Below are 233,881 nucleotides of genomic sequence, written 5' to 3' on the forward strand. Positions count from 1 at the left end.
AATACACAGATTCACCAAGGTGGGAAAAGACCTCTGAGATCATACAGTCCAACCTCAACCATCCACCACCCACCACCCATATTTCCCACTAACCCATGTCCCTCAGTACAACATCTAAATGTTTCTTGAATACCTCTAGGTATGGTGACCCCACCACCTGGGCAGCCCTTCCATTGCAGAGGTAAAAATGCCATTTACATTTGCTGTCAGGTGTTCAGGAAGCTGTACATGGATGCATGTACAGTCAGGAAACTCTCCTGCTTGGCTGTCTACAGGGAGACTCAGAAGAGTGGTGGACAAGGCAGTGAAGTATGTGTAGCAGCCTGCAGTGATCTAGATAGGAGCTAGATGCTGTGTTGTCCTGTCAGACAGGAAAAAGTTCTGCCAAAAATGGAAGTTCGTGCTCCATGCAATCGTTTCTTTCGCTACCTTCTCAAAAAATACAAGCTTTTGTGATAAATGAGGAGAATCCTTGCCTTTACTCCATGATGTGATCGTTTCTTGATGAAAATCATGTAATGCTGCCCTTTTAGCACACTGTGATAAATGTTAACACAGAGTTACCAGAAACTCTGTTTAATACATTGGTCATGAGACAGACACAGATGGCAGAACAGGAGTCTGGGGTGTATGCCTTGCTTTATTAATGTGCTTGGGATGCCACTGACATTCCTCATCTCTGAAACAATCTGAGGATGTGAGAAGTGACACAGAAGCATGAAGAGTGCCCCTAGAAGAGTGTCTACTCAAACAAAGTGACTTCTCTGGTAATATCCAGCTGGAACCAGCTATTAGATAGTCAGTGTCTCATTTAATTCCTTGCTTGTTAGAGCTGTGATAGGTGGTGTGCTAATCTTCTTGAGCACGAGGTGGCAGGATTGAGCTCCACTTTAAAGTCAATAAACATAAATCACTGCTTGAAAAAGATAAGGAGAAATTGCATCCATTATTCAGCATTGCAAAATGAGTGACGATTAAGAAGGTAGATGAAACTTTAAACGGGTGGGACACTGCATATAACGAAGGCTGGGCTGGGACACTTAGAGTGTACCTTGAGTTAGGAGGTAGTACTGAAAAGAGCTCCGTGGAAGCGATTTTCGTTATTGAGGGAAAAGATGTGGGAGATTGGGAAAGAGGGTCAAGTCATCTCAGCATAGTTATCAACATAGCAGACATTTGAGATTTAAGTTTATATGTGTTCTGTGAGTCATATTGCAGCTATGTCCCTCTGATCACAGCTTAGTTTGAATGCAGGAAAATCCTCATGTGGGAAGTTGCACTGAAATCAGCGTATAAGTCTGGTTAGCAAAAAGCTACTGATAAAATCAAGAGATCCTACAAGTGGTCCATGCTTCCTCTCCTCTAACTGCTCAGAATCCCCATGCAGTAAGCAAAATGCAAGCAGGATGCAAAGCCTCTATTGCAGATTTAGTGCTGACATGTAAGGTTGGTCCTCCTGTGTTTGGGTAGGATAGGACACTCTGGCACAAGCATGCATCATGCCCTCACCTTTCCCCAGCCTACATGGCACAGTTCCTTATACTCCCAACTGAATAACAACACTCTTACAGAAATTCTTTGAACTTCCAGATCTTGTCTTTTTTTGTGCTAATACATTATGCTGCATCTTTCCAGATACTTTCTGTAATTTCTATTCTATGATACATGAGGATGTTTTATGTATTGTATATGACTTCAGGTTTCAAGACAGTAATTTCAAGAAAACACTTTGATTATTCAGCATATTCAGAACACGTTCTCATAACTTCCTTTACACCAGTAAAAAATAAAAAAATAAAAAATGGACAAAGAAGTACATACTGCAAGGGAAAAGAACATCTGCAAGGTTGTTAATTTGTTTTTAACTAACAGTGGCAAATTTGACTCTGCCTCACCTGATGTGGGGAGATACTCACCTATCTCTCCTCAACAGGTTCGGTGCTTGAGATTCTGGCATTCTCTGAGGTGACCCCTTTGTAGTACAAGCAATACATCAGTTTTTATAATGTCTGTCATGAATCTTCCTTGCTGTAAATCAAGTCCATAATTTCTTGTCCGATCTAGTAAAGGTAAAAATTTATCACCTACCCCCTACAGAGCACTTTGCAGATTTCAGGAGTAGTACAGCACTTCAACCTCCTGAACACCAAAAAAAACTGCTCTTTCTATCCTAACACAGACTTCATATTTTCTAGGCCTCTGATCACGCTCTGCTGCTGTGTCACATTTTTAGGGCTTTGCTCTATTTTTACCACCTTTGGAATGATGTGTGCTCCCGTAGCACTCCCAGAAAGCTCCTATTCTCTGGTGGTTTGGTTGTGGTTGTCCTTTAGGTAATAACTGTTAGGCAGTAGTTGAGCAAAGCTTTTCTACTCTCCTTACTCTGTGAGAAAAAGCATAGAAGAATGGGGCCGTCTTTATAGATAAATACATTCATGTAGAAACAGATAGAGTTTATCATACTTTCTTTGTGCCACTTGCAACACTAGAACTAAAGGACTCCAGACACACAGCCGTGCCTGTGGAGGAGCTACCCGTTTCCCCAGCTCTGCAGGACAGCTGTGGCGGTTCCAGGTGGAACACCCCCTTCATTTCAGCCATCTTCCCCCAACCCACCAACCTATGTCATTAAGCTCTATATGTAGAGATGATGGTGGTGTGAGCCCCAACCCTTCTAAAAAAGGACTGCCATGTGCCTCAGCAATGCTTTCGTGGAAAATCCAAACCATCATTTACAACAGCTGGTAATGCTGCTTTCAAGTGCATGTTCCAGCATTAATACCCACCCACAGCTCATCAAGTTCCAGATCTTATCTCTAGAGCTTCATTCTTCCACACCATTAATCCACTGGACTACTGGAACCAACTGTGTGGCTCCACCTTAAATTTTGACAGTTCTCAATTTTCAGAAATCCCAGAAAACAGGCACAATACGTCTCTGAGATAGTAAAGTCCAGTATGAACCCATACAAAATCAGAAAAATGGAAGCTTATTGTCACAAAGTCATTAAGATCATTACCATGAGTATTTACTGCCTGTAAGAGCAGATGTTCTTGTGTTCACCAAGATGAAATCAGGCATAGAGCTGGAAGCAGATTTTTCTGCAGAACAGTATTTCAGGTTTGCAGTGCTTTCCAAGGTTTGGAAGCTTAATTGAATTAGAGACCTCTCTCCAGTTTTTTTTCCTCCTCCTCCTCCTCCTCCTCCTCCTCCTCCTCCTCCTCCTCCTCCTTCTTCTTCTTCTTCTTCTTCTTCTTCTTCTTCTTCTTCTTCTTCTTCTTCTTCTTCTTCTTCTTCTTCTTCTTTTTTCTTTCTTTTCTTTTTTTTTTTTCCTTTTTTTTCCCCGTAAATAACATCTTATTGCCATTCGTGCTATTTACCTTCCCCCTCTCTTTTCCTCTTTAAACACTTTTCTCCAAATCCTTTAAAAATCCCAACTAGTACTGCATACAGAACATTGTCCTAGGATTTTTAAAAATCTTACTTGCTATATTTCTGTGAACAATTCCATTTAGAAAAAATATCCTAATTTAAAACAATGAATACCCCCTCCTCCCAGTTTTTTCCAGAGCCGTGTTACCTATGGACAAAATATCTTGTGCTTGAAAAATATTTTCATGATTTTTTCCCATTCTTATGCTGCACTATGTGGGTTTAGGACATTCTTATTGATTGGGACTCCCTGAGCCTTCCCTGTGTATTATATAGAAATGACAGAATGCTGGGCCTGACAGGAAAGATTTGTATTCTGAGCAGAAGACCTGTATGTATACATCCATTTTATTTAGATTTCTAATAAATTTGACGTAAATATGGTAACCTGATTGACACTATTTTAATTTATATATCTTTTTTCCAGTCTTTACTCACTGCCCTATACAGAAGCATGAATCAGAGTTCCGGAGAGGTATGGTTGTGGCTGTGTTAGCAGGATGTTCTTTGTAAGCAGAACAGCCCTGCCGGTGACTGTGTCAGGCCTATGAATGTACCCAGCAAGAACTGTATTTTTCCGTAGCCTGAGAAATGCAAATAGAACGGAGGGTTCATTCAATTAATATGTGACATGTCAAATTGATTCCTGAGCGCTTTCTAAACAGCGCTGTGACAACTTGTTCTGTATCTTTGTAGTGAAAATTCTGTAACCATTCTTTCTTTAACTCAGGTGGAACCCTGAATTACTCATTTCAAAATACCCAGCCCTAGCAATTCAGTAAGAAAGGGCCATCACCATCCTTGAATATAATGGCATGTAGGGAAGCAAGTAATCTGCCAACATGAAGCAGTGACTGCCCGTTATTTATCAGGGCACGAGGAACAGTGACTCAGTAATGGCAGAACACCAACACTGCAATCCCCAGTTTCCCCAGACGATTGCTCATTGAATCTGCAAACACATTATACACGCATGTAGGTTAGACCTACACCAAATGATAACCCCCAGCTCTAGGAGACCCCCATAGCCAGGCACAGCACGGGCCGGCAGGCAGCGTGGGCAAATGACTGTCGGGCGCTAATTGCCGCCGATGCTGCGGAGCTCCGCGGGGCGGCGGCCGCGGGACGCGCGGTGGCGCCTGCGGAGCGCGCAGTGCCGCCCACTGCGGCGGGCTCCGGGCACAGAAATCGCTGCGGAAAACCCGCACCCTGCGATAGTGGCGGGGGGAGAGTGGGGGGACATTTGAGGGGAAGAAGGAGAACCAGACTGCTGAGCTGCCGAGGGATGGACAGGGCGTCCTGGGGAAAGAGAAAGACATTTTAGGGCCGCTCATCTACCGCCTCCCAGGGCTCTTAAGGCATTCTCATTTAGCGCCCCGAGGCTAGGAGTGCCGTCACCCCCGCCCCAGCAGCTGCCCGCTACCTCTCGGCAAGGTGTTTCCACCCGCCGGTCCAGTGGCGCCCAGCGGGACCCACAGTCCGCACCTGCGGCGGGGCAGTTCCCCATCCCCCAGGGGTGTGTGAGTGTGCATGTGAGTATGTGTGTCTGTGAGCGAGAGTGTGCACGCGTGTGAGAGAAGGCTTCGGCGCAGACTGCTTATGGGTATCTCTCTCTCTTCGGCACCTTCCCTTCTTCCTCCTCTCTCCCTAGTTGCTTTTGTTCTTTTTTTTTAATTTTTTTATTTTTTTATTTCAGGCTCATTTTGTGGAGTTTCTGCCCCTCTTTGCGTCAGCTCCACGTCACTTTGCCGGCAGCTCCCCGGCTTGGGCTGGAGCAGGAGCTAGGGCTGCTTTATTATCAGCTGAAGGGAGGAGGAGACGGTGCGTGAAGCGGAGAGCTCGGCACCCCGAGCCTCGCCGCCGCCGCGGGCTGCTCCCTCCCTCCCCGCTCGCATCCCGCCTCTCTCTCTCGCGGGCAGCGGCACCCCAGCCCCCGCAGGTAGGAGCGCAGCCTCCTCCACCTGCCTCCGCCACTCCGCTCGGAGCGTTTTGCAGCATCATCTGGAGGCGCCGCGGGGGCAGGAGGCGCCGCTGCCCGCCCGCGGTGCCGGGGCAGGTGCCACGCCGAGCCCCGCTCTCCCGAGTATCGCCGCTCCGCAGCCCCGGGCGGGCACCGCGGCGGGGCGGCTGCGGCTGCGGCGCGGCGAGCCCATGTGATCCCCGGCCGCGGGGTGCCGGCCCGCGGCGCAGAAGGCTGTGCGCCCGAACAGCGGCAGCGGCAGCAGTAGCGGGAGGAGGCCGTCGGGTAGCGCTGGAGTGAGCGGGCGGCATGGTGTCCTGGCGGCGGAGGCCGGGGCCCGGCCTTGCGCGGCTGTGGGGCTTGTGCTGCCTGGTGCTGGGCTGCTGGCGGGGCGCGCTAGGCTGCCCCGCGTCCTGTCGCTGCAGTTCCTGGCGGATCTCGTGCTCGGAGCCAGTGCCGGGCATCGCCTCCTTCCCCGTGCCTCAGCGGAGCGCCGAGGATGACAATGTCACCGAGATGTGAGTACGGGCCGGCCTCGGCCCCAGTCCGGGCGCGGCGGGTGGAGGGCAACTTCCCCGCGCGGAGATGCACTTGTTCCGCGGGTAGCCGCGGTGGCCGGGAGCCCGAAAGCCCGCTGTGATTTAATTGCTCTCGGCTTCCCAGCGATACTCGTGCGAGCCCAGTAGGATGATAAATCCCCATTGCCGCGGTGCGGTTCCCCGCGAGCGGGGCGGGAGGTGGGTGCGGAGTCGCTGCCGGCCGCGGAGCAGCGCAGAGCGGGGTGGGTGCCCGGTGCTGCCTCCGGCCCTGATTGCCCCCGGGGTGTGCGCAGCCCAAAGCGCACCTCTGCGGCGGACCCGGACGAGGTCTTAAGTTATTGATTTATTTTACTTTCGAGCCTTCAGTTTAATTATGTGAGCTTTAGTGGGATTTCACCCTCTTCAGTGGTCTCTTCACTTTATACCCTTTTTGTGTTGGGGGAAAAAATAAAAAAGAAAGGGAAGGGATGCGGCGTATTCTGAGAAAGCCGCAAACTCTTCCCTCCTATAGCCGTAAGAGTGCGAGCCCGCTTTGCCCTTCTCCGTAAGTTGGTCCTGAGCTTGCAGGGGAGCAAGCCGAGTGTTCTCTTAGCGAGTGATGGAGGAATAGGAAACCCTCATTAATAGGGAAGAAGATGCAAAAAGTTTCTTTCTTCCTTTCTTTCTTCCTTCCTTTCTTCCTTCCTTCCTTCCTTCCTTCCTTCCTTTCTTTCTTTCTTTCTTTCTTTCTTTCTTTCTTTCTTTCTTTCTTTCTTTTTTTCTTTCTTTCTTTCATTCTTTCTTTCTGCATTTCTTTCTTTCTTTCTTTCTTTCTTTCTTTCTTTCTTTCTTTCTTTCTTTCTTTCTTTCTTTCTTTCTTTCTTTCTTTCTTTCTTTCTGTCTCTCTCTCTCTCTCTCTCTCTCTCTCTCTCTCTCTCGCCCGTGTATGCCTTCCATTCCTGCAGGTGATAATTGGTGAGGGGGTTGTATAGCAATTCCTGCTCAGTCCTGCATCCTCTGACATCCCGGCACTCTGGGACATCAGCATGCCTTAGCTGAGAAAAAGCGCAAGGACTGTTGCTGAGCAAAAATGTTGGATACAGAGATGCAGATGAAAGGCCTGGGGTTGAAAAGCCTTCTAAATTTGTTTTTTCCATCTCTTTCTTCCCAGGCCCCTGTTTTCAGATTTTTTTACATAACAATTTTATTGTAAAAGCTTCTGGAATATTTCCCCCCAAATCTGTGCAGATTTCTCGCAGTTTCATTTCTACTTCCTTCTCCTCTTTCTTGGATTTCTTTAGAAACAACATAAAAATTCACTGTTATTAGTGATATTAGATTAATCCTATAGCCTTTGGGCTACCTTTCTGCAGTTTGAGGCAGTCCATTTGCTGCACTTCCCAGTGTGTTTAGGGAAGAAAATGTGGGTTTTCATCCTTGCTGTTCCTCTGTGGCCTACCTTTAGTAGATTTTTAAGACCTATGAGAGTGAAACAGTATTTCCAAGTCCTTACAGCAGTTATTGTTTCAGATATTTGCTTAATGTTCAGTGGATTGCTTCATTAAGAAACATTGCTTCTAGGTAGGCATCTCTGCTCATTTTCATAGGCTTTTCTAGGCTTATTACTTTGTACTCCCAATTTGAAGGTTATGCAGCAATTTCCCCCTAGAATTTAAACTCTGTTTAAAAGGCCATGGCTTCCCATGTGTATAAATGTGTACATTAATATGTACTCTGACCATAACTAGCTTGAAACATGTCTAGTCATGTTGCACTGGCACTTCTTGCTTTTATTCTGTCCTGTGCTTTTTTCATCATTGCTGTCTTTACAGTTCTGCTCAGTTTTTACTGTATCATTCTGTGACATTGCATGTTGTTGTGTTTGGTGATCTAAAAATAATTTTGACTCATGGATTTCTCAGGAGATGCTGTGGCATGTATTTTAAGATGGTCTTTTCTAGAGTACTTTGAACACAGAACATGAAGACCTTTTAATGACTTTGTAGACATAAAAGTTGGTCTGCAATGGCCATCACTTTTTGAGAATTTAGTGAACAATAAATATGTGAGGAAATGGTTCTTATATGGTAGATGCAGGTTATGAAGACATCTTTTTAATACTGTATATCCTGCTTTATTCTAACTAAGAAATGGAAGCATTACATTTTACTTAGGAAGCACAAGGCCTGATTTAATTTTTTTGTGCTCTGTAGATACAAGAGCACAATTCTGTTTATCTCCACTGGAATTACTTTTGTTATGAATAAGAGCAAGAAGAGCATAAGGCACTTAATTTCTAGTAATTTATCCATACGTATTTCCCACATGCCTGCTGAGACCAATCCTCCATTTGTGCCTTATGACTTCCTCTCAGCTGGAGCGGATCTGGCAATCTTAGGCAAGGCATGCACTGACTCAGGGGCTGCCTAAAGTCCCATATCTGGGCTATGTACTCTGGGGTTTGGCAAGAACCATATGGTTCATGTGGACATGTGGCTCTGTGGTGGTGCACAGGGCTGGCTGCTGAGCTGGAAGGATGTGAAGGGCAGCAGGGTGTCCCCTTGGCCCTGACAGCTGGGATGGAAATGGGGTGTTTCTGGTAGGAACAGCAAACCCATGGTCCTGTGTGCCTGTACTGGCCGGTGCATGGAGCTTTGTCTCTATAGTAGTTCATACGCAAATGGCAGGTTAAAGCCCAATGAACCCACTCCTCTCAGTTCAAGTGTCACTATATTTCTGCTTGGATCTGCATCCAAACATACAGAAGTCAGCAAAAAGACCTCTAGAGCACTTCTGCAACAGCCATGTGAAGCCCAACTGCTGCAGCTCAGTGTGGGAGGGCATAGGAGTATTTCTGCCGGGTGCTTTTCTTAGTCATCTTTCTCAGTCTTTCCTTTCCTTGTTATTTTACAAGTTCTCTCATTCTGAGGAATAAGCGTTTGAAAATGCTCTGCCTCTAGCAAAGTTTCGGATCTGTTGGTTAGGATGCTGGTCTTGATCTAGAAAGCATATGCCAGTGCTAAAACTGCTCATCAAAATGAAGCTCAATCATAATAATTGTTTGGTAGTACTGATACTACTGGAGATAAATGGAACTCCAAAGTGAGGCCCTACATTAAAATTGATATCAGTCACTGAGGCTCTTGATAAGAGCTGAGGAACAAGAGTGGTGAGAGCAAAACAAGTGTATGAGCATTGTTAAATCCAGGCACTACAGCAGGTAAGTAGTCCTTACTGAGATCACTTGAGCAAGGATATTAATAGGGTAGTAAATTACTAGCATCAAAAGTGTTCAAGACTTTTTGTGGAAGCACCAGTCTGATACTTTCTCATTAAGAAATGTTCATTGTTAGTATATGTCAGCATGTGTGACAGTCATAGATCTTGATTTCAAAGAGACTTCTAGTGCTGTTAGTGTATTCCTGGCCTAGTTTCTGGTATCAAGTCATTAATATGTTGACTTATGATTATTCAGGTAAATGGAATTTGAAATTAATTGGTGTATGTCACGAAGAACTGCTTGCCAGCAAAATAGTAGGTGACTTCTTAGCGCCTGCCTAGTAAAAGAGAGAGGTGATTGTGTATTGCGTATGTTTCAAAACCACAAAGTAAATTAATGATGCAGTTATATAAAGCACTCTAGAATTGTTAATAAATAAGACAGGATAAGTAATTTATAGAGTAAATTATTTAACAAGTCACGTGAGCTTATGCTAAAAAAAAAAAGGCATATTGAAATTCATCTAAAGCTCACTGATGTTGCTATTTCGGGTCTCTTTCATTTTAGATTTCTAGACTGATGTAGATTAAATATAATATATGGTTATCTACAAGGTTTCTCAGCTCCTAGCCCTTTCTTCCTGAAAAGAGCTGTTGGCTCTGCAGAGTTACGTGGCTTGGCTGGAATGAAAAGGTCTTTCTGGTGGCTCGGAGTTAAATAGTAAAATATAAGGCATTGGGCTACAAATTATTAAAGAGGTTTTGGACAATGGCAATATAATTGCTCTTTTTAGGAATTTGTTGCTTTTTTCCCCATATTTCTTTAAAGGTTTAAGTGATGTAAGTTTAAAGTAAGCATTATGAAAATCAATTTTTTAATTTCCAGACTCTAAAAATATTTGAGATTGCAGATAAAGGGTTTTGTATATGTTGGGTATTTTTGCTTGCAGATCGTCTTCTCTATGACATTTTTATTCCTTGTCCTTCCAGTTGGTAGGGAGCGATGGAGTATCTGGGGGCTGTCAGGGGCTCCCTCCAACAGGCTGAGGCAAGCTGGGTGGGTGCAGCATCCATCAGAAGGTGCTCAGCCTTGTGTAGGAGTGGGCTGGCAAAACACTGCCTCTTGTTCTGTGACTTTGGTCACTTGAGTTTTAAGAGATATTTGACATTTATACATGAAAATGAAGGCTGTTTGTTTGGATTCAAGACTTTACTCTCGAATATGCTATTTTCAGGAAGGTTGCATTTCCTTCCCTACTAACAGGAAAACAGAGGGCTCTGGGCAATCCAGCCTCAGCTAGGTTAGGATGGCTTTTTCTGATTTTTTAACATTTTTTTTTATTTTTATTTTTTAATTCTGAGAGTGAAAGGGGGACAGTGGCGTAGCAATATTCTAGATCTCAAATAATGATAAAATAAAAACTTTAACTAAACAAGAGTCTTATTTCTACATTTTGGATTTTATTGTCAAGTAAGGGGGAAAAAAATCTGCTCTTTCTCGATTGCACTTCTCTCTCTTCCCTGTTTATCATCTCTCACTGCGGCAGTGTCTAACAACATGTTGATGACAGTGGCTAGCAGACTCTCCTTGCCTAAGCTGGATGTTGTGTAGCAGGTAATGAAGAGTTACAAATGATGAAAAATGGAGCAGGGAACTCTAAAAACCCTAGAAACCTCTCAATACTTATTGATGTTAAAAGTATATTTAGCTTGTTACATCTCAAAAGCCTCTCCTTGAAAGCTGTCTTTTAAAAAGGGTAGTACTGATTGTATCAATTCACATTTATGTACATTTCAAATGGAGAAATAAATTTATAGATGTTTGAATACCAAATGCCTGCACTGATCTGCTTTTGCACACTGTGTTTACTAACATTTTTTTATACAAACGTTTGTAGGCACAGAGGTGCTACTGAAATCAAATATAATGGGCATGAACTTTAATTCAACTTTTGATAGTGAGCCTATATTTTCAGAAACCAAATAAAGGAAACCAAGCCTAAACACTGCTGAAATATGTATATGGAGATGTTTCTCACAGAGCTTCTATTAACATTGAAGAACCATAATATGCTTATGGGAAAGAGGCCATGTTGTGGAAATTCTGTTGTGAATATGCAATTTTAAAAAATACTATTGGAAGAACATGACCTGCATTGAATGTTGATTATCAGCAGAAATTACAGCTGGAACTATTAAATGTATTTCATACCAATTTATCTGTTTCTGGCTCAGGCAGTCACTGTTATGATATATTCTTGAGATCAAACTTCAGGTCAGTATTTTTTGGTTCCCAGACAAGGCTTCAAGAAAGCAGAGCTAAGAGAAAGTAAAGCAAGCAAGCCCAAGGCCTGTGGCATTTTGGAGGCATTTTAATCTCTAAGTGATGTGGCCTGAATCAACCTGAACCAATCCTAATCCAGCAAGGTCCTCAAAGGACTTGATGCCTTTTATTTAAGGGAAAGCTGATGCTTGGATGAGGCCTTGTTAGGGTCAATGGCAAAACTTGACAGAGCTGATATTCCACCAAGGCAGAGTAGAGGATATAAGGGAAGGATGGCAGTGACTTTGCTTCAGGTGTTTTCCTGTCCGCTTTATCTTTATGGCAGAGGGGCTTGTTACTGCCTTACTTGATGTATGTTTCTCTGTGGCTTTTCTTGGCTTCCCAGTATTTTCCTACTCTCTGAAGGCTACATATGTTGAAACAATAGGATGTTGGGACTGAATATTTTAGAAGGATACTTTCCAAATTTTCACCGATTCTTTATTGAAATAAACCCACACTGTACTTTCATGTGCAAAATATTGGTACCTACAGTCACTACAGAAGCTTGTGTGGGATCCACAGAGAATACATGGCCCACTATCTATGTCCACCTGATGTTTAAATAAAGGGATAATGCAAATTGAAGTTAGTCCATTGCAGAAAAGGAAAATCACTGAAAGGGCAATATTCCTGGGTTTCTGTGGGAGCAAGTGCCTGGGTGAGTTCACCATTTTTCCTCATGGTTTGACATCTGAGCCAAAAGAATTCTCACAGTTATAGATTCGTTGACTTATTTTTACTTTTTTATTTCTGAACATACATATAAAAATAATTAGGGCCATATTCAGCAGATATCCAGTGCAGTGCGTGTTGCACAATCAGATGCTGTATCCCACATGAAGTGTGTATAGGACGCGACTTTTCCCATTCTTTTGCAACAACTGTCTGATTTTCTAAATGCCAGACAGCACAGCAAGCATATGCAGATAAATCAAGTGCACACACTGGGCATGTCAGACTGACGGGCATGCACTGAGAGACTTCACAGCATGTGCTGTGAGTGTCACGTGCTGGACTTGCTCAGCATGTCTGGGAATGTCCCAGGCCTCAGCATTTAAAATCTGTCGACTCCTTGCAGACTACAGTGAAAGTTCTTAATGCAGCTGGCTGCTCTCCTGCCAGGAGTGGAGAGCTCGCTTCTTCCAGGAAGTGATTCAGGAGGCCAAATTAGATTCCTGCTGCGAATTACCTGATGGAGGCGTCCCCTGCCTCTACTCTCTGTGGAGAACCTGGGGGACTTGGTTCAGAGAGGTGAGTGGAAAAGCACAACTACTCCTTCAGCGAGCAGCATCAAGCTGTGGAGTGAGATGCCTGTGTGGCCCAAGCAAACCTCTTCCATGGAGCATGCTGGGCCTGCACAGCTTGAAGCAGAGTGTGGGTCTGAACCTGGGTCTTGCATGTCAGCATTGTAACTACTGTTCTGTATGGCAAACAGATGTGGATTTGCCTCAGTTCTTTCTGTCTGAGTTGTCTTACTTGATTTGGAGCATTTGAACCAGAGAGAAGGACAGACTGATTAGCCAAATGACCACAGTGCTTGTTTGTGCAATAGAAAGGCTGGGTCCTGTTCCTGCTCCACAGAGCAATAGGTTACGGCTGAAAGGGAAGCAGCTTGAACAGGTAGGGCTGAAGCTGCCTTCTCTCAGGTTGCTTTAGGACACATACGGTGTCCTTTGAGAGACTTCCCTTAGGAGGAGGTAAGAACCGATCCCAATGCTCTGGACCATAGTGGACAGCTATACCCACCACTTCTTCCCAGCCTGCGGCCTTCTACCTCACACAGACAGGCTTTCCATCTTATTATTAAAATCAACAGAACCTATTTGGTGATGATGGTCTAGCTCAGGAGGATAAAATTCAATTTTATTTTGCATAGGCAGGTGAACAGGCTATTGCTTATATATCTCCTGTTTCCTCCTCCAGACTCAGATCTTCCTAATTTTTAAAAAACTGTTTTTTGAACATATTATGTGTACAACAGTCCTCACCTGGTGAACACACTACTCTCCTGCTGGAAACAGTTCTGTTGACTTCAGTGGGACCAGCTAGTAAGCTTAGGCATGCAATGAAGTATTTTACTAATACAATTTAAAGTGGAAGGAATGTAAATAAATATCTTTTGAATACAGTGTATACACACATACTTACACATGTACACAAAACATTTAACTTTTCAAGTTAGATTCAAACATATTTACAAACATTTTGAACTGGCACAAGTTTGCATGTGACTTTGAGGCACCTAATCAGAAGGAAATATTAAAGCTGAATGCTATTTCTGCAGGCTTTTTTCTAGTTTTGTTTGTTTGTTTTTTGTTTTTCCTCCTGTTTTAGAAATCACTGCAGCTACTGCACTGTGTGCGCAGCAGCTGCCTTGTTGCCCAGAGTCTGTGTTGTTTGGTGGCTGTGGACCTAGGTGGCAGAGCTGCAGAAATAGACAATACTTGTCCTGGAAGTGAGAGTAGGTGGAAGAACAATTGCATTGATCTTCCCTGCCTTGAACACTTCTCCCAGCCCTCCATGGCATTCTGTCTTCAAGGAAACAGGATACTCAATCCTTCTGTTGGCTTGGTCTGGTTATATGGACAGAATTAGTCTGCTGTAGAATACTTCTGTCTCTTGTTATGACTTATAATGAACAATTCAGCTTGAAGCAGTTTTTTTCTTCACAGGGGTTGCCTGAAGTGAAAGATTCAGAGTCCTAAGAAGCTGGGGATATAACAAAATATCTGCTTGACACCTGCTTATGTAATTGCAGGTGAACACTTCATCCATCCTGGGAAAGGGATGTGCTGCAAGGGTATGTAGGATGCAAGAGTGCTGAAAGGTGTGTGCAGCAATGTGATGTGGATGCAAGAGCCTTAAGGACAAACTGCTGACAGATGAGAATAATGTTAATCTACTCCTGAGCAGTGGCAGGGACAAAGCTGTGAAGATAAAGGAAGGATGCTATGAAAGTAGCAATGAATAAGAAGAAGCTGAGTTTGCAGAAATATTAAAATAGTTGGAGGAAAACTGTAGACAACCAGTCTTTCAACATTGCCTTGTGAAAGAGGTATATGAAGAGCAAGAGTATAGTTTGAAGGGAAAACAGCAGAGAAGCTGGCCAAAGACTAGAAATAATGTCAAAATGGAAAAGTGACATTTAGAAAAGAGTAGGTTTTGCTAAAGTATAACAATAAAGTGAATGAATGCAGTGTTAAATCAGATTGATCTCACTTTAGAAAAGGCAATATATATAGGTCAAGCAACAGAATGAACATAAATACAAATAGAAACCTGAAGAGAAGGTACAGAACACTGGTTTGCATGGGAGGATTTCCCAAAAGTCAAATTGGACAAGTACAAAAACAGAAAGTTATGGTAAAAGAGGCTGTAACATAGCAGTCAGCATCAGCACAAGTATTAGAAATACTGTGGATCCTGACACATGTTCAGAAATCGTAACAAACATATCATTATGCTAATATAAGCAGTGTGAGTAAGAAACTACTTGCATTAAGTGAAGAACAGTATTCTTCAAGTGAAGAGAAAGTGCTATTTTTAGGAAGAAGTTGTAAACTCAAAATATTGGCCAATTAAAATGAATGAAAATACAGGACAGAGAAAGTAATAGAAATAAGCATGATAAGAGAAAGAGGGGGCCTAGATGGGGAAGAGAAAGAGTCCCCCTGGAAGGCTTTAGCAAAGCATGAATGCTGTTTAAACCTTCTCTGAAAAAATGCTGTGGTTAAATATAAATAATAAGATTGGTACTGACATACATTAGGTGGCAACATGCTCAGGGCCTAGAGGAGCAAACATGAAGTATTCTGCAATATTTTGCTAACATAATATGAAGATGTATTTGTGTATATCTTCCATTAAAAGACAGTGTAAAGCTTGCAGAAGACAGACCTGTATTGAGGGCTGCCCAGGATGTTTCACAGGTCCTGGAAAGGAGGCTAGGAAATGAATTGCGAACCACAGCAGCAGATGGTATCAGTTGAAGACTGGAAAAACGTCTACCAGTTGGGTTCTCTGTTTAGTAATTGCAGAGAAAAATGATAGAGATTATGACCATGTGTAGACTTTCAAGACTTAAGTAAAAACAGAGGAAGGACTACTTTTGATAGCTTATGTAAAAGGGAATATTATCTAAAATGTCAGCAGTCAAATTATGTAGCAAATTTAATGTATTAAGAGGATATACACAAATTTTCTTAATAGGTGCCCTCACATTTTGTAGTTTCACTTCTTCATTTGAAAGTACTACCTTTTGATCTATATTTGGCAGGAAGTTGTATTGCACACAGTGAGTGGTGAAGTGGTAAGTGTAGCAGGTATTCTTGATCAGAATATCATGAACAGAGTATTTGACATTCCAAGAGCTGGTAATTTAAAACCAAATAATGTGAAGTATGGATTTCAGCTAGTGGAAATAAATATAGGAGGCAGACTGACATCAGAGGGAATTTCAGAAGGAATGTTTCATGTTGGATTACAAGGGCTGCTCCAAAAGAAATGCCTCTCATTTTATTATGTTGGCCCACAACATTAGAGGCAGATGTTGGTGGCATGGCAGTAGAGGCTGAACCTTCCCACGAGTATTCCCTTACCTCTTGTTGCCATGTGACAGATGGAAGCAGAGGGGCAGTCTGACAGAATGGCATCTGACGTGGGAGTATGTATGAAGCAAAAGTGTGTCACTGAATTCTCCATGTGGGAAGAATTGCTCCTGTTGACATTCATTGATGCTTGTTGAACACTGATGGTGACCCAACAGGGGGTGTGAACACAGTTAGGCACTAGGTGTTGTTTTAACAGTGGTGGCAGTGACGGTGGGTCATCTCCACTTGAGCAGATATTTATGGGCACAGCATGCAAACCAGTGCATAGCTAATGGTGGTGACTATGTTGAAAAATAGCATTTTGTAGCTGAGAATTTTTTCTATTAAACAGTGTTGTTGTGCTCTTTGTAACTGCTGTAGTTTCTATAAAAATAAGCATGAGGCATCACTTTTGGAGCCTCTGTAAAAAGACTCATGCACTGCTGAACAGCTTAAAACTTGAAAATAGGAAAATCACTTGAACTGTTGTGAAGCAGACTGATTTATGTGAACAAGTGTTAATCTACCTGTGCAACTCTCTTCAGACTTCCGTTCAACAAAGTCACTGCCTGAGCTTCGTGCCTTGGAAGAAAAGAATTCAGAGGTTTTGTCATCAGCTGAGATGCTTTAATGTTTTGATTCACTGAGAGAAATGAAAAGGTACATCTGAAAGATGGTTAGAAGCAATTCTGTTACGGAACTGATATTTTTCCATTCTCATTTGCATCCAGGCCAGTAACAGCTGCAGAGGTAGTGTATACAAGTGCTGAAGAAAAGGGCAATTGTGTTACTGTCCTTTGAAAAGACTGTACAATAGGCAATTTTGTAGGGAAAAAAAAATCACATATTTTTTGTTTGTTTGTATTTGTATATTCATTCAAGATGGTATTTCATACTAGCAAGCCGAATTACAAAAAGATAAAAAAAATATGTTTACTCTTCTGTGTGTTCACTGTGAAGAACTAATAAAGAGCCACATTCACCACACTTTTGTGTTTACGTAATGTGTTATTTTTAGTGTATGTGTTATAAAGAACCTGGTACAGTAGTGCAAGTTTCTTCTTGACAGTCTGCAGAGAGAATTTCATGCACAGTTGGTGGAATATATATTCTAGATAAGTATAAAGTCAGTGATTAAGATATACCTTTTTGATTTAATAGTTTGTTGTCTGTCCAGCTGATACTTCTTTCTGAATATATTAAGGAATATCAGCATTTCCAAAATGTCTTTGATAAAGAAAAGCTAGAGCATAGCTGTCAACTGACCTCTGGAGAAATGTCAAAAATTGATGTCTTGGTGAAATCTCAGCTGTATGAACTTCATGGAGCTCAGCAGGGAGGACAGGTACTCTGAATGGTGATCCTAATGGAGAAAATAGTTAAGTACTCTCTGCATTCATTTTGGAGAGTGCAGTTCTGATATGAAACATATCAAGGGCATGAATCTTAAATATGGGCAGCTGCATGAAGTGTCTTGTGGGTGTGTACTACAGGCCTCCTGATCAGGAGGAGGAGGTTGATGAGGCCTTCCATAAGCAACTGGAAGTAGCGGCATGCTCCCAGGCACTGTTACTTATAGGGGATTTCAATTATCCAGATATTTGCTGGACGACCAACATGGCCAGGCATGCGCAGTCCAGACAATTCTTGCAGTGCATTGAAGATAACTTCCTGATGCAGGTGGTAGAGGAACCGACGCGGGGTGGAGCGTTGCTGGACCTTATTCTCACCAATAAGGAAGGACTTGTTAAGGAAGTAAAAGTTGGGGGCAGCTTGGGATGTAGTGACCATGAGATGGTGGAGTTTGAGATCCTGAGTGGAGGAAGCAAAACAAAAAGTAGGATTGCTACTCTGGACTTTAGGAGAGCCAACTTTGGGACCTCCTTGGGGCTATCCCATGGGCCAGGGTGCTAGAAGGCAAGGGGGCCTGTGAGAGCTGGTTAGCGTTTAAACGGCTCTTCTTCCAAGCTCAGGATCGGTGCGTCCCTGTGACTGAGAAATCGGGTAAAGGTGCAAGGAGACCTGCATGGATGAGTAAGGAGCTCATGTGCCAGCTCCGCGGAAAGAAGAAAGTACATGATATGTGGAAAAAGGGTCTGACCACTTGGGAACAATATAAGAATGTAGTCAGGGACTGCAGAGATGCGACCACAAAGGCCAAAGCCCACCTGGAGTTGAATCTAGCTAAGGAGATAAAGAATAATAAAAAAGGCTTTTTAAAATACATTAACAGCAAAAGGAAGGCTAGGGAGAATGTGGGCCCCATACTAAGTGAGGGGGGCGCTCTGGTAACAGGGGATGCTGAGAAGGTGGAAACGCTGAACACCTTCTTCACTTCTGTCTTTAGTGAAAGGGCTCTCCCTCAGGAATCCCGGACCCTGGAGGTTGATGAGAGAGTCCAGGGAATGGGAGATTTCCCTTTAGTCAGGGAAGAGGTGGTCCGTGAGTGCCTAGGAAACATTAAGGTCCATAAATCCATGGGACCTGATGGGGTGCATCCGCGGCTGCTGAGAGAGCTGGCGGAGGTCGTTGCTGAGCCACTCTCTGTAATCTTTCAGAGGTCTTGGAGAACTGGGGAGGTGCCTGAAGACTGGAGGACGGCCAATGTCACTCCAGTCTTCAAAAAGGGCAAGAATGACCCAGGTAACTATAGGCCATCGTCAGTCATCTGTTCCCAGGGAAGGTTATGGAACAGCTTTGTCTGGATGCCTATCCAGACAACTGGGTGATAAGGAGGTTATCAGGAGTACCCAGCATGGGTTCACCACAGGGAGGTCGTGCTCGACCAACCTGGTGGCCTTTTATGAAGATGTCACTAGCTGGGTGGACAGGGGGAGGGTGTATAGATGAATCTACCTTGATTTTCAGTAAGGCTTTTGATACTGTCCCCCATGACATCCTTATAAAAAGCTGAGGAAAGTATGGATAGATGAGTGGACGGTGAAGTGGGTTGAGAATTGGCTGACTGGCAGAGTGCAGAGGGTTGTCATTGCCGGTGTGGTGTCTGGCTGGAGGCGTGTAACTAGCAGCGTCCCCCTGGGGTCTGTACTGGGTCTGGTCTTGTTAAACATCATCAGCGACCTTGATGAGGGGATAGTGACCACCCTCAGCAAGTTTGCTGATGACACGAAGTTGGGGATTGGCTCAACCATGCCTGAAGGCTGTGCTGCCATTCAGCAAGACCTGGACAGGCTGGAGAGCTGGGCAGTAAGAAACCGGATGAGGTTTAACAAAAGCAAGTGTAGAATCTTGCACCTGAGGTAGAAATAATTGCATGCACCAGTACAGGGGGGGAAGACCTGCTGGAGAGGAGCTCTGCAGAGAGGGGGACCTGGGCGTCCTGGTGGACGACAGATTAATTCATGAGCCGAGCAGTGTGCCCTTGTAGCCAAAAAAGCCAATGGCATACTGGGGGGAATTAAAAGAGCGTGTCCAGCAGGTGAAGGAGGTGATCCTCCCCCTCTACTCTGCATGGTGAGGCCTCATCTGGAATATTGTGTACCAGTTCCTTGTGCTCCCAGTACAAAAAAGACAGGGATCACTTGAAAGAGTCCAGCGAGGCCAACTAAGATGGTGAAGGGCCTGGAGCATCTCTCCTATTAGGAAGACTTAGGGAACTGGGTCTGTTTAGCCTTGAGAAAAGAAGGCTGAGAGGGACTTGATCCAGGTTTAAAATACCTGAGGTGTGGGAGCCATAGTGGTGAGTCTGGTCCTCTTTCAGTAGTGCGTGGGGATAGGACTAGGGGTAATGGGATGAAAGTACAGCATAGGAGTTCCACACGAATTGTGCGAAGAACTTCTTTTACGTGAGGGAAAGAACACTGAAACAGGCTGCCCAGGGAGGTGGTGGAGTCTCCTTCTCTGGAGATATTTAAGACCCACCTGGACGCCTACCTGTGTGACATGGTGTAGGGAGCCTGCTTTGGCAGGAGGGTTGGACTCGATGATCTCTAGAGGTCCCTTCCAACCCCTACAATTCTGTGATTCTGTGACTCTGTCTTGAGAGTTAGCTTCATTTGGTAGTGTGCTATTTGAAGAGAACAGAACAAACACCTTGAAGACAAACCAGAGATATAAGTAAGCCCAAGGGTGCATTATGTTTCATTTTCTTTGCCTCTAAATATAGTATCTGCTTCCTTAAACTCTGCATTGCAGACATACTCATTTATTTTCACTTTTGCCTTCATGTTTGCATTCTGTGAAGAGTGAACTAAGGCTGGCTGGCAAACTGTGGGCTTTCCACTTCTCAGGAAGTTGTTGTCATAAGCAAGACTATGGATCTGCTCCTGCAGTACCAGAACCAAACTGGGATTTCCACTGTATTCCTGCTTTCTCCTGTTTTAAGCTGTTGTGTTGGCACTAAATTTTCAGGATTGTCAGTGTCAGAGGAGAAATTCCCAATGGCAGCTGCATGGTAATAATTGGATTCTACTGACTGGATAACCACAGTAGCTTGGCATGAAGCAGAATATCTAAGTCCTGCTGTCTCTGGTAGTTGGCACAGCTATATGTAAATAACAGGGAATTCTTAAAGCTAACTGTATTCACTGACCTTGAATACAGGGTGCTCCAGATAGTCCTGAACAGCATCTTGTCTAAGTGTGTATTGAAACATTTGCTCAAAAAAAGCATGCGCTCATGGCTGCAAAGACAGATCCTGGAGTTAATTCTGTCTAGTCCTAGTGCTGACATCTGAAGAGCTACCTCCTGTAGTCTTCTGTGACTCACATTTAAATGCTCTAATTGGGAGGAAAAATAACCCTAAAGGATGACTTAAAGAGCCTGTGATAGTTGCAGTTGGTTTTCCACTTTTCATGAAATACAAGGTAGGTGATTCACAGTTAAAAAAAAGAAACAACCAACAGACCACCAGTCTCCACAGCATTTACTCAGAATTTGACAGAAGACACCCAACAGACAAGGAGTCAAGCACTTGTTTGTAAAATTACTGAATTCTTAATAAGTCTGTGGTGGAATAACTGGACACTGCACCTCTTCCCTGAGTTAGGGCATGCTTTTCCAGCCATCAAAGTTGCCTAATGAAATCTGGCACTGATGACAGCAGATGAGGACAGTGAAACTGAATAAAAAAAAATGGTATAAAATTGAGCCTATTTATCTGTAGAGAAGTTTCAGCTCGTGGGTATCTGTACTCATTGTACACTGTCAGAGTTTCTCTCCTAGGGGGAGCTTGGTCCTATATGTAAAAATTTCTTGCTTGAGTAGAGATTATATAATTGGTCCCTACATCTGCCTGAAACCTGGCATTCCTTATAAGCAGCACTGTGTAGCTCTGTGCTTCATTTTCAAACTATGTGAGTTCACACCCCTTGAGCATTATTTTAAGTTTGATTTCAGAGGGGCTACAAATGAAACTTATTTGAATCTGCCAAGTTCCATCAAGTTTTGTGTTAAGCTTACAAACTTTGCATGATTTTGATGCATAACCACAAATCAGCCCAGGTGTGCTGAAAATTTCTGTAAGTTTTACTGTGCCTTTTGATGAACTTGTTTTGACATTTGAGTTTGTAAGAAAATACAACACTAGGAAACTTTGCAGTGTTTAATTGTGGATATTACATACAACTCTCACAGTAGTGTAGATTAGGGACATGCATGACCTGTCATTAAATAGTAATTCATCTACTGGCAGCTCAGTGTCTGGAATGTACTGCCTTTCTCACTAAATACTACATGAAAAAATAACTCAGAGTATGAAGTTTTCTCAAAGTTCAGAAATGTTCCATTTCACTAGAGAATGTTTATTAATTTTTTTTTTTTTTTAAACCATCTATATGAATTAGGACTAAACATATAGTTGATTTATTTTTCAGTGTGATAAGAAAATGTATTTCCCATAAAGGGAGCTTCCTGGCAATAGAAATACTTCTGGAGCCGAATTACAGTGTTACATGCTTACATATCTGTTGTTGAGGCTGGTATGCTGAATTAGTATATTTATTTATTATATTATATTATTTATTTATTTATTTATTTCCAATTTAAAAAAAGAAAGTCTTTGAAAGTCATTTGAAAGTTAAATAGTTTTATGAGCTCTTGAAGCACAAAGGAAGTTGAATTGATTTAAAGTGCAGAATGTGTTTCTCTTCATGCTATCATAGTTCAGTTGTGGCTCTGCTGACTTTGAAGAGATGCAATATGAAGTTTTTCATATATGTAAGAAGCAGAAATGAAAAGCCTGCCCTACTGAAAACAATATGGAAGAGCTAACTCTTTCACAATGGGATTTCAAAATATCCTTTCCTGAATGTTACAGAAAGAGTGAAGTGTGTGGCAGTATTCAATGAACACACTACTGTAGGTTGCAATATACAGTCAGTAGGTTTATAATTCTGAATAACTTTATTATAATTATTCAGTAGTTTACAAAGGGGAGATGAAATTAAAGGTCTAAAACCAAATACTGTTTACTGATGACTCACTGAAGGAGAGACAGAGTGCTATGGTATAATCAAGTGAATAGTATTGCAGACAGCAGAGGGTTTGGCTTAGAGGCAGTAGCTGGTATTTGTGAAATACTCTATGGTATCCAATCGGGTGTTATCCAGCCAGGTTTTGGCGGTGCTGCACTTTGCTGTGGTGTGCAGGAGAAGCTTCCAAGACTCTCGTGTGACTTCAGCCAGCAGTGAGTCAGGATGTTTTTCTTCTCTGCTACACTAAAAACCTTCAGTTTAAGAACAGGGTGGATGTTCTTAAGGGCATGCAGGCAAATTACATTTCTCAGCGCCACCCACTGCAAGACAGAGCTTTTAGAGTATTAATGTTTGATGATAAGTAGCATCAAGGTAGAGTAGTTGTGAAGAAGGTAAAAATAGACTTCAGTAAGAGAAGAGGCTTTATTTCAAACCTCCCTCTAAATAAAACAGAAGAACAACTTCCCCCGAAAGTGGGCAGCTAGTCATTGGACTTTGTTCTTGCTGCTATGAAATAACTGTAAGCTTAACTTACAGCAGTCTTGTTAAACAAGTGAGGAAACTTAGGAGTCCCTACTTACATCTGTCCACTCTTTCTGTAAGGTTTTCTACTAGTGTAAAATGTGTTTTGCTGTCATTTTTGGTACAGAGGCTGTTTTAACACATGTATTGCAAAGCAACTATTTTTCTGAGTTAGAATTTCTTCTCATTCTTCACTTGAAGTGCAGTTATGCAGAGTCAGTGGTTTTGGGTTTTTTGGGATTCTTCAAGTTAGTGAGAAACTGTAATTGTAAGTCATTTGCTACATCCACCATGAAGAGACTAGAATCAGAGTAAAGAATATCCCCCTCTTCACACAGCAAGCAAAAGATAGAAAAGACTGTGAATTTGTATTGCTTCTTCCTCCCAAATGCCATCCCATTGGTTTGTTCCCTAGCAGAGCAACACTGATTTTTTTATTTTTATTTTTAATAGGCCGTGTGTTTGGATCTTTGGTTGATGTAAACTGTGGTGGCTCCTCTGACTTCAGCACAGCTGGGCTGTTTTACATGGGCTGAGGTTTACCGCAAAATGTAATACACTAATATATCTCTATGCAACTCTATAGGTTATATCAGAATTCTGTAGCTTCCCATAGTGGGAAGTTCTTCAGTGCTTTTATGATTAAAACTGCAATGCCAAATGCAGATGTGTGATAAATGAGATGTATGTGTGGTATGACAGTGTTCGATGGAGTTTGTCCGATGGCTTAATCTTCAGTTTGTGCAATTGGTTCATCAGATTATTTTCTTGTATTTCTGTGAGTCCCTTCTCCCCATGCTTCCTGTCTGTCTTCCTTTATTTCATTTACCTTACGTTTTCCCCGTTTCTGCTTGGTCTCATCGGGGTACTCACTGGTCAAACACTGAGGAGAGGATGAGGAAGGTATCTTAGATATCTCTTGCACAACTTCATTTTGACATGATAAGGTCCAAGTGACAGAGATTAAATAATGAGCAAGGGAAGTTCAGATGCTGTAAGATTACCTACTTGCAGGACTCAGATAGATGAACTGGTGGTTTTTAATAAACAGTTCTGTTGTTTTTACGTGGCAAAATATATAAATTTCCCAATCACCACCACTAACAAAATAGATTAACAGATCCTCAGTGACTGGATCAGATGGCCTTTAAAAATCCAAGGAAGAATGCATAAAATGTAAAGTAAGCCACTGTCTTGTTGCAGCTAATTTTAGCCTATGAAGACCTGCAGAGTGGTTATTGTCATACGATGCGGTGATAATGTGTTTTGTCTAGTGTCATTTAACTGCTTTTCTTTTTTTTTCCCAAGAGACTGTGAATGCCATTAGGGGGGAAGCTTTTTTGCTTTCCCTGGCATTTGGCAAGAGTATAGCCCAAGTCAGCTTTGCAGTTTGGAGGAGAGCCCAGCCCAACTCTTGGGATTCTCAGGCTTTGTTGGGATGTGGGCACATAACATATTTCTTTTATGTACCAGCTAAAGTAGATTAGTTGCTTTTGGGAAAGCAACACTCTTGCCTTTCCACTTCATCAGAATTCTCATTAAATAGGAAAAAATTCTTAAAGTGAAAGCAATTTTTATTCTATCAAAGAAATATTTTAACCTTACAAGCAAACCTGTGGCTTTGATTAGTTCTGGATGTCTTTGAAAGTAAAAGTGCATTTCTGGGTTTCTTTATGAATAGTGTTATCTTTTGAAATGCATGGTCTCTTTAGGAGGGTGGTTTTGTCAGACTTATTTTTCAACTCATAAAGGTAGTTGAATTGCAGTGTGTACTTATCCCTTCCTATTAGACAGCCTTATTTGTGCTATGTAACCTCTTTTCTTGCTGAAGAAGAGGTAACATTATATAATTCCATGTACAACATTTTAATTTACAATCTGTGGGATACCACTGGACATTCATAGTTCACACATGATAATAATACAAAGGACTATCCTGCATGCCTGCATGCTTTTGGGGTTCAGGTAGATATTCTTCATATGTGAGTGTACTCTCAGCATTTTGCTCTACTATGACAGTTTCTCTTCTATTAAATTCCTCTTATTTATTTATGTGTGCCCCGGTGGTGCAGGTGGTTGGAATGCTGCATTGCAACACCGGGGCCCAGGTGTTCGAATTTCCCTGTGGCGCAAGTGGTAGAAGTGCCGCTCTGCAGCACAGAGGCTTGAATCCTGGGGGCTGGACTCGATGCAGTCCAGATGAAGGGACTGAGGTCCCTTCCAACCCGCATGAGACTGTTACTATTACTATTATTACCATTACTATTACTATTATTACTATTATTACTATTACTATTATTTATGTAGTATCAGGCAACACATCCTCCCTTTCCCTTATTTTCTTATTGCTACACCTTGTAAATAAAATTGAAACTGCTTTGGGACAAGATGGAAATGAGTTTAACAAGTGATTAGGCTAACTAACACAGCCTACCCCAATTGTAAGTGGCTTAACTCCACTGCCACCATCATGACTGATCCTTTTGCTGCTCTAGAATGCATGATGTAGGGAAGCAGTGTCCTGGAAAAGGGTGATACTGTGATGCAGATTTATTTACTGTCTTCAGTGTGACTTCCTTTCTTGATGAGCACTGCTGCATTTTCCCTTTGTAAAACTCAACTGTTTCTACTCCAGTCCTGTCCCTCAAAATATAGTTTATATGATGGGGAAGATTTTAAAGAGTACTTGTTCACTGCAGAAACTCTAATTGGAGCTTAGTGTTATTTGTAATAGGTCAGCAACTACTGAAGCCTAAGAGGTCCTTGGCCTCTGAACAAAGCCATGGCAGGAGCTGCTTTTATACTCTTTTCTGTCCTGTTTTTTCAACAGTTACATCGCAAATCAGCGAAAATTAGAAAGTATCAATGACAATGAAGTTGGATTTTACGTTGGACTTAAGAATCTGTGAGTACATGAAACGAATATTTTTGAAGTTACTTTTTCTCATTTCTCTCATGGATGTATGTAGTGACCTCATCTGAGTGTAGGTCTGACTTTATATGTTACAGAGGGCAGTGGCAGATCTTGCAGTTCAGTCTTGTATTGATTTCCTCCACACTCTTATTTTATATATTTATTTTATTATTTTTATCATTGTATTGTAAATGGTAGTCCATTCTAACAGTTCTATTTGTTTTCACAGGACCGTGGTGGATTCAGGCTTAAGATTTGTGTCCCGTCAGGCATTTGTGAAAAACGTCAACCTACAGTATATGTGAGTAGGAAGAGTGACTGCTTTTCAAATAAAAAATGCCTAACTCTTGTGAATTTCTATCTCTCTTTTACCATTTCCTTAATATAAAAAGTTTTAACAAGACAGATTTATAATGGCCATTTGTCATTCATTGACCTGAGTACTGTATGTGTTGTAAGGAGCTGGTAGACTGAATGTGTGATAAGGAACTGGCTGATCATAGGAACATAATGTAGGCTGGTGAAAAGACAGTATAGCTTGTTATCCTGTCTCTAGCAATAGTCTCTGTCTGTGTCTTTTTTGGTATGTAGTATAGCACAATGTCTGTCTCAGCTGAAATGAGCTGGTGCTGCAGGCACATTGTCTACCCTGCATGCATTGCACTGTATTCGACTGATTTGATTGCATTTAGTCTGATTCACTGTCCCAACCACAACAGGGACTGCGTTTCATTCTTAGTGCAGTCAAGTGTGTTTTAGCAGCTACTGCACAGTAGGCTGAATGCATGGGGTAGGCATATCTTCAAGTGTATCTTGATCACTTTGCATGCCCAGAGACTGTGCCATGACTGTGAAGCAGAGTCTTATAAGTGAGGATGAGCGGAAGATTCACATCAGAAGCTCACTCACAATCTAAGCAAATGCTGACAAAGCAGAATATAATCATGAGGTTACTTTCATACCCAACTGCAATTGTGGTTTATGAATTTCAGGAAGCAAAGCTGGTGCCTATGAAGCTTTTTGCCTGTGTTTTTCTAGAATATTTACACTTCAGATTTTACAAAACCTGAACTCAGTGATGTTTATTTATGGAAGTACAGAGAAAAATAATCAGCTGGAAAGAATGACTTAGAATTTTTAAGTGTGTTTACAGGCCTATGAAGGACTGTAGTACTTTTTGCTAGGACAAAGAGTAGATCACTTTGCTGCTTATATGAGAAATTGTGGATCCAGTCCTACAAAATGTTGAGATCCTATGTGGGGCTCAGTTCCTCATGGGTACTCTATTTTAATCAAATATTCAAGTGTATATTTTCAGTTCATTCATTTTCTTTAGATATGTTTAGCACTTACTTAACCCTTTGCTTTTGTTAGGTCCTAATGAGATCAAGAAGACATAAGACCAAGCTGCAGGCTTCCCAAGATACTTCCTTGTAATATGTAAGAGCTGTTGATACAAGCCCAAGGCTTTGCTAATAAAATAAAATCACTTTCTACACCTGTGATTTCCAAAGAGTAGCAATCAATTTACATAAGGAAGTGGATGTGAATATCTGTTTCAGCCTAAATATGATAGCTGTCCTTAATGTGCAGCAGTCACTAGAAGACTGTGAACCAGACCTTGCTGTAAGGCCATATTATTTCTCATAGGCATCAATAAATAACTTCTAGTATAACTGTTTGGTGATATAAGGAAGTATCTTCCTGAAGTGAATTTTTTCTTCTGCTTATGTGGCAATTACACAGTGAATTATGATTGCAAAAGATGAAATTATATAAAACTAAATGCATGTGTGCTGTCTCCAGAAATATGCAATGAGAACTTGCTGGCCAAGAAGCACAACTGTGAATGACGACTTAGTTGCTATGCTGGGACGGAATCTCAGCTTAATGCAGCAGAATAGAGAAAATACAGTCTGGGATTAAAATGAATTAATTGTTAGATTTTTCCCATTAGTGTAGCTGCTGGAAAGGCATCTATCAAGATGAGGATACTAAATCTACATGTCTAGCAAGAACTTACATGGAGGATTAGTAGAGTACGTTGTAAAGGAAATCATTCAAGAAACTAAGATTTTAAGTATGTTCAGTCCAATGAAGAGAAGACTGAAAGGGAATATATATATAGTTTTAAAAAGAGAGCAGTTAAGATGAGGAGAGTGATCAGTTGTCTCCATGACCATGAGTATAGGATGATGAACAGTGAGTTTAATTTGTATCTAGGTAGAGGAATGTTTGGAAGTCCTTCCCATCTGTATGGGCAAGTAGACACTGCAAAAATTCACTGAAAGAACATGTGGATAAGATATCTTCAGAATATTTTAGTCACAGGAAGAGCTTCAGCTGGAGCACACAGGCAAACATAGAGTGCATATTGGTTGGTGATCAGGATTTATGAGATCTGTAGTTCATGGAATGTCCTTTTAGAGACAAATTGGGCTTGCTGACATCTGTTAGGTAGATGTACATGGAATCCTGTTTAAAGATAATTATGTTGTGATCCAGGAGCTTATTCGGTATCATACTGTATTTTGTTTTGGTGGGGAACTACTAATGTTAGCAGAAACAGGTTAAGCCCATGTAGGATGGAAATTTTTAAACAGCTCCACATGCTTTATGTACATGTGAAAAAGAAGTAAGCATGATGATAATTTTTGTGGTTGGGACAGTGAAATCTATCAAGAGCTGGAATCATTTCACTTTCCAAGAGTAAAATGCACAGATCTTTGAAAAGTTTTTTACTTTAAAGCAACAGTTTGCTGTTACCCTGGAGAGAAAACAAAAACTGCCAACACTTTACTGCAGTAGCTGTATGAGTTTTCTCTTTCTTACATGAAAAATCTTTTGATATATTTATGGATCTTTATTTTATGAATATAGCATTTGTTTTCCGAGTCATTAAAGAAAATCAGATTATAAGGAACCTGTCTTCCTTAAAACCTTTTTCTCATTATTTTCTTTTCTTGGACAAACATTTTTAGCTCAAATACCTTTCTAGAGGTATGGATAATAAGAAGACTAGAGTAATTATATATGCATATACATCCACAAAAACAACAACAACAAAAAAAAACCAACAGCAACAGCAACAACAAACACTAAAGGAGAACTGCTCAAATAGATGTTATTTAAATGAAGTTAATAATCTAGTTCTGACGTTCTCCTTGTCCTTGTCCTCACATTAGTCAACAGTCACATTTAATAAGCAACAGTGCTAGTTTAGTAGTTCCGTAATTTATAAGTTTGTCCGCTACAAACAGTAATATGTAATACACATACATGGTATTCTGTCAATATCTTTAAACACAAAAGTACATTTTACAGCAAGTGTTTATTTCCTGGAACATTGCAAAATAGCTTTGGTTATGTGCCAGGCTCTGTATAATTGCACTGATGAAGCATATATGCGCATGTATTGTATGCATGTAACTCTAGGTAATAAGATGTGTTTACTTGTCTACCAAGTTTAGGAATAGCAGACAAATTAAAGTGTTTGAGACCTAGTGGCAGTTTTCCCATGCGCACATACAAAGCTGGTTCCAGCTGTAGTCAGATCATGCAGTTGCCTATGGAAGGAGACTGAGCGTAGCAAAATGCCCACTTCTTTACCTTTTCTCCCTAATTCTTCTTTTAGCTGTTCCCCCTATTTCCTCTATCTGTGTGAAGCCCTGAAGGCAGTAGGGTGAGCTGCACAGTGATGTTGCAGTAAAGTGCTGTGCCTGTGTTGCTACCTGAGTGAATATTTACATAGATGCTCAAGCTGCTCTTGCACTCTCTGAATTGCCACAACTTTACATTTATAAGAGCTAGTTAGTTTAAAAATTGATATTTGTGTGTAAAATACAGTCATGTTTTTGAGTAAATTCTGGTCTCGTTCTTAGGTGTAGCTTTAGAACCAAGCTCTGTGCTCCAACTCATGCTTTTTTTAGGCTTTAGAAGCCTAAAATGGATGGATCTTCTTTGGGCTTCTCACCACGATCTTTTTGTGTGTAGTTGAACCAGGGAACTAATTTATATTCTCCTTCTATGGAAGCGGAAGTGCAGGCCTCAACTTCTTCATAATAAGCCTGGTAGTGATTTTTTCACTTAACATGAAATAAAGAAACCACAGCAGGCATCTTCATAATCAATATAAAGTGCTCAGCTTCTGAAAAAAAAATGTATAGCAGTAAATTTACTGTCAAAGTATCTTTTAAAATGGTAATTCTATAACAGTGGCCTGAAAAATTTCTATTGAATTACTTGTCAGCTTGAAAAACCTTAAGGCACTAAACTTCATGGAATAAAGACCTGTGATCTTGGAATTACTAAATGTATCAATACATGACCAACAACAATATAGGCATGGGAATATGTTAGTCTTCGTACTGTTTCTCACTTCCTTTTTCTGGTATGCATCAAGTGCAGTAGATAAAAATCAGAAAAGACAATTACAGCTACTAAGATACTTTTGTTTTCTCTAAGCTGTATTTGTTGAATATTTTGTTCACCACAAAATGGCTTCAACTGGACAGAGGTTTTCCTGAAGTTTGTTTGTTTGAAGTTTCCATTGTCTGATAGTTATGTTCTCCTGGTATGTACATGTAGTCCCATGCCATATGGAAACCAGGAGCCAGAACTGTTCCCCACATGATGTAGAGTACATTGCCTCCCACTAGCAAGTGGACTGGGTGCCTTTCTGCAAGTGAAGGCCTGTGTATGTCTGGTTATCTTTTGGTAAGGATGTGATTCAGTTGCTGTGCAGGTAGGAAAAGCAGGCATTTAACTCATTTAGGAATGCCATGGAGACATCCACATGTACTGCTTAGCAGTGTCAGAACTAGAAGAACTTTCCCAAATGGTGAGTGAAGTGTTGTGCGTGGAATGGTAAAATTTAATGTGACATGTTACCTCGAGAGGTGCTGGAGAGAAAAGCCCAAGTGCATATGAGAATTTGGCTTCTGTCTTCAGCATTTCAACCTACGGCTTCTGCTTACTAGGGAAAAAAAGTAAAAATGGTATTTTTTATTCAAATGTGTCTACTGTCATATGTGCAAAATGTACTTCAATTTTGATATACTTAGTCAGGGTCAATGAGATGCATCCACCTGCATCAGCTGTAGGGCAGACTAGTTCATCTGACAAATGAAATAGTAGCTCATCTATTTTGTGCTCTAACATTAGAACCACGCAATTTGTAAACTTCACATGGTTGCTTGCTGGAAGGAATCAATAAAGAAATAAAATCTTGTAAGTATTCTGATCTGAAACTTTGCAGAGGATCCAAATTGCATTCTTTTAATTTCCCTGAAAATTGAGTTGTACTCAGAAATCAAGGACTGAAAATTTGGGAATTAAACACTATGTTCTTTAGTCAGGGTGAAAAAAAGGTTTAATCTGTAGTTTTAAATGCAATGCAGCTATAGCTATGGAGCCCCTATGGCACCTTTATAATACCACATAAAACTCATGTGGTATTTTGGCTCATAACACTGATTTGCACTGTACTGCTGGCAGTTTTACAGCTTACTGTTCTCACTCTCTTTAATTGGTGGACTGATAAATCAATAGAGGAACAACATTATTTTGGGTTGGGGTGGAGAGAGCAATTTTGTAAGCCTGGGAGGGGGGTTAGTATTTCTGATGAATGTTTCTTTGCATAATGTAAGAGGACCTTTCACTTAATTACCACTGGAAACCGTAAGTGCTTAATTGACATAAAAAAGCCCAATATAGGCATTTTACAGTTTTCCTTTTGATCTTCCATGTGGGTGCATATTGTACATGCAATTTGAAAAGAATAACTAAAAGGCTCTGATGTGGATGTGTGCTAGCATGTAAGGAGGGTTTATGTGAGTACAGAGTATGGTGCAGCATCAAAGGAAGGGATACACCCATTTCACTTATGAATAAATTGAGCATGTAATTAGCACCTGGACTTGACAAAATACTTTTGAAACACAATTAAATCTGCTGCTTTTCTGCAATGAACAGAAGATCTAGAAGTGAAAATATTGTCCCCTGCTGACTTTGATTTTGAATGTACTTGACTTCAGATACAGGTTGGATTCAAATGCTTGAAACCCATCAAGCTGCAAAAACAGCACAATTTCATTCCAACTGAAGTAAAAGGAATAAAGGCTTTTTAGGGCTGGTTTTATTTCTTCATTTCATTAAGAGAGACAAACTCTATCTTCAGTTTGAAGGAACAATCCTAATTAATGCAATCTTTCTCTTTTCCCATAGCAATTTTTCCAGAAACAAGCTCTCAAGTTTGTCCAAGAAGCCTTTTCGCCATCTGGGTTTGTCTGATCTGTAAGTTGACATTTCTTAATATACAGCTTATTTGTGTCTAAAATGGAAGAAACAGACTTTAAAGTTTGCTCTGTTGAAGAAGACAGACAGCCATCAATGATATGGAATGAAGATCAGATCCAAAGAAAGCAGCAATGCCAGTGATTTAAATACAGAAATATTGTCTTTGCAGGACTTGACTGGGATCAACTGTTTGTTTTAAAACAAACACTCAGGTTGAAAAAGTGAATTCAGCTGTGAAATATTTTTATTGTTTTTGAGTTATTTCATAGAAAATGGCATTTGAGTTAGTTTAGCACAGCCACCTACAAACTGTCAAATGATTTCTCTGTCTTGCATTCTTATATACATTGGCCCTACAACTGTTATGGTTGTAGTAGGATATTGAAGGAAGTTTTGACTTTCCCTTTGAGTTGCATTGTGCCTTAAGAAATCGTTAATGAATACTAATGAAGTACTGATGGATGTATACTTGCCAGTCATTTCAGTGTTATATTTTTATTCTCTGCTCTTTCGAGCAGAGATTATGAATTATCACACATTCTAAAATTTTATTCGTAAGGGCTGAAAAATGAGAGGACGTAGCATGCTTCTGAGGCAGACTGTGCTTTCTTGTGTTTGAGGCTTGCACAAAAAGTAAGGTCTGAAAATGACTTTGGGACTGGGAATACTGACACAAATCAGAAGATAGACAGAGGCTATCTTTTGCATAATTTTAAATAATGACTTTCCTCACCGATTTCTCTGAATTTTTAAGGCATGGAATTGTCTTTCTATGTGCAGTCTTTGCTAGTACATAGGACTGTAGAGGGAATTCAGGAGCTTTGGGAAGGCTGGAGCTGCACAACAGAGGGAGGCTGCTCTTGTAGAGCTCAGAGCAGGGTCAGAAATTACCCAAATGCCAATTCAAGAATTGCAATATAAGCTTAGAAATCCTGAACTTCTTTTAGTGAACTTCAGCCTGTGATAAATGAAGTGAGTAAATCACGGTGAGGCAAAAGGAGGTTATGCCCCTCAGGTATGTTTTGTTGATGATTAAGTTGGTATAATCTCTTTCTTTACAGTGCAGGAACATTGCTTGCTGGAATTTTCTTTCGTAATTTGGCAGTTGCTGAGCACAGACAACCACTGATGAAAGACTAGCTAGCTGCAGATTAGTCCCATTGCTGTATGCCCTCCATAGATTTGTTGCTACTGAAGCCTCTGTTGCTTCATACTTCTTATTTAGTATTGCCAAAAAGACACTGTTAGTGTGTACATGTCTGTGGCTTCTGTGTTTTTGTAGACATGGACTTGACTAATAGGATGAAAGACAAGCACAGTGTGCTTTGTTTGGGATCTTCCTAATGTTTCCAAGCAGATAATAGAGGAATGGGGTCACCTTTGTCCCCGTGGGATGCAGAAAAATAAAGGTGGGTATGCTGTAACTTAAAAAGGAAATTACAGCAACTTTGAAGGCATACTGTGCTTCCAGTTCTGTTGGTGTTTCCTTAGAGTTAGTCTGCTGCAATTAACAGATTTATTCCCAAGATCAAGCCACTCTCAGGCTTCTTCATCTCAGGTGAACTGTTTCTTTTGGGTTCTGTGTGGAGTAAGTGCTTGCAAAGGTTCTGAGAGAGAACACAGTCAATGTTGCTTTGTTCATAACTGTTAAGTGAAATGATGTAAGGAATGTAAGGAAAAGAAGGTGGGGATGACAAAATAGAACCTGGAAGATGGAAAAGCAGTGATAAAACCAGCATCAGTTGAGCAGCTCCACTGATAAATAGGTAACATACAGGTAGAAGATTAGAATGGGGAGGATAAGAATGCTGGAAGGGAATTCTGAGAGGAGAATACGCCATAAATTGCCTGTAAGAAGGTTACTCTAGATCTGAAAAAGAAGTGTCTTGTTGTTAGCACACATCTAAATCAAAACATAAATGGATGAAAAGTTCAGGCTAGGGTGAAATAGGAGATATTTGCCAGATACTGTAAAGAAGGAAATGCTGCCTTGAAAGGTTTCTTCTTTTAGAACAAGCTGTAGCTGCAGCTGTAAAATTACAGCAAACAAGATAAGGACATGTAATTTCCCTCTACTAGGTTAGATTCTTTCTTTCACACAAGCATATGTGGAGAGCCATCTTGCTTCTATCCACCATCCTGCCTATTATATGCCTAACTCCTCTAATGGGTTTGACACAAGGTAAAACAGTGGAAGAAAGGACTGCTTAGCCTCTGATCGAGGGAAAATTGTCTCTTAAATGAAAGTTGTATAATGAAACAGAAGACGAAAAATAAATATTATTTCAAAAATGCACATCGTAGGTTTTGACCCATGGGATCCTAGTATTTGTACTTGTCTTGCATAAGTGTTTCTTATTTATGCAGTAGTGCTGTGGAACTCCAGTTGATGACTGCTGTGACTACAGATTGCTCCTTGAGGCTTGCAAGAATGATCCCTGCGGCTTTTTATCCACCAAAATTTCAGATGGTCTTTGAGGGAACAGGTTACAGCTTTGAAAACCTGTCCTTTTCATGATTTGTACATTTTGCATCCTCAGGAGTTAGCCTCCTGCACATACAAGTATAAATACTGTAAGCAACTTGTGTTTAATTTCTGTTCATCAAGAATACTTAGGAAATTTTGTTAGGAACAGTCATTCTATCTGTAATGAAATGCCTCAAACAGTCACTCATACTGACTGTATTGGATCTCATCTCAGATCATCATGGCCATTGTCTTTGATCTACACCTACAGGAGAAAAAACTGTGCTGGGTCACATCTTCTGTAATTATTGGGATGTTTCTGTTTATTTTTCACTTGGGCTGCAGTGCATCACACTGTCACGTAGAATTTGTTAATTTTGTTCATGTGTGATTTAAATTCCATACAGTGTACATTGTAGCTACATTATTCTGAACACTGCTCTTTCAGGGTCACCTTTTCAGTTAGTGTTTCAACATAACACTACATAGTGTTTTTACTTTGAGATTTTCTAGTATTATCGTGAGTGATTCTTTAAGTTTAGGTGAATTTATTTTATTATTATTAGAGTTTTAAGAGTTTACCTATAATGCATAACTCTGAAAGGAATTTGCCACCTAATAGCAATAAGCCCTGGTATGATCTTCCTGGAGTAGTACATAGCATAGAAGAGAGGAGTTCTGGTTTCTGCTTAATTGTTACAAAATAAAATGGAGCATAATGATTTACACCAGTTAACCGGAGGATGTGACTGAGCCTCTGATCTCTCTCTTGTCAGTCTGGATAGCAGTCTGGATTCTTGGTAAGGCTTCATTTTCTGTGAGGAAGCAACTACCTATTTCCAGTTTGCATTGCACTGAGGGTTTTGGCCCTTACCTTTCTACTTTCACCCAGCTGAGTGCTGTGAGTCCCTCTGCCCATCAGCTTTTTCTATACACATGATACGCTCTGCTTTCTAAATGTGTATCTTTTTCTCTTTCCTATAGGATACTGGTGGACAATCCATTCAAATGTTCCTGTGAAATTATGTGGATTAAGAAATTTCAAGAGACCAAGTTTTACACAGAAGCTCAGGATATATATTGCGTAGATGACAATGACAAGCGGACAGCCTTGATGGATATGAAGGTCCCAAACTGCGGTAATACTCTTTTAAACATATGTTTACTGCTAAATTGTTGTAGGATGGGAAAGACAAACATACTTTTTTACAAGACACCTTTCAGAATGACGACTGCTCTACTTAAGGAAAGTGTTTTAGGAGAGAGATTAAGCTGTCTGTGGTCTTTCATCCCACATGGAATAACTCTGGAAGCTTCACTTCAGCCTTCTTTTCCTTGATCCTTTTAAAAATATACCATTATTCAAGTGCAGGAAGACAGAACATGAATTATAGATAACACAGAAGAATTATATAAGAAGCATGTGCCTTTGTCAGACTAAATGGTAGTACTTACAAGTTGAACAGACAGAATTCTTCTGTGATTTTTCAAGCTATTTGAGGTTAATGAAATCTTTACTGTCCTTCAAAACTGCAAGCTCTAGTGCTAGTACCAAAGAAAGAAAATTCAGAAAAAAGGAGAAAAAGTGTCAGCTAACAGCAATGAATTAGAGAATAGCTCAGTACTTCACCCAGACAGAAATCTACAGAGTTTGCTTGTGTAATTTATACAAAGGAGTCACTGGAGGCTTAGGTATGTAACATTTTGCAGTGCACTATTTTGCATTAGTGTATGTGGATTTGAAGATTGTGGAAAAATGTCACAAAAAGACTTTTTTTTCTGTACAGCTTTGCTTCCTGTATACTGGACAGCTGGAGAGTGGTTAAGAGATATCTGTTGTGGATGAGAGGCAGAGTCTGAATGTTCCAGTCACAGCATGAGGGCTGCTAAAGTCTGGGATTTTCTTTGCAGAGCAGGCAGCTGGGTGCTTAGTATCTGGCAGGCAAAATGGAAAGAGATCAGGGTTTCTTTGTGGAGGGCAGGTTTGAATCGAACTAGTAAGTGAAGGTAAATGGTAGGAAGAACACAAAACCTATACTTTCTGTCCTTTCACCATCTACTGAGCATCCTTTTATCCACGGCATTTGAAATATGCAGGACTGTCTGATATCAGTCACCAGCCAGGAGACACCATGGAAGAGACTTGATGCAGACCTAATGTGCTGCTGTCTTTAAAGGCAGAAGTGTGTATCATGGCCATTTTGTTGATATTACTGGTCCTGCATCCCAGTTGGGGTCAGTTGTGGTAGTGTCTGGTGGGATTAAAAAAAACACACAACCTATTCAGTAGGTCTTGTGGTGCATTGCAAGATCTGATTCATGTGAAATGGGAGATGACGCCAAGGTCAGCCACATATACCCAACCCCAAGGCTTAGCTGGATGAAATATAAAGTGGATTAGTCTGGTGAGCATGGAAAGGTGTCCTGGTAGACTGAGGTCTGGTGGTATGAAACAGGAACTCCAGAACAGTCTCTTGCATTGTCTTTAGCTGACACATCTGGAAGCCACTGGGCAGCTAGGATTTTCCTCTGCAAACTTTTGGTGTTAAATATCCAGGATTAAACCTTGAGGCATTACTTATTTCGATCAAGTTTTTCACCATCTGCAGTTGCAGCAGACCTGATGCTGACCTGTTGATACTGTGTAGGTGTGTGTGTGTACACGTGCATTGTGTGGGCACATTGTGACAAACACCTGACATGAGAAGGGTATGTAGTGCTGTTAACTAGAAGAAGAGGAGGAAAGGTGAGGATAGATTGGAGCGGAATTTTCATTTGGCAAGCATGCACTCTGCTGAAGATTTGTATGGAAATCTGCAGAGGCCTGCAAATTATTCTCAGTCTTAGTTTAATGTTGGTTTACATGGTTTGAATATCATTGAACTTTGCACACTTGCTTTGGTTTTTCTTTTTCTTTTTCTTTTCTTTTTTCTTTTTTCTTTTTTTTTTTTTTTTTTTAACTTACTCTACTTTTTTCAGTATGAACAGATGTAGGACATAAGTTTTAGTTGCAGTAACAGCACAGCCATTCCCTAGGCGCAAAAGAGGGATCCTCAGGTGAAAAGAAATGTCATTCTTCATGACTGTGCCCTGAGTTCCAGATGAAGTCTGGAAGATCCACTGCATAAATGTTTTTTCTCAAGAAACCTGCAAATATTTTTCTGTATTTAAAAACACAAGACAATTTCAAAAACAAAGCAACACCGCCACTGTTGCTGTTAGTTTGTTTAATTTCTAGCACTTCCTGAAAGGCTATTAAGTGCATCAGAAACAGAAGAAGAATCCAGCTTTTGATATATGTTGTGTATACTCATTGTCTTTTTGTCTGTGGACTGCGTAGTTCTTTCAACTCCTTTTGATGTCAAGAGAAATTTTTTGGGCATGCAGACTTCAGAATTTTGTTAATAAAACATTTTCTAACATTCTCTGCTAATGAAAGGATTTCATCCCATCTCTCTAGTTAGTTAATTTTTTTTTTGATTTAGGAACTAAGCAAATGTGCTCTTTTGTATGTGTGCAGGTGTTATTAATTACTTCATAATATTATACTAAGTGGCCAGTACAGTATGTGGTGAATGTCTTGGTAATAGGACATCTCGCTACTGTGTGCTGTTAATAAGCCTCTTGCTGGGAAGTTGGAAGAGGCCACTGTGGTTTCTTGATCACAAGGCTCTGGTTTGTAGGTAATTGATGTGAAAATTAGCAAAGTTCTGTGGTACTTTACTTACTGCTTATGTGGTGGAAATGTTCATTAATATGCTGATTAAAGGCTGTTTGCAATTTAGGTGACATCAAATTTGTGATTTCTTTTCCTGAGGTTTAGAATCAGTTATACTGACTTGCTAGAAGATCTTTCCAGCTGCAATATTAAAAGTGTCCTTCAATTGCAGCAATATTTTTTCAACTACATTTGAAATATATTTATACGTGATAAAAATTGCCAGACGCTTTTTGATTTTAAAGTTGTGCTCAATTAAAATTTCAAAGGTTTTTATCTACCACTACCATAATGGTTTTAGTGTTAGAGAAATTGTGGTATTTAGTTCTGCTGTTTTCACAGCATTTCCTGGTTGTTCATGCAGTGGAGATAGTATTGCTGCCTGGACTGTGCTCTTTATTTTCACCTCGTAAACTGTATTAGAAAACCTAGAAAGAGAAGTACATTTTTGGGTACTAGTATCTCTGTAAGCAATGACTGCAATCACCACTGGTGTGTGAGTAAGGTCACTTCTAAGTTCCTCAGTTTTCAGATCACCTGGAGCTCTATGAATACTGCAGAGAGAAAAGCAGGTCCTTTAAAACTACTTATTAAAGTGACACCCTCAGGAAAACATTTAGTCACTCAACTACTGTTGTTGAATGGTACTGAATGATGTCTTTTTTCTTGTGGTGTTTTTGGGAGATATGTGGCTTCTACAACTGTCTTGCAGTCCCATGTGGATTTTTTGTTGCTCTGGATCTCAGTCTGGTAATGCTGTTTTGCCTTGTGCATCTGTCCAGTTTTGTTACACAAATTGTTTTATGTATGCTGGTGTGGTGCTTGATCTGGCTTTCAGTTTTTTGTTTATCCTACCAGCATTCTGTGCTTATTTGTAACATATATCATTGGTCATATATGCCAGTTAATGTGTATTGAATGAAATGGTAAATTCTTCTCATATACTAATTCGTTGAACATATAGTAAACATGTGTGGGCTAGCTATTTGTTTAGATATTCAGAAATTTTGTTCAACCTCAGGCAAGCTTTTATGACTCTTAACATTTTTCTTTCTCTTCACTTGTGCACAAGGAAGTGTAGAGTGTGGGTTTTACTGATGCTTCTTGTTTTAGCAAGCAACACTTTAGAAGTCATTGCTGTAATGTAGAGTTTCAGCCTGAAGAGATGGGTGGCCCATTTCTTGCTTGATTGGGAAAGATATGACATATTTACTTATACAGGATTGGGATGGGTTTGTCTTCATTTTAGCTACATTCTGGTGGTAGACTTTTATCCTAGAGGTAAGCAAGTAAAGGAAATACCAGATTGGAGTCATGCAGTTACAAATTCTACAGACAGAAAAAGGCAAGATGAAGGATTGACAGGTTTATTTCTTTAAATTTACAGAAAAGATTTGTAGTATTAGTGAGTCAATAAAATAAGCATTAGTTCTTAGGCAGACACAGTAGAAAGCAGTCTAAAACCACAAGCAAAGGCATAATCCAGTGAGTGTAGACATCTTTTTTCATTATCAGCCAGACTTCATAGATAAGACTATCAGAAAAAGACTTTTACAGTGATTTCTGAAAAACCCTTTAACATTCTCTGTGTTTACCTTTCGGAGTATTTATGGATTCTGTAGCCTGTGTTGTTTATTTTGGATTTTTCTGCTTCAATTTTTGAGTGAAAATAACCAATAATTTGAAAAGGCAACAGGGATCAGAGGTGTACATAGCTTACTTGTGACTGTGCATTTCATTAAGCATCCATTAACTACCATAGACATATGCTATGTAAAACCAGGCTTGTGAATGATGTTAGCTGAATACTTGCAGTGTAGGCGAACATCTCAGTAATAAATAAATAAGTAAATAGAATTTCATTTTGTAATTCTGACTTGATTTCTGCATGAACTTACATGAAGTAGGTTTCAAATACAAAGCTGAATAAAAATATAAAGTGGAAAGACACTACCTAAGGAAAATAAATGTAACTTGACCACTGAAGTATTGTTCTTGAATTCAGTGTGTTGAACAGTTTTGCCAGGGTGCTCTCTGTGCCTGACTTGATCTGTCATTGTACATGTTGAATACTATTCTAATGAGAGAGAATGGCAATTTGACTGTTGGATATAGGCATTCCTACTTTGCTTTTTAACGTATAGTTTGTGTGATGAAGACTAGCAGCTGGATAACTATGCCCCAAAGTCTTTTTGTTCACTTAAGAATTGGAGACTATTCATGAAGGTGTCCTTTCAGCTGTATACAAACAAGGCAGCAAAGGCAAAACTCATTGTTTTTCTCTTTTATGTGGTTCTCTGAAAATGTTTTTGTTTCAGGGTCATGACAAGTTGGCACTATTTTCATTATTTTCCAGACACACATATAGAATTCTCCAGATAAAGCTGCAGGAATCCTAACCATGTTACATACACTAAATGAGTAAGAAACCATTTGTTAGAGGTTCACATAAGCTAATTCAGGCCTCATTATCTTGCATTACAGTCTGTTTAGCTTAGTTCATCTGTTGAGCTTGTGGCTGCTGTATTCACCCCAGCCACACTGGATGTATTTGGTTTTCTTTTGAAAGTTGATGTGGATAGACTGAAGCTTACATACTAGTTGAGAACAATTTTCCCATCTATAATTTAATTATCTTAACTATTCAGGGAAGTTAAGAGAAAATGTGGCCACCACATACCTTCAGGAGACTGTTACCATGGAAAGGGGGTAGTAAGGTTATCAGCCTCCACAGAAATATATAATCTGAAAATTCTTCTGGGAAAACTGTTGATATTAATACTGAGGATGGGATAAATTAGAGGATTCAAGTTCTGCAAGATCATTTTTGAATGAGTACCTTTCTGTTAGAACCTACGCCAGCTCTAGTGACTTGGAGGGTCTGGGCAGAAGCTCAGGAACTGACTTAACTGGGGAAAGACACCATGGAGTCATGAGCTCTTAACTGGTTTGAAAAGTCAGCAGCAAGTTTCTCAGCAGAAGCCAGGTCTCTCTACAGGTGAATTTGTTATAGTGCACACCAGGTGATGGTTCTTATCTTCCTAGCTTTCACAACGATGCTCAAAGCACTGTCTGGGTTGTACAGATGACACAGCTGTGCACCCTGACTGTTCTGCAGAGGTTGAGTTCATTGCTGTGGTTGTGAAGATGGATTAGAAAGTTTTGTGTTTTTAGTAGCATAGATGAGCTTTACTTGAATAAGTTTGTTTCTGGTGACAATGTCAGTTAAGCAGGGAGTGGTGGATAAGTATGAATGCAAAGAAAGGGTGTGTTGGCTCTTGGAAAGCATACTTTAAAGAATCATCACCTTCCGGTAGAGGCTGTACTTGTTTAATTATTTTCTGTAAAAGTTCCCAGCTGAATGTTACAGTCAGGCATGTAATGATTGGAGGCAGATTTCTTTCAATATTTTAGCATACCTGGGTGGCTCAGTGAGCTGCCACATCACACAGTCTGCTTCCCTGCAGAAAGACGTTCTCCATAAACTGGCAAGGTGAGTGTTGTATCAGATCTAGCATGTACAAAAGCAAAAGCTAGACTTTTAAGAGGGTATGCTGAGGCAGCATGCATATCTGGGTGGTCTGAAGAGGTTATTCTGGAATGAGGTTGTTCAGTGTGTAGACCCCTTCTAGCTGCTCCTTAGGAAATGGTGAGGGTGTGGTCATAAACTCTCCTCGATACTTTGTCAGAGGCTCTATGTTTGGACACAGTCTCTCCTTATGGTAGGAATCTATACTTCTCCTTTGAAAAAGACATAAGGTCTTTATATTTTATTAAAAACAATAAAAATAAAAAAAGGGAGGGTACTGTCAAAGGGAGGAGATATGTCATCCTTCTCTTTGTTCAAAGGAATCTAGCCTCCAGATTCAGGGAAATTGTCCTTGCCACTAACCTATACAGGATTCAAGAATATTCTATCTTAAACCTGTCAGGCCTGTGAAAAATGCCATGATAATTACGGAAAATACCTTCCAAGATTTGCTGTGCCTCATGGAGATTGTACCTCTATTCAGTGGGTATTCAGTGCTTTGTTCAGTTGTTTTATACCCTCCATGAGAGCTGAAGAGATTTTGTTCTGATGCAGTTTTCTAATTTACATTAACATTCAGTTCACAAAGAGTGGAAGTAAAAAGGAAAAAAGGTCATAAGACAGGATTCCTTTTCTTTCTTTCCCCCTACCTTTTAGATTTGTGCTATTACTTGTTATTTTAATCTGATGGGCATTCCAAGTAAGGCTTTGCATGGTAGCAAAGTTACAGTGGACTAGTGCCTAGTGGTTAGAGCAGCCAATGAAGCAAAAGTGGAGTTATGAAAAAATGAAGTATGAAAGGTGGTAATTTTTTGTGTGTATTTCTTACTTCTGCTGATTCAGTATTTTATTTGTCTAGTGTTTTAATTTTCACTGAAGATGCTTGTGGTTGTCACCTTGGAATAACTTTTGAGAGCTTTTTGTCTGCAGGTAGCTGCTAAGTGAAACACAGGGGATGAATCACACATCCAACATCTCCTAGCCTTATAGCTTGAATTACTAGAAAGGTGGTTTTTGTTTTTGTTATTTATTTATTTATTTATTTATTTATTATTTGCTGTTTTAAATCCATGAAAGCCCATAGGAAAATACTTCAGGAATTTGTAAACATTCCTGTATTTTCAAATAAGGCAGAATGTTAATGGAATGATACAAGTAAATTATTTTTCTTACATGTTGCATCGAGAAAAGTGTGGTCAGAGCCAGTAAGGTCTCTGAAACTTGCAGATCCATTTGCACAGTTCTTAAATTAATGGTATTATGAAATATTCTGCTTTCAGGCTCCAGATAATACAAGTAGTGGATGTTTCCAAGCTAGTGCTTTAATTAGTTGAATACTTTTTCCCTAGAGAGAGACCAGAGAAACCAAGAAACTTGGATTGTGTTTAAATCTTATGTGAGGCAAGCTGGCTAGATCTGGGATGCTATATCTTATGAATCATAGAGAATATTTGATAAAATAGTGGGTCTGTCTTCATCTGGTTCAGTTTGATAGGTGGTTGGTGGCCTTAGTATTAATTTAATCATTCTGGGTCTGATATGTTTATTAAAAAGATGATTAAGGATTTCATATAGGGATTAAAATGACTTTATTGAAATTCAGATGTGGTTGACTTGTAATGAGAAAAAATGTCAGTTTTTGTCCTGAAAACTGTTTGTTCTTTCCATGGAACAGGTTGACCTGCAAAAATGTGCCAAACTAAAAAGGGATGTCATGGGCCACATTAAAAACCATTTAGTGACAGTGCATCATGGCTAGACTCATGGGAGTTTGAAGATAGCTGATGAGAATGAGGGGTTTAGCATGCAGTGGAAATCATTAATGAACTCAGCATTGAATTTACAATGTTCTCACAGGTACTCTTTTCTTCATCTTGTCATTCCTGAGGTATTAGTGAGGGTAATTGACACTACTGAGAGAACTTTTTGATGAAGGCTTTCAAGCAGCTGAAAAAAACTCAGAGCTGAATAGATGAAAGATGAAACTGAAAAACTCAGTCTGGAAATAACTTTCTAAAAATTTTGGGAACTCTGAAGATAGTTAACCAATGAAGCAACATCCTGGTTGTAATGGTGAACTCGTTTTTCTCCTTTCTTATGACTCTTCTGGAAGTTGCTGTAATATACTGGCTAGAACCAGGGCTTGGCTCTGAGACTTGGTTGCAGACCACTGAGCTTGTCTTGGTTTTCATCTGTTTCTTAATTAGATTATACACTTTGGTAGATATATCACCCATTTGGCTCTACCAAGGCCAGTGTACACTTTATATAGAAAGTAGTAAGAAGCAGCATGAGGACTGTGAAAGCCTTCTAGGAATTTGGACATATTATTTTTGTTAATTCATTCCCTTTGACAGTTATTTAGCCAAATTCTCTAGTAACCTTTGAAAGTACTTGGTGGAAAGTGATTGTTGAAGTCCCAGCTGTGCACTCTGAAGAAGGATACAAGACATTTGTTAGTGATGCTCCACTGTTCCACTGTAATACAGCCTTCAAGCCACTGACTTGCACTAACAGTGGTCTGTAAAGGTGAACAGGTGCTCTCTTAAGTGAGGATTTGTTCCTTTTGAAGTCTTAACATGCTAAGTAGGGACTCACTGGACAGAAATGAATCCTCCTTGCTTGCTTGTTTTGTGCCTTGTTCTGCTTGAGTGAGTTGTGCTTGTCCTAACCAAGAACTACTTGTTCCGTGGATAATAGTATTACTAACTTGAATATGAAAGCAGATTTTCTCTATGTGGTGAAATAATACAGCCTATAAATATTATAGCCTATTCCTGTATCAAGTCAAAGACATAAATTTTAGTGTATGCTTGCTACCAGCCATTAAACTGAAGGTTACAATTAAGAATATTCAGTAGGAAGTCTCGTGTTCTTTGGGATTGAAAAATGGCTGGGCCGAAGCCAATGGAATGAGGTTCAACAAGACCAAATGCCGGGTCCTGCACTTTGGCCACAACAACCCCAGGCAGTGCTATAGGCTTGGGGTGGAGTGGCTGGAGGAAATGGACCTGGGGGTATTGATTGATGCTCAGCTGAACGTGAACTGACAGTGTGCCTGGGTGGCTAAGAAGGCCAACGGCATCCTGGCTCGCATCAAAAACAGTGTTACTAGCAGGAACAGGAAGGTAATTGTCCCCCTGTACTCAGCACTGGTGAGGCTGCACCTTGAATACTGTGTCCAATTTTGTGTCCCTGTGAAAAAAGACATCGAGGCCCTGGAACATGTTCAGAGGAGGGCTAAGAAGCTGGTGAGGAGTCTGGAGCACAGGCCTTATGAGGAGCAGCTGAGGGAGCTGGGATTGTTCAGCCTGGAGAAGAGGAGACTCAGGGGAGACCTTATTGCTCTCTATATCTTCCTGGAGGGAGGTTGTAGTGAGCTGGGGGTCAGCCTCTTCTCTCATGTAATCAGTGATATAACTAGAGGGAATGGTTTCAAGCTGCGCCAAGGGAGATTCAGGCTGGACATTAGGAAATACTACTTTTTGGAAAAGGTGGTCAGGCACTGGAATGCACTGCCCAGGGAGGTGGTGGAGTTGCTGACCCTGGGGGTGTTCAAGAAACGTTTGGATGTTGTGTTGAGAAATTTATTAAGAAAAGGGACATGAGAATAACAACAACAACAACAAAAGTGGTCTTAAAAAGAAGATTGAGAGACTTCTATTCTCTCACAACTGTGCAGGAGTTCAATAAATCTGAACTTCAGAGACAAATTTTGAAAGTAGTTAAATGGAATGATCTTGCTTACCTCTTGGAAGGTATAGCTCATTGCTGCAGAAAGCTATGAATAGAACAAACTTAGAAAAATAAATTGTATACTAGCAGGATTATTACTGATATCCAGAATTACAATAATTAATGTTATCAAAGTTTGAGAGAGATATTATGTTTCAGGCTTTGGGGCATAGGTTAATCTCTGTCTGACAGATATCAGGATGAGACTTGCGGGAAGATGATGTCATGTCTACCTTGCGTGGGTTCTTCTGGTACTGCCTAAAATCTGTGCTGGCAGTATACAAAACTATCTGAACTTGTTTGACTGCTTGTATTAATTACTATATACAAAGTCCTTTAAAATGTACATCCATATCAACTTAAGTGATAGTTATCTAAAATGCTGTATTTAGTCAAATTAAGTCAAGAAGAACTGCAGCATGGGTGGATATCTTTGTGATTGTGTAGGTGTCAAAATGCTACAGACTCTTATAAATGGTCTCACACTATGCTGAGCACACATACTGAGCATATGTGTCTGTTAGGGTGCAGTGTGTTTTTATATGCATTTCTTTGTTGGTTCAGGTTTTGTGGCTTGGTCCCACAGAGTCAGTACCAGAGGAATTCATTTTCCGTTGTTTGCCTTATAAATAAACATACAGTAGGAAGAGATTGTTTCAGAATTTAACAGCTATTGAAGGAGAGTTTTAAGGGACCAAAGTTTCTTTTTGCTTATATGAGAGGTTTCATGTAAAATCATGTGCTGGTAGTAACCATTAAGGTTTGCACTGTGAAACATCAATTTATTATGTATACTTTGTCCCCGGTAATGGCTGAAGAAGGGAGCCTGACAGGCTTTGTACTTTCAGGTCTGGCAAAAGCGATTGGAATGTTTTTCAAAGTAGTGTGGAAGGATAACATTATGTGGTAGATGATCTCATTACTTCACTCCTTGTTCCTCAACCAGTGTAATTAATATCCAAATGTTCCTTAAGATTAGTTTTATTTCCTGCAGTACTAGTTGACAGACACTGCTGAAATTTGAATTCACAGCAGGCGAGAGCAGATGGCTACCTTCGCTAACAGATCACTGCATCAAAACATACAATTTGTCCAGCTTTGTCTCAGTAAACTTCAACATATGATTTGTAAAGTGATCATAACAGAAGAAATTCATGTTGCATGTAATGAGAATCATATTACTGCTTAAAGAAGTAGAAGTGTCTAAGAAGTTATTGCACACTTGTGCTGATCTTAATAGGCAAGAAAACTGCTTGGAAAACAATTAGTCTTCTCTATGCTATTGGTTCCTCTCATTTCATTTTTAATGAACTAATTAAACCTGAGATTTCCAGTACATGTAAGTTCTATTGAAGTTTAAGTAAACATATTAAAATGTCACACTAATAAGACTGTTAATTTTTTGTTTGGGACTTTTTACATACATAAAGCAGCTCCTCTTTAAACTTTTATACCTGCAAGTCTGTGATAAAAGTACAGTTTTCTAATTTACAAGAGAGGTGAGGAAAATAAAATAAAACAAAGAGGACTGTTGTTTTAGGAATAGTAGTTGCAAGATCATGCATACACACTGAGCATAGAAGACAAGTTAGGTTATTTGAGATCATAAACTCTGGTTAAAACTTGCCTGGAATGGCTGATAGATGATGCCTCATAAATGAGGGCAAGGCTTTGGACAGTGCATAGCTCCATGGAAAGGCATAGAATGAGCTACGGAAGATCTGATGTTTCTAGCATGAGGAATGATTATTTGCCTTGTAAAGAAATATGTGACAATTGAGTTCCTGTGTGCTAGAAGACACTCCTGTGTTCTAGAATGCCAGATACTGCTGGCATTATTTTTGAAGGTGGTTGATCTATTATTCCTTGTGTGTTTCGATATGCTCATCACGTATTACATATATTATTCTTCTGAAAGTTCCCATTGCTTTGGGCGCTAAAGATGGAGGTGTGAAGTGGTCTATAGTTATGAGATGGAGGGGAAGTCCTAGATCTTACAAAGTCTAGGCTGTTTCCCTGGTACCATCATACTGCTTTTTTGCTTTCCTGAGGGCACCAGCTGTCTGCTGGAGTGCCTCATACAGCAGCTCTGTACAATAGCCAACCCACACTTCTGACCTTTCTCTCTAGTTTCATCTGTTCAGTGCTTTGTTTCCCTCACTTCATACTTGGGCTTTGTTGTGCTTTCTGTGAACTTTGCATGAGAGGGAAGGCTGCAATCTCTTGTGTGAAACTTTGGGCTGGTGGGATTTTACTCTTGGTGCTGTGGAGAGTAGTGAGAGCACCACAGTGCCAGTTAGATCCTGGAAAACAAAAACAAAGATTCCTTTGGAACTGTAACAGAGAGTTAGATTAAATTTCTGGTTTTAGCAAATGAGTGGGAGAATGGTTATTTTTAAGTTAAAAACTGAAGGTAAATTCTATTTACCCACCTGAATCATTTTCTCTTAAAATTAGCTGAAAGGTATGTTTCCTTAAAATGCAAAGTGGAGGCAGTGCAGAAAAATGTTATGTAGCAATTTAAAGATTGTTATTTGTTTCCAGAGATGCTATTTGGACTCCCTGACTGAACTGTGGGCAACTAGCCACAGTGAATATCTAGTTTAGTGACGTGTGCACTTGCAGAGTTTTTATAGAAATGAACAGCATCTATTTCTGTCAGACGCAAATGCATGTGTGTATTTTTTTGTTGTTTCTGTCGTAGACTTACCCTCAGCAAACTTAAGCAATTACAACATCACTGTGGTGGAAGGAAAGAGCATCACGCTGTATTGTGATACAACAGGAGGGCCACCCCCTAACGTGTCCTGGGTGCTCACTAATCTTGTTTCAAACCATGAGGTAAGTTTCATATAAAAAGAGGTGACTGTTCAGAGAGAAGAGATATCTGTTTGTAAATGGAATGAAGGTTCATGTCCAGCTTCAATTAATTTCTTATCAAAAAGATGAAGATTAATGTTGGGATAACATTTATTTTCCAGTAACTTTTCACCCAGGCCAACTGCTGCACTGATTCTGGAAAATGTCAAACATTTGCTCCTTGAGATTTGTAAATGAGAGTACTGTGATTTCTTGGAGGTTATACAGTGAATAAGGATACTGAAACAAAAGTGCTTTCTCAGCACCTACACAGAGAAAATAAATCTGACATATCCTAATCATGAAAAAGGCTTTGTCTTGCTAACTGTATTGCATTCTCAAGCCAAAACCCTGGTGACCAGATTACCTGTTGATTTGACAGTTTTGATTGTCAGTATTATTTTGTGTTTTGTTTCATTTTTCTTCAACAAAACAAAACAACAATGATGTCTTGGAAGTCAAGGTGACTAAAAGTTAATTGAAAGGCTACTAACAAAATGGCATTTTCTTATGAAGTGTGAAGACAGTCCCTCAACAAAGTCATTCAGGCAGCGAGAATTTTGTTTTCTATGATCTTTATGTTCTGTGTCCTTGTCTTGGACTGTGTGTGCAGTGGAGACTGACAATTTGTTCTGATGGAGAAACTGATGAGGAGCAGTGTCTTCTACATACAGTTGCTGACCCCTTAAATTGCAATAATTTTCACGGATAAGGCCTTCTGTTATTTACACTTCTCTGCCATTGGTATCCTGGTGTCCACAAGTATGCAGATGGTCTGAATATTTCCAGTATGTGCAAAGTGTGAGGTGTATACTTCTAAAACTGTTTCTGTAGTGTAGAAGTGCCAGAACCTCTAGGAACTTTTAATCTTTGCACTTTCTGCTTTGATATCATTATATTTGGTCTGCATAGGGTTTGACCAGTGTGTCTTTCAGCTTTCATGAGTAAGAATTCTGCAGAGTTCTAGTTTTATTTTTAAATTTTCCTCTAATCTGTTAAACTACCCAAAGGCACCAGTTGTCATAAAGGACAACAAATTAGAACCGTTTGGGGAACCTATGCCAAGCTGTACTTTTTCTTTGTTTTTCTTTGTCTGTTTTTCTTTGTCTGTTTCTCTTTTTCTTTTTCTTTTTCTTTTTCTTTTTCTTTTTCTTTTTCTTTTTCTTTTTCTTTTTCTTTTTCTTTTTCTTTTTCTTTCTCTTTCTCTATTTCTTTTTCTTTTTCTTTCTCTTTCTCTTTCTCTATTTCTTTTTCTTTTTCTTTCTCTTTCTCTCTTTTTTTTTTTTTTTTTTTTTTTTTTTAAAATTATGAGCCAAAACAAATGTGGGATGCTGTTCAAGAAGTGAGATCACTTCATTTTTTATCCTCCTATCTTTGAAATGCCGAGTTCAGTTTGCTTCAAGGTTTCCAGAAATACTCTGTCCTGGCATAACTTTGTGTGTGAGATTTCAGAGGGGCTCATGGCATAGCCTAGCTGCAACTTTAGCTGTGGAGCACAGTAGTCTTTTCAGTAGCGGAAGAATGAGTGCCTTTTAAACCTCATTTCTCATTTGAACCTATCCTTCCCTTTTCTGTGAGTGTTGTTTTTGTTTCATTCCTCTCACTTTTGTATTTGTGTTTCTGCCTCCCTTTTCTTCACCTCCTATGCTGTTTTTGCCTGCTTTTTCTCTCTTTTGTGTCTTACAGAGAGGAATGTTAACAAAAGCTAAAATTGTACCTTATTCTTGCAGAGTTAAACCACATTCTCAGCTTCTATGCTGATTTTTTGCTATAGATTTCAGCCATCAATCTGTGTTTGGAGCCCCTTCTCTGAATCTTCCTTTTAGTGCTGCTCATCTCTGAGAGCTGCATGTGGAGAAATGTACAGTGAGCTGTTGGCTTTTCCACTCTGCCTCCCACACTGTCACACTGATATCAGTGGAGCATTTAACTCATATGGGGTTAAGGTGTCACTTCAGGGTTCAAAGTTCTAGTTCTGTATGCAGAACAATTCATGTGCATCCCCACTGACTGCTGCTGAAAGTCACTGCTTTTACAGGTGCATTATCTGTTTGTGCAGCACTGACGTGTATGTGTACACTGAGAAAAGTACCTCAAAAGGAGTTTTTTTAAAAAAAGAATACAAGTTATTTCTTATTCTCTAAATGTGTTTTGATTCTATTCATTTTTAAGGAAGTAGCTTTGCATTTCATGAAATATTCAAGTGTGGAAATAGTAATTATTTGGAGATCATGTGAATGACCTTTTTTAAGAAAACCTTGTCTTTGACAACTAGTTTTGCTAGCTACTATTTTTTTATAGTGCAGTCCTGTTCACTTTGTGAAATGCAGCATAGCTGCATATTTAATACAGCATTCAGGCTATAAACATGCTGTAAACTTTCTAAGAATCACAATAATCAAGATTTTTAAGAATTATAATTCTTACTTTAATTAGCCTTAGTATGTAAACACATAAAACAGTACTTGGGCAGTAGTTTAAGTGTTAGAAAGTATGTCATTTCTCATGAATTGTTTTATGAGAGGAAGAAGATTTTAAGAGAAGTTTGGCGAGGGAAGGGATGAGGGAAGACACACTGTGGTTTAGCAGAGCTCAGAACACAGCAGTAGAAGAAATGTCACACAAGTGCGAGGAGACCAAAGAAAGAGTAAAGCAAGGATAGAGAAGGAAGGAGGAAGAAAAAGTTCAAGCGAAGGAACATACCATAGATATCAGTCATGAAGTGGAAGAGAGGGATGAACAAGGCTATGAGTGAAGAAGAAAACATTTGTCTAGAGGGGAAGAAGAGTTCAGAAAAGGCAGGAACTGTCAGGGACAGGACAGAGAAGTGGGTGAGTGCAGAGTTTACTGCATGACTGCACTTTTCAAACTTCAGCCCCTGATAGTTTCAATTGGTTCCGTGTTTTATGTTAGCTGGATAGGATGCCAAAGTAGCATTTTACAGATTGATAGAACTAAGGAGAAAAGAAAGCAAAAAATGCTGTTGAGCTGTGGCCAGCGATTCCCTGCCTTTCTCTTGTTTCTTTAGACTGCAGTTGATACATGCATGTTTTTCTGATCATTTGTAGAGTGACACAAGTAAGAATCCTGCCTCGTTAACCATAAAGAATGTTTCATCCATGGACAGCGGACTGTGGATTTCGTGTGTGGCGGAGAACATTGTGGGAGAGGTCCAAACCTCTGCCGAACTGACGGTATTCTGTACGTACCCAGGCCCTCATGCAGCAGGCCAAACCCCATCAGCAACAGCTCTTTTGGGTATAGATGTCTTTGGGGTGCACAGGTTGCTAAAACAGGAGCACCATTTAAGCATGTGAACAACCTACTGCCATTAGTACTGGGAACAGCCCAGCCAGAAGTTGCTGAGTTTGTCTTCTGCAAAAATACATTTCCAAATGCTTTATCTTCAGAGAGGTTAATCTGTAAACAGTGGTTTAAAAACCACTGCCAGTGTGGGAAGTTTTGTAGTGGTGTGCATATACATATACACTATCTTAGGAATTAAGAAGTGTGAATGCATAGAATTAACCATAAGAGACTGCAAATGTTAAAGTTTGTATAATCTAGAGCAACAACTGCTTTGTTCAGAAAATAATGCATTTGAAATGTTTGTACTGCCAGATGTAAATTTATTTGTCATGGCTTGAATAATGTACTTTTTGTCAGGGCCAAAGACGGGGTAAGGAGAATGTGATATGGAGAAACTGGCTGCTTTAATCAAAAATCCCAGCCTGATTTCATTTTGTGCAAACTAGACATCATTTTTTTTTCACAAGTTGCAACCCTCTGTTTAATTGAAGATGGGAACAGAACTCTCTGTAGATGGCAAACATTGCTCAGTATGTGTTCATGACAGAGAAAATTAGAAAAAAAATCACTATAGATGTACTTCAAATGTCTTGTAAGTTGAAATTGGATATGTAATAGCTATGGGAAGAAACATAAACTAGAAATGTTTCAACAGTGTAAATGAGATTCTAAGCTTGGCACTGTTATGAGTGATAAAAAAGAATGTAACCAGATGAAATTGGATGCAGTTAAGAATAAATATCAAGGAAAATTTCCCAATAGTGAAATAAAAAGCAAGGTGCTGTAATAGTCTCCTGAGGGAGACAGAACAAGTTTGTAAAGTTGAGACATTTAGCAGGTTTGAATAAAGAATGAGAAAATGTGTAGTAGAAAATGGTCATTCCCTGACAGAATAATCCAGGGAATGAAGTCATCTGTACTGGCTTTGATTCTGTGAGGGAAATCATCTGAAAGTTTGGATTCCTGGCAGAGGATATTTCCAGTACTGCTTGCTTTGGGCCAACTTTTACATATTTCCAATGCTGTTCTGTTCAGTCAGCCCTGTTCTGTACCATTTTCTTCTGCAGAGTAAAGCTAAAATTGCTCTTTTCTCCTTCTCCATAAACTGAATTTCCCACACCTGGCAGGTATGGGATCTAACTGGTGTTCAGTCTTCAGATAAAATAGTTAGTTTTTCTTTTTTGAAAAATGGCTTTGTTTCAGTTGTAATCATAGTAACCTACACAGAGCTGATGAGTGTCCTGTTTGAATGTGATGTGAATAGGTATCATTCCTGCAAGTTACTTCCTGTGATACTTGTGAATGAAAAATATGACTTAAGGGAATGGGGAAAAGACAAGTTCCAGATATTCTGATGTTGTTGACTCTTTTTTTCCAATATAGTTGCACCAAATATTACATTTATTGAATCTCCAACCCCGGACCACCACTGGTGCATTCCATTCACTGTGAAAGGGAATCCTAAGCCCACATTGCAGTGGTTCTATGAAGGAGCTATATTGAATGAGTCTGAATACATCTGTACTAAAATACATGTTATCAATCAAAGTGAATATCACGGCTGCCTTCAGCTGGACAACCCTACCCACCTGAATAATGGTGCTTATACCTTATTGGCCAAGAATGAATATGGAGAGGATGAAAAACGGGTTGACGCACATTTCATGTCAGTGCCTGGAGATGGTGAGTATGATTCTTTTAATGTTAGCCATTGTAAACTGATAAGAATGTGCTTCTAGCAAGTTTTTGGTGTTTTGTTTTTTTTTTGGTGTTTTGGTTTTTTTTGTTTTGTTTTTTTCCTGTGGATAAATGTCTTCAAAATCCATTGTGAAGTAATGTTTTTCTTTAACTGTGGAGACTGTGGAGACTGCTACTGCTCTCTAAAGTCTTCCTTTGGGTTACCTCTTCATTGCCAGCTGAGGCTTGAGAAACGTGGCTGCTTCTCAAGTGTTTTTTGAAGCCTCTGTTCTGATCCTGGAAAGCATGGAGTGCCAGTTCTGGCACTCCACAAGTGTTTTACACCGTGTTTGAATTCAGCTATGCAGTGTATTAAAGGACACAGGGTGCCCATATAGTGTCTAGTGTAATTACGGCAAAATCACTGTTGCAGTCCTCTGAGTTGATAATAACTGATTATTTAGGACACCAGAGGGAGCTGGAGAGAAAACAATCCTGAGGTGGGATGGTGGAAGTCTCAAGTCGTCACAGGCATTTAGGTGTCAAATTCTCATTCGTTTCAGCCGAGGTTGGAAACCTGTGTGGCTATGAATATCTGTGCTCAAAATGGTTAATGTTAATTATGTGCATCTTCTGCTCCAGAAGCTCTGCCTCAACCCTCCTGAGCTGTATATAATTGGGCTCAAGGTAGACTAACTCAATGAACTGTAGGGACTGCTGGCAGTGATTGGTGTTCTTTGTGGTGTGATATTTCCCCACATCTTCAAAACTGTATGTGAAGTGCCTGTAAGAGAATGAAGACATACGTGCAAATTCATTATTCTATCTATAAGAACCTCTGAGTGGACTATGCACAGCAGGAGTGAAATACAGGCATGTTTTAGTGCAAATAATTGCACAGTCATATATGAAAATATGAGCATATGTGTACCCTTGACTTTTTAATCACAGAATATGAAAAGCCTTCTTTTCTGAAACAGCTATGTGCAGTGCCAGTGTTATCTGACAGAAGAAGATGTGAATTCTCTCTCCAGCAGGGCAGGCAGGCTAGAGACAGTAAAAATATGGTCTGTACTTAGTGTTTGCACCTAACGGCTCAATCTGCTACAGGGCAAAATGTAGCAGGTCCTCTTCTTTTCCCTTTAGAAAGAGAAGGTGAAGAGCAAATATAGCCAGGTCCTCTTTACTCCTTCTGTCTTTAGACCTATCTTTCTTCTCTGCAGATCTTCCTTAAATAGACTAATTACAAGAACATGCCATGATTCCAGCTACTGGCATCCTCTGATACTGTGCTGTAACAGCTCAGTAACTCAGTTCACCTTCTCCATGTTCTCTGTGCAATGGAAGCTCTGTCACGCTCTATTTATTATGAACCTGGCTTCATTTTCTTAACAGAATAACAGTTCCTCTAATACACTTGTAATAATTTATCATTTTTTGACTTTGATCCATATCCCTCTTACTGTTCTGTTTTGCTTTTGTGCTTCTCTCCTTTACAGTGAAGATTTCCCAGCCTTTAAAATCAATAAACAGAGCAGGAGGCATCTTCCCAATTAGAAAGATAGTATTATTGTTTACTCCATTGTTTTTACACTCCTAGGGAATTTAGGTCTCCAAGATAATCTGTGCTGTGGTTTTCAGCATTTCCAAGCTCTGTGATGGATTAAGCTTCACAAAAACAGTATGAGAAGACTAAACTACTTACCGACAGGACATACCTGCATTAGAAATCAGATCATGCATGGTTGATTTCTCCAAACCAGTCTTAAAAATTAACAGCGAAATTGCTTATCTAGTTAGCTTTCTCAATATTGGTCTTGTTAGAGGACATTTTTTCTGTGATAATGACATTGAGCTTTCTAATATTTCACTACATTGTTGTCTCACCTACTGAAGCTGTCATAAAAACAAAGGCTAAAATAAGAAAATCCTCCATGCATAGTATTGTTATTATTATTTACTATTACTATTCAAAGCTCTGTCGGGATTTTTCAAAACCCTTAAAATACTTTTTCAGTGCTGTCGTTACTGTGTAGTTTCTTCTTTTGGCCCACATATTGTACAATGAAGTATGAAAATTAAGGCCCACTCCCTGGTATTATGTTCAATTCCATGCCTTCATGACTGAATTAAATACCAACCCTGATGTTTCATGGGGTGGGGCTCCCTCACTGAGCTTTGAACTGATTCTCTGGTTATTAACATTACTTACAGGCAAATGCACTGTGGTAAAAAAATAAAAATATTTTAAAAAACCCTCACTGATAATCTACCTAAAATAAACCTAACTAAGTCTAAAGCTTATTGCTAGCATCAACAGTGCACATAAAAGAGAGGGGAGGAAATACCACTGTGAAGCTTGATTGTGTTAATGGCATTACAGTTAATGCTGTAAATTAAAATTTTGCTTTAGACACTGAAGTCTGGAAGGAGAAATTTCAAGCTTTGCTTGCTAGATTCTTAACTAATTTTAATCTGCTAAAATTCTTGAACTCCAGAGTAGCTGTTTTTGCTGAGGATAACTTGCTTATTTGAGAACACATTATGGCAAATGGTAGGCAGGAAACACTCATGTTTTATTCTGAGAGCTGTTGCCAAAGTTGATCCAAAACATCTTCTGAGTGCTGGAGAGAATTTTACCAAGAATAATTGTTTTTAAGAAACCTTATTCATCTACCAACCCTATACAGTAAAATTCAGCTAGAGGAATTCAAGTCACGTATTACCTTGTCAAAGTAAAAGAATATGTTAAATATGCCTTAGAAGTAGCATCTTGCTTATGTGGCATAATAACATGGGTCTGTTTTGCAAAAGTATGTTTTTGGATTGAGTCTTTTGCTGCTGCTTTATTTTGAAAATGTCAGTTTCATAAAGAAAGAAACACAAAAGCAAAGTGCAGTTGATGTACTTCATGAATGCAAGTGAATAACATAGATCACTAATAGTTTATTTGCAACAGCCTGTTCTAACAGGGATCAAAACAACTATGTTGTTCTCTGTTTGCCTTAAAAATAATGAATTGCATGTAAATGTGCAAAATTACTGTGGTGAAGTTTAATGTTAAAACCGATGTTCTGATGATTGAGAAGACGTGTTTTTACATAGGAAATACTAAAGAGAAACTTGGGATTGGTCCAGCATCTTGATTTTTGCAACTTTATTTGAAGTATTTAGTTATATAAAAGGTATTGAATGGAGTCAATGACTTCCTAGCTTGAATGTTCCTGGCAGGAATTAAGGGTTAAACTAGTCTGACAGCTTCAGCCCCATTCCTGTAAATAGTAACAAAAATGTTGCTATGTAACTCAGGAAATAAAGGCCTTGGAGTTTTGTCACTGTTGTTATTTTTCCTTCAGATTACCAAAATAAATTAGGAATACCATCTTTTATCAGATGTTTTACAGTGGAAAAATTGAATCCATTAACTATGGAAGGAAAACCTTGGTCAGAAGGTGCTTGAGCACAGACAGGCTGTTTTCACTTGACACTTGTTTCTGCTTATTTTCACAGCAGTTCTTATGGGGTCTATTAGGCTATGTATCTGGAGACTAACAGAGCTGATCTGAAAGTAATGCCTCCTATTTTATTTTGCTGTCCCATGATGTCAGAGGCAGATGTTAGTGGTATGGCAGTAGGGGTTGAACCTTCCTAACAATATTTCCTAACACTTTGTTGCTGTCTGATGGATGGCAGCAGAGGTGCAGTCACATTCACTGGTGCTTGTTGAATGTTTACGGAGAGCAAGTGGATGTGAACACAGTGAGCACAGTGAGGTGATGGGTGTTGTGGTTCAGCAACAGCAACAGTGGATCACCTCCACTGGTGTAGACTTTGATGAGTGTGGCATGCAGACTAATGAATAGCTAATGTTAGTGACTATGTTGAAGGATAATATTTTGTAGCTCTATCAAACAGTGTTACTGTGGTCTTTGTATGTTGTAGTTTCCATGGAAATAAATAGGTGGTATTACTTTCAGAGTGATCAATGTAGAATATTTTCAAATGCATTTAAAGGGAAACCTTATTATCTGCTGCCATTCTACTAATAGTTTGCAACTCTTTGTTTTGTATTTTCAGCACAGATTGTCACGTTGTGCTGACATAAGCATAAGCAACAATGTTCTAGTCATACTTGACAGTGGCTTTATGCCAGTGTAATGCCACTGGTGTGGAATTACTGCACATTATAAGAATTATGCCTTTTGAAGTTTGATTCATCTTTAGGGGTTTTAACCATCTGCTAATTTTATTTCCAAAACAACAAAGAGTGAGTATACAGAAGAGATGATTAGGAGCCTACTACATAATTTTATAGACCAGGATGAGTGGGTACGTTGAGATATAATACAAATATATTTCAAAGTGTGAACCATCTAATGCTATACTAATTTCAGTGGGCATTCTGTGCATTATGCTCACATATGTGCTTAGCCTTACATATGTGTGGCAATTAGAAAAAAACTGAAAACTGAGACTGGTAAAATTTAGAAAAGAGTAGATTAGATGGGTCCATTTACCTCTGTAAAAGCTAGCTTGTGGGAGACCTGACTCTTTTGGTACTGAGTTCTGCCTGCAGTTCAGACTGAATGAGATTGTGATGCTTAGGTCACTGCTAACTAGTTCTTACCTTGACAACTCGGTGCTGCAACTGTAAGGCAATTTGCTCTCAGAGTGCTTATACTGCAAGTTTTTTTGACCAGGCAAGAGCCAGTGATTGTAATTGCCACTGAAATCTGCTTCCACTTAAAGACAGGGAGATTTTTATCACTGATTTCCAACAAGAATAGTTATTGTTTCACTTATTCCAGATATACATTGACAGCATTTTGCTGAGTTGGGAAATATTTCTGCCTTTACCAGAGCCAATACTCCTTGTGTTAGCTGTTTCACATGAAGTTAAGTGTTAACACTGGGGATAGCTATAAAATATTTTAATGTAATCTGATAAGCAGGTAGTGCAATATGTTGATGCTGCTTTGTATTTTTGTAGGTACTGGTAATTGCTATTGCAAATAACTTGTCAACCATGAAAAAAAAAACACTAAAGAAACTCTTGTTATTCCAGAATTTGCAATCTATTTACAAAGGCTTTTTCTTTCTTTTTTTTTTTTTTTTTTTTTTTTCTCCATGTACAGGTAGTGGCCCAATTGTGGATCCAGACGTTTATGGTATATATTTGATTTTCTTTTTCTTTTCTTTTAATGGTAGAAATGAAGAAACTCAAACTACTAAAAGATTGAATGTCAGGCTCAGTTAAACTGAAATGGCACTCATTACAATAGAATTCTAAAAGGTACTTAGTGTTGTTCATTCTTCTCCTGCTTTATATTATTTAAAATGAGTGAGAGAAACATGGAGTTTTACTTGTCCTGCTGCTTTTGATTCACATTAGGAAAAGCATAAATCCACTGTGATGAATGGTTGCACTTGGTCCTGTAGACTGACAGCTGTCTGATGTAGCTCATAGGCATGAGATTTGGAGAGGTATTTTGCAGAGGAAAGGAAGTTCATCATTTCTCGTTATATAACTTAATTTATTTTTCAGGAATGTTTCCATACTTGTTTAGCCTCCAAAAATGTACCCCTAAATCCCACTTAAAAATGAAATTGGCACAAGTAAGTTTTCCTGTAGGCAATTTACTTTTCTCTGCCCTCTCATTTGTACCTTCCTTAATCTCTCTTGCTTAAGCACAGCACCAGCTCAGTGATATCTGAGTGAGTGCCAGAAGATTCGATGACATGGTTGTTCACATTAGTTTTTTTAGTTAGGCAAAATGTTTTAGACTGTGCCTAGTGAATGTCACCACATGTTGGAATAGAAGCTACAAACAGAAAAACAACCAGCTAGTTTCACGTAACGGTTCTGGTGATCATGAAAGTCCATCCTAACATACACAAACAACCTTTAGCTTCCAGAGGGAGATTCATCCTATTTGGAGTACTTTTATTTGGATGAAATGGCCCATAAGTCAAGTTTCTTTAAGCTGATTTAAATGTTATTGCTTTGATTCCATTCCATGTGATTAAACTTTAGCAAATGTGCAATTGAAGCATCATTTTGGCTTTAAGTGCTCAGAAATACTGAATATTTCCCCTACTTCTCTTTGCAAAGTATTATTGTTTTTTTGGAGGGGTGCATATGGTGGTGGTGGTTGGCAGAGTTTCTGACTTTAATTCTATTACATAAGCTACATACATGAGGATTGTGATTCTGAGTTTTTTGACTGGGTCCTAGTGCATGTGTCTGTCTCTCACCATATGAGCAGTGTGCTTCAAATGACTTTGGTAGACTCTGATGAAATGTGTGCTCTGAGTTGTGCAAGTGAATCTGAGCCAGCAAGATCTTGTTCTGATGAAAGCAGTATTCCTTTTTATTTCTGGCTTTTCTCTCTGCTTTTTGAAATAGCTGTCTTTGATCTTTGCTTCAGTGACTCAGTGCTTGCTGTGAGAAACACTTTGCAGTCTAGAGTGTTTCCCTAATTATTCCAAATTCACAAGCCCAGTTGATGAGATTAATATATAAGGCAGGCTGGAACGATGAGAAACTCCTTCATTTCTGTGGAGAACCAGGGCCTGCGTGGTGGACAGGGACCCGCTGGGATTGGCTCCCCCTGGAGACAGATTCTTTTCCATGACTCCAGTTCAGATGGCTTGATCCCTGTGCTGCTGTTTACTCACAGCTTGGATGGTGCTAAAAGGAAAGCTTATGGCCCACTCCCTCCCTGGCTGTCCCTCAGGACCTGAACTTATGTGCCCTGCACTCCCCATGAGATGGTTTCCAAAGGCTTCCCATTAAGTGTTTTAAAAATATTGTGGGAATCAGATCCAGGAAGGCAGCAGCAACCTGTGCCATGCTGGAGTTATTGTCTTGGGACCATGGCTAGTGTGGGCCTCCTGCAAAAGGTGAAACGGAGAGCTATTGTGGTGCTGCATGGGGAGAGGTAGTGGGAGGCAGTGTTTCCAACCTGGGGCTGAGCAGGAAACACCTAGCCAGCTTCTTCAGCTGCTACCTCATAGGCATGTCTCCATGACATACTGCTTTTAACATGGTTATTTAAGAGTCAGTGTGCCCTGAAGCACTCAGCCCAAAGCGGGCTTTGCAGGATGACTCTCTGGTGCTTACTGCACAGATCTTGTCTGTGTCCCAGCTGCTTTGCACTTTGCTTGTAGAATAGCGGCAGGATGCTGCCAGCTCAAGATGTGGCCCTAGCTCAGTTGGCGTGGTTACAGGTGATGCATAAGGTGATGCATAAGGTGCACTAGGCACCAGGGAATCTGACCCCAGAGAGTGTGAGTCGAGAGGCGTGACCCTGTCTCTATCAGAATGCAGTGTGTCCATAGCAGGATTTCATAATAAAGGGAACAAGAATTTTTTTAGTCAGAATTGCCTGGTTTTGGCTGGATGGCTGTTGTTTGTGTTTTCCTTGCCTGGCTCACCCATTTCAGTAGGCCTTGAAAATCTGGCAATAATTCACATGTAATGCTTCATACTTAGACAGTGGGAAATGCCAATGCAGCACCAGTGTACTAAAATGGCCTACATTTTCTCTTACCCATTTTAACATAAAACTGCAGAGGATTCACAGGCCAGACTTTAAATGCTTTGAATAGTTCTCGTTAGTCCTTCAGAATATGCTTCCCAGTAGCTTAGGACAAATTTGAGCATGAACAGAACGGCAGAATTTACCTTCCATGATTTACAGGTAAGATTAAGAGAGAAAAAAAAAACCCACAACAAAAAACAAACAAACAAACAAACAAACAAAAAAACAAACAAAAAAACCAACCAACCAACCAAACAAAAAACCCACAACCCAACTCTCTTGAAAATTTGTGTTATAGAGACATGGAGCAGCTAAGTCTCATAAGATGAGATGCTTGTTACAAACAGGATTCTGCTCTGGTGAACAGCCTGTGCACTGCCTACAGATGGATAAAACAGAAGTCTCCTCTTTTGCTGTGTCAAAACCTGTAGTAAGAGGCTGGTCAGTGTAGCTCATTGTCTAAGAGGCTGGGCTGCTTGTGCAGGTGAGCCATTTGGATAGGGTTTATGCTGCTCAGAGTTAAGAATACTGTTTATTTGCCTTTCATTAGTACTTTGACCTCACCACCAAGGAAAGATATAGACATAGATACAGTGCTGAGTTGGAGAGTTCAGATGGTAAAGGACCAGGAAATTAAATTTTGTTTCCCATGAAAGCCCTGTAGACTTAATATGTATTTTGGCTTGAAAAAATCCTGTCCTTCGGCATGTGTGGTGTAGAGCCAGAGCAGACTACGTGAGCTGATTAGACAACCTGACTGTACTGACTATTGCACTGGTGGCAGAGGTAGCTGTGTGGGTTCACATCCAAAAAAATCTGCAGACTGCTGAGTGCTTTGCAGACAGAAAATGTGTTTGTGCATGCATGAAGATCAAAAACCTGGTGCAGCTTGTTGCTAGCAGTGCCAACTGAGCTCTCCAAAATGGCCTGGGGAACTAAAGAAGACAAATTCTACCAAGCGCAGCCCTCCCTTCCTCCCCATGTTAAGTAGCAAAGGTTAGTGCCTCTGCAGTCAGAGAAAGCTGTGCTTCTGCACTTTGCATTTTTCATATTCATGGCTATGATTTAATCTGTAGGCTCATGGAACTGTTTTTAATCAGAATGTGCAAAGAAATACACAATTAATTGCTAATTTAAATTACAATGCTGGAGGTGCATTAGTAATAGATGCAGTTATTGCCCTTGTTTCTTTCATCTGCACACACTAAAGTCATAAAATCGAAACATTATGTATATCTCCAGATGTAATCTTAAAATATATTCTGTTTTGTATTTTAATATATGTATCTCTAAGTTAATATGAATAGCATTTAATTATTTTATATCACTGGAATAAATTTGACAGAAAATCATGGACTGTAAATATCTTTGTTTCATTTTTAAATAATTATAAATAATTGACACCTGTTCACTCTTTTGATGGAATAGGTTCAGATGCACCCCTGTAGATCTGTCAGTGGGAATACTTTGATAAGTCAAATTTCTTCGTACTGACTCAGGCATATAATTCTTTAAAGGTTTATCTGTATGACGGTTTGTCATGCTAGACTGTAACCCTTGTTCATCCAATAGTATTTTAAAGTTATTTTTTAAACTAAGAAAAACTGCTATTTCACATTCAATAGTTATAAGTGAGCTAAAAAGCCATCTACTGAGTTCACCTCAGCTAAACAAAAGTCCCCAAGCTAATTTCTAAGACAGTCCTATATTTGGCTGAATACAAGGCTGGAGAAGTTCAATGTAAAGGGCAGTCTTTCATTTTTAATGGGAAGTCGGAAACACATAAAAATAGCTTTATGGATGGAGTTAACTCTAGGTTTTCCAATAGAGAGATGATGGCATAGATTGCTTCTTTGTAAAGCTGCAGTGGGAGCAAGCTTCTGTTTTCAAGTCTGTCAGTCACAACACATTAGTTTAAAATTGTCTGTGACAAGGATCTCCCCCAGAGTGTACCAGATGCAAAAGCAAGTCTGTATTGAGAGGTTCTATTGAATTTATTGCAGAGCTGAAGTAATAAAGACAACTCCTTTCCCTCTGAAGTTAAGAAATAATCAAAGCAACCTTTCCCCCCTCCTTTCTTAAGAGTACGAAACCACGCCTAATGATCTTGGAGACACCACGAACAACAGTAATCAGATCACTTCTCCGGATGTTTCCAACAAAGAGAATGAAGATAGCATCACTGTAAGTATATACATTGTTTCCTGATCCCTAATCTTGGCAGACTTGCTGACTATGTAACCAATGAAATTGTGGAGATCGGGACCCTGAACTACTTGAAACCAGAGCTATTACCGCATGATGACCCAAACTCAGAAAAAAGAAAATGTTTGAACAGTGCCCCTCACTCTGACCCTCACCCCCAGTTTTGAAAGTGTGAATTACTTCCCAAGTTAAATTGCTGTTCAGTTTGTTTCATGCTGGTCTGTACAACTAAGTGTAATTTTTAGGCCAGAACTCTGCTTCTAATTTAAGCCAAAGAGAGCAACTCTTTATTTACAAAACAAAGACATCCAGTGTGATTTTAAAATTGTTTGAATACCAGTCCTGAAATCAGCTTCTCCTCACAGAGAGGTGAGGTGCAATGAGCTTTCAGACTCTTAACTTCATCTTTAAAATGTGATTATTATTATTATTATTATTATTATTTTCCATAAGACCACTTGTATTTGACTTCATCACATGTAGCTGTGTTGGTGGTTCTTCTCTCCTGTATCCTTGCATCCCATGCTGTCCTACTGAGCTGCTGGAGAACAGTAGCTGGTGAGAAGTTAGCATGGCTGCCCCCAGCACCAGTCACCCTGCGCAGTAGGAGACAGGGAAAGCTTGTGCACTGTGGCTCAGCAAGCCAGCTGTGATGTGGGGAAAGGCAGGAAAGGAGGTACTGCTGGCTGGTGTTGTCTCAAGACAGCAGGACAGTAGATGCTTTGTGGTGATAGGCTGTGCTGAAATACTTGGTGGATCTTAGGCACTCTTATCTCCTCTGATAATAGAACCACTGAATGGCTGAGATTAGAGGGGACTTCTGGAAATTGTCTGGTTTCCTCACCCCAGGGCTCAGACTGGGGGTGACAACAGCAGTTGCAGGTCTCTGTTTTTATTATCTCCAGGAATAGAGGCTCCACAGCCAACCTGGGTGATCTGAGGCAGTGTTCAACCACTCTCATTGTAAATCATAGAATCGTAGAATGGTTTGGGTTTGAAGCAACCTTTATGACTGCCTAGTTCCAACCCCATTTGTATAGGCAGGGACACCTCTGTCTAGACCATGTTGCTCAAGGCCCCAAACAGCCTGGCCTTGAATGGTTTTGAGGGGAGGGAGCATCCACAGCCTCAGTGGGCAACCTGTTCCAGTGTCTCACCACCCTCACAGTAACTAATTTCTTCTTAATATCTAGTCTAACTCTACTCTTCTCCAGTTTAAAACCATTTCTCTTAATCCTGCCAATACCTGCTTCTATAAAAAGTCCCTCCCCAGCTCTTTTGTAGGCCTCCCTCAGGCACTGGAAGGCCACTATAAGGTCTCCTTGGAGCTTTCTGTTTTCCAGGCTGAACAGCTGCATGTCTCTCAGCCTGTCCTCGTAGGGGAGGTGCTCCAGCCCTCTGACCATTTTTGTTCTTCCTCCTCCTCCAGCAGCTTCTTGTCCTTTTTATGTTGGGGCTTCAGAACTGGATGCAGCTGTTTTCTGACATGTTTTGCTTACTTGCTTTCCCATAACATGTCACTTTGTGTCCCTTCCCCATTGTGAACATGTAGGATGTTGAAAAAGTGTTTCTCAGAGGTTCACTGAATCTCAAGTCTCCTTAGGGTGGAAGAAAGCTCAACAAGTAGCAGTTTTCTGTCCTCTTTTATCTGAGTGCAAATGTCTCCTGCTTGAAATGAATCTCTCTATGCAGCCAGGTTAATAAGGATGAATGACTTTGAAGATAGTTCATGAAAGCAACACAAATAGATCTGTTTGTGTCCTCTTTTTACAGGTGTATGTTGTGGTGGGAATTGCAGCACTGGTATGCACTGGCTTAGTAATAATGCTCATTATTCTGAAGTTTGGAAGACACTCTAAGTTTGGGATGAAAGGTAAGCAGTGTTGCTTTTTATGTCTTCCGTAATAGCTGGGGATTGATAAGGTTACACATTAGCTTTCTGCACCAAGAACAGTTGAAATAACCAAATGAATGGCCATCACAACTTGTGTTTCATTCATTCATTGGGTAAGTATATGCAGAAACAAATGCAGGTGGAAATACAGGATTTTAGATCAAGCTGTTCTACTCTTTTTTAATGACAAATAAGATTTCTTTCCATTCTACTGAATAGCCCTGTGCAACACTTCCTGGAGTAAAATATTGTACGAAGGAAGAATATAGGAAATTAAATTTATTTTGATATGACTTAGATTACAAGTATTTGATGAGAATCTATGCTGTACATAAAAGCATGCGGCAAATGTTGCATTAAGGTAATAGATGCAAAGAAAAACAATGGCAAAAGTAGAAGGTACATTTGCAGTGCCTCCTGTTTTACAGGACTGTCTGACGGATACATTTTTGTGAACTTCTGTGTATATCTTGGCAAGTGGCAGCTGGAGAGGATAGCAAGTGGTCATGTCCCTCTGCGAGGGAGACATCTCAGCTCTTCCACTCACTCATTTTTTTAATTTTACAGCTTGATGGAGGGATGTGTAATGTTTGCACATGGGTACAAACTTTGGTGACTCTGGCTTATCCTTCTCAGTACTCTTTTCAGAGATACCTACTGTATATTTGGTGTTTCTATATTCTGCTTAGAAAAGAGTTCCTGGAGCACATGAGATTTGAGCAGAGCAGAATTTTAGATGGTCCAGGGATGGTAACCTTTTCCTTCACCTCCTTTTGTTGTGGTCTTTGGGTAACATTAAAAGAGAGTAGTAGTTGTAAATGATCTTGTAAAACAACATTAAGCCTGCAGCTCATGATCTTGGACAGATACTATAAAAAACTTCCAACAACTGAACAAATTTGAAGTGTAAATTTTATCTGTGTACAGAGCTTTCTGAATTGCAAATAGAAGGCAAGTTAGTGGAAGTTGAATGAGAGCAGTGACTGGCAGTGTCTAATATTATCTCTTTAAAGCCAAGTGTTTATTACATTTTCCAAAATTTGCACACGTATTTCAACACATTGCAGAAATTAGGAAGAAAACTTTACCCTGAGGGAGAATGTATAGAATGTATCATTTTGTCTTTTTGATTACCTTTTTGGGAGTGCTTAATATGGCAGTTATGTTTTGGTATCTTCAAGTAGACCTTTTTGCACAAAAATAACCATCTTACGTAATCAGTAAGTTTGACTTTGGTGGATCCATTTTTGCAATTTGATTAGGTATTTCATATTTTAGGAAGGGTACATTTTCTGCATGGCCATATGAAATTACAAAGACACAGCAACCTCATGCATAGAGTTTATTTTATTCTCTAAACATAACCAATGGTGGTTACCAAGAGCAGTGATACAAGTTCACAGTTCACTTGTATTCCTTCAGAAACTAATCAGTCATAGTATGTGCGGCAATTGTGAAATGTCACTGTGAGCTACAAATAGCTGTTAAATGTTTCATTAGAAAAGAATGACCTTCAATCGTCTGTGATGTGAATCTCAAATTCCTCCAGAGTTTGCATTCACACCTGAACTTCCAAGTATGGCTCCATCCATGACACTGCATACCACATACACTCTCTTAATCAATATAATCAATATTATTGAGTATATTAAGGCAATACTTAATGGCCTGAGATCATAACATCAGATATTGATATGTCAGACCAGAGTAATAATATTGCCTGCTTTGAAAAGGCTGCTGGATAAATATATTTTGAGGTATCTGAGCATGAGTAAAATAATGCAAAGGTGAAGAGAATATTTTTGCATCAAGTATTGATCAGTATAATGTCAAGTTTTGAGGGGGAAAAAAAAAAAAGATTAGATCTGTGAACTCCTTGAGTCATATACCTTCAAATTCATTGACAAAAGAATTATTTCCAACTTAGAGTGGTTATTGTCTGAACTACAATGCAGAAGGTCTGTGCTGAGCAGCTACAGAGTGCCATAGAGCCAACATGCCTCCCTTTGCCTTCTTCCTGTTAGTGTAGCTGAGCAGAAATAATCTAGTTTATGTGATAAGGAGCCCCAAGTCTCTGGAGGATTCCACTCCATTGGCTGTGCTGGTAAACCAAGATGAATGGAAGAGCTGTGTAAAAATAACCTCTCTTTGGCTTTTCTCTTCATGTTGTATATCTAAGATGAGAGGACAGCTTGGACTATGTTCATCTGTTGTATGTGTTTCTTCTGGATTCTAGCTGGAGTTGGGTTGCACCATATGAGGCAGTTTTTCTAATACTTGTGTTGCTTCTTTTCGCTCATCTTCTAGAGCCTGGGGAAACAGCAGGTTCTGATGATTGATTTTAGGGACTGTATTAGTTTAGGGCTGGTCATGCAAGAGCAGATTTAAAATATGATTGGTATGAAAAAATATACTGTTCTGTGAATGGTGGGCTAGACTTCCAGATAGCACTGAAAAATACATCAGGGTAACTGGTGAAACCTAGATATCTATTTTTTTTCCCTCTGCTTGTGTACATTTTAAGCACTTTTTGGTATAGAGTCTGTTGAAAACAGCTTTGTATGAAAAGCTCTTTTTGGTTGCTCCAGTTCAGAGATGAGGCTTCTAGGATTTGCAAGATGTTGCAGCATAAATTTTGAATGCTTCAGTTAATTTCTTAAATGTATTCATTAGGATTTGTGGGTTACTCTTATGAAAAACCTTGGCTGCTGGAGGTTGTAAAAGTTCTTACAATGGGAATTTGCTGAAGTCTGCCAGGGTGTCTCTATATTTTTTGTGTATGTCTGACTCCATCTAACCACATAAGAAACTGAAAAATTGAAAAAAACAAGTGAAAAGGGCAGGAGAAGGTTTGTGATCTCCCTGATAGAATCAGTGGAAGAATAATTCTGGTCCTGTTCTATTCTACATCTCCTGTTGAAGAAATGGTTGTAAATAAACAGCTAGTTGCAAAGCAACCAACTTTATGTTTTGCAAATGTTAATACAGCATGGATGTAAGCACAGAGGAAACTGATGTAAAGTAGATCAGTTGATAAAGTTTGAAACAGCATAATTAAAAGGATGAAAATGTTTTTACTGATATGAACCATAGTAAATTTTAGCACAGGGTGTCTCTGTTCCTGCAAGAGCACAGTATACATAGCTCTTCTTCTACTTGCAAGATGCACTGGAAGTGGATGGTTGTGGACCGTAACATTACTGAAACTGCTTTATTGTTGTAATAGACTGAGTTTCTGTACTTTTTACCAAAGCTAGAAAGGAGGAAGAATTCAACCCTCACTAAAGCTGCCCCTTCTCTCATAAGAAAGTAACAAATAGAATCTGACAGAAGTAGAGGGAAACGTGTGTACTTAATCCCACTGGGGCTAGAGGTTTTTTGAATGTTTGTATGAAGCTTTTGTCCATGTTTTGAGCCTTATGCAGTAGTGCAAAGGAAGGGAACAGAGTCTGAAATTCCCATCACACTTACTTAGCCTGTGCTAGCTGTCTTCTTATGTCTGTGGCTTGAAGGTCACACTTTGAATGATGTTTCTTCTTCCTTGATCTCTCTCTGAACTGCCTACTGTGTCCTAAACGGGATTGCTGTCTGTGAATGATTTGCCATTTTTGTGATCTTTACAGGCTGTACAGCTCAGGGTACAGAAATTTGGCTGTCTTTGACCAGATATCAAGTGGGTTGATTTAAAGAATAAAGCAATATTCCTTTAGGGACAAAGAACCCTGAAATAGTACCATTCCTTCAATACCTTGCTAGCTGTTTACTATGACTTCTTTGTGGATAGCTTGGAGTATCAGATGGAATGCCACACTATTTCGCCAAGCTGACTAAACAGTGTTGGGAATAAACACAGATTTTTTCCAAACAAGGTCAAAACTGAATTTTACTCTACTTTTAGTTTTATCTCTAGCGTGATTTCTGTGTCTTTTGTTCTAGCCCACAGAATTCCTTGAAAATTTCTTTCTTAAAAATGTTATTCCAATTCCAAGACAATCTCATTCATAATGATGGATTTCTTTTTCTTCTTCTTTGTATCATTTACTGTATTTTGTAAGGCTTTGCCTTGTAAAATTTCACTATATTTTGAGCACTGGTACAAAGACAGTGTAGGAGAAGGCAGACTGAAACTCATCTTCAGATGGAGCACATTTCTCAACTGTCTTATAGTATTTCAGTTTAGGTAAGAAACTTAGAATAACAGTATGTAACCTCCTTACTGAATAACATTGTTTTTGTGCACTGTGATAACAACTTCTGACAGACTGTCTCAATAATACTTTCAAGTCTTGAATCCTTATTTACCCAAGTAATTATATTTATGTGACTTTAGGTATAACACTGTCCAGGTTAGAGTGGAATAGTTTTTTGTTCATTCTTAATGAGATATTTTTTTGAGGCTTTTGCATATGCTTTTGGATGCAACTTTTCTCTCCTATTTTTCTCTCTTATATGTCATTAGGCATACAAAAAGTGATCATTATTTTCTCTGCTTTTCTTTTTTCTTTTTTCTTCTTCTTTTTAAATTTCACTCCATGTTTCTATGTCAAAGTTGATGACTGCAAGAGATTTCAAAACAAACCATATCTAATTCAGACTAGAATGCAAACAGTCCCATCATAGAATGCATCAGTCCCAGCAGGTGGCTTAAGTACAGGTATGGGAAAAGGAAGAGATATTTAATTAATGAATTTCTGCATGTGTTACTTAAGCAGTTGGTTGCTTAAGGACTGAGAGAAGAATACAAGCAGAACAGAAGCCCCTTTATGCCTTTTAATTCTAAACCAAATGCAAAATAAAAGCTTTGTATCTTCAGCAGAGACCTGCAGTATGGCAGACATGATCAAGTTGTTTATATGACTGTAATAACAAAGTTATCTTTGAGAGATAACTTGGAGGAGATATGCTCAAAATGTAAGATCAGTTTGTAGTTTGGGAACATACTTAGTGCTTGACCTTCATCAAGTCACTGAAATACTGAACTTTTTGACTTTCAATATGTATCTACAGAAGTAATTCTGTATTGTGTAATACCCACCCAAAAGCTGTTTCAGCGGTTGTCAGTCTTTTAATGTCTTCAGAACATTTAATTATATAGTCAACAAACAGAATATAAAGGAGAGATTATCTCATGAGCGAGTGTAGTATGATAAGATGTAGAAAAAATGAATGTGTTCAAATACACAGAAATTAGTATGTAGACCAGTAAAGTCAATGATGATATCGCTTATCTGATGTTACCCTGTTCGCAGGGGACAGAGGGGAGGGAGTCCTGCTGCGTCACAACCTGTGCCCTTCGCTAACGCCTGTTACAACAATCTGAAGATAACATAAGAAGCTACTTTTTGTTTTTTGACATTGGCATTCCAATCCATGTAGTCGTGGGCAAATCACACAAATCGTCTGTCTCCATTACGCAATGGAGACAATAGTATTTATGTATCACATAGACGTTTGGAAGACGGATTTGGTGACGCTTATAAGTACCTTACAAAAAGCAAATTACCTTACAAGACACAAATTACTGTGAGGACTTCAAAGACTGAGAGTTCTTATGAACTGATCCATGAAAGTCATTCTAGATAAAGGATTTTACAAAGATCTTAAAACATTTAAGCCACCGCTTTCCTCTATTCTGGTAAAGAAAAGAGGAGCCTCTTAAAACATTTCTTTGGGGCCATGTTACCTTATCAGAACATACTGTTGGGCATTTCTAGCTTTCCACTGTTTATTAATATAAAATTTGGTCTCCGGATCTCAAATTTCCATTTCTGTCTGCTATTAGTATCCCCAAATCTCATCTTAACATGCAGGATATAAAAGAGAAACATAGCTCCAGTTCTGAAGCAGCAGCAAGCCAGTGGGTGACATGCCAAATAAATAAATAAATAAAGACTTACAAAGTCAAGGGGAATTTTTATTAGTAAATGGACCGTTTAACTATGATTTCATTTCACTGCAGTATTCAAAGCTAGTTGTATTAATTGTTGTACAAAATGAGTTATCTGCTTGTCGACAGCTCTTCATGAATTTGCTACGCAGATGAATATTGTTAACACTAAAATAATCAGAGGTCTGTCTGTTTGTAATGAAAGTATATGTAAAGAAGGAGTAAACAAGTGCTTGTTATATTCCCCCTTCTCTCTCTCAAGCAGAAGCAGATAAATAGGAGGTGGGGTGAAGAACTGTACATGGATGTAGTATGAGTGAAGCGAACAGGTTAGAAAACAGATGGAAAGAGAATAATCACAGTTTCCAGGGCTCTACCTTGATACTGATTGAGGCTTACAGCAATATCACAGCTCCTAAAACAAGTCTTGATCAAGGTAGTAGCAAAAGAGAAGAGTTATACCTAAAAGTGTTAAATTGCAGAGAGCTGGCCTACATTCAGCCTACATCCATGCTGCATCAAAACTCCTTCCTTTACAGAACCTAGAGTTCCTCTTTCAGTTTCTTAAGTGCTATGCTTGAACACTTACATGCTTTTATATGGACTTTTGTCCATACACAGATCATGCTGTTTTGAGAATGCACTGTTTGTGAGAGCGAATAGTGATCTAGCCCTAGAAGAATTTTAGAAAGAAAGGAGGCTACATGTAGGAAAAGAATATGAAGATGATTGCAGTGGGGAGTAGGTGAGAATGTGGGTAATAATAATTGTAACTAGAGTGAGAGCAACTACAAAAATAGTTTGAAGGAAGTATTTGGATATAGTGAAGGAAGAGGAAGAAAAAGAAAGGACAAAGAATAGCAGAGCCAGCTTTTTTTAAAAAATTTAATTTAATTTTATTTTATTTTATTTATTTTTTATTTGAAGTGGCCCTGGTTTTCCAACACTTTAAGTACTATTTACTACAATATCATGGAGATTACCATTTGACAAATACTGAGACTAGATGATGCTAGGAAATAAGTTGCTAAAAAACAACAGTAAAAAAAACAGAGGTGGGAATGTGAATAGTAGATGAATAGAAGGCACTCCTTCTATTTACATAGAAATTATATCCTTTGTATCTCTATCTCCAGCTAGCAAACTAGTTAATTTGGAAGGGGCTACTGGCAGAAGTACAGTTAGCAGTTCTTCTGTTGCTCCGGCAGTCTGGACTGCCTCATATTGACGCTCAGCACAGCTGGCACTGGCAGTCACTCTGAGTAGAGCCTGGTCCAACACCTCCATGCTCAAAGCAGAGTGAGCTACAGCAGGGTTCTCTGGGCTGTGTACAGCCAGGATTGGAAATCTTCAAGTATGGAGACTCCACAGTGTCTCTGATCAAGCTGCACCAGTATTGAATTACCCTTACAGTACAAAATATATTCTTTTCCTTATGTTTAAAGTAGAATGTATACTACTTACAGTAAAGTGGCATCTTTTTCATGAGAATTATGTGGTTCAGGTATGTGAATATCAGCTGAGTAACACCACTGGGAATTACAAGTATATGTTGCTTAGGACTTTGCTACACTTTTTTTACAAAACCCGGGAGATTTTATGTGAGTTTCCGCATGTTTGCATTCCTCAGCTTTCAAAGGTTGGATTCCTGCTATGGTCAAATTGCATCAATTTTTGTTTCAGACTCTTAAGTTAGAACTCTTTTTTTTTTTTTTTTCCCCTTTGAAGTTTGGAATCCCTGAGCTTGTCCTGAATAGTAGATAATGTTCTAATTACCTGGTTCATAATGTTGTATTTTTTAATTCCTGTTGACACTAGCTGCTTATGAATTCTGTTAGCAGATGCTGAGTGCAGTTGGAGTGCCTTTTTTGTTTCAGTCCTGTAAAAGCTTTTGGTATTGAGTTTCACACCACAGGGAAAGATTCACCATGAGCTCAGAGACTGTTTTGCACAGCACACTGTGCTCTAGGTCTCTGCTGCTGCTATTGTTCTGCTTCCTGCAGTGGAGCTGTGTCCTTTAAAGTAGCATGGATGAAATTACAAAAAAAAAAACAGTACTCTTCCAGGTAAATGTGTGTCTAGAAGAGCCACACAAGCAAAAACTACTCAGAGTATGCATACTATTTTTCAAGTTTTTTTATAATTATTTGGACTTTCCCCAAACTGGGCTAACTACTTGTTCTTTCTTGTCTGATCTTGCAAGAACACACAAGAGTAACTTTTTATGAATTTTCTTCCTTAATGCACCTGATAGTGCCTTTGGTTTGTATATTCTCATAGCACTGTACTCTTAGAGCATGAGTATTTGGAAAAAGCATTAAAAACAGGTTTTTCCTTTTTTGCAAGATTCATAACACTTCTTTTCTCAGAATGATCAAGAAATGCTGTAAAAATGTTGTAGCAATGCTGTTGCTGCTTAGGAAGAAATTGAGAAGCATAAAGAGAAAAATATAGACAAAAGGTAGCCAAGCTACTTGATTATCTAGCAAAAAGAAAACTTTATTTTTGTTTCAGTTCTGGGCAAAAGTTCAAATAAGATTGTTTTATTTGAATGAATGGGTCCTTTTTGTATTTCTTTTTCACACAGAAGTGCCCACCCACCAACATAAACCCATATACGTTTATCATTTCCAAGAATATCTTCAGGCTAGGAGCAGGTTTGTGTTTTCGTTCTTGACACAGCCTCAGCACTGCAACCTGTGAATTCCCCAAGATGTTTTCTTTATGGGTAGTTGAACACACATTCTCCAAATGACTCATAGCTGTTCGCAGTTCTCTTACAGAAGATATGGTACCTCTCCTGTGCTTCCTCGCTTGTGTGACGTAAGTATGTCTCCCTGTTTCACATGGGCGCTGTTTTAACCTTTTACTTTTATTTATTTCTAAGACTGTGGCTATACTCAGACAGCAGCATGGATTATGTTCCACTTTAAGGATCAGAAAAATACATAATGCCTTTTCTCTCCATAAATGAGTGAAAAAAAACAAGTAGAAAAGTAATTCCCTGTTTTTACATAGACTTCTAGGCTGTTGCAAAAGGTGTAAATACAAGTCAGAATTGCCTCTTTAAACAGAAGTGTCTCATAGAATTGTGGAATTGTAGAGGCTGGAAGGGGACTTCTGGAGATCAGCTAGTCCGACCCCCTGCTAAAGCAGGTTCCCTGCAGTAGGTTGCACAAGAAAACATCCAGGCAAGTGTAGAGTACTTTGAGGATTCTCCACAGCCTCTCTGGGATGCCTGTTCCAGTGCTCTGTCACCTCACAGTAAAAAAGTTTTTTGTCATGTTCATGAGGAATGTCCTGCATTCCAGTTTATGTCCATTACCTCTTGGCCTGTCACTGAGCACCCCCAACTATCTAGCCCTATCCACTTGACACCCACCCTTTATATATTTATAAACACTGGTATGATCCCCCTTTAGTCTTCTCCAGGCTGAACATCCCCCTCATCTTCTTTGTGGTCCTCCACTGGACTCTCACCAGCAGTTTCCTGACTTTATTGAACTGGGGATCCCAGAACTTGATGTAGTACTCCAGATGTGACCCCACTGTGGCAGGGCAGAGGAGGGGGATTACCTACCTTGCCTTGTTGGCCACACTTTTAATGCACCTCAGGATATCACTGGCTTTCTTGACCACAAGGGGACACTCCTGGCTCCTGGCCAACCTGTTGTCCACCAGGACACTCAGGTCCTTCTTAGCAGAGTTTCTTTCCAGCAAGTCAACACCTAACCTGTATTGGTGCATATGGTTATTCTCCTCTGCACTTGCTCTTGTTGAACGTCATAAGGTTCCTCTGTGCCCACTCCTCCAGTCTTTCCAGGTCTCACTGAATGGCCTTCTTGTGTATCAGCCACTCCTCCCAGCTTTGCATCATCAGCAAAGGGTGTGCTCTATACCTTCATCCAACTCACTGATGAAGATGTTGAAAAAGACTGCAGCTGGGAACACTGATGTCTGCAGGCCTCCAACTAGGCTCTGTGCTGCTGATCACAGTCCTCTGAGCTCTGCCAGTAAGGCAGTTGTCAGTCCACCTCACTATCTGCTCATATATTCCACACTTCCTAAGCTTACCTACAAGGATGTTATGGGAGACAGCACCAAAATCCTTGTTGGAATCAATGTTCATTTCATCCATTGCTCATCTATCCAGCCACTTGGGGCACTGTAGAAGGCTGCCTGATTGGTTAAGCATGATTTCTCATTGGCAAATTTGTGTTGACTAACCCCAATAATCTTTTCTTTTACTTGCTTGGAGATAACTTCCAGGATAAATTATTCTTTTATATTTGTTTATATTCTTTTATATTTTATACATATAAGTTATTCTTGTTATTCTTTTGGACTCCCAGGACTTTATGGTCTTCCTTGATTTTTCCCATGTTTGGGCATGCAGTGTCATTCTTGCCTGCAAGAAAAATCAACAGTGAATACAATGAACAGTAGACTGTCCTCCAGACAAACTCTGGCAAAGTCTTGGCAATGTCCTAGATCTTGGTATGTGAGAGGCAGCATATCCCTTGAAACTCCCTGTCAAGTTGGCAGAGGGGACTTCATTGCCTTTTAACAGGGATTCATTCACTACAACCACTCATCCTTTCTATGTATGATATCCACTGTGGGCTGGCAGTACAGTTTCTTCTTGTGGATCTTGATCATGAATGTCACAGGTATCTATAGCTGTTAAAGGTTTTTTATTTGTTATTGTCACGGGTTACTTAGATTTACCTATGCCCGTGACAGGGGAAGCCACCCCATGCCCCCCCCCCCTCCCCCCCCGGGGCCCGGAAAGGAGGGGGAAAAGGGCAATGGGATAAAAACAGTGGCAATCTAAGGAGGAAAAACTTATTTTACTAAATATGATAACGAAATACAAGTAAACACAATATAATATAATTGAGGCTAACAAATCGAACAAACAGAGAGAGAGAGAGTCCCCGAAAACCGAGAGGCCTACTGTGAACTCTAGGCGACACGGCTGGAACACTTCCCACTCTCCGAGAAGTTCGAGAGAAGAAGGAGGGCACTCCAGCCTGGGAACGAGATTATATAGCTTCCTGGTCCTGTGACTTATTATTACCCCTGTTGTTCTCTGGGATATGTAGTCTTCTTCTGTGGACTGCACATTCAATAGAAGTATCCATACTTTACATGATGTTATGATGTGGAATACTGATAGCAAAATTACAAAATTGCAAAATCATGACAATAATAAAGCTGGAGAGTGGAGACTGGAGGTGGGGACTGCTTTTGCAGGTCACCAGGGACTAAGGTGCCTCCTTCCCAGTGTTGCACACTACTGGAATGTGACTATTATATAACCTATCACTCTCTCAGTGCCTCTAACACTAGGCATTTGTTCTTCTATTTGTCCTTTGCCCTGCACTGTCCTTTTGAAGACTGTTCAATTTGCTAGTGTCAGAAACTGGGAAGAACTGACAGTACCTGAGTGGAAATGAGAAATGAGATCTAACAAGATCAGCTTTACTTCTCAGAGATTTTTTATTTTTTATTTTTCATTTTTAAAAAGGTTGATAAGGAGGAGATGGGAATCTTACCATTTTGTTTTATTTGATTTTAGAAGCTTCCTAAAGAAGTGGGTACATGTGTATGTGTGGAGGGGGGCGGGGTGGGAAGGATTGCTGGGAATGGTGTCTTTTATCATAAAGTGAAATGGACAAAAGTAGCAGTTCAAGAACTATTACTAGTTCCAGATTCTAGATGTGTTTCATTCTTAGTTTTAAAGGTGAATGCCACAGTTACTTAGCTTCCTAGTATAACTGAACACCCTGTATACACTTAGCTGAATTTTGAGTGGAATAGCGCAAACATCTAAGAAATATTATTTTTACAGAGTTCTTCTGATGCTTCTGACAAGTTGTAGAGTATTTCACTTACTCCTGGCAGTTTGGCCAGCTAGTCTGACTGTGGTCCTTTTGCTTCTGCCAGCCTCTCTTTTTCTTTTCTTCTCTGAATGTTAGCTGTGCCTGAAAAGTTAGAACCGGGATTTTTCCCTCAGATTCATTTTGTGTTTTAAACACATCACCCTCACTGAGTAACAGGAAAGATGGGTCTCAGCATCTTTTGTGCAGGGAAGCTTTTGCCACTGGAGGAGTTTCTCTATCATCAGTCTGGTGAGGAACGCTGATGCCATTAAAGTTGTCTCCAGCCCCATCATGGAGACCACATGACATTTTCAAGCTGAAGTTTTAACTTGGGTTCTGGGCAGAAGAAATGGTAAGCAGTGAAAGCACAGAAATTCTCTTTTAAAATCAGTGAGTTCCAAAAGCCTTTCATTTTACCTGGGAGCATCCAGAAAAATGAGTTGGTGGCCACAGATGAAACCAATGATGCCCAAAGTCTTCCAAGAACAGTCTGTGGCCTAGTCTCTGCATGTTTGTGCATTTTCAAGAATTGCACTGCTATGATTTTCATTAGTAGGCAGCAGCAAGAATGCACCTCACAGAAATACTTGTTTCAGATTTGATACCTGAACCAGAATTTCTTAGCTTCCTTAAATTGATTTGGAAAGGAACTCTGTAATGTACCCCCTGCATTCTCTGCTCTGTTATCTGTCCTTTTCCCATGACTTAAAGCAGCTTGTCCTCAGCTGGCTCTGATGTAGTTGTTCTTTTGTTGAATGTCTCCCACACTGTAGCTATTCAAGAGTCAAACTGAAACAGGCAGCCAGCTTCTGTGTTTGCGGGTATACCAGTAGAGATTTCTGATCAGTGTCATTCTCTTAGGGTATTCCTGTGAGCTTTCAGAGCCCTCACTCATCTTGCAGATGAGTAGATATTCTGCACTGCTATTTTTCCCTCTGTGCTTCTGAGTGCTGGCTTACTGGCTAGGCAGGTAGAGTAACTCCTTTTGATGTCTGAATGTTGTGCTTTGCAGCTGCTCTTGCACTGGAGTCTGCCTGCATGCTCCAGGCAAACTCCTGCCATCAGAAGTATTCATACAACCTGCCAGTGATATGGTAAATCCCAGGCAAATGGCACAGAGGGTCTGAGTCTGAGTGATACAGCTTTTAAGCACAAAGACATTGCCTCTGGCACATGAAGGCTTTGGGCTGCAAAGTTACTATGGATAAATGTGACTGTGCACTTGCTTTGTGCTTCTGTGATCCCTTAGGCAGACACTTCTGGTTCCTGTCAGAGGCAGGGAAAGAGCTATTTGGATGGGTTGACATGGCTGTTCTGGCATTCTTGTGCTTATCACTCACAGACAGGTGGGCAAGGACAGAATTATATTCTTTCTCTCTGTTCCTTAAGTGTTTTATTGCTCTTATGAAGAAGAGTATAAAATAAGTGTGCCTGGTTTTATTTTAGCAAAGTTGTGGTTTGGGGTTGTTTAGACCTGATTTAGTGTAAAATATCTGTAATTCACCAGATAATTTAGCATGAGTGCAGAGGAACCAGAAGAAATGTTTTTCCTTGTAGTCCTTTGAAAAGCAGCCTATACACATGATGCATGCCACAGTATATGTGACATGCACAAGAGGAGCATCATAGCTAGTGAAAAGAGAAAATGCAGAACATCATGCTTTTAGGCTGTTATACCATGCTGTCCTGAGAGCATCTGTCCACTGAGAGACCTGAGATAGTCTGTGTCTTCTGCTTCTCCCTCTGATGTCTTTAAACAGCTCCTGACCTCAGGTCTGTGTATTCCTGTAGGACATGCAGAGGCTGGAAGGTTCCCAGGTGTCCTAACCTTCATTAGATACTTCAAAGTCAGCTAGTTAGATATCCTGTGGTTTTCCACTTCATTCAATTGCAGCTTAGAACTGTTAACCTTTCTCCTCTGTTACAGTCCCGGGGAAATATTCAGGACAGTGAGCAATGTTATGAGAATATTTTATTTTAAACCAGTTCAGAATTTCAGTTTAAAAACTTGATCACTGGTTTGTCTTCTTTTCAGGGGAAAAAAAACAAAACAAAACAAAAAAACCCCAGAAAAACCTCAGTTACAGTGCAGAGTTCAGAATCCATTGTTTATTATGCTACCTAGTCAAAGATCTGTCTTGCTAATGTTTAAAACTGAAGTCCTGTCCTTGTTCAATAGCGAGGGGGAAGTGGAAATGGGCTACACAGAATGCATGCTTGAGATCTAAAGATGTTGGTATGCTGATGGCATCCTTCGTTTTTAAAAAAAGGTCAGTGAGCTTGACTTTTTTTACACAATGACCCCTTTGTACTAGTCCACCAGTTAGGAAGTGGAGATGGGAATTGGTCTCATTTTTGTTGATGGGGTGAGAATCTCTTTAGGGAGAGAAGTGTGGTAGGCAGAGTTCTTGTGGTTGGTTGTGTCTGCTTCTCTGAGCATCTAGGGAAGTATCTTTATAGTAACATGGGAAACTAAACCCTCACAGAGAATAGGTGAAACTTAATCTTGGACTTTAGCTCCTCAATCAACTTGGCATTGTAACACACTGCACTCTGGATGAGAGATGAGAATCACGTTAGAGTGATTCTTAAATAGCTTCTTAAATCAGGGATGAAATATCAGTGTATTGCTGGAACATTGCTTCTGCAGCAAAACTCACAAAGTAGATATCAGCAAGGAGCATCAGCTAATAAGGTCTCTCCTGAACCTGTGTGGGGCAGGATGTAGATCAGGACAACTCTCCTACGTGAGCCTTGTCTAGAAAATGTTTATGGAGAAGTGGAACTGAAATTTTAGAGGGTACCCTAAGATGCAGTATATATAAACCTGTCAGCACTACGGAATAATAAATACATTTATAAGTATAGCAAAAGATACTTTGCTGATGCCAGTGAGAAAACTTAATGTGTTTAGTGGTAGTTACGAACACGGGCAATAGACCAAATGCTTTTCGTTCAGACAGAGGTGTTCATGAGCAATCATGCTCATGTCCTTGTTCATATTCATGATTATATATGTCAGACATTTTTGGTTTGGTATGTAACCTGCCATCAGTCTGCAGATAATTACCTTCCCAAGTGTGGCTGAAAGTTTTCTGCTTTCCTTAACAGAACTTTTTAGTTTCAATATTTTTGTGTGTGCAGTATATTCATAGTATAATCACTTATACAAAAATAAATAAATAAATAAATAAATATTTTTTAAAAAATCCACATACAAATCCATCCATTTTTGAAATACTTCATGGCTTCACTGGCTATGATTCACATCTTCAAATACAGTTGTACATCTGACACATTTCTGTTTTTTCATTTAATTAAAAAAAGGCTGCTAATCATGAAAAACATGTTTAAAATGTTAAAGATGGAAAGACAAGCAAAGTGAGCTGGAATTAATTTTGCATGGATTTGCATGATTCCTGCAGCCAAATTAAACATATTTGTTTTTTCTTTTCTACAAAATAATGTTTTGTAGTTTTCTGTGTAGATCTTAGTCTGTCTTTGGCAGAACTAAATGTCATTGTAGATTCCTTGTACTAACATCACCTTGACCACTGGATTGTGAAAATAATTTCATTTTCTTTACTGTAAGGAATTCGGTAATCATTTTGTAGAGAAGTGGAATAGTTTGGATTGGAAAAACAGGTCTAAACCACAATTCATGCAAAACTCCTAGCACAGAAAGTGAATGATGTTGTGCAGGGCAAGTAGGAAGTGCTGTCAAAAGTCAGGACTACATGGAGTAAAGTAATGCCTCCAGACCAGGATGATCATCGCCAAAGGGCTAGTAGGCCAACAATAATGCCAGGTGAACCCTCTTCAGTGAGATCAATGAGAAACAGAAGTAATAGTTTGAGTGACAGATGACATTTGTTTTTTCTTTTTTTTTTTTTTTTAAAGGGAAAAAGTCTGTCTTGATTATGGGAAAAAGTTAGACAAATTGAGAAATGATAGAGAAATGTAAGGAAGGATTTGAAAACTAGGTTAAAGGAAACTAGGAGTGGGAAATCTGTGGGGCAAGTGAGAAGACTAGAAGTGAGAAAGCAGGAAGTTTCCTAAACTGTGATAGGAGAAAAAAAGTAGAAGACTGTGATATAGCTAATGGAAGGCATACTAAAGAAGTGAAAAATCACACCTTCTTCATTTTCATACTAGTAAGATTGAATATATTCTGAGGAGAAAGAAACTGGAGAAAGAATTAAGACAGGAGCAAGAAATTGTGGAGTAGTTGCTAGGACTGAAGATGCAACATTTAATTGTGATGTCACAATTGGGACTAAATTCCATCAGCTGGAGGGATGACAGATGGTTACTGTGAGTTCTGTCTGTCTGGAAGGGTTTGGGTGGCCCCAGCCTGGCTTTGAAAAGGTGGTAAAAAAATGGCAGGCATGTGAATGAGGAAAGGAAGTGAATGATAATCCTCACCAATGAAATAGCAAGACAGTTGAAAGGGGATGGTGCAGACCTTTGGAAAGTATCTACTCTGATGAACTGTCAGTCAGAAAAAGAGCAGATAATGAATCCCAGCACAATCTAAATTTGTTCTAGATCGGGTGAGTACTGGGAGTACATCCCTCAGAGATGTCTTGCAGAGGTTGTCAAACTAGTCATAGTAACTGGTCAGCTGGTACTAGGAGCAGCAGAGTAAAATCCCGGGAAGCTGGATCTTTTCACAATCCGTTGTCAACCTGAATTCAAGATCTTGTGATCAATGGAATTGTGTGAGTAGAGTTTCTTTGTTAGTGTGAAATGTGGTACCAGAAGGTACCCATGATACTATTTTGAAATAGTAGGAAAAGAACTGTGTTTCTCACAGTATCACTCGTGCGGGTTGGAAGGGACCTTAGAGATCATCGAGTCCAACCCCCAGGATTTGATCCTCCTGTGTAGCAGAGAGGCACTTCTACCACTTGCGCCACAGGGGGGATTCGAACCCGGGTCTCTGGTGTTGCAAAGTGGCGTCCTTAACCACTGCACCACTGGAGGCACACATATTCTGTTGGAATACGATGTCCTTCTTCTAAAAGTCTCACAGTCAGCTGTCTTTTGTTGTGCTTCATGGTGCATCCATATAGCCATGAGTTCCTGTACACATTTTAAAGTAAACAAAGCAAATAAAAAGATTAAACCTCAGTTCAAGAGGAATACTGAAAATTGAACTGGCAGGGCCAAGGAATAATTTTCTTGTGCCACAGCTGTTGCAAGTTAAGATATGAAAGTTTGTTCTGAAAAGCTCTATAAAGAACATGTTGGCAGTCTGACCACTAGCCAGGACACCTCTGTTTGCAGAGGTTTTCTTAATCTGACCTGTCCTGATCACGTGGTCTCAAGATTGGATGTGAACACTTCAAAGAATGCAGTAAGTGGGCAGTGGACAGGCTTCCTTGGGGTATTTCAAGGAATATGGTGATGTTCAGTGTGTGTGCAACTAAAACTAGGACTGAAGCAGAAAAATAAGGCCTCTCCCATCCACACTGTGCAAATATTTGTATGCATAGGAATACCTGATTAGCCTTCTTAAAGCTGAGCAACAGACTCTATTGTTGTGACAACTGCTGCAGAGCTTGGCCAGTAGCAAGAGCAAACCTGTTTGTACTAGCCTGGTTTCTACATCCTATTGCTTTTTCAGCATGGAAACAACACTCGTGGAAACAGGAGCTCTAGATTGGTGCAGGATAAGCACTGTGAATTACTTTACAGGTAGGGCACTTACAGCATGAATGAAAGAGGAGAATTTTGCCCTCGGTCTACCAACTGCAAAGTTCTTTCTCAATTTACCATGTGGTCGCACTGCAATTTTTAAGTAAGTCTATTGGTTTCTGGTTTTGTTATAATGTAGGTTTTCAAACTTTCTTTCATCTGTAGCTTGTCACTGTAATCCACAGCGCATCTCTTTCACTCTTACTTAAGTAAATGTCCTTTTTATTCCCAGACCTGCTTGTTCTTTACTGATAATCCTTTAACTCTTTTTTGGAAGTATTTTCAATGGCATACAAAAAATGTAAATTTCCCTGGTGAGCACGACTGTTGTGTTTCAGAATACAGGGAAAAAGGTATAATCTCCTTTTGACTGTAATTCTGCAATTCAGAATTTTTATTGGCCTATATATTTTTAGTAAAATAATTGTTACCATTTTATTTTACAATACTAATATCAGTATTACTGCAATGGATTTTGCTGATCTATTTGTATACAAGTTACCAAAATTAACTTTAATACTGCTAGTAGTTATTCTCAAACTTTGGCAGTGCTAATGTTTTGTCCTTCAAAAAAAGAGGGTAGTGGAAGTATCAGTTTCTAAAGCAGTGATTCTTAAGGAATCTTTTAAGGAAGATTTTTAATCTCTAGAAAGTGAAAATGCTGGTAATTAAATAGGCTGCTGAAATGGAAACCAGAAGACTCTTTAAAAATAACCCATTTCTTACATCCATGAGCTTACTGTCTTTGACAGCACTGAGCACTCCTCTGTGCAGATACAACCTGTGGACTTTTGCATTGCCATGTAGCAGTGGGAAAAGAAGTTGTTGTATTTGTTTCTTCATGCAGTGGATGACAAATAGAAGAAGTCTTTTCATCCTTGCACCTTGTTAGTGTACCTATCTCTGCTGACCAGGGTATTTCCAAGGGTATGTCATTGGTGGTCATTTGGCTGTTTGATGTTTTTCTTCATGTTCTCTTGGGCTGATCATGTTTTTAGAAAAATCTTGGCTTGATGTTTATCCAGTTTCTTAGAATGGTTGATTTTTTTTTTTTTAAATAAAAGCTTTTTGAAATCAGAAGAGCAGTTCTGTAAGCTTAATTACAGAAGTTATTATTTATCTGAAGAATAACTAATAATTAATATGTAGATAGTTATTTGCAGTAGGAGTGTTAAGTGAGCCAAGATGAAAAGATGAAGCTTTCTCTGTGTTGTAGTAAGTAGCACAATAACTAGATATCCAATTGAAAGCTGTTTGAAGTAACTTGTAGGAATGGAAACTTTACAAGAAAAATGAAAAATATCATTGAGGAGGAAAAATTCAGTCAGAATGAGGACGTAGTGAAATGTAAGATATATTTAGAGAAAATTATCATACACCTTCCAACATCTTATCTATTTGTTAGCTTTCTTCTTCCCATTTTACCCCCGTAGTACTTAAACAACACAAAGAGGTAGTTTCTTGGTCTATTTCTGCCATATAAATTACTACTTCTCATTTAAATGTATTTCATCATTCCTTTCTGTGCAGGAAAAAAAAACCACCAAAACATTTTCCTTTTAGAGCTAAATGTTTACTCATCATAAAAAGCGTGCGCAATTACCTTTCAACCCTAGGAAAGATCCAGAGACTGAAAATTCCTGTTCTGCATCAGTGGGTACCAAGAAAGACCAAGTGGTGGTATGAACAATCAACTGCATTTTTTGCTTGCTTACTGTAATAAACATAACTTATATAAACACAGAACTATGTGTGTGCATATAAAGATATATATAACACATTATATATCGTACATAGCCCAAAATTTAGAAAAAGGGACATCTTTTGTTTTGTTGCCTAAATGTAGATCATGTTGTCTAGAGTGAATGTGAAATTTCTTTTAATGAATAGTTTGTAAGTGCTGTTTTTGAGGAACCTTGAAGAAAGATCCACTTGGACATGTAAAAAATTGGAATTAGGAGCATGTATTGGGAGTTCATTAATGATTCAGGATGATTGGTTTCAGTTTTCCCTCCTTCCTTTCACAAGGCAAAATCCAATCAATACTTTCCTTTCAAGGTCACAACTGCTGCTCGGTCTCTGTCCTTCTTATAACCCTTTCCCAACCACATGTGTGTTCTGGAGGATTTAATTACTGTTTTAATCAAGGTTGTCATCAATAACTCTTGGCATCTTCAGGCTCAGACATAAAGCTGTATTATTACATTAGAGGGTTCAACTCTAATCCAAGTGCAAGGGAGCTGTGGTGATGAATAGCTTCAGGTCACACTGTTTGGCAGTCATGAAAGGAGCTTTTTCCCTCCCTTCCTGTCCCCAGTAATTCTACGGTTGTGTTATAGCCAGGAAAGTATGTTCAGCTGTGAAGGAATGGTATTCAATTTCAGATATTTGATTCTGCGAGATTTGTAAAGTTGAGTTCAGTTTGAGAAAATAGTTTCTCTTTATGTGAAGGATATTTTTAAATTGTACATGTTGTGATCCATCACAGTGTATTTGGAAATTGGAAATTTGTTCTCTGGAACAGCACCAAAAAAAAAAAAAAAAAAAAAAAAGAAGTAGGTTTTAAAAAAAGTTTTTAAAAATATTATTTTGTTGTTTTTTCCATCTTTGGAAAGGAAATTGGTTCAGCATAGAAGAAAAGTCCCAGAGTCCCAGATCCTCTGATGAGGATCGTAAGTTTTATCATGGTGAAACAGCTTTCCTGTTTTAGGAAATATCATAAGCAGTCACCCACAGATACAGAAGAATATCTTAATTATGCTTTTGTTTGGAATCTCACTGGAGTATTCTCTCAGCCAAGCCATTTGCTTTCTGAATAGGCTGCTAAAATACATGTATATCAAATTGCTAAATATTATTTATCTACTTCTAAAAATATAAATTGTGTATTTTCAAAGTGATATTTGAGATACGTTCACTTGATGAGAATGAGCTGAACATACTACTAGCAGTCTAATATACTAGACCAAAAAAGTTAGTCCAGTGTAATTTTTATGTCATAGTATCATAGTATCATAGTCTCGTGCGGGTTGGAAGGGACCTTAGAGATCATCGAGTCCAACCTCCTGGGATTCGAGCCGCTGTGTAGCAGAGCGGCACTTCTACCACTTGCGCCACAGGGGGGATTCGAACCCAGGGCTTCCGGTGTTGCAACGCGGCATTCCTACCACTTGTGCCACCGGGGCACACATGTCATCTGAAAGACAGCAAATAAAATTTATGACATTATCTCTTTATTCTCCTGAGAGGGAGTTATCATAATATTTTCAGAATCAGGCTCTTGGAGGTCAGATGTATTGTAGAACACTAAGAACACAATCAATCATGCTTGCTGAACACAATAAATCCAGATTTGCTGTGGGTTGTAATCCTTAACTAGTCAAAGAATATCTGCAGTTCACTTTACCCTCTCTACTGGTGTAGTATTTAGCATGGTTCAAAATCAGTGTTATATATACTCTATTGACTTTATGCTGTTCATAACATGCTGGTAATAGAAAATTTACTTCTATTGCTTGTGTGTGTGTGTGCACGTGGAGGGCCAGTACTTTAAAATTAATGTAATTTCCAAGGAGAAAACTGTTTGGTGACCTGTAAAGTGTGCTGGAATGTATTTGTGTATACATACTTATACAAATCTATAACTACACAAATTTTCAAGCAGTGTAACTGGTGCAGATTGTTAAAATTGATGTATGGTTGGTGATTGCTTTTATTTGTTTTCTGTTTTTATACATTTGTCCCTACCTTGAATTCATAACATACTGGTCACAGATTCGTTGCCTTGCATATGAAAGTCATAGTTTCATGTTTCAGAGAGTACTTAGAACCAGTATCTAAAAACCTGGGACAAAGCTTTTTAATTTTAGAGTGTTTCTTTGTATACACTGTGATCACTCTTGCTGAGCTACCACAGATTAGAAGAGGAGGAGAACATTACATTGCCTCCTGCATTACAGGAACAGCAAAAGAACACTAGGCCTTTGGCACAACAGATGGCAGCTGGGAGAAACTTCAGGCAATGTAAGTTGGTTAGAGGCTAATTTCAGTACTGGGAGTGAAGAGTAGTGCCAGGTCCTGAACAAGCTGCTTTCCTAGTAGGCCTTCTAAGCATTCACTAATGTAGTGAGTTACTGATTTGGCTATTAATGAACCAGATTTTGGTCTATATATGATCCTCAACAGAAGCAAACACCCCAGCAGAAAACTATAAACAAAAATGTGCTCCTTGAGGTATGACTAAGGATTGGTCTTTGACTTCATAAGGAACTTTCAAGACATCAAGTGTGAAGGATGAGCATTAGGTGCAGGTGGGAGGTGATTCCTTTCCTCTACTCTGCTCTTGTGAGACCTCACCTGCAGTACTGCATCCAGTTCTGTGAATATTTTAAAGCCATGCGATTTTCTATAGCTCTGAAACATACGTACAAGCTGTGTTTACTAGAATCAAGTAAAAAAAGAAATATGTAAATTAACGTGACAGCTCTTCCTTGTGGTATAGAACATTAGCTGGAAAGTGCAAACTGAGAAGAGTCTGGAAGTATCACAGTGGGCTTTCTCTCCTGTAGATCAGGACAGAAGATAATACAATTGGTGAAGAAATGTAAATATAAAAAAGAGTACAACTGGCAGTTGCAAACTGAGCCCTGAAAATTGCATTAATGGTAATGCATTCCATTCCAGTTCATGGTGAAGTAAAAGGAGTTGGTCTGGTAGATCAAATATGGCTTTCATTGAAAGACTGCAACAATGAAGGTGAGATGATAAAGCTATTCAGACTCCTAACCTATAAAGAATGAAGACTATATTGTTTCTACATATACCTGCTGAATTTACAGAATTATTTATTCTTAGAACACATGTAATTATAAAATACTGTGGTTGTTTAGAGGATTTTATTTTTTTTTCCAGGGTACATGTATCCTGTATGTACATATTCAGTTCATACAATTTTGGTGTAAAATTGTTAATAAGACAAAATTATGAATAATACTGTTATATCTTTGGTTCATGTATTAATTTGGGAAGTTCTATTTCTTTAATAGAACTTTAAACTCCTTTTTCTTTAAGGAGTTTGAACAAGCCTTGAGAAAGATTTTATTTCATGGAAATATTTAATAAATGGAGACTTGGACTAAATGGACTGAATAAGAGTATGAGAGTATAACTTGCTGTCTTGTTTCATTCATTAGAAGTATATTGTGAAGTAGGACTTGGTGAGCATTTATTTAGTGTAAGCAGACCCAGCACTACATCTGTGAAAAAGTCCCAAGTAATCATGTTTAGACTTGTGTCTTTAGATGAGTAGGGTTTTTTGTTTGTTTGTTTTTGAGTTTGCTAATATTTACAATTATCATCTTCTTTCCCAGTCCAGACAAGAACAAAATTACAAGAACTCTCAAGTACCTGTTAATGTATTTTTCAGAGAGAATGTAAAAAAAACTTACTTTCTATTCCATCAGTATTGATTCATGGCATTAAGCCTAAATAATTAGAACAGGACAAGTATCAGGCTTTTGTGTCCTACATTAACAAAATTGTTACAATTATTTTGAAAATTACTTAACCAGTTACAATACTAGCATGCATTTCACATTAACTGACTCACCCTCTCCTCTCCATTGTACATCAGATAATCAGAAATAATTCAATTCTGTATTATCTGTAAAGTAGTCTCGCTGGGGAGAAGATACAGTGTGTGGTTTGCATGTACTGTATCATTTCACCACTTCTGGGGCAAAGCATATCAGCATTTGTGGGCATCATAGCAAAAGGGTGTAGCTTATTTTCTTTGGTCCTGAGGGAAAGTTGTAGGTCATGACCATATATTTGAAAATCTTTTCTCCCTCATCCCTCAAAAAAGATGTCCTCATCCACGCTCTGTACTGTGAATAATTCTTGACCAGTGCTGTCCTAGGAACCATACTGGAACATTGTGTGGGAGAGTGTTATTTATCTTAGGTCAAAAAGGTGCTGTAATAAAATATACATGAAATAATTATGCCTAAAAAGTAAGATGTACATGTTCCAAAGTGTGGGCTTTGGCCTTTCCTTTTTTACTGACAGAGATGTATCCTGAGCCTCTTTGTTTTTCAAGTCCTCAGCACCAGTCTGGGTGGAGTCAACTGAATTCTAATTTATGCTATCCTGTTCCCTTCAAAATTTATGATGGAAATGCCTTTGGGAGTGTGTTTATTTGGTTGGATAGCAGGACAGGATATTGATCCAGATGTACAAGAAAGGAAAGACTAACTCTATCGCCGTTCCCACAGCCTGGAAAGTTAGGTTTGTTGTACATCTGCAGAAGCAGACAAATAGGATCTAGAAAGGATCTAAAATGCATATAGCATACTGTGTGTTAGATGTGGATAGGAAAACCAGTACCTGTTGCAGGAACAGAGCTTCAAAAAAGAAAACAGTCTTATTCACTTACTTGTTAATAGCCTCTCCTAGCAGTTAAGGCAATAAGCCAGTAAATAGTATCCATTATATACTCATGTCTAATTTACTTCATGTTAATTCAGTTTATAATTATACTGTATCATTTAGTAAAACTGTTTACTTTTCCCTGTACAAATTGGCTGAGTCTTCAGATGGAGATATACAATTAGCCTATTAAATGTAGTACATATTCAGTTTTGTCAAAAAGGTGACACAGAAGGTGGTATTCTTAAATATAAAGAGAGGGGATGTACCTTTTCCCTTGAGACCAACCCAGATTGCCATTCTCCCCCTCTGTTCCTTGCTGCATCCTGTGAAGAGTGCTCCTCTGAAGGGGAGGTCCATTTTGTGCTCGCATAAAATGGAGAACAGAAGAAAGCAAAGCAAGGATAAATTTTAAGTGCACATTGTTTCTGGCTCAAAGTGCTGTGCTTCAGGAGATTCAGACTGTTTTATGTAGTTCTGAGTTGAGCAGTTTTTCTCCGTCTTCTGTGTATGCATGGAATCACAGGTGCATTCACAGGCAGGCACAGGCAGTGTCTTCAGTGTGATTCCAACTTAGTGAAGCATCTGGGCAGACATAAATGTTCCTGTAGCCTTAGGAGAGGGGCAAGACCTTAGTTTACATTCTTCAGCCTATCTGAGAAATGTGTGCCAAACACTGGGATGGCCTTCCTTAGCTACAAATCCAGACCATGATTTTCATGAGGAACCATTCTGTGTGCCTTATTTCTCTACCTGCAAGTCACAAGTGACACTTGGAGGATCATGGTGTGCATAAGGTTCAGTAAAAAGTGATTGTAAGCTTGTCTGTTCTTTAGCCTGCGACGTTAGGATTTGTGAGTGTATTTGGGGACCTGTATCTTAATATTTTTTAACAGGAGAGGAATACTTGAATCAAAGTTGTATCAAAGTGTTGCAGTGATCTCTCACCCTGTGGTCTTACAGTCTACACAAAATGAAGGAGGAAAAGATGCACAAAAAAACTGTAGCAGTGCTAATGTTGATTCTTGGAATTATGCAAACTAAAACAGTGGTAGAATTGGCTTCAGTATTCAGATAGAGTTAAGCAGAAAGGTTTCTGAGTTGAAAGTGATTCTGTTTTTCAAAGGGGTGAGACATAATTATTCAGTGTCCTTCATGTGCTCTGATCTTCCTTTTAGTGTCTGTAAACTGACACTTGTCAAAAGAGCATCTGTGGCAGCATTTCTGTATGTTACGTTCATACTGTCTCGCTCCAATTTAGGAGTGAGGCAAAGGTTCTTTTGATATGTTATGCCCGGCGTGAGATTAAGAAGAAGAGCATTCAAATGTTGATCCGACCAGTTTATTAGAAATGATAGACAACTGAGGGGATGGGGAAGGGAGAGCGACGAAATATCAAAATTAGGGGGATGGGTGTTGGAAATATCCTCAATAATTTTTGGTCAGGACGGTATATCTGATAAAAGCAGTTTTTATTCGTGATTGCAATGGCGGGCACCCTGATGGCAGAAGCGCGCCTTTGGACATGATGTTACAGTTTTTATACCTTTTCTCCCATATGTTTCCCCCTCCCCTCTCCCCTTTGGTTGGGTATTGCAGGTTACAATTTTACCCGAGGTTTGCATTTGTTAATTACATTCTGAAATTTGTTAGTTCACTTGCTATCTTGCCAGTCGCCATCCTGCTGTTTCTGTTTCCAAGATGTCTCGGTACTCTTATCGCATTGATATGTTGATTTCCTCCAAAGCTTCTTTCATTCTGTCCCAGAAATCGTCGTTAAACAAAGAGCCCGGGGCGGGGGTGATTCCAGTCCTTCCCGATATCTCTTCAGGCACATCCTTAGGTATTTTTACAATGCATACAACAAAACACTAAAACATACATTGTTGCTAGTTTATACAGGCATATTGTTAATTATTTCAACTTCTCCTCTTTGGATCGTTTATTATTCAGGTCTTCTTTGTCCAGCACCAAAAATCAGTAGTTCTATTTCAGACAGCTGGACAGACAGGAGCTGCAGTCTTTGTACCTAATAACTTCTACCTAATAACTACAAACTGCTTCACTTATATAATGAGACCTTGAAATAAAATATTCTTATCTTATTCTAAATGCAGAAACAACATTTGATTCCCACATGGGGAAGGGAAAGTAGGCAATAGAAAAAGGCAAGATAGAAAAAAAGCAAGAATTACGTTAAAGCAGGGAATAGTCACCTCCTGGATGCAGCAGCGTCCCGTAGCACGTTGTTAACGTTGGTCCGGGGCAAAATAAGCGTAGGGGAGAGCAGCAGCGGAGTAGCAGGCCGCAGATCAATGAAACGCAGAGAAGATGGTCAGAGTAGCGAGGTCTCAAGAAGCAGAGTCTCGGGCAGCGAGGTCCCACGGAGCAGAGTCTCGAGCAGCAATCCCAGAGGAGATAGTAGGCAGCAGTAGGACAACGGTGGAAGAATCTGAGGTCAGATACCTAGAAACCTAAAAGGTTCTTCAGCATGCAGGCATCTTCTTCAGCATGCAGGCGTTCACGTAGAGAGGCATCTGATGACAGGAAAACCTCCTTGTTTCCGTAGTGAAGCATCTGGTGTCAGAAAACCTAAATTCGGGGTTTGTACATGCCCTTTTTATCCTACTTCTTTCCAGCCTTCGAGACATTTCGGGAAGGCTCGGGTCAGAGTCCTGTGATTTCCACAGAGATGGCAGTCTTCCTTGAGATGGGCCAACACAAAAGGCCACTTAAGGGCCATTAGTCCTCAGAGATGGCCATCTTCCTTGAGATAGGCCAACACAAAAGACCACTTAAGGGCCATTAATCAGCATCTTATCTCCCTTTCGTAGCTCCCGGACTTGTCCATCTCCTTAACAAAGGGATTCCTCGAACCTTGGTTCCTGTGTGTCTCAGACAAAGGGAGTCCTGGAACCTTGGCCAGGACTTGCCTGAACTTGTCCATTTCAGCAAACTTTGAGACAGTAATGTAAAAAGCATGGCCTCTTACACATACCAATGAGCATATTAAACAGAAATGCTACGGATGTCATAAGGTAAACAGCCTTTTTTCTTAAAAGCTTTGAATTTCAAGTACTTGCAGAAAGCTTTAAGAAAGGAGTCCTTCATATATTGATTGACCTCTCAGGCATACATGCAGATGAAGTGTAAACTAACCTGTAGACAACTATATTTTAAAGCATATGTGGAGATAGTTGATTGTTATGCCTTTTCCTGCAAAGTGGGTTTCTATTAACATGCATTTTTCTGTGCTTCTATGGAAAGCTTCTGTTTCTACTGTTTTTTTGAGTTTGAACAGTTACTTATTCATACTTCCTCTTTTTACTTTGATCTGCACCTGGATTAGAAGCTGAATAAAATAAATGCACTGACTGGCTTTAAACACTGGTGTTTTGAGCCTCAGGTTTTAACATCCTTGACTGTCACTAATCAATAGCAAGCAAAGAAACTACAGTATCAGGAGCAGTTATGCAAAAAGAAACGTCTATCGGATACTGTGCTGGAAGAGTTGATGACTATCTTTGAGAAAGATGCAGTGTTTTCTTCTTAAGAGTGCAAATGTTTCATTTTCTACTGGTGACTTGCAGAATCAAACTCTATAATCCAGAGACGGGTTAGAAAGCAGGTATGTTTATTCCAGCGTTGCGCAGCGCCGGGTGCAAGGGGGATAGCTCCTCCAAACTTGCACACCGACTTGTAAAACCGTGATACAGATATAGGTACACCTCATGCATAGTCAATGATTTCCCGTAATTCTAATACACATTCTTTATCATGCAGACCCCCTCTTGTTATCGCCCATCTTGTCAGGGAGATGCAACTCCTCTTTTGATATTTACAACACCTAATCCCCTCCTTGCCAGGTGTATCAGGGAGTTCTCACATTCTCTTGTCTGCATCCTTCCTGCTCTCCCAGACCCACTGTCTCCATTCCTTGTTATTCTAACTAACTAAATCATTTTCTGTAAACTACCTTTAACTATCCCCCTTCTAGCCCCCCTTTGTTCTGAATTCCAGCAGAGCATCTGTTTTCTGCTTCACTGTTCACTGGCTGCTTGGAAAATGAGCATGTCTTCTATCATGTTGTTTAAAGAAACAAAATAAAAACTCCAGACAAGTTAAAAACAGATTAAATATTAACTAATCCTCAGTGGCAATGTAGGGACTGTCATCCCAAAATATTTTTGTGTGAAAATGAAAAGTTTAATTACCTCATTTCACATTGAGAACATCTCTGTAGGGTCTTCTACTAAAATATGTAGAATTATGTTGACACCCTCTCTCCCTCTCCCCTCCCCCCTTTTAATGAACTTGTAGATCAATGTAACAAACCATTCAGCAGATCGAATGCTGCCTGAAACACCAATGTCAATGGCTCCCATTTTGTTAAGTACATTTGAAAATCTCACACAGGTGGCAGCATCCATAAAATGATAAACAGTTTATCCTTATCTGTGGAGCATAAGTTTAAACATCAGAGAAAAGCTACAGATAGTGGAAAATAAATTTAAATCTTGTTATAACATTTCAGTGTTTTGAAGAGTTACAAAGGAGCAAAGCCTCAAAGCCTCTTAAGTTTTGTTTTACTGTAAGTAGTACTGAGGTTAATGTGACACTGCATAACGTGCTGCCTCCTTTTCTTTTCTTTCTTTTTTTTTTCTTTTCTTTTTTTTTTTTTATTTTATTTTTTTTCTGAAACAGAGAGTGAGTATGAGAGTCAAGACTCTTAATCTTGATGTACAACTTTATAGGGTAGTCTGCTTAATCTCTTCCGGTCCTGATTTTTCAATTACTAAGTAATTGAAAAAGTCACGAGAAGATCTGATCTGGAAAGAAAGACTAATGTGAAATTGAGATCAACATTTTTCTGAGATTTCCTGTCCTCTAATGAGTTAGAGTGTATCCAAATCTGTATGTTTAGGTCTTAGATTTCAGTTTTTATTTTTTTATTTTTTATTATCCATTCTTTTATCCATAGGTAGAAGGAATAATCACAGAATCATAGAATCATAGAATCATAGAATAGCCTGGGTTGAACAAGTTGAAAAGATCATGTAGTTTCAACCTCCCTGCTATGTGCAAGGTCGACAACTACCAGACCAGGCTGCCCAGAGCCACATCCAGCCTGACCTTGAATGCCTCCAGGGAAGGGGTATCCACAACATCCTTGGGCAACCTGTTCCAGTGTGTCACCACCCCCTGTGTGAAAATTATATGTAATCATATCATCAGACTTCTCAGTACTGCAAACAAGAAGTTCTATATCTCACAGTGTAAAATTTGTGTTTAGAAATAAAAAGTTATGTTAAATGTTTGTGTTACAGTTGTTCTCTGAAACACAATGCATCATTGAGTCTCATGTGTGACAAATCTGGAAGAAGTATGGATCTGTTAAAATATCTTTTGTCCTCTGCTATTGTATAGACATTGCTGTAGTGAGACAAGACATCTTTGTGTAATAAACATTCTGCAGAAACCTCTCCAGGAGGCTTTCTTTTCTTTCCAATAAAAATGAGGTGACATTTTGTCCTCATTTTGCCACTGCATCAGCCAGCACTGCTCTTTGAAACAGTGGCTCAGATCCAAGAAGCAAATAAATCTAGGAATGAATTATTTCATTTAATTTTCTACTTGAAATCAGAAACTAACAAATTTGATAAGAATACTTTTTTAGGTAATCCAACTATGTCTCTTTCTTTCTTTCAGTCAGCAGGTTGAATTTACTCCAAATAAATCACTGTTCATTTAAAGAGACCAGAGATACATGCCATGTTATGCTTGATTGCCTTTAGAAGTATAAATTTATTTGTCTCAAAATACTGTTTGGATCAAAGCCCTAAGTAACATTCTGCTTAGGATAAACCACATGTACTTGGTGAAGAGAAAAAGTTCAATAAGATTTAGGAACTTTCAGTTGAACAACACTTCTTTTGCTTGTGCTTCCTATTGAACATCTGAGTTTACATACAGGATCTCTGAATTTATACAGCTCCAAATATTTAGAGACATATTCAGGAGAGTGGGATGTGAGTGTATGAAACTTAGTCATCATTGCAGGAAACTTTTATTTACTCTGGCAGAACTGAGATCAATTTTGTAATGACCAAAGAAGTCTGCCTGCAGACTCCAACTCATCAGAATGTATTTTCTCGCATCCTTTTAGGCAACAAGGATCTCCGAGAACTAAAATTTTGTATTTCTTTCTTTGTGAAAATGTTTAGAAAACCTTATCATAACATTTTCCTTCCTGTGAGATGGAACATAATCAAGATTTTTTGGGACAGCTAGAGAGGCCAGACTGGATCTGGCTTTGGGCAATTAGATTTAGCTGCGGATGTTCATTGCAGGTCAGTTGGACTATATGATGCTTACAGGTCCCTTTCAGTTCTAAGGATTCTGTGATTAAATTGAGCCAATTGATGAGCTACTATCCCATTAACAGTAGCATTCAGAAATACAATGTTGAAATGCACTAGATAATATGATGCCAGAATTATGCTCATAACTACTCAAATCTATATTGTGCTCTGCTTAAAAGAGGAAAAAGAATTCTCTCTGAAAGTAATGAAGGAAGTCTATTATTGGCTTTTTTTTTTTTTTTTTTTCCCCTAACTGTGGTGCTGTTAATATAGTGAATAGAAAAACTAAAAGCAATTGGTCTTAAAGAGAGATTTTATCAGGCTGTCAATGAAAGTAAACTCTTAGGTGGTTACAGATGATTTAGCATCTGAACAATGGATTTACAAAAGTCCTGAGATAGTTGTTTGCAGTACTTCCAGTTTACAGAAAGTGAACTGTAAACTTAAATAATAATAATAATAAAATCCTCACTCAGCTGGATCTGTATCAGCAACATAATTCATACTGTACTTTATTCAGTACATTCTATTTGGAAGAGAACATATGGATGTAAATTCGGTGTCCTCAGAATAGTATATTGTAGAATCACTATTTGTTACTATCAGTAACAGATATAGATTTATATTAAGACTTATAATGAATTCTGAACTCTCTGAATGATAAACTGATACTGGAAGAAAAGTACTGGTGGGTTATGTTTTGAAATAATTTGTAGTTTTTTTCACTACATTCAAGATACTTGCATCTGAGAGAGATAGATACATAATGTTCACTTAAATGATAAATGAATTTCTGTAATTCTTTATACAGGGAAGATGGATAGCTTTTTTCTCTTCCATTTTTATTAATTTTTTTATTTTTATTTTTTAATTTCTATTCTTTTTGTACAAGTCTAAGTGGCAGCTTACGTAACTGCCATGTTTTTATAGCACTAACATTAAACTCAGAATCTGCATATGTTTGCGTATGTTTGGTGGCCCTGCTAGGCAGGGGGGTTGGAACTACATGATCCTTGAGGTCCCTTCCAACCCGGGTCATTCTGAGATTCTGTGATTCTGTAATCCAGTGCCCTGGCAGCTAAAGGGGCCAAAATCACACTTTGGACATTAGCCTGTCCAACAGGCTGTTGAGCTCTGGGAAGCATTTAGGATGAGACAAATAATCTTCTGAAAACCCACTACCTATAATATTTTGCTATTACTCCAAATAGTCAAAGAGTAAGTGTACAAATTAAATCCAGATTGCTTGCTGCTTAATGCATTTGTAGATTTCTTCACTTCCCCTGAAACTATTTTTAAAGCACTCCTGTGCAATTTCTGTATCTTTGTATTTCAGTCCATTTTTTCTTTTTCACCTGTGGTTTGGCACAGCTGTGACCCCTGTCCTCTGCCTTTCCTCTCCCTTTTCAGCCCTTCTCTTTTCCTTCTTCCCCTTTTTTTTTTTTTTTTTTTTTTCCCACTAGAATGAATGAAAACCCGAAACTTATTTCAGTTTCCTCAAATTGCTTCATTACACACAAAATAAGACCTTGTTTGTTTGTTTGTTTGTTGTTGTCAGGGAACACATAAGAAAAGTGAAAGAAATAAGAGCCAGATGCACAGAATTAGAGAAATACTTCTGTTCTTAGAGAGCTGCTGTTGGAGCACTCAGAAAGAAATCATCTGGTCTTCTACATGTTGAGCACATGTCCTCTTCTCTAGACATGTATTATAATGTGGCAACTCCTCTTGGTGTTTGTAAATATAGCTTTGGAGGTTTGGTTTCTGCTGTAAAAAGGGCATTGCATTTGACCTGAAACTGGCATTCTGAAGTAGAGTTTGACTATGTAAAATAATAAATCCCTGTAAAAATTTGTTCTAATTATACTTATTCTGTCTGGGAAAAAATAAGTTACTGCTGTGTGTAATGTAATTTTGGCTCTGTTTTACAATAGAATAGATAATAGCTATTTGTGCTCATGAACACTTCAGTGTGAGTCAGTTCTGTAGACTGAAATATTAACCCTATTTTTCCCTTTCAAAATCTATTTATTGTCATTAACCTATGCCTTCAACAGGACTTTCAGGACTCTAATCTGGCCTTGTTGACTCTTGTAGAATGTTCAGGTACCTAGATCTCACTTTCCATACTGTGTTGATTTTTTGTTTTTTTTTTCTTTCTGAAACCACTTAAAACTATTAGCATTGCTAACATATTTGGAGTTGCAATTAAGAACATAAGCAGACCTTATCTACCTGTGTTGTGCACAATGCCAAACAGTTAAGAGTAGTTCATCAGTTAAGAACTTCTCAAATGAATATTGAAAAGTTACTTTAAACACAGCAGTTTGATTTCACTGTGGTTGCAACAGACTAGGTAAGAAACAAACTAAAAGACTAGACACATTCCACTTGCAGTGATTTGTTTTAGAGGTATAGATATGTGTATTCACATTGGAGCTCTGCAGGGCTTGGGAACTTTGGAGGGAAGGTAGTAACAATACAGTAGCTTTCAGAGCTAGGCTGACAAAAACATGATGATGCTTCTTTTTTCCCCTCTAACCCTTAACTTCCTCACATCTTTTAGAATATTACTATGGAAATAATGATTAACTTCAGTGACTTAGTAAAAATACTGACAAAAGGACCCAAAAAGCCTGACAACTTTGTACAACCTCTAGAAATAGATCCTCAGTCTTCCTTAAACTCTGACAGAGTTTACTACTTGTATATGCCATGGTGAGCATTAATATTCTTTGCAACTGTGCATTTTTCTTGAGTCTGCAGTGGAGTTTTAAATTACATTTTAATTGGAAAATTAGTCACATCTCTTTGGTTTTTTGTTGTTGCTGTTGTTTTTTTCTTTAGTTGTTTTTGGTTTGGTTTGGTTTGGTTTGTTGTTTTCTTACACTGAATCATGTCAATTGTTCCAGATGAAATAATTTTGACATACAGTTCTGGGGAATGGGCAGTGGCTCAAAACTAGCAAGTTCAGCTTCTGAGTGTGCCATCACTTGCATTCAGGTTGGAAGTAATAATGTCTCAGGGTTAAAACAAGCAAGAAAGTGCAATGTAAATGAATTATTAACTGCTACTTAATTACTTCTTTTGAAACTGATAGTGTATGTTCTGCTGATTTCAAGCAAACCAAGATTTGGCCCTGAATTGTTGTTTAAAATGCTGTGGAATATATTTACATTTTCAGCTCTACATAAATATTCATAATTTACTAAAGCAAGTTGAAAAAAGAAAACACTGCCAATAAATAATTTAAAAACCCTACTTAGGAAGTTTACATTTACAGGATAATAGTACAACTCTCACATGGTTTTTTTGTTTGTTTGTTTTTGTTTTTTTTTGTTCAAATGTCATTAGAACAAATAATGGTGACTATGAACAGTGATGTACATAATAACTCAACTGCTTCAGATAACAACAGACTGGGTAAGACAATGATGTTCTGGGAAGTATTTATCCTGTAGGGTCAAATAGTGCTGAATATAGCTTTAAGACTCTTAGCCTTATTTTATCAGGTAATGTTTCAACATTAGGTGCACATTCTAATTTCTGATTTCTACTTCATCTAAGAACAGAACATGACCTAGGGGGGTTTAGTTGTGTTTCAGTATTTCATAATACATAGGTTTTGATTTTCAAGTTTCTTTTGATATTCAGAGACAATAAGTTATACAATAGTTAAATAACATTTTCTCGTATTTATTTATTTATTTATTTATTTATTTATTTATTTATTTATTTATTTATTTATTTTTTCTGCCATTGCAAAGTTATTTGATTTATTCGATGACACTAAATGCAGAAACCTCTTTGGAGCAGAGAGGATTGTCTGTGTGACATACGGCATGAAACAAAGATTACAGAGGACCCAACTGTTGTGTAACTATAACTCTGTGGCATAGCTGTATTCTCCAGTTAGTGAATGGGCCAATCCAAAGATATTGAACACCTAAACCTGATTGTGGTTTTGCTCACTGTAGTTGTTTGGACAAGGCAGGACTTCTGGCTGAGGTTTATCTGCCTGTACAAAGTGCAGGCCTTGGCTGAAGATTTCCAGATTGGTTGTATTACAGCTCATTATGTATATTTAGACACATTAAAGAGAAATGGGTAACACGTTATACATTTTTAATTGATGAATAAAATTCTGGCCTCATGATAGAACTAATTTTGTCATTTTCATAAAGTCATGTGCCATTTTTATTTAACATTTTGTGCATGCTTTAAATGCATTTTATGTTTATGTGTTTGGTTGTCAAGAATCCATTTGTGTTTGGACTTTTGTATTGATTTTTCTTTGACTTTTTCTCATAGCATGATTTCTCATATTTTATTTTGTTTCTTTTAGGTTTTGTTTTATTTCATAAGATCCCACTGGATGGGTAAATGAAATATGAAAAAGATGAGAGTGGGGCTGTTGAGCTTGTTATGGAAGCTATATGCTGCACACTAGGGAGTGGACAGTGTTCTTGCCCAGTGAAATGCCTCCTCCCTTGGACTTCTCTTTTAGACATTGGTTGTGTTTGGAGAACTCTAGAAGTACTTTCAAGTCAATAGCTGTTTTTCAAGAATGGGGCAAAGCTAAGCCCCGAGGCAGCTGTAAAATTCAAGAAAGTCCAGAAATAAGCTACCACACTCTTTCCTATTACCTTGTCCTCACTGTCTTCAGAATGACTTTGAGATGAAATTACATTACATTGTTTTCCTATGTCAATTTTTTTTCTGTTTGAACTTAACTAGAAAGATGTTGTTTTTATAAATAATATTTATCAAAGGTGAACTGCAAAGTTGCGCTTGTATTTTTGCATAAATGGCTCATAAAACTCTTCCACAAACACTTTATTTAAGTACGCACATAAACTCGTTGATTTTGTTGGGAATGCTGACATACTTAAAGCTAAGTCTGTGTATATTTTGAGGATATAGCCTTAAATACTGAAGCAGTAAATTGCAGAGTTGGCCCTGTAAATCATATTTATACGTGTGGTTCCACTGACTTTGCCAGGTAGATGCTGAGTCTTAGCTGTATGGATAATGAGCGCAATATTGTTCATCACTGTTTTGGGTTTTGAATTACTGCCATCACTTAACCAGTCACTCAGCCATGCTTATCAAGTATTATTCATAAGAACACAGACTTTTAGTAGGCTGGAATGCTGATTCTGAACCAAAAACAAGAGTAGCAACACTATAATGTTGGTCCTTCGGACTGTATGTTTGTAGAAATATTCAGCTGTTCAAAAAGAAGTGTAGTGTCTCCAGGAATCTTCACAATAGCAAGGAAGGTTTGCAAAGGCACAAGCATTTTGCAACAACTGGGATGCATTTGGGCATATTGTTAGACATTTGTTTTCATTATGCGTACTTACAAAGTCCTGAGCTTAAAATTTGATCTTTTCTGTTTAAGGAATAATCTTAGGAAAGGTGAAATTTCTGTTTTTTAACTGGAAATTAGTTAGGAAGACCAGCAGCAAAAGACGGAGATAGATGAATATATTTCTATGAATCTTGATTGAATTTCTGAGCTTTTGATTTTAGTTCCTTGAGAAACAAGCAAAAGATAATTTTTTTCTCTTCTACATTTTCTTTTCTTTTCTTTTCTTTTCTTTTCTTTTCTTTTTCTTTCTTTTTCTTTTTCTTTTTTCTTTTCTTCTTTCTTTCTTTCTTTTCTTTTTCTTTTCTTTTTCTTTTCTTGTCTTTTACTTTTCTTTTCTTTTCTTTTCTTTTCTTTTTTTCTCTTTTCTTTCAGTTTCTTCCTTTCTTTTCTTTCTTCTTTTTTCTTTTCTTTTCTATTCTTCTTTTTCTTTTCTCTTTCCTTTTCTTTCCTTTCCTTTCCTTTTTGGTCCTATTTTCCTTTCCTTTCTTTCCTTTTCCTTTCCTTTTTTCCTTTCCTTTCCTTTTCCTTTCCTTCTTTTCCTTCCTGTTCTTTCCTGTTCTTCCTTTCCCTTTCCTTTCCTTTCCTTTCCTTTCCTTTCCTTTCCTTTCCTTTCTTTTCCTTTCCTTTCCTTTCCTTCCTTTCCTTTCCTTTCTCTTCCTTCACCTTTCCTTTTCCTTTCCTTTCCTTTCCTTTCCTTTCCTTCGCTTTTTCCTTTCCTTTCCTTTCCCTTTCCTTTTCCTTTCCTTTTGCCTTTCTTTCCCCTTTCTTTTCCTTTCCTTTCCTTATCCTGTTCCTTTCCTTTTCCTTTCCTTTTCCTTTCCTTTCCTTTCTCTTCTCTTCTCTTCTTTTCTTTCTCTTCTTTGTTCTCTCGCTTTTCTTTTTCTTTTCCTTCTTCTTTTCTTTTCTCTTCTTTTCTCTCCTTTTCTTTTCTTTTCTTTTCTTTTCTCTTCTTTTCTTTTCTCTTCTTTTCTTTTCTTTCTTTTTTTTGTTTATTTGTTTTTAATTTCAGACATTTTCACTCTTCCATTGAAAAACTGTTGTCAGTGTCAACGGTTTTTAAAGTATACTCTATCCTTTCCTTTCTACAAGAGTATATATTCTGTCTTCTTTTTTCTTGTCTTGGCCCTTTTTTTATTTTTTCCAAATAGTTTATCTCCCTTAGCCTTTAAAGACTTTTAGTTCTTTGAGTTTTTTTCTTATATTCTCTCCACTCTCTGACATCCAAGTTCTTTCTTCCTGCTGTGGTCAAGTTTTGTAAATGTTCTTATTAGTCAATAAGTAAGTCCACATTTGAATTCTTCAGGATCAGTGTAGTGAGATATTTCCTTTCTTGTGTAACTGGCTGGGGAAAGGGAGCTGCAGTTGCTAGAGTGCTTTTTTTGCCTTCTCCAAAATCTGTCCCAAATATGTGTTTTTTAACATTAATGATGATCTAGGAATCACCAAATTCTCTGGTGATTTTGGGAGGGATGGCAGCAATTGAAGACATCAGTCATACTCCCTGTGTGAAGTTAGATATCAGCAAGGGTTCTGCCATTCCTCAGAAAAATGTATTAGGAATACCTACCTTTTTTCCTCCCTAGGTCTATGTGGAAATAATCTTAGTTTAGGGTGTTGCTTTCTATTCTGCTACTGATTCTTCTTTAGCTTTCTTTTAATTATTTTACTCTCATATTTATTGCTTACTTTTCCCATTTCGAAATAACATTCAAAGCCACTGAGATGATTCAAAACTAATGGCAAATCATTTAGATAATCAGTATTTGAAAAAAAGTCAGTGGAGCTACATCATATGTAAGTTGGATCATGAGCAGAGCTTGACCCAGTAGCCCAGATTCTGGTCTTAAATTATGCTGGAACAAAGTCAGTTTATTTCAGTTATATATTCATAATTCATTGCCAAATAAATGAGGTGACAGTCTGATCCCTTTTCTTTTGTCAAGGAAATCACAGACTTGCCAAGTTGGAATATGACAGATGATTTTTTGAAATATTCCGTTTTAAATGGTAGTTCTTTATGATTTATTATATTTATATGCAGAAATATGCACAGATATTGATTTGGAATTTTACATACTTTTTTTTGTAATTTATTTTGTAGCACTTTGCAGTTCATCTTTATCATACAGGAATAGGTTGGACCTTCAAGTATTTCAGCATGTACTTACAGTATTTTGGATTAAATGTAATCATGGAGGTAACTTCAATAAACCAGATCCGATTTATGCACAAGCAAAAAATATATTTATATATATATTATAGAATTTCCTTCTTAAGCATTTTGTATTATCTTTTATATTATCCTCTCAGTGCACTGTTATATGATGCAGATATTCACAGAACCTAATGGATTACAGCACCTGATTTGTTACTAATTATGTCTTAATGCTGATGTTTAATGCTTAATGGAAAAAGATAATATGATCCTAAAATGGTTTCAGTATGTGGCCAGAACCTCTTAAAGCTAAGGAAGCTAAACTTCTAATGTGGAAATTATAGTACTTACTAGCTCCTGTTTTTTAGCTGGATTTTAAGTGACATTGTTTTTAACTGTTCAGATTCTGATCTGCTGAAATGGTGTTAGTTTAGAAAGTGCTCAGTTAATTATAAATTCCTGACCTCCTTAAAACTAAGTGACACTCAAACTAAGAATCATGCAGGAGCCATTAACATGGTAAAAGTTTCTGAGCATCAAGGATTTGATACTAAAAAGCTTTTATATTGTTTCACTAAGCAATAAAAAAAGGCTATGAAATGTTTAAAAGCAGAGTTGCTATTTTTTTTTTCCAATATACCCGACATAAAACTTAAAATAAACGCATATTCCTAATGTTCTGCTAGAAGGGATTTATGCTCAAATTTGCTTTAAATTGGCATTTTATGCATTCAGAAAAGTATTGAGATAAACTTTTGGACAGCTTAATAAGCAGATTACCTGCGGGACTGGAAGAAGACCTGGAGGTAAGTTTTGTTGTGAGGCAGGGCATGTAACCAAGGCTATTAAAAAACCCATTCCAGCTGAACTTGCTGGAAGTGGTCAGGTCTATGTTGGAAAGGAGTATGTTGCTCCCAGGCAGAGCCCCAGGTTTGCATTATCCTTGCTGCTGTTGTCTGCCACATCAAGTGAGGTGGGTGCATGCAGGAAGGCTCTTCCTGCAGAAGGGTACTTGGGGACCATGTCCTCTTCTGTGGAAGTCACAGAACTAACTTGCTGTCAAGGAGGCTGCTGTGGCACATTTGCAGTGTGTTTGGATAGCAAGGCACTCCCTGTCCTTTCCACTGCCTTTGACTATCAGCTTGGTCTCAACCCACATAGGAGTTATTCTAGAAAGCCATTAATTTCAGTGGGAGCAAGATCCTTGGTGGCATCAGACAATGCCAAGAAAACCTGTGGACAACCAGTTAGAAGTAATTTTGATTCTGTTTCAAATAGCATTCACAGAAATTGCTTGCTCTTCTTTGACACTGGGCTGAAGCACTAAAAATCCATTTCTTCCCTATGGTGCAGGCACTCCCCAAACACTGTTTTACAAAGACTAAAAGCATTATGGAAGTCTGCCTCATAGGAATGACCAATACACTTCATACTAACTCTCTCCACAAAAGCATTGATAAAAAGGTCCCGTTTCTGAGACCCTTCACCCAGCTGTGCATGACATGCTGACTGTTACTGGCAGGCATTCCAGACAGAAGTTTAGATACAACTGTTTGAATTTTTAGAAGTACTCAAGCAGTTTGTAAAGTTTATGAAGTTACCAAACAGATAGAAAGGGTGTCCTTTTTGACATCTTTCCAATTCAGCACTTATTCTCCTGTTGCATAGTGAATATTTTAAAACATTAAAAGCCTATGCAGAAGTGAGAGAGGTAAATACTTTTTGTCCCATTCAGAAGGAAACTCCCAAAGCTTACTTGAACATTTTTTGTACTTACTACCTTATTCTTCTTTCTCACTATACTCTGTTTTTTCTTGATAGTTTTCAGTGGTTCTCTCATTCCTTTTGTTCCATTCTTGGCAGACTTAATCATCGTCCTTCTTCATGTGCTGTAAACTCATGAAGGGCTTCATGCAATGGTGTAAAGTAGTCCAGATGATAATGCAGGCCCATACTGAGCCTGCACTGAGCCATATTGAGATTTTGTCATCCAGTGTCAATAGTAAATGTTTATTGATGGTTGAAAGTACTGAGAACTATAACTACACCATTATAAGAAGCACAGAGAATACTGATATGACATATTCCACAATGTTTCTGTCCATTTCATTCCATTCCATTCCATTCCATTCCATTCCATTCCATTCCATTCCATTCCATTCCATTCCATTCCATTCCATTCCCCTACTTACGTGCTAGTGCATATGCCCAGCTTTTTGAATCTGGCTTTCATTTTTACCTGTTTTTCTTTTGAATTTACATGTTAAATTTTGTATTAAAATAGGAAATGATTAATTGGAATTAAGTGTAGGTATTGAATTCCACAGGCATGCAGGTTGTTTGATTGTACTTGTAGAAGAGACTTTTTATCAAACCTGGAAGTTATTCATATTTTACATGAGGAGACAGTTTCAGAAATGTATCCATTCATGAAAAAAGATAAATTGAAGAAGTCCATATTATGGTATGTCCTTGTAGTTTTGCTTTCATCCTTCCATGATTAGCTGTATTTTTTCAGCTGCAAGGAATGTGATCAATGAGCACGTGCTTATTTAAAGGCAGTACAGAGTAAAAATGTTTTCATTTTGAAAGGAACCAGTAGTCCCTAGAGGTAGCAATGCGCAGCAGTCTTTCTCAGTAGACTAGTATTAATTTAGAAGGAGATTTCCCTCCTTGTGTGTGTTTTCAATGTAACCTTCTTTATTGTCTGGAATGACAAGAACTACTATCTAGGTAGTTACTCAGGAAATTATCTGATTGAGAAAGAGGTGGAAGTGATGACTTCTTTCCAATGGTTTTGATTTTTCCCTTGATGTAAGAAGAGTCTGGTGCATTCCCTAGACATGTCTGTAAAATAGGAAAAGAAATCCTGACTTTTTCCTTTTTTTATTTTTATTTTATTTTTTAAACATAGCTATTTCTGGAGCAGAATGGAGCACCCATGCCAGTTTGTAAGCCTGATATCAATGGCTTTGGTAAATGTATTTAAAATGTATTCTGCTGCCATTTGAGCCCTGCATCCTTTGACTATATCTTAGGTTTATGATCAGTTTAAAAATAGGAAGAAATTGATTCAGTTGGTGTCAAGGTATAGAAGTTAAACATTCTGTACTCAAATCTATCTTTCAGAAGCTTAAAAAATTAATGTTCTAAATGATAGAACAGAAATGTCTTCTACCTTAACAACATTCTAAAAAAGAAAACAGTTTGCTGTAATCCATCAGCAGGCTGTGAATATTTGTTCCCTCTCTCTCCTCTCTAGTTCTTCATGTTAAAACTGTTTTATATGTCCTGTAAATAACAGACAATGACTGTTTTTATTGCCAAGTGCTACTGTAACACTTTAGACAGTCCATACTTTAAAGACGTGTACTTGACAAACTTATTTTTAACAGCCCAATAAAGTTTTATAATTCATTATCATTGTGTCTTTCACTCTGTATAAGTACTTATGTCTATTATTTCATTCGAAATTTTGTACTGTATTGGAAAATATCTGAATTGTGGAGTTCCTCAGCTGATATCTGTTGTCATATATGTGCTTATTCTTGTTTTTGTTTTCTGGTATATTGTAAGACTCAGCTCTTCATTTTTATAGCATCACGAATGATTACTATATTTTAAAAAAATCCCATTTTCAGAAAAAAAAGCAACAAAGCAACCACATTTCAGTGATAACTGTATTTCTATTTAATTTAATGTAAATGCACATGTGTTTAGTATGTACATTTAATAAGACACGCCTTTATTCAGATTAAATGACTACATATTCAGATGTTGGACATAAGACAGCAAGTTTTACATTTCAGACAACATTTCTTCTACTTAGAACTTTTATGTAGAAGAAGTGGTGTGATTGAATGCTCAAGCACGCCATGTTGATTTTATACAAATTGTTTTTGGGAAACATCAGTGCTGCTATTTGAAGGATGTGTTTTGATTTGACTCTTCTGTTTGTCAGGCTGGACTGTTTGGGTCTCTTGATAGAACTATTGAAACAGAGTACACAAGAACATTGAAACTGTTATGTCACAGGTTCATCATAAGTTTTACTCTGTCTCTCTCTCTCTCTCTCTTTTGCTTTTGTTTCTTTTGTCGCAGATGCAGATATTGTATTGCATGTTCCTTTTCTTGTCAGTGAAGGGTTTGATGACTTTTTTTAATGAGTTCACAGTATTTTGTGTATTTTACCAAACCTGCTTTGTATACCCATGTGGACTTTTTCATCCATTGGCACAACTTTTTCATTACTTGACACAACTGTGAAGTCACATAGTGTCATAATCTATGCAAAATGTGTTTTTAAAAACAATTATGATTTCTTGCCACTTTATAAGACAGGCAGGCCTGTCCACCAGGTATGCCTATTCCTATGGAGAATACCTTCAGTAGAACTTGCTACTAAGGGTAGATAATTATGATATTGATAGCACTGGAAAAGACAATGATTTAAAGCAAGTATTCAAATAAAACAAATTATCATCTACTTGCCAAATCTTTCTAAATTAAAAACATTTGTTACATATTTATTTATTTATTTATTTATTTAATGAGTGGTAATGGAGCTTAACAGTGAAACACTGTAATACAAAATTTGCATCCTCAATAAAACAAAGTTACTATCTAAAGAGAAAAATTAAAAAGGGGCAGAGTAGAAGCAAAAGTGAAAGTAGCCATTTATGCAGACCAGCAGATTAGGAAGTACACAGGATAAATAGTAACATAGATAGCTAGTGTTCCTGAATTTAACAATCCAAATTAGTTTAAAAATGCAAACGAGGATTCTTTTTTTTTTTCTTTATTTAAAATAAATATGAACTGTAACTTAGCAGTATTCTTGTAAATACTTGCCTTTCCTTTTTGTCCTTTTAATGAGGAAAAAGAATACAAACAGCTTGTATTAGATATTAGTATCTTAAATTGTTTTATCAATACACTCTCTTCATTTACATATAAAAATACAGTACAAAAAAGTACAAAAAAGACAGGGATCTCTTGGAAAGAGTCCAGCGGAGGGCCACTAAGATGGTGAAGGGCCTGGAGCATCTCCCCTATGAGGAGAGACTTAGGGAACTGGGTCTGTTTAGCTTTGAGAAAAGAAGGCTGAGAGGGGACTTGATCCAGGTTTATAAATACCTGAGGTGTGGGAGCCATAGTGGTGAGGCTGGTCTCTTCAGTAGTGTGTGGGGATAGGACTAGGGGTAGTGGAATGAAAGTACAGCATAGGAAGTTCCGCACGAATGTGCGGAAGAACTTCTTTACAGTGAGGGTGACGGAGCACTGGAACAGGCTGCCCAGGGAGGTGGTGGAGTCTCCTTCTCTGGAGATATTCAAGACCCGCCTGGATGCCTACCTGTGCGACATGGTGTAGGGAGCCTGCTTTGGCAGGGGGATTGGACTCAATGATCTCTAGAGGTCCCTTCCAACCCCTACAATTCTGTGATTCTGTGATTCTGAGAAAATAATTTTCAAATATTACCTTCTAGTTGTCACTATATTAAGTGTAAAGTAAATTTAAATTCAGTTTTCAGATTGATCATTTGGTGCATCTTTCTATAGTTGAACAGTAATCAGGCCCTAAAACTAAAATAAATGCAATAGCTGCACATAAGCAGGTCTTCATATTTTTCACTTTTGTGAAGACTATTGTAAATTCACAAAAACCAGATTTCTGGTATTCAGATAATCCTATAGAAATACTTTTGGGGCAGTGTGTTATTCCCCTGAAAAACAAATATCATGTGCAGGTATCTAAGCTAAGTGTTCTGTAGCTAGTTCACTGAAGCTGAAAGACACTCCATGTTTAAATGACACTATTTTGTTTGGTTGCTATCCAGAGCTCTAGTACTTTCGTCATAGAGCAGAGTTTGCAATAAAGGAGACAGACTTCCATTATGGTCTGTAAACAGAAAATGGAATTGCAACCAAATAGTCCCTTCATAACATAAAATTGCAATTCAGAGTGTATGGCAGCAGGAGAGAGTGGGTAAAGAAAACAGAAAGGTGTATTTGAAATTGAGCTGAAAATGAATTTGGGTAATTTGGGTTACAGTTCTTGTTTGGTGCACAAGTTAATTCTGTATTTAAAATGAATGGCTTGTTCTGGTAGTTGAAAAACAGTAACTTAAAAAGCTTTTTTTTTTTTTTTTTTTTTTTTTTTGCTTTGGTTATATGATTATATATATTTATATGATTATTATATGTTTCCCTACTGTATTTTGAAAATTTGTGGTTTATTCCCATAACCCTTATGATGCTATTAATTGCGTTTTTCATCACAGCATACTTCAAATATAGTTACTAGAGTAGAACAGAACAGAACAGAATAATTCAGTGGAAACTGAAGAGAGGCTTCTACCACCTCTCTGGGAAGCTTTTGCCAGTGTATGACCACCCTCATGGGACAGAAATGTTTCCTAACATCCAGTCTGATCCTCCCTTGCCAGTGCTGTATGTTGTTCCCACATCTTGCCATTGGTTCCCAGGAGCAGAGCCTGGCACCTCCCTCTGCTTCCCCTCCTCAGGGGGATAGGGAGACCAGTGCAGTCAACTCTCAGCTGCATCTGCTCTGGACTGGACAGCCCATATGCCCTAATTCTCTCCTCACAGGACATGTCTTCTAGCCCTGTTACCAGCTGTGTCCCTCTTCTCTGGATGCTTGCAAGGACCATAATATCCTTTTTATATTGTGAAGACTAGAAATGCAAGCAATTTTCAAGATGAAAATTTAGCAGGAGAATCACCTCTTTTGGGCAGCTGGCTGTACTGTGTTTAATACATCGTAATTGCAGTTTGCGCCCTTGGCCACCAGGACTCACTTCTGACTCACGCTGAGCTGCTGTCACTAGTACCCCCAGGTCCCTTCCTGCTGAGCTGCTCCACAGCCACTCATCTCCTAGTCTGTACCGATGTTTGGCATACCAGTAATAATCATAATAATAATCACAATATAAGGTCCAAAACAGTGTAGTGGAGTGAGTTAGAATAAGAATGTGATAGTATATTTCATACCTTCATGGTATGTGTTACAGCACATGGCTTTTGCCATGCAGATGTGCTCTCCTACTTATACATCCAAAAGAAGCAGAGTATTCAACTGGTTGCTCTATTCATGGCATTTTCCCAAGAGGGATGATCATCAAAAGGGAAATATGCAAGTGTGCTGGGAGTCAACACTGACTCTCCCTTGGGAGCTGATACAAATCTCTTCCTGGGTAAAGAAAGAGACACATTCCCCTTCAAGGGGAAGGGAAAAATTTATTGTTCCTGCTTTTCCTTTCTCAAAGAGGTGCCACATTTCCATTCCCCACAGTGGCTTCAGTCTTTGTTGGAGTCTGAATGCAGGCCTGCTTCTGTTAGAGCAGCCTTCCCCGAGACCTGTCACCTGCTGTCACCTGTCATGGTGAGCTGGTGGTCTGGCTTCTAAGAGCTGGTGTTCCTAACCATGGAATATTAACAGTTTTCCTTCTGACATCTGGTCTGAATTTTGCACAAGCTGTGAGCAGTTGTAACCACTGGTGATTAGTAGATAGCTTGCATGATAGCGGTTTGATCGGTGATTGCCAGGGGACAGATACTCATGCCAGGAAAAAGCAGCTTTCTGCAGACTGTGCAGAGAGGCTGAGGATTGATGGCAGAGAGACTGAGTTATTCTGTCATCAGTCTATTTAGAAACGGTTTGATTGTCTCTAAGAGGAGAGGTAAATTCAGAAAAGCTTCTGATTTATTATTTTTTTTCCCATTCAGAGGCATTGTGGGTCTTGGTTTGGGTGTTGTAAGTCAGGCTACTGTAAGATTTATTTATTTGATACAGAATATAAATGCAAATTTAACTAACTGCATTCATAAGTAATCCCACCCACATGTTGCAGAATTTGAAGAGTCTGTGCAGATGCTTGCCTGCTTAATTGAATTGCACCAAATCCCAAACTCTGACCTTAGATACAGTGCAGCACTGTATTCCCCTATAAAATAAATGAGGAGTGTTTATTCATCTGAGATTTTGTGTCATTAATGCTGTTTGAGACAGAAGAAATTGTGCCTGTGTATGTGGTCCTGCCTACTCCAGGATTCTAGGGAGGACTGATAATGCACCTTGTTAAATTGCATCTGAATAATACCTAGATGCTTAATTAACAAACTAAAACTTTTTTCATTGCTACCTACACACTGGAATTGCAAGTGCACACCTTATTCATGTGTCCTTCCTTGCACTGTATGTATGTTTATGCTACGTGGCTAACATGCCAACATCTATCTGTTCAGCACTGAGTTTATCTGCAGAGGATGCAAAACTATAAGACCTGAGAAAGGAATGAATCAGGTCATTTAATAAATAAAATCAGCCAAGAGAATATCTTCTGTAGTCTTACTTTTGAAAATTAAGTTTCATTTTAGAAATGGTAATGATATTGGTATTCTTACTTTCTCATAGAAGCTTAGAAGTGTAAGTTACCAGCTCATTACTTAAGTTTTTTCTTTATTTGCAGACTGGTTAGATAGCTGTTGTAAGTTGCTGTGTCTTTGTTCTGTGGATTTTGCTCCCATGTGAATAAACTGGCTGGTAAAGAAAGAAAAGCTTGTACTCTCTAAAGTCATAATGGAGCACAAAGATATCCAAACCACTCAGCTGATGAACTGCTTACTCTTTCAAATCAGTTTGTGTGCCACCAAGGATAAGACAACTCAGTGGTGAGAGCTGGTAGCCAGATCCCAGGCCCAAGACTGTGTGGCATCCCATCCACAGAGACAGAGCCTCACCAAGGAAAGAGAGCTCTGTTGCAGTGCACCTTGGCCATCTCAGCAGAAGTCCAACAAAGCTGATATGTGTAGGCCACTTCCTGGACTGTTACTTATGAGGTTTTATTTCTGTGGCACAGGACCCAGCTGAAAGCTTTGCAAGAGGTGTGCCCAGGCACAAAACACCTGCATTGGTTCTGCATGCTTGTCAGGACGAGCATGCAGCACTGTATTTAAATTTGCCTAGGACTTGGGCTTTCTTCTTGGCCCATTTCCTGTTTCTGTTTGGGCTCTAAAGGAGAGACTGAAAGTGAGAAATGGCAGGAGGACTTTGCTTCCCAAGGGTAAGCACTTTCCAGCAAGCTGATTTATTCTCCTCCCTCAGTCCCCGTAACTGTGTGAATGAAAGTTGAGAGATCTACATCTTGCTAATTTTAATAATCAGAACAGCAGCCTTGTGTACAGAACCTTTGCATTTTTGGTAGTATGCAAAAAATGGTAGCAGTTTTAATCTTCTCCCTGGGAGTTCTGTGTGAGCATAACCAGAGTTGGAATTTCAGGTTTTGGTCCTATGTTAATTTCCCAGCAAGAAAGAGAAATGGATTTGATAGATTTTCAGTTAACCATTAGGAAGACATGAAACTGTCATCCTTTATAACCTAGTGGTACGAATATGGGCAATTACCTTTTTGGCATAGCCTCTTGGGAAGAATACAGATCTATTACTTTAACCCATACACATAATTCATGTGTAGCCATATACTGTTTCAGTGTCAGAACAAAGTGCCATAGCAACATAAGACTTCATTAGCCGAAAAGGATACCATTATTATTCATATAAATACAATAGTCATGATTCTACTGACATTCACAAGGATCTGGTACTACTGTTACTTTAATAAACTACTCTCTGTCAAAATTAGAATGAAGAGAATTAGGCTTTTTGTATTGCTGTCTCTTTTTCTGTTTGTAGCATTTGATTTCAGACTTCCTTGCTATCCTCAGAAGTGTTTTCATCTGTACTTCTAAAGAACTAGCTAGTTGGAGTTCAGTGAATTATTTTGGGCTAAAAACAAAAATACAAAACAAACCAAACACGTACACAAAAAACAAAACAAAACAAAAAGCCCATATTAAAACAATGAACCTCAATCTTCTCCCAACCCCTCCCCGAACACACATCTGGCAAAATAAGTAAAGTGTAGAAAAATCTTCAGGGAAAATACGTCCTTTCTAAAGACTGAAAATGCAAAATGTCCGGTTTGCTGAAATTGTGTAAATGTGGGCACACCAGAGAATGAAGTACTGAGTGACTGTGTTCATACAGTGAAGTCTAATGTTTGTGTATTTAGGACTGGTGCACATAGATTAAGAGCGTATTGGTTTTTTTGCATGTGGGAAGTGGATGTGTGTGCCTTTTGTGATCTAGGCATTTGGACCTGTTTATATAGGACCACTGAAATTCCAGTTTTGATTCTTGTCCCGTACAAGGGAGAACTGTGGCTGTGTGCAGTTTGTTTTGATTCACAGTCCCTGAAGGCAAACAGATTATTTTTGCAGATGAACTTGGAGATACACTAATTAGGACAGTTTATATAGTCTTCTACTTCATTTGGTGCTTTTGTTCTGCATATGTTCATTAGGTTTACACTGAAAAACTATTGTATTCTGCATGGTAGTATTTGCTTTTAATGGTCAGAAATATGGCTATATTGTCAGCTTTCTTTAGCAGGTCCTTTCTGAGAGTATTTGATTTCCATGTAAATCTATTCTGATCAATATGTTGCTAAGAAACAGCCGTGACTGAGTTTTTCGTAAAAGGGGAAGTCTGAGAATAAATGAATGTTACCCAAAAAATAGAGAATAATAGGTACTAATGCTATTTAATGCTTATATCTAAATTACAACACAGGAAGCCATAAGTGGGTATTTGCAAGTGGATAATTGCAAGCTGAAGTGTTTTACAAGGTGGTGGAAAGCTGCAAGGAGATAAGCAATCCAGTGTGATGGGGAAAAAAAAAAAAAAAAAAAAAAGGCTGATAAACCCAGTGGTCAAGATATTAAAAATGATCATTCTAATAGTTTGCCAAAACCTCACTCTGATGTATTCATTTGTATTAGCAAAACTGATGGAGCTTGGCTTGTACTGTGACCAGCTCCAGGATGGCTGAGCTAGCTAGCATGTTGCAAATGGTTTTCTGCATAGGGCAGTTCCCTGCTTACTGCAGAAGTAGTTACAAAGAAAGAGGCAAGGAAGAGGAAGTGTGTGAGGGATGAGGCGTTTTCCTTCAGAAGGAGGAGGATATGGCTGTGAATGGCAGTAGAGGGCCAATGTTTAAAGTCATGTCAGTCAACTTGTGCATCTGATCTCACAGCTTCTGTCTGATGGTGCTGGGGCAGGCTGAAACTTGAGGTGATGCCTCTCTGTCCGTGGGCATCACTTTCCCTGCTGCAGTAACTTTTAGATCTATAGTTGAAGAGCGTTCAAGAAATATTTAGTTGGACTGTAGAATAATCTCAATGTGAGCTGAGTAGACAGCAACACTGCAATTCTGCAGATTCTGTTTATTATTTGAGCGCCATATTTGGGTTTCTTTGCAGGTAAATCATTTTGTTTTGCTTCTGTAAAGACTGCCATTCTTAAGGTTAGCTAGTGTGAATATAAATGAAAAAAGAGTTGGAAATGATTATGCTGAGACATTTGTTTGAGGACAAATTGAAAGATATATTTCAATGAAATGTTGTGTTGACTTTATAATTCATGGATGTTTTGGAACCTGTAAGAGTCTTGTACTACTAAAAAAAAATGTGAATCAATACAAGACTTCATTTTACAGCATCATGTAACTAGTATACTTGTATTTCCACTAATGGAATCTTCAGAAATAATAAAGGAAAAAAAAGAAAAAAAAAAAAAAAGAAAGAAAAAGAAAGAAAAAGAAATTGTAAATAAAGGACTCAATGAAATAACTTTTATTCTGGTAGACCCACTCTAATCTTCAGATTCATAAATTACTGATGTATTTCCCACCTGACTGGGCCTATCTTGACTCTGCAGCCTGGAAAAATAAACTGCTAATGCAGTGAAATATATATATTTTATGTATATAAGCTCTGTATTTGTTGAGCTGCAGACCTCATTCAGTTTTGAGTGGAAATAGGCCACTACTTGAAGAGGTAAAACATTATCCATAAGACTATTCTAGGTCTCCATTTTGGTTCTGTGGAAGAATAATGCTGAAAAGGAATTGTAATTCCCTTCCCAGGCCATACCTGTAATTTTCTGAACAGATATTTGCCTGATATAGCTTTAAAATGTCCTGAAGTGGATATTTCTTTTTGAGCATTTCCACTGGCTGAGGAAGATTTCATAACATTTTAGCACAGTCTTTCTTGACTGAATTTTGAGATGTAACTCCTCATTCTCATCTAGTATTACATAAATATTGTTTCCTTCTCTGTGCAGATCTGAAGGGCTGTCCTTATGCACCTCCTCAGACATCACTGTAGAATAAAAAAAAAAAGAAAGAAAAAGAAAAAGAAAAAGAAAAAGAAAAAGAAAAAGAAAAAGAAAGAGAAAAGCCAATTACTCAGATTTTTGTTTGTTTGTTTTGTTTTGTTTTGTTTTAATCAGGCCTGAGTATTTTTACATATTTTTATGCAGTATTATCCAAATGATTTACTTGGTCTGTTCTTCATGAAACAATCGGGGTGAGTTTATAGAAGGGAAACAGTTTAATGCAGCTTGTTTAAAAAATACACAACAGTGAAGTATCAGGGATATTTCTCCACTATCTATCATATCTACCATATCTTCTAACTCTTCTATCTGAAAAGAGTTTGCAGAATTTTTCTGTATGATAATCCCAAATGCCTTTGCTATTTTCTCAGATAAAGAACTGTCAAAACAGCATGGAGAAACTGAACCGTGATTCTGTATGCTTTGTATTAATTTTCTAGACAACAGAGAAACATTTCTAGTCCTAGGAATGAGAATGTTAATCCTTATTTATGAGAAGTGTTGAGGTAAGCTATCGTTAATTAAATAGTTTCTTAATTTAAAAAAAAGTGAACAAGGGTCCTTTGTGAGGTGAGTTATTCCTTCTCACTTGATACCAACAAGTACATTCCAGCTGATCTTTTTTCTTATTGTGGTGATTTTTCACTGTAGTAGTTTTTGAAGGATTGCAATTTTACCTACATTTCCTACATATCAAACCTGCAGGTGGCTATTTATAGTGGTCCTGTTGGTCTATATTAAAACAGATAAAGCATTATTCCCTTCTTTCAGGTTTTCTGCTGCCCTGTGTCCTTACTTCTCTGGCTCACATATTTCTATTGATTAACACACCCCATCTCAGCTAGATTTTTGTCTCCAATCTGTGTTTCATTTGACAACCAATAACAAGAGGCTATAAATTCCTCATGCTTTATGATAGGACAGCTCATCTCACATGATATGAGCTACAGATACTGCAGACATGCCTGTGAGACAGCAGGCAGCTGTATGGCCACCATTTATCCTCCAGCTGAAGGAGGGCTGTAACTCTCTTGGGGCTGCCTGGTTCAGCAGCAGAAGCTGGCCATTCTTCCTTGTCCTGCATGTGGCTTTGACAAAGATACCACTGGCTGTGCAGGGCAAATCAGTGAGCCACACAAAGCTTCTCCTGCTGCCTACAAAACAGCAATAATAGTAGCATGTGCCTCACAGAGGACAAGCCATGAGTATTTATTGGTGATTGTGTTTAAGAGCCTCTGCTTCAGGACAAGGCTTTGCTGGTGGCTATCTTGATGAGGGCCACCTGTTGAGGAAGACAGAGGGGGATTACCTTTTCTTTTTTCTTCATGGACAGCACTTGAAAAGCATTATGCATTACTGTTGTGGTTTAACCTAGCAGGCAGCTCAGCAGCACACTGCTTCTCATCCATTCCCTGAAATGGGATGGGGAAAGAATCTGAAAAATGTTACAATAAACAAGTTGACAAATAAAGACAGTTCAGTAGTTAAAGCAAAATCTGCGTGTACAAGCAAAGCAAAACAAGAGATTTGTTCACTACTTCCAATGGGCAAGCAGGTGTTCAGTCACTTCCAAGGAAATCTGGGCCCATCATCCATAACAGTGCACTGGAAAGATAAATGCCTCCACTGTAAACTTACCCCCATTCCTCATTCTTAGCCCCAGTTTTTATCACTGAACATGAAGTCGCAGTGTGTAATCTCTTGGGTCAGACTGGGTCTGCTGTCCTATCTCTGACCCCCTTCTTTCCCTGCCTAGCCTCCTTCTTGGCAGGGCAGTATGAGGCACTGCAAAGACCTTGGCTCCGTGTAAGCACTGCTCTGCAACAATGAAAGCATTGCTGCTTTAACAGCACGGTTTTCATCAAAAATCCCAAATATGGCATAGTGCAAGCTTCTGAGATTAAAAAAGAATCTCAGGCAAAACAAGGACAGTTAGAGACCTCTTATTTATTGCAGTTGCAGTACTGCAAAGTAGGTTTCTTGGGTGAACTGCCTTGTCATCCTGTCCCAGACCTAAACATCTGTGCATCTGGTCTGCTCCTGCATCCTGTATGTTCAGTGGTTTTTGGGGAATCACGTGCATTATGAAGCAACCCTCTAGGGGATTCTAGGGTGTTTTCCTTAATTGGAAATTTCCCCTGCAGATATTATGACCTCTGGCATGCACTAGTCTTGTAAAGAGGAGCGTGAATGCTTGCATACATGAAAATATAGATGAGACTGTAAGTAGAAAAAACAAACAAACAAAAAAAACAACAACAAAAAAGAAAAGCAGTTAGATTGGCACTGACTAGGGCTCTTTCACAATCATGCTCCAGAATAAAGCTGAATCAACACATAAGCAGCTGTGGCTCTTAAATGAGAAGCAACAACATAAAGGCCCGATGATATATTTGAGGGGCTAAAATCTGCGCAGAGCCATTTCAGTGGAAATCACACAGATGATTGCACATTCTTTTCTATCTAGAGGAGTCAGGCATTTGAAACAAGTTTTCCAGCAAGAACATGCATTTTATGGGGAAGGCATTTTGGTCACTGCAGTTGACCTTTGATACCTGGCAACACTGAAAGTTTATTACTCTAAAGCTGGAAAACATACCTTTTATTTAATTATGGTTCTGGGTGCCTATTGCTTAAGCTATTTTGTGTGGGGAAGAAAATAATCTGTCACTTACTTACTTTCTTTACTTGACAGTGATACAGTGTTACCAGTGCAATTTGGTCCTCCTGTGAAGCTGCAACAAATACAGAAACATAAATCATTGGCTTTCATGTGAAAGCAAAAGCAGGGACTTTATCACTTAGCTGAAATTTTGACTGTCAAAATTCTCTGTCTCCATTATGATCTTCAAAGAAATGCCTCTCCCTTGTTTCACAGTAGTTGCAGGTGAATAGAATCCTATAGTCTGCTTCTTGATTTTAAGCCTCTATTTCCAGCCTGTTTCTCCTGCAAGAACTCTCCAAGGGGACCGCTTTCCTCTGTAATGTAGAGACTGTTGAAGAGGGAGTTTCTGAAGCATGTGCTGACTGGTGGCATTTGTCTGCTGGGTGTGGGGAAGTTCTCTGGCTCCCTGGATCAACATCCGTTCTGGTTCCTACAATTTCCTGGAGGCATGCTCCTGGATGGAAATGAACGTTTTGGGCAGCATCAGGAAGATTTTCTTACCTCGTATATCTAGAAACAATGGTGTGCAAGCTTAAACAAGCACTGCTGCGTGCAAATCTGTTAAACAGATTAATGATACCTGTCAGAAGATGTGAGATTATTTATCCTCTAAACACCCAAGCCTAACAAGACTCAGTTTTCTGAGTTACAGACTTAATGTCTACAACATAGTTTTTGGCTCGGTGTGCTATGCCAGGGTGGAAGAGCATGCATTTGTTTGAGCTCTGAAAAGCAGTGTGCTCCATCAGGAGACGGTTAGGTATAAGGCTGCTTGGGGTAATCTTCTTCTGTCTCCTTCACCACAAACAAAGCAGTATTAATCCCATAACATTCATTGGCAGATGACTGTGGCAAGGACTTTTAAGATGACAGCACTGTGGCTAACACTGATGTCTCTGTTCTGGAAAGCTGTTAGAGATAAGAGACAAAGAGGTGTTCGCTGAAAGGTGGGGAGAAGCATGAGTAGCTATTGCACAGCTGGACTGCTGAAAAAGCACAGGAGCACTCTGCTGGGCTCCTTTCCTCATGAAAAGCAGAAGCAGTTGCAAAGCAAAGAGCATCATTTTAACGAGCCCACTCAGGATTTGCAGAAGAATCCCAGTTTACTTCAAACAGTTCCACTAACTGAAGTGAGTCTAAGCTGGTTTCTCTTTGGGAAGCTTATTCAGCTGGCTTTGATTTTTTCTCCTTATGTTCTATTTTTGGTTCTTAATTCAATTCTCTATATTCAACATGGAGTATTTTAATAGACCAATAATATAAAATAATGTTGTTATAATTGCATTACCCTCTATTAGGCTGGGCTCTCTTATTCAGTCTAATAGAATTGCATAAACATTATTCAACATCATAGTTACCTATAGCAGTTGAATTTGGGAATGCCAAAGAATACTCAAAGAATTCTGTAGCACTTGTAGCACTTGGGTCAATAAACAAACAAACAAACAAATAAATAAATAAAATTGTGACAAGCCATGACTCATAAGCTGTCTTCTAAAGGGAGTGAAAGAAAAAATATGGATTCAACAGTTCAGCTAAAAGGGTGTCTGTTCTGGTAGGAAACTTTAATCTTAACTCTATAATAGAAGAATCTAAATCAGTGCTTTTGTTGAAGCACAAAACTTATGTGTTAATCATGCAAAAAAGAAAGGAAAAAAAAAGAGAAAAAAAAAAGAAAAAAAAAAAAAAAAGAAGAAAGTAGAATTTAACTACACATCTCCAAAAAGGAAAGAAGAGAGAAAATTAATTGTGGCCTTAAAATCTAGCAGAGATGATGCTGACTGATATGACACGTATTTACTGTCCTGCTTTTGACTTGTAATATGTCATTACCATATGTCCCTGCATGGACTCAAAGCAAGAAGAGCTTATGCTAGTGCAGGATCAACTGGGAAATCTTTCTGGCCATCAGTGTCATTTTTCATGAAAGGAGCCATGTTTAATAAGTCATCATGGCTCAAAACTCAGCTCTGTAAATAATCCTCTTTACCTGAGCTACCTTCTTACTTGATTAAGCATATGTGTGCCCATAATTAAACAGCTCCTGTCACAATGCTGTTTTTTTGTAATTATGACTCTCAGCGTGGCTTTAACATTAGTAGTGACTTCAGGGATAATTCAAGTGATGTGCAACTCACAGAAGTGTGTTGTGAGAAGGGTGCAGGATATTGCAGTCTTCAAGAGATCTTGATAGAGTTTATGGAGCAAATATGCATGAAGAAATTTGCTTATATCTGTGACACAGTGGTGAAAGGAGAAGTAGATGGTCACAGTGATCATTTCTTGACCATCTAAACTGAAGTCTGAGAATATATACATACAAGTCCATGCTAGATGCAAACAAAACAACAACAAAACAAACAAACAAACAACAACAACAAAAACACCACCAACAAAAAAACAACAGAATCAATAATAAGAGACTACAGGTAATTGTCAAACTCATTCTGCCTTTGATAAATAATAAAGTTTCCCCATTTAATCTTCATGAAATCATACTTTAAGGTACTTTAAAAAATTATCTTTTGATTTGAGCTCAGTGCAAATTCAGAAAAGGGCAACTCTAGTTTCTTGTCAGCACAGATGATGGACTCATCTTGCATCCAGGAAAATGGCTTTGCATTACTGGAATATCAGTCATAGGCTGCTGCTGTGAGAAATGAGCTGCAGTTCTGGTCTGTAATAGTAATGTGACTTATTGCATTCAAAAAATGAAATACATCTTCACAGCAAAGTGGTCAGTCTGGTAGGTATGCAAGTATTGACAGTTTGTCAGTTTGCTCATACACTCTAAAAGATCCCAGAAAAAAAAAAAGAAAAAAAAAAAAAAGCCTCTTTGAAAGCATATGAGCTCAACTGCCTCTGGTAGACAAAAATTGCCATCTGCTGTGTTGCATTTGGCTTAACTGGAAGAAATATACAGTAAAAGGAAATAGGATCTTTAAATCCAAACAACTGTTTCCAAAGACAATTGCATGAGCTGATTCGTTACTAATAAATGACAGTGGATGATGAATGACACAGCACAAATTTCCTACATTTTACGTATTTTTGGACTGCTTCCTACTGTGGAGAAATCATCTAGTTTTCCAGGTTTTCCTCATCTACACCAGAGAGTCTAATACAGTTGTAACCTCCTTCATGCTACAAGGATGACAATTTTATACCAGTTATCTTAATTGAGTAAATAGATTTATAGAACAATTGGCTACTTTTCACCTTCAGCACTTTGCAGTTTACACTGGCCGGAAAAAAAGTTCACTGTGCAAAACTGGGTCTTAGAGTAGCAAAGAAATAATATGACAAACAGAATGAGATTCTATTCATTATACTTCTCTAACATCTAGAAATATGTAATGGATACTTTTCCTTGCCATCACCTCTATTAAATTACAGAGGCTGGAGCATTTGTCCATTTGCTGTAAGAGAAGGGATTTGACCCTTGTACAAGATCTCTATTAGTATAAAAGGACTGCATTTTCCCAAGAAAACTTGTATTTGCCTGCTTGCTTTTTGGTGCCATTAGCTTGATATTCAGATATTTGAAAGACCTCAGGATAATTTCAGCAACAACAACAACAAAAAAACCTGCATGCAATTTTAAATGTATTTGCATTCAAATTCCACAACAAACAACTCACGCACCTGAAAAGTACGTTGTGACTTTACATAAGTATCTTGTATGTCATCTGAGGGACCATTTCTCACAGTTTGCTAGGCTCTGCAGTTCATTAGAGAAATCTTCACCAAAAACTTAATCCTGGCAGCTTTCCTAGTAGAATCAATCTCAGTGATCAGTAATGACAAAAACAGCCTTGGTATTAGTATTTCACTTGATAAATTGCAGAGATCTAGGCTTCACTTACATTTGTCAACAATGACTTTCCAGTGAAGTGCAAGGCATTTGAAAAATTACCTCTAATGTTTCAGGCTAGAGGGAGGGAAGTACTTCTTCAAACTATGAGAACATTTCCCTCTTGAACCATTAAGCCAACTGGGGAGAAAGGAAAGCAGGACTGGGGTGGGAGTATGCTTGAGTCTCTAAAGCTAGGGTTGAATAGCCACATGCCAAATTATTTTATTCCTGTGAGCCACACCATGAAATGATAAAGTGTTTTTGTTATGATGTAGTGCACCACATAACACTAAGAGAGTCTGAATTTCCTTCCTTCAAAGCTGATCTTTCTAGGCTGATGTGCCTGGGCCCGCCCTTGTTCCTTAATTGTGTCTGTGCAGTGGTAAATCCTCATCTTCTCTCAGGTGCTCTGTGATGGGTCTGCAGAACCTGCTTTTGGTTCCCAGTCTCTGTTTCTGTATCCCTTGTATCCGTTGTGCCTCTGCACTGTTTTGTCTAATCTAAAATCCAGTTTGGGACACTTTGCAAAGGGGTGATTTGTGCTCTAGGGAAAACAGCTGTTAGTCTTCCCAATGCTCCTCTCTCTTATTCCCTTCTTTAGCAAAGAGGATGGAAACAAACAAAAGTGTCTTCTGAGGATGCCCTTCCAGGACAGGAACATCAAGAGAATGAATCATTCTGTTTCTAGCATCATCTATTGATTGTTAACATTAGATGACGTGAATGCTTCCTCAAAATCACCAGTTTATTTGGATGGAGAATTATCTGAAATGCAATGTTCTTGATCTCTACTGGCTCTTCAGTTGTCTATTTAAGCAAAATATTGTTACTGCTAGTTGGTTACTGGTTTTCTTTGAATACTGGCAGTAAATTGAAGTGTAATGGAGAATTTAGACTAGTTATGAGGTTTTATCTCCATGGCACTTTGGTTAGAAGTATAAATAACAAAGTAAAGATAAAACAAAAACTGTCAATAAATCACTGACCAAAATAAACCTCTTCCTGAGTGGTGACTAGTCTCAGGCATGGATGGAGTTGGATGGGCCAGAAATTTGTTCTGATCAGGAGGAGCCTGAGTGCAGTGACTCCATATTCCACACTGGGATGTGATATGTCTTTTCTACTACTTAGAGCATGTGACCTGCACTTTCTGTGACTGACAGGCTCATCCACACAGTTTTGAGGCTCAACATTTTGTTTTCCAGAAATGACACAACTTTCCCCATCAGGATGAGCCCATCTCCACTCTGTGTTTTGGGTTTTATTATTATTATTATTATTTCTCATTTTAGTACCACATCAAAGAGAAGACAGGAATTTCCCCAAATTAGTGAAAAAGTCATTATTGATGGGTGGTCTGAGAAAAGCTTAAGTTGAAAAAGTTGTTATGTGTAATACACAGCTTATTTCAGAGAATGATAGGAGGAGTTCATCAAATTGGAGCACTTTCCCAGACATATACTATTCTGAATCCTTACATATCTAGTGTAGGTGATCTACCAGTGCAAAAATTTACTTCACATTATAACTCCTAATGGCCTACCATTTGTACGTCTCCACCCAGATATATAAAATTCATGAGGTAAGATTAACAAAGCACATAGAGAGTGTTTGACTATCAGGATGGAGGTTAAACAGTTGAAAAAAAAGAAAAAAAAAAAAAAGGTCTGAGGAAAAGGAGACATCCTGAGTTAACGCTAATCTTTGTTTCTAACTCTAGGTCCTTCTTCAGTTATCAGCAATGATGATGATTCAGCCAGTCCTCTCCATCACATCTCAAATGGCAGTAACACTCCATCTTCTTCTGAGGGAGGTCCTGATGCGGTCATCATTGGGATGACAAAGATTCCGGTCATTGAAAATCCTCAGTACTTTGGAATTACCAACAGTCAGCTCAAGCCAGATACTTGTAAGTACAAAGAATTATATGTACTTCAGTCATTAATTTTTCTTGTGTGAGTGCTGGGGCTCCTTAACATAGCTAACAGAAAAAAAAGTCTGAATTCCTGAGAGTGAGAGGGTGGGCTTAAAAATGTCAGCAGTTTGTTTAATGTACATGGGATGAACTGCTTTATATCTGTCAAAGCCAAATTCAGACTTTGTAATGAGTTGATTAATTCATTAGTGTTATGCTCAAAACCCAGTCCATATTCCATCATAGTCACTGGTAGCCTTTCCATTGATTTCAGTGGTCTTTGGCCAGTCCTCTGCACTAAGTGTTTTCTTGGGAGAAAACAAATGCTGGGTCAGAAACAGCAGTCAGTATTGTTGCATACTCACTGCTTTTGTTTTGGTAAGGAATATAACCTGATTTTGAACTCTACAAGTTAGTAAGTTTTAAGAATCAATACGGGTTAGAAGTTCCATTATTTTAATTTAGCTGTATAGTTCAACCGCTGTATCTGGAAAAGATGTTAAATGTTTGTAAAAAGAGCATGACCTTCCTTAGTAAACAATAAATGTGACATACAAATTATTTCATGCTCAGTTAGAAGATGAAATGTAAAATACTGTGAAGAGTTAAAAATAATTAACAACATATAGCTAAAAAAGAGTATCCCTAACTTCAGCTGCTGCTCTTCAAACCAGTGGCAAGTAGTAGATAATTGAACTATGGTGTAGTAGATAACTGAAAAAATACCTGGATGGTATTGTGATTAATAGCAGCTATAGTACTTAATATTTTTCATCAGTGCATTTAGATCTTTAAGTGTTTCAGCCATCTTTTTGCCTCAGTTTTTGGTTTGGTTTGTTTGTTTGCTTTTTTTTTTTTTTTTTTTTTTTTTTTTGGTGGAAGTATTCATACAGTTTCCCTGAAAGTCCTATCTGTTTCTCTGAGAATTCACTCCAGATATACCCTGTGCTGCTGATGAGTGCTGGGCATCCAACTAAGGGATGCTAACACCTGCCTCTGTCCTACCTGGAATGATACTACTTCAAAGCACAAGTTGTTGTTTAGGGCTTGCCTCCCTAGGCCATAAGCAAAGGTCATCAATCTTTGTCTCCAACTTTGCAAAGCGTAAATGCTGCAATAGCAATCCTCCTTGACCTGTGCATGTGTGTGTGCATGCATATGTATGTGCACCTAAGGATGTAAAGGCTGTTACTGGACTACCTACTTATCTTCTAAACAGTGATACTCACATCATAATTGCTTTGCTAAGAACAAGCCACACAAAAATGCTTCTGCCATGCAAGAGAAGGGATTTTTCTGCTTTTTTATATGTATCGGCTGTTCTCCTTTACTTTGATCTTCACATGTTTGACACTACTTTGCAATTAGAAGTGCCTCATTATCTCTTGTATTGGAGGATGTTTGATAATTTGGCCTAGCATATGTGGTAGGATGCATTAAATAATGACTGATTTGCTGATACTTGATCAGCACAAGGAAAATGTTATAAAGATGCATTGTGATTAGAACATTAATTCCTGTGAAAAATAGAAGCCAGTAGGGAATTAGAAATGGGCAACGTGCCCACTAGAGCTCTCTAATGTTATATAAAAGGCCATGCTTTTAAATATGAGGCTACCATATCTCTGTTCCCAGCTGCATTAGAATTAGCATTATAATTGTTTAAATAAACATTAGTGACTATGGAGTATTTCACTTTCAACATTAATGTTGAAACAACATACATGCTGTTCTGGAGAAAAATAGACAAAAACTGTACAAAAACACAGAATTATCTCACATAAAGTACAGGCACATTAAATCACAGCTGAGTAGCACTAAGTAGGTCCTGATCCTACAAATACGTAAATCTGTGTTTGGTTTTGTGTGCTGCAATGAAACCCACATGGTGTCTGGGAAATTAATCACAGTACATGAATTTCAGCTTGTGCGTAAATGTTTGAGGGATATGGCTCAGGGTTTTTCTATGTTGCTCTGGGGAAATATGTAGGGCTGATTCTCTGCATTTTGCCACATTGCTATGGTGGTCCTACTCTTTTGATTTTATTGTAGCAAAGAAAATCACGGAAACTGTGACAGTGTATAAACAAAGGCAGACACGTGAATATATGCGAACACATGTGAACATGTATGTGTGTGCCATACATCTGAACTTGTGTGGACTTGTGTCTGGACATGTTCAGACACCATGCCTGAACACATGTGCGAAAATGTGTGAACACACATGTATGTGAATACATACATGCCTGACACATGTAAATGCACATTTAAACACTGCACATCTGAACATACTTGAACACACTCGTGTTCAAGTATGCTATACACATGCACTCGTGAGCACACAACAGACATGAAATGCTTATACACACTTGAATGCATCACACACAAACATGCTTTAACACTGTTTGTCAGAGAGCTTCAAGTTTTTGGTACAGATCACTTTTGCCTTGACTCCATGATTCTTTTGGAAGCAGCTCATGTGACCCCAAATCACACTGTGCATACCACTTAATCACCAGCTGTCCAATGGTGTGATCTTTACCCCTAAGGAGCACTGGTGAGGTCATACCTGGAGCACTGAGTCCAGATCTGGGAACCCCACTACAGGAGAGACATGGACATACTGGAAAGAGTACAATGCAGGGCCACCAAGATGGTGAAGATCCTGGAGCACCTATCCTGTGAGGAGAAGCTGAAAGAGCCAGGACTGTTCAGCCTAGAGATTAGCATTCTCAGGAGGATCTTGGTCCAAGTGTACAAACTCCTGATGCAACAGAGCAGGGAACAGAGCCAGGCTCTTTCTGGTGGTGCCCAGTATCAGGACAAGAGGCAGTGAGCACAAACTGAAACAGAGGAGATTTCCTCTGAACACCAGGCAGCACTTCAGTGCTGTGTGAGTTACAGAGCACTGGCACAAACTGCCCAGATGTTGTGGAGTGTTCTCCTTGGAGATCTTCTTCTCCACAGATCCTGCTCTGGCTGTCTCTGCTTGGGCAGGGGCTGGAGCTGATGGACTCAGAAGGCCCTACCAAACTCAGCCTCTCAACCATGCTGTGACTCCATAGTCTGTCTGATACAGAGGGAAATACAAATTATCTGATGGAAAAGTGGCCCTTCTGTGAATTATTTCATGTACTCTCTTCCTATCTCACTCACTCTCTTGTTAGTAGAGAGCTGCATTTGTCTTTTTCTAACCTGTCAGCTTCCTCCTGATGTATATATCTGGTATTTATAAAGCTCTAAGCTAAGTAGCTCTCATACTTTTTTCCTGTTTACAATAACCAGATATCATCTGGTTTCTCATCTGCAGCAAGATAATTAACATTTATAGGTATTTCCTATCTCATCTAAGTTCCATTGTCCTCTAGCATTAAACACAGCAATCACTGACAGTCTTGCTGGAAACTAATTTAGTGCATGCTGGTCTGCAGAATGGGGTGGGACTTCTGCTAGGTGAAACTGTAAACAGATTGTGGTTTCCACAGATGCTGAAGAGGTATACCTGCTGTGATTATCAAGTAGGGTTACGTTACCAACTTAAGAAGCATCTTGGCTTCTGTACAGACGACCATTTTCAAGTAAATTTTATCATGCTTTACCGCATAGTATTCAAAATGTGCATGGTTAAAAGAAAATTTAAAAATTGACTGCAGGAAATTTAATTTAAAATTCTGACCCTGTTTCAGTATGTTGTCAGTCACTTAGTGACTGATTAACTAAAAACTAAAAGGTGCTGTCTCCTCAAGAATCAATCCTGGACTAAAAATTGTAGCACTTGCCTTCTCGTGTGGGATAGCCTTTGAGGTGGGAAATGCACACTCACAAAGAACAAAGCCCCAGTGACTTCAGCGTCTGGATTACAGTCATCACTTGGGGTTGAATTTCTGTCCCAGGTTTGAGCCCAAATGCTCATATGAACTTTTAATTGACTTAACAATTGAAAATTACCTGTCTTTTCTAACTAGGACTATCTGATACTTCCAACTCCAACTGCCCACTGTTTTTGCCTTGGCAGCAAAAACAGTGTTTCCTCTGCACTTGTCTATCTGACAGCCCATCCCATCTCTTCAGGCTCTTCCTTCCTTTGCCTTGAACCATTGTTTGCTGCTGGTTAGTGCATCTCACATGCCACTCTGGTATCATGAACCTTTCTGCCTTGGAAAATTATGGTCTGTGGTGCACTGTCACGTTTCAGACACGTACCAGAATTCTCTGTTTCTTTCTATGTGAAGTCAAAAGATCATTCATTTTGTCAGTTCTTGCCTAACAGTGACAACTCTTATTTCAGATGTGTGAGATAGTCTACCACCTGGAGATGGTGAAATGCTCTTTGCGCTTAATTCACTGTTAACCACACTGTGTTACATTACAGTTAGCCTGCAAACCTTCTGCCTGGGAATCACCAATAGAGATCAGTAGCTGCTGCTGAAAATCAAACCCTAACTTTCTAGTGTAGAAATACTGTCAGGTGTAGAAATCCTGCATGGATGGCATACCTTGAGACAATTTGTCTCCCCTGAAAGATCAAATAGATGATCTAATATCTTGTGGGCATAGTGACTAATCACTGCTAAGAGGTTTGCTTCACAAATCCTTTGAGATGTCATAGAGCCTAAGTTAATTGGTCTCTTCCTTAATACCATGATGTGTCAAAAATTAGTTTTTTACATCCCTGCATTGATGTTGTAGCTGCTAAAGTTATCAGCTGAATTTGCCAGACCTGCTGAAACAAGCTGAAAGGAACCATGCTGTTTCCTCCATAAACAGTTATGGACATTTTTTGCTCATCTCTTAGCTTGCAGCATAGGTCTTGGAATTTATCATCCCGTTACTATTACACTTCAGTGCTTCATGGTGGAAATGCAGTTAGTAGATAACGTTGCTGAGCTGGACAGTAATGTGAAAAGCAAATCTAAGAAGAGGGCACATGAAAGACATCAGTCGTATGCCCATGTTTAGACTCTGAGTGCAGATGCTGGATACGGATTTCCTTGCAGACAGTTTTGGGATTTGAAGAATCAAATTGCTCTCTGAGTCCCATTCCTGCACCCCCACAGCACACTGAACAAGAAAGAATGGTGCAATCTTCAAACTTACTTTTATCACTTTTAAAAACAAGTAGGGTTTTGTTTACGCACTATAATATTTGTGCATCATGTGGACTTCTGTTAGCACACAAATAGCAGCCCCCATTATTACAAGACTATGTTGAAAAGCAGTAACAATTATTGTACTTAGTGTACTTAGTGGCTTCTAGTAATATAATTTTGCCTGCTGTGTGTCTTAGTTCAAGTTCTGGTGAACATACATGGAAAAATGCATGTGAATCGTTTCATTTGGTGGTTGAGACGCAGCTCACATGCCCACTATGAATAATTATTGCCATTCTGGTTGATGTCTTTACACCTCTTGTATCCCATCCCATCCCATTTAACCTGTTAATTTACCCTCAGATATTTTCATTTACATCCCAGGGACTGACATGCCATGTAGTTAGTGGTGATCTCAGTCTTTTTCACGTCAAATCCACTAGATTTTGAATCTGGTAATGATTTCAAATTTAATTTTAAAGGGAAAAAAATATGAAGAAGAGCTTGAGAGTGTGAGGCAGACCCCTGAAGCCTGGGAAAAACATCTGGATTTCTATTCCCTTTATTTGTGTCATGCATGATGTTGTGATTCTTTCCAAGCTCCTTTCACGATGGAGTTACACTGAGCACAGTGGCAGCACAGTGTAGTGCAGAGCTGCCTTCCCTGCCAGCTGGGGGTCATAGCTCTGGCTCAGCCTTGGCAGGTTCCAGCCCCACAGAGCTGCGTGACCTCTCCCAGGAGCTCAGTGGAAGGGTGTAATTGCTTGTACCTTAGTGCTCAGCCCTTCCTAAGGACCATCCACACCTGCAGCAGGGCTGGTTTCCCTTCATTTTGATATCAGCTGACAACAGAATCACACAGAATCATGGAACTACCTGGGTTGGTAGGGACCTCAAGGATCATGTAGTTCCAACCTCCCTGCCTGGCAGGGCCACCAAACTTCCACATTTACTAGATCAGGTTGCCCAGGGCCCCATCCAACCTGTCCTTGATCACCTCCAAGGACGGGGCATCCACAACCTCCCTGGGCAGCCTGTTCCAGGACCTCACCACTCTCCTAGTAAAGAACTTCCCCCTAACATCCAACCTAAATCTACCCTCTTTCAACTTAAATGCATTTCCCCTTGTCCTGCCATTATCAGCCCTTTTGAAGAGTTTACTCCCCTCCTCGATATAGGTTCCCTTCAGGTACTGAAAGGCTGCAGTGGGGTCACCCTGTGGCCTCCTTTTCTCCAGGCGAACAAGCCCAGCTCCCTCAGCCTGTCTTCATAGGGGAGGTGCTCCAGTCCCCTGATAATCTTTGTTGCCCTCCTCTGGACCCTTTCCAACAGCTCCATTTCTTTCTTGTACTGAGGGCTCCATACCTGAACACAGTACTCCAGATGGGGCCTCACAAGAGCAGAGTAAAGAGGGAGAATTACTTCTCTGTCCATGCTGACCACCCCTCTCCTGATGGAGCCCAGGATTCCATTTGCCTTATGAGCCGTAAGACGCACTGCTGGCTCATGTTAAGTTTCTCATCTATCAGGACCCCTAGGTCTTTCTCTGCCGAGCTGCTCTCAAGGATTACTCCTCCCAGTCAGTACAGACGCCTGGAGTTCTTCCGGCCCAAGTGCAAAACCTTGCACTTTGCCGTGTTGAACCTCATTAGGTTCACCTGGGCCCACCTTTTAAGACTGTCAAGGTCCCCCTGAATGACATCCCTTTCTCCCTCTGTATCAACTGCACCACTCAGCTTGGTATCATCAGCAAACTTGCTGAGGGTGCACTCAATTCCCTCATCGATGTCACTGTACAAATGTTAAAGAGCACTGATCCCAAGACAGACCACTGGGGGACACCACTCGTTACCGGCCTCCACAAGGACATAGAGCCATTGACCACCACCCTCTGTCTGTGGCCTTTCAACCAATTTCTTATCCATTGTGTGATCCACTCATCAAATCCACATCCCTCCAATTTGGAGATGAGGATGTGGTGGGGCACCATGTCAAGGGCCTTGCCTTGTCAGGTCCAGGTAAATGACATTGGTCGCCTTCCCTTCGTCAGCCAACACCGTCACTCCATTATAGAAGGACACAAGATTGGTTAAGCATGACCTTCCCTTTGTGAGGCCGTGCTGGTTGTCTCAGATCACATGCTCATTCCTCATGTGATCCAGCATGTCGTCAAGGAGGATCTGTTCCATAATCTTCCCAGGCACCACAGTGAGACTCACCGGCCTGTAGTTCCCCAGGTCCTCCCTGCTCCCCTTCTTGTATATGGGAGTGACGTGACCCTTCCTCCAGTCATCTGGGACCTCACCTGACAGCCACGACTTCTCAAATATGATGGAGAGCAGCTCAGCAACCACCTCAGCCAGCTCCTTCAGAACCGTGGGATGCACACCATCTGGCCCCATAGACTTGTACTCATTCAGTCTCAAGAGGCACTGTCGGACTTGCTCTGCCCTTACAGTGGGGAGGGATTTATCTCCCTGGTCCCCTCATAGAGGGTTGGGAATGCAGGGCTCAGAGTCCAAGGTCAACAACCTTCTGCCCAGCCCTTGGATCGCTCGCCATTTGATCTGAAAAAAGAACTGGATGTTTCCAGGGCTGGTTCAACAGAAGGAGGGTTTGGTCACTTGAGGTGTGTTTCTCAGACTTTCTGCCCAGGAGGGTAGAATCTCAGCATTGATTCCTGCTATGGTGGCATGGCCCTCTTCCATCTGTCTCAGTGTGTGGCCTCTCACTGCAGAGCAAGGCATAAGAGTCTAGTGAATGGAAAGCTGCCAGCAAAGGGACAGTTCACCAGGAGTTAGCCTGTGCGCTGCAGGGGTCTGACCAGTGTCTACCTCAGAGTAGCAGGTTTGTTTGTTTCTTTCTACTGCCCATCCTTTAAAAACTAAACAAAACAAAACAAAAAAGAAAAACACAAAAAATGCAAAGTGAACTAATAGTCTGTATTGGAAAATCTCTTTGATTTTGTCTGCTATGTAATGAATGCAGCGAGTTCCAAGTCACATCTATGACCTCACAGCCTCCTAAAGTTTTGAGGAAGAGGGGTCATTTTTTGATGTGTATTAGAGGGTGAAAAACAGACTCTGTCCCTGTGCACGAGCAGGGTCTCCCAAGAGAAAGAATGTCGGCATTTTCATCTCTTTTGAAAGGCTTTTACATATCAGTGACCGCAAAAGAAAGGCTGTTGTGGTTTCTTAGCCTGCTAAGCTGTAAGCCTGGGGATTTTCCATCAACTCCCAAAGTTCAGAGAGTTGAAAATTTATAAGCAGCTCATTTTCCTATAAAGAACAGTCTGACCTCAGCAGCCAGAGCGCAGAGGAGTAAAACCGATCAATCTTCATGAAATCCAGACTGAGAGGAAACACCTCGCTACCCAGACTGAACTTGCCCCACATGACATTCAGTGGCTCAGTTTCAGAGGATAGGAGGTTTACAAGGGCATACACTTCACTAAGATCAGAATCTTTAGATGCCGAGAACTGAGGATATTTAGATGCCAAAAAACCTGTGAATAGGGTTGAGATTAAGAGGAGGGATGTGTATATTTGCCACTTGTCCTAATCCCATTGTGTGCCTTACTCTAAAGGTATTTTCTTGGATAGATAAATGTATAAGAGACATATTGGCTAGATAAAGACATAAAGATATACGAAGATTGATTTTTTTGGTTTGACTGAAGATTTTTATAGTTTGATTTTATGTTTTAATCCCTAATTGCAGACACCATTTAAATTTTGTAACTTTGCTATCATTCATCATGAGGTGCATATGTCAGAGATACTACCTGCGTACAGGGGTGGTGTATTCTGTTAGCTGTATTTGCCTTTTATTAAGCTGGCAGTAGATTTGTCCCCCAGACCTTGCCACTTTGATTCTTACGTATTTTCATATATATATATATATATATATAAATATATATATATATACATACACTCATACAGAATCATAGAATGGCCTGGGTTGAAAAGGACCTCAAAGATCATGTAGTTTCAACCCCCCTGCTATGTGCAGGGTTGCCAGCCGCCAGACCAGGCTGCCCAGAGCCACATCCAGGCTGGTCTTGAGTGCCTCCAGGGATGGGGGGCATCCACAACCTCCTTGGGCAACCAGGTGCGTCACTACGCTCTGTGCAAAAAACTTCCTCCTAATATCTAATCTATCCACGCTCATGAACAGCTATTTCCTCTCCTGTTCATGTGCTCCCTTCAAGGACTGGAAGGCCACAATGAGGTCTTCCTGGAGCCTGAAGCTATTTTTCCGAATAGTTTTGTCATGTTGTTCCTATGTCCAACAAATGAAATGTTACAGGGAATAAGTAAAGTTGTGAGAATCTAGACTTTTTAACACTGAATTCTGAGTCTCAGTAAACATTCTTTCCCTTCTGTCTTTTAAGCAAATAGAAAACATTCTCCCAAAGGCTGAACGTTTAACTTGAGCAGTATGGATGTTCACCTACATAAAAATCCAGCATTGTAAGGAAAGGACTATTTCCTCATTTAATGTAGAGGTGAACAAAGTCATTTTTTTCCCCAGAAGTTACTTGTTTTGCTCTGTTGATCTGACCATGAAAGCCATTTATATCTTGTAAAAAAGGCAAGCAGTTACATTTTCAGAAGGTCCAGTTTCCACTGGGAGTCATGCTGCTGGAAATGCAACCACAGGAACAGCAGCCTGAACTTTGATCTGTAATTTATGAATAATGTATTTTATCACCTGGAAGTACAGTGCAAGAAACACATTTCTGTCTAAACAGCAGATGCTATGAGAAGGAGATCTGAGAAAATAAAATCCAAAGAATCATAGAGTCGTAGAATGACTTGGGTTGGAAGGGACCCTGAGGGTCATCAAGTTCTAACCTGCCTGCCTAGGAAGGACTACCAACCAGATCTGGTGCTAGACCAGGTGGTTGCCCAGGACCCCATCCAACCTGGTCTTGAACACCTCCAGGGACAGAACAACCACAGACTCTCTGGGCAGCCTATTCCAGCACCTCACCACTCTTTCTGTAGAGAACTTCGCCCTGACATCCAATCTAAACATTCCCTTCTTGAGTTTAAACCATTCCCCCTTGTCCTATCACTGTCTACCCAGGTTGATTCTTTTCCTTTTTATAACCTTGTTTTTAATAAATGAGATCTCCTTGCAGCCTTCTCTTCTCCAGGCTGAACAAGCCCAGCTTCCTCAGCCTGTCTTTGCAGGGGAAGTGCTCTAGCCTTCTGATCATCTTCATGGCCTGCCTCTGGACTCTCTCCAACAGCTCTCTGTCTTTCTTGCACTGGGAGCCCCAGACTTGGATGCAGCACTCTAGCTGGGGCCTCAGGAGGGCAGAGTAGAGAGGGACAATCACCCCCCTGTCCCTGCTGGCCACCCCTCTTCTGATGGAGTCCAGGATACCATTGGCCTGCTGAGCTGCAAGAGCTCACTGTTGAATACAGTTCAACTCAATGTGTTCAAAGATGGAAAATGAAATGAAAGCATGAGACGTGCACTCTCATTTAAGTGCTCAGTGCCACCATTCTGGAAAAGTGTGCACTTTCTTGCGTAAATTTGCCTGGCTTACATCAGTTAAGCATAGCAGAGTGCTGAAAGGCACTTTCAGCATCGGGCACTACTGTAAGCTTCATGTGAAAAGCCTACTTAGGGACCTTACAGAAACTGAAATGCAATTCAACACTTACATAAACATTCTTTGCAATTGAGGTATTAGTCAAGATGAAAAATAACAAAATAGCACTTTTTTTGTAGGTGTAATCTCAGTAGCATCACTACCTTCACTTTGTCATTTGACAATACAGCTGTATCAGAAAGAAATGCATATGCTGTTTTGGCACCAAAACATGTAGCTAAATCAGTAATATGTAGATGACAAATAGCTCCATTTATGTTGTAATGATTAAATTATGCCTTTCAGACTCTGTGCTGCATAGTAAGTCCTAGGAATGTTGTTTTTATAGATGAAAACCTGAATATTTATGTAGAAGTACAATGGGAGGTAACATGACAGAGCTTAAATGGGTAGTACTTATAATTAAGGTGAATGGGAAAACTGTAATCCATTGTGAAAACCTATTTATCATGAAGTTGGGAATAGAAGTGGGATTAGACCTTTGATTTATTCTTTGTGTCAGTGAAAGCTTTGGCTAAATAAGAAATACAGCTGCAAGAAAAGCCAGATAATGTAAATAAGAATACAATCAGAATAAATACAATAAAATAAGAAATACAAATATATAAATATTTCTAGATATTAGGTTTAATGAATACTGAAGTAAGAGAAAATCAGAACTAAATCAAATAACTTTACAGCCAAAATAATATCATAAATCCTACTTTTATTTTTTCAAGTTTCATCACCAGGCAGTTGAATCATTATTAAAAAATGTGAACGTGTAAAATGCAGTTAGCTCTGAACACAAACTCACTCACAGATCAATCTTTTATACACACCAGATCTGCTGAAAGGTCTGCTGCCTGCTCTGAATATGCATGGACTCCCCTATTTACATGTTTCTGTGTATGCATGAAGGTGTGCTGGCTTGCATATCAGCTCATGCACCCAGGTTTAGTTCACCTTCTCTGTCCCTCCCTTTTCTTCATCAGGGTTATTTCTCCATAATGTCCTTTCAGAGGGGGGTTCAGTGCAGCTGGAAAGTGGAAAGCCTATGCTTCTTCCTTTGTTCCATTTCCACCTACAAAGAGAAAGGCTCTCTAACTATTCTGGGGTGTCTGATCTCCCTGACTATCCTAGTCTAAGTTCTGTGCAGCTTGATTGTTTTTGGAAAAAAATAAAAAAAAGAGGCATAAAAATTTGTAAGATTTGAGTATGTTTGGTTTCATTCTGTCAGGGGTTTGCTGGGGAACTCCTCATTTTCTCAGGCTTTGCTGCATTCATGTGTTGTGGACACAGGATGGGTGAGAAGCAGAGGAAATGTAGCAGATTTTTTAAGTGCTGTCAGAGATTAAAGTAATGTGGTCAGTAATACTCTGAAATATTCTGTAATATAATTCAAATCAGTCTTTCAGCATTAAGTTGTTAATTAAATCTTTCAATAGGCTCCTTGCTTTTCCAAACAGTAGTCAGAGAAAGTGATATGGTTGATTTATTTTATTTTATTTTATTTTATTTTATTTTGTTTTGTTTTATTTTATTTTTCACCAAGAGGTGTTAAGTTAGTTTGGACATATATTATGTATAGTTGGATGCCTGAGCTCGTGTTTTATGGTACATCTGAAATCCAGCAACACATTTCCATCATTAACTGCTAAAGCATATCTTTATGGTCATCTTTTTGAGTCCTCCCTTTCACATTCTCCTTTAAGCTAGTTTTACTTGGATTTGTTGAACAGAAGCAAAGGCTTCTTGGCAGCAGCTGTTCACTCTGCCAGAAGTGCAGACTTACTGGGGCTATGGCTGAGGGATGCAAGGAGAGACAGGCAGTCATTGATCACAGAAGTTCCCAGGCTGTGAGGGTTGGTAAGAATTTCTTAGCACTTGATGAGGTGGTTGAGCAGGACATTCCACAGAGAACAGGTTATCACTCTTCAAAGGCCAGTACACTGATTAAGGCACGAGGCATACGGATCTGGTATGAGGTAAACACTTACTTGGTCTTATCTCTAGCTCATCAATTCCTATAATAATTGAAGGCTATTATTTGCAGATTGCTAGGGAATCACTGTGATTGAAGTATAAAACCCCCGCAGGGGGAAATAGTGTCAAATGACTGAAGTCAGGACCCTGCAATAAGGTCTGAAATTGCTGAAGTTCTATTGATGAGAAGTTATGCAGTACCTCTAGCTAGCAACTTACCCATTAGCTTCTGGGGGCAATTAAACATAAACATTTAAATGAAAAACATATTGCATGGGGATATTGTTTGTATTTAGAAAATAATGTGTGTAATATATGCATTAATTATTGACTATTTCTCTAAATTGCAGTGTATTTCTATGAAACCAATTATCTCTCTAAGGATTGATTGTTGTTTTTAATTAATTTATTTATTTTTAATTTATGCATTATGGTAATCCAAGTACCATTCTCAAATATCAGCTTGGCATATGAAAGAAAAATCTCAAAGGTATTATGCTGAAGTATTCAGTTCAACAGCTAACTCCTTTTCTGAAAAGCACTTGAACAGCTTAATACTTTGGACAATTCCAGTAAATGATTGCTTCTCCTTTAAATACCTAAATGCTTTTTAAATCTGTTTGTTGAAACTCTATTTAATAGAATGACAGTGAGTGTATATGTCACGGAGAAGGAGAAGACTCTCCATCTCCAAGAGGATCCTTTGAACAGAGTTTTGGAGTCAGACTTAAGGAGTCAGGAAACTGTCTTCATGAAGTCACATCTTTCCTCTCCTCCTTCCTCCCACCTTTCTTTGTTTCCCTGGAAAGAAAGAATGGAATATTTTTTTCATGCACTTATTTGTGCCCAAGTTTGGATAGTGAGAAGACAAATGTAACTTCAAATGCAGATTTAACATGATTTTGGACAGCCATTACAAGTACTTTTACCAGCTACAATGCCTGTTAGAATCTTTCAGGGATTAAACCATCCCCACACAGCTTCTTGCATTTCTGTGTGTTGCTTAGGATTTGTTAAGATCTGGTTTCTTAGTCTGCCTTTCAAGGATGTGCTCTCATTTTTTGTTGCCCACAGCTTGAAGGCCTGTGGCTGCCTTAAAAAACAAACAAACAAACAACAAAACAACAACAACAACAAAAATGAAAACAATATCCATTGAGGGGAATGTGTCCCACACAAAGAAGGGAGGAAAGGAAGAAGAAACAAATGGAAAAGAAATAAAAGAACCTCAGTCTCAGCTTTTGGCAAAGAAAGAACAATAAATGACTGATTTGCTCTGACTGCTCGTGCTGGAGGACCTGATTTGTCTTGTCCCTGTTTTATTCTCCTCAGAAGAAAAGCAACTGCTTTTCTGTATTTGCAGTCTCCACTCAAGTGGCTGTTGAGACTGGAATAGCAATAAGATTACCTCCAGACAGAAATTCATTGAACAGGACTATGTGGGAAAGCTTGAAGAACTCCATCTTGGGTGGTAAAGAGCCAGGCAAGAGCTTATGAGCTTAGTTTTTCATCCCCTAATTTACAAATGGAAGTTCCCCCATTAGAGAGAGTTTCTTCTTCCAGGACTGACAGTGTTTTAAACTGCATGTGGTGCTCTGAGCTGTAAATCTTGCTTGTGCTGCCAGAAATGCACAGTAGTGCTGTATGTTTAGGTAGAAATCAAATTAGTTGTACCATCATTTGGATTGCAAACTCTCACCTTATTTTGCTTCCTGTATCTGCACAGTTTGGAAATGGACAAATTTCTGCAACACATATCAGTAGTAATTTTTCTGACAAGTAAAAACAGCTGGTACTGTATAGATTAGAAACTCTTCACTAAGTAAGTATCTAATAATCCTTATACAGTACATTTCTTCCAAATCATCCAGCACATGGAAGTTGTCTTGTAGTCTAGGACATAAAAATTGATGTCCTTTTTCAAATGCCAGTCCTGTGTAATAAATTAGCAGATATTCTCTGTGTGATACAAAGCAGTGTTAGCCAGGTTTTTGGATGTTATGATCAGCATACTAATGTCTTCCCTTGACCAAAGCTTTCTGGATAAGGTGAGCAGAGAAGAGGGTTCAGAAGCAATTAAAAGGTACTGGTGACCATTACTGTGGAGTACTGGTGGCAGTAGTCATGCCATGCTCTGACTCCCTCAGTGCTCCAGAAACAATGGTGCTGAGGAGGTGACTGCTTTCTGCTACCTCTGCTCTGCAGCTGGGGAAGCAAGTTCCCCATCCATAAGTGGACTTCAACTTGAGTTTTCCAGCACTCCCAGGAGATGCTGGATTCACAAGCTGTGCCTCTTTGGCTGCTACAGGCGTCCCCTGCAAGGACAAGCAGCAAAGCTCAAATGCTCTGTGCTGAGCTCAGCAGTGTAGTAGACTGCTTTCAGGCTTATACCTTGTGCTGGGAGGAGACATTAGGTATGCTTTTTCATTGAGGTATGGTTTCAAGCACAGTAAATTGTAGACCTCATCTTGGAGATGTGTTGTAGGTACCCATTCTGAAGCCTCAAATTCATGCATGCCTGCTTAAAGAAAGTATTTATTTTTCCTATTAGCTTTTGCTTCTAGAGAAGAAGGCTGTGCTTTCCTTGAAGGTACAGGGAGCTCTTCTGAAAGTTGGTCTGAATCCAGCTATTGCCAAGAATCTCTGTCTTGCTACCAGGTGGCTCTTCTTTAACTCATGAAAAACTTTTGCATTATGCATTCTGATTTGGCATGTTTCCTCACCGGAGTTGTTTGAGTTGTGCACTTTTGTCAAAATGTTGCTTTGCATTTTAAGGCTACAATTCTTTTGCACTTTAGAGAACCCTGAAGTGGCAGCATGCTGAAGAGTAAAGACAGTACAGAAGAAAGGATCTCTTTCAGAAACGCTTAAAGTTTCAGCTTTTCTTTGCAGTGAAAATACAAAAACAAACAAACAAACAAAAAAACCAACACAAAAAAGCACCAGTTATTTTCCTTAATAATTGAAAGAGCAATGAGAAAACTTTGAACATTATTTTTTTTGTCCATGCCTGGGAGAATTCAAGGCTGGGCTGGATAGGGCCCTGGGCAGCGTGACCTGATAGGTGGCTATACAGCCCACAGCAGGGAATTGGAACTGGATGGTCTTTAAAGTCCTTTCCAGCACAAGACATTCTGTAGTTCTATGACAGACTGTGCCTGAGTATATAGTATTTATTTTTTGTCATATATAAAAGTCTGAAACCACCCACGGTGAATGTCTGGTCTCATCAGATCAGTCATCCCATGCAATCTGAGAAATATTTTGTTATGCTCTATCTGATCTTTCACTATGGATATATTGTGTACAGACATACACGTTAAAATCCACAGCGCATGTTAGGTAAACCATATCAAGAACTGTCTTCTCAGAACTTGGATTCTTCCATGGCTGCAGCCAAAGGCCATGCTGGGAGACATTTGGAAAGTTGAGAGACTATTTTATGCTGTATAGTAAAAGAGTACTTCAGCAGACTGCAGAAAATGTGTCAAAATAGTCCCCTGAATTTCTCATATCTTACTGACTGAAGTCTTTTTCAGATGGCACTCTCAGAAAGAGAAGAGAAATTCAGGGAAATGATAAGAACAGAGCTGCATGCAGATACATATCTTGATGCTGAGAGTTTTCATTTTAAAGAAAAAGAGGCAATTATGTAAATGAAAATGCAGAGATAAGAATCTTGGGTTTAAATATTTTCTGCATCTTTAGACTTTATAATAAGAAAAGGGAATGCTAATTTACAAACTCTGGTATAACTCCTCTGCAGCTGCTAGTCACAAATTGTCCCTCACTCCCTGCTCTGCTTTGTGCAGGCAGATTCTCAGAAGCTGTGTCAGTGCCGAGCTGAACTTGAATCTTTGCATGGCAGGTTTGCTCCCTGGGTAATTAGGATAAGAAAGCCAGGGATCAAATCCCATTAGAGCACATTCAAATCAAAAACAATGAGCACAGTTTTCTTTGTATATCACAGTCTGTAATTCAACAGGAATTATCTAACCAAATCTGCAGAAAACCTTGTCTTTGATAAGTGTATTTGGAGTTACATTTTGGGTTGTTGCTTTTTAAAAAATTATAGAGCTTTTCATTATTGCATAAGATAAACAATCCTTCATCCTGATACACTTGAATTATTGAAGTTCTTGGTGTGCATTGCTGTTTAAGTTGTGCATTCCTTATAATGACTGAAAGTAAAATCACAGTCATTTGAACAGCCAGCTCTTAATACACTCCACAAAAGATGGCTTAATTCATAGGAAATGATGAACACTTCTCCCCTCCTCTGCAACCCAATGAAACATGATGGAGCAAACTGTCAGGAAAATGTACTGTAAAAACTTCAATACTGTACATCATACTCACCAACTGAAAAATATAAAGAATATAAATATATTCAATCTCTTAACGTCATACTCTTACAGTGAGATTACAGAACAAAGGAGGTGAGTTGTAAACTGTTTAACATTTTACTTGATACATTTAAAAGACAGCTGCTACATAGACATAGAATTTGTTGTATGAGCCCAGGCTTTGCTGCAGCAAATATAACTCATGTGGACGTGGAGAAGATGTAGATGTTGTTTAAGCCAGCAAGCATGTTGTTATGGGTGACCACTCTTCTGCTCATGGCAGTCGTCATCATAAATATAAGCTCCTAGATACAATTACCATTAAAACTCATCTATTCTGGACAAAACTGGACCAACATCACAAAGATGAAGCAGATAATTCATGCTCAGACAATAGAGAAACTGCTGGGAAAGTACAAATGCCCACAACTCTCACATATCCAAGCAATAGCCAGTAACTAGCTTTAGTAAGAAGAGGGACCCTGTGAGACAGTGATGTGAACAAATCTCTCTCTTTGAGACAAAGAGAAGGAAGGAGAGGGTGGAATTAAGAAAAGGAAATAGAAGAAGGACAAAAGGTTAGGCCTGTTGGTGATATGCTGCAATTAAGGCAGACTTTTTCAGCTGCACTGTTCCAAAGTTCAAGCAATTAAAGTCACTTGGTAGATTTTGCCCTCCTTGACAGAATGACTACAGGATTTGGAATCAGGGAACAAAAGGATCTGGGCTTTTGATACACTGCCTAGCTTGTTAAAAGCAGATGTGTTTGGTTAAGGATCTTTTTAATTGCAATTCAGTAGGCAGGAGCGTTCTTCAAGCTTTTCCTCTTTCTTGCATTTCATCATGACAGCGAAGAAAATGAACATCATGTTGGAAAGGGAATTTTATCTTCACTCTTGAGGGGGCTCAGCTCTGGCCTCAGTCAGAAGAAGTAGAGATCAGCATGGCAGAGCCTTGTATCTGCAGCTTTAACTGTTTGTTGATTTAGTTTCATAGATTTTAAAGTGATATCTATTGCATTTATAGATATTCAGGAGGGATGTCCTCTTGAATCCCTGACAGCATTTAATTATGATTGTAATTATAAAATGTCTCTGATCTCTATGGAGCATGAAAGGATCAATAGAGTATAATACAGCTGAAGAACAGAAAGCTCTTCTGGGTCACTGGTTATTTCTATCCCTGTTTCCCACCCTTCCTGCCCCTCAACTGACTGCTGCTCTTCCTGCTGTTGGAGATAGATATGAGGGGAAAAATTGTTGGGGTGTTGAAAACTAAGTGTAGCAGTGGTGCTTGTGACTATCAAATGATCTGTATATTTAGAAGATAGCATGACTTGCACTGGTTGCTGAAAACTAAATGAGAAGGTTTACAAATTTTATGTTAGAAGTAGCAGTGTAAAAGCACCAACCTTACTAAAGATGAGGTTGCCCATCATAATCCAGATGGAGGGTTCCAGGACAAAATTGACTTCTTAATGTAAAACTTCTGCTTTTCTGAAGTATTTGTACATTGACAAGTACTTGCAGTACCACACAAATTAATTTGCTGAGTTTTTATCTAATAATTATCATTTTCTTCAGTCTTAGAGAGATTTTTTGAGCAATTACTTTTGACTCATAGCATTTAGATCAGGATGTAAAGTATATCAGAAGTCAGCCATGTTCACTTCTAGGGTTCTGGTTTAAACTTTTCTAACTTCATTAGAACTTAGTCATAACTTTGCTCTGCTTAAAGCTTAGTTTTGATTTGTTCTCCATGTTGTTTCCATTTGCTCATGACTTCTACTGGATAAGTTTCTTAGGAGAGAAAGCTGGTAGCCCCTAGATAAGAATGATAAAAAAAATGATTAGTTGAGTTATGTGCTGATGTGCTGGCATCCTGCATGGACTTCTATATGGGAGTGGCATACAGATGATAGATTGAATGGTTCCTCCACCATAATGTGAAGTCAGAAGAGGAAGATGCTAGTACCTTTTCTACACTGTTCAACCTAAATAACCCAATCTTTATAGAATCACTACATCTCTGGTGTAACTTCTCCTGCTAAAATTCTCTATACTGAAGCAGGGTAATAGCTGGGATTTAAAATGTACAGAAGTAAAGCTGTTAAAAGCAGAATTTTTCTCCCATGTGAAAAAAATCTACCAAGGGAGATTTCAGCATTTTGAAATTACTTTCTGCTTTGAATTCAGAATCTAAGTTTTAGATGAGAACAGTTAATCCAGTTTTGTTTCAAGCTCAAACACTGAAATGGGAATGCTGCCTATCATTAACAAAATTGAAATAGTTTGCTATATTTAAATGAAACAAAAAAAAAAAAAAAAAAAAAAAAAAAAAAAAAACCAAAAAAAACCCCACTTTGTAAATATTTCAGACTTGTTTGTAAACTTTTTGGATGATATTTTGTGGGGGATTTTTTTTTTATTATTATTTCAGTTTTGAACATTTAATTTCATTATTTCAGAAAGCCACAACAGTAACTTAAAACATTATCTTTCTGCTGAGTCTTTTACATCGCTAGCACTTTTCAGTCACATTTTTTGTTTGACTTTATGCTGTCAAAATCAAAATTCTGCATGTCTTTCCTTGTATGCAATTGCTATCATTTACGTTTTCCTTCATTCTTACACTTCTTTCCATTAATTTTCCTATTGAAATCATCTGGGGGAGAGAGAGACTCCAAAAGAGAAAGGTGGTTGTGTGTTACTGTAAGAGATGTCCAACTATCCCAAACATTATGGAATAATGGGTGAAACTCCACTGAAGTCAATGGAGCTTTAAATATTGGCACCAACAGAAAATTTGTCCGTAGAGTGCAATTGCATTGTTACATCTTGAATGCTTTTCATTCTCATGATAGAAGTTAGTGAAAGAGACTCTTTTCAAGCACTCATGCATTTATTATTTTAAAAATCCATTTTCTCAAAGAGGTCAAAAGCTCTTCTCATCTCCATAGGGAGCCCATGGGAATTTTGGCGTTCTAGAGTACAGCAGGTATCCAACTGCATTAAAATGTTAATGCTGTTTTTTAACCATGCTATGGTTTTGCCATGAATCAAAAGTAGTGGAATTTAATTATTTTTTGAGTGGAAGGAAAAAAATTCCAGCAGGAAAAATGTCACATTAAAATCGGATAACTTCCAACTAATCTATAAAAGAAATTCCCCTTCTGAAAAACTCATAAACCCAATTGCTTTATATCACCAGTGTGATGCTATACTACTGCTTTTGTACTCTGTTTCTGCCAATGTTTTTGTTTGTAATACATGCAATAAGCAAATTACACATTTCCCCTAATAGCTGAATGTTGTTTTTTTTTTTTTGTTTGACTATTCAACAATGCTGGAGTTTCCCACCTTGCCTGTTTTGATACTTTTTATCTAAGAACAGAGAACAACACAATTATTTGTTATTATTTGTGCTCATTATTTTGGAGCCCTGAGACCTAAACAGCACCTCTCTGTGCAAAGCACTGTGGGATACTGCAGATAATCGCTGCCTGAAGAGCTTTTGGGCTGAGGCTCCCATACCCTGCAGCATGGTGGTTGTTCTGTGGGCAGATTATAAGCCTGGGCCATGTTCATTAAATTCGAGAGATTTAATGCTTTGCCCCTGCTCATGCAGGAAATCTGTGGCCAGCCTTGGAGAGGAAGCCAGATCTCCTGCATGGTGGTATGGCTCCCTCAGCTCCTGACCCATCTGTCCTCCTCTCTACTATATTGTTGGCCTCCAGTGCAAACAAGTCTGCCCAAGGAATTTTCCATTGAGTTCTGCTGTTGATGAGTTTCTTTCTCACCAATAGGTGGAAACTGACTGCCCGGTTTCTCAGGTGACACAAGGAACGGTTCTGCCATCCCAAATGAGGCAGGAAAAACATCATGCAGAACAAGGAATTTTCCATAAGAAACTGTACCATAGCAACTGACAAAGACGTTGAAGCACATTACACTTGCTCTGCTTGTTGCAACCTGTGCTTTGATGCAACAGGACATCAGAAAAGTGAAGATTTGTGTTTTTGTTTTGTTTTGCTTTTCTTTTGCTTACTTATTTCTTTGGCCAGGATAGTGATTGCTTTAACTGGTGCTGCTTGATCATAAAGAATTTATTGCAAAATTGTGTAACCTTTCCATATCCATCTCCAAGGTCTGTGCCAGAGCCTGTGTTCTGGCAGGCACTGCCATGCTATAGCTGGGGAGGGTGAGGGAACTACATCTGCAGACTTCCATGAGATCACAAGTTTTTGAAGCTGTAGGATCACCAACCAATAGGATGCAGAAATATTTCTAACAGGATAGCAGCTGTCTAATATGTGACACTAAAATAAAGTTGACTCACTAAGAAGTAGTGATAAATAAGCCAGCAAAAGCTGCTATCTGTTTTTACTAAGCACACCAAAATGAGGTTGTCTAATGTAATAGAAAAGAAGTTAGTGTCTGTGGCACTGATTTGGATACAGCCAAATTTCTGCTGTACTAGGAACAGCATTTGATCAAAATGTTGAGATTTTTGAAATCTCAAAGTCTTTGAAGGGCAGATGTTTGGCTTGTTCCATAGCAGCTGTAACAGGCTGTTCAAGATGAACAAATCTAAGTTAACAGGGCCTAAAATGCTTAAGTGCGAAAACAGGAAATCTGATTAGCACTACAAATCAGCTGAGGTCTGGAGATTCCCCTTCTGTTGAGCTGGGGCAGTTCAGTCATCTTCCATTTATTTCTGGAGTTTATACTTCACTCTACCCATACTTAGTCTCTCCCTTGTGTTCCTTTTCAAGCTCATGGGCAGTTCAGGCTTGTGCTTCTCACAGGAAATGGTAAACTCCACGGTTCTCCTCTCTACTTTATCTGCAGACATGAATTAACAGGTGGAAGGTACATTGTTCAGCACATCTGTTAGGCATGTGCTCTGTTTTCATACACATTAATTGCTTATCAGATTAGAAGGACTATATTCCTGAGGTAAAATGTACTGCTTTTCCGTGAGACTTCATGCTACATGTTCCCCTTGACGGCAGTGACTAGCCTGTCACTGATTTGGAGAAATTGTGTGGGAGTCCTGTAGACCTGGCCTTGAGCTAAAAACTGTTTACTGGAGCAAGTGTCATTACAGCTGTTTATAGCTATGACTTTTAGCATGCTTCATATGTGAAAACATCATACTCTGGGTAGCAGCAGGGGTAATGAAAGGTCTCTAGCCACTACACCTACTGTAACTAACATATATCTGGGTTGGTTATAAGCAAAAAGACTATTTAAAATACTCTGAATTTAAGAAGAGATTTTTCTCAGATATGGTCTGGATGCTAAGCTAGAGTAGACCTCATAGAGATGCAGCTTACCATTTTCCCCAGCTTACACAACTGGCATTTCTGATGAATGTTTGGCACAATATGGAGTAAAATCATTCCAGTAGCTCCTGTTCAGAAATCTTAATTGGTTTACACTTGTGAAGGTGTGGAAAGAAATCAAGAGCAAGTACTTTAAAATGTGGTTGTGGTATGTTAATTCCCGAAGGCCTGTTTATTTTTATCTGGAGTAGTACTTTAATGACTAACAACATACAGACTGGAATAAGGAAAGAATTAACTCAGTCAGAAGAGAAGCAGACATCACATATTTTCTTCCACATGTATTGTTGTCATTGTGTTTGTTTGTTTGTTTTGTCTTGTTTTAATTAGAGAGTGCTCTGGGTTTATTAATTGCTTTCTTCAGAAGTTTCTCTTTGTGACTGTTAATCTAGAATGATCTACTGAGTTTCCCAGTTTACATTTTGTGAGTGATAGTGGAGTTGGTTTCACAGCTTACAAGGTTACACTGAAGACAGTGGAAGGGAAACAGAGCTGTTGAAAAATCCTTTTTCTGAATGTTTTTTTTTTTTATTCTAGTTGCTTCATTTTTGTGTGTGTTTAATGCAGTTAAACTTTGAGGAGGTCAGAATCAGATGTCTGTAAAAATAAATGAAAGTATTTCTTGCATTCTTCTCTAGATTTTAAGGTAAGACAGCTGTAAGGAGTTTCTAACATTGTTTTCTAAACACCAGTGTAAAACACACACACTTCGTAGCTTTGTAACACCGTGCAAATAGAAAGAAATTCATCTTCAGAAGAAAATACTATGAGGCAGCTAGGTAAGCACTTTTGGTCTTATTTTGTAGGTTGGGAAAACAATGATGAAGGGATTCACTCAGAAGAAGTGTCTTAAAGTTGTTTGCTGAAGCCCTCATGACAAATGCCTTTCCATTTCTATGTGTGTCTGTTGAGGTTTCAGAAGTAAACAGTGTTGCCTCTCTGTAGTTTCTGTGTGAGGAAAAATGCAAATCAGTATGGTTATTTTTGCAGTTAGAGCCTGTTATATTTTTAGAATGTGTGGCTGAATTACCATTCTCATAAAGAAGAAAATGTTAAAAGGGAAGAACAAACGTGACAGAAGCAGTGGTGAAAACAGCACTTTTGCCTTTAGGTTGATTGTGATTTTTATGTAGAAAATTCCATTTGGGAAGAATATAGGAAAATTTCCAGGGCATGTAGGGATGCAACAAGGAAAGCTAAGGCCCACTTAGAATTAAATCTGATGAGAGTAGTCAAGGAGGACAAGAAAGGATTCTGTATGTCAATAGCAAAAGGAGGACTATTGAAAATGTGGGCCTGTTTCTGGGTGCCCTGGTAACAGAGGATACTGAGAAGGCAGAGTTACTGAATGCCTTCTTTGCTTCAGTCTTTACTGCTAAGACTGCCCTCAGGAATCCCAGACCCTTAAAATAAGAGATTCTGGGGATGGGAGGACTTCCTTTTGGCTGAGGAGAATCTGGCCAGAGATTGTCTAGGCAAATGCAATGCTTACAAGTCCATGGCCACCCATGGGATGCATCCATGAGTGCTGAGGGAACTGGCAGAAATGACTGACAAGCTGCTCTCAATCATCTTTGAAAGGTGATAATTGAGAACAGGAAAGGTGCCTTAGGACTGGAGGAAAGCCAGCGTCACTCTAATCTTCAGAAGGGACAAGTAGGAAGGATTGGGAAACTACAGGCCAGTCAACTTCATGTCCATCCCTGGGAAAGGGATGGAACAGTTTATTCTGAATATCATCTCCAAGCAAAGTAGAAGAGAAGATCAAGTATTCAACTTGAATTCACCAAGGGGAAATCATACTTTACTGATTTGGTAGCCTTCTGTGGTATCAAAACTGAGTGGGTAGATGAAGGGAGAGCAGTGGATGTTGTGTACCTTGACTTCAGCAAGGCTTTTGACACTGTCTCCCATAACATCCTCATGGGTAAGCTTAGGAAATGTGAGATAGATGAATGGACTGCTGAGATGGACTGAGAACTGACTTACTGGCTGAACTCAAAGGATTATATCAGCAGCACAGAGTCTAGTTCTAGACCTCTAGTTAGCAGTTATCCTAGAGTATCAGTACTGGCTGTGGTCTTGTTCAATGTCTTCATCAGTGAGCTAGACAAAAGGATAGAATGCACCCACAGCAAGTTTGCTGATGATATGAAGCTGGAGGAGCTAACACACCAGACGGACATTCAGAAAGGCCTGGACAGACTGGAGAGCTGGACATAGAGGAGATTCAGCAAGAGCAAGTGCTGAGTCCTACATGTAGTGGGGAATAATCATATGTACCAGCACAGGATAGGGGCTGACCTGCTAGAAAGGAACTCTACAAAGAAGAACCTCTGTGTCTTGGTGGACAACAGGTTGGACATGAGCCAGCAGTGTGCCCCTGTGGCCAAGAGGGTCAACGGTATTCTGAGGTGCATTAAAAAAAGCATGGCCATCTGGACAAGGCAGGTGATCCTCCCCTTCTACATTGCCCTAGTGAGGTAGGTCTGGGTTCCCCACTTCAAGAAAGATGGGGAACTTGTACAAGTCCCCCATCTTCCTTGAAGTGGGGAACTTGTAGAGAGGGAGGGTCACAAAGTTGATTAGAGGCCTGGAGCATCTCCCTTATGAAGAAAGGCTGAGAGACCTGGGACTGTTCAACCTGCAGAAGAAAAGACTGATGCGGGATCTTAACAAGTGGAAGGAGACAGGCTCTTCTCAGTGGTGTTCAACCACAGAACAAGGGGCAGCAGGCATAAACTGGAACATAGGTAGTTGCATACAAATATGAGGAAAAACTTTACTGTGGGTGCAACAGAGCACTGGAGCAAGCTGACCAGAGAAGTTGTGGAGTTTCCTTCTCTGGAGATATTCATAACTCACCTAAGCACTTTCCTGTGCAATGTGCTGTAGGGAACTTGCTTTAAGAGGTAGGTTGGACTAGATGATCTCCGGAGCTCCCTCCCGATCCCTATAGTTCTGTGATCCTGTATGTGGGAAGATGTTGGAAAAAATAGCTAATAAATCTTGGAAATGATCTATAGTTGATTACGTTAGTTTCTGACTCTTTGTTTTCTCTTTAAAATTCTATCTAGAAGAGCAGATTAGAAAAACTGTGACCTGGAAACAGCTGGATGACCATTTTATTATTTCTGGGCTACCAGAAGCCAAGCATCACAACTGCCTAATTGGCTTAACAGAAGTTCTTCTCAGGTGCAATACATCACCCTCCTGCTGGTGGCAGTCTTGCAGGAAGCAATGATTAGTTGACACTGGTTGTGAAGCAGTCTATTAATCTACCATGGTGACATCCTGACTGTGGGGCTGAATAGTAACTCACGCTTTGTGTATCTCAGTTTTAGTTCAGTACAGGAGACACATATACCAACAGTCAACACCCATTTACTTAGCTGCAAGTGCCAGCTTTGAGCAACTAGAGAGAAAAATCCAGCTGTGACTTTGAGACAAAAAAATTCACTGCTGACAATGAAAGTGATGTGATTTTTAATACTTTCTCTACCGATAAGCATGTAGGGTATTCTCCATTACAGATGAATAAGTATAGCAGCCATTTGTGTCGGTTACTGCTCAAAATGAATATATAAGCAACTGGTACTTATCTGCTCTGTGAGAGAACTTGAAATTCAGAAAGAACAGGAGAAAAAAACTAACATTATGTCTGTCTTGCTGTGCAGCTACAGTTTCTTTAAACTGTTCTGTAATGTCTTGGTGTTACAGTAGTTGCAACACAACAGACTTGCTTTTTTAAAAAGCAACAGTCACAGAGAAGCTAAGTGAGAAAATAACTTTTCTGGCCAATGCATTTTGATTTCTCACAGAGGCTCCCAGGACATTTGCATTCACTTCAGGATGCATGTATTACAGAAGATTCAATTGTAAGTACTTTCCAAGAATAAAGAGTACAAGGGGGAAGGTGATTGTGATTTATGCTGACATCTATTAAGCTTTTATGGAAGATCACACGTGTATACTAGCTATCATCATAAAATTAACTGGTACTAATTGGTCAAAGCTGCCAACTCAGTTTGCTTATAACACTATTTTTTAGGTCATGTTCATTATACTGACATAGTATGTCAGACCCTGAATAAAGTTCATTCAGCCATTTATGATGCTCTTCTTCTTGTTGCTCTGCTATGTGTATGTGCTGCCATCAATGTGGGTTCACATCTCTGCCAAGACTGAGTCTGTATACTTTGGGAAATATATGTCTCATGTATCTGCCTAGTGGTCTCTTCTCCAGCACCAGTGGGTTGTGGGAGGGCACCCTTTGACTGAACCTTGTCTGGTGTTTTCCTCTTTCTTGGAAACTGACAAGAACAACATGTTCAAACACGTTCCCTTTTTTTCCCCCTTTTGAGGCATGGAAGTAAGGGGAAAAAAATAAATAAATAAAAACAGAAAGAGGCTGTTACTGAGTTCATTATTGTGCTATAAATCAACCAGTAAACTTCCATGCATTTTGCTGTATTTGGGAAGCTCCTGTTCCTTAGTGACAGCTGCTTGGCTCAGCACACTGTAATTATCAGCTCAAAAACAAGATGCTTTTAGGCGCTGAAATCATAATGGCAGAGACTGAACTTGTCTTCAACCTCCTCATGGGCCACAGCTCTAAAAGATCCCATTTAGTGTGTGCTTGATTGTGTAGTTGCATTTGATACTAGGCTCTGCCAGTTCATTAACACACTAGACCCTTTAGGAAGCTTTTACCCTAAAGAAATATAGGTCTTTGTTTTTCATTAGCTGCTGATGTATCATACAGTTACTGTTTGATTAATGCATCTGTGTTAACTTTCTTTCTCTAAAATAAAGGTTTTTTTGATATATGGGAGGGAATTTTGTACATGTTTGTGAAACTTTCCAAAGTTCTTATTTAAACAGAAGGAACCTGGCTGAGAAGCAGACCTGCTAACCTGCTGGATGTAGTTAAACTGAGTGCTCTCTGTTCCTTCTTTATGTCCTGTCTCCCTTTCTTTGATTGCTGGCTGGACAGAGGGGCTGCATGTCAACGAGATGACTGACACCTGCTGTCAGCAGCCACAAGGACATACAGAGCATGAGATTACCTCTGATCTGCTAAGAGGACAACGGGTTCTACACTGTGCAGACTATTTGCAAGGGACTGTGTGTAGAGCAGACTTCATCTCCCTCAACAAACTTGTTCTGACAAAGGAGTCTTTTTTATTGGTTTGAAATGTAGGAAAATGTAATTTTAGCTGACAAATATCCAGAGCTCAAGAAAATGGAAGTAGACTTCTCGTACTCCTTGCTAGGCCTTGCTAGGTTTGAAAATTTAAGCATGTACTGTATTTGTGTTGATATGAAGGAAGATTCCCCCCCCCCATCCCCTTCCCAAGAACATGCAACAAGATAAAAGAAAAGTGATATATCATTGTAGTCCTAACCCTGAAAAACCTTAATCGTGTTCTGTTTTGCTGTTTTGTAAATCTTTTGCGACTTCATTTGAAAGACCCGTAAGTGAGAACTTGAAGAGCCATTTTTTGGAACTATTACAATGTAGTAATCTTCAAACTGCTTAGTGGCTGTGGTTGAGCTTTCTAACACAGGAGTAAAAATGAGTTTTCTGGATGTACTTAGCGTATGTATGCTTCTAGTTGTATCTGCCTTTTTTAACAGTAAGAACGGAAGTTCTGAAACTGTGACAGAGGCCAATGAGGAAAAGCCATCTGGAGATGTAAGCCACTGTAGATGGCACACCATCAAAGAGGTGTACCAGCCTGTCAATGAAAGGAAAGCAGAACAACAGTAGCCTTGCCAAGGAAGCACTAAATGCTGAACTGAAGAACCGAAAGACAATACATCTGTAAGAGACAAAAACCTACTTTCCATGTCCATCCACCTTTTAAGATGGTTCTGCTTGTCTCTTCCATTGTGTGGGTTTTTCAGGACAGATAATGTTCAGTGCTAACCCATCTGTGACCCCAGATGAAGGAGGAAAAGGGCAAAATGAAGTTCTTTACTTTTCAGTGTATAGGAAAAGTCTATAGTCTTCTTTTTTTCTTTTCTTTTCTTTTCTTTTCTTTTCTTTTCTTTTCTTTTCTTTTCTTTTCTTTTCTTTTCTTTTCTTTTCTTCTTCTTTTCTTCTTCTTTTCTTTCTTTCGTCGTTCCTTTGCTTTCCTTTCCTTTCCTTTCCTTTCGCTTTCCTGTTCCTTTCCTTTCCTTTCCCTTTCCTTTCCTTTCCTTCCTTTCCTTTGCCTTGTCCCTTTCCTTTCCTTTCCTTTCTTCGCTTTCCTTTCCTTCCTTTCCTTTCCTTTTCCTTCCTTTCCTTTCCTTTCCCATTTCCTCTTCCTTCCTTTTCCTTTCTTCCTTTCCTTTCCTGTTCCTTCCTTTCCCTTTCCTTTCCTTTCCTTTTCTTTCTTCCCTTTCCCCTTCCCTTCCTTCCCTTCCCTTCCCTTCCCTTTCCCTCCCTCCCTTCCCTCTTCCTCCCTTCCCTTCCTTCCCTTCCTCCTCCCTTCCTTCTTCCTTCCCTTTCCCTTCCCTTCCCTTCCCTTCCCCTTCCCCTTCCCTTCCCTTCCCTTCCCTTCTTTCCCTTCCCTTCCCTTCCCTTCCCTTCCCTTCCCTTCCCTTCCCTTCCCTTCCTTTTTCCTTTTTTCTTTTTTCTTTTTTCTTTTTTCTTTTTTCTTTTTTTCATGGGAAATCTGATCAAAGCTCAAGGATGTTCCTTCTCTTATTTGTTTGCCTTTCTTGATGTTACCATGTCTTTTGTGAGTCCTCTTCAGTCCAAAGAAATTAAAACATGGGTATGCTGAAGATTCAGCGTTCCTCATGGAAAGCCATACAGTATAGTGCAGAGCTCTGGCAGGAGCTCTGAAACTGAACAAAAATTACTAGAAAAAGTGTAAATAGTATTGTTTAAAAGTGGTGTATAAAAGACTGAATTTTGTTGTGCTCCTTTGATATCTTCTCTATTCTTACAATTTCCTTTCTTACTCAATTAGCTATAACAGAGCAGTCTTACCCATCTAAGATGGCAAGAACAGGTGCTGCGATATCTTTCAGTAAAGTAATTCAGCAAAAGGTGATAATTAAGTCTGTATTAGTAATTAACTCTTCTGTCCCCTTTCAGGAGATGAAATTTGGGACTGTGAGCCAAACACATAGTTTACTCTTGCACTGGACTGAAAGGCTGGATTTGGTTTTCACATTTCTTTTTCAGAGGCCAAAAGTAAAATCCTCCTGTTCTCCTCATATTGAGATACTTAATGATTTTCTTTTCCTTTTAAAATAAGAAGAGAAAAGTAAAGCAATGATGCATACATAAAAAACGAGGCAATCTCTTTTGAATTGCACCTTTAAGCCCACTTAGCCTGGAATGTGGCTAAGTCCTTGAATGTGTGATACTTCCTTCAGGTCCTGCTTCCCAGACTGTCATCTTGGGATGCTTTTCAGATTATGCTGTTTCTGAAAAAAAGAGGTAGAAAAGAGTTAATGCTTTGAAGATGTTATGTTTATTAGCTCTTCTCGCATGCAAGCATCTATTGTACAGGATATGCTCCATGGTACATTCCTATCCTTTGCTGAGTGCTTCTCTTCCTGTGGCTCAAAGGATCCATAAAGATTAGTGTTGTGCTGAGGGAAAGATTTCCTGGCCTGAGCTAAGAGAAGGGTGGTGATGGTGAGATCATTCTCGCCAGCTAATTTAAATGTACAAGGCAGACAAGATTTGCTACAATAAAATAATACTAGTGGACATTTTATACTGCAACTCCTGCACAGTAGTCTTTAAGTTTTGTTATCAGTAACTTTTTGGGAGAAGTGCATTGAGACTGGTATTTACAGTCTCTGATACCATCAGAGCCCTCTTACAGTATTTACAGTGCGTGTGCTTATGCAAAGGCAGAGTTTGGTCAGCCTGCGAGGATTTAAGTTGTAAACAAAGCCACTGAAAGCTACAACAGTCACAGATTTATTGGGTTTATCATCAAATGTATCTCCTGACAGTTAGGAAATTCCTGGGGATTATGCCATTCTAATGAGTGCTTATAGTTTTTTTCATAAGTGTCTCCGGCTTTTCTTCCAAGGAAGACGTCAGCCCATGGAATTACCCCCTTCAGCTTGCCTATTAAATAACTGAAAGACTGGGAAAGTCACTGATAGCTATGCAGACTGTTTCAGAAGCCATGTTTGTAGTGGTAAAATGAAAAGATCTGAGTGTCTCTCTGACCTAGTAGTTCCTCTGTGGATAGTTTATGTTCTGTTTTCCATGTCCTCCACTGGTATCTCTGATTTGTGTTATAGTACATAAGAAGCAGTTTTTTTGTTGGCTTATTTTAGTTTCATTAAAGAGATTTGTGTCTCAAATATAGACTATCTACATGTAAACTGCTTGCTTGTTTGCACTTTCAAGAGCTGGATATTGATCTTTCATGAGGATTGGTTGCTGCTATATGCTAATAACTAAGCTGCAGCACCACACAAAAAAGGTATACAAAATGATAAGTAATAAATGTTGTATGGGTTAAGCACATCAAATAATCAGAATATTTTCAGAACTGAGATTATTTCTACGCACAAGTAGTTCTGACAGGCAAGTATTTGTTGTTGTTGTTTTTTTTTAATTTAATTTAATTTAATTTAATTTAATTTAATTTTATTTTATTTTATTTTATTTTATTTTATTTTATTTTATTTTATTTTATTTTATTTTATTTTATTTTATGAAGTTGGTGGTTATTAATGCCATGTTGTTATCATATTAGAGAGTAGATATCACAGTGTGCCAAAATTTCTACTCTGCCAGTAGCACACAGGGCTGTAGTGATGCTGCTGCTGCAGAATCCAAAGGTCATTGGGCTAGACTTGCTGTCTGCTGTCTGTAGTGATTTTGTATCTTCATGCTACATGATTCTCTCTGAAATTCCACCCTGCCTTTTATGTGAGTGACAAATGCTGTACAAATTTGGTGTACAATCTAAGCAATTACTCAGCCATTTACATCTTTTTTTTTTTCTTTTTTTTTTTTTTTTTTTCCCTAGCAGTATCTTAGAAAGGTCTGATTCATAGTGATTGCAAGAAAAATGATAGGAGTACATAATGAAGAAACTTTTTAAAATGTCTTTCTATGACAACTTGTGTCACATCACAAATCTTATCTGCTGTTGCTTTTTTCTCATGCAATTTTAAATATGTCTGTAATATTACCTTGTCTGGTTATCTGACATCTTAAAGATCCTTTTTCTCTTCTCTAGACACTTTGAACAACAGACATTATCAGTATGTTCCACGTGTGTACCACTAGTGAGATTTTTAACAGTATCTTGGAAAAGAGTCTTAGCAGGTGACTTTGGTGGGCATGCAACACTATGGAATCCTCTAGTGTTGATAGTTCAGTGAGCAGTGGGGATGGAGCCTGATTGCTATGGCTCTTACTGTCCATCATGCAGTGCAGCCCCTCCGTAAGAATAGAGATCTCTCTTCTTCTCAGTTCTTTTCATAAGCTATGTAAAACTATATCTGAAACTGGCATTTGTGATACTGCAGCTGAGCAAGGTGTTCACACTGTGAGACATGCTCATTTATATATGTCACGTAACTTTGTAATTTTTGCATTTTTTTAGGAAACATATACTTAAAAGGACTAGTGTGATTGTTGATGTACAAAAGGAGCTGATTTAAAGCTTGTATCACAACTCAGTAGAAAGTGATACAAGAATTACCTTCCAGAACAGATAAAATGAAAAATAATAATAATAATTGGAAACATCAATATTTTTAAAGGATATTGAAAATTATTCCACAGAAGAGCTATAAAAATGACTGGCAAACTGGAAAAAATGCTTATCTGAGAAGGGCTTCGGTTTCTTTGCCTTACCAATAGCAAGAATAGTATCAGTATTTTGTGATGTCTCCTGAAACTTGAGGGAGGTAGATAGAAGCCAGATAAGCTAAAAATTAAGAGGGAACAAAAAAAACCAAAAACAAACAAACAAAAAAAAAAAAACAAAAAACAAAAAACAAAAAAAAGGAGGTCTGCATTTTTATTAGCAATGAAAATGATTGCGCATTAGGGGAAGTGATAGCTCAGACATCCTAGTAAAGACTGGCACATCTTTTTTCAGAAGGTATTTTCCTGCCAAGAACAAGTCATTTAAATCAGTGGTATGCTCCATGCTGTGCAGAAGGTCAGCTTAGGTGGTGTAATGGTCACATGTAGTTGCAAAGTGTTCAGACCTATGCTCTGTAACCAAGGGAAAACCATTTTTACTCTGTCACAGCATTTCACTGTTTAATTACATGCAGGATCTTTTTAATAATTTGTACTATTGAGTGTCCTCCTGTCTGTGGCTGAAATCAGCCACATCCAGATCTAGTGAATTCAATGTGGTGAGGTGATTCTGAGCTGCCCATATTGCTTGGACCCACTCCAGAATGTGCTGAGATCCTCTGTGTTCAGCCTCACCATCAAAGGTTGGTTGCCTGGGGACTGAAATCCCATGCCTGAAGGTAGGGTTTGCAGGATAGGGCCTCAGTGCATCATTTACAATGTGACATGCAGTTTGTTAGTGTCTGAGATACTTTACATCCAATTCTTCTAGTCCCCTGGGCCCCTGGGACCTTGAGAAGAAAGCTCTATTCTGTAGTTCCCTTTCTTGCCAGCCCACTCTCCACAGTCATCCAGGAAAGCCTGCTGCTTTGGGCAAGGCTTTATAGATATTATGTAACTCTATAGCTTATTTTCAGCATTTACCCTTGTTTAGTTTGTGTGGTCTCACTTCATATTTTAGGTTTCATTTTTGTCTGAAGTGTTTCAACTTGACTTAGCTCTTAGTGTAATGTAAAATATTTTTTACAGAAATCAAACAAGATCTTTTAAATGTGAGATTACGTGGTTCTAAAAGCACAAATGGCAGCTCAAGTACAATCACCATTCATAGTGAAAAAAGGGAAAATGCATAACGACCCTTTGAGTATTTGTGTGTCTGTGAGAAAATGTTCTGAAACCACTTCTTTGGTAATCCAGTTATGCCACCTCTTTAGCCAAATTCTATGCTGTTTCTTCAATATAAATCCAGGGTAATCTCTTGGCCTTTCAGTAATTTCCAATAATTTGGAAATTATTGGCTTTATCCTGACACTGACTGAAAGCAGATTTTGACTTGCATTTTTCAGAGTATCTCCTCCCGGAATTATCTCTTACTGAATGAGGTATCATAATGGCTGCAGCTCTGAGTGTGCTGAATGTATTTTTCCCTTAGTTTATATTTTTATCACATCATATGAATTTGATTTACTTACATTGTTCTTGTATTTAATCTGTGCCCATTTAGTTGCATTTACTGTCATTCTTCATTTGTTCAGTAACTTGGTTCAGCTCAGAAAGGTAACAGGGATTGATAGAGCACGACAAGTTGTGAATATACTCTGAGCAAAGCTCTTGTATAGCTTGTAGTGCTTTGCTTTTGACAGTTTGGTATGGGACAGGTTGTCCATTCAGATGCTTTGTTTATGTCAGAGCATTCAGCAGCTTTAAATATACTATACGGGGATACTTGATATGCTTCTTATTTATTTTTACACTATTATATGTGGAGTCTTCCAGGAGCTTGACAAATGTCTTCTTACTGCTAGAGCATGAGTGAGTGGTGTTTGGTGCTCAAAATGGGGAGGACCTGAGCATTATCTAGAAAGTCAGAAGTGGTCATTACCAAGTATCTGGTAGCTGCAAAGAAAATGAAATGAAGGACCTCCCTCCCCTCTGCAGACACAGGGCTTTGCTGCTGATGTCAGTAGGGCAAAATTTCAGCTCTGTTCTGCTATCAAAGCTGATGGGCTTTGTGTTCTGAGTCAATGACAGTGGTAGTATGGAACTGAATGTCTTGGCTTCATGGCCTTGCACAGCCTCCCAGCTGCCACCTACTCCAGCTGAATGGGCTTAATCTGATGCCATCAGAGCCCTCTTACAGCAGCCAGGAGCTGGCATGGCTGCCCAAGCACCTTGTGTTCCCCAGGCCATCATAGGGAAATCAGGGGAGAGCCAAGCAGTGTTTGCTTCTCTGGCACCAGGCTCCCTTCATGTGCATTTTGTAAGCTCTTGGGTGTCTTCCACAGCTCAGGGTGCAGGATTTAGGAGTTTCTTTATGTGGGGACTGTGGACCCACTCTCCAAATGCTGTCAACATTGGTGGGAACAGGATGTGACCTTTCTTCTTGATTCTAGTATTAGTAGCATTCCATTTTCCATCCTCTAGTAAGAGGATGGGGCAGGGTATTTCTGAGTTAATGGTCACCTGGTTTGGAGCAGGTGCATGGCCGAGAAGAGGGTCAGGAGGTTGGCTGTGTATGAATATAACCCACATTGTTGACAAGGGTCAGCCCTGGTCTCTGCAGTTAAGTGGTTAATGGGAGATTTTTGCCTTGGTAGAGGGTGGCCTGATGCATGTGCAGTGCTATTTATTTCATTGCATTTAGGATTTAAGTTGCAAATAGGTTATATTCAAGTAGGGTTGAATTTCATTTTTTTACAAAAGCAGCAAAGTGTGCTTAGGCTTAATGTGTTGGTAGATACTGGCTGTTCTGTAAGATTTCAGCAACAAAAGCTGTCCACTCTGTTTAGCAGGCCAGTTAAACTGACCTTGCAGTTGTTTTATTTAGTTGAAACATTGTGAATTGATAGTACGTTGTACATAATTTGGTAGCCTTTTAAATATTAAATCTTTTAATGGAAGCTGCATTGGAAGGAGAATGTGAAATGAGATCAGCAAAAGTGCTCAAGGACTTTAATGTCAGAATCAATTGCTTCTGGGCAGCATTCTGCTAAAGCTCTGTCCACGACACTGACTAAAACCTTTGCTTCTCTTACTTTGGAGCAATATTGTAATTCATGTTTGTGAGAATGAAATGTATATCTTAAAATAATATAGCACACAGAGAGAAAGCAGCTGAAAACGTGTGCGCAGAGAGTAAGTTAGGTTTAGTTGAAAGGGGGCACAGTATGTTTCCCTGAGTTAGGTTAATTTTAAAACTTTTTCTTTCAAACATTTTTGACTCTGGATGAGACAGTTCAGCTTTTGTTAGAGGTACAGCACTAGAAGAGATATGAGAAAGGTTTCTTGTGTTTCCTGATTCCTTCATGTTTTTAAAAAATCAAACAAGAAAATATTGCAACAGCGCTGACTATTCAGTATGCTCTACATCAGTCTTCAAAACACAGTGACACATAAGCTTTTCCCAGGTGATTCTCAACATCTTCTTACCCAGGAAATGCACTACTTTCCAAATATAAATATATTTAAATCAACCTTTTTTGGCAAGGTATTAGTAAATCATGCATGGGCACACCAAATTTTTCCACCGCATGCAGTGTGTTCTACAGTCAGACCTTTCTCCAACTACCTGTAAGCATGGGCCCTTAGCCTTGCAGCTCATTTTGTCTTCTGTTTTGTCTTCTCTTTGCAGTTGTTCAGCACATCAAGCGCCACAATATTGTTCTTAAAAGAGAACTGGGAGAAGGAGCCTTTGGAAAAGTGTTTCTGGCAGAATGTTACAACCTCTGTCCTGAACAGGACAAGATCTTGGTAGCAGTGAAGGTAGAGTCTAGGATTTCCATCATTAATTCATGGTTGCATGTTTTATTTGTAAATTTTTGCCTTTTCTGTAGCCCAGTATAACTCCTCTGATATATGTGGGAGGGTTCACAAGGCTAATGGTGTTAAGAGAATGTGATACTCGATCTTGCTGTGGATTATAAAATAAAAGCTGAATTTCATAAGAAGAAGGGGAATAACAGATGGTGTCACAAAAGGGCAAAATCTTTTATGATTTATTTAAAGTATGATTAGTGAAAAATAATACCTGGGCTATTAAAAATACATGACTTACATTTGTGTGTCTAACAAAATAATCTGCAACCATCTGAGCGGATAGGTTAGGTGAAATAGGTTAGGCCAGTCAAAGGTGGCATTTTTTCATGATTATATGATTCTTTTAATCAGCCACTGAAATTATCTGTGGGAAATTGTCATTAATATAACTACCAGGAATATTATTATAAAATTGTTGGTAGTATTTTCATGCACTGTTAAAAACTGTCTGTGTGGAAATCCAGGAATTATGATATTTCACCCCTGGAGGAATATTTCTTAATTTTATATCTTCAAAATATGGTCCAAAGGTGGAAGATTCTCAGTATAGTCTCAGAACTTGGACACCAGACTGGCTTTACTGTACCAAAACATTTTAGTACCCCAAAATGGAAAGACTAAGAGTCAGTCATCATCCTCAGCTACACTAGCAAGCAGTACCAGCGAAACTACACTCAGTTTCAGTCTCCCTGGCAACAATCTCCTATCACCATCTGTTGTTCTGCTGAAAGCTCAACGAGGTATTCAACATTTTGAGGTATCTCATTAAATACAGGGTGAATGCATATTTAGAATTTGGACTGCTCTTAGGAATCAGAAGGCAATCTTGCCTGAACAGTCATGATTAGGCAACTGTGTGTACAGGATCTGGCAGTGAGAGAACATGAAAAGAGGATGGATTTGTAGGCCATTTTCTTGCTCCATCAAAAATAACAAGTTTTTTTGCTTTTTTTGCTTTTTTTTGCCAAAGCAAAGGATTACAAGGATTTTGATAGTTCAGTCATGTTGAGGAGAAATGTGAGTCGTGAGGAGAAATGGGGTCCTGAGGGAAAAAACAGAAGACAAATCTGGAAGTGAATAAATTTTCTATTGTATTTTTGGTGAAACTAGAGTGGAAATTTCCTCTTCTCTATCACTTTGGGGAAGTTCTTGATAGCAAAATAATAGTCTTTCCATTCACTTGCCACCTTTGAATGTTGTGAACAAATGGAGCCTAGCACTTCTGTTAAATGCTGTTCTGCACTCTCTCTGATGCACTGTCTCAGTAGAATTTGCAAGTAAGAGCATTCAGCCTTTAAAGGGGAAGTATCCCCACAGGTTTAGATGACAAACCTATCAGTTTTCTGCATTACTATTTTTACAATTATTATTATTTTTTCTTTGTCTTTTTTTTTTTTTTTTTTGCTAAATACATTCTTTCTAATATCAAAATGAATTACAGATGTAACCATACAGAGAACAACTTTTGTGTACAGATTATGCTCACTTAACGTTTCTTACATTAGCCCTTACTACGAGACTTTGGTCATTGTCTTAAGAGGAAATTTTTTTGCAAACTGTGTGATTGTATTGGTCCCCACATACCTTAGAGTTTGCTCTTCTGGTGCTTCCTGAACAGACAGAGATACATGGAATGTTATCACATGTAGAGGACTAGGCAGAGGACTATGTTCAGGCTCCACCATTTGACACAGGGTTTGGTACTGGAAAAATGTAATTTTTGACCTCAGAGGAGCAGCCAAGGGTAGCTTTTCCTGGCAAAGAGTAAGGCTTTTGAGAGTTTAACCCCCTTAACAAAACAACAGCAAAATTGTCTCCATGAAGTAGATGCCATGAACCCTGTAGAGGCATATGTTTGATGATAAGGGAGGAAGAGCCAGGGGACTCAGGCAGATAGGAAGCCCATTCTCACCCACGTGTGGTTGGTCCCTGCCAACACTGCTGTTCTTGACTGCTAACTGCCATGCAACTGTATGGCTTTATGCAAGTACACTAAAACACCAACCTGTACATCTTCACATTGGAGCGAACCTGCATCCTTTTCCTCATCAGCAGGGTGGTATTGGAGATGTTGAAGGTGCTGTAGCAAATTGCTTGGGAGCTGAGAGTTCCAGAGATGTATGGAAAGAGACAAAAGGAGGGTTAGTATGAGTAACCCGAAACTCCTGAGCTTCTGCTATTTGGAAAAGGAGTAAGATAGCCTGGGGAACAATTTTAAATTAAATTAAGAGGAGAGATTCAAGTTAGACATTAAGAGGAAATTTTTTGCATAGAAGGTGGTGAGGCATTGGCACAGGCTGTCTAGAGAAGCTGTGGATGCCCCATCCACAGAGGTGTTTAAAACCAGATTGGGTGAGGTCCCAGGCAGCCTGATCTAGTGTGTGGCAACACTGCCCATGGCAGGGTATTGGAATGGGATGGGCTTTCATATCCCTTCCAACATAAGCCATTCTATGGTGGATCACCTACCCTAGGAGGGCAGGCTGAGAGAGCTGGGGCTCTTCAGTCTGTAGAAGAGAATGTTCTGGGGAGACCTGATAGGGGTCTTTCAGTATCTACTGGGGGTGTATAAGAAAGAAAAGACTCCTTAGCAGTGTCTGATGTGACAGGACAAGGGGAAATGATTTCTATCTAAAAAAGAGGAGATTTAGATTGGATATAAGGAAGGAATTTTTTACAGTGAGGGTGGTGAGGCACTAGAACAGGCTGCCCAGAGATCTGATGAATGGCCCGTCCTTGGAGACATTCAAGGACAGGCTGGGCAGGGCTCTAGCCAGCCTGATCTAGCTGTAGGTGTCCCTATTCATTGTAAAGGAGTTGAACTAGATGGATTTTAAGGTCACTTCCAATTCAAAAGATTCTGTGATTCTGTGATTCTGTAAAGTGCTTACTTGTGAAAATCTGTGACCCCAGAGCTTCACCACAGGACAAGCTGGGCTCACTCCCCAGGTGTGTTTTCAAATCAAACTGGCAAACCATTTACTGCACACATTTGTAGAGATATGAGGATGGGAAAAAAAAACACAACAACACACAGAATCATAGAATCATAGAATTGCTCAGGTTGGAAAAGACCTTAAAGATCATCAAGTTTAAATGCAACCTGATCTTACTGTAACAACCCACCACTAAATAAAGTCCCTGAGCACCACATCCCAACAGTTTTTAAACACATTTAGGGACTGTGACTCAACCACCTCCCTGGGAAGCCCATTCCAGTGCTTAACTACCCTTTCTGTAAATAAGTTTTTACTGATATCCAGCCTAAATCTCCCTTAGCACAACTGGGGCTATTTTCTCTCATCCTGTTACCTGTCACCAGTGAGAAGATGCCGGCCCCACTCTCACTGCAATCAGCTCTCAGGTATGTGAAGCGAGCAATAAGTTCTACCCTCACCCTTCTCTTCACCAAACTAAACAGCCCCAGTTCCTCCAGTCGCTCCTCATAGGGCATATTCTCCAAGCCCTTCACAAGCCTTGTTCCCCTTCCTTGGACCTGCTTTTGAGGTATCCAGAACTGAACACGGTACTTGAGGTGAGGCCTCACCAATGCTGAGTACAGGGGCAGGATGACTTCCCTAGTCCTGCTCACCACACCATTCCCGATACAAGCCAGGGTGCCACTGGCCTTCTTGGCCACCTGGATATACTGTTGGCTCGTATTCAGCCAACTGTCCACCAGCACACCAAGGTCCATTTCCATCAGGCAGCTTTCCAGCCACACCTCCCTAGGCCTGTAGGGTTGCCTGGGGTTGTTGTGACCAAAATGCAGGATCCAACACTTGGCCCTCTTGAAACTCATGCAATTTACTTTAATCCATTGATTCAGTCCTTTCAGAAAAGTTATCATTTCACTGCTGGCCAATTTTGCTATGCCACAGTTATTCAAGCTCTGGGTGCTGTCTATTCCTAGGGCTGGTTTACCAGGCATGGTTTTGTCCTTGTTTAAGCTGACTGGGGCTGAAGTTAAGGATGGCCCGCAGGGCACTTACTTCAGCTGCCTCTAGATGCCCTAGGGGTGGGATACATAAGATTTGCCCTATGCTTATCTACAGTTGTGGTTGTCTAGCAGACTGATGGATGAGTTTAGGAGATGAAGAACATGTCCATGATACTGAAGTGGATAACCAAAGATTTTCAACTCTTCTCCTAATCTCAGGTATTCTATGATATAGGGGAACAATAAGTGTTTCACAATGGAAGGCTGGAACAGTGAAAAGGAAGGCTGTCATGAGAAGTTTGTTAGCAGGTTGTACTGGTGTCTGTGTGAGACAGATGTCTACACTTCTCTCCTGACCTTTGCATGGATGCAGCTCTGTTGTGTTGGGGTGGATTGAGGAGCTGGTGGTTTGTGCTTGCTGCACTGAACAGATGTGTAGGAACCATTTTCTACATGGATATCTGGGCAAGGACTTGGTGGAGGAAAATAAACAAGGGGTGCAGTCCATCTGCCACAGGGCTGAACTCAGAGTTCCTGCACTAGCCAGGGAAGGCCTCTGTTGCCCAAGAAAGCATGCCACTCTTCTTTAGCTGCTGGTCCAGCAGCCTGATGATTGGAAAAGTACTTGTGATTGTATCTCTGTCCCTGCTCAGGATAAACTCCCATTGACTGATAAGAGTGCTTTGCATGCAGAGCTTTGGCTTACTTGTCAGTAATAGTACTAATGAATATGCCTTTGTTTCTGCCTTGTGCTCTTAGGGTTTTATTTTGGTTTGATTTTTTCCCTTACACTGTGAACAAGCTTAACATATTCCACAGTATAATTTCCATGTGAACGTTCCTTGCTTATTGTTTCACTTTCCAGTCTCCTCCTAGCCTATGTCATCTGTCTCACATGTATTTTGTCTATTCTGTGTCCTGCGTGAGATAATTAAAAGGAAATGAGAGGACCTTTCACTGGAAGGTAACAGATCAGGTTACCCCTTGGTAGTAGAAACCCTGTCTGAGTTTTACCAGGGCTTTAGACCTTTCCGTATTTTTCTGTTTGACAGAAATTGTGTAATTGCCATGGCAACTGCTCTGTCATATGATAATTTTGCTGTTTCTATGAGATAAAAAGAGTCTCCTGAAATATATAGTATGCCATACTCACAGGGCAAGCATTTTTACTGTCTCTCCACTGAAAAAGCATGCTGGAAACAGTATTAGCCTGTGCTTCACTCTATTTTTTTTTTTTTTTTTCCTGTGTTGCTATTATTTAAAAAATGTTTTTAATGTTCATTGTTTCTCTATTTTTCTTGCTGAGAAGAACTGTAGTATGATTGCATTATACATGAAACCACCATAGGGGACTCAACTGACAACAGGATTATTCTGTGTGATTTCATCATTTAGCATAGGTTGGACTGTGTGTTGTTGTCTGCATCATGTTAAGGCATTATCCCAGAGCCTGGAACAACTGAAAGACAGTTCAGTTTCATTTCTGATTTGATCTGCATGTGATTTTGTGGTGATTATATTTGAAGAGCAAACCTGATATCCATCTTAGATGATATAGCTGTTTATGCTAATGTGTCACAGCTTGTGAAGGTATGGTGACCCAAATCCTTGCAAAATTATTAGTAAAATTTGTGGAAGAAGGTTTCTATGCCTGAAGACAAATGAAACTGATAAATGAATCCCTCAAGAAAGTGGCACAGCATGCTTCTGTTGTCCCTGGGATCCCCGGAGCCTGAAATTCACAGGGAATAGCCCCTGAATCTGACAAATGTCCAGTCAGTCTCCCTTGCACCTTGTCACCTTAGCTGTTCTATTTTGAGACTGATGGTTGCCATTTCAAAAGTAAAGCAAGTGTTTTCTGACAGTCATGTTTTAGTCACTAGTGCCTCATATGCATACATGCATATGTTTAATCCTGGAAGGGTGGACTGAATTGCCCTTGCTAGAGAAAAACTCTGAAAAAAAAACACCCATGAGTATAAAAAGCAAGAAACCGGGATTGTTGGCACAGTGACTGCACAGTGTCAGCTTGCTCTATACCTGTTCAAACGAGCATGGTTTGATCCACATTCTCTTTATGAATTCAGAGTAGAAAACAACATGGCTGGATAACCAGCAAAAAATATTAGAAGTTAAGATAATGTTGTTAGTTTTGTCTTACCCTCCTTTGTTCAAAGTATGCAAGTAGTTAAAATACAAAGGTTCGGAGCCTGGCCTTCAGGTTTTGTGAATAATAAGCTGTGAAGTTTGGTAACCTGCTAATGTTCACATAGTGTTTAAAAATATTGCTTGAATTAATATAGTGCAATCACTGAAAATAAAGCACACTAGTGGTTTATTGTCAACTATGATTATTCCTAACTTAATTGGTGCCAGAATTTGCTTTTATATTCAAGCATGAAGGTGTTTCCATGCTAGAAGAGATCTGAAACTGCTTATGTGCAGCAGGTAAATTATCATTATTTAATTATACAAAGTCTAAGGTACTATTTGATCCAGCATTGATATATGTCATTCAGAATGGAAATATGCAGGATTTTAGAGCTTTATGAATAAAAAGGGGACGAGTAAGAATTGACACTGCAGGATTCTTTTTTTGCTCCTACTTGCTCACTGTCTATCAGTTTGAGATTAATTCTTCAGTTACTTATAGGTATGGTTAATCTTAGTCATGCAAGTATATCCACTTAATTTCAGAGGTCTTTGGATATATGATCTGATCTTTCTACAAAACTGGCTAATATGTAGCACACACAGGGACCAACATCAACAGCAACAATGCCACTGATACATAAGAAATGCATCTACATTCCTGCTAAGTATTTTAGGCAAGCAAAGCTTTATTGGGAGTAATTTAAACCAGAGTTAAATACCAAGAAGACACTGGGATCTTGCCTGACTAAATGCTAAAGAATATAAATCAGCTGGGTACTGGTGTATTTTTTTGATAAGGCTGTTTTTTCTGTGTTTGGAAAAGCAAGGCTGTGAGTATTCGTACATCTTCTTATGAACAGTGTTTGAAATGACATGGGGAGAGGAACAAAATTGTACTGCTTTTACTTACATGCATGTAGACATCACATCTGCATTTCTAAAATGTTACTAAAAATATAATTCCTCCATCCTTCACACAGCAGTGTCCTTATCTTACCCTTACATGTTCCCCCACATGTTCAGTACTTTCTGTGAACATCTCTCCTTCCTTACATTCTCGTTTTCTCTGCTAGACATTGAAGGATGCCAGTGACAATGCCCGCAAGGACTTCCACCGTGAGGCAGAGCTGCTGACTAACCTGCAACATGAGCACATCGTCAAGTTCTATGGTGTCTGTGTCGAGGGTGATCCACTCATCATGGTCTTTGAGTACATGAAGCATGGAGACCTGAACAAATTCCTCAGGTAAATTCATCACGTATTGTGCTATAGAGCGAGAAGTGGGCAGTGAAAGAAGCTATTGGTATTTAATGCTAATTTAACTCTCAAGAAAAATTCAGACACCAAAAAGTGCAAATCTGTGCAACAGTCATTTTGTGTACTGTGATATGGAGCTCATTGTTTCCTGGCAAATTTGGAAATTAATGCTACGCTTAACACTTTCCACCAAAGGAACTGAAACCAAGCAAGATTGTTTCCAGTGTATTTCAGCATATTCTAAAATGTTTGATTAAAAAGCTTGTGGTAGGAATTGTTTTCTGGTAGCACTTTGAAAGATCCCACTTAACATCTATAACTGTAGGCATCTGAAAGCTTCAGAAACATATCCACTTTTTTCTTCCCTCCTCCCAGTGTTTTGGTATGAGTGCCATTAGTCTGTGGCAAGAAAACTTTGAGCCATGAGAACTTCAGTGCAGTGTAAAATGCTACATCTTGGGCTCTGGAGTAGAGCTTTGTTTCATAAAGCTGTTGAAGAATGTACATCATAGACTAAAATTCAACAGTAAAGAAGTCATAAATATGTAGATGATACCTAAGGTACAGAATAATAGATAACTTGTGAATAAGCAATCTTTGAACACTTGTCTTGTGTATTGTGACATTTCCACCAGTGTGTATTTACTGACACAGAAATAAGCAGTTAAGAGACAGCTTCTGCTCTTACATAAAAACATTTGCATAAGGGATTGTTCTTTCAAGGTTTTCTATGCCTTTCCATCAAAGAGTACTAAAAACATTTCACTGTACTGAGATCTCTTGTGGTAGGGGCACCACCATTTTTGAAAAATGTCCCTTTAATACATGCTAATGACAAAGCTGTAAACCAAACTATTGTCCTTTTAAATGGGTTCAGGTTTTCTGTCTCAATGAAATTGCTAGTGACTGCTGGTGTCACCATTTTTTTTAACCTTTCTGAAGTGAGTTTGCTCTCCTTCTGATCTTCAGTGAACAAATAGCCACAGTGTATAAAAGCAAATGACATCAACTATCATCCTCTCTTACCGGAAGGGCTGCTGAGGCTGGCAGAGAGACCAGATCTTGTACTGGGGATGCAGAGCAAATACTACTTTTCCCAGACTGATTGTCTCTTTGGCAAAGGATTGAAGTGTATTGTGAGAGTGATGCTGGTGCATTTACATTTGCCTGCTTGGACCTCTGCTGTGGATGAGAAGACTGCAGTTTCCAAAGATGCCAGCCCAGTACTTTTTCATAGCACTGAATTTCCATAGAGCAAGTCAGATTTGCTACTGATTCATTGTCATTAGAAGAAATACTTATTCTTTGATTTTATTTATTTATTTATTTTTTTCTATTGGCCTTTTCTTACCTCCTAATTCTCTTAGAATTGTTGTACGGAAAGGCAGTGTAACACTCAATATATTTCCTCCAGTAGGTCTTCTCTCCATTAGGTCTTCTCTCTCTCACTCAGTCTCTCTCTCTCTCTCTCTCTCTCTCTCTTTTTAATTGTTAATCATCACTGGTCTTTAGAACATAAAATGATTGTGCTGGGGCAAGCTGTTTAACCTAAGCTGCAATTTGCCATTCCTCTCACATCTGACGCAGTTTGCGCTGCAGATGAGAGACGATCTGTACGCGGGGCGCTGTTACATGCAGCCTGTATTTCTTACCCTGCAGCGCCACCAAAGGCTGATGGGAAAAATGTATCTGAAATGTAACCCAAATGAGCTTTGCTATCTGTGCGCGGCTGAAGGCCGTTTCAGATCTAGGTCCACTGCCTTGAAGTCATTCTTGCCCAGTGCTTGTTCTGGGCACTGGATGCTAATGTGGATCCGAGGAACGTTATTGTCCGCTGCAGGCACTGATGGACACCTCATTTACAGACCACATCGCAAGTAAAAGCAAAATAGATGGAGTGTTAAAAATAATCCAAGATTTGGAGCTTCATGTCTGAGAGCAGCCATTAGGAAAAATCAGCTCAATTTAAAACTACAATGCTTTTTGATAAAAATTTTCTCTGGGTATTTGTAGGAGCCTTTGTGTCTTCCTGTTTATTTCCCTTACTCAAACCAGTTCAGTGACTGTCTGCACCCTGTGGCAGAGAAAGTACTGTTGAGTTCCTTACCTGGTAGGAGATGCAGTGCCAGCAGTGCTACATACCTTCTTTCATTTCTTTCTCACATCTGTCACTCTGCTTTTAAAGTTCTTCCCTTGGGGCAATTTTAATAACATATTCCTAATAGGTAATTTCAGATTTGATCTCATAGATTTTCATTAATTTGCAACTCTTTTCCAAACTCCCATGCCCTTCCCTTAGGGATGAATTAAGGCCTCACCTTTATTGATCAGAAAGGTGATTCTCTGAAACTCATCTTTGGAGGAAGGAAGGACTTCTGAGGGAAGGTTGAAAACTGGTTGTAGAATATTTTTTTCCAAAATAGCTGGGGAGAAAATGACAGAGATGGTCTCTTGGAAAGAGTAATTTGCATGAACAGAATTAAAAAGGCTTCTGAAAACCCAGAAGGGAAGAATGGATAGAAGGTGTTATTCAGAATATTGCATTAAATGAGGAATGTTTGCCTCATTAACTGGCTAGAGATTGGGTGATGCTAACAGTGTATATAGGAATGCTGATAACTATTTCTTAAAGTTATGAGGATGTAATATGAGAGAAATGTTGGTCTGAGACAGGCATCTGTTGCTCTGAACCAGTCTGCCTTATGAACAATATATATTCCTGTTGTATAATTTTCTTCAGATCACCTGTCTTTCACATAGTGAAGGAAAACAGTAAATAAAGAAAGCCAGGAGAGAAATTTTTTGGTTTTACCAATGAATCTGTAACACTTTTGATTCTTATGTTTGAGTAAGTCACTTCTCTGGTTTTAGGATCACTAGTGACTTTCACCTCTACGTTTCAGAAATGCCCTGTCACTAAATCAGCCTGTATTTTGGTGCAGGGCACATGGACCAGATGCAGTACTGATGGCAGAAGGCAACCGACCAGCTGAGCTGACACAGTCCCAGATGCTTCATATTGCCCAGCAGATTGCAGCTGGTATGGTTTACCTGGCATCACAGCACTTTGTGCATCGGGACCTTGCTACCCGGAATTGCCTGGTTGGTGAGAACCTACTAGTGAAGATTGGAGATTTTGGAATGTCTAGAGATGTGTACAGCACAGACTACTACAGGGTAAGTGAACTGCTGTGAGAGCTAGCAACTGAAGTCCTGTTTGGTCAGCTTACTGCAGTGATGTACTTATGGCAAGTTGTGGAGTCAGCAGCATTTGCTCCCACATGTGTGACTTCATGAATGGAACAGAGGAATGGATCAGATTTTTATGGCTTACAGAAGGCAATCTATGGCCAAGCTGTTAGTTTGTGAATGCTGGACTTGTATCCTGTAAGATAAGCTACTATGCATCTTTTTACATTCTCTGTATCTGCTTCTCACATCACTTGTTTTCAGTGAGTTCTTAGATAAAATGAAGATCTCTTCCTTATTCACACTAATTGTGCTGGTGCTCATAAAAGGACAATGCCACCTCTGTGCCATTGTTTGTGGGATGCCTGAGAGTAGATTGCCTTGATGTCCAGATGATGCTTGACAGGGCAGAGGAAGGTAGATATAATAATTGTTTGTTGAGTGTTGTTTTACCTAACAGCTGAAAAATGTCTTCTCTGTTCTTTGTTTCTTCTTTCAAAATGCAAACATAGTAATTAGTAAACATACAAACCATATTTCTCTTATATTTTGTTATTTTGGAAACTTGGCACCTCAAGCTACTTGGTGCATGTAAAACAAGTATGATTTCATTTCAGGACTTGGAAAAATACACAGAATCGTAATCACTGGCTCTATTTTTTCAAGGACAACAGTGAACACCAAAGGCTAGGCTTTCTTAATTTGCATTTGAAGAGTGAACTGTGCTGTGACTGAGGGCGTTTCTCTGTTCTGTATTTGATCAAGACTGCGTTCACTTAGCATCTTCATCATTACACTTAGGAATGAACGCTCAAGCTTAACAGTAACAGTTTGCAGAAGCCTTGACAGATAAAGGCAGAATTTTTTGAGTGATAAGTGTTTTGCTTTGTTTTGAATTTTGGAAAGAAAAAAAGTAAAAAGAAGAAGAAGAAGAAAAGAGAGAAAGTAGCTCTTGCCACAGAAAAACTGCATGCAGAAAAGGATGGAAGATAGGTAATCATTTGTGCTTCCTAGAGGCAGCTGAGGTTTGGCACAAGCATGTGACAGTGTACTGAGTGGTGTCTTCTTACCAGCTCATACCTCTGTTAGTCCTTGAGTCCTACACATGAGCACTCAAACAAAGCTTCTACCCAATGGAGTGGAGGTTTATGACAAGGGCAAGGCGGAACCTAGAGAAGTTCTAGGTAACCTGGATGGTCATTGTCTTTCAAAGCACTTCATTCAAGTACACTGTATTTTTCCATTGCTTCATTGTCAGTCACACTCTCTATTCTCTGTCCCTTGTTATTTTGTCCATCTTCTGAGACCAAGGGAGGAATTTTGTTGTCCAGGAAGAAAGAAAGAAGAAACAGGAGGGTGTGTGATGAGGGTGATATAATGGATGTGAGGTGTTTTAAGTAATTAAAAGTTCATTAAGGAAAGGAAACAAAATTGGAAAGAGCTGTTAGTAAAAATACACAAATTTGGCTGAAGGGAGGATGAGGTAGGCAAATGTCAGAGGGGGTGAATGAAAATATAGATTTTTGTAGTAATTTGTTTGGAACAGCAAGAAAACCAAGAAGGACTGTTTCCCTACCACCTCCCTTTTAGTTAGTGTGGAGGAGAGGCAGACCCACATCCTACATTGCAATTTTATTTTACACTGATAAAAGCTGGAAGACACAGCTGAGCCTTTGAGGTTCTGAACAGCCCTCCTTGGGTCTGCCGTGTATGGTCTAGTCAGAAGCTGAATGATGACTTTCCAGATTGTTGTCTGGAGAATTAATCTGTGACAGACCTACAAAATGAAACCACCAGTGATTACACTGGGTTTGCACTGACCGAGTGTACTTAATTGTTTATACCATGTCTAACTGTTCACACTTAATCATATGCAGGGGAGTAATTCTTCCCCAACCTTGAGTGCTCCATCTAATGCTTACTGGAAGGTTTAATACAGCTCCAAAAGCTCCATAGGAAACGTTTTGGTGTTTGTGTGTATTAATGCACTGGAATCATTTTACTGGGAGCCTACCAGCCTTGTCAGAATGCTGGATTTTCTCAAGATGCTTTGTAAGATAAGGATGGTCACCAGTACTTGTTCACCACTGGATTGTTAATGACACTCTGCAATGAATCAATGCAGTTGTTAAGGGACACTTCATGGACAGGAGTGAGAGTAGTAACCCTTGAGCTAGAAATGTGTGTAATATTCGGTGCTAGTTGCACAAGCTTTCATTTACCTCCTCTCTTCCTACATTTTCCTTTTATTTTTCATCAGATAGGAATCTTGACGGCAAAGGGAGCCCTGATCACAGCATCACAGTCTCGTGCGGATTGGAAGGAACCTTAGAGATCATTGAGTCCAACCCCCGAGATTTGAGCCTCCTGTGTAGCAGAGTGGCACTTCTACCACTTGCGCCACAGGGCGGGATTCGAACCCAGGCCTCCGGTGTTGCAAAACGGCATTCCTACCACTGTGCCACCAGATGTATGTGCTAACATTCAATGAAACAGCAGTAGTCAGAAGTCAGACCAGACGAGCATGGGGACTTGAAGAAATTGCAGTAACCTTTTCCTCTCCCATAGTGCCATCCACCCCAGGTCAAACAAATCCAACTGGCAAATAATTAGTTTCATCTGTGTACTAAACATCTCCAGCGACACTGCTACACCACAGTCTTTGTATCACAGTGCACCACTTCATGACATTGTTTACTTGCTGAGTTTAGGTCTTAAGATCATCTGGGGCTTTGACTTGTTTTGTTGATGTCTGTTTTTTGTTGTTTGGACACTTAACCACCACACGTCAGAGTTTCCCTTCCTTCTCTCTGACACCCAAATAATGTGACTCATCAGCAGCCTTTGTGGCTTAAAGTGCCGACACAGAAACATGGGAATGGACATTTTGCTTGTATATTTTCTTGAGAGAGTACTTCAAGGACTTTTCCAAGGCTTACAGGCCAAGTTTGCAGACACTGTTCAGTATTTAGTCTTAAAATACTTTTCTGTTTTTTCTTATTGTAAACATCTTTTTGTTTGTCTGTTTTCTAAAGAAAGCAAAAAAAAAAAGAAAAAGAAAAAGAAAAAGAAAAAGAAAAAGAAAAAGAAAAAAAGAAAAAATGAGGAAAGTCATCTCACAGCAGTACTTGGAAAAACTTAACAGAGATGTGCTTTAAATACCCAGCCTGGTCAGCCAGCTGCAAGCTTGAGCCAAGTTTTTTCATGAAACTGTGATCTTACATAATTAAGCAAGATTTTTGCTATTAACTTCATTAGGATCAGAATTTTGCCCTTCCACATTGTTTTGTCTGTCCAGTGCAGAATAGAAACTCTGATTCTGATGTAGATTTATGGAGCTAAGTTGTGTAATCCCATTCTAGCTATTGTATAACTAACTTGTCTTTATGCAACAGTCCAAGGAGCAGCTGAGAAAAGAAGGACTCCATGCCTCCACTTTTCAACCACACATGGATCTGTTGGAAGCCAGGGACAATTAGCAAGGTTTTTAGGCCTAACATATAAAAGGTGCAGAGAGGATTAGACATTGCATTTTAGCTACTTCTATTTCTAGCATGAGAGGCAGAAGAACCCAAGGGACTGTGTTTCAGTATAAATTCCAGTGACCTGCTATCTGTTTAATATCTTCAGCATATCTCATACCATGTTTGTTGTTGCCCTTTTGCTATTTAAAAAGAGGGAAGCATATAGATTTGTAAGAGTCAGCATAAGTTACTGAGTCAAAGCCTTCCACTCTTGCAGAAAGCTATAGATTAGGTGTTAAAGGGCAAGAGAAGCCACAGGAATGTCAGACCTCCCCAAACCATGTGGAGAATCCCAAAATTCATGAATGCTTTTAGCACCAAATCTCATGAAAACTCCCGTCTGCCAAGGGAAAAGAGTAGGATATATCAAGGCTATCAGTAGTGCCCTAGCCCTCAAAATACAATTTTTTTGACAAAAATTTCTGAGGTTCTATAAAGTTGGTCATACTTGATGCATTACAGATGGTGACACCAATCTGCTTGTCTGCCTCAGCAAGAATTACCTTCTCTCAAGTAAGCTGTATGATGGTATGCATGTTTAAGCTAGCTGCACCCACCTGGCTTTACTGGGATTGTGTGATGTCTCTTGGAGTACATCTGGCCCATTATACTGCTTTTGAACATCATCTGTCCTCAGTGTCTCAGGGCAGTGTGGGAATAGAGTTTAACACAGACAGAAAGTGCAAAAAGGGGTAAAACAAAAATGCAGAAGACCTATGCAAAACCTGAATAATTTAGTTAAATATGTAAGCATGATGCAGCCTGCAGAACAGTGATAAACTTATTTTTAGATAGCTCTCAGATTTATCACCAGCAACAGTTTTGCATCTCTGAAGTTTGAACTTCTAACTCCTAGAATACTCTTGTCCTGTCATACAGCACTTCCCATTAATTTTTTAAAGGTTGGTGTTGAGCATAATCAGGATATTGCTGCTGAGGCCTTCCTTGGAAGGCTGTTCCATGACCTCATCCTCCTAACGTTTGCACATTTTCTTAATCAATAGCCTAAATAAACTCATGATTATTGTACACCAACTTTATCACATACTTTTTCAAAAGAGAACATTCTTCTCCTTTCCTAGCTTCAACATCTCAATTGTATATAGATGAAGTAATCCTGTTCCCTTCCAGACTGTCTTGGGAGGTTAAACAATGCACACTGTCAGGAGAAAAGGTTCTTCATTTTATTTCCTCTAGAAGCCAGCATGTGATAGAAAGTTTAAATATCTCTTTCTGGTTCACAGATCATAGAACTGTGAGTTTTATTTTCCAAATGAGGTTTTGCCTGTTCTTGGATCAGAGGTACTTCCCTGTCTCTAATGAAAATGCACTGTACGTTACATCCTACATTCTCATAGCCTGTGTCTTATTGGCACAGAGTCACTGTATTGTCAAACAGTGCTCTGGGCCACTTTCATGTTCTATGGTTCTAAATGAAGAACATCCTCTTTTCTGAGGTTTTTGGTTTCGGTCCCCAAGTGAGTGACTTTACAGTTCACGCTGGCACATTTTGTTCCTCTGGTGGTTAAGAAAGACTGCTGTCTCTCATTTATTTTTAGATTCTTTGGGGGCTGCTTTTTATTTGATTCTTTTAAAATTAAAATCCAGGTCTTTTTTAATTTGGTGTTGAATAAAGAACTAGAGTCATGGGAACAAAAAATATACAGCTGAGGGAGTGAAAAAGATTTGTAAGTAAATTTTCTAGGTGATTGTGGCTCTACTTCTTAATGTTTTATTTCCTGATCACTTCTACTTAATGTTAAATGAAAAGAATATCTGTTCTAAATATAGAGATAACATCCACTTTTGGTTAAGATGTAAGAAGTTACTGTATTTCTTAGCCTCCCAGGAAGACTTCTAGAAAAACTAAAAAATTACACAATTTGGTATTCTAAATTGACTTTAAAAATATACAGCTTCCAGACCTTTGTTCGCTGTCACTCAGTAGAGTCAGAGTAATGGTCTTGAAGCTAGTGAAGTAACATTAATATTAGAGTACTGAAATGGTGAGGAGCATCTTGCATGCTAGGCACAGACTTTCCTTTGCGTGTGAGCCTAATGCTTAATATTGTAAAATGCTGTATTTCTGGCAACTGCGTAATATAGTTTTCTGGAGACTCTCTATAGGAAACAATTGCTAAAAGATAATGCTCATAAAATAATCACCAGAGTGATTTCACTTAAACTATTTCCAGTACCAAATTCCTGTTTGCAAAGAGAATTAATGCATGACAGCAAGCAACTAAAAAGGGAAAAGGCTGGTTCATCATTATTTGGGCTATAACTAGCCAGGCAAGCAACACCATACAAATGTTTACAGTGAGGAACAAGTGTTTGTCTATTCTGAAAGGGCAGCAACAGCAAACACCTGCAGGTCTCAGCTGTCACTACAGAGCTGAATACCTGTGTGTGGGAGTTTGAAGGAGGCTGCACTAAAGAAAACAAGTAAGAGTTACTTAGAAGTCAAGCAGCTTGTCAAGGCATCCTCGTAGGTGTGTGTATTGAATTGTCACTGTTTGAAGGCACAGTTTGAAGGCTTTTTATTAGCTACTATTTTTGCATCCATTGCTCAAAAGGAAATTATTTGCTTCCCTACATGGACTTTTCTGCTCTCCTCCTCCGTCAGAGGCTCATTGCATCATGTGTAGTGCTGGGGAGGACAGAGGGTTCCAGCAGCCCTGGAGGACTTGGACAGATGATTTAATGCAACTAGAAACAATAAAGGAAATAATGGGCCAGCTACAGCGATGTAAATCTGAAGTAGTTCCCTTCAAGTCATTGCAATAACTTTAATTTTTAGACTAAAATATCTGCGAACAGATTTGAGTGTAAAGGTCACCACTATGTCTGCATTTAGAGGATCGCATACACCAGGATGTCTCAATGCTGAGCGATTAGCAAGATGGCAGGGCTTGTTTCTCCCTGTTCATAACACAGTATTACTTTGTTGCATGTAGGAAGTATGCTCTTTACTGAGCTTGCTTTTACGCATCCCTGATTGTTGTTGCTATTCCTTAATCTGGAGTTTCCTGACCCATGCAGTTCTACAGAAATGACAAATTCAGCTTTGTTCCAAGCAACTGTCATTCTCTTGGCTTTTCGTTGTTGTTGTTTTTCCCTATTGTAATAGATGCAATCACTTCCCAGCAGAGATTTCTCTCTACACACAAGGTTCACTGATCTTGCTAATTGTCCCACTTCTACCTATTTTCACTGACACTACAGGAGATTCTAGGGAAGGTTTCCACACCAGTGATAGGAAAAGGGCATCAGATATCCAGCACATGTAGTTTGGTGTGTTTAACAGCAAGTTCTTACTAAGCTTTGTCTTGCAGTGTTAATGTAAAGATACTAATATAGAAAGCAAAGTTTTTAACTAGGAAGCTGTAGCATATTTTTATTTTGCCTTGTTTAAGAGCCTTTTAACATGAAATGCACAACTGGGAAACCGTCTTCATTGCTCATGCTGCACAATATTCTTTGCACTGAGAGTTCAAAACAAGTGGAGATCACAAAACCAGAAAAAAAAAATAATGAGAAAGCTGGATTTATGATTGAAAGAAAAGCAGAGCAGAGTGCACTCACTCCTGTGACCAGTTACTTGATTAGCCACTGAATTTTGTTTTTGCTTGTTCCTTTGGAAATCTGCCCCTGACAGATTTATGCTGGCATGGTTCTCTTGAAGGATATCAAGAAATAATCAGTAAAAATTGGTTCATCCTCTGAAGAGATGTTCAGGAAGGAAGCAGTACCTAGAAATATTCCCCAGGAGACACAGAAATTCTGTTGACCAACACTATTGCTAAACACTTTAAGAGTTGTGTTGATCAAAACTGAATTGAAGTTTTGGAAATTTTCAGTGGAAAATTTCCCTCTCTTTGCTTCTTTTAAAAACTTGGAGAACTTACTCTTTGGTTTCACTTTGATTGTAACACAGATATTACAGTTTTCAAAGGCACGGAAATTCAGTTCATGTCAACACTGTTTTTAAAGCATTTTAATTCTGTGGATTTCAGGAGGATTACTCCTGGTGCATACAGGAGGTAAGAGCCTTAGGATCCATATGCATGCCTATAGAATAGCAGGAAGTTTACACAGTCAGCAGCACTGGTGGCTGACACAAGCTTTTCTGTTAAGGAGCTCTTAGCGCAGATGCTCATTAACTTTAAAAGTCCTTTTAAAATTATATATACAAAACTGAATCATTCTTAAAAATAACCACACATATGGATATAAATTGCAGGAAAGCAGTGATTCACATATTGAAATTAGCTTTCCAAACTGCAATTTGGAAAGCTTTACAGAACTCTGATCGAAAGCGGGCTCATTTCACTAAGTAGCAGCACAGCCCTATAAAGCCATCTTTGCAGGTGCTGGAATGATTTGGCTACTGCAGAGATATTTAGCACATCAGAGGGCCATGTCCTTAATCTCAATCCTGTTCACAATTTGCTAGACTGAAGTTCAATGACTGCTGGGAACTTTTTCCTATGGCTTTGTTAGGGCCAGCGTTTTTGAAAGTGGGTCTGCAGGCAGCATTTTCAAGAGAATGGACTCAGGACGAGAAGTGATAAAATATGTTCTGTAGTTTTGCTTTGTGGACCAGGTCCTCGTGCAGACTACTAATGTAATTTTGCAATTGTGGTGAGGAGGCAATGGTAAATATCTGGAAAGGCAGATACTGTACTGCAGACCACCACTTTTGGCAGAAAATCTGCAAAGCAAATGACAGAACTCCAAAGGTTAGCAGCTGAAGCTGTTGACTTTGATGTGTGATGCACACAGTGTGAGCAAAAGAAGATGTGGGAACAAAATGAGAAAAAGATCTCTGGGAACACTGTGAGCACAGTCAGAAACTGGAGCGGCAGCTCCCGGCTAAGCAAAGCACAGTGCTCCTCGCGCGGTTGCCCCGACAGCCGTGGGGAGGCACGGAAAGGCCACCCAGGGGGTGCAGCACTCAGCCGGGTCCTCCTTTGACGGCTCCCACATCCAGCTCCCAGCATAGTCTTTGCAGGCTTCCAGCTGGAAGGTTTTCTTATGCTAATGGACTCTCTCCTTGCAGTAAGGGGAGAAGTTGCTAGGCAGTTCTCCTAAACGTGCATTTAATGCCTGAGACCAGAGGACAATTGGCACTCTTTTGGCTCACGAAACTCAGGAAGCACAGAAAGGAAGACTTAGACAATTATTCTGAAATACTGTGTATAACAGGAGGGACTAAGAAGATGAGAGAACAGCATCAACTAATAATAAAGTGGAGTCTGCAAATACAGCTCTTAGTTCAGTGCATACATAGGGAAGAGCTACTGATTGTGAGTGGACATGGTGAAGAAAGGAAGCAGCTGCAGCACTTCAGGTTGCTGAGGTCTTACCTTCTGAGTCCTACTGCCATCTGATGGAGCACCTGCATGTGTCCATTCCAACACAGGGTTGAAGAGAAATCATTTTCAGTAACTTGGGTCAATATGAGCCTGTTGGTATCAGTGACAGAGCACAGTGAGCATATTGCATAAGGACTGCTCTGAAAGTAGTGCCTATGTTGTTTTGATTGTATTCTGATGGAGTTTGAACCTTTCCACCAATTTTACATTACACGTTGTTGCAATGAGACAGATGGCAGCAGAGAAACAACCTGAAAGAATGGTGTCTGAATGGAGGTATGTACAAAGCAAAGGTGTGTCACTGAATTCCTCAATGTGGAAAAAATGGCACCTACTGACATTCATGAACACTTATTGAATGTTTTGAGAGACCAAACAGTGGATGTGAGCACAGTGAGGCAGTGGATGGTGCATTAAAACAGTTACAGCGGCTTGCAAATGGTATTTCATTTATTTAATGTCCATTTGCTTGGAAATAAATAGGAAATATTACTTTCAGAGCGACCTATCTAGGTCACTTATACAGTTGTAACCCATATGCCTTTCTGAAGCCTGTTTTATATCAGAGATCATGAAGAGCACTGAGGTTTCTGACAAGTTGTCAGGACTGCTTCCAGGCTTGCCAAAAGGTGAGAACCTCAAAACTGAGATGATTTTGCAACTGTCAGGCTCAGGAACTTGTACTTAAACATAAGCAATAACTTGTCTTTGCATTAATGTAGTCTTATATGTGGAGCCAAAACTCTTACAGAACACAGTCAAATTTCTAGCTGTGGCAGAAATGAATGTCTGATTTAAGGTGAGTGAGGGAAAATGCACTTGGCTGATTAAAAAAGAAATTAGTGATACTCATGGTGTCTCAAATGCTTCTGTCTCCATCAGGTGGGTAAATAAATCTACAGAAGAAAAGCTGCATCTGTGGGAAGTAACTTTTTTTCTTCCCATTGCTGAGCAATGCTTTCAAGAAACATATAATACATTATACATTTAATACTTCGAAGTTTAGTATTTTTTAGTAGTTGCTGTTTGTATGAGTGTTGCTCCTATTTTGTTGTATTGTCCCAGAACATGAGAGGTGGATGTTGGTGATACAGTAGCAGAGGCTGAACCCTCCCACCTAGTATTATGGGCCAGGAATGTTTGAAAGTGCCTTTTAAGCAGAAGCAACACCCAGCACAAAGAAGACTATCTCAAGGTAGAAGTGGTTATGCTTTCAGAAAAACTTAACAGATAGTCACCTGTAACACCTGGGAAGAGGTCCTCATATCTCACAAAACTCTTCCTCGATTAGGTAGCTGTACTGAAGTTTTTCTCCACACTTATGATGAGAGTCCTGGATGTGTGTGCTCTTTAACAAATGTCAGTTAAGTTATTCACGTAGTCACATGATTGGAAGTCAAGACTTTAAGGAAGAACTATAGTGCAAAGCTTTTAATAATAGAGAAGAAGACTGGAAATTTACACCTGCAAAAAATAATGACCTTCTCTGATAAAGAGAATACTGTGAAAATAAAATGTATACATATAAAAAAAATAGAAAATAAAAAATAAACAGAGATAAAGGAGTCTTAATAGTGAGATGGTTTAAATCACAATATATATATATATATTCTGTTGCTATTGAAAATGAGTATGATCTAAGCTACTGGTTTTGTAATGCATGCAATTTTTGTAGAGGACAGAAAGACTACAATGCATATTTAGAGACTGTAAGCTTGTCCAGCTCCAGTTCAGTGGAAAAACAAAGTGAAATCATGAGGAACAGGAATTTTACTTATGTGATTATTAATTGTAACTTTTTAGTGACATTGTATCTGTTTTCAATATTGAAAAAGGGGGGGAAAAAATAACATCATCCCTTGATCCAGCTCATGCTTGCCACATTGAGAAGCAAGCCTATGTTTTGCTGAAAAAGTAGGGATTATTATTATTATTATTATTATTATTATTATTATTATTATTATTATTATTATTATTATTATTATTATTATTATTATGTTTGGGTTTTTGTTCCCCCAGCTGATATATAAAATATGATTGAGTCTCACTCTCCCCTAGAATATATTTTTATAGCATCATTTAGTCCACTCCAAAGTAGCTGTGTGAAGGGACTCTTTCAAATTATTTTATGACCTGCAAGATTATGTTCCTGTAAGTGGATTTAGTGGGATTTAATGTTATCTTCTAAAAGGGTGAAATCCTGCTGTTGCATAGAACTTGCTCTTGTTTTCATTTCTTTTTCCTTTTTTTTTTTAAATTTTATTATTATTTTTTTTTTCATGGCAATGGAATGTTAGGAAGATAAAGAAAGAGTTGTTCATTAAAAATATTGCCAGATATTCCTTGATAACACATCAATCTTACAGTTGTTTCACTGCCAGTATAAATATACAACCAAAGGGGGGGAAAAAAAAGGAACTTGAACGACAGGCCTGACGAATACAAATCATTTGCCACATTGTTTTTGTCATCTGTATTTCTTACACTGCCTCAGCCAAATCCCACAGAATAAAAATACGATGTTACCTGGAGAGAATATATTCTTTCCCAATTGATTTACCAGATGCCTGTCACCCCCAAGTCACTTTGAAAGGATAACTGATGGGCCAGGATTTTTGCAAGTTACTGCTTTGCATATACTCCCTTTACAGCTGATTATGCTGTCATTGTTACTTTCTGATGGTAAGACTTAGTGCAACATAGCTGACTGGTAGAATCCTTGTTGGAGATTCTACTTGCTTGTGAGCTAAGTGAAGGGCAGGGTCCTGCATTCTTGGCACTCTGTCATATGCATGAGCTGTTTGTTTTTTGGATTCAGCAAGCAGAGTTTTAAATCTTCTTTAGGGAAACAAGACATGGAGAAAAAAAAAAGAGAGATCAAAATAGAGCTGAATACTTCATGTCATAATTTTGGCAACATATCTAGTCTTATGCACTGAACACACTGATGAAAAACGAGATTTTGCAGTTTTCAGTTGAATGATTTTTCCATGCTTCTTGAGTATCCTCTGATATTCTAGGACCGGTGTTTCATGGCATATCAAACTTTTTTAGATAAAAGTACCTAGAGTTGAGTAATTGCATGGGAAAAACAAGTATGTTAAAGTTCAGTGCCAATGCACAGCGATTGGAATTTGCCCTTCAGTGAGAAGCCAACAGATACTACTTGAATCTGCAACATGAAGCTTACAAGTTGAGATACACAGTCCTAACATCATAATTTTTTGCAGAGGGGGATTCTGTTGAAAGTGATTGTAAGACGTACCTTGCATAACTCCTTCCTGTTTGCATAGACACACCGTAGTGATTTTTAACATCAGTCATGCTTGGAGGAATATACAGTTTTGAACAACAAATGTTTCCATGGCAGTTTGGAGAGGGACTAAATGGTGGTTTTGGAGCTAAGCCAGCTTGTATATGCTTCCCTGTTATGCAATATTAACGCTCATGTTTTCTGTCTTGATCAGCAATGCTTAGCAGAATAAAACAGAATATAGATGAGGAAGAATTTGAAGGCTGCACGGCAAATAAAGCTGTACTGCATGCACTAAGATGCCTTTCAGATATGGCTTTAAGCATATGTAAAATGCATAAGCTGGGAAATAAAACAGAGATTTACAGGAAGGTTTATACAGCTCCACTGTACAGCCTGAGACTGAAGGTATGCCTACTCTGCAGGTACCACTAGCTCTGTAATTGTGATGTGTTTGATGTATACTGCAAGACCAGCCAAAAGAAAAGTGAATGCTCCTTCCTGGGATGTACATTTTCACACCTATGGACAAAGATGCTTTAAAGTTGGCATGTGTTTATATATGCTCAGTCTTGTCTTTAGGGACATAGAGAACAGCATTGTGTTAATTAACATGATCAAAAATGAGTTATTATTTCCTAATTATTCCTTTTAGTCTGCCAATATTTTTCAACACCTTGAAAGTCACTTTTCAGGACAAAAAGGACCAAAGCAAGAGAATGAAAAAGTAGTCAATCCAAATCTGTTTAGCCTTCTGCTTTTATAAAGTAGGCAATTATTTCGCATCTGTACTTTTTTTTTATTATTATTATTATTATTATTATTATTATTATTATTATTATTATTATTATTATTATTATTATTATTATTATCTTAACTGAACCTTAAGGAGGTCAAAACTGAGATTTTCAGAACCCCTAGTAATGAAATAATTGTAATCTCAGATTTTTGAAAGTTTGTTTTCTTACTGGTCTATTACAGCTTCAGAGGTTCAGCTCCGAAAAAACTGGAGGGAACTAGTTTTAAGGGGCAGCTTATGTAGTGGAGAAACGGAGATTTGCTTTAGTAAATGTGCAAAAAGTAGCTGGAATTTGTGTTCTTAAACCAGAAAAGTAGTTGGGAAGCAGTAGGTTGCAGAACTATTTGTGATTTCACATCCTAAAAGATTCTGGCAGTAAGGAACAACATTCAGGCAGGAAAGACTATTAGGGAAGGCAAGATAGGTCCTACTAGGATACAGTGAAAACTGCCAAAAAGCATTTGGTAGTGAATTTGAGACTGATATTAAGATAAACAAGAGAAGATCCCTGGCTGTTTAAATGTGATGAGAAGGAGGGAAAGTGAAACTGCTATAGACGTGATGATGCAGAAATGAGAGTTAATTTGGCTTGGAAGCAAAACTGATTTTTAACTTCGGGTCTTGAAAAGACAGAGGTGAATGCAAAGATATAGGAAAAGTGTTTAATGGACTTGGAATATGAAAACATGGAGCAACTGTAGAGAAAAAATCCTACAAAAATGATGGAAATGGGGAGCTTGTTTTATATCAGTAAACTAATAGTTCAGGTGACAGTTTAAGCAGTGTAATCCAGCACTGCTGCCCAGAGAGATGGTCCTGCTCTTTTGCTTTTCTCAACAAATAATTCCTGCATCATTCTCTCTTCTGCAGCAGTGCAAGTGTTTCTACAGCAAACTGTGTTGGTGATGTATTCCAACTGAGAAACAGATATTTTTTCCTAGTTGTCAGGAGGGCCGAATACTTCCCCAAACTGAAGTATCAAGACTCTCCCACTGAATGTGGTTTTTTGGAGGGGTGTCTAGGAGAACCATGCCTTATAACTGCACCAGGAAATAAATAAACATCAGGCAACAACAGCAAGAAAAAAAAAAAAAGGTATTTGAAGGACAGTGCTTACAAAGGAAAAACCTGAGCATAAACTGGTTATGAGAGAATGTTAACAGGAGATTAGAATTAGGGAAAGTAACCACTGAAGAAATGGTTTCTCAGATACTTTGGGAACTATGGAGGAAAAGACCTCTTAGATCAGAAAACTACAGTCCTGCATGCAAAGAGGAATTTTTATGTAGTGCAGGGGCTTCCACACTGGATTGTATACCAGGTTCTAGAATATACCATCTTCAGATAATGGTATTTTTGTTTCACTCCATTCCCCTGCATGACCTAGAATAGAATGTATTACATTAGAAAGGGGCAAGTGGGTGTTGCCTTAGAGTTCTCCTAATGTTTTCATTCTATCTTCTGTTGCTGAATATGGGACAGGGTTGGACAGCACTGAGATCAACTATTTGATTTCCAGCAGGTATCTGGGTATGTTGGTCTAGTCTTGCTCTTCATTACAAGAAGTGGAAACCCTGAGAGGCAGGAAGCGCAAGTACCAAGGTGGCAGTGGAGCTTTTGTTTCACATTTAAATCCCAGAGAATATCTCTCTGCAGCTGTAATTTTAATTATATAGGATGATCCCTTGCTTTATTCAGAGCAACTACTCAGAATTTAAAAGGAGTCTGGAGACTTCTAGGGACAGGCAGGTTAAATTATAGTTATTAACAGGCAGTTATTTAAAGATTACTACCCTCTGAACAGCAAATCTCCTACCTCCATGAAACACAAACAAAACAAAAAATTTAGTTGTCCTTCTAGAATTTTTCCAACATTCAACCTGGAACTTGCAGTTTCCAGCCTTCATGTCAATATTCTCTTTCGCTGCATTAAAAATAAATAAATAAATAAATAAATGCTCATCAGTGCAGTTTCCAGTGTGTCATGCTGAGGTCCTGGAAATAAAAGACAGATACGTATCTATTTTGAGTAGATTTTGATTTGTAAACACTAAAATTGGTTCCTTCATGTGCATGGGTATGGTGTAGACACCTAGATCTGCACATCATTCTTGTCATGGCGGCAGGCTGTGGAACACTTGCTGATGTAAAGTGTCTACCTGTGCTTCTCCAGTGCACTGCTTAGGGTTGGGCTTGTGTGACTGCTCAAACCATTCTGCAACACTGCTGGGACAAGCCCAACTCTTATATCAGTAGGAGGAAACATTAACTGTCTTCCCATTCACCACAGCTCTCCTGTTGTATTCTTACCAAAGCAGCTTATTCTACTTCTGAGGATACCACATGCAGCAAAATGAGATGTATGCCTTCTTTCTTACAGAAGTCATGAAAGAGACAACATGATTAGGATTACTGTAACCACTATACCAACACTTTTTCTCAGTGCTGGTCTATTCTACACATAGAAGTTTGGAGATAGCATGGCCACTGTGATAGCTGAGAAACCAGGTAGCTCTCCTGCAGATCTGAATTATCCAGGGTCATATCTTATTGCTGAACTGTTGTGTTTGCGTAAATTTAGATGTGAAAGAAGTTAAGCAGGTGGACACACACTGAGTGATAAGTAGAAATATTTAAAACTTCCCTCATTTCCTGAGCACAGTCTAGCAAATATTCAGAATTAAACAGAGATCCTGTGGAACATTGTATTATAGTCATGTAATTAAAATGATTCAGCCTTTCAAAAAAGTGACTGGACCTGTTCTTAAGTGTAAATTGCGTCTGCTTGTAAGCTGTCTGTTCCCTCTCCCAAAGTGATACTGGAAAGGGAAGATTCTGAAGAGTAGCTTTTCTGAGCATTGTCTTCATCTTAGAATGCAAGTTTAGCTCGTGGAAATGAGGAGTCAAGTAGTGGCTACTGGATCGACTGCAGAAAACCTCCAAGGTGTTCCCTAGTCTGAACTGATGCAGAATGAAAACACCAAGCAATGCCTTAAAGCATGCATTGATTTCTTACAGGTGGTTCCCCGATTGACTGTAAAAACTAGAGTTCTATTTTGATTTGTTTTTTTTCCTTGGTACTAAGCTATGAAAGTATTTCATTTTCTAAATTCAAAAATCCTATACCCTTAACTGATTGTTTTCTATGTAATTGTTTAATATAAGAAGGATGTTGTGGGAATCATGAGAATACAGGACAAAGTTCACCTACCCTAATAACTCTGTCTATGGCATCATTGTAGGATATGTTATTTAGAGAAAGCATGTTAGTCTAAACCATTTTTGTGAGCATTTTCTTACACTGTTTCAGAATCCAGATCTCACAATGTGCCCTCACAGCACAGAAAGCCAAACGTACTGTGGGCTACATCAAAAAAGCATGTCCAGCAGAGATTAGGATTAGGGATGTCAGGGTACATTCCTGCCAGTTCCTATCTGTTTATGGACTAATTGTTCATGAATTTGTCTTTTCTGAGCCTGCTAATGCTGTCAGTCTTTGCAACCATGGCAACAAGTTCCAGAAATTTACTACCCATAACGGAATAATAAAAAAAACTACTTCATTTTTAATTACTCATTTAGTAGAATGTCCTCTTGTGACATGTTTCATACCTTGGTAATAGCAGTTCTGCAGTTGTTGCCTTATCCATTACTTTCTTAATTTTATGAACCACAACTTAGGCATTTTTGCTCCCCTTTTCTGTGCCTCTCCAGGTACACTGCATCCAGTGTAGAAGTGATCCAGTGTAGAGGTGATGCATCCAGTGTAGACCAGCACTGCTCACAGCAGAATTACATCTTATACCTGTGTTAATGATGCTCAAATGTCTGCTGCTTACTAAACTGTTGATGTCGGAGATGGCTCCAAGATCTCCAGCCTGCACTGTAGCCTCTATTTCTTTGAACAAACACGTTACCATACCTATTTACCATACAGGCAGTTATTTGCACTGAAGCTCATCTGCTTCCTACTCTCTTTCTTCTATGAAATCATTCCCAAAAAAAGCTTGCCCAAGTGCTTAGTATCATCCACAAACACAGATTAAGTAGAAGTACCCTCCCATATCCATCTTATTGATCAAGCTGTTGAATGTGACTGGTCATGGTGCTGACCTCTGGAGGAGAATTAAAGCTACCTCCTCTCTACACTGAAAAACGACGATCAAGTCCTACTCTCTTCTTATCCTTTAACTAGCCTTCATTCTATAAAAAGGCATTTCCTAAACCTTTCAGCAGCTTTGTTTCTTTAATAATCTATTGTGTAAAGCCTAATCAAAGCTTTTTTTGAAAACCTACATGTATTGTGTCTGTTGGATAATCTTTGTCAAAATGAATCCTCACTCCCCTGTAGGTCACTCTTAGGCTGCAAGAGTAGGAACCTTTTCAAAAGAAGCTTTTGTTTTCCACTCCACTCAAAGAATCTTCAACATATTGTTTTCAATCCATGTGCATTGCATCAGTTCTCTTGCACAGTTGCTGTTTTTAATGATAGTCAAACACCTGCAGTTTCCCACCTACATACTTTCAGATTTTGGTGGATGCTGTTTGGTCCTGATAATATTAGCCAACATCTTTTCTTTTTTCCTTGAAAAAAAAAATGTTTTTCCCTTTCTGTAATCCTCTAGCACTTTCTCTTTCAAACGTTATTTCTTGTTTAGTAAAATCACTTTCACTTGATTTACTGAGGGAGAAGACTTAGACATAAGGTGCAAACTCCATAAAGCAGTTTTCCCTCTTAGGTTGCATTGCATTCATTGAAGTGGCTCACAAGCACCATTTCTGCACTTCCTGACCTCTTACGTACTAATCTGTGCCATAGAAGCGATTCATATGTGGCAGATCTTATGTATCAGAATTTATATTTGGCCAGTCCTCTTTTTAAGGCACAGGGAATGTTGGCTCCAAAACAGCAAGATCAGGTACGAGACAACATAAACACAGTATCTAGAGAGTGAAATTCCAAGCAGAAGTCTCCTTTTGCTAACAAGGAGTTATGGGAAGCAGGTTGGACTTTCCTTAGTTGTCATGCTCAACACCTATTTCATTGTGCTCCCCAGCCTGCATTGCAGCAGATCTTCCTGACTCCCAGGATGCTAACCAAGGACTTCGTTAATTGTCTGCGTACCTCATCTCCATGGGAGGACTTGGACCTGAGCTAAATACTCAGCATTAAGTTGGTTGTTCATTTGGCTGGGATAGAGAATGTCTCTGTAATGTCCTTTGCATGTGAGAAGGTCTGCCTTGAACATAGTCAGCTCCATCTAGTCTGTAGAAAAGCACTGAGCCAGTCTAAAATTATCTCAGTGTTCCAGTAAAAGAGCAGTGTTTTGTGTTGATTTTTTTTTTTTTTTCCTTTCTTTGTTTCTTTGTGTATTTTTGGAAGCACTCTAGTTTTATTGACCTCTGAGATCTCCATGCATGAATAAATTGTATGAGTATCATGATGAACTTTGCTTAGAAAAAACTGACTTCTGAGGAGATGCTCTGTTGCTTGCCTTAAAGCTTAAGAGTAGTCTGGGAGTAAGTGAGGGTCTTCAAAATCTGAGATTTGGGCACTAAATCAAATTTTAGTGTGCATTCATCATATCCCCCTTATATGTCCAGGAATCCTCAGGGGGCAGAACTGAGGACAAAAGCATAGTTTCCTGTGCCACACAGCCAGAAATAAGGATCCAGAATATTTCTGAGCACAGTACTGGAGTTGAAGTAGGTGTTGTCCATGAGGCGAATTCATCACCCAGTGTCCATTACCCAGTAAGCCAATCTCACACACGCAGACAAGATGTTGAATTACTGCCAAGCAGTGCAAGTTTTGGGTGCCAGGTGTCTCCCACAATGCTAGTGCACACCAGGATGTTCATGACACTTTGATATACATACTTTTGTCACTTGACTACTACTCTGGTCTACAACTGTTCAGCTAAAGGTAGGGTTGACCTCCCTGCCTGCAGGCTAGCTAGACATGCGAATTTATCTACATGTTTTTTCATGATGCTTCTATCTTCAAATACAGGTATAGTTGTCATTCTGCGACTAAGAGTTCCTCTATTGCTTTAGCAGTTTCAAGGATGATCATCCTGTCTGAGATAAAAGTACATATTTGCTATCTATCCACACTTACAAAGATTTGTACAAAGGTTAGTTCTTACTGACGGTGTAAGTACTTGCCTATAGAAAAGCATGAGTGCACAAAGAATGCCACAAACAATGTATTTCTGTGCATCTGCAGTTTAGTTGTGAGCCTGGAAAAGTCAAGACTGCAAGGTTGCACATGGGATTACAGCCACAGGGATTTGTCCTCTGTCAACTTGTGCTTTGAAAGGCCTGGGACTTCCTTAAGATTTTGCTCACCACAGTCAGCATTTTGCTCACTACAAACAGCCCTTCAAATGTGAAAGTAGTGTATATAATTTTTCAAAACCCCTCTGATGATGTGGCCTGTGCACCAGTTTGGGATATTTGGTCTAGACTGTAAGTGGATTTTAAAGGTTTGATGAAGAATATTTGTGACAGAAGATTAATCTGTTGCCCTAAATGACTGTCTTCTTATGCCCACTATACACTCATTTTATATACTCCTTCTGCAGAACAGCCCAGATTTACTCCCACCAAGGTCAGTGTCACTCCTTCCCACTCCTCTGCCTTTATACCACCTCAAGCATCCAATTTCTGAGCTTCACCACTGGAATTTTCTCAAAAGGTTGGTAGGAAGGTTCTTGGTGTTTGGATGCTCGGTTTCCATGGCAGCTAGGCTCTTCTGTTCCCAGCTGGCAGCTCAGTAGCAGACATGAGGGAAAGCAAGAGAAAGTCATTAAATGCACCAATTAGTATGCAGGGCCAGGGCTGCTGTGTCAGGCAGTGCTTGCAAAGATGAGCAGTGGTAAGGGTGTCCTGGCTGCTCTGCAGACCTCGGGAAGATGGAATGGCAGGCATTTGGCTGCAGATGGAAGGAGCCGAAGGGCAAGTGCCCCTTGCTTGAGTGGTGGCATGACTACCACAGGTGGGCTCCACAGTGGGCGTGCACCTGTTCTTACAGATGAGTTCTCACACCCTGCAAGCCAAACACTGCAAAAATTGGGAAGTTCCTAATTTTCTGTTGGCCAAGAGCAGGGACAAAATTTATGAAAGCCCTCTCAGGTTTTTTTGCATCTGATAATAGGTCAGATATCGTGGTAAAATTCAAGTAGAAAACAAGAGAGGGGGGAAACAGATGGGGAAATTAAATCAGAAGAAGAGAAAGAGATTTTCTTCTGCTTCCACTTAGCTTGCAGCACATGGCAGAACACGTCTCCTAGGAAAGTTACAGCAACAAGGTCACTGCAACAGAAGATGGGATTCTAGTAGACTCCAGTTGCAACACCAAGAGATGTGCTCTCCCCTCATATAGAGCATCAAGTTTCTGTTGAAGTAGTATTTTATTAATTTATTTGCCAAATCTGCTTTTTGGTGTTTTTTGGTTTTTGTTGTTTTTGTTTGTTTGTTTGTTTGTTTAGTTAGTTAGTTTGTTTTTTGGCATGTGTGTGTTTGTTGATGCTTTAGATTTCTCTGCTATGTGGATACAGTATTTTGCCCTAGGTTGACAACCCATCACTCAGGAAAATTTTAGATGGATTAATTCTGTTACGATGTATGTGTGCTCAGATACTTAATTTCTAACAGGAAAACAATCTAGGTATCTTAGTAGGATATTGGTGCTATTTCAGATTTTGATTTATTAAGTGCTGATGACTTTTACCCAGCATGTCACCCTCCAGGTAAGTTTCAGAAAGATTTGCCTATTAACTACTCATTTTATTGTTGCTTATTTTTGTTTTGCCTGTCAGATAATCTGTTGTCTTACCAATGTATGTTAGTTCTCTTTAGTGCTTTCGTGCTTTATCTGGTATCCAATTGTTTTATGTAATGGTTTATTAATTTTGTTTGAAGCATTGTTTCTTGGTGTGTTTTCCTAGAAATCTCTGTAAAACAAGGCTTTTCTCAGTGCAGATCTTCAGTATTCTAGCTGTACATGGAGAAGTTTTAGGCATTCCTGCTGGACTGCATTCTTTCCAGAGGTGACACTGGAAATAATTCACAGTAGTGCTGGGACATACAAGCTGCTTCTTATGCCCTTTCCAGTCACTTATCATGCCACACTGGCCAAGGCTTGAAATACAATAGAAGTTCCTTGGATGGGCTCCCTCTTACTCAAGGAGGTGCCACTGTTTGCAGGAAGCTGCCCAACAAAAGCACAGTTATTTCTTCTACCTCTTGGGGCCTCTGTCTGTGGATACTGCTGATTTTTTCCTAGCAGACCTTTATAGATCTTCACTGCCAGTTTCAAAGACACATGGTATCAAAAAAATTGCTGTAGAATGTCGATCACATTTTATGTCTAATTGTCTTGAGTGCATTTTGTTTTAAATTTCCATTAAAACTGAAATTTTTTGGGAGCATCTGGCTGGTTTGTTTTGCTGGAAAAAAAGTAAAATTTTTCACTTCAACTTTTCTCCCTCAAAGCAGTTCCACCTTGTGAAAATGCTCAGTACCTGATGGAAGGCTTTTCTGTAGATCAGGAGTTCACACAAAGAACAGAACCACAGAACCTTTTTTTTTTTTTTTTAACCACTCTTTTTTTTCAATAGATTAATAAGATGACTGTAAATAACCTAAATAAGATTTTGTACAAACCAATTTGAATTTCCTGGAAAGGAGAATTTCAGCAGGCTTCTTTGTTGAGTCTTGATATGTTTATTCCATCCTCTCACTCTTTTTATGATATTTCGGAATCAGAATGTATCAAAGGAAGTGTGAACATCATGGCTAGGTAGGTGATTGTCCTGCTCTGCTATGCCCTTGTGAGGCCCCATCTTGAGCATGTTGTGCAGGTCTGGAACCCCAGCAGAAGGATGTGAAGCTGTTGAAGTGGGTCCAGAGGAGCACCACAAACATGGTCAGGGGGATGGAGCGCCTCTGCTATGAAGACAGGCTGAGGGAGATAGACTTGATCAGCCTGGAGAAGAGAAGGATCTGGGGAGACTTTCAGTACTTAAACAGGGCCTACAGGAAAGCTGTAGAGGGACTCTTTTTTCAGGGAGTATAGTTATAGGACTATACTATATAAGGTGTAATTAATTTAAACTAACAGAGGGTAGGTTTAGAATAAATATGAGGAAGAAATTTCATTGTAAGAAATTCTTCCTGTATTGAGGCATTGGCATGGGCTGCCCAGAGAAACTGTGGGTGTCCCTCTCTTGGAGGAGATCAGGACCAGGTTGGATGGAGCCTTGGGAAGACTAATTCAGTAGTTGGCAACCTGCCCATGACAGGAGGTTGGAAACAGGTGATCTCTAATGTGCCTTGCTATTCTATGATTCCTTGAGCAATAGTAAAAAGTTAATGTGATTCTTCCACCAGTTAGTTCTTAATCATATCTGCCTTTGCTGAAACTGTTCTTCTTGGAATCACAGAATCATCAAATCTTTTCAGTTGAAAGGGATCCTTAAATGTCATCTAGTCCAATTTCCCTGCAATGAACAGGGACATCTACAGCTAGATCAGGTTTCTCGGAGCCTTATCTATAAAATCATAGAATTATAGTATCACAAAGGTTGGAAAAGACCTCCAAGGTCATCCAATGCAACCATCCACCTATCATCAATATTTCCCACAAAACCATGTTCCTTAGTACACCATCTGCACGTTTCTTGAACACTTCAAGGGATGGTCTCTCCACCACCTCCCTGGGCAGCCCATTCCAGTGCTTTACCACTCTTTCAGAGAAGAAATTTTTTCTAACATCCAACCTGAATCTCTCCAGTGCAGCTTGAGACCATTCCCTCAAGTCCTACTGCTAGGGGTATAAGTTCTCCCCTGAGCCTCATCTCCAGACTATACAGCCCCACTTCCCTCAGCTGCTTCTCAGAAGATATGTGCTCCAGAGCACTACCAGTTTTGTTCCCCTTCTCTGGACACGCTTCAGTGCCTCAGGGTCTTTCTTGTAGTGGGGGACCCAAAAGTGAACATGGTACTCGAGGTGCAGCCTTACCAGAGCTGAGAACAGAGGGATGATCACCTTCATCCTCCTTCTGGCAACAGTATTTCTGATAGAAACCAGGATGCTCTTAGCCACCTGGACACACTGCTGACTCGTTCAGCTGAGCATCTACCAAAGCCCCCAGGTCCATTTCTTCAACACAATTTTCCAGCTGCTCTGCCCCTAGCATGTAGCATTGCCTGAGGTTGCTGTGGCCAAAATTCAGGGCCTGGCACTTGGACTTGTTGAGCTTCAACTCAATGGCCTCAGCCCAGCAATCTAGCATGTCCAGAACCCTCTGTAGAGTCTTACTACCACCAGGCAGACTGAAATTTCCTCTGTGCTAGTAGTAATCTCAGACTGACAGAGGGTGCACTTAATCCCCTCATCAACAAAGAGCAGGTCCCAGTACTGACTCATGGGGAACATCACTCATAGACTTGTCTCTAGCTGGAATTAACTCCACTCATCACCACCTTCTGAGCCCAACCAACCAGCCAGTTCTTTACCCAGCAGAGTATATCTGTCCAACTTACGCCTGTAAGTTGTACGCCTTCCAGCTTCTCCGGGAGAATACTGTGGGGTCTAGTGTCAAAGGCTTTGGTGTAAGTCTAGGAAGACTACATTAACAGTCTTTCCCTCATCCAGGGGTGGGTCGCTCAGTCACGGGAGATCAGGCTGATGAAACCAGCCCAGCCTGACCTTCATTGTCTTCAAGGATGAGGCATCCACTACCTATCCAGGCATCTTTTCCAGTGTTTCACCATCCTCACTGTAAGAAACTTCTTCCTTTTATCCAACCTGAATCTCTGCTCTTTTAGTGTGAAACCATTTCCCTTTCCCTTTCACATCAGACCCTGCTAAAGAGTCTGTCCTCTTCCTTTTTATGCCTCCTCCTTAGATACTGAAAGGCTATTATGAGGTCTCCTTGGAGTCTTCTCTTCTCCAGGCTAAACAGCCAAAGACATCTCAGCCTGGTCTCAAAGGGGAGATGTTCCATCCTGTGGATCACTTCTGTAGCTCTCCTCTGGACATGCATAAACAGATCCTCTTTGTCCTTTACTGACATTATGGGAATAGAGAATTAAAAGGTCTAGGATCCATTTCCATATGGATTACTTCTGGATAACATTGCATGATGTAAAAATATTTTCTTTGGAAAAGTAGAAAAGGGTTGAATTCTACATCTCAGTTCACACTCAGAGATACAGCCCCATATTTCATCTAAGTGCATTTTTCTCTTTCGCTGTATACATAATACCTATTCTATCAAAATTGCCAGTGATTATATTTTGTAGCACTGAGGTTACTGTTAAAAATATTAATTTTTTATTTTTTTAAATATTAACAGTCTGGACAATACTAATGATATGGTGGTTCTGTGATTTTAACATACTAAAATGAAGTGTTCTGGAGATTAATTTTGACAAATACCATACAGAGATTAGTATCTATCCCAGTGCAGCAAGAGTGTATTTCTTCCCCTGCCCTTTGAGAGTATCATGAGTGACTTCCAAGGCCTGGCTTTGTATGGCCACAAAGGAATGATTTCATTCACAGTGGCACAGTCAGAGAATGCTAATCCTGGACAGAAATAATAACTATATGAGTAGATAGTTTTTTTGTGTCCTACATACTAGAGAGGTGAAATTGTATGTGCGCTTATTCTGAATGTTGCATTCTTTTCAGCAGTGATCATTCTGAATATTGCATTCCTTTCACTGAAGCAGAAAAAGGTTGAGGCGTCTCGCAACTTGGCAGTGTTTTGACTGTAAGTCACATAATGCAGGAGGTTGTTAATGTTACTGATTAGTTACAGTTGGAGTAGTAATTCTGAACTGAAAGGTACATATAAGACTAGGTCTGAAAGAGTGCTTTTCAACCTTCAGCCTGTCCATAAAAGGCCTGAGCAGAGTAAGTGGGATACAGCAGGTTCAGTGCTTGCTGCTGATAGCTTTGGTGATTGCTTATGGAAACCCACTGCAATAGGCAGACTGTAGTAGGATGGAATAGATCATTCCCACATGTCTGGTCTTCCGTCATGACCATTTTGTTTGTTTGTTTTCCAAACTCCTGTTCATCTTCTCTTATCCTCTTATCTAGACAACCTCTTCTCTGTTGGTACTCTTCTTGTTTCCTTTTCCCCACCCACCAGGGCAAGGCTGTTGTTATTTTTTTTACTAGAGACCTCTTAGTTAAAAAGTGATCCTACTGAGCATAGAGGCCCCTATTAGAGTAAGATGACCTCTTTCTGGCTTTACATTGAGTTATAATGCCAGCAAGGCACTGTTTTGTCAGTATTATCAGCTAATTAGCACTAAGCCAACCAATACAGTGAACATGAGACTTGGATAATAACACTTAGGAAGTTTCAGAAGTTTGAGCATGCATATAGAATGGGTCTTGCAAAATACTTTGGATTCCCAAACTCAGAATTGTTATAATGTGAGGAACATCCTATCAGGAGAGAATGTAGTGGTGCATCTCCTTTCTGTTAATGAAAGCCTTCTAGTTTGCTCAATGACTCGTGGTCTTTCAAAGGTAACTCCTATCCAACAGATAAAATAAAATAAAATAAAATAAAATAAAATAAAATAAAATAAAATAAAATAAAATAAAATAAAATAAAATAAAATAATAAAAGTGATTTCATACTAGGTACAGGAACAAGGCTAATGAGGACCCCAGAACTGCTCCCTTCTGTACACCATGGTGAAGCAAAAAATTAAAATATATTGATGGATACAAGATCCACTGAAGATTACACTGGAAATACACATAAAGGCCAGGAAGGAGGGATGGGTCAAGGTGACAATATGGTGTACAGAATGAATAATAGATTTGTCTGGAAGAAGACAAGGAAAACTACAATGGAGGCATGAAGCACATAACATTTTAATAAGAACATCATTGAGTGCACTTGATAATACTCTGTGTGGATCACCTTTAACGTATCAAGATAATATTATGAAAGTAGCATGACTTTAAAAGGAAATTCTGTTTTTGTGCAATAATATTTCAAAAATTTTCTTGTGAAGTATATGCAAAATATTTTGAAATACCTAAGAACACAAACAGTAACAGGCCTACAGTAACCCACTATCAAGTAATCAAGTTAAAGTAAGCCCATTCATAACATTTAAAGTGTGGCCTTAAAAAGAGTTCATTTTTATATAATACTTGTATTACAAAGTTGTGGAGGAGCTTAATGCACAGATCAGGATTTCATTTACTTAGGCATTGTACAAGAATAGGTCTAATGCCAGCCTTGTTTAAATGTGACTTACAGTGTCATATTTTCAAACTGTCTGATATAGGAGACCTAGTGCAAATTATTCCTTCACTGAGCAAAATACTAGGGCTGCAGGCCATCTCAGAAAAAAAATCCAAACTAATAGAAGTGGTTTATCTTAGCAACTTGAGACATTCATATTTTATGGAATGTATTCCTTCATTGATTGATTTCAGATTTCATTTATTTTGAATATTATGGTGACCTTCTTGAATCTAGGTGACTAGCTGCATAGACTACCTTGTTTATAGCATCCATGTAGACATTCTCAACGTGGGCAATGAAAACAGATCAGGATTGTAATGGAGATCATGTTTACTTGTTCTTTAGGCATGCAGAGATCGGCACAGGAAATAAGAATTTGCTAATTCTCTGAAATACTGAGGTTATTTTTTCTTCCTTTGAATTCATGAAGCTATGATCTGCCTTCTTCATACTTATCACTGGAGTGCATCTCTGAACTCTCTATGTCATCAGTACTTGGCATATTTGATCTGACATGTCTTGTATAGCTCCATACACATAGCCTTTGTCCAAGTCAAAGTAGCTGACATGAAATGACTGACATGCCTTTTGCACTAATAGTTCAAAACAACTTCCTCATTCTATGGGAAAGACATGGAAACTCAGTAAATTTGCCGTATCTTTAGGATCTGTGAATCTAAAGGTTCTGCCCATTTTATTGCCTCATGTACTGTGACAGTTTTCTAACCTTGGTGTCGGTAGGCCATACGATAAATTGACCATCCAGGAAAAGAGGGTGGTTTCATCAACACTGAAAAAACCTGACTATCTGAGACATTTCAGCTAAGAAGGATGGTGCTCCCATGTGTTGTACATTACAGAAATACTTTTGTGATTCACAAGGGTGAGGTAAAGCTACAAACCAAGTTCTGTTTCTCCCTTCGCCTCTTATGGTGCAATTTGACATGACCAATAGAGGCAGACATACTACATTATATATATGGAAAAGGGTTATGATCTTGAGAAACAGTTTTCAGACTATTTCAGATGTAGAGATTTCATAGTGAACATAAACTGACTCTGAGTGTCTGCACTACTTCACCTGCTATATGTTGATGTTGACTGTGCACTGATATTGATAGTTAGCATCTCTTCACATTACAAACTTTGGCTATAATAGAAACTTGTGTCATTTTCCAATGCACATTTAGATTGGGTTTAAAATGTCTTTGGCCCTCCTATCCCAGACTCCATGAGGTTAATTGAAAAAGTGAAATTTTATAATTGTTTGCTTTGAAAACCATAGCTGTTGTTCATTAATATTGCATTACAAATTGTTTTACTGCTGACTCGGACACAGTATATGATCACCTCAGAGCCTGAGAGGATTTTAGTGCACTGTTTCAGCTGATTGTCTACAGGTACCTGATATTTCTCTTTATTCCGAGGTCCAAGCAGCAGACGCTCAGGTGCTCAGAGGGGAATAGTAATAGGGTACAAGAGTTACAGCAACCGCATTTTTAGAGCAAAATGCAGGACTTCCTATGAGTTCAATATTCTGAGTTGTCAGTCATGCATGACTTCAGAATAATCAGTAACAGTATGCTGTTGCATAACTTGATATGTCAAGGTTAAAGTATACAAGTTTGTTTTAGCAAAAATGGACCATCTGCTTCCACGAACCAGATTTTCCAAGTCTTATCTCTCTGCTTTTTCTCCGGAGTCCTGTATTCCCATCTTCAGAAGTGAATCCAGATGCCCACTGAGCCGGTTACCTTTTCTGTTAATTTAACACAGTATACCTTCTTTTATTTTCATTTAAATTATAATTTGTGGTTTAAGTCTAGAAATTATTCTTATCTGAAAGTAAAAGAAGTGATACTCTAAAGGAATAGATTTATTTTTTTTTTAATAGACCCTTCATTATGAGGCATTGAAAAGCTGTAATCTACTATGTCAGAGTGCTGCAGATTTCCACATGGTTAACTTCCTTTCTGTCCCTTTGACTTGAAACTTTTCTTTTAATCAGAAATATGAATCATGTCACCCTCTTCGGTACTTGTCTGCTCTTACCTCAAGGGTACTTCATATTCCTTTCTTTGTTAAGTTCTCCCTAATGATTGAACTACTACACATTGTTAATTATGCTTGACTGACCCATTATGATACTGTGGCATGTAAAACACAATGAAAGACATAGTTTGTATGCCTTTTCAACTTAGAATTTTAAAAGGACTTCGGAAGAAGTTGAATTGTAAGATACAATGGATCGTTCACAGACAGTTTCATCTGGTTAATTTCCATCATTCCACCCTTTTGGCATAATTATTTTTAGCCCTCCTTAAGTATTGCTGGGACATTGATTAAAAACCTCATTTTGAAAATGTAGAGACACAACAGCTTTTCAAAGGCCCTTCTTCAGGACTGTGTAACAGGTGCCTGAGAAAGGTTAAGAAAGGTTATGTATGTAGTAGCATTTTCCTCACATACTCAGCCTCTAGCACTCTATTGCTCAGGCACTTTCTGGTCTGGATATGTTATCATCATGTTAGATAGTCCTTGTCAAATTTTATCCTCCATGAGTGTGCTTAATCACTTTTTGATCCCAGCTAAACCTTGGGTTTTTGCAGTATACTGTGGCAATGAATTCCATAAATAACTCTTTGTTATGTGACTTAGTGCTTGGTTTTGTCTGTTATGAACCCTGCCACCTACAAATTTAATTTCTTGTTTTGTTGTTCTTGTGTTACACAAGGCTGCTAGTGGTTGTTCTTTCTCCATCTTCTCAATGCTACTTGCAGTTTCACCAAGACTAATATGTAGAATTTTATCTCTAGTGGCACAAAGCTGACACAAAATATCAAACTCAAGTTCCACAGCTAGCGAATTTACACTGTAATAAAAGTTATTCTGGACATGATTTTGTTTTTCAGAATCAATACCAGTGGTAGAATTAAGAACTCTAGACATGAGACCCTCTTGAATAAAAATGAGCTAAAGCAGTGTTAAAAGTGGAAGCTGTTGCCATACAATCTTCATTATAGTTATTTCATGACTTATAACCTCATATGCTGAAGTGGTGTGGCTCAGACTGTGAAAATAATATATTGCTTTTCTGCAAGTGGGTATAGCAGGACTGATGATATTTTAAGAGAAGACATTGACTTTGTCTGCTAGGCCATGGCACAGAAGAAATGAAAATAACAATTAATTATTGATTTTTCTCTTGTGCTGTGAGAAATATTTTCCTAGATTTTATTAGGAGGAAAGAGCGGAGACTCACAAGAGAGGAGAGGAATTCCGTTTCAACAGCAAGACATGCTAATCTTCGCAGAGAACATATCATTGCATTTATATCACCCTGGTATGGGGAAACAATCCAGAAGATCAAAATACGAATTGTGAAAATTACTCTAAATGCTGTGTAACCCCAGGTTTCCAGGATGCTTTATTAAGAGCAAGTAAATGAGGCAGTGTGGTTCCAGTTTAACAAATTAAGTTCAAGCTGTATTAAAGACGCTAGGTATGTACTTGTCACATGTAGCTATTTTAAGCAAATGCTCAGCAGTGTTTCTGCTTTCAAGACTACCACCCTGATGTGCAAAAGCCTTGCCCTCCACTTGTAACCAGAGGGACACTGCAGAGATGCATGCAGCAGTCAGGCTAAACAATGTATAGGGCAGGATCATGGCTGAAACCCAGCTTTATAAGACTGAGCAAGTGAACAGATTACTGTTTTTACTCTTGGTAGAAGTAGAAGCACTGGTCTTCAGAGACTGTACATACAAGCCACCATCACACACTACTGCAGTGTCACTCTGAGGGAATTGTGGGAATCTGTAGATGGTAAATGTAAATAAGGAAGTCTGGTTTCCAAATCTACACAATTGATTGCTGTGTTTTTTACTTCATAAATTCAGTATAACCAACTACTTGAAGTTGGAGAAAAAAAAAAAAAAAAGTGGAGGGGGAAATTATTGTATTCTATTGGGCTTGCAAAAGCCAGAGGTTGGTGTATCTCCCCTATGAGGAGAGACTTAGGGAACTGGGTCTGTTTAGCCTTGAAAAAAGAAGTCTGAGAGGGGACTTGATCCAGGTTTATAAATACCTGAGATGTGGGAGCCATAGTGGTGAGGCTGGTCTCTTTTCAGTAGTGTGTGGGGATAGAACTAGGGGTAATGGGATGAAAGTACAGTATAGGAAGTTCCGCACGAGTGTGCAGACTAATTTCTTTACAGTGAGGGTGACAGAGCACTGGAACAGGCTGCCCAGGGAGGTGGTGGAGTCTCCTTCTCTGGAGATATTCAAGACCTGCCTGGATGCCTACCTGTGCGACGTGGTATAGGGAGCCTGCTTTGGCAGGGGGGTTGAAACTCAATGATCTCTAGAGGTCTCTTCCAACCCCTACAATTCTGTGATTCTGTGATTATAGTGTGCACATCAGAAATGAATACTTGCATTTTTTATTAAAATAGATTCAGAGAACATCCCTTTTAAGAACTCAGAACCTTTAAGGTTTAGTCAGTATACTCATGCTTACTTTCATTGATCCATCTTGGGAAACACCCCATAACTGTGCTGAGAATTTGGTAACAAGAGTGAAAAGGCACTCTGCCTCTCTTCACTGCTATTAATGACCCAGCTGTGGGTGCTTGGACTCAGCAGGTATCAAAAGCAGCTCACAACTTACTGGCAAATTGTTTCAGGCAGCCTGAGAACTGTGATGTCAAGCCCTGGGCTACAGTTAAAGGAGGTTCTGAAGCACATGCTTCATTTTGAGCATATACCTAACACAACCAAGCAATAGTTGGCTCGGTAGCCTCTGATCACTAAAGAAGAAATGTGCATTTATAAACAGTGTCTTTGATCAGACCCTGATCACTGTTTTTTATGTGGCATGAGCTGAAATCTTAATTACAGTTGAAGATATTTTTGGACCAGAGGTAGGAGGTGCTCAGACTGCCACAGGTGTTGCTCAGTGTTGCACAGGTTTGCTCTCTTTGTTGCAGTGAAATCTGGCAAACAAATAAAATAAAATAAAATAAAATAAAATAAAATAAAATAAAATAAAATAAAATAAAATAAAATAAAATAAAATAAAATAAAATAAAATAAAATAAAGAAAAAGAGGACCTCATATAATATTAGTGTTGGTTCTTTTGCAAAGGAGTTAAATATTATTGTCACAAAGACTCCGAGGCTTGGGGGGGTAGCCTTATGTGGTAGATATTGGCCAGGATAGAGTTGGAGACATCTCAGAACTTCTTATTCCTAAGATGGTGTTCTTCTCAGTTAAGTCTTCTGCTTCCAAAAACAGAAATGGACACAGTTCCAGGTGAAGCTATGTGGGAAGACACCAAAGAGTGTTATGGTTTGTGCTTATCTGCAAATTGAATTCCTGGTGAGGACCAGTAATGATGAGCCAGTCTGCCAGTCTTGCTCGGACTACCAAGAGAGACGCCTAGGTCTATTATGTTACAGATTAGCTTATTGCAAAACTATCATTTGGTGGTCATTTGTCACCATCATTATAGAGATAGTCATGTTACTGAATGACACTGGAAACTAGGCTCAGAGCTGTACCAGAAGTACATTTTTATTCAGTAGCAAGGAATGATGGGAAAGTTTTGGAGAGTGGTATTTTTAATTGCTCTTTAAAAAATCTCTTAATGAAGGATGTGACAAATAAGAAAAAATAGAGAGACTTGGTTTATTGTTTATAGCTTTCATTAATTTTTAAGGAATGAGTCAAAGAAATTGCTGAAAACAACCAATTGCAGAGGCTATGTGATGACCAGATCTAAGAGCCATTTTAATATTTAATGAGACCAAAAGCCTCTCATCACTAATCATCTTTTAATGGCACTTGCCCTTTGGCCGGGTGTATGTGACTGCATGTTTCAAAGGGACTAACTTTTCTAACTTGCTAATGAAATGTCTCTCAAGACAGTAGTAAAAGTGGTGATTTGGAGCTGCTTGGTTACCATGTCAGTTTAGTTTATGATAAGGTGGAAAACTGAAGCTATCTTCATGCATCAGTTTGAACTCTCCACATCTTTGAATGACTTGGTCAAATATTATTAAAAATACTGATGGCCAGTGTCTTACAGGAGTTCTGCCAGTCAAAGGGATAAACGATATCACAAAGACTAATCAGTCTGATTGAAAAAAACTTTTGAAAGCATATATCTGTTCTCTGTAAATAGAAGTTACACTGGAATCTTCAGGTGTAGGATCTGTTTTGAATAGCTCTAGAATCTGCATACAGCAGTTTGTGCTGAGTCAGAAGATCCACAACATAATCAGAGATTAAACTTGGGAACCTGCCTTTTGTTTGACATCTGAGAAAAAAATACTCCTCCTCATGTAGCTTCACAGATAGAGGGAAAAGTGCTTAATGATACACTAGGCGTGAAGGTCTGTGAAAGTTCTGGTATGACTTTCTGTTTTTACAGCTTCAGTGGCAAGTGTGGACTTGCAGCAATGTATGCAACAGAGCTGAGTTCTAGAAGCCATAGCTGTGTTTTTGGTATACTGCACTAACACTGAATCACTGGCAACTAGCTGGAAATGGATGTTCTGAGTGATTTAGAAGTAGTATGAAACCTGACTGAACTTCTGTTGGGTCTTCTTTCCTTTTGCTGTTTTAACATAAGGAGAGCGTTATTTATCACAACATTAAAAAAATCTCACAAGGAGAAAGGATGTATTGAATTGACACAACCTTAAAAGTGCAAATATGGTTTCATAAGTAAATGTTTTCGCACAGGAAAAGGACAATTAATCAAAATTTAGATGTCCTTCAAAAAATTTTCCTCTTTTCTTACTTCCTTATAAATATTCACAACTGCCTTGGTGTAAAACTTTATCAAAATGTTTATATATCTACATCACAGTGGCAGAAGCCATTGTGCTATTTTAAAAGTACCTGAGTAGATTTCTATAATGACGTGGTCCTGTCAGAATGGGAAGTATTTGGAACAACAGATTCTTTATAAACTGGAAATAAGGACTGTTTTTGTTGATTTAAATTATGGTTAGGTGATGAGATTTTATAGAAGCAGTTTTTGAAACAAAGAAGTGTTTTAAATGATCTTCAGAAAGGCAATAATTCAGTAAAATTTCCTGGAGAATTCAAGATAAGTTGATTTGGAACAGGGTTCCATGTCTTACAAGATGTTAATTATAAAAGAATATGACCAAAGGACTATTAATTTTATAAAGCTATGTGGTACTGGGTAGTTAATGGGGAAAAAGTAATAAGATACACTGATCAGCGTTCAAAATTACCAACGGGCAATTTTTTTTTTCAATCCAAATTAAGAGATTAAACCGTGTGGATTTTGATCGTATTACATAATGCAGTCAGTTCAGTGTGGATTTCACTTGATATCACTGATTTTGTAGGAGAATCATCAGAGCAGATTTCATTGTATGAATTACTTATGGTTTCCTGAGTCTTAAAATGGAGAGTAAATCTCACCTAATTTAAAGTGGATAAGTGAGCTAAATTAATTAATTTATAGTTCCTTAGTCAGGAACTTACAAATAAATGTTTGTACTTTGAGATGAGTTTGTACTTCAAAAACAGTAACTTTGGAGATTCTGCTGAAAAACCTACCACAGTTGTGACTGTCATTTGAGGAGAGGAGTCTGGAACACAACTCCCCAGTTCTTAAAATCTCCTTGAAGCAAATGGCAAAGGACAGGAAAAGTAGAAACCATGTATGTGGCCATTTTAATATCTTAATAGTCTTCTTGATTGGATCTGCAGGAATTACTTCTGACTTTTCATTTGTTTTTCTCAGGTTGGGGGTCACACCATGCTCCCCATCCGCTGGATGCCTCCAGAAAGTATCATGTACAGGAAGTTCACCACTGAAAGTGATGTCTGGAGCTTGGGAGTTGTGTTATGGGAAATCTTTACCTATGGCAAACAGCCATGGTACCAGCTGTCAAACAATGAGGTTTGTGCATTACTTTTCCAAACTGCTTGTGGGGAGGCTTGCTTTTTAATCAATTATATGATTTTTACAGGGGAGGGACAAGAGTGAATTTATCTAGTAAAGGCAAAAAGTTTAATATCAATCATTTATTATCTTTCCATAAACATTGTTGTTTATTTTCTTCCTTTTCAGCCTTTACTTCCCAAGGTAGAACGAATTTGTTCAAGCAGAACTAGGTTGGAATGTAGTTTCCTCCTTTGTATATGATGGTTTAATTTTGAGAAGGACCATGAGGCAATGGAAAGGAGCTTAGTTTATTCCTGTACTGCATTTAGCTGATTTCAGCTAAATGTCACGCATGCGATCACAAAAGTGGTTGCTCAAAAGCATTATTAAATAGATTCAAGGAATCAGGAGCTCTCTTAATTAATGTACGGGGAATAAGAAGTAATGCCTTTCCAGAGATTAGCCACAGCAACATTCAAAAGGTATAAGGAAAGGCAAAGGGGTTTATGCTTTATGTGAGCAAAGTGAAAACGTATCCTCCTTCTGAGACTAAATGCGGTAGAGAAATGGGCAGGAAGAGAAGGAATGGGACAGCTTCCTGACCATCATTTTCTTAGGGAAAAAGGAGGGGACGTGCATGAAGTTAGTGAAGTTATTGGTCTTTGGTGTCATACATGTACAGTGATTTTCAGGATCATATCCTACTCCCTATGCATCCAACTAGAAATACAGTCCTTTGCAGACTGCCACCAGTGAGGTTTATGTGGTCATCAGCAGCTAATTCTTCTGCAGATGAGACCTAGCAGTTGTCACAGCCATGCTGATTCTTTCCTTCTAATTTCTTGTAGGTGATTGAGTGCATCACTCAGGGCCGAGTCCTTCAGCGACCTCGCACATGCCCCAAGGAAGTGTATGACTTGATGCTGGGATGCTGGCAACGGGAACCTCACATGAGGCTCAACATCAAAGAAATCCATTCCCTCCTTCAGAACCTGGCCAAGGCATCTCCAGTCTACCTGGATATTTTAGGCTAAATTCTCATAGCATTACTTCTATGGGCTGTGTGAATGAATGTGTTCAACTGCCGCTGAACTCCATTAAAATGTGTTCTTAACTTTGACAGTATTAATGACAAAGTTGTGGAGAAGCGTTTAAAGGGCAAGCAATGTACACTTCTCCATCTGTAGACACAGTATTGACTTTTTAGACATTACTGAGACATATCTCTTCTCTCTCCCTCTTTCAGTTTCTATCATCTTTTTCTTCTCTCCTGTCTTTATAATCAATTCGGCTTCTGCATTATTGTAACTCTGCATAGACAAAGGCCTTAAAAACCTGATCTGTTATATCAGCAGACTCTCCAGTTTGCCCATCACAACTAACAATGCCTTGTTGTATTCATGCCTTTGATGTGGATGAAAAAAAAAGGGAAAATACATTTGACTCGAATTTTGTGATGTCTGCTGTAAAGATACTGAGATTTAATGGATTCACCTCAATTTTTTTGCTTCGGCATTTGAGTGGAAAAAGAAGACTGGTATTCTCTACATGAAGAGTACTCCTTGCAGAGAAAAAAAGCCAGATGGAAACAAGACAGTGTTGTGTGATCCACTATCTGGAGGAACTGTGGGATCAGATGGCATCAAACTCCACTAAAAACACTGAAATCATTTGATGGAAGGCAAAAGGAGGTTTAGCACTTTCCCTGGAGAGTCTTTCTGAGGAGTAAGGGGATTCTAGGAGGTACTTTGCCAGTACCTTTCGTTGCCAGATACAAGTTTATGTTAAAAGGGAAAAAGATGCTGCCAGCACTGCACGCAATTATGTTGCAACGTGATAAGTAAACACATTCCCTTACTTCTTCTTCTGCTAGGATATTGTCACGCCACTGGTACAAAAATGTTCTCCAGCAAGTCTTTTTTAATGGCTGAAGCTAGGCTTATTAATGTACAGTACTAATTTCAGGATCACACAACGAAACTAAGGATTTTGATAAGACAGGACAAGCTATGGATGCTGGGGCAGATGCATCTTACACTCTGCTTGTTCGGCAGCATATTCCTTCCTCAATCCTTTTTATTTCAAACCGTGCAAGCAAAACTGTGCATGGTCTCTGTTGATTAATGCCCTTTGTGCAGAAGCTGTCACTCATCTTGTAAAACACCTTAGTAGGCATAGCAAACTCATAATGGTATAACTTATATTTCATTGAAAGGGGATAATCAAAGACATTAGCTATGTTAAAATGCCTTTACAATGTTACAGATACAATAGACTGATACTACATGAATAATCTAAAGCATGGACATCACTGGTTATATTTGAGCCATGGAAGGGGATAAAGTGAGATACCTGGGGAAAACAAATTACTCTGAGGTTATGGCTCACTTCTCAGAGTGTAAAGACCTTGAGCTCAGCACCATGTTTGTACTGGTATTAGTGCTGTCATTACCAACATCCAGTCTTTCTTAAATAATTTCTTTTATGTTGGATGGGCACTGTGTGTGTACTTTTGCATGGCCACTGTGTTGACGACAAGTGCATGGGCATATCTGTTATTTTTCAAACTGGAAGTTGAAGATTTCAAATTTAGAGTTAGGGTTATTTTTAATATGAATTCTTACAACAGACAACCTACCTTATCTATTCCTTAGTACTTTTGCCTCCCTCTGTGAGGGGGCATAACTGGAAAAAAAAAGAAAAAAAAAAGAAAAAACCAACAAAAAAAAAAAACCCACAAAAAAAGAACAACAACAACAAAAAACAAAACCCCACAACTTTGTTTTTCTCTTTTTTGTTATTTCTGATTGATATGAGCCAGATCAAAATAGTCCTTCATTTTTGTGTTGGGGATATTTTATTTAATAAATTAAGCATTTTATTTTTGTAAATGTTCTCATAATACATTTAATATATTATTTGCATGCACATATTATTTATTGAGGTACTTCAGTTTTCTTTCTTCTGAAGCTTTTAGAGTCAGCATATAAAGATTTCAAATGTTTTCAGAATAAAACAGTTCACTGAACAACGATGGCGTTTTACCCTTCTCAGTGTCATTGAAAGGGCAGCATTACAAATAAACATGACAGTGTATCTACAAAGCCATACTCAGTATTTCTTTAAGAAACAAGATGTTATTTCATAATTGCTACTGAACTGGAAACACACAAAAAGCCAGAGGAAGATTCCTATAGAGTGGGCCTTAAGATTTTATCTAGACTGTCCTGGAAGTTCATATAGAAAGCTAGATAAGGACTGACCATCCACTGAAACCCATTCATTTGAGAATTTGAGTTTCATCTTTTAAAGGAATTTGAGTCTGATTTTCTAAATAAGAGTGGTGGAAAAGAAATTGTCCACTGATGCTGTGCAGTGGGAGAAGGCTGCAGGTGACAGAGGGAGAGATGCTGAGTTTCTGCTTTCTGTATTCTGTCTTAGGTCTTATGAGCTTAAGGAAAAGGCATCTGGGGTGCTTCTACTGAAAAGCAGGCTCCAGCCTGAAAGCAAATAGGTGGGTTTTGCAAGCACAGAAAGAATGAATACCAAAAAAATCAACACCTATAAAACAAAACAAAACAAAACAAAACAAAACAAAACAAAAAAACCCAAACCCACAAAACCTTGAAATTATAATTAGTGGCATCTTCTTTTTTATTTACTATTGAGACTACTGTAGTCATTTCACAAAATGAATAATATTACAATGCACTGTGCAATAACATAGCAGTATGTTGAACCTCTAAGGGACCAAATGTTCTACAGAGCCACCAGTATGGTAACCTTGAACAATATCATTAATGTTCTTGATAGCGCATAAAATGTGTAATCAGAGTAGACAAGATATAAACTGAAGCTATACATATCTTGCATTTGTTCACTAAAAGGTGGATAAGTGTAGCAGAATGAGCAGAGAAAAGGAAGAAATGTTCTCAAATCCCAGTAAAGGGTGAGTATATGTGCATATTCATCATGCTTGCACTGTCCGCTAAATTGTGTACACTGAGTAAGTATGAAAATCAGGCTCATTTAAAAGTCTTTCTGGACTGTGCTATGAACTGATCATATATATAATATATGTGTGCTTGCATATGGCATATATATATACACACATAGCATATACATGTATGCCTATGTCTGTTGTACTTTATTTATATGTGCAGACATGCATGCACATTATGTATGGATTGTGTGTATATGTATAAATTTACATACACCTACGTTATAACAAATGATAATTAGAGTGCTATTAATAAATTGATTAAGTCTGCTGAGTAACCAAAATCATATTTTCTTTTGATGTTTCTTTTTCTATGTTTGTAAGATTCAGCTTTTTCACTGGTGTGCAGCAGAGGCAATGTTAGAATGCCAGAGATATAACAAGCACTTTCCTCCCCTATATGGTTGCATAAAAACACTTCTTCCATTCCCATCTCACTTGTTGATTCATCACAAAGAAATGAACAGATAAACTTCCAAGCTCCAAAAGTAGAGCTTCTGACTGGCTGTCATTTCTGGGTTTGTGCTATTGTTATTTTATTGTCCTAGAATAACAGTGCAGCTCCATTAGCATTTTATACTCATCTGCAGTAGTGAAATAATTCCAAGAATGAGCTGGACTATTCAGACTGCAATACTACTTGTAGGACACTGAGAAAGCTGATTCAGCACTAACAATTGTAGCAGCTGTCACACTATCCTTCACTCTCAGTTGATCTACAGAACCCAGAACTGGTGGTGGTGAACAGGTATTTGTAAAGCAACAGCACCCCATGATGCATGATGGAATGTACCCTTGTTAAAATTTCTTTATTCGTTTTGATTTGTAAACCAGCATATGTTTATATTGTCTATAGTTTAAAAAGTAAATGCCTATATTTTCCTTTCTTTCTTTTACTCTTTTCCTTTTTTTCTCTATCTTTCTTGCTCACTTTTTCTTTCATTTCCTTTTTCTTCTCTTTCCTCCTTCTTTCCTTCTATTTCTTTCATCTGTTTCTCTTTTAGCTCTCTTTCATTCTCCTTCCCTCTTGCCTTCCTCCTCTCTACTCTTCTCCACCTTTCCCAGATAATGTATTTGCTGTGGTTGATGTAGACTTTATAGAACACTTTAAAAAGAAATAAAACAACAACCCAGTCAAATGATCAGATCACTGGTTGACTAAGATATAGTGCACATGTGTTAGACTTTGTCTGAGTTGTTGCAGCCTGTAAGGGAATTTCAAATACTGCTATAAAATGTGAGGGAGGGAGCCAGGGAAGGGATGGTGAATAGATCAGGGTTTCTAATCAAAGATGAAGGTTTTGATAGCACAGGAAGTTGTATTTTCTTGTCAGGGCTGGGATGAGCCACTGCTGTTGTGAATCAAGAGGTCCTTTAAGAGCCTTAGTTAAAAAGACCTTTATTTGGGCTGGGGTGGGGAGTGGGGGAGGAATGCTATGTTCATCATAAATATGAAGTGCAAAAAAAAAAAAAAAAAAAAAAAAAAAGTCTACATGTTGCAGGGAAAACACTGTGAATTTCACAATAGCAACCAAGTGACTATTTTGCCATCTTTTAAACATGTCTCAGGAGAAGAAATGGGAAACGATGGGTGTATTATTTTACCGTCTATGCATTCTAGACCAGGTCTGTGGGGAATTTTTTGTTTGCTTGTAGAAAGTTCCAAGTGATGACTGGCTGGTATTTTATAAACACTGAGTACTTTGTGCAAGGATAATAGAAGTTGCCAGTAGTAAGGCCATTTGATTGGAGTATGTAATAAAATCAAATTTTTCTAGAGGCCTATATATTGCAGCTTATGTCTATCTTTCTGTAACAAAGAATAGCAGCTAAGAATGTTTTATATAAAAGCAACTTAATTCAACACTGATGATTAATTGAATAAAGAATCAGTTATTTGCCCCATTATTATATATTTGCCCCAGCCCTGTTCTCCACCTATACTTTATGTATATATATATTTCTAGATATCTCTCTCTTTGTCACTTGAGATAAAGAGGAAGATACCTACATATAAATATAAATTTCTATATTGTCACCAAACTGTGACCTGGTATGTGGAACTATTTTTCTTCTTTCTTTTTTCCTTTTCTTTCTTTATAATGTGATGTGTCTGTGCAAATATTTAGTGGTTCTTGTTTTGCAGTTTGTTATAACCAGTCATTGCTTTAAAACTTTCATTGCATCTTGGCTGATTTCGAAGTGATGCCTAGGTATCAGTGTTAAAAGTTTTGTTTGTGAATCATGTGACCAGTTTCTCTCCACATGACATGGAAAGTCTCTTGTATTCCAGTGTATTTAATAAAAATTATGTCTTACAATAAACAATGTCATCCAAAAGAAAGATAAAATGATTACTTTAAAGACCTACAATTTTCATGAAGTGTTGCGTGTTTTCTTTGTTGGAATGCCTTCATTTATCTCCTTTCTTTTCAAAAAGGATGAAATTAAGGAAGAGTTTGGTGTCATTAGAAGCATGATAGATTTGCATTCTAACACCCTGAATGAAAAACAGGGCACTGAATTCTTAACTGATGAAAGAGGCGACCCCTATTAAAAGGAAAAAAAGAAATATTAAATCTTAATGTAATGGTAGAGTCTTTTTGTTTCATTTTGTTTTGCTTCTTGTTTTTGTTGTTGTTATTGTTTTCCACACCAAAGACCATAGTTTAACTCATTTATCTGGGGAGCTGGCTTTGCAAATATCTGTTTATATTTTACCAGAAAAAGGCCTTCAAGAAATTTGTCTATGCTGTCTGCATGTATTTACAGCTTTTTGCAAAATGTATCTCTCAAACTGAAGTTCCATTAAAAATGCAGAAGAGGAAGGTTTGTTCTTTTTAACATGTCAGCCTAAACAGAGCATTAGACCCAAGTCCTTAAAAAAATATTAGTAATCTAGAATACAGAGTGCTTAGCATCCAGACAAAAGTTCATTAAGATGGTTGAAGAGCTCCCCATCAGCTATAGATGTAAACCAATCTCCTCAAGGTTAGAGTAAAGCAATGTGTGAGCCACTTCCTTATGTGTCTGCTTCCCTCTGCCAGGATGCCTCTTTGAGATGAGGTTAGCAAGTGATAAGCACTCAAAAGGTCAAAACAAAATAACCCACAGAGAAGAAGCCTCAGTGCATAGTCTGTCTAAGGCTATGAAATAACCCCACTTCAAACTGAAAAGCTTTGTTTGCAGTTTGTGTTCAGTCAGAGGCTTATATGTGTTCTGTCTGCTTTCTCAGCAAAATGTAGTTGTCTTCCAGACTCAGTGGGCTGTGCTGCCATATTGAAATGAAACACCTCTGGTTGCAAAGAACTGTTTTTGGCAGCAACAAGAGCTGCAGAAAGTCTCAAGGCTGGCCCATGTAAGCATCACCTTGCAGCTCCAGCTTGGCTGCCTAAGGACAACCAACCCTCCCCTTTCTTTAGGACTTTTAAGGCCAGAGTTGTGTATCAGTGGCAGAACCAGACTCTGCCAATCCTTGGTGGCCATGGTAACCTTTAGCTATCCAATCCTCCCCAGACAGAATGCTGAGCACATAGGAGAAGATGACACTTCCTTGCCTCTTTTTGGTGCAGAAGAGTTGTGTGTGAGTTTCTGCCTCTTTGACCTGCATGAGAACACCATGACACCAGAGACTCAGCTTAAAAATAGTGACAGATCACTGCAGTTGTAAGGAGAAATACATTAATTCAGGCTCACAAGGACTGGCAGAAGACCCTTTAATGAGGATGACAAAAGCTTGCTGATGATCCAAAATGTTTCAGAGAGGCCAGGTAGGTTTTTTAAGGTCACGATGTGTAGGGTTGCTGACACAGCATGCACCAGCAGATGAGCACCCTTCTCAGCTGGCTGTAGAGTCCAGGAACCATCAGCACTTCTGGTGCCTCCTACATAAAGAGAGCTGTGAAGTAACAGTCCAGGAGGGGCTATTCAACACAAGTCCTGCTCCTGCCAAAGCTCAACAAAATCCCCAAACTGATTCTGTGTCTAAGACTTTGTGCTAAATTATTCTGTAACTGGAAAATCTATCATTTTTATCAGTGTATTATTTTAGAGTGTTTCTCAGTGTCTATTGATTATTCCCACTAGTATTTTTAATGGCTATAGTAATTTATTCTGAAATCAGTGAGAAAGTTGATGTTACAAAGAAGGATGATGGCACTAAAAAGACAAAAAAAGAAAAAAAAAAGAAAAAAAACCCAACAACAAACAAACAAAAAAACCCCACTAAAATGAAAAAAAAATCAAATATCATTAGGCTTGGATCAGGCAGACTCCACTAAACCAGCCCACAGCCTAACTTGTCAAAGAAACATATTAATGTTTGTGATAAACCTTCAGTTCTGGTAGGAAGGACTTCAGGCAAGACAGAAAAATAAGGATGCTGAGAACGGAAGGGTTCAACGCTTGTATTCTTCGTGGAAGAGATCTGTATTAAATAGCATGCAAGGAAAAGAGGATCTGAACGGGAAAAGATAAGAGAGTCAATGAGCAATCCCATATTTAAAATATGATGTAAATATGATATAAAATTAGAAATGTGTGGTTTTGCTGCCCCAGACACTGAGCTTGAAGACAAATAGAACAGACACAACCATTTGCACATATTTTAGTCAGTTCTCATGCAGAAGATGATGTTTCTAGTTGGAAATTGCTGGGAAACACAACCTGTGTAAAGTGGAGTTGCAACAGCAATGACAAAATGTTTTGGACCTTATTATTCACTAGTAGCAATTTACTACTTTTTTTGTGATAGCTGATCAAAGGAAAAGGCCTCCTCTACAGAGCACCTTTATGCTCTCCTGACTAGTGCTACCTGCCTTAGATCTGGGTAACATTTTTGTTCCTTCTCCTTCAGCACACATTACCTGGGCCTTCAAACTGGCCAGAGGTGGTCAGCTTCAGACTGGGAACAGTTCCTTTCCATTTGATCTTCATACCTATAACTGCTCATTAATTTTAGTGCACTGATACTGAGAAGGCAGTGCATGCTGTCAATACTCACAAGGCAGTGCAAACAATAGCTACCATCCGTGACCCAGAGAGGAAAAAAGTAATACAAAGGGTGGTGGTTAAACCAGCCCGCAAAGCTGGCAGAAGCTGAAATCACCACTGACAGATCATAAGCAGAGGTCAGTGATGTGGTATTTATGCAGGAGCAATGGAAGGTCTCTTCTCACTGTGCACATTTTCCCAAAGAAAACAAATGTTTCCCTGTCTTTGCAAAGCCTGCAGTACATAAGGAAAAGACCAGCACAGCATGGCTGTCCCTGTACAGGAGAACACAGATTGCCTTAGCCCTCTGGTTCAGATGGCCTTGGAGAGAGTCCTGGCAACAAAGAAGTCCCTGTCCTTACAGATCCACCAACTGTCAAATCCCACAAAGATTGATGGGCCTCCTGTCCATTTATGGCTCACTGGTGAAGTCCCAAGGGATGTTCATGTTATCATAGTATCATAGTCTTGTGCGGGTTGGAAGGGACCTTAGAGATCATCGAGTCCAACCCCCAGGATTCGAGCCCCCCTGTGTAGCAGAGTGGCATTTCTACCACTTGCGCCACAGGGGATTCAAACCTGGGCCTCCAGTGTTGCAATGTGGCATTCCTACCACTGCGCCACCGGGGCACACAATGTTCATTAAGTTGCCTCTCTAACATAGGCAGGGTGAGAGAGGCCTTGGTGAGCCTGTGGTTAATGGCCCTCCTCAAAACTCTCCTATTATCTCTGGGGCATCTGTCTATCACAGACATCCCAGATGTAAGTACCCCTCACATACCCCTCTACATGTCAGTTGGCCATGAGAACAAGCAGCTAGCAAGAAGAGTGGCACTGATCTGCCTGTCATGGAACAGGTGGGTGCTCCTGGCTATGGGACATCTCGAGAGCAAGCACTTATTTCTGAGTGGACCTGCGCGCCAGGGGATGCTGCTCTTTGCCTGGGCAGGCCTGTGTTGTTTGCTCTCAAGAGATGACTGGAAGCTAGGCTCGGATCTTGGTAATTTTTTTGGGTGCCTTGCACAGTTGTTCACTTTGCCCCCAGCCTGGGGACAGTGGAGGACTGGTTGGGTCCAGAAAGGGGAATGTCTGCCTGGGCCCTGCAAGTCCTCTCTCTTGGGCACTCTTAGGCACTCCCTGCCACAGCAGTCTCTGATGACAAGTCTTGGTCCCTTCAAAGATCTTGGCCTGCTGTGCCAAGATACCTGTTCTCTTGTACCACAGGACCATCACCATCTCCACCCAGGCAGTCCCCCAGCATGTGTCAGGGTGGTGCAGGAGGTGGTGAGAGTCAGCGCTGTGCTGTCTCCTGTGGGAGGCAGTGGGGCAGTCCTTAGTCCCTAAGCACATTTTGTGATCATGGTAGCTGATTGCTTTTTGTGAAACTGGCTTTTTATTCATCAAGATTTTTTATTTTTTTTACCAGTTAATCTATTAAGTTAATCTATTAAGTTAATCTATTAAGAGCACTGCTGATATCCCCAGTGCCTATAATTAACATTTCAAGAAAAATCACGACCAGGAAAAGCAAGGCTTCTGGAAACAAAAGAAGAGAAACATGTGGAACTCATATTCCTGCTCCCCTCTCCCCATCATCCCTGAGCATAGAGGATTCAGTGCTGAGTATGTTTGTCTTCCACCTCTTCCAAGCTGTTACACAAGAAGTAAAGTCTCTGCAAACGATCCACTGCAAACCAAGCCCACTTCTATCCATTCATGATTTTTTTTTTACAGCTTCATGATTTGGGGAATTATGCTAACAAATGTCATTAGCACCATACCCACCCAAAATCCAAAGGAGCTTGGGTGAGAGAAAGCAGACAGGAAGTAAACATGCTGCCTCTGATACCAGAGAGGCTACTAAATAAATACATGCTTTGTGTGGTAACAAATACCATGCAAATAACAAATAACACCTACTGGATTTATTTATTTATTTATTTGTTGCCAGTAGGGGTTAATCACTCAGTCAAGAGCATGGTGCTCCACAAGCTGTTCCAGCACTTGTTGGATTGCCCTGTGTTATGTAGCATCCTCAGTTTCAGTGCTAGGCAACTGCATAAAAATCAGGGAGGTGTGCAGTACCAATTATGGTTCACATTGTCTTCCCAAGGTGTGCAAAATCCTACAGCCATTCCATAACAGAAAACATGTTGCTTAGTAGTTGTTTTCAAACAAGATTTTCTAGTCTGCTTGTGAATGTGACTCAGCAGTGGGTTCAAAGACGGGTTCAAGCCAGAATGGTATGAGAGGCAAACTTGGCTACCACTTTGTTCTGGACAATGTCAAAAGCCCAAAATATAACCAACAGGCATAACTGTCCTTGGTTTCAAATCTGCAGTGCTTACTGGGTCAAAACTGAATCCACACACATAACCCCTGCCTGTGACAGTGGAGGACTGACACCTGAGAGGGTCTTATGCAATGTGGGGGACTGGGACATTTCTGGGAATCTGTGCAGGCCTTGCCCTGCTGTATCGCCTCCGATGATAAAATCCTGGAATGGGTGGGTAGCAAGTGTCAGGAAAATGTTGGGGTAGGGTACCCTCTCACCAGTCTCAGAAAGTAAACCAGGGTTGGTCCAAAAAAGCTAAAAATAGCACCTCAAAATGGAGGCAAATCCATTACACATGAAGTGAGAACAGCAGTGAAAGGAAGCAAAGCACAAGTGGTGTTTCTTTCATCCACCTGGCTGTTTTGTTACCTGAAGCATTTCTGCTGGCATTGAATAGGTCCATCAGCCAAATGCAACCCTTCCATGCTGATATTTCCTCTTCAAAACGTGAATGTGATGCAGATATGCAGGCAGACAGCACCTTAAAAATGAACGCAGCACTGATTTGTGATATTTTACTTTACAAAGACAGTGCTAGTTGCTGCTGCTGTGCATCCACTCTGCTGGGATTCCCCAGTGAGCAGTAGGCTCGTACAGACATGGGCAAACAGCACGTTCTGTTGTGATGCTTTGGTGAGGCTGATGCTGGCAGCCTTCGTTGTGCTGGCAGCCCGAAGTTCAGTTTCTGCATATTCCACTTCTTTGACATAGTCTTTGTCAGGGGAGACTAGTTACCATGGAAGTGCCTCCAAAATAGAACAAATCCAACACACATCAATACCTGTACAATAAATGGAATAAAGTACTATTTGAAATAAGTTATTCTGCATTCACGGGGTAGTAATTTGTGCAGAGGACTGAGACTAACTCTTTTGCATTTAATTATGGGAAAGCAATTCTTCAAATTGGAAATGCTCTGTGCTTGGGAAGGAACAGAGCAGAATTGCTGAGTGATTAAAAAAGCAGAGATCCAACTGCTAAATGAAAGCCACTAACAACGTTCTTCTTCATTGACAGGCCAGTCCATCTACCCCAGCTTTACGGGGTGCTGTATTTTACCCATATTCTCAGAGAAGTGCAGATTTCCAAGGGGCTTAAACAAGGCTGTGTTTCATTCTGCAGAAGATCATGGTAGTATTGCGTGAAGGACTACTAAACTCTGCAGAAGAGGACAAAGATCTCACTGGGCCAGAACACATAACTCCAGGCCAGGACAAATTGCCATTGGCCAAGCAGGAGGAGCTTGGCCAGGTTTCCTTCCCTAAGATGGGAATCATTAAAAAGTGACATGAAAACAAGCTAATTTCTGCAAATACAGGACCAGAGCTAAGACACAGCGTATTTCCAGCCAAGGTGTGTTTTTTAGGCTGCACGTGCCACAAGAGAGCCAGGTGACCAAGAGCTCACAGGTGAATCAGGACGATTATCAGTACATGAGAAAACATGCAGAGAGATATTAGTTTACTTGTTAGGAACAACTTAACCCAGGGAGAGAGTGCAATGTCCACCTTAGGATATCTCCTAGAGCAAGGTGGCGAAATCAATGCTACAAGCGATATAGCTGTAGTCACTCCATGTAGGTGTCTCAGGTTGGCCAACATGACCCAGTGAGGGCTCTTTCAGCCCTGATATTCTGTGTTGGAAAGCAGTTTTGTCCCACCCAATTTCCCCTGATACCCTGAGGCTATCACCTCAGGGGTGTTCCTAAGACAATCCAGATCAACTTGTTATATTGTTTTCCGTAACTGACTGTTATGATTATGGGGGTGGTTTGTTGGTTTTTGTTTGTTTGTTTGTTTTGTTTTGTTTGTTTGTTTTAGTAAGTCTCTCCTTATAATGCCCTGGCACTTTTAAAAATCGTGATAAACTGATTTATTTTTTTTTCTGGTTCACTGGCTTGCTGCTCTGGCTGATTGTGAATCCTTTTCTACTCCACAAGAAACAAATGGGAAAACTTCCTTCAATTCATTGGGTGAGACTTGCAAGAGGTGAATTTTGGTGCAGATCAGATGACACAATGGTAGCCCGAATAATCTTCTAGAGTGAGCACGAGAGTTTTGTTCAACACATCCTCTATTCTTTTCTTTATTCCTCATTTAAGTAACTGTTGGACTGACACTAAAACATTCATTTAAACTTGTAGACAAGGCAATTTTCCTGGCAGTACTTATGAATTCAATTCTTTCCACCATATTCACAATGAAAATCATTTGCTGTTATGCGTGGTATCACTGTATGAGCTCTGCAAGGACTATAAGGACTGCTACCTCTCCACTGATACCTGCCACAGCAGGCTGCTAGAAAAAGGATTATCTGCTAATGAGCCCACTTGCATTATTAGAACAGTTCACACAGTTACAACTGGAGTTTGGTACATACATTTTTGAGCTGCTCTATCATAGTGATACTATTCACTAAAGAAAAACAATGCACTTTCAAATAAAATAAAAATAAATTAAAAATAAAAGTGCAAGTTACCTCAGTCATTAAAGAAGAAAAATGAAGTGGAGGTGATAGGATTTTCTCTCTGTTTTGATCATAGACTTAAGAGAGTATGGGATTAGACAGAATGTGATGAAAAACTGACTGCATAGCAATTTAGTTGTGCAATTCCTGACTTTATTCTAACAGTGGAAGTTTATACTGTGCGCTTGGTTCTCAAGAAGAGTATCCCCTGTGATTTTTATATGGTTAAGAGGTAGCTAGGTGGTGCCTTGCAGACCGGCAGAGCTCATTTCAGCCAGTAGAAAGGTTCATGTTGCAAGGGAGGTGAGTGGCCCTGTGGAGATGAGTATGGTCTGACTATTCACCTGTCTTTTTCGGAATAAAGTGCTGAGAGCCACTGAAAAGAAACAAGAGGATGTTCTGCATGCAGCAAGAAAAGTTACTGCTACGCATCTGCAGTCTAGCTGCCAAAGATTTAACATAGCCAGAGATTCTTGGGAACACCAGGAACAAGGCTGGGTTCAAAAGTTGCTGAACAAATCAATGTGAAGAAAAATCTATCAAAATTCTGAAAAGTGAAACCACATTTGAGTGGAGGGGTCCCTTAGCTACTGGTTTACAGCCAATGTGAGGCTGCAAAAAGATTCAGGTTATTACTGTGTGCTGTTTCTGTCCTTTCAACCTTGCAGAAATCCAGACACCAGCCACAAACAGCTCCTGGCATGGGGTGAACTTTTATCTGTTGGTGTACCACCACGCATACCCAATTATTTCTCAGTAAGAGTGGATGGCATGCCTGCAGCTATGGATTTCAGCAGCATATTTTTTTACTATAAATTGTGAGATACTAGTTGCAACACTAACAATATTCTTTTTAAAAACATCAGTAATATCTGATACTGCACAGCAAAATCTCAGGTAGAATAATTAGGAAATCATGCCCATGCATTCAAGTTAATTTCAGTCTTAAATGAAATCTCCTCGGACACAGCAAGTACACAGCCTCATTAAAATGGAGTCCATGTTTTTCTTCTTCCTCTTGCTCATGAGCATTCTTTTCAATTTTAATGATTTTTATATAGCTGTTCTCCTCCGTTCTACTTGTTTTCCTCATGCGAAAGAAGATGATTACAAGTAACTGGAAAATGCAGTGAAAGTAACTGCAGGAATACGCAAACTACCAATAAGCCTCAACAAAGGAAACAAAGAAATGAAAGAAAAAAAAAATGCTCATAAATTTTTCAGCTATGATCAAGTAATTTCGCTTGAGATTACCCACACACTCAGCTCCTATTCTCAGTGACTCAAAAAAACCTTAGCCAGGTGTTCATTTAACAGTGGCAGGCTGAAGTCCATGGAAAGAAGTGACATTAAGTGAACAGATCTCCTATTAAAATTCAGATTAAAAAAATGTACACTGTATGGAGTCCCTTCAGATCCCCATGCTGTGAGACTGCAGTTCCTCTGCCTCCCAGATGACAGGCATCAGGAAATGGTCTCTGATCCAGCTGGTACAACACCTGAACTCTTATAGAGTGAAGGAGGGGATTGCATCACAAAGCTTTCAAAACTCAGAATTATGTGTGAGGTGCTGTCATTTCATGTTTACTAATATAATCTATATGCCTTTATAAATACCTGTAGGCCTGGTATGCAAAATGGGAAAAAGGTGGCATTACTCTGTAGCTATGAGCAGGAGGTGTCAACACTTTTGGCACTTCAATTAAAACTAAGGCTTCTTATGAATGCCATGTTTATTCATGAGTTTTGTATGACACTGTACTCTTATGCTCGCTAAAATAAAACACTTTCTACATGCAGTTGCCAATGCTGAAACACACCACTTTGGTCACCAGAAACATTCAGTAAGCATCAATGCATGTCAATAGGTGCCATTTTTTCCATATGCAGGAATTCAGAGACACCCCTTTACTTCATATGTACTTCCATGTCAGATGGCATTTGCTACACAGTCCTGCTGCCATCTGTCTCACAGCAGCAGCATGCAACAGGATATTGGTGAGAACACTCAACCTCTGTATCACCAATATCTACCTCTGACATCATGGGCTATCAGAATACTATAGGAGGCATTAATCATATTATTTGATTCTGTAAATTTATTTATTTTTAAGGGCACCTCTACATTGACTGTTTCTGCCATGCTGTACCAACTACAGGGAGTAAACAGGACACCTTTTACAATGAAAATGAAAACAAATAAAATTCAAGTAATAAATGACAACAATTTCAATAGCATTTCTGAAGATGTTCTTTGTGTGAAAGTTTCATTCAGAGGTTTTCATTGAGGATAGCTCCTCCTCTGCAGGGATGATGTTCTCTGTCTTAGGGCAACAGAGAAATACATTACTGACATATCTGCCAATTAAACCAACTTAGGCTGGGACCTCAACTGCCCAGGGCAGAGGGACACAAACATGGATGCAATGATGTCTTCTCTCAATTTATTGCTGTGTCACACTCCTTACATACCATCCTAAATCCTGCGCAGACGCATACACCCGCTACGCAAAACCCAATGCACGCGAGAGAACCTGTACATACAGCTACCTAAACCCCCGTCCACTAACTCTTAACCTACAGGCCTAACTCAGCTATTCTAGAACACTTCATCTACTTAGAACTACTGTATGCTCTCATAAATCCTTACTAAGACAACCTAGTACCCCTACACAATACATAAATAAGCAAATGCGTTAATACATGGTGTGTCCAAGACTACCTTTTTTGCTTCTCTGCTTGCTCGTGTTGAGTTCAGGTGTTGGCAAAGGAAACAGAGAGAGAAAAAAAGAAAAAAGGGAAAGTCGAAAAGGTAAGAGAAGGTAAATCCGAAAATGTAGATTCAAAGGACAGCACATGGAGTAGTCTACCTGTCAACGACATCAGAAGAAGCCAGGTGAAAAGGGGGTGAAGCCATAGCAGACTGTGAAAAAAAGCTGCCAGTGATGTCAGAAAGCAGGTGTCCATGGAGAGATACTTGTGTGTCTGAAGTAGAAGAAGCTGCGAGGTGCCTGACACCGCGCAGGGCACTTGTGTACACAGCAGCATGGGATCTCAAGTACATGTGCTCAGGAATAACAGAAACAATCCAACACAGGAGACAACTACCTGATAAGTACTCTGTTTTAAAAGGCCACTATTCACCCTGCTACTTATATAATAATATTATTTTCAATCGAGAGATAATTGTGCTGAGAGTTTCCTTATGCTGTGCACTACATATTCATTACATGCAGACTGTATTGTGTATGTCAGACAACAGTTTCATTCCCACATGATTTTTGGAGACTGTAATACATCCAAACTGTATGAACACTGACTCCTCTTCCAGAATGTACAGCCTCTTGCAGAAATGCTGCAGGATGGGACAAAGGATATAATGATGACTAATAAATATTCAAGACCCGCCTGGATGCCTACCTGTGCAACGTGGTGTAGGGAACCTGCAAGTGGTGTAGTCCTGCAAGTTGGACTCGATGATGTCTAGAGGTTCCTTCTAACCCCTACAATTCTGTGATTCTGTGATATCTAACCAGCCCATAGGCTGCATTGGAAATGCTGTCCCTAGAAACTTTGGTACAGGTACTGCACTTTTTGAGTACAGTGAAATGGCACTACAGTTCAGGGCTGCAGAGCCACTACAAATTGAAGCATGGCAAGATTCCTCTGTCATTCAAAGTGCATAATAGTCCTGTTTACTGCACAGTAGCATGTTAGAGCAAAATTCCTTACTAGCTGGAACTAAAAGCCTGTGTCCATCAAACCCAAAACAGACAAATGGTGACATTCCTATGAAGTTGTGGCAGGACATCTCACCAGTGTGTTCACAGCTGACACATATACAGAATTTAAGGCTTCCCCATATGTTTATTCATGTGTTTTGCATGATACCATTTCTGCATCTGTGTTGATTTGTCTCTCGGCTACGTGAGAAAATAAAGACAGATTGATATAAACGAAGAATAACATCAATAGGAGATGGGAAAAAGAGATATGCACAGCTGCACTCTTCTCCATACAAGGCTATGCACTGCAAACATTTGGAATCCATTACCATGCTAACTCCCAAATCGCACTGCATAATCGGGAGCATCTTTTCTCAAGGTAAAGGCAAAGCCATCTACAACCTTTCATGCAGATTAGATCTTTTGCTCAGTACAGAAGATCCTAGGGTTTCAAACTTTGTTTGCCCAAATCCATGAGAAGAACATAAAAAATTTTGCAGTGCTGATTAGTTTTTCTTAGGTGTCACTCAGTTGTCATCAAAATGAGCTTAGAACATGACAAGAAACACTTTAGTAAAAAATGCGATGGAAACTGTACTGAAAATAATACATTATGTGTAACAGCAGCAAATGAAATGTTCGTATGGAATCTCTGGTGAGCAGAGAAAACACTGTATTTTCAAAAGCAGCAACTCTATGCTAGTAGTTGTCTGTTACTTCTGTCTAATTAACAGCAGAGCTGTAATGGTCTGTGAAATCACCTTCAAGATGGCCCTCATTAAGACCTCAATGCGTTGTTCGGATAATCTGCAGGATAAAAGCACAAAATGACAAAGGTTAATGCTAGATTAGCAGAAGCAGAAGTTTGACTGGTAATCCTGAAGGCTCTTCATCAGACACCTTGCCAAAATTCTTGCCAGGAGCTTCATTTTACTTTGAGAAAATTTTTGTTTTTTGTTTTTGTTTGCTCCCAAGTATGTAGGAGAGGCATGCTGAGTTCACCTGGTTTATGTCCATCAGAAACATCTCTGTACAGGGCAGAGTAAAAGGAGCACTGCTAATGGAAAATACTTATTTAAGAACAGTAACATTTTTTCTGAGCATACAATTCCTTCTTTAGAACTGCAAATTATTAAAACAGATGGGGAAAAGTATTGAAAACATTAACAAAATATATTTTAAAAAAAAAACAAAAAACAAAAAACAACTGATTTCCCATTGGTTTTGTATCATTCACTTATAACAACAACAAATCTGTGAAGCTGTACAATTTTTCCAGAAGTGTAATTCAAAAGAAAACAAGATTTTCTTCCTAAAGTTCTGCTCCACAGTATCTTCATTTGTTCAGAGGAAGAAAGAATAGTAAAGGTAAAAGTAATAAAGTATTTAAGGATTTTGAATTTCGGTTTTATACAGACAAGTGTTTTGGAGCTGTGGTACTTACTGTGAAAGTATTTGAAGAATGAAATACTTGGTTAGCTTATATGTAAGTGAAAGGTATTTTTTCATTTATACTATAAGAGCAAATATGTGGGCACATGTGTATTTCTATGCCTATAAACACAACAATGTGACAGTGACTTTTGTAGCCAGCATACTACATCAGACTGTGATTTCAAATATAACAAATCATCTGCTTATTTATGTGGAGAGCAAGAAAGGATAGTTTTGTTCAATAATTAATTAACAGGATAAGTGTAACAAAGATCTGGACAATAGGGCAGAATTTCAAGGTCTCATCTGGAAATATACTATACTAGTGCTCATTACATTTAGATACAATTTCCAATACATTAGAGAATTTTCTATGCCCCCCAAGAGAAGGGAAAGTTTCAATTTGAGGCACTTGGTTTTGAAAGGATTTCAAATACTAGCAAGAAGAGAGTTTTCTTCCTGTCTGATGATGTTCTCTAGACTCCAGAATCAAAATCATTACATAGTTTTGTAACCATAAAGCCATTTCAGAGTGCCTCATCCTTCACAAATGCAAGTTAAACTTCACTGATGATTAAATTTGAATGAAAGGAGATCACTAATTTTTAAAAAACTTGATGGACATCTGTCTTTATTATGAGGCCAGCAGAAATGGAATCCCTTAATACATCAATTAGCTCCACATAGAAATACTAATATATGGGAGAGGTTGGCAGCAGGAAGAAGAAAAAAATTTGTCCTCCACTCAACAGAGCTCCTGTAGAAAGGAGAGAAATAAAATGATGAGCCTCCTTTTTTATCCAAATGACATAAATAGTTGCAAGGAAGAGATTCCCTCTATACACAATATACCTGATTTTAAGATATTGTTCAGTAGATGCTTGCAGCCTGATGTTATCTGTTCAGTCAACTGAACATCAACTAAAAAAAGAGCATGAAAATCAACCCAACACTGCACTGTGCTGCTGCTGATGTGGTGGGACACCATGTACAATCTCCTTTCTGGCCACATGCTCTCCTCCTGGCCCTGAAAGTGTCTTAGGTGCCAACTTTGCAGTAAAACTAGAATGGGAAGCTCAGAGCCAGTTCTGGTCTAAATAGGAAGCTAGCTCATTAGGGCAGCTTGTGAGACACAATTTACAAAGTTTAAGGTCAGAAGGGACCATTAAATCTTGTAGTTTGCCCCCCCCCCCCCTTCCCCTCCCCCTCCAATACCACACAGATAATTATATTTTATCCAATTATGGCTACATTGTGGGCTCCATTAGCTTTGTTTTATTTATATGTGTTTTCCTGCAAGGTGGCTAGATTTGAAGCCAGGTCAGCAAGAGGCAGGGTGGGTACACATCGCTTCCCCTTCTAGTGTGTGTCTAATGGCTGATCACTTTCTGATCAAGTAAGGAAAGGTGTGCCCTCAGTTTTTATCTAAATATATTGGACTGTTCCAGATGCCAGCTTTATTGTGCTTTCCTGCACTAAATTAAAGATCATGCAAGTATTACCCATTTTCTTTCCAAGACCAGATTATTTCCTGTTTATTCTCTGTAGTTGCTTGTTTTTTGGTTTTTTGTTTTGTTTTGTTTTTGTTTTGTTTTGTTTTTTAATAAGATAAACTGAATTTCTTACATTTTCTGTTTGAAAAATGCTCAGCTTGTTTCAGACCTACCACCAGCTTTGTGTTTCGTCTGTGGTTTTGGGGTTTTTTTAAGCATCATTTTACAGTTGTGCAAGATTCCCCTAGTAGTCAGCTTTGTACTGTACAGAGAGGTAATATTACCTTTATCTCCATTCCCATTCACTTCTTCTTTGTTCATACACTCAGTGCTCTTATTAACTTTTGTTATCACATCAGCAGAATATCTCATGTTGAATTGCTTTATGCATTATGTCCCCTAATGCCCATTCAGAGCCATTTAGTCAAAGGATAGATTTCCACATACTCTCAGGACTGCTTGCCTTCTTTCCTCCCAAGCATACAATCTAGCACTTAGCATACATTTTGTTTAATTGCCCCTGGGCCCTCCTATATAGATTTTTTCTCCTTCTTCCTTATGATCTTTCAGAAGTCCCTTTCAACCCCTACATATCTGTGATTCTTCTTTAATCAGTTCAGTCCTTTCCATGGTGAGCAAAACACCAAACTCTAAAGCACCTTTCTATAAGAAGCTTGTTTTGCCACCAGAAAATCACACTAAAAAATGGAAGTGCTAACTCTGAGCTGCCTAATCCAAGGTCTTTTTGTGTTCTTGGTCTTGATGACTTAAACATTTGCCACTCAAAAGTATAAAATTGGACACAAAATGTAATATCTTGTATGTTACCTCCATTCTTAGTTTTGAATCATCTTGGTCCATGAGATCACATTTTTCAAGACCTACTTATTTATTTATTTTCATTAGGACTAAAGACATAGTAAGAAGAAAAGGAAGACAACTGCTTATTCAAGTTAGAATTTCAGATTTTAAAAATGAAATATCTACTCTGTTGAACTGGAGACCTTGACAGACTCACAAAACTCATCAGCATGCAAAAAGTTGCCAAAAAGCTTTCTCTAAAAAGCTGCCACTTTTTTTCAAACAAAGTTAGCAAGGCGAACGTGGTTAACAAGCAGTTAACTGGAACTAGGAACTGTGGGATTCCGTTGTTCGCGTCATTTTGTTCATCCTGAACATAAGGTCAGTGCCATGATCCTCCTATCGTAAGGCTGCAGCAATCTCTTGTGAAAACAAGCGTTGCCGTGGCTTGCATTTATACCAGTAACAAAGTGGAATTAGCAATCTAAGTCAACACTGTGCCTCCTAAGTTAGAAACCTTATTTCACTGTATATCTGCCTTTACTTCATGGAGGCATACTTCAGCTTTTTAATGTATTGCTGGAAGAAAATAACAGTGTGCACTGAAGTGGGGAAGATCCTATGGTTCATAAATCAAGGGCACAATTTGGCCTTCATTATGGAAAACTCAGGGTGAAATACTGGCTTCACTGGAGTCACTGGAAAAACTCCCATTGACTTTACAGAGGTCACGATTATTCCTTGCTTTCTAATGTGCTGTGGAGATCAGCCTATGCCTTGCATGTTTTCCCAGGTTGTAGTCTCACCAGGCTTCACTTTGGATAGTAACAGATTAACTGAAACGATTCCAAATAGTTGTCATGTTCCTATAACCCTCATTGTCTCTCATAAGGCTAGTTACAAATTGTACTTTGCAATAAATCCTCATGCTTAGCTAACAAGCAGCAGGGCAGCACTTCTTGAACACTTTCACCTCCCAGTCTCCTTGAGGGAAATGTCCTTTCCTCACTTTCACAGTGCTTCCTTTTTGCGTCCCTAGGTGAAGCAGGGCCAGCCTCCTTTCTACCCCACTGTGCAGGACCTTGGTGAAGATGCAGCCACTGAACAAATTTGCTATGTCACCAATGGATTGTGATGTGGTGATGTGACCCGTAAGCAATGGGGGGAATGACAGACCAAGGAATGGAGTGATTGCTGTCAATTGGCTAGATGTACTTAGAAAATGCTGCTATCCATGCTCATACCTCTGAATATCCTGTGGTTAAGCCCGTGTCTTGAAAACGGGTTGTTCTTTCTGGGTTTCTCACACTAAAAAAAAGTATAATTTTTTTTTGAAGTGTACAAGTATGAAATCTTGTCATGATTGGACACATAACATGTTTGGTGATCAGCTTAAGAAAAATCCTCTGACAGGTAGATGTGTCTGGAGGATGTGGAAGATTTAGTATTATGGTTTTGCAGTTTGGTTGGTGTTGGTATTCCACATCAGAACACCATGCCTAATAATGGGTGTAAAGGGGGCAAGTTTTTTTTTCTGTGGACTGCCTTAAATGGGCATGTGGGGAGGGGCACCGGAAGGGAAGTGGGGAAGGGGACCGGGTTGCTGGCCCGGCTCCCTGCGAGGAGACAACGTGGTCGGAGCTTCCTGCCTTCCACAGCTCCATCGGTGAGATTGGGGACTTGGTATTCTCTTTGTTGAAACTCTCTTGTTGTTGTTTAGCGTTATTAGGTTATTAAACTGCCGTTCGTTCTCAGATCACCTTTTTTTCTCCTTCATTTTTTGTTAGACCCAATCGCAATCTTCCTTCCCTTCCCCTCTCCCTAAACGCACGCCGCGCCGCACCGTGCCGTGCTGTACAGTGCCGCTAGAGAAAAGGGGGGGGGACTTTTGTTCCTGCTCCCCCGGGTTTGTTCCCACTGTCCCGGAGTGAGCTCTAGAGAGAACTCCGTGACATTTTTGGTGGAGAATGCGGGCAATGCTCTGGGCAATGTTTTGGGCAGTAATTAGGTGGTTTTTTTCAACAGCCCTGTATGTAGGACTGACGGTCCTTAGGTTCCTGTGGTCCTGGCTTCAGAACATCCTGATGATGGGGGTAGGGGTAGATATATTAAGCCGACGGCTGGCAGGGATAGAGATACCTGCCTGGCTCCCTTCCAGACTAACGAACATCACAGGCACTGTGCTCGAACTGGCTCACGAATGCTCTGAATTCCTTAAGTATGACTGGGGTGTCAAATGGGATACTGTGTTGTTAGTCTCTCTAATTGTAGTAGTTTACTATAACGTGCGGAGAGACTTGCAAAGAATAGTGCAGAGAGACTCAGGAAAAGGGCCAGAAGCATCGGGACCCCCTGTATCAGGTAATCTCACTCCTGAACACCAGAGGGACCTTGGGAAATTAATAGAACTTTTGAATGAGAGATTAAAAGAACTGGTGAGTGAGGGTGGGAGATCAGGGGGATCTCAGAACGAACGGCTTATGAAAAAGATAGAGAGTCTCGAGAATGAGATCCAAACCCTAAAGGGAAGGTGCCAAGTTAATCCCAGCCAACCACAGGAAGCACCAGCATCAGTGTCAGTCGCCCCAGTGGAAGGCCAGAGATGGGAACGTGTGTCCTCACGTCTGGAACGGATGGAGGAAGTAGAGGAAGATCCGGGCGAGGGACCCTCCCCAAAACCACCAAGGAAGGCAACTCAGAAGACTAACAGACATGGAGAAGATAGTGACGATGAGGGAAAAGTCACCGCTTCCTCTACTCGTAAACCTCTGAAAATTACTGAAATCCAAGGTACGAGAAGGGAGTTTGCCCGGAGTGAGCTCTAGAGAGAACTCAGTGACATTTAGAAACTGGTATCTGACTTCCAGACAAAGAGAGGCACTGGGTGGGGGAGAACAGGCTGCAAAGGAGCTGTGCTGCCTTCAGTTGTGATCCAGATTCCCTGAAGACTTTTTCTGGGCTTGTTGCTTGACAGTTCACTCCTGATGCTTGCCAGTACCTTCCAACGGGGGTCTGGTGAAGAGAAATTCCAAGGGAATAATGAACTCTGTGTCTGGATAATCCTTTTAATAATCCAAAAAACAAACAAACAAAAAAACCAATTCCATGACAAACAAACAAACAATCCAAACCAAACCAAGCCAAAACAAAAACATACACACTACACACACAATGCAAAGCAACAACAAAACAAAACAAACAAATAAACAAAACCAGAAAAGGACCATCAACCAGAACTGGCTGACATTTCTCTTGCATTTTCAGCTGCCACTCACAAAGATGGTGAGGAGAAAGCAGTGGTGGTCTCCTCTTTCAGAGCCAGGGATTAAATAGCATACTTGGACACAGGAGACCTGGCCTCAATTCTTGCCTTGATGACATTCAGAGCTTGGATTTGAGACAAGTGCAAAGCCTATAAAATTCTTAGTCTGCATACAGTCTGTGACTGCTTGTGATTTATAAATCCAAACCCAAAACAAAGTGTTTTTGTGCTTCCAGAAAAGTTTCTCCATCTTCTTTGCCTTCAGCCAACCCTACTCAAGACAACAGACTGAACTTCATGAGCCACTTTGGCCAACCTAACAGTTAATCTGTGCCATGCTATGTGAAGCAGACCAGCAGCCAAATCTCCAGTTGGTATCAATCACAGACCCCCTGTCTAAGTCAGTAGACAATGGGAGTAAACATCAACTTTGTGTACTAGTTCCTGTTTTTTCCCTAGAGCTATTTGCATATGCCAAGTGGGTACCACAGGAAAAATAAACACTCCTCCAATTTTACTTTTCTGTGTGTAGTAGCTCTTTGCAGGAAAATGTAAAGGCAGGCCAGGCCCAGACTTTTAGTTTTATCATCCAAACTGAAGTGTGAGCTCTTTCTTTTTTCTGGCTGTACTTAAATGTTAAGAGAGGACAGAGACAGATCCTAAATTGATCCAAGCTGCACGTATCTTGTTGCAGCTGTAAGGGTCTCCTGGGACTTTCCAGCAGCATGAGTGTGGGCTGAGGGCTGTCTACAGGATAGTTTCACTTGCACTTACTAAGGGTTGCTCAAAGTTCAGCTCTCTATAAACATTTGTGTAAGGCATATATGTAAAAATGTTGCTTACAGTGACTTTCTGTAGTTAATTCTGCACTTCTACAAGTATTGGCTGCCCATGGAGTCCCTCCTCTGACACCACCAGAGTGATGAGACATGCCTTTGCACAAGGTGCTGAGCATCTAGGGCAAGTAGGCAGGTGGGACTGAGCAGGGCTTGTGCTACCACAATGCATGCATGTGTCTGTGCGCCTGTGTTCAGGGAGCGTGCACACAACATGAGGAGGGGACTGCCTCTTCATGCTCCCCTCTAGCCTCTCCCTTGCCTACACGTTGCACAAGTAGATGTTAAAAAATCTGGTCCTGAACCTTTTCTGAATTTCAGTTATAACCAGGGCCTAATAGCAGCAAAGCTATTAATCTTCTCATAGAGATTTAGAGAGTAAACTACAACAGCTCAGTAGCAGCCAGAGAAGAGTGATGAGAGTTAAAGGGGCTATGGAATCATGTAGAGAGACCCCTGCTCTCCTGGCTCAAGCCAGGCCAAAGTCAGAAGATGAAATGGGATCTGTGGGGTCATGAATTGTCCCAACCCATTCATCTGCAGGGGTTCAAGGACCTGCATCTGTCAGGCTCAAGAAGTTGACCTTCAGTGAATTTCAGTGAAGGATGCAAAGTTGAGTCAACCTAAATTTGGCTGCTGAGGGCTTACTTACTGTGTATATCATGTATTGATGTAGTTTTGATGTACATATTGATTGTAGTTCTGATGTGAAATTCATCATGGAAGAGCAATTTTTCCAAGATATGGCTCTTTATGGGGAGCAGACGAGGACCTGTTCTGCAAATATGCCACTATCTATTTATTATCTACCTATTTATTATCTACACCAGCTTTAGACTTTGGATTATTTTTAAAATCTTAATGCTGCTGTTTGACACTGTTGAAAGCAGGAATTAGCATGCAGCTTCACTGAGCCACTGGAGTCCTCAGATAGGACCTGAGTTAACCCTCTGTCCTTGGGTGGCTTGTCTTCCCCTTCCCATTACACCATTTTCAGCAGAGCAAAACCTCCTTACCTTATTCTAGGTTTAAGGCAATCAAGAAGGCACTATGAATAGCATAAAGGATATAAAATCTCACAGTCCAACATGTTGAAGATGTTGTTGATGACTGTCTCCTCCTTGCACCTCCTCTCCCCTCCTCTCCTCTCTTCTCTCCGCCCCTTCCTTTCTCTCCTCTCTCCTTCCCTGCCTTAGGATATGTTACAGAGGTTGACTCCATACCAGTATTACACAACAGGACAAATAGTTTCTATAAAGAGAAAATCAAAAGCCAGTGTTATTTTGCTTGTCATTTTTTTGGAGTGTTTTCTCACTGGTGTTTTTTTTCAGCTCAAGATGAAGAAGGATGGACTCCTGCGTGCTGAATGCTGTATGTCATCATGAAGCAGGAACTTTATGATCATTGAAAATGGGGCAGGCACACTGTAGTCAAGATGTAGCTGTGACTGAAAGAAAGACAGAAGTGTGTAATGTGAGACAGGTGTACTGATAAACAGGGACAACAAAATCTATCTGAAAATTGAAAATTGTGCCATCACTTGTGCTCATCTCCATTTTACTCCATACACAAAGATTTCTGGACAACTCCATACAGAGAAATAGGAATATGGAGGTTAAAAATGTCAGAACATAAGTACTGTTTAAAAGAAATAAAAACTGTTGCTAAGACAAAACTGAGCATATCACTGATTTTCAGATAACAACTATATCCTGCTTAAACTTTGATGTGTACCTAAGCCCACACATACACTGCAGCTGATTAGACTCCTATCTTTCTTGCTGAACACAAAAGGACTGCGCATGAACAGAGAATAACAAACTAATTATCCAGACCACTGGTATCCAAGATACAGTCTATGAAGATTAATGTTTGCATTTTCCCTTAGAGTGAGAGATAGTGGCCTTAAATAAATTGCACTGAATAGCAGTAATGGACAATGAGAATAAATCAGCTTCCTATTTCATTTCCAGCCCTATTATATAATCTCTAGCTATCTGAGGTGGTTTCTACAGCTGACAGAATATGGTGATTACCTCTAACTAAGTACTGAAGTTGGCAGTCTCTTCAGTATAACAGTAAAGACCATTACAACACCAATTGCTTTTGCTCTCTTAAACTCCTTCCCTGCCTTTCATCAGGAAGTCCAGTCATGGGAGCTGAAGGGACAGTCTTGAAAATGATTTGCCGTATTTCCCATGACAACTTTTACATCTAGAAATAACCTGTTTGCTCCTATGGGGGATTACGGGACCTGAGAGAAGTGTGTGTTTGTTGCGGTGGCTCCTCGAGGAAGACTAGCAGGATAGATGGGTATCTTGGGTCTGACACTGGCTGATGGGCACAAGGCAGACAGCACCATTCCAAGTTAACTCCCATCCTCTCTTAGTGTGAGACAGCAAAACTATTACAGCCCAGAATGTGAATCAGCAAAATAACAGAATTTCTCAGGATTTCAAAGAATCATAGTATTTGCCAAGTCAGAAGGGACCCATGGGATAGTCCAACCCCTGGCTCCACACAGAACCACTTAAAATTATAACCCTATGTCTGAGAGCATTGTCCAGATACTTCCATAACTTCAGCAGCTTGGGGTGCCCACTGCCCTGTGCAGCCTGTTCCATGCCCACCACCCTCTGGTGCAGCCCCTTTCCCTCACCCCCAGCTGCCCCTCCCCTGGCACTGCTCCATGCCGTTCCCTCGGGCCTTGTCGCTGTCACACAGAGCAGAGCTCAGCGCTGCCCTTCCGCTCCCTGTGAGGAGCTGCAGCCGCCATCAGGCCTCCCCTCAGGCTGCCCTGCTCTGGGCTGAACAGACCAGGGGAACTCAGCTGCTCTTCACACACCTTGCCCTCAGACCCTTTACTATCTTTGTATCCTTCTTTGGACTCTCTACAGTTTATGGTTTTATGTCCTTCACCTGTTTTGGCACCCAGTGCTGGAGATGAGGCCACACGGCACAGAGCAGAGCAGAGCAGTCTCTCCCCTCGCACACTGGCAGTGCTGGACCTGGTGCACCCCAGAGTATGTCTGCCTCCTAATTAGTTACAATCACTTTTAATTGCAGTCTCTTCTGTGTATGAAATTCATATTTAGGCAAAAGCTGGCCTAAAACTAGCAGAGATGTAAGTCAAATTCAATAAAAGAAAAAAAGAGAAAGAAAAAGAAGAGAAAAAAAAAGAAAAAGAAAAACAGAAGAAAAAGAGAAAAGGAAAAAGAAAGAGGAAAAAAAGAAAAAGAAAACCAAAGCTGTGACGAATAGTCACAAGAATAAGTAGGAGCTGAATTTTCAAAACGTCACTATAAACAAAGCCCCCACACTCAAGTGCTGTTATGTTTGGATGTTGTTTTCACTCTTGCATATACAAATAAGATTTGACTATGACTGAGCTGTCCTAATGTTAAGAACTCCCCAGGTGTGCAAAGACAGTATATGTAGCTGTTAATGTACTGGACCCCTGCAGCCCACCAGGACAGCAGGACAGTGAATCTGGTTGAGCAGGCGGCATCTTCACTAGCCAGAGGGGATTTGGAAACTGCATGAATTTATTGGGCAACCTAATCCTGGGATAAGGAATGCAAAAAATGTGACCTATGTCACATACAATCCAGCTGGAAGCTAGTACAAAGATATCTTGGTGTACTATTGATTACAGGGCAATGACTGCAGATGATATACAATGTGCTTATCTAAATGAAAACATTATAAAACATGGGCACTTTTTGGAAGAGTGTTCCAGCACTCTGCTGTGAGTTTGGAAATTGCGTCTAGCACATAATCTGTAGGTATCAGCTATCTTACTACATCAGTAGTACTGGTTCCTAAAAAAGTCTGTTTACTGTGGGCCATGATATGATTTTTCAGTATGTTGCAGAGATGATTAAAGCTTCAGGGCAAGCTGCATGGTGCAGCCCTGAGTCCTCTGTATCCTCTGAACACATAAGAAAAAAAAAAACAAAAAAAACCCTGTGAATCTAAAGTAGGATTTCACCACAGTTCTGTGCTTACCTCTTATTTTATGTGGATGCCACACATTTAATTTCTTGATCTGGGACTTTTCAAGGGGTCAGTGGGAGTATAGCTGTGTGTGTGCACATGTATACACATGCTCTCATATATAAAGAGATGTCAGAGCTATTTTGCAAGCACATGGCCCCATGCATTTGTTGATTTTACTAACAGACAGGTAAATAAACTTCAATTTTCTGT

General features: G+C 39.3%; 1 protein-coding gene across 8 annotated transcripts; it reads left to right on the forward strand.

Moving 5' to 3' along the window:
• The first annotated feature begins 5,117 nt into the window (after window positions 1-5,117).
• Window positions 5,118-210,701, forward strand: NTRK2 (neurotrophic receptor tyrosine kinase 2). 8 transcript variants are annotated; one of them, XM_015849246.2, is made up of 19 exons: window positions 5,135-5,911; window positions 25,832-25,906; window positions 26,145-26,216; window positions 32,141-32,209; window positions 35,664-35,818; window positions 48,366-48,502; window positions 51,589-51,721; window positions 53,213-53,512; window positions 58,642-58,674; window positions 63,134-63,234; window positions 65,029-65,128; window positions 87,305-87,376; window positions 98,764-98,832; window positions 123,439-123,627; window positions 159,426-159,556; window positions 166,778-166,950; window positions 169,905-170,139; window positions 204,185-204,343; window positions 205,177-210,701. In XM_015849246.2, the coding sequence occupies exons 1-19, from the start codon at window positions 5,703-5,705 to the stop codon at window positions 205,360-205,362; spliced, it is 2,598 nt and encodes an 865-aa protein (XP_015704732.1). In that variant the 5' UTR covers window positions 5,135-5,702; the 3' UTR covers window positions 205,363-210,701. The 8 variants fall into 8 exon arrangements, with proteins under 8 accessions (XP_015704735.1, XP_032297055.1, XP_015704737.1 ...); XM_015849247.2 differs by lacking the exon at window positions 87,305-87,376 and having other exon boundaries at window positions 5,138-5,911; XM_015849248.2 differs by lacking the exons at window positions 87,305-87,376; window positions 98,764-98,832 and having other exon boundaries at window positions 5,145-5,911.
• Window positions 210,702-233,881: the final 23,180 nt, after the last annotated feature.

The sequence above is a fragment of the Coturnix japonica genome, chromosome Z, assembly GCF_001577835.2.
Source record: "Coturnix japonica isolate 7356 chromosome Z, Coturnix japonica 2.1, whole genome shotgun sequence".
Taxonomy (NCBI): Eukaryota; Metazoa; Chordata; class Aves; order Galliformes; family Phasianidae; genus Coturnix; species Coturnix japonica.

What these genes read in the sequence shown, in the direction of transcription:
- NTRK2 (XM_015849246.2), top strand. Translation starts at nt 5,703, where the DNA reads ATGGTGTCCTGGCGGCGGAGGCCGGGGCCCGGCCTTGCGCGGCTGTGG. An exon ending in CATGTCAGTGCCTGGAGATG is followed by an intron (nt 53,513 to 58,641) that starts GTGAGTATGATT and finishes CTCCATGTACAG; the next exon opens with GTAGTGGCCCAATTGTGGAT. An exon ending in GACCTGAACAAATTCCTCAG is followed by an intron (nt 166,951 to 169,904) that starts GTAAATTCATCA and finishes ATTTTGGTGCAG; the next exon opens with GGCACATGGACCAGATGCAG.